At 39.6% G+C, this 288,358-nt stretch overlaps 3 protein-coding genes and 1 pseudogene across 3 annotated transcripts; 2 read left to right on the forward strand and 2 right to left on the reverse strand.

Annotated features, from left to right (window-relative positions):
* Nucleotides 1–3,083: 3,083 nt before the first annotated feature.
* ZBTB24 (zinc finger and BTB domain containing 24) lies at nt 3,084–20,894 on the reverse strand. Its single transcript, XM_087817547.1, has 6 exons — nt 19,488–20,894; nt 17,005–17,173; nt 16,413–16,496; nt 15,372–15,455; nt 5,148–5,229; nt 3,084–4,378 (listed from the first exon to the last, which is right to left on the reverse strand). The coding sequence occupies exons 1-6, from the start codon at nt 20,487–20,489 to the stop codon at nt 3,658–3,660; spliced, it is 2,142 nt and encodes a 713-aa protein (XP_087673673.1). The 5' UTR covers nt 20,490–20,894; the 3' UTR covers nt 3,084–3,657.
* Nucleotides 20,895–26,107: 5,213 nt separating this feature from the next.
* On the reverse strand, nt 26,108–122,148 carry AK9 (adenylate kinase 9). The gene is made up of 40 exons (XM_016217555.2): nt 121,929–122,148; nt 116,149–116,276; nt 113,991–114,054; nt 112,509–112,561; nt 112,313–112,409; nt 108,980–109,092; nt 105,006–105,194; nt 101,970–102,098; nt 100,173–100,247; nt 97,676–97,774; nt 93,775–93,914; nt 93,517–93,697; nt 90,860–91,004; nt 86,646–86,741; nt 86,465–86,554; nt 82,766–82,905; nt 79,223–79,379; nt 78,319–78,430; nt 74,557–74,633; nt 71,052–71,192; nt 68,806–68,892; nt 68,110–68,310; nt 67,670–67,791; nt 60,569–60,781; nt 59,149–59,409; nt 57,651–57,775; nt 55,071–55,290; nt 50,918–50,983; nt 46,780–46,986; nt 46,205–46,423; nt 41,613–41,826; nt 38,740–38,941; nt 37,044–37,190; nt 36,718–36,938; nt 32,483–32,679; nt 31,214–31,383; nt 30,903–31,001; nt 28,543–28,645; nt 27,340–27,454; nt 26,108–26,949 (listed from the first exon to the last, which is right to left on the reverse strand). The coding sequence occupies exons 2-40, from the start codon at nt 116,263–116,265 to the stop codon at nt 26,747–26,749; spliced, it is 5,607 nt and encodes a 1,868-aa protein (XP_016073041.2). The 5' UTR covers nt 116,266–116,276; nt 121,929–122,148; the 3' UTR covers nt 26,108–26,746.
* A 983-nt stretch (nt 122,149–123,131) lies between these two features.
* FIG4 (FIG4 phosphoinositide 5-phosphatase) lies at nt 123,132–218,992 on the forward strand. The gene is made up of 23 exons (XM_016217536.2): nt 123,132–123,404; nt 136,133–136,231; nt 137,463–137,586; nt 140,420–140,576; nt 142,987–143,037; nt 147,182–147,330; nt 150,364–150,492; nt 152,730–152,830; nt 154,060–154,222; nt 154,641–154,738; nt 156,633–156,766; nt 157,998–158,114; nt 159,853–159,898; nt 160,565–160,713; nt 161,699–161,865; nt 166,182–166,320; nt 173,024–173,082; nt 174,482–174,629; nt 177,278–177,361; nt 179,159–179,354; nt 180,356–180,438; nt 182,988–183,074; nt 218,172–218,992. Exons 1-23 carry the CDS (start codon nt 123,339–123,341, stop codon nt 218,347–218,349), a joined length of 2,724 nt encoding a protein of 907 aa, XP_016073022.1. The 5' UTR covers nt 123,132–123,338; the 3' UTR covers nt 218,350–218,992.
* Nucleotides 218,993–241,113: 22,121 nt separating this feature from the next.
* On the forward strand, nt 241,114–243,002 carry LOC107540670 (60 kDa heat shock protein, mitochondrial pseudogene; annotated as a pseudogene).
* The last annotated feature ends 45,356 nt before the right edge of the window (nt 243,003–288,358 follow it).

The following is a 288,358-nucleotide window of genomic DNA, read 5'->3' on the forward strand; positions in this document are numbered from 1 at the left end:
TCTGTTTGGGCTTGTGTTCTCATCTGTAAAATAGTCGTAATACTACTACTTACCTCACAGAAATGCCATGAAGATTAAGTAAAATAAGATGTGCTTCAAATGGGTTACAGGCGTGTCCTAGGAAGTGCTTCCCAACACATTCCAGCTGACAGTGGTTATGGGCTGAACTGTGTCCCCCATAAATTCAATGATGTCCTAACTCCAGTACCTCAGAATGTGACTGTATTTGGAGACAGGGCCTTTAAAGAAGTAATTAAGTTAAAATGTGGTCATTAGGGTGGGCTTTAATCCAACATGACTGGTATTCTTTTAAGATTCACACACACAGAGAGACCATGTGAGGACACAGGGAGGGATGGATGGCCAGGACACCTCAAAAGCAGCCAATCCTGCCAACACCTTGACCTTGGACTTTTAACCTCCAGAATTGTGAGAAATTTGTTTTTTTAAGTCACCCAGTCTATAGTATTTGTTATGGTTGCCCTAGGTAGCTAATACACCAGTCATGGCCAGGGATGACTGACTGGAGTCCTCTAATTGCAGAGTACTGGAGAAAGCCTACTTTTTGTGCACTATGACACGGAAGAAATTTGAAAAGCTCTAAGATAAGAGTTAGACCTAATGCAGCTGGCTTTGCTCCTGGCCTACAGTAAAGACTCTATATGTGGCAGAAATTATTATTCCAATTTATGAAAATCTAGTTGTAAGCATCTAAACTGAAAATCTCATATTCCTCAGCATTATTAAACTGGTTGCTCACAAAACTTACAACACGAGAAACAACTGCAGAAAATACAGAGTAGAGGTAGAAGAAGATGTTTTGAGAATAACTTATTTTGAGGGCAAGAGTTCAAGTCTTCCCAAGGATAGCCCTCTACTGAGAGAAAACCAGATTCACCTTTGAAGGTGACAAGGTCATTTCGGTAGTACAAAAACATAATATTCTACTATTTCTTAAAAAGTACAATTTGTATTTCTGTACTTAAGACAATTTAAAAAATTGTATAAGTTTTAGTAAAAATGAGTTATGAAACACTGAGCCAGCAATTTCTCAAAGACACAATATAAATGTATGTACGAGACATTTCCTTTGGATAGTCATTGAACTTTAAAATACTGGACTTTGCCCTGGACAGGTGGTTCAGTTGGTTGGAGTATTGTCTTGTACACCAAAATGTTAGAGGTTTGATTCCTGGTCAGGGTACATCCGGTAGGCAATTGATGGATGTTTCTCTTTCACATCAATGTTTTTTTCTCTCTCTCACTCCCTTCCCCTAGCTCTAAAATCAATAAAAACAAAACAAAAATGTGTTCTTGGGTGATTAAAAAAAAATTCTGGATTTTATTCAAAGGAGCAGAATGTATATTTAGGACACAGAAAAGAGGCTAGATTTATAAAGCTATCATTTTCTCATTTCCCTTTCACAGCTGGTGAAATAACCCAGAACTCTTGCAGAAGATATTTTTATGGCTGACACTGGCTCTCAAGCTACAAACAGGTTGGCCTGTGCTGTACAAGACGGAGCCACTAGCCACATGTGGCTACCGAGAACTCACAATGTGGCAAATGACCATGGAACTGAGATTTGAATTTTAATATATTCCAAAAATGGATACTCATCTATTATCTTTTGGTTAATCCTCACCTGAGAATATTTTTTCCATCACTTTTCGGGGGGTAGGGAGAGAAACACTGATGAGAGAGACACATCCATCAGTAGCCTCCTGCACTTGACCAGACCAGGGCCGGTGACTGTGCCTGTAACTGAGGGACGTTACTTGGCCAGAACTGAAACCGGACCCTTCAGTCTGAGGGCCAGAGCTCTGACTACTGAGCCAAATTGGCCAGGGTCTCATTTCAGTTATTGAAAAAAAGGTACATCTGCAACTACTTGAATATATAGTTTCAACTGTAAATTGCATGAGCTCTAAATACAGATCAAGCATGTCCAATAAACATTAGCATCCAAAATGAGTGTAAGTATACAATACACACTAGATTTTGAAGACTTAATACACAAGAAAGGATGTAAAATACCTTATGAATCCATTTTTATTTTGATTACAGGTTGAAATGATACTATTTGGCAAATGTTGGATTAAATAAACTATTTTATTAAACTTAATTTCCTTTTTATTTTACTTATGGCTACTAGAAATGTAAAATTACACGTGATTCACATTAATTTCTCTTAGTGCAGAGGTAGACTGTCATATAGCTAATTAAACGTGACGTAAAAATAGTCATGTGACCATATTTCCTGAATAATTATCCAGCTATCTATAGAGTAGTTAAAAATTCATTTACTTAAATACTATTTATATCCTGGAGAAAACGTGGGCCAGTAGGCTTTGAAAAGCTGGGAAAGGCTATGCATTTTGAGAATAAGGTTTAAGAAAATAGTTTAAATGGCTAAGGCAAGAATCCGAAATATTTAAGGCATAACTGCTTTGCAAAAATTATACTTTTGCTTTAGTCAGGTCTGATTTAACATTACTTTGGTTGATACATATAAGAGAAATCATCTTGGAAATTTTGTGAATTATATGCAAAACATATTTTGGCAAATATGTTAGAAAAATGCTTTCATCTTCTCTTAAACCTGAACAATTCTCTATTACTTTAACTTCCAAACTTAATTTGATTCAGGTGGAAATCAAAGATGTTTAAAAGGAGAAAACAAGTAACTGATGTGATGATTGTTAATTTTCGGGTAGGTCCCTCCTACTCTCCACCAGCACTGTTTACACATGCACCAGCACCCACCTTCTTTTCTTAAAAATCCCCTACTAGTATACTGGACAGAAAGCAGTTAAAGTATTCAATAAAATAAAATGTGTTGGGCTGGAAAAACCTAACCCAAACATAATTTAATCTTTCGCAATTGTCTAAAATCATACAATAATTATAGACACATGCTGGCTACTAATTCTCCAAGGCTCAAAGATAGTAAGATTATGAGAAAATATTCACTTTTAAAAATAATGTGTCCATTTTACGGGATTTAACCTACTTTGCAATAAAAATAGCTTATAGGTTCCCATCTCCAGAAAGTTATCAGACATAATACACAATCAACATCTTTGGAGGCCAATTAGAATTCAGTATATTTAACACAAATTACAGTGAATAAAATTTTTATTCCAGGATAATTAAGAAAGCTCTAACTTCATGAAGATCAAATATCACTGCAGGTCGGGGAGTCTGACTTGACCTATGGAGGCAATTGTGTTGCTTGTGAGAAATAAGGAAGTGAAACCAGCCATTCTACCCAATTCAACATATGATTTCCTTTGTCCTAAAAAACAAAAACTGCAACTAGAAAGGTCAGCAAGACTGTAACCTATAGCTGTGAACATTTAGTAGTTACAGAAAAGTCTAAATCAATACCCAAAGTGAAAAATTACCCAAGTCTTTGAGATATAGTAGATGAAATGAAAACCCCTCAATAGTGAAATGCTAAATCCCTATCAGCACTATATATGGGACCTGATCCACACACCTTGCTGCCTGCATGCAAAGCATCCATCAGCCAGCTACCACATCTCTGTAAGGATCTGTGAGTGAGCATTTCGGGAAGCCTGACTTCAAGTACACAATCCAGTTATAGTTGGCTTATGGAGAAGAGACCAGCAGAGCAGTCAAATGTTTCTAGATCAGCTCTGCTCCTGGCTCAGTGGTGTGGGCTGGGGCACATGGTGGCTGGGTGGAGGCGGAGCAGACTCCTGTGTCAGCTGCAGGTGCTGAGCTGGATGCGCAGCACTTGCTAAATGGAGCTCCCCTGTTTGCTCTTGATGGGCATGCAGATGCTCCAAGGTTTCCTTGGAAAGTGCGATTACGTGCACTGACTCGCTCTGTGAGGGTTCCATCTCGCTCTCAATCACGTTGAGGCTCTGAATGTGTTCTGTTTGCTCCTGTTGAGCTGAAAGAATTAAATTCTGCAGTTGTTCTGGCTGCTGTGTGAGCAACGTGAGATTAGCAGCTTGGTCTGCAGTCATGTTCTGGGAACTCTCTGCAGCGACGATGCTAATTCCTTGGCTAGGACCAGGCATGAAATTGAGGTTATGGACAGAATCGGTTACAAGAAGCTGTATTTCCTGCTCTCCGGAGGTAGAGAGTTGATATGGCTGCAGCTGAAGAATATTCCTGACTTCCTCAGTGTTGTTACTGCCAGAGACGCTGCTGGCATCTGCCACATGTTTCTCTTTGCTATGGATTTTCAAGTGAGCCTTCAAGTTGTCTAAGCGAGCAAACTGTAAGTTACACTCAGGGCAGGAGAAAGGCTTTTTGCCCGTGTGTAGAATGCAGTGTCTTCTCTTGGCACTGGAGTCAGAGAAGGATTTGCCACATATGCCACAGGAGTATGGCTTCTCTCCTCTATAAAGAAACACATGTCTTATATTAGAGACAGAAAGATCTATATATTACTTCCTATTATTGGAAGAAGCAGTCAAGAACAGAGGAAACCAGACTGGGAGTAATAGTCATGGATTCTCCTACTCACTTAGGGACTTGGAGCAACTCACAACTTCCATGGGCTTCAGTTTCTAATCTTATAAAAAAAGGTGGGGGTGGTGTCTGAGGAAGGGTGGTGGATGAGATTGGGCTAGATGTAAAAAAATTTTATGATTCCATAGTATTTATTTCAGATAAGTAAATATTTATATTTTACACATATAATTCCTTTTTGTTTTTAGTTCTCACAGCCAATTTTTTAATCTAATGGCCAAATAAGTATATACAAACTAATTTCAACATTATAAAAATGAGTAGCCCCAGTTGTCTGTGATGCTGTTAGAAGGCCTACTAAATCCAATCTAGTTTTGTGAAAACATTCATTCAGAAAACATTACATTTAATATTTATTTTGATTGAAGATTTAAGCTTTGGACCAACCCCCAGACCAAATCAAAATCCAAGAAATGAAATCAAGTGCAAACTTTTGCTGGCCAGCATCGGTTTTCCTGATTTTGCCTAAGTGAGGAATTTCTTCATTGAAAAGATTTTTTAAAATTATAAACTACACAGAAAATTCTACCGGAGTAATAATTTGGGGGAAGGGACTAGATAGGTAACATATGTCACCCTCCTGAACACTAGGGTTGAATGAGGACTTCACACGAGAGAGATATCTGTATAACTTTACCGATGGATTCTGATGTGGGTCTGAAGGGAACTCTTTGCTGTGAAAGATTTGCCACAGATTTCACATGTAAATGGTTTCTCACCTAAAAAAAAAGCATTTAGAAATATACATTCAACCTAAAACAAAAAGCAAAAATCACCCCATAGTTTCACAATATAATAAAGAACAAAGGCGATACCACTTGAATCCTCAATAAGCACGAATGCATTAAGCGCTTACCAAGTACCTATACTATGTGCTAGGTGCCAGGAGGATGCAGAAAAAGTGTAGGTGTGGGGTTCTTTCCCTTAAACTTAAAAACTGGAACAAGGAGGTGAGCGATTATCCACAGGAAACAAAGGAATGCACCACATTCACTCCTGTGTCGTCCACCCTTGGACAACTTAGACTCTCATACCTTACTGCTTGGTTAGGCAGCCCTCTTGACATTCTTAAGGACACCTGTCACTAGGGTGACTTTCGTATTATTTACATTTATAGCTACCTTCCAAGTGTACCCAGAATCCAACCACTTCTTACCATTTCTACTGTCACCTCTGGTCCAGGCCACTGGCACCTCTCTAGAAGCTTCCTCATGGGTCTCTCCCCACCACTTCTGTCCCTGCTTCCTTGCCTTAATGCAGTCAGATCATTTCACAATCCTGTACAAACACTCTAATGGTGACCATCCAGAGATAAAAGCCAAAGCCCTGGCCCTACAAGCTATCAGATCTGTCTGAGCACCTCCACTTCTAACCCCAAGCCTCCTTAACCTCATCCAGCACTCTCCTCTTGCTCATTGACTCATCCTCTCAGGCACCTTAGAGTCACTGAACTCACATCCCCTCGCCCTGGCATGTCTTCCCCAGGGGTCTCCTAGCATGAGTCACTCACCTTAAGTCTGCTCAAATGTCACTTTACCAGGAGGCTTCCTCACCACTGAAAGCACTGCCCCGCCCCCAACACTCCTAGTACACTTTCCTGAGTTAGTTTTCTCACAACGCTATCATGTTATTTATTATCTACCCCCATTCTTATGTAGGAGAATTTATGGGCCTATTCACTCCTAGCACCCCAGTGCCTAGAATCAGGCCTGGCACACTGTTCCAGAAATCCTCCTTGAGTGAACGAATCTCACAAGATGGTGACTAAGGCTCACACAAGATGTGACTGCTCGACACCCCACTGAGAATCAGTAAAGCTTCACCGGAGTTTATTCAGCACAAGTTTGTACAGTGACAGACTGTCATACCCTTCAGAAATGACTGAGGCAGGCTTAATGAGATATGGATCAATCTATCAGCCCAGCATCTGGAATGTGAAACTTGTCAGGAAGTGTCAAAGGCGGGACTGAAGGAGTACAGAACATTTATGGCTAGGGTCCTACCAAACTGCTGCTAATCCTGAAAGAAATTATAACCTAAAATTACAACAGCAATTATGAGGAATGTCTCAATTAGATTAGATTATTTAAAAGTGCACTTAAAAGCAAGGGCTTCCAAATCAAATAAAGAAAATCAGATACCTATTTCTGATTGGTATGCAAGAGCCATCCTAAGGCTTCAAAATTTTTTTAAATCTTCATTAAAACATCTGCTGTAAAAGATTTAATAGGCTAATGAAAAATTAAAGCTATAAGAGGTATCTAAAATAAAGGACTGTAAGACTGATGTTACCCCTTACAGGTGACTGTCCTTGGGTATCTTTCACTCCTTGGTCTAAGGCCAAGCTGAGGACCACTATTAGAGAATTCCTAAACTCAAGGAGGATCCTCAAAAGTTTTTGTAGGGCCCTGGCTGGTTTTGCGCAGTGGTTAGAGCATCAGCCTGTGGACTGAAGGGTTCCGGGTTTGATTTTGGCCAAGGGCATGCACCTCGGTTGCAGGCTCGATCCCTGGTCCCAGTTGGGGCATGTGAGAGAGACAACCAATTGATGTGTCTCTGTCACATTGATGTTGCTCTCTCTCACCCTTCCATTCTCTCTGAAAAGCAGTGGAAAAAATACCCTGCGGTGAAGATTAAAAAAAGGTTTTTGTAGGGTGGCGAACACAATACAATACACAGATAATGTGTTATAGAATTGTACACCAGAAACCTACATAATTTTATTAACCAATGTCACCCGAATAAATTCAATTTAAAAAAAAGTTTTTCTAAATAGATTATCTCTTGAGCCCAGTGAGACAATTTCACGTTGCCCCTTCCTTCCTTCCCAAATCCAGGCCAAATAGCTATTGATCCTTTCTCTCAGGGATAACTATCGCCTATGTCCTAAGAGCTGGGCTTGGCTTTCTGCCTGCCTGTGACATGCAGGCTGCCAGTTCTTTCATTTGGTTATCACAGGGAATGACTCTGGAAGGTAACCTTTGTACCCTCTTGATTCCATGGAATAGTTTAATGCTGCTAGAAATAGCTACCATGTGTCCGGAAACTAACTAAACTGCTGAGACATGACATTTGAAAGGATTTAATAACTACAATTAGAAATAAAACTCCGTACCCAGAGGGAAAAAAGCAACTCAGGGATGATGTAGTTGGATGGGTAGCTAACCTATGATGTCACTTAAGTTACAACCCAGCTCTTTGGGAATTGAGAGCAATTGTCCTTATCTTACAAATCTCTGTAAAACCAGAAAGGCAGCTCTAGAGGCAGTTCAAAGCCCACCCATTTTTATCACCTTCAATTCCTCAGCTGGAAGAAAAAAACCACGGAATAAGAAGTTTCTTTTTTAAAATACAAATGACTATAGAAGCACCCATAGCTCAAATGTGGCCTACAGTCTCTGTAAGATTGTTTTCTACACAAATTTTAATTAAAAAAATCCTTTAGTTTATCTGAGTTGATAAACTTATTACAAGTCCCCTAGCTAAAAATTTAAAACAAAAGCCCAGGAAGTCTCTGTCCAAATCTGTCCATATGTTCACGTGTGTTGAGTAGTGTTTTCTATCTCCAGATAGTATTGCTAATTTGTAAAAAAGCTCTATTAAATGGCTTAAACAAAGAAGTGCTTACGTAAAAATTCTTAAAATATAATAAAAACTAACCCAAATGTATTTCAGGATCATGTGATCTGAGAAAATATTTCACATAAAAGCTAGTCTGAGTTTGGTTTGGTTAAAACTGACATGTCTTTAAGTTATCCGAATTCAATTTAAAACTTTACATGGTTTATAAAAAAAAAGGTTCATGTTATCTCTGTTACAAAATTTGTCAGCAGGAAACCTAGCCTGGGATAATAATTAACTTTGATGTCTCATAGTTTGCATGAGCAGTCTAAATATAATTTTTAAGGATTAATGAATTGAATAGATATAAGTAGAATAAGAGGTGTTTAAGTGAAACTTTTTCTTAATAATTACATTATAGTACACATACTTAAAAATAGTTTCCCACAATCCTTTGGTAACTTAACACCTTAGAGTTTTACTAAATTAAATAATGAAAATTTATTGAAGATCTAGGTCATTTCCAAATAAGATAAAAATATTGAAACATTAATTGTTAAATAAGGCTATCTACTTTTGACTTCTTATAACAAAAAATTAAAAGATAAATATGGAGCTATTAATGAATATGTTTTGCTTTGTTGAGGATGCATATATTTCTAAATATTATGAAATATATTTGTCAGTAAATTAGTATCTATGTTTTTAGAGGTTATGAAATATAGTCATAAATTTGTCAATCTAAAGAATGCTAATTGTTTACTTTTTAGCTGTCATTAAAAATTAAGGTTTCTGGTAATTAAACATTTTTAAAAAATTTTATCTTTCAATTACAATTTACATTCAATATTATTCTGTATTAATTTCAGGAGTATAGCATAGTGGTTAGAATCATATACTAAAGGTTAAGAATTCTAATAAATAAGGAAGGAAGGAATATGCACTTTCAGTAAAGGAAGGTATGTATGGAAATGCAGTTTTGAAGAAATTAAAAGAAAATGGTTTGTCATAAAATACGTTGTCTATTTCTGAATGAGACAAACTAGATTGGAAAAGGAAAGTTATAGAAGGTTTGTGAAAGGGAATTCTGAAGAAGAAAATTTTAAAAATGGTTAAGCTGAAAAAGGTCAGAATAAATTTAATTAAGTAAATGAGCTTTAATCTTGTAAGTAAGCTAATGCAAAATTACAAGTTTGGAGAGCTCTCTCATCCTCTCTCCCTCTCCCCTCACCACCCTCTCTCTTAAGACACCTTGCTGACCCATCATATATTTCTGTGTCCCAGCGCTGCTGACTGGTCATGAGATAACTCATAGACACGAATTTAAGTAATTCACTTACATTAATTTAAGTAATTTTAAACACCTTGCTGACCAAAGTAGCCAGCCGTACGGGTGAGTTCTGGCTTGAAACAGCAGGTCAGCAAAGTTAAAAGGAGAAAGTACTACTTACAACAAGATACTGTGAAAAGTATTCTGCCTAGAAAGCAAAGATTCTGTGTTTTATCAAAATAATTTTCTGTTTTATGTCATCTTAATCAGGACTTTGATTGCTTAAGAAAACGGAATCTTTCCAATATTAAGAGCTACCTTCTCTCTCTTTTTTTAATCCTCACTTGAGGATAATTTTTCCATTGCTGCTCTTATGTAAATAACTGGCCAAGTTTATCGAAACTAGACTTATTTTACAAACAAATCAGTGTTAACTTGGCTATCTGGTAAAAATGGGGGTGACTTGAAAGAGAAAGGTTGTTTCGGTAACATACCTTTGTGGAAATTAAATTTTGTTGTCATTTGAGGTTCTGTTCCCACCTGTAAATTGAACTGGGTCCTAGATTCCAGTTTTGTCTAATATCTGGCTATGACCCTCCAAACTAACATTTCCCATTTTTTCTCCCACTCTTCTAACTTGGAATCATTAAGAACTAAAACTGCCTTTCCCCCAAACCCATGTAAGCTAAAGTGGGACAACTGGACATGAACTTCAGAGAAATCACCACAACAGTTCATATACGGGCAATGTCTGTGACTGTTACAGAAAGATTATCGGAGACATTCCAACTGCAGACCAGGAAACCTATCAGTGTCACTGCCTGCCTCCGCTCTGTCTGTAAATGCTTCAAACTACACACCTAAAAATCTTCTCAACTGGCTGCCTTCAGACCTCAGAGCCTAGGGTTCCAGTCTGCTCAAATCATTAACCATTACTTCTCTTGTTTTCACAGACATGCCTTATTAAATACCTGGCTGCTTACACATGGGCCTAACTTTGGGAGCCCACCTGCATCACCATCTCCTGAGATGAGATAACTGAACTGACCTATTTTTAAGGCCGAGACGGTTGTCAACCCAACATCTGGAATATGAAACTCGTCAGGAAGTGTCAAAAGATGGAACTGACAGGGTTCAGAGCAGGCCTCCCCAGAATGTGCCACTTGGGCATGTGAATTATTGTGGGCTGAAGGCAATCCAGACCCTGTGGGCTCATAAGAAACTTTTACCTCTCCCTTAAAGAATTTAGATTTGGGTTCTTGCCCATAATAAGGGTTATTACCACAGATAACTTTTTAATACCTATGTATAGGGTGGAGCAAACTTCTAATTACTGAACATCTGCTCTTCTAATCGCCCTGTGAATGACCTTCCTCCCCTCTGAAGCCCCAGGCAACTTACCTCATTCCTTGGCTCAAGATGCCAGGCAGAGCTCATTTTAACTTTCTGTCTCTGACTCTCTCATGTATGTGGGGTTCCAGTATGTATGTGTATAATTAAACTTCTTTTTCCCCCCCTCTTGTTAATCCATCTCATGTCTATTTGATTAGACCAGCTCAAGAAACATAGAGGACAGTCTCTTCCTTCCCACCAGACTGTCCAGTGTTTCACTGTATATCCTGTCCAAAATTTACCTAACTAATCCCTTACTGATGGACATTGAGGCAGTTTCTAAGCTTGTGACATTATAAACAATCCTGCTTATGATGGATATCCTTATGCAAACATCTTTTCACAATCAGGCAGTTTACCTTTTGACACATATTGCCAAAATTGTTTTCAGAAAGTTCCCACCAATAGAACATAAAGTTCTCCATTTCCTCACATATCTGCCAACCTAATGGGCAAAGGAAGTGCACATTTCGTTTTCTTTTAATAGAGTTAATACCATTTTATATGTCTACTGGCCATTCCTATGTCTTCTTCTGTGATGTGCCTTTCATGTCTCCTGTCTAGTTTTCTACTGGGTACTCATATTTTCGTATTTTGGATACCAACACTTTCTCATGTTTGCAGTGACTATTTTTTTCCAGACAAAACTCTTAAATACATCTCTTCTTTCCACTCCCTTGACTTAAAGGCCTTTGTCTTCCTTCACCAAAGAGCCAGCTAACTGGTTCACCCCTAGGACCCTCCCTCTCTGTCCATCCTCCCAGAGAGTTCTTTTCAATACGCAAATCAAAATACGCCTCCTCTCTGCCCAAACATCTCCCCTGAACCCACCTCACCCCATCTGCTCCCTTCTCAGCAATCTCACTCTAGCTGTTCACCATGGAAATCCTTGCTGCGGCCCTTGGATGCCAGCTTCTCACAGCCTCAAGCTCCGCACACCCTGTTCGTGTCTGGAAAAGCCTCTTCCCACTTCCTTTGTCCATGCAGCACTTACTCTGGCTTCAAGATGCAGGCCTTCTTCTGGGATGCTATCCCAGATCTTCCCAGGGAAAGGGAATCATTTCTGTCACTGTGTTCACACCTATACCGGGCTCGCATCATGGTGAGACTCTTACTAGATTGCATGTAGACTCTGTAAGGGTAAGCTACAGTGAGAGGCCCCCAGAGCTCACTAAGATGGGGACAAGCAACATTAATAGATGGTCTAGACATACATGGCTGAGGAGATCTGGGAAGCTTCAAATCCATTCTATCAAAACGAGGCTGTGAATGAAAGCTGTGATTTAATTAACTGGATGATATATTACTAAGCAGGGCATCTACATGTGAGTGGGAGCCTATCAGGCAGAATCAGTGTTTATCTAACGTCATGCAAGGGACAGGGACACTAGAGGGTTGTTACTGTACTGTGGGGTCTGAGGTCACTCACCAGGCTTCTCCATGGCCTGGGCCAATTCCCTGAACTTGCCCCCGGCTCACCAAGCAATCTTCTGATCACTAACATGGTTTTCAGGTACACTGATGTCAGGAAGGTGGTACTGTGGGCAACAGAAAGGTATAGTCTCTTTTTTAAGTTAATACATTCACTGGTTTATCAGTCCTATGATTGGTTCAGTCCCTGAAAACCTGACTAGCTCCAGGTAGAGACATAAGGTGAGTATGAGAGCCCAAGGCGTGGGGACCTGACAGGCACTGCCCACCTGCCTGATGCCTTGCCTCCATTTCAAAACGCATCTGCCTCACTGAAGATGTTCTCTTAGGAAAAGAGTATTTCTTATTTTCGGGTTTGGCACAGGGAGACATCTAACCCAAAGAGAGTTTTGTATTTAAAGAGCTAAGAGATAACAGTCACAGTTTTCCAACTGAGTGTGCTCCCCACTGCTACGATTGGTGCTTCTTGCTCTGGCCTTCTCAGCATGACCTGCCAGCTAAGGTCTGTTCATACCACTGTCTGCAGAGGTGGGCAACAACTCTGCCAGGAGGCCTCTCCCTAAACTTTCCAATCTGCCCAGGGAGCAGGGAAGTGGCACGCCAACTCTTTCATCAGCATTGTGCATATTTTCTGTGCTAGAGGCAGGTGGGTCACAATCCCTACCCTCAAAGAGTCCAATTTTTGGATGGGTTTGATTTCTTATTTGTAAGTGTAACAAACCACTTTACAGAGTACTTTTTGTCTCCTTTTTTACCCATCATATATCTTCCACTTCCCTCTTCTGCTTCTCTTCAAACTAGAAGGTGGAGAAGAGTTTGCTAGGATTACAAAGAAAGGACTTCTGTTCCTTTTTGTCCCCACTTCAAGGTGACATCTCAAAAAGACCAGAAGCCTCACTAATACCCTATACTCAGAAGACAAAACCAAGATGAAATGTCTCATCTCTGGTGCTCTTCAACATAACCATGGCACCTCAGCTCCCCCCCTCCCCCAGGTCTTCTCTTCACAGCTTCACATGCTGTTTCCAGGCAGATGTGTAAGCATGTGAGTTTATCTCTCTGCTAGCATGTCTCCCCTAACTCTAGCTGTCTCCTCCACATCTGCACTTGGATGTCAAATAGACATCTAAGAGCCCACATGTCCAAAGTCTAACTCTTGCTTTGCTCCTCCCATAGTCTTCCGATTTTTCATCCTTCCAGTTGCTTCTGCCTCGTCTTTCTCTCACCGCCTCCCCCATCCAATCATGAGCAAATCACACTGACTCTTCCTTCAAAATAGAGCCACAATTGGACACTTATCACCACTTCCACTGCTGCAACGCTGTGCCAAACCCGATTACTGCAACAGCCTCCTGAGTCTCTCCACCCTCCTAATGGGTGCCTCCACCCCTGCCTCACCGCACCCCACGTGGGAACTGGAGTGATCCTATTAAAACTCTAAGTCACATCACGTCAATCCTCTTGCTAAAGTCATTTCTGAATGAAATCCAAAGAGTTTACTGTGGCCTCCAAAGTTTTTTGTTGTTGTTAAGAATTCTTTATTGATTTTTAGAGAGGAAGGGAGGAAGAGAGAGAGGGAAATATCTATGTGAGAGTGAAATATCGACTGGCTGCCTCCTGCATGCCCCCTACAGGGGATTGAGTCTGTAACACAGGCATGTGCCCTGACAGGAAATGGAACCAGCAACCTTTCGGTGCACACGACAACGCCCAACCAACTGAGCCACACCAGCCAGGGCATGCCTCCAAAGTTCCTAAGCTTGAGTGCACACTAGAATCAACTGAAGACCTTTTAAAAATGCCAATTCCAATTCCAAGGCCCTACCTCAGGTCAATTCAGTCAGAATCTCTGGGGTGGGACCAAACCTTTTCTTTTTGAAAGCTTCTCAGGCGACTGAAGCACACAGGTAGACTGAAAGCCCCTGCCTTACACGGACTCCAGTTGCCTCTGATGGCACCTACCCCATTCCTTCTCCCAGCATCCTGGCTGTGCCTCAGCCACTCCTGCCTCCTGGCATTTCTCCAGCATGTCAAAAACTCTCCTGTCTCAGGGTTTTGAACATGCCATTCCCTCTGCCTAGGATGCTCTTCTCCCGGATAGCCACAATGGCTTATTTGCTCCCCACATTTAGATCTCCATCACAGATGTCACCTTGTCAGTGAGGCCTTCCCAGACAAGTCCCCACATAAAAGGGCAGCTCCCCTTCCTGCACCCTGTCCCCTTACTCTGTGTTGAGGTCTTCATTGCACTTACCCTTGCCTAACGGGCTACACAGTTATTCTTTGTCTCCCCTGTTTGAATGTTAGCCCCTCAAGAGCAGAGGCTCTGTCTACCTCACTCATCGCTGTATCGTCAGGACCCAAAGCACTGCTTGGTACTCAGTAACTGTTCAGTAATGTGCCAAGTGGACAAATTAAATTTCACAGAACTTATTAATGATAATGTCTGTAGAAAAATTGTATCAAGACACATTTTCATTAAATTCATCCCCTATAAGACATTTGCTTCAAGAAAGCAGATTAAAGAGAAAATCTTACATTTTCAAAAAATGTCCAAAGCAACATAAATCAATCTGATATATAATTTTAGCAGGCAATTTAACAGGACCATTAAATAATTAACCTACATTAGAATACTCTTCTTAGACATATCTAATGGATTTTTAAGTGCTCCTACCCAAAGGTCTAAAAGTCCACACCTGTACTTTTCTCATCTTATATGAAAGACTCTGACATGCCCTATTCACTCCCGATTCCTCTTTATCCCTGAAACTGATTTTTCTGGAAGTGACAATGCTTCAGTTATAAATACTGATTCTAGGAGAGAAAGTGGAAAAAAGTCCTCAGTGCCTATGTTACCTTGGTATGTTTCATTTTGCTTCCTTTTCTAAAAAAGGTATCTTGATAATCTTGAATGCTGAAGTAAATTAAGAGTGAAACACAGAACCAGACTCTGACTTATACTACTTTGTGGTATTAGATAAATCTCCCTAGGTGAAAGTGCTCAGTAAGTAAGCTCTGTTTTGCTAATATACAGAGATGTGATTTCCCTACAGATGCTGACAGCATTCTGCTTGGGCTTATAAATTATAAAATTCCCACCCAATCTACAATAAACAATCTGAGGAGGGAACTCCAAGTACTTCATTCCTTACTCTCCTGAAAACTTAAAGTATACTAGAAAGGAAAGATGAGACAGAGTTTTACCTGTGTGTGTTCGTAGGTGTTTCTTTAGCTGAGACACATCCATGAATTTGCGATGGCAGTGGTTGCATTCCGGTAATGAGTGGCCTTGTCGTGACAATAAAAAAAGTGTCAGTTCATCTTTCTGCCATCTTGGAGCCTGGGGAGGCTGCTGGGAACAGGACTTCTATAAACAACAAATATGTCTGGAAGGCTGTGGCCCAAGGCCGTTTTTGCTGGCTATAAGTGGGGTCTCCAGAACTAGAGGGAGCACACAGTTTTTCTTAAAATCGAAGGTGTTTATGCTGGAGGTGAAACTGAATTCTATCTAGGCAAGAGATGTGCTTATGTGTGCAAAGCAAAGAACAACACAGTGACACCTAGTGGCACACCGAACAAACCAGAGCCGTCTAGGGAAGGTAACTCCTGCTCATGGAAACAGTGATTTGTATTATAGCATTTCCCTGAAAAATAATCACTTTAAATATGGTACTTTAATTAAACCACAATAGTTTTTAAATTAATTTGGTAAGTTAATATTTTCCTATACATCTCAATTTACTGCTTCCTAAGAAAGCTGGGACCCTTCCAGTCTTCCTAAATACAATCTCCTTTTTCCCTCAAAGGATTGGCATGACTGTGGCCAATTAATCTCAAATGACATTCCCTCCCCCACATTCATTTCTTATGGGTTGTCAGGAAAGAAAAAAGGTCAGTGGGTGGAGCCAGGTTGGAGAAAGCCTGGACTGACAGCTGTGTGGTAGTGACATCTCTCTCCAGGCACCACTAACAACCAATCTACTGGCACCTCGTAGTCAAGTGGCACTTTTGAAATATATGAATTCTGTAGGGTTTCTGCACGTGGCACCAAAATTATAGTATAAAAATTAAACACAAATCACAAGGTAGTGAGAATAACACAAGGACATCTAATTCAGATTGCTTTTAATTAAGACTTTTTCTAAATACTCATTTATCTTCTACAATACAAACCCAATGTTTCAGAAATAACTTGTATTTGCATTTCTCGCCCACCAATCCAAATTTTCTCTCAGTTTATTGTACCTGTATGAACTCGATAATGGCTCTTTAGTTGTCTTTTCTGGCTGAAATATTTTCCACACTGATCACAGGTAAAAGACTTCTGTCCTGCCAAATAAAAAAACAAAACACTAAAATATGCAAAAAACTATAAAGAACTAGGATGCTCTCTAATATGGTAAACACCACTGTGGGCCCAGATCCCCATTTTCAAAACATGATACTAGTGACTTGTCTACAAAGGCTTCAGAGTCTACTACAGTAACATAAATGTGCAAAAGCATGTAAGGCAATAGGGAATGGTGGAGACTGAAGTAGAACTGGAGAATTCAAGTTTTCCCTCAAAGGCATCCAAAGGAAAATAATTCCAAGTTCTGGTCATTAAAACAAGTCTGCACACTAAACTCCCCAGCAGCCAGTTTATAGTAAGTCCTAGTTTAAAGCTTGATGCTGTGCAGAACTCTAAACTGCACTCTAACAAGTGCCTAATTCTGTCTTTCAATGATACCATGTAGGAAATAGCACCAGGCTGAGAAGAGATTATTTAGATCACGGTAATGCCCACCCTGGGAATGGGAACCTGGTGGCAACTGCCCTCCAGTGCAAGCCTGGCTACCTGAGTGCAGGCTCATGTGCTCCAGCAGGGAGTGCTTGGTGGTAAGAGCCTTGCTGCATACGGTGCAGGTGTACGGACGCTCGCCTGTGTGAATCCGGGTGTGGACCTGCAGGGAATGCTTCTGGGTAAAGCCTTTTCCACACTCATTACATTTGAAAGGTCGCTCTCCTGGAATAAGAGCCCCAGAAAATTGATATAAGCAAGAATCTGCACATCTTTCTGTTCATTCTCAAATTAAAATAACAATAAAGGGATTTCTCTTAAAAGGAACATAACCAAAAGGCCAATGAACAGGAGAAACAATATTAGCAATAAAATTCTGCAAGCTGTAACAGATGAGTCAATGCCAGCAGTGAGGAATGCTGAGATACAACCTAACTCTTAAGACAGAGGCTCCAGAACACTCAGGAGTTGGTGGTACCTGTTCTCTGAAAATGGGAGTAAGAGGATAAATGACATCTGTTTCAAAGGTGGTTAGAACCCTCAGATCCAGTCTCCTACTCCATGGAGCCAGGAGACTGGCTCTCTCCCCAACAGAAGATGGAGAATGTTCCCTCTAGAGGGTAAAACAAAAGGTCTCTGGACTACAGGGTCTCTGGATTAGAGGTCTCCCAGTCCAGTGTAGTGGGACAACCACAGGGAGAGCAGGTCAAAGTTTATGTTTGGAATGATGAGACTTGCCCCAGCCTTTTCCCTCGGGCTCTAGACACTGGTGGCAGGGAGCCTATAGCCTCCAGGTGGGAGAGTGGGGAGTCTTTCCCTGGAATGTGAAGAGCCCAAGACAAGAGCATCAGCAAGGAAGTGGGGGCCAGCCATGCCACCCCCAGCGAGGACATTGTCTACAGGCCCTCTCCATACCCATAGACTTGCCAGAAGCTCTTAGGAAACCATTCTTAAAAGATTGATTTTTAAAAAAAAAAAATCATTCAAGGAATGCCTCTAGTAGTTGAAACAGATGCCAAAACAAGAAAAAAGGGCAGCTTGCAGAAAACAGAAACTGCCCAAGGTGAATAAAATGTTAAAACCTAACAAATAAGTAAATGTTATTGTAAACATACTCACAGAGATAAGAGATTACATTGTGCAACAACAAAACAAAATTTTAATAAAATTAAAAAAAAAAAAAAAAGGAATTTAAAGAAAAAAGAGCACCTAGAAGTGAAAAAAACAACACAGAAATTAAAAAAACTGTAAGGGCCAAAATAGTAAGTGGAAATCTCCCAGGCGGAAAAGAGGAGAGAAAAGATAAAGAAGTTAGAGGATGGGTGCAAGAAGTTCAACAACCAAGTAACAGGAGTTCCAGAATGAGAGGAAACAGAGAAGAGAAATCATCTATGAAATAATTTCAGGAAACTTTCTGGAACTGACAGGTATGAGTTTCTAGAGAGACCCACTCTAAAGTGATTCACTGGAAACTTTCAGAATACTGGGGCAAAACGAAAGATCCCATGTACTATTTTCCTTAAAAAAAACCTTGTAGAACTATTTAACTCTTTAAACTATGCTGTTCAACAAATATTCCTCAAGTGTCTACTTTGTTCAAAGAACCAGAATTCAGGGTTTTCACCTATTTTAAAAACACCAAGTTCCCAAAACACAATTAAATCAGAAGCTCTGGGGCTAGGGCCCAGGCACTGGTAGTTTTAGAAATTTCGTAGGTAATGCTAAGGTGCACCCAGGTTCAGAACCACAGTGCTAGCTGCTGCTGGGTCAGATGACAGCAAGCTGCTGGATGACAGAAAACTTAGGCACCAGTCCCTATACATAGGCTTACAGTTAAGTTGAGGGGTATTTTACCAGTAACTACAATTGAACCCAGAGTGAGCTAGGTGTATGTATAAGGGAGGGTTAAAAGAAGAAGGGATTTCTGGCTAGGGCTATACTGTCCAATATGGTGGCCATTTAAATTACTTCAAATAAATTTAAAATTTCAGTTCCTCAGTCACACTTGCCACATGAGCACTTGAGCACAAGTCAAATGCTAAAAATCCACATATGGCTAGTGGCCACAACATTGGACAGCACTATATCTGATGATGACATTTTCATCATCACAGAAGGGTCTCTTGGCCAGTACTGGGCTAGAGGGATGAAAAAGACATTTACAGCAAGATTAGAGCTAGACAGCTAAGAAAGCTGTCCACTCAGACCAAAAGCATAGCTATGGTCAAGATGAGGAATGTTCGAGTCAGAAAGCCGAATAAATGTGGCTAATACCTGGACATTACAGCCTTAAACCAACAATTACAAATACGAGAGGTTCTGGAATCAGGCTACCTGGGTTCAAATCCCAGCTCTGGCACTAAATGGATAACCTGGGCAACTTATTTAAGCTTTCTGGGACTTGGTCTCTTTATCTGTATAATGGGGATAATATAACCCGTCTCACAGGGTGTTGTGAGAACTAAATGCAGTAAGACATATAAAGGCTTTATTACAATGCCCGTGACCTAGAAGTTGCACAATAAACGAAAGCTATTATCATCACTACTCCAAAATACATTCCAATAAGCTGTGAAAGTGTAATTACCTGTGTGGCTCCTCTGGTGGATTGCTAAAAAGTGATTGTACTTGAAGACTTTGCCACAGTCTTTACAACGGGCCTCAGGGCCAACTGGACGCTTTCTCCTTCCACAGACCCTCTTGGCTGAACCCTGGTCTTCTTCATCCCCAACAAGTTTGTAATCTTTCAGTTTGATGGATCTCTGAATCCTCCGCTTGCTGTACCGAGTCTGTTGGTCCTGCCCTTCCTGGGTCTTAGGATCACAGTTCTCATCTTTTTCAGCGGGCATTCCCTCCCCTCTACCTGGCTCACAAGCAGGCTCAGATTCTTCCATTTCTTTTGCTGCAGTCTGTTCATTCAGTACATCATCATTTCCTTCTTTAACCACAAAGTTTTGTCTGTTCTGAACTGAATTGTTTACTCTCAGCTGTATTTCTTCCTCTGCAGCCAGTTCTGATTTCCCCTCCCGCAAATTGTTGACTTTTCTTGGTCTTCCCCGTTTCCGCTTCGGTGGATCATTTTTCTTATTAGAAATAACCACCACTGGAGCATCAGCCCTGTTCAAAGTTGTTGGCTTTGGGGAGCTACGGCTATTTTGAAAGTCTGTGTATGCCTTTACCAGGTCATAGACTTTTAAGAACTGAGCAGTAGCCAGGATTTGTTCTGTACTTTTCTCACTGGCCTGGAGATAACCTGTGTAGATAAACTCCAGCAGGATACCAAACGTGTCCGCTACCATGCCTTCCAGCATATAAATGGACTGGCCGATCTCCCCCTCTTCAGCAAACATCATGGAAAAGTATTCGCTACTGGCAGCCAGTAAGGCTTTGTGGGCCCGGAAATGCACATTCTCTACGATTAAAGTAATGTCACAGAGAAAGCCTTTCTTCCTCTGGTCCTCAAAACTAGCCAGGACAGTGTCACTGTGAGTGTCTGAGTGTACAACAAGCTGCCCAGAAGGTTCTGATGATGTTTCTGCCATTTTCTTTAGAAGCCAAGAAGTAGTAAGCCTGAAATAAGAAAATAATGTTTGAAAAGGAAGGGGCACTAACAAGATTAATCCCAGACCAAATGAACCTCCTTTTCACATCGTTAAATGAAATTTACCATTTCCCGCTTTCAAAAGTCTATTTAAAAACAGCTTTGGGTTCTCATTTCTGTTGTACCATTATCTAGTTGGGTGAATTTCCAACATCCATGTAACCTCTCAGGGTCTGTTTTCTCCTTTGCAAAATGGGATCCACCAACCCTAAAAGTCCTTCCCAGCACTTTTTCCATAGTTGCACAAATATCACAATGAGAACTACAGTGTCTCGATTTCACACATTATTAGCCATTTTGTTCTGTGAAAACAAATAAGGGAAAAGAAAATGTTCGTGTGAAGTGATTTTTTGGGGTAGTTGTAATTAAATAATAATAACCTAAGACGCTCAGGGCCTCGCTTTGGATGGTCGGTGTGGAACGTCTACGGCTGGCGCCAGGCGGCGCTCGGCGCGGGGAGGCGGGTGGACGACTCCCGGAGCCGGGGGGCGGCTGAGCTGGGCGCGGGGCGCCGGGCTCTGGGAGCAGGAAGCTGGGCGCTGGGCGCAGGAGGGGCCCCCACCTCTGGGCCAGGCCGGGGAGCGACGGCTGAGGAGGGGTGGACACGGCCGCGGGTCCCGCAAGCACGGACGGTGGGTCCGCGGTGGACCTACCTCTCGGGGCGCCCGGCGAGGTGTAGATCGCGCTGCCCACCAGGGGGCCCGGCAGGCGCACCCGCGCCGTGCCCTCCGTGGTCTCCAGCTCCGCTGGGCCTGCCGCTGGGGTTCCTGCGCCGCCGCCGCTTCAGATGCTGCCAACGCGGAAGCACCGGCGCCGGGAGAGGACCGCGCGCGACGCCGGACCACGTGGCCGCGGAAACGCCCCCTGCGGGGCGGGGCGGGGCGAGCGGGGCGGGGCCTGAGGTCCGGGGCTGCGCCGCTGAGAGCCTTGGCAGGTCTCGTGTTTGCGGCGATGTGGGGGAGATGGCCTGCAGTGACGTTGTCGCTCTGCAATTGTGGAAGTTTTATATCACATTAGACCGTTAGCTGCTCGCCCCTGACGCCGAAGCTCACTATAAGGTCTCGAATGTGTGATGAATGAAATCGCCTTTATAGTCTCGTTCATCTTCCCCTGCTCCTCTCCTTCCCTCTCCCCTGCCCTCCCCTTCCCTCTCCTCCCCTCCTCCTCCATTATTATTTACCTCCTAAATGTTTTTCACGGCCGCCTTCTCCCGCCCCCGCCCCTTCCAATCCTTAGTCCAAGGGAATAGAGAGAGCGGTCTAGTGAACTTGGGTACTGAGTGATCTTGGGCAAGTTACTGATCCTCTCAAATTTTTTTTTTTAACCTTACCTGTAAATCGGAGATGTTAACACTAGTGCCTACTAGGTTGGGTCGCTGCGAGGCAAACAAGATTATGTAATGAGTTTAGTAAGTGCCTGGTTTAATTCTTGACTACAATTATTAAAATTACCGTTCTGCTTCTTCAGACTTTTATAATCTTTCTTCAAGGACTGTTAAAGGTTTCTAACTAGTCTTAGTTGCAGTGTTGTTCCCTACAGGACACAGGAATAGGGGAGACCGCTCCAAGTACAAGTCACATCCAGAGACTGGAGTCACCCCTGCTCAGAATCCACTGTGGCTCTGGGGTACTCTCCTTTTCGGTAAAGACCAAGCTTCTTGACGTGGTCTTTTTAAGCCCCACCCAAATCCAGTCCCCTCCTACTTCTCTCTCCAGTCGTTTTTATTTTATTAAAAAAAATTTTTGTTAATCCTCACCTGAGGATATTTTTTCCATTGATTTTTAGAGAGTAGAAGGAGGGGAGGGAAGGGGAGAGAGACAGGGAGAGACAGAGAAACATTGATGTGAGAGAGACACATCCATCTGCCTCCAGCATGTGCCAGGACCATGGCTGGGATCCAACCTGCAACCTCCAGCCTGCAACCTGCATTTGACCTGGAATCAAACCCACAATCCTTTGATGCCAGTAGACACTCTAACCACTGTGCAACACCACCAGGGCTCCAGCCATTTTAGCCTTTTCTGTCTCAATTTATGCTTCACCAACACCTAATTGCTTATAATTTATCTACCCCCAACAGACACTTGCAGACCCCACCATACCATCTGTCACCTCCAAATTTTTCAAACTGGAGGTATACTTACCAGCCTGGCTCCTTTAACATTTTATTAGTTTGTATTAAAATTAGCCCCTTCTCTGAGGTTTCCACTTTGTCTTGAATAGCCTTTAAACACCCAGATTTGTGGGGACCCAAGTCAGAAGGGGGGCTCTGCCTGCCTTCTGTACACCAGCACGAAGAGAAAGTCCAGGGAGTTGATTGCCCCACTGTGTCTCACTGCCACAAGAACTGCAGTGAAAACACTGGTCCTCCATAGGCCCTCAGTCTCACAGCTAAACATGACAGTGTGGAGTTAAGCCAGGTATTCCCCATTCGGTCACCGCTCACTAGAGCACAAGCTCTGCAAGGAGATACTGGGTCTGGATGATTTTCCAGCATCAGTCAGTCACAGTAGAAACCAGCCCTTTCTTCAAGGCAATTTCGTTTAAAATTCTTTACTTTTCTTGAAATGTTTGCTGCTGTTGTTTTTGGTTAAGGCCAGCTGGTCTACCTTCAACAGGTCTTCATAACTTTAAATCTTGCAGAGAAGGATTTGGGTTGACTATCATTCATCCAACAAATATTTATTCAGTACCTGCTAAGCACCAGGCACTGTTTCAGGTGCTAGGGAATATAGCAACTAACAAGGCCCTTGCCCTCTTCTATGGGGACAAAGGACAAAAATACAAGTAAAATAATATAATTTCAGAAGGTATTAAGTTTTATGAGTAGTGATGATGGAGACTGACAAGAAATGAAGTTGAGATACAATTACATTTGAGCTGAAATGTAAATGATATGAAACCAGCTGTGTGAAGATCTAAACTAAGAATTTTCCAGGCAAGGGAAAAGCAAGCATAAGGGCTCTGAGACTGGAAATGAGCCTGGGACTTTTGAGTGACAGAAAGGCCTTTGTGGCTGGAGCACAGTGAATGAGGGGGAAAGTGGCAGGAGTTGGACTGGAGGTAAGGTGGCCAGATTTTGCAAATAAAAAACACAGGGCATCCAGTAAAATTTGAATTTCAGATAAACAATGAATAATATATCATGGAATATTCTTATACCAAAAAAAAAAAAAAAAAAATCTATGTGATTATCTGAAATTCAAATTCAACTGAACATCCTGTGTTTTATCTAACAACCTTCATTGGAAAGGATGCCTGATTCTGACAATATGGAAAGTTAATACTATGAAGAACCATTTCACCAGATAGCTAAAGATGACGACAGAAAATGCATAACTGAGCTTAAAGGAGAGTAAAGAAAATCCCACGTGACAAAAAAATAGAATTAAAATCAGGGTAGTGAGCTAAACTTGGAGCTATGGAAATCCTAAGGGCATTTTATAAACCAGGACCTAGAGGCTTGGCTTTTAATGAGTAATTTAGGACCAGCATACAAAGCCTTTGGTGTGTCTGCAGTAGGGAGTTGAAACAGAGAAGCTCCCACAGAAGTCAGGTTCTGTAGAAGGGCTATAATCTCCAAGAAAGGGTGGGCTATAAAAAATAAAAATCTTTCTGCTGTCGAAGGGAGGTACCAAGAAATCATGTGGTTTTTTTTGGCCTTGGCTCCAGGTGAGGGGGGAGTTCTGAAAATTTGTGACCTGTCAGAATTTTAAAAAGAACCAGGATCCCCAAAATCCTCCTAGAAATTAAAATGTAATCAATGAAATTTAAAAATCAATGGATAACATTTCAATAAAATCTACACATAACCATACACAAAACACCACAGGTAGGTGAAACAGTTGAAGAGAGAATTTGTAATTTAGAAGATAAATCTGAAGAAATTGCCTAGAAAGCTAGTCTGAAATAAAGAGATGGAAAGTATGGAAAGAATGTTGAGAGACATGATGAACAGAATGAGAATGATTTATCATACAACCTAATAGAAATTTCAGATGCAAAGACTAATGAGAATGGGAAAGACATAATTGTTAAAGATAATAATGAGAATGTCCCAGAACTGGTACAAAACACAAATCTATAGATTTGGGAAGCATAACAAATCCCAAGAAGGCTAAACAAAAAAGAAATACACAGCTAGATATACGAGGTGTCCCCCCAAAAATGTATATACACTTTAACAGCTGATAGCTCAATTTTGAAAATGAAATGCATTTTATTTACTTATTTTAAGAAAACAGTATTCTTTAAAAAAATTTTTTTTTAATTCCCACCCAAGGGTATTTTTTCCATTGATTTTTTTAGAGAGAGTGGAGTGTTGAAATTATAAGGAATCAAAGACAATATGGATGAACATGAAAGACATTATGCTAAGTGAAACAAGCCAGACAGAGAACGGCAAATACTGTATGGTAGCACTTTGTAGTGGTTCAGAATGAGTCAGCCCAAGATGTGCCTCCGTGGTTTGTGTATTATTTTGAGCTAAAGGCAACCAAGACCCTGTGGGCTCAAGAGAAAGTTCTGCTTTTGCTCCTCACAACCAACTACCTAGAAGAATTTAAATTAAGGGCCTTGTTCATAGTAAAAATTATTACCAGAGATACCTTTTTATGGCCTATATATAGAGCAGGGCAAACTTCTAATTACTGCATATCTGTTTTTCTTATTGTCCAGTGAATGACCTTCCTTCCCTTTGAAATCCCAAGGTGTCTTATCTCATCCTTAGCTCAAAATGCCATTTATACCTCATTTTAACTTTGTGTTCTTGAGCCTCTCACCTATGTGGGATCTCTGACTCTCTCATGTATATGGGGTTCCCATACATACATATGTAATTAAATTTGGTTATTTTCTTTTGTTAATCTGTCTCATGTAGATTCAATTATTAGACCAGCTGAAAATAAACTTGAGGGTAGAGGAAAGTTCCTTCTCTCTCCCTCCCCACACTTATATGTGGAATCTAATTTTTAAAAAGGTCAAATTCATAGAAGCAGAGAGTAGTATGGTAGCATCCAGGGGCTGGGGAATGAGAGAAACAGGGAGAAATTAGTCAAATGGTACAAACTTTCAATTATAAGATGAATAAATTCTGAGGATCTAATGTACACCATGGTGACTATAGTTAATAATACTGTACTGTATACTTGAAATTTAAGTGTTCTAACCACACACACACACACACACACACACACACAGTAATTATGTGAGGGGATGGATGTGTTAATTTGATTGTAGTAAATATTTAACAATGTATACCTATATCAAAACCACCATTTTGTACACTCTAAGTATATATAATTTTGTCTGTCAATTTTACCTCAATAAAGCTGAAAAAAGCCAACTCACTAATTTTAGAGATTAAGAAACAAAGGCTCAGAGAAATTTAGATTTACCTAAGATTATACAGGTTGCATTTTTTTATTTTTTAAAGAACCAATCTTGCTACTTCATATTCTAAATTTCTTATGCTGCTGCTGAAAAATTGATAATCTTATTTTTAAAATCTCACTCATATTCAATTTAGTAAGTTTCTCTCTTGCATATACTTCTTGATAATGTCTTATAAGAGTCTAGATTTCATCCTTCTAAAAAGTCCAGGTGATTTCTAATTATAAATAATGTATAAAGCATATTTCCTTGAATACTTAAAGAAAAAGAAAAGAGGCAGCCATTTAGTTATCTCAAAATCTGTTTATTTTGTTGGGAAAATGATAAAGTACCTTATGTTCATAAAGTTTACACACAACTCCTTATTTCAAAAGTGTAACGAATATTTCTATGCTATTGATATCAATGTTAATTTTGTTTCTTGAAGCTTTCTAACACTTACTGAGTAATTTTCTTTAACAAAGACTGGTTTTTTTCAACTGATGTTAAAAAGGAAAATGAACAATAGATTTATTAAGTAAAATGAATTACCTAAATACTCTAAATGGAATTCTAAATGGAATAGCCATTTTGTTACAGCATCAAATTTCAGGCAAAGAGCAATAAAGTTTAAAATTCTATTAAAACTTATGTTTACAGAAGAGCACTCCTCCTGGATGGCAGAGCTTTGAGTCCATTTGAGGTCTGGCAGCCATGGTATAGCACTCAGGAGGGAGAAGTTCATCAGAGAGGGCCCAGTTTTCAATCTATTTCCCTCTATGCCATTCAGATAACTCTTGAGATTCTCGTTGCAGTTACCCAAGCAAACTATTCATTAATTGGGTCTATATTTCTGAGAGAGAGAAAGGTCTGTAATTTATGATCAAAGTCAATGGGTCTAAACTGAGGTTCCTTGTATTTTCTGGTCATCTTGGCACTCAGGTATGTAATGAGTTCACATCTCTCTATAAACTGCTCCATCTTCTTCTTATACTTTTTTCTTGTATATTCAGAACCTTTGGGATTAAAGGCTGTAGAAAATTTCACAGACTTGTGAATATTTTCTGTTAGGTTAGTAAATCATTAAACCACAGAGAAAGAGAACTGTGTGTGTGATTGAGCTGAGAAGATATCCAAATCCCAAATAAAATTTGGGGATTATTCTATTCTAGATCATAATTTCCTTTTCACCTTCCTCTATGGCCTGGCTTTTTGAGAGCTGACTGTATTACTCAGAGTCCCTACTTTAAAAACTAGTAATTCAGTTTTGGTATTTTCATTAAAATATTTGCACGCACACCCTTGCACGCACACGCACACAGCTTTCAAGAGACCAACCCAGCTCAACAATCCTATTTACCATAAATAGTACAATTAGTTTTAAATTACTTCTGAGTAGTATATCACTAAAAAAGACATACCTTTTAGATGAAATGCTATATAGAGTAGCGCAGATTTCTTTATACTTAAGAAGGGAAATTTGGGTTTTAAGCATCCTGCGGCATTCATTGCTTTAATTAGAGAAGTTGCGACACCCTGCAGATAGAAAACAATTTAAATCATACGTATATTTGAGTTTCTTTTCTTAGTGGCAAATAGATAAAGAGGCTATTCTTTACCTCTAATAGCCTCCTGGGGTTGGGAATGGGGCTTATAAAGATGGTTAGATGACCACTTAGCCAACATAAAAGAAAGCCAAAATAGGTTTGGTCAGGAAAAATGAAAATTATACATTGGTTTAGTGCCAACGAGGTGATGGCTACATGAGCATCATTATACAGCTCTCTCTATTATTATACCTTTCACATATTCCATTGCAGACAGTTAAAGAAGAAAGAAGGGGACACTGGGCTTTGCGTTGTCTTGGCCCATCTCTGCTTCCATTGCTCAGAACTGGCCAGACTGCCTCCCACTATCAGGACCCTTGGTCACCTGACAAGGACTTTCAGAGACCACAGAGATCACTGCAGTCAAGGTTCTGGAGCCTTGAGCAGGCAAAGAAGGTGTAGGGCCCTCCTGATGAAACTTGGCCTTTAGGAGAACACCTTCTCTGGGTGAGCCTCATCTTACATTTTGATATTAAACCAGATTGAAGGCCAAACATCTAGGAGAGTTGAAAAAAACACACAAGTGGTTAAGAATTTTTGTGAGAAAGGTATGAAATTGTGCCCTGGACATTTATTTTATAGAATTAAAAACAGGGGTTGGCTACTGTTGTGTTTTACTATGTTTAAAAAGAGTTTCATTTAGATAAATAAAATGTGACTTCAGTAGATAGCTTCAGTAACACTATAATTCAACTCTGAAGGGGGGAATAAGCCTCTTAGACACTTGAATCTATACATTTCAAAATACGAAAATGTTTTACAGACACTGAAATTCAAAATATGAACCAAACTGCATGTCAAATGTAAATAATTTAGCGTAGGTATTTGGGAACTAGTTATTTCACATATTTTATTTTCATAACCACCCATAAACAAATAGGTTAAAAGTGGATCTGCAGCTTAAAATCAGAAAACTCTGCCTTGAATTTCATCATTACCAAAATAAAAATTACTGTTAAAGAAGAGATCGTTGTACTCTTCTAATGTATATATATATAGAAAATCGTGTTACTGAACCTGTTCCAGATATCCAGGCAGGGGAAGACTAGTAAGATGTATTGGTTCCTTTAACGGGGGAAGTTTGTATGGAAGCTTCTGCTTCCAGTATTTCAGTGGCAACCTAGGAACACAAAGTTCATTAGATGGATGCTCACAGATATACTCATTGTGTATGTAGGAATGTAGATATACAAGAGACAACTAGAAGATAAAGTTCATTACCCGTTTTCTCCACTGCAGCTCCTAGAAACTCATGACCATCACGTTTGCTTGGTCCCTAGCCCTGCTTGCCTATTCTCAGTTTTCTTCTTTTTCACAGCAATTACATACAATTTTCTTTATTCTCTTCAAACTTCTAACTCTCCCAAGTAACCCTCTAGAGAGATGCCATGCTGTACAAAGAGAAGATAAATAAAAGGAACTCCCCCAACTGCTTATGACCAGCAAAGCCCCAAGCAGCCTCCTCTTTCCACAGCGAAGCTCTCACCTAAGATCAGTCTCCACCCACACTTTGGATCCCCACTCTCCTCTCTCCCCACATATCTTTTTTTTAATTTTAATTTTTTTTAAAATTATATCTTTATTGATTTCAGAGAGAGGGAAGGAGAGGGAGAGAGAGATAGAAACATCAATGATGAGAGAGTCATAGATCGGCTGCCTCTTGCATGCCCCCGACTGGGGATCGAGCCTGCAACCCGGGCATGTGCCCTGACGGGGAATTGAACCCTGATCGCCTGGATCCTAGGTTGAAGCTCAACCGCTGAGCCATACCCAGCCGGGCTCTCCCCACATATCTTACTATAGCGTTTCTCTCTCACTCTCAACTTTGGCATTTCCTTCCCGTGCATTGGATCTTCCCATGCATCTGCCTTTAAACATGCTCAAACCTCCCCCATTGGGGGGAGGGGAGGAGGAAGAAAAAAGAAAAACCACCTTCAGTGCTTCAATCTCATGTATCTTCCAGCAACTAATGTCTTTTCACAGTTACACTTCTTCAAACAGTGTGCTTCCCTAGAGATCACAGACTACTGCACAGATTCCATCTGCGGATGTGATTTGATTCACATAGTATTTTTTAAAAGATTTGAATCAGTCACAGACACTTAAAAATTAGAAAAAAGGGAAAGAAATTTGGTTTCCAACTTCTTGTGAAAAACAGAAACGTCTGGCAATAGAAGAGTAGCTGCTGTTCCCGTTAGTTGGGGCGTGTGTGGTCTAGTGTGCAGCAGTCCCAACCACTTCCTGTTGTTTCACATCCAACCTGCCGCCCTCACTCACATCACCTTCCTGGCACTGTAAACATCTGTGTTTGTAACCTTTGGGCTACTGGCAAGGTCTTAATTTGCCACCTTGCATCTTCTCCCTGGCACTCTGTAATTGGCTTCTACTCACCTCACTCGACAAACCACTCTTGCCAAGATCACTGATGACCCGTTATAACCTAAAGCCGACACACTCTTCAAATCTTGTCTTGCTTCACCTCTAAGCAGCATTTAAACCTGCTGGCCACACTCTCCCAGAGACGCTCTCCCCTTCGCCCCCCGGAGCCTCCCTTCCTGGCTTTCCTTTCACTTCTCCGTGGGTTCTTCCTTTTCATTCTCCCTTGTAAGCTCTCCTTCTGACATTCATTTGTCAGTGTTTCTCAGGGCTTGCCCTGTGCATGCAGCTCTTCCCACATTACTCCTCATCGGTGACCTCAAACTTGTTACATTATTTTGAACTCCAACAGCCTCATAACTGGTATCCCCGCCGCCAATTGATTATCAGTGTTCCAATGATGGTCTCTTTCCAAAGCAAATTTAATTATAGCACTGAAATCCAGTCAATGTATTCAAACTGCCCATCAAATCAAGTCCAAATGATTTATGGTGATTTTACTTGACCTTCTACACTCAGGCCTGGCTCACTATCTCCAGCCTCACCTCTTGCTCCTTTCCCTCTCCACATCACATCTAGCCATGCTGAATTTCTTGTAGCTCTGTGATCGCCTGGGCTAAGGTTGTAGGTCCCTCTGGTTAGAACCTGTCCCTTTTTCTTTCATCTGGCCAATTCCTACTGCTCATTCACGTCTTACACAAACAATCTAGTCAGACTTTTAGGCTACACCTTCCTAGAAATCCTGACACTTCCCCACCCGAAACCCCATTACATTCTGTTTTCTTATCAGGTACTTACATTCTATTTTACCTCTGAGCCTCAGGCTTTGGGACAGCAGGGACCAGTCCTTATTCACCATCATATATGATATGTGTGTGTGTGTATGTATGTATATGTACATGTGTGTGCATGTGTGTACACACACACACATATACAGTCCATCACGGTGCACTGAACATAGACGATATTCAAGAAATATGTGACTTAGAGAATGGTCTCACCTCAAAAATTTCTCAAGTTTTTCACTACTTTCACAGATATATATACGATCACGATATTTTAAGGCATAGTTAATGTTACCAGGTACTAGGGCTTCATATCTGAAAGACAAAAAAAACTATAGTATAATTAACATGCAGTACTGTGTAAATAAAATGTCAAAATGTTTTCTTCTTCTACCTATGCAACTCAAGGAAGAAACAGAATATTCTCCAGTTAAACAATAGTGACCTTTTGACCACAATGTTAAGACTGTTATATGAACCCCTTATTCCGAGTAGAGATATCATCCTGTACTTCCACGAGGACTTGCCTTTGATTTCCATCCTTATAGGTCACTGGACAGTAGCTTTGGAGCTCAGCACACTTAGGGAACTGTTCCTTCAGCTCTGACAGTGTCAGCCTTTTGGGGATCATGTTGGCAGGTGGGAGTGGATGAGGTGCTAATGGAGGCACATATAATTCTGGGTTCTCCAAAAATTCCTATGAAGAAAGGATTACAGCAATAAAACCATTTAAACCAGGAGAACTATGCCAACCAAAAACCCACTGAGGCTCTTCTGGTATTCTCTCCATTTTCAGAAGTAATGCTTGGTCCCTCAAACCATCAGAGAGCTGCTTTCAGCACTACAATAACTTCATCCCTGGCTGGAAGTTCCTTAAAGTAAAACACACAAGTGATCGCATCTAAGATCTCTTCTAATCTATCTCACTCACTCGCTCATGCATTCTTACAAAAATATTTGTTGAGCTTCTACTATGTGCCTGGCACTGGAGAGTACATAGTCCCCTGCCCACCTGTCTTCCTGTCCTGCAGTATAATCAACTACTTGTGTGCCCTTTGCCAAGTGAGCTAACTTTGTCAGCTTTAGTTATCACTCTATAAAATGGAGGGGGCAGAACAGGTACATGATCTCCAATATCACGTCTGGTTTTTAAATTCTGTGAGTATCATTTAAATAAGCAGAAAGAAACAAATGTGTCCTTAATTAAGTGATCAAAAATCTCTTAATTCTTCAGAGGAAAATAAAATGTTCAGAGGCATCAGTTTAGTTTGCAACTACCAACCATTTTATATCATCAAATTATAGACATTATAATATTAGAACAAATCTGTATTCTGTTCCATTAAACAGAAAAATAAGGTATACAGAAAATTCTAGTGATAGAAAAGAATTTAAAGCACAGGAAACATTGCTTCATTTCTACTTTGACTTCCCTTCTGTACTCTTGGAGCTGAATCCCCTGGATGTCCTCCTGTGGGTTGAGCCCTGATGCTCAGCAAGCATCCTCTCCATTGGTGACATTCGCTATTGGGTCTCCCTACCTGTTAAGCTGGCCCATCTTGAGGGCCCATCAATGACCCTGAACTTCTGCTTTATGTTAAAATATGTTTGGGATGCAGTCTAAGGACTGGCTTATGAGTTGCTTTTTTTGGTCCCAGAGACACAGGTTTCAATAATGGGGCTCCTGGTCTCCGGCGCCTGGTGTTCATAACTGTGCCCACCCCTTTCTATTTGATGAATTCTGAGACAAGAATTTTCTTTCCCTGGTAAATACTTGGAGTTAGGAATAAACTTACATTCAGTTTTTCCTGAGAACACATTTTATAATAATGCCCTCTGAACTCGGCTGCAAATTCCAAGGACTTAGTTAAAGAGCAATCAACTAATTCATATGATTCTGCCAGGCTGACAGGGCAGAACTGTCCAAATTCGCCCAGGCGAGAAATCAGTTCGTGAGGTGTGATGCACAGCTTGTCAATACAGGCAGCTTTCCCTATTATTAATAGATTAACTATTAGTATAAATGCATTTTTTTGGTAGAAAACACAATGATTTTAAAAATTAAAATAATGTCAATAACACAGCAATATAGAAATACACACACATTGTAAATTTCCAAACAATAGAGTAGGAAGTAGAAGTTTGTATTCACACCTCTGTCCTCACAGTCCCGCCTAAAAGGTAACCACTGTTGTCTGCATCCTTTCAGACTTTTTCTATACAGTTGCATGTACATATGTGTATTTTTTTGCATATATTATGTTTATGCCACTATACTGTAAACCTTATTCTGCAACTTGCTTTTTTTATCAGTTAGGTGTGTTCTGTGACACCTTTCCACATCAGGTTATATGATTTTTAATCGATTCATAGTATTCCATTGTATAAATATAAATATAGTTTACTTAACCATTTATCTGTTGTTGGACATTTTGGTTGTTTTTAATTCTTAGCTATTATAAATTATATATGTTATTAACAATATACACACACATGTATGTACATGTACATGTATATATACACACCCATTCACACATATATAGGGTGTCCCAAAAAATTTATACACACACTTTGAATAATTATATAGGCAGTGTTTATTAAAATACATTTCATTTTCAAAATTGAGCTATCAGCTGGTAAAGTGTGTATACATTTTTTTGGGACACCTTGTTCATTTGCTTCATATTTTTTATTTTTCTACGGATAGGTTTTAGGAAGGGCAAATAGTTTGTTGACATGATATTACTAACACAAACTTCCTCCTGCACCTAGATGCCACCCAAGACAAGTGAAGAAACATTTATCCAAAAGCGATTAGGTTTATCCTAAGGAGTCTATTTTAAAAAGAAAGAGCCCAAGTTCCTTCAATGGATAAGTTTAAGAGTTCTCTCCCCAATACTCCACTGGAATCAGGACTCAAAAGCAATATGAGATATTATAAAAAATAAAATTACTTTTTTATACATCTCAGTAATAATGAGTAAATTTTGACCCCAATATATTTTGTTAATGGTATCTATCACCAGCGAAAGGTTTTACCTTTTTAAAATTATGCTTAGGAAGGTCTTAAACTAACTATGAAATTATGAAGCAGTTATGTGATAGTATAAACACATAAATATGATCCTCAGGATCAGAGTGATGTGTCTACAAGCCAAGGAATGCAGAGGATCTCTGACAACATTGGAAGCTGGGAGAAAGGCATGGAACAAATTTTCTCCTAGGGTCTTCAGAGATATTTTGGTCCTGTCACACTTTGACTTTAAGCTTCTAACCTCCAGAACTGTGAGAGAATACATTTCTGTTGTTTAAGCCACCCAGCTTGTGGTACTTTGTTACAGCAGCCCTAGGAAACTAAAACAGTTACAGAAGACTGTGATATCTGTCTTGTTGACACTCTTTCTTGCCTTCCCAGCTCTTCACTTGGTAAAGCAAGCTGCCATATTGGGAAGGTCCACATGGCAAGGAACTGAGTGTGGCCTCTAGCTGACCACCAGCAAGGAACTGAGGCCCACAGTCCAACAATCCTCAAGAAACAAAATCCTGTTAACAACACATGAGTAAGGCTCCCAGCTGAGCCTCCAGATGAGACCATAATCCTGTTAACACCCTGATTGTAGCCTTGTGAGAGACCCTCAAGTAGAGGGCCCAGTTATGCTGTGCCTGGGTTTCTGACCCACAGAAACTGTGTCTGCTGTTTTAAGCTGCTAAATTTTGGAATAATCTGTTATGCAGCAATAGACAAACTAACACCCTATTCCATTTGTTGTTTATGACACAGAGATGAAAGACTTAAAAGCTCCAATATCCCTTTCCTACAAAGAATATTATACTACTATAATACCAGTGGCATAATATTAAAGTATTATAATGTACAGTTTTATGATATTATATGGTATTATTGAAGTATATAGTAGTATCTAGTGCTGTAACATTACACTATATGGTACTACAGTATTACAATACTATATATTACTAGGTTGCTCTTTAGCTCAGATGTACTGAACCTCACCAATCCCGACAGATTTAGTAATTTATAATCACCTGACTTCAAGTCCTAAATGACACTTAAATATCTATTTTTCTGATTTTTGGGATATCTTTTATGACATCTGACAATATCAATATATTCTATTCTGAAACGTGGCAGAATGAGGAAGACTCTTTAATCTTCTAGCCCTGACCTTGTTCCATTTACTCCAGTGGAGTAAAGCTTGGCCTCGATCGGGGAGGATTATTTGAATAGCATGCAAAGGAAATGGAGAATGAAAAAAATCAAAACTAAATTCAAAGAACTGGGTGCAGGCTAGGTGATCAGGTGCAAGTTGAAGCAGAAGAGCAAGAGGGCAGACTTCAATTAGATTAAACTATTCAAGGCAGAGGCAAGTATATTGGGATAATGTAGTGGATACCATGGAGCCCCATCCAGATCCCTCTTCAGGGCTCACACAACCTATCCCCCAGCTGCTGGGAACATTGGTTGCTGATGGCTCAGAGCTGTACCGGGAATTGCCCCTAGGTCACAAGTTATACCCCCTCCCAGAGTGGCCTATGGTCAATGACAGGCCAATGGGAGTATATAAAGCCTGGTCCCTCTCCTCAATTTGGGAAATTCTGAAAATCCATCCAAGCTCTGATGCTCCTCCTATAGGATCTGCTGAGGCTTCCATTTCCACTGCACTGTAGTTTAGCTTTTCCCTCTGCCCAATTCTACTGTCCTCACTTCCCCACAGGGGGATCTCCTGATAAGGGTTGGCAGGCAAGATACAGTATGTCTCATGTAATATTTGAGGCGTACTGTATACTAAAAATTTACTTGTTGTTTATCTGAAATTTAAGTTCTACTGGGCATCCTGTATTTTTATTTTCTAAGTCTGGCAACTCTACTCCTGAGACTTCTTTCTTTTTTCATGGACTTCTTTGTATTTATTTTTATTTTTTATTGTTGACACTATTAGAGACATCCCTACTCCCGAGTCTACTTTCTGATGAAGTTTCTGCATATAATTTTTCATCTTGAGTCTGTTCCCAGGGAACTCAATCTAAGGCAGGGAGGGTGAGATAAGGTAACAGAAAAATAAATGAGACATGATTTTTGCTTTCAAAGTCTGTTGTGGAATTTGTGATGCTATCTAAAACTTATTGGGAGTAGGTTTCTAAAAACTCAATTCTTCCTTCGATTGCATTCTTATCTTATGACTTACAATAAATACTCAGGTGAAAACAAATTCCCAATCTGCAGATAAACAGGAACCAGAGATACTAGTTATGCCCAAATAATGAATCAAGTCAAGATTCAAAGATATATTTACCATTAGTATTCTCCCTGCAATCTTGTACAAGATTCTTAGTCACACGGCTCTCATACCTTTTTATATCTTCTACTCTATAGTTAATCTCCAAAGTTAAACAGTCATTACGCAGATGTCTGTGAGATCCCTACAGATGAACTGCTTGAAGTCATCACTGTTTTTAGAGATATCAGGTGTAGATAATTTTTCCTCTGTTTTGTGTAATCAAGAAACTTCTAGGACTATATAATCAAACATTTTCTTTCATGGATTCCAAATGTAGATGAAAAGACATTTTGTGCTCAAGTTTAATTTTTTATAGACTCAACATTTACATAATACCATAGTGAATGTAAACAGTAGGAATAATTTTAATTCTAGATTTCTAAACAAAATTTTGACAAGTGTCACTCCACAGACCACTGCCTCACATAACTACAATTCTTGAAACTAGCTTCTTATATAGCATCGCAAACACCATAAACTCTTCTAGTGAGAAACTACGTATTACTTATGTGCTAGGTTCACATGGGCACTCAAATGATAGCTTGAGTAGCAAGTCATTTATTAGAACAACTATATATGCCCATAAAAATTGGATAGTACTATATATTTTAAATACTGATTAAAATTGTGGGAACAAGTGTTCAAATTGAATGAATTATAGTAACATGAGCCATGCATGTGTAGACTTTAAATTCATATTTTATTCTAGTTTAACAGTTAACTGTTTTTCTTACCTGCTTTTATTCTTTCCAGGTATATCTGCATGTATCTATGCACCACTTTAATGTTCTTAATAACTTCATTCCACACCCACCATTTGCTGTGAAATCCATCAATCACATACCAGTTCTGATGTTGTTCTTGATAATATTGCCTAATCTCAACAACATTTTTGCGGTACTTTGAGTTCTTGACAGCTGTAATCTGTGTGCTATTGTGTAATGGATAAGGCAAACTAATAGAGAAATAGAGAAGGAATGGAAAACGCTATTTAAAACATACTTTTTTTCTGGATGATTAAAGTTCATTCCTTAATCACTGTTTTTATCACATCCATTACCTTTGTTCCTTTTTTTTCTCTAGGAGCAATCTTTTGAAAATCTCCTTGGAGGGCACATCTAACTCAAAGATGATCAGGGGGATTATTGACCTGGTTTCCAAGAGACTCACTTGATAACTAGTTACAGGATATCCATCGATGACAACACTAACAAGGAGAAACATGAAAATAAGAATTCCAGATTTCTTTTTCCTCATGCCTTCCTTCCTGCCTTCCAGAACCAGTCTATCTCTTCAAGACTAGGCCCATGCTCTTCCTTCTGTAACCTGATTTACCTTCTTTGCACTCTGCTCTCTTTATCTCTATATTTTTAATCTCAGTCAGCCCAAGGCCCAGGAGGAGGGCAAAATACATAGGAGCACAGCTCTGAACTCAGACACTTAGCATTATAGAGCTAGGTTTTGGCAAGATTCGAGAGATAACACACATAATACCCTGAATATTGTGTTATTCAATTGAGGAGTCTGGGGTGTGTGGAAGGGGAGACAAAGAGTTGGTGAGAGGAGGCCTGTAATATATGGGAGAGAATAAAGCGATCAGGACCCATCAGGCCACTGAGCAGAAATGAAGGAGAATTTGTTAGTCCAACAGTTTGAGGTAATGGGAGTGTTACTATCAAACTGAGAGGAGAAATAAAGGCTGTTTGCAAATTCTGGGAGGAATGGCCTCCAAAGTCAGAGAAATTCTGGCTGATGGTCATCAGGAAGGGCTGGTTTGGAGTAAGTAACAGGATGTCCTCCCTCAGTGCTCTCCAGCCAAATCTCTAGGCACTAACTACTTCTACGTTCCATGGCCGAGAGGATCCTAAGTTAACCTAGCTAGGCCAGCCTAATAGATAATGTATGGGGATGTCCTTGTCATTGTCTTTAATGGAGAATAGTTCAGCTTCTCTGTCCTGTGAAGGGTCACTCAAGAGGGCCTCAGGATTAGAGAAATTCAGAGTAAATAGGTAGTCACTCTCCTGGTATTTTTGGAACTCAACCAAGATTGCTTTTATTGAGATTTCTTTTTTTAAAAAAAAGATTTTTATTGATTTCAGAGAGAGGAAGGGCAAGGAAGAGAGAGAGAAACATCAAAGATGAGAGTCTCACTGATTGGCTGCCTCTTGCACGCCCCCTGCTGGGGATCAAGTCTGCAACCCGGACATGTGCCCTGACCAGGAAACGAACAGAGATCTTCTGCATCATAGATCGATGCTCAAAGGCTGAGCCACGCTGGCTGGACTGTTGAGATTTCTTGTATGCAAGGCTGAACCCCAGGGAGGAGGTAACTTAACTTGCATAAGTCCCAGAGCCAATAATCTGACACCCCAGAATCTGCTCCCTCATAACTGCAATTAGGAGAACTGTCCAAGGACTTGATTAAGGACCAGCTGCAGGGAAGGGCAAGGAGGCTCCTAACATAAAACAGCTTTGAGTAAATTAGGGATTCTAGATCAGTGACTTGGGCTCAAGACCAGGGCCTTAGGACAACTCAGGGTTGCTGCAGAGAGTAAAGTGGCTTGTTATTCTGGCATATGAGTGTTCAAACCAAGTTTTAGCTTGACAGAAAATTAAAATATGTAACCATATAGGTGCCCAAAGTTTGACAAGCAGATCACACCTTTTACAGAGCTTTAAACCCTACGTAAGGTGTTTTAAATTCCAGTGAATAATTTCTTGAAAGAGTTAACCACCCCCTCAAGTTCCCCACTTACCCTGCAGTATTACATGCACTTTCCAACAGAGATATTTCTAAGGCTTCAATAGCCAGTTTATCAGGTACTGTCATTCCTTTATGAAGATGCCAATTTAACATAAGTGCCAGCTCTGTGTCTGGTTGGTTGGTTAACACATAACGCAAAGCTTTGCCTATGGACAAAAGCTTTAAACCATATTCACTTGAAATTTTTTTGGCAACTGAAAAACATTAAAACATTAACCTTACTCCATATCACAAATCCATCAGTTAACCTTAGCTGTAGATTCTGGTCACTTAATATCAACAGCAAACTAATCTCCACATTTCTCAAAGAAATTTTGAGAATTAAAATTGCTACATTTTACTAAATTAATAATGTCAAAGGTCAATGATTATTACTACTTCAGGTATGTGGCTGATAGATCTGGGTGGGTACTGAGCCAACTCTGTGGGTTTTTCTCATAACCCAACCAACATTGAAGTTTTCTCTGCCTTCTTTACATGAGGTAGCAAAATTATTGAGAGCTTTACATCCTATGTATACTATTAACATTTGGTATTATGTCCAAAACAACTCAGTTAATCCTCTAGGAAACAATTAAAAAAAAAAAAAGTATCTTTATTGATTTCAGAGAGAGGAAGGGAGAGGGAGAGAGAGAGATAGAAACATTAATGATGAAAGAGTCATTGATCGGCTGCCTCCTACACACCCCCGACTGGGAATCGAGCCCGCAACCCAGGCATGTGCCCTGACCGGAAACTGAATCGTGATCTCCTGGATCCTAGGCTGATGTTCAACCCCTCAACGGCTGAGCCACACCCGGCTGGGCAGGAAACAATTTTTTAAAATTATAATGGCACACTAGACATTTTACAGCATATGAGGCAATTTTGCTTCTGTGACTTTATTTGGTATTTTCAACTATTCCACCTAATGGGTAGAATGAATATTGAAATTCCAATTTGATACATGAGACAACTGAAGCCCAATTAAATAGAATGATTTGTCCAAGGTCACGTAAATGTTGCCATAGGTTGGAAGAAGACTCACCTATGCTTCTGACTGAGACCAAGCAATGGCTCCCAGGAACTAGTATTAAATGTGGGCATGCTCTGTCAGAGTCTATATAACTTGCCTCATCACTGTCTGGAGACAGCCATGTGTAGAGGACACTGAGAGAGCCCATCTCATCTCACAGGAATTCAGATTAACTGACTATAGTTAAGATCACCTGAAAGGGAAACCTCTGTGAGAGCTGCAGTTTTGCCACAAATGCTGGAATCAGACCTACTTTTTTAATGTTCTAAAAATAATTAAGCTTTTACAGTTTGACATTTTGTTAAAGAATTAATCTCTACTTCCACAAGGAATGAGAAATCTGATAGTCTTGTCTCCATTTTAATTTTTTGCTGTGGTGGTGGGATCTTATTTTGAATGTCAATGTTTTGCTCATTTGGGAAATATCATTATCTCTGTGAACATTTAGAGTATGACTATTGAAGGCTCTTGTTGTGTTAAGAAATTTAAGTGGGCAAAACAAACTTCAACTGCTGAGGTGGAGCACAAAACTCTCATTTATTTTTCCTGTTGACAAATTGATCTTTGACCTCTCTCTTCCCTCATTCTCTATGCTATGAGTCATTAAGTCCATTGTTTTCCTTTTAAATATCTCCTATATCTGTCCTTTCCATTCTATTCTTCTTGCCACAACAACTGTTCATGTTACCATGTCAATTTGAAATACTACAGCAACCTGTTGTTAGACTACTTGCCTTTAAACACAAACACACACACACACACACACACAGTTATACAAAATTCAAACACTGTAAGAATGGTTTACTAAATGCCTTATTCAGTTCAGCAGCAATTACTATGATAGATTTGTACTCTTTAAACTATTAATACAATAGGTTATACTTACAAAATGTTTGAATATAATTTTTATGCTAATATAATCTTAATATACTGTCATTTGACTATGTTTATGTTATATTAGCTTGTAATTTCTTTTCTTATACTATTTTTGTTAGGTTTTGATATCAGGATTATGCTAACTTAAAAATGAATTTGTATTCTTTATTCGTTTTAGACTATATGGACCATAGTCCTTAAGAAAACAAAATTTAAAATACATCAGGAAGCTGTCTTTCCCCTGATCTGGAAAAGCCTATAAAAACATAGGAAGGCCTGGCTGGTGTGGCTCAACTGGTTGATCATCGCCCTGTGCACTGAAAGGTCGCTGGTTTGATTCCTGGTCAGGGACATGCCAGGGTTTCAGGCCTGATCCCTGGTGGGGGTGCGTGCAGGAGGCAGCCAATCAATGTTTCTCTCTCACATTAATGTTTCTCTCTCTCCCTCTCCCTTCCTCCCTTTTAAAATCAATAAAAACACATTAAAAACAACAACACAGAATGGAGGCCTGGCTGGTGTGGCTCAGTTGGTTGGAGCATCGTCTCTCATACCAAAAGGTTGGCGGTTTGATTCCTGGTCAGGGCACATACCTAGGTTGCAGGTTCAATCCAATGAATCAATGTTCTCTCTCACATCAATCTCTCTCTCTCCACCCCCTCTTCCTCCCTTGCCCTCTGTCTAAAATCAGTAAGCATATCCTTGGGTGAGGATTAAAAAACACAACACAGGAAGGATCTCTTGAGTTTCTAACCCTTTTGAAAGTTTGCTATAATTTTCCTCTAAAACCATATGATCCTGGGGTGTTTTGGAGTAGAGCTATGTTTTTGAATGCTTTCTCTCCAATGGTTATTGGCCTATTTAGGTTTTCTATCTCTTTCTGAGTCAATCTGATTACTTGGTTTCCTGGAGAAGTGGCACTACTTTTCAGGGGATTCTTTTATGCTTATGGGTAACAAAGGCAAACACATCCTTACCTGTAGTTTTCCCAGATTTTGGAGGCCCCACAATTGCAATCTTAATGGGCATATTAGGCTTAGGTTTGGGTTGGCGAATATATTTTATGGGGTTCTTCATAAATTTTTCTTTAGTTTCCTTACTAGATAAAAAGTAAATATACTGACGATGGATTACAGGATAAACTGGATTCTCTGAATTTTCAGTTGACTTGATTGTCTCTCCTTCACTTAGCTGTAATATATGCACAATTAAATTTGGAAGTTAGCTTTAATTTATACACCATTTCCCCAAATATATTTAAAAATAAAAGAATTTGTAAAACAAGACTTTCTTATAGAATAAGAAAAATAATTATAATAAAACATTAATATTAAAAACCTGTGTAAAAAAACAAATTATGTTATACTCATACGTCATTTTTCTTAAAAGGCTTTCAGTTTATGACTACTATAGTTCTTTGATTTCCTATATGATGATGCCTTTTTTTTTTTTAATCCTCACCTGAGGATAATTTTTCTATTGCTTTTCAGAGAGTAGAAGGGAGAGAGGGAGAGGGAGGGAGAGAGAAACATCGATGTGAGAGAGACACATCAATTGGTTGCCTCCCGCACTGCTGGGGCCTGGGAATCGAGCCTGCAACTGAGGCACGTGCCCTTGGCCAGAATCAAACCAGGGACCCTTCAGTCCACAGGCCGACACTCATAACCACTGAGCCAAACCAGCTAGGGCTCCTTTATAATGTCTTTAGTGTGTATATTCAATGTTTCTGCCAAGGAGTATGAAGTTGTTTGGATATATTCATGGGCAAATTTATCTTTACACATAGGTCCATTCCTAACGTAATGTTATAGATGGAAATGTGTTCCCCCAAATGCATAGGTCAAAAGCCTACCATCCAAAGTTACTGTATATGGAGACTGGCCTTTAAGGAAGTAATTAAGGTTAAATGAGTCATAAGAGTCGGGCCTTAAACCAACAGGACTGGTGTCCTTATAGGAAGAGGAAGAGAAACCAGGAGTGCATGAGCACAGAGGAAAGGCTGTGTGAGGACATAGGGAGAAGTGGTCATCAGCAAACCAGAAAGGGAGGCCTCACCAGAAAACCATCTCTGCTTGTACCTTGGTCTTAGACTTTTAGTATCTAGAACTGTGAGAAAATAAACTTCTGCTGTTGAAGCCACCAGTCTGTGGTATTCTGTTATGGCAGCCTGAGTAGACAGGTGGGGGCCTGGGTTATCTTTTAGGGTATTCTGGTAGGACAAATCCCACAGACTTCTTTCCCATATTTTTATACAGACAAAATCCCACTCACATAATCAATAGCAGCCACAAAAGGAAAAAGTCCACTTAAAAGGCAGCCTAAGGTGTACGGAAGGAATGGAGTGGGAGAGTAGTCCCACATCTTTGCATTGGTGGTGATGAGAGCTGGGTATAATTGGTGCTAGGTATGTATTTTTTACAGCATCAGATGGCCAAGCATCAGCCACCCTGGAGTCGATGTGAAACAGTATGGTAACATCATTCCTTCCCTAGAGCTACACCAGGACAGTTGTCAGCAGTCAATGGTATTGTCAACATTATGGTTCTTGGGCTGGAGTGATATTCATGGCTGGGAAAAAGTGATTGGATAGGGGGAAACTCAGGAATGGGGTGGGAATGTCTGGTCTATGTTTTATACTTGGTAATAAAAGAAAAGCTGAAACTTCAATGGTTCCATTTCAAATTCCCAAATTAAGTGTGAATCCTTACAGTAGGATGACACTAATACTCATGGTGTCATCAAATCAGAAATATCAAATTGTCAGGTGCCAAGAAAGATTCTTAACAGCCCTGACAAATGATTCCTTATATGCTTAAACCCTTCCTATGACCATGCACTCATTTCTCCACAAGGCATTTTTGTACAGTCCTAAGTATGTCTGGACATGGGCTCCTTTTTCCCCCTAAATAGGCTTCTGACTTTTGTCTGCTTCCTTCCCTATCTTACCTATCTCAGAGAGAACATTAGGGCATGTCTATTTTTCATAAGCTTTCCAGGTGATTCTAATACATGCTTAACTCTATTCAATTCTCTATGGAGGAAACTGTCACAGTATTTTTATACTTTAGCATGATGTCTGAAAAGGTTTCTCTTATGGTTAAGATAAAGAAGACAGCACAATTAAGTATAATTGAAACTGTCAATATCAACCAAGAAGGAGGTTTCAAGTAACATGCACATGGCTTCATTTGGACCTATTCACCAAAATACTTTTTATCAGTGACCAGTAATAATAAAATATATTAATAACAACTCATTGAGTGCTTACAAAAAACCAAGCACTGTTATAAGCACTTTATAGTAATTAACTCATTTAATCACTGTAACAATATTTTAAGGTAGGGACTATTCTTATTTCCACTGTATTAATGGGAATGATCAAAGAGGTTAAGTCATTTCTTCAAGTTCACTCGGCTAGTAAGCGGTGGTTTTGAACTCAGGCAGTCTGGCTCCAGAGGCAATGGTCTTCTCCACTGTGCTACATCACCGATAGAAATATAAAGGTAACCTGGTTGAGTAAATCACTACTAGATGATGTTCTTTTATTTTCTTTATAGTGCTTAATGCTATCTGACAAGAATCTGTTGATTTATTAAATACCCTTCCCCAACCTAATTAGAATATAAGCTCCACAATAGAAGAAACCATGTCTTTTTTTTTTTAATCCTCACCTGAGGATATTTTTTCCATTGCTTTTCAAAGAGTGTGGGAGAGACAGAGACAGAGAGAAATACGATGTGAGAGAGACACACTGATTGGCTGCCTCCTGCATGTGCCCAACCAGGGCTGGAGATTGAGCCTGCAATTGAAGTACATGCCCTTGGCCGGAATCAAACCTGGGACCCTTCAGTCTGTGGGCCAACGTTCTATCCACTGAGCCAAACTGGCCAGGGCAGAAACGTTGTCTTTTTTGTTCACTACTTTATTCCTAGGGACTAGACAGTGGCTGGCATGTTCCTGGTTAAGATTTGTTGAAAACCATCCTGGCTATCATCAATAAATCATCAAACAACAAGTGTTGGTGAGGACATGTAGAAAACGGAACCCTCGTGCACTGTTGGTGGGATTGCAAACTGGTGCAGCCATTGTGGAAAACAGTATGGAGATTCCTCAAAAAATTAAAAACAGAACTACCTTATGACCCAGTGATCCCACTTCTGGACATTTATCTAAAGAAATCCAAAACACTAATTCAAAAAGATATATGCACCCCATGTTCAATGCAGCATTATTTACAATAGCCAATATATGAAAGCAACCAAAGTGCTCGTCAATAGACAACTGGATAAAGAAGATGCGGTACATATACACAGTGAAATATTACTCCACCATTAAAAATTGAAATCTTACCATTTGTGACCTAGAGGGTATTTTGCTAAGTGAAATAAATCAGACAGAGAAAGACAAATAACAAATGATTTCACTTATATAGAGAATCTAAAAAACAAAATAATGAACAAACAAAACAGAAACAAACTCATAGAAACAGAGAACAAACTGATGGTTGCAAGATGTGAGGAGGGAGTTGGAGAGCTGGGGGAGAAAGGTAAAGGGATTAAGAAGTACAAATTGGCAGCTACAAAGTAGTCACAGGGATGTAAATTATAGCATAGGGAATATAGTAAATAATACTGAAATAACTATGTATGATGTCAGGCGGGTACCAGACTTATTGGGGGAATCACTTTGTAAGTTACATAAATGTCTAACCACTATGCTGTACACCTGGAACTAATATAATATTGAATGTCAACTGCAAATTTTAAAAAATTAGAATTGAAAACATCATCCCACAACTGAAGTTATTGAATTCCAGCTGGATTAAATCTATTTGTAAACAATGCATAAAAATACAGTACTTAGAAATAATTTTGTTATTAACACTGATGGCTCATTTTGCGTTGTGTCTCACACTTTCCAGAGGACTTTATACTCTTACATCTGATCACAGTGGCTTGGTGGCATTATTCTTCCATCTTACAGGTGAGGAAACAGAATAAAAAAGGTTAAATGTCTTGCCGAAAAAATTAGACAGCAAATTAGTATCAGACTTCAGCTCTCTAGATGTTTAGTTTGAAAATATTTCCACTATCATCTTCTCCTGCTACAAAGATAAAACCAAGTTGGAACTGGGTTTTCTCTACAGAAATAAAAGAAATTAAACCTTTAAACTACTTCTCCTACTTTAGAAAGGCAAAAGGATACTGGCCCTGGCTGGTGTTGCTCAGTTGGTTGGAGTGAAGTCCCTACACCAAAAGGTCTTGGGTTCAATTCCCAGGAAGGGCACATACCCAGGTTGTGGGTTCGATCCCTGGTTGTTCGATCCCTAGTCAGTGTATGTGTGGGAGGCATATGATCAATGTTTCTCTTACATCAATATTTCTCTCTCTCTCCCTCTCCCTTCCTTTCTCTCTAAAATAAATAAAAACATTTCCTCGGGTTGGGATTAAAAAAAAAAAAAGAATACTGTGCAATGCTTACAATTTTTTAAGTTATCCACTGTCTTAGACATGCTTTTAAAAATTAAATAAAAGAACATGGCTTTCAGAAGTCACATTCCTGACATTACCTTTACAGGGTCCCGGTAGCCGAATGTGCTAATGTATTTATAGGTAAAGCTGAGCAGTTTCTGGGCAAGGTGTGTTGATATCGGATAACACTTCTCAAAAATGCTTGCACGATTCTCCACCAGTGGTTTCAGTTTTGTATTCAACACATATTGTACAATGCGGATTTTCCGAGCTCCATTAATGGGAATTACTGGTATCGATAACTTCTCAAATTCCTCCTGATGAAAAAAACCATAAAACCAAATATTTTTAGTGGGAAGAAGGCTGGCAGTATTCAGTGGCAGCGCACAGATATTGCTGGTGGCTCACTATGTGAGTCTAGAGCACAGATATTTTTTAGCTTCTGTGTGACTGCATGTCAGCGGCTAGAACCTTTGACCCTGTGTGGCTTCCATGTTGCCCTTATTAACTTGTTTTCATAATTGTAAGTAGTAGTGCTGACAAAAGGGAATACAGCCCTAAAATACATTTCTTTTGAAATGTTAAAAAGAAACCAAAGCATAAACCAAATTTCTTTTGTTTCATACTCAAATGTCACTTTGTGAGTTATGAAAAATGAAGAAAAATTAATAACCTGTATTGCTTGTAAATTATGCAGCTCTGTTTCAAATTTTTCTCCCAGTTCACCTTTTAGGCGTTCAAGTGCATCAGTTTCCTGTTCGTCTTCTTCCTCACTCATCGCTTCCTCCTCTTTTGGAAACTCCTCTTCGAGGATATTGTCAACATCATCATCTTCATCTTCAAGCTCTTCTTCACTAATTTCTTCATCTTCTTTAACAATCTAAGGAAGAAAATATTCCCTTTTACCATACCTACAAAATATGTAACAAATGACAGTGCTAACTGGAATATTTTGTAATCACTGGATCTTAGTTGTTGTGGCAGGGTAACATTCATCTAATAGTAAAATTTAAATATCTCACACCCAGAAATTTAATACCTTTAAGACTCTGACACCATAGTGATCCCATAAATAAATAGACAAGATGTTAAATGCTATTTATGTCTATGGCTGTCAGAATGTTATGTTTTTGATGGTCTTCAGTAAAAATATTTAATGCAATCCAAAGAGTATAAAGCACTCACTATCTGTGTTGACTTGGACAAGATCAGTTCCCTGAACTGTAAAATAGGAATAATAAAAGTACCCACCTCACAAGGTTACTGGGGACATTAAAGTTAATACATGTAAAGCCCTTAGAAAAGTTTCTGGCATATGGTAGGCATGCAAATGATAGCTATTATTGCTGTTATAGCTATGACTGTCACTGTGTATAAAGCACTGGGCTAATAGAACAGAACATGTCCTCTAGGAGGTTACAGCCTATCCGAGGAAACAAGAATAATATATAAATGATTATTAAAGACTGTGACAGGATATTGATACTAAGTGGTGTTGTGTAGGCCGCATGTGCTATAGTTCAGTTTGCATACTGAGCCCTATAATATGGATTCTTCTGCACTGCCTCTAAACGCCTCCCCCTGAAGTATTCCTTGTCTTAGTTAGAGCACTGTCTCCCACTTGGAAACCTGAAAGTTATCCTGACTCCTTGCACTCCATCTCTGAATATCCAGTGTCCAAGGACTATCATCTGAAATAACGCTCATCCTTTGTGCTCTCACTCCACTGTTTGCTCTCTCGTCTCTTGCCTATAGCCGTCTGATTAGCTTGATATTTCCTAATCTTCCTGATTAGACCCTAGTGTCTTTAAAAGGCGTCTGGAACTGAGATTTGAACTTGAAGTGCAGGGGGGAAGATGAGAAGATAAGGGCTTATTCCTGCTCTGTGTCTACACTCCCTCTCTTTACAAAAGGAGCTTAGCAATGGGATAGTTTCTCAGTTCTGGTTCTTTTTATTAAAACTTTGAAACCATTTGGTCCTCTTGCTACTTTTCTCTCTTTCTTATACTTTGACAATTTTTAATCCTGAGATTTGATTTTCTAAAGATCATTTGAAGTGTGGTGGGATGAGCCCACACTACCAGCTGGGGACATTTTAGTTTCAGATGAACTTGTGCACACCTCAGTACTTAGAGTATGTATCTCTATTAAATACTCACCTGGGCATAGCATCACACAATTTTGCTTACTTGCAAAATTTTGCCCTGGTTCCCCATTCTGGCTCTTCCTTTCTCCTGCTGTGGCTGCTCTACATTTTATAGAAGGGACAAAGCACCAGAGAAGGAGCCAGTGGGCAGGAAGAGAGCCAAGATTATGGAGCGAGGAGTAAGGTAGAAGCAAGGCCTCTGAGGAGGCAGAAGACATGCAGTGTAAATCTCAGGATGAAGGGGGTTGGCTTATAAAATATGCTTTAGCCACATTTGGAGACTAAAGTTCCACACGATGGCGACATTTTCCTATGAAATTAATGCAAGCAGTCACCTTGAGACTTTGAAGTGATTTCTAATGTTAAAATGTTTTATTTGCTGCTAAAAAGTCAGATGGTAAAGGCAATGACTTCTGTTAAGAGTGAGTGGACAACCCTGGGTAAGGCTTTATCTACATATGGTTCCTCAATCAGTTGCAAAAAGGTTATGGAGCCGCATATTCTGCAAAAAGAAGCAAATGAGAAGGCCCCTATTTCTGTTCATAAAAGCCAGCTCCAGGGTCTATGTAGTCAGGATGGATTCAACTCAGGGTGTCACATTAACTGATTATAGCAATCACACTAAGTGATCCTTGAGATGCTATATTTTGTTTAGTCTTTCTTTGTCTGAGGCAGTAGCAGGACACATAAAATTCCCATCAAAGGAGTTGAAACAAGTACACAGTTTTAATCTTTGATTCATCCCAAATTTCAGGAACTGTCTTCCAAAAGTCAGTTTGTATAAATTAATTGTGTGGGATACACAGCCAATTTCATAAAAGATTAAGTTTCAGGGAAGTTAACTTACAAAAACCCATTTAATTTATAAGATGGAATATTGAATCTTTGAATGAAAAATAATAAGAATCTCCTTATTCTAATGTTAACAAATGGAAAAGATATAATTTAAGAACATTTAAAATTTATCCTGAAAAGTAATTCTCTTAGGGAAAAGAAGATTTAACTAAAGAATAACAAAGAAGGAAAATTAAAGTATTATTAGTTAGAAAAGCTAGGTATTATTAAATTTTCCCATTTTCTAATGAAAAAATCTATGCTCAGAGAGATAAAGTAATGCTCAATATTATACAACTGCAATAAAACAGCTGTAAGTTGAGTGCCTACTATGTGTTAGCACTATATTAGGCACTGGGTAGCCATCAATGAACAAATTCAGAAAGAACTGGAGAGATTATACCAGTTTGGTCAATTACAACATCTGTAATCAATATGCCCTGAGACATTTTAGGTGATTCTTAAGGGAACCACTAAGGACTCCCAAGGGCTAAAGGTAGTTAACTGTGGTTGATCCCAGGTAAGGATGCCTATCTTTTTTATCCTAAATATTAGCATGACTCCTTCAACAGAGTAGAATTTCAGAACATGTTTGTTCAGGGAATGAGCATTAGAACGAGGCCAGAGGCTTCTGTGAATTCTGTTCAGGGCTGATTCTCCAGTGTCTGAAACAGTGTCAGGCACATAGTGAATGTTCAATTAAGGCTTGCGATGAACTGACTGGATGAATGAAGATCAAAACAAAAGAAGAGGGTTCTTATTCCTTAGATGGAGCCATAACTTTCCCATAACTTTGGTTTTATATCAACTTTTGGTTGTAAATACTTTGGACAAAAGAATAATTGTTCTGGCCCCTCTTCTGCAATATTTTGACCCACAGTTGCAGTTGTATGGCATCACGAGTCCTCTGTACATAAACTGAGTGTGATACATGGTTGCATGTGTAGCCAGCCCTATTTTCTGTTATTTCTCTTTGGTTGAGTTAAATTTTTATACAGATGGAAATCAGATTACAGAAGAGTCAGCCTTGAAAAGATGTTACAAGGGTGCCTTAAACCAGATGGAAATGGAAGAAGGCAGAGACTATCCTATTGTTTGCTTTGGTTACAAGGGTTACTTGCAAGCTGATTGTATAAATATGAGCTTCGGGTCCTTTGCAGAACTAGCTGGTCTAGTCACAACTTCTCTTTAACTCCTGTACCCCTGAGCAAGCTTGGCTGCAGTGTTTGAGTCAGCAAGGTCAATTTGGGAATAGCTCCTCTCTAAACAAAACAAAATCCACAATCTTCAAGGTTTATGTTTTTTTCAAACATCAGCAGATGGAGAGAAGCAGCTGTATTGAGCATCCTGTACAGTATATGGCTCAGGGTTCACAGGTCTGCCGTATAGCATCCTTTATCTCGAGGTAATCTATATTTTAGTTAAAGCAGTTTCACAGGCAGGCTGTCTGTCTGGATCTCACTTCCAAGCTCCCAGCCCAACTCCTATGGCATGAGCTAGAAGTGTGAAAGCAAAACTATAATTCCAAAAGAAGCATAGTTTAATGGAGTATAATATTATGTATCAGATTACTTAAACATCTCTAGTGGTTTTCTTTCCTTTAAAAGTGTTCATTTTTCTGATTTCAAAAATAAAAAAAGGGAATTGTAATCAGTTATAGAATAACAAAAGGTATACAAAATAAAAATGATATATAATCTCACTACTTGCACAGAATCTCTGTATTTCCTTCAAGACTTTTTTTTTTATGCACCTTTTTATTTTATACTGTTGACACACACACACACAATGGGTGTCCTGCTTTTTTATTTTTTAAATCTTATTTACTTACCTCCTCTTTCTTTTTTTTCTCTTTCTCTGCTATAAGTTCAGCCCTTCTTTTAGCAATCATATCATCCTATTAGAAAAAGAGACATTTAAAAATTTTAATGGATGGCTCAGAGCTCAGCTTGCCTTTATTCTGGGTGGCATACAGATGGCCTGGGACATACAATCTTAGTGTGGTAGAGCAGAGGGAAGAATGGCAATGCCCTTGAAGGGATTTCCTCTGGCTAACCCCAAGATGAAAAGAATTTGCCAACTTTGTCCAAACAAAAAAAGAGAAACGTTATGGTTTTAACACTTGGTCTATAATTTAATGGATACTGAGTTGTGAAAATATATTAACTAATTTACAGAATCTCAGAATTGGAATGAACTGATCAGCTCTCTGACACTACAGTGAGGTTTCTTCCATACTATCCCTGCCAAATGTCCATTTTGTCTACACTTATCTATTGGTAAGTAGCTCATTGCCTTCAGTCTTGGTACTTTTTGGAAACTCTTACTACTAATAAAATATCTCTCTCTGTACCTTCCTCCTGCTAATGGTAGTTTCTTCCCTTGCAGCCACATGAAACTACTACAAACTCTCTTCAGCATGAAAGCCCTTCAAATAATTTAACACTGCTCTCATGTTCCATCTTAGTTCCAGATTTAAAAGCTCCATTATTTCTACCCCAGCCCAGATCTATAGATTTGCCATTTTAAGACATGTCATATAAATGTAATTAATCGTATAGTATGTATTTTTTTTGACCTGGCTTCTTTCACTTAGCATAATGATTCTGATAATTATCCACACTGTAGGGTGTAGCAAGAGTTCATTCCTTTTTAATACTGAGTAGTAGCCATTATATGGATGTACCACTTTACTTATGCAGCTTTATACAATTGTAGGATAATTAAAGTGTATATAGTGATGATTTGATATATGTATACGTTATGAAAGGACTCCTCCCATTTTAAAATATCTATTACCTCACATATTTATATATATATATATATTTTTGGTGACAACATTTAAGTTCTACTCTCTTAGCACATTTCAATTATACAATACAATAGGGTGTAATCAACTATAGTCACTGTGGTATACATTAAATCCTCAGATCTTATAGATCTTATAGCTAAAAGCTTGTACCATCTTACAAAACTCTCCCTATTTCCCACAACTCCGAAGCCTTGGCAACCACCATTCTACTTGTTTCTATGAATTTGACTTATTTAGATTCTACATGTAGGGTGATACCATGCAGTTTTGTCTTTTTCTGTCTGACTTCTTTCACTTAGCAAAATGCCCTTAAGGTCCACCCATGTTGCAAATGGCAGGATTTCCTTCTTTCTCATGGCCAAATAATATTCCATTATATATGTAAACACCACATCTTTTTTTGTTTTTATCCATTCATCCTTTGACAGACACTTAGGTTGTTTTTATATTTTGGCTACTGTGAATAGTAATGCGATGAATGTGGGAGTGCAGCTATCTCCTCAATGTCCTGTTTTCATTTCCTTTGGATATATACCTAGAAGTGGGATTACTGGATCATATGATAGTCCTATTTTAAATTTTTTGAGGGACCTCCATACTGTTTTCCACACTAGCTATACCAGTTTACATTCCCACCAACAGTACAAAGGGTTCCCTTTTCTCCACAGCCTAGCCAACACTTGTTATCTCCTGTCTTTTGATAACAGCCATTCTAACAACTGTGAGGTGATATCTGATTGTGGTTTTGATTTGCATTTTTCTGATGATAGTGACGCTGAGCACCTTTTCATGCGCTTATTAGCCATTTGTATGTCTTCTTTGGAAAAACGTTTGCTCAGTTCATTTGTCTGTTTTTAACTGGTTTGTGTGTTTTTTTATATTGAGTTGTGTAAGTTCTTCATATATTTTGGATTTTAACCCTTTATCAGATACATAATTTGCAAATATTTTGTCCCACTCAGTAGATTGTCTTTTCATTTTGTTGATGGTTTCCTTTGCCATGCAGAAGCTTTTTAGTTTGGTGTAGTCCCACTTGGTGACTTTTGATTTTGATGTCAAATCCCCCCCAGAAAAACACCCATTGCCAAGATCAATGTCAATGAGCTTACCCTGTTTTCTTCTAGGAGTTTTATGGTCTCAACTCTTATGTTCAAGTCTTTAATACATTTTGGGTTGACTTTTGTGTATGTTGTAAGATAGGAATCCAGTTTCATTCTTTTACATGTGGCTGCCCAGTTTTACCACCACCATTTACTGAAGAGACTGTCCTCTCCCCATTGTATATCCTTAGCTGCTTTGATGTAAATTAATTGATGATATGTGTGTGGGGCTATTTTTGGGCTCTGTATTCTCTGCTATTGAATTCTTCTACTGAATTTTTCAGTTCAGTTATTGTCCTCTTCAACTCTTTGATTTCTGTTTGGTACTTCCTTATATTTTCTTTTTAATTTTAATTTTATTTTATTTTTAAATATATCTTTATTGATTTCAGAGAGAGGAAAGGAGAGAGAGAGAGAGAGAGAGAAACATCAATGATGAGAGAGCCATTGATTGAGCCCACAACCCGGGCATGTGCCCTGACTGGGAATCGAACCCTGATCGCCTGTATCCTAGGTCGACGCTCAACTGCTGAGCCACGCCCGGCTGGGCTCTTTTTAATTTTAAAAAATATATATATCTTCATAGACTTCATAGAGAGGAAGGGAGAGGGAGAGAAACAGAAATATCAATGATGAGAGAGTTGTCATTGATTGGCTGCCTCCTGCACGCTCCCAACTGGAGATCAAGCCCACAACCTGGGCATGTGCTCTGACCAGGAATCAAACTGCGATCTCCCAGGTCCTAGGTCAATGCTTACTGGCTGAGCCACTCCCGGCTGGGCACTTCCTTATATTTTCTTTCTCTTAGTTGATACTCTCATTTTGTTCATTCACTGTTCTTCTGACCTTGCTGAGCACCTTTATGACCATTATTTTGAACTCTTTATCAGGTAAATCACTTATTTCAGTAAGTTCTGTTTCTGGAGTTTTATCTTGTTCTTTTGTTTGAAACATATTCTTTTATTTCATTTTCTTTGACTCTCTGTGTTGGTTTCTGCACATTAAATAAAACAGACACCTCTCCCAGTCTTGACAGAGTAGTCTTGGTAGAGGATTAACCTTATTGATCAGCCTGGCCCAAGTTCATGGCTGTCCCTCAAACCTTTGTGAATGTCCACGCTACCTCTCTGTTCTTTGTAGCTTCCAGTAGCTGAGGGTGTGCTACAACCCATTAGCGTCCCAAAGGGAAGGCTTCAGTCAGCACAGGCTGATGGGAAGCTAGACTTTCAGGTAGCGGCTGTTTTGATGTGTGTGACATGGGTACTATCTTGTTCTCCCAATTGTAGAAGTAAAAGGTACAAACTCAGCTAGTTTCTGTTTCCTTCAGAGGGAACTGCTTTGTATATAGATTCAGTGCATCCATGGGAGGAGGTGCATTCAAGAGGCTTCTATGTCTCCATCTTGGGCCAGAAGTCAGGGCACTCTATCTGGATGTCTACCACATTTAGTTTATCAATTCATCAGTTGATGGATACTGGGTTGTTTCTACTTTTTGACTATTATGAATAATGCTATTATGAACATTTATATATAAATTTTTATGTGAATATGCTTTTATTTCTGTTATACAGATTCCTAGGGTAGAACTGTTGGGTTCCTTATGACACTTTTGAACATTTTATGAAATACTCCTCACATTACAGTTTTAGAAAAGATGTTTAAGCTAGTATATGGATCTGTTTCACTATAGGCTTACATGGCCTCCATAAATAGTGTTGTAATTCCAGGAGCTAGTGAAAAAACGACTGATAATTTTAATTCTTTGTGTTTCAAGGCCTGCTTCGCTTGCTGCCTCTTGTATGCTCCTTTGTCTGGTATAGGGATACTCTGGTACTACCACAATCTTTAATTTTATTTGCCTTTGAGAGAGAAGCATAAATATGTTGATAATCACATAGGCTACAAATAAATCTTAACTCTTTAAGTATAAATACTCTTAATATTTGATGAAAAGTGTTTTCATATTGACAGTGGTATTAAAATCAGAAAACTAAATTTTTGTAAAGATCACTTTATACATAGAATAGCTACTGAAAAAATTTACTCTCATACTTTTTTAATGAGATACATACCCTGATTTTTGTCTTCATTTCTTTAATGAGTTTTTTCCTTTCTAATTTCTTCTTCTGTTTCAGTTTCCACTTTTCAATTTGGGGAGGCAGGAGGCGATCAGAAATCTCTTGATCATCAACTTGTAATAAAACAGCAGCATCTGGGAAAAATCCATGTTCCCCCAGAAACTGGGCCTCGTCAAGATATCGTGGGAAACCATCTAATATAAAACCTGTGGAACTAGGTGTAAATTTCATAATTTACTTAAAATATTACATTATAATTATTGATTTAAAAATGAAAAAATTACTGATAAATCTTTATATAAGATGTGCAATGAGTAGTTTAAAAAATAGTATCTTTTAGAGTTTTTAAATATTTCTACTTGTATAAGCATGATGTATCTTTTCTCAAATGTATTCAATTAGATTAAAATTATAATATTTTATACTTATAGTACATATAAGTTCTCTTTAACTGTAAATAGTTTTAATATTTGATGAAAATTAAGAGAAAATAAATTCTCTGCCTGGGAGGAATACCCAGCCTAATGAACTTTTCACCCTTTATAAAAAGGTGGGTTTGGCCAGCCCACCTTTAATGGGAAGCCACCCTTCCCAGTAGTTTTTTAGTGATGCTTTCTTTCATAAGACAATTCATACCTTCTTCCCTGGGTACCCTTGTAACTCATGGCAATTATTTATGTATGCATCCTGACTCATATGTATTAAGACAATTATAACAAAATAGGATTATCAAACTTGTTTGAGTATGATGAAACTTAAAGAATCATGAAAATGATTGGAATGTTAACACATTTTTATTGTGGAGTAACTAACTATAAGACAATCTGGTTTTGAGTACTCAGCTTTGCTTGAGAAAGTCAATATTGGTCCCCTTTTGAATGAGCGTTTATCCTGCTTATCTAAAATTTGGTTTGTTTAAATATTTATATTTAGATATATGTTTTCTTCTTAATATGAACAGGACTTTCATGAACATTTGACAGTTTCAGCCTTTAACTGGCATTTAAAAATGTTTTCTATCTCATTAAATGGGAAAATTTCCATAAAATGGCCATAAAACATGACCTTTTGTTTAGAGATGCCTTCAGCATTGTCTCTTCTGTGAGGAACAATTTCATTCCTACTGTTACAGCTGTCACTTCTTTGTCAGTGACTTCTAAATCTTTACCTCTACACCCAACCTCTGTTCTGAGTTTCAATTCAGAATTTTCAAAAAGCTGCTTAGTTTCTCCGAGTGCCTGTCAGGAATTAAATATGCATCATACTGTCAAAAGTCATAATTATTGTTATTCTTCCACATTGCTCTTCCTTCTAACTCACAAATATTCAGGTGGCAAACTTCAGAAACATTTGGACTGCTCCCTCAATTCCCTCTTGGTTCTCACATATTAACAGCTAAGTCCTGCCGTGCCCTCATTTCCAGGAAATGTCTGTATCCACATTTCCATTTCTAACACTACACCTGAGTTCTGGCCCTTATTATTAATATCTTTCCAGGACTAATACAATACCATTTTTAAAATGTTGTATTATCTTCTTTTTTAACTTACCATTATATGATAACATTTCTTATGCTATAACACTTTTTAGTGGCTGCATAATATTTTGTTATTTTATTTAGGCTTTTACAATTTCACATTTAACTTTTAATTCTTCAACCCACATGCTTTTTTTTTTAATGTATGGTGTGAGGTCAGGAGCCAAATCAGTGAATAACAACTCATAACTGTTGCTTCGGGCAACCTACCTAAGTTTACTACAACTACTGATCTAATTTAGAAAACAGGAAATTAAAATGGAAGTTGATGACCAATAAACCCACTCACTCATTTAGGGCAGGGACTAAGCGAGTGTCCAGAGAAGCACTGGGACTGATTATTTGAATTCTCTGATATAGTTTCCTTATCTCTAAAATGAGATAATAAAAGTTTCTATCCCATAGGGTAGTAGTAAGATTAAGTAAATTAATATTAATAAAATATAGAACAGTACTTGGCACATAGTAAGTTCCATTTAAGTGTCTGCTATTAGTACTGTAAATATAATTTCACTTTCTTCTGATAGATACCAATGCAAGAGATTCTGGTTTAGGGAAATGAAGTGAAGTTTTAAATTCTGGTGACCTGGAGATTCTTAGATTTGTACTCTGTGGGGTCAGGCTTGTTCTTGGCTTTTCGTTAAGGGATAACACTATGGACAGCTATTAAGTGTTCTCAACTGTAATTACCAAAAGGCAACAAGGAAAAGAGTCTGGCGCATCATTAGTGTAAATGGGTTTAGATTATGGATTCTCAACTACAACTACATATTAGAATCACCCAGGGAGCCCTCAAAAATACCAATGCCTGCGTCCCAACCTCATATCCCTAAAGATTTTGATTCAACTGCTTTGGGTTGGGGCCTGGCATCAGTATTTTTAAAATAATTCCTCAGGTGTTTTTAATGTATAGAATCACTAATTTACATGAGAATAAAGGAGAAAACGCTTAAATTTATGTTGGATTACATTTTAAGCTTTCAAGAATAAGGCAAATAAAAGTCAATAAATGTATAAGTCTATATAAATTAAGATACCGGATTGGTTCCTTAAACCACCACTCAGAAAGAATTGGGTCGAGGATTTCAGGAGACAGTGGTTCGTTCTCCATTAGGCTTAACTTGATTGCTTCTTCTTCCTCTGTAAACTGTACTTCTGGAAGCTAGACACGGAAGTCAGAACACAACACAAATTTAAAACCTTATATTAATAAACAATACTCTATTATATAGTTGATTAAGATGACATCTGTTTTTCTCAGGACATTTTTTTATACTGTTGCTTGTAAACCTTTTAAAATTTGTGCTCTTGTCCCTCCAGGCATGGCTCAGCGGTTGAGTGTTGACCTAGGATCCAGGCGGTCAGGGTTCGATTCCCAGTCAGGGCACATGCCCAGGTTGCAGGCTCGATCCCCAGTCGGGGGCGTGCAGGAGGCAGCCAATAGATGTCTCTCATCATTGATGTTTCTCTCTCTCTCTCTCCCTCTCCTTCCCTCTGTCTGAAATCAATAAAGATATATTTTTAAAAAAATTTTGTGCTCTTTTCTTTAAACCAATATGTAATATGGTTTTAAATATTAAATTATATCTACTATAGCTAAGAAGAGTTACTAGTGATCAGCATAACTGATTTTCATACTTGGCCTCAAGATATCTGTCTCATCACTTTTTGCTAAAACCTTGTTCAATCTATAACTGATTTTTGTCATCTATTTTATAATTATTAAACCTACATCGTGATTAAAGGATGGGCTAGCCAGGCAGTCATCTGAAATACAATCTGTACCTGGGTCCATTGACAGGGAGCCTTTGAGAAGAAAGGGTCTAGCTATACCAGAAATGGTTAAGAAGTGAGTTAGAATTAAGAACTTTTTCTTTACAACCCCAGATAGAAACCACCTAAGAGAGTCATACAAACTTTCTTATGAGGCCTCATAAGAAATCAGTATTTTGAAATTCCCATTAGCACAGGGGATACATGATATTGTATGCATGATACATGATAAAAAAAAAAATCACAGCCCTGGCTAGTGTCGTCTAGTGCACTGAAAGGCTGCTGGTTCTATTCCTGGTCAGGGCACATGCCTGGGTTTCGGCTCTGTCCCCAGTGGGGGCTGCACAGGAGGCAGCTGATCAATGTTTCGCTCCCACATCAATGTTTCTCTCTCTCTTTCCTTTTCCCTTCTTCTCTCTCTAAAAAAAAAAATCTTAAAAACAAAACAGTAAACACCACAATAGAAAACCCGAGTCTAGGTCAGACATATCAAATAACATAGTACCAAATTAATGCTATATGACAGTCTTGTAAGGGAAAGCTTTTCTGATTTTTATTGGAGTCATGTGAAAGTCAGTAATTTTATATTCTGGATTAGCAGTAAGATTCATATCTAGCATATGGGGAAGATGTCTCTTAAATGACTTTTATGGGCTATTTTCTTTTTCTTGGAAACGTTAGAGTTTTATACTGCTTATATTCTACTTTCCAAAAGTAGTAATAGTAAACACAACTATCTGCAAAGAGAGTTAATAATACTACCGGCTTCTTTGTATTTTCTTCTTCAATTGTGATATTGGCCTGAATCGCAAGCTCTTCAAGTTCTTGTTTTGCAAGTTGTTCTTCCTCAGCATCTTCTTCAAATTCAGGTCCAATTTTCTTTTCAGTTTTGAGCATTAGTTTTTCTTGTAGAAATTCTTCAAACTGAATGTGAAAGATGCCAAAGTCTTCTGCTAACTGTCTTCCACAGACAGTTTTGCCAGAGCCACGGGGACCCAGAAGGCATATTCTTAATGGAGGAGCCTGCCACAGTGGGGTGGGTCAGGGAGAGGTGGGGTAGGGGAGAGTGAAGGAAAGGAAGTTTTGTTATTAAAAAAAAGGCTAATTAACTACCCTCCCTAAGACTGAATTCTCAGTTCACAAACTCAAGGACATTCTGACATTAGCATATCAATTAACATGAGGCATTGCATCAACAATGGTTCTCAGGGAGCATTAACAATCATAAGCCACCTTGATCTCATGTGCCAAAAGGCATTTAATAAAACAATTTGTTTTGTTTTAATTTAAAAAGAATGAAAAGATACATTTTTAGCATGGTAAGTCTAACAAATTATATTAAAATGTTATGTCAAAACCATTATGAGATCTATGTAGAAATGCATAAACTTTCTATGATAAAATGTTAAGAGAAAAAAGACTACAAAATATTATATACTCTAGAAAGAATATACATCCATGCTGAAGTGGATGAAGAAGTAAAACATAAATATGAAGACTTGTCTAAAGCTGGTATCGCTATGTGTGTGCTTTGTTTTAAAAAATGAATAAAGGCCCAGCCGGGCGTGGCTCAGCGGTTGAGTGTCAACCTGAGATCCAGGCGATCAGGGTTTGATTCCCGATCAGGGCACATGCCCGGGTTGTAGACTCGATCAATGACTCTCTCGTCACTGATGTTTCTATCTTTCTCTCCCTCTCCTTTCCTCTCTCTGAAATCAATAAAGATGTATTTTAAAAAAACAAGTCAAACTCTTTAAAAAATGAATAAAGTATTGCCACATGTGGTAAAATAGACATAACATAAAACCATTTTAACCATTTTTTAAGTGTACAATTCAGTGGCATTATGTACATTCACAATGTTGTGCAACCATCACCACTCTCTCTCCAGAACTTTTTTATTACCCCAGACTGGAACTCTGTACCCATGAAACAGCAACTTCTATTTTCCCTTCTTCCCAGCGTCTGGAAACCGCTTATTTTCTTGTCCCTATGAATTTACATATTCTAGGTACCTTTTTAAGTCGAATTATACACTATTTGTTCTTTTGTGTTTGGCTTTAATAAATACTTTTTAAAGAAGGTAGGAAACTGTTCCAAAGGTGATAAAGAAGTAAGGATGTAATAAGTTCCTAAAAAAAGTACACAAGAGCAATCATTAGGATAGGAATATAGCTTTTACCTTTAATGGTTCATTGTGAGCCACATACTCCTGAGGATGATCCAAAAATTTATCTTTAGCCTCAGGACTTGAAAAGTAGTACACTTTTTCTCGATATTTAGCTGCTTCTTCTGGGTTGCCTGGTTGAAGAACGAAGTTTTCTTTGAGAACCACTGGACAAAAGTGCTTTGTGTCTCCGAAATGCCTTTTCTTTTCTTTCACTCTATCTTCATTCTAGAAATATTATTTAACATTTGGAGAATATTTTAAAGAGTATTTTGATGCAATATTAAAGAAGGAATTAAAAAATAATGTCTCATGAATAATATTTAATCCATAACAATTCATCTTTAAAATAATTTGTAATGGCCAGTTCTTATACTGGCCTTTTAATTAATGAATGAATTAATTAACAAATCAGTTTCTCAAATTCCTCAAAGTTCACATCTCAAGCTTCTTTATTTTCATAAAGAAAATAAAACAGCACTGAGAATCAAGGTGTCCCTAGCCCTCTACAGACATAGGCATAATGAAAACCCCAGGATGTGCCTCTGGTGCAGAATCAGTTTCTGAAATAAAATTAAGATGTTGAAAGCTGAGTCAGGGTCACAACTTCTTACTCATTGAAAATGAGATGGGACATGTTTTAGGATTTGCTATGTTTCCTACTAAGTGGATATGTAATCACTCCAATAAACTCAATATAAATAATGAAAAAAATTTGTTTGGAAATATTTTATTTCATTCCATTGGAAATGTGTAACATATTTTCATTTATGAAAAAATAAAGAAACTGTGTAGAGTCCTTTAAGGATTCTTGCAATTTATTTAAGCAATGGAAGTACATTTAAAAATAATTTTCTGTGTTATAAAATCCATGCTTATTGTAAAATTATTCAAAACGCACCACAATGCATAAAGAATAAAAATTTTCTCTCAGCTTCTTCCTTCCAATGTTATATTAACACTCTTAATGGTTTTATGTGTATCTTTCCAGACTCTTTTTTCTAAGTATATCCTACCAATATACATACAAATTAGACATATACTTAGGCACAAATACATTATTTTTTAAAATACCAATGAACTGTACATGATTATTTTATTACATGCCTCATTTTCCCCCTCTAAAACAAGATATAATGAACAACTTTTGGTAACGGTGCAAAAATGAGACTAATTAAAAATTATTATTTTTTAAAATTTTATTTTAAAAGTTATTTTTTCCAATTACAGTTGACATACAATATTATATTCATTTCAGATGTATAACATAGTGATTAGACACTTATATAACTTACAAAGTGATCACCCCAATAAGTCTAGTACCCACCTGACACCATACACAGGTATTACAATATTATTTACTGTATTTCTCATGCTGTACTTTACATCTGTGACTGTTACCTTGTACCACTCTTGTTTAATTTTTTATCAGGGTTATGCAAGCTTCATAATGAACTGGAGAGTTCTGATCTTTTTCTATGGTGTGAATGGCTTTAAACATCATAGGAATTATCTAATCAACAAAAGTATATTAGAAATCACCTAAAACTCCTGTTATTTTTGTTTGTTCAGCTTTTATCTTTCTTCCAAAGCATATTTTAGTGCTTCATATTTTGAAAATCTGTTTCATCTTGATTTTAAAGTTAATTTATTATTATAAAGTTACTGTAATTTAAAATAACCTTCTTTTTTACCTGATTATATATGGTACATTTCTGTTTCAAGTGTTATTTTTTGCTTTTTCTTTTCACCTGATTCAACTTGACAGAAATTTGTCTATTTTATTGCTCTTGTCAGTGAACCAATTTTTCATTTTTTGAAATTAGGTATACTATTTTTATTTGCTCTTGTTTTTCTATTTCATTAACTTTTGCTTTTAATCTTCTGGCTTTCTACTTTATTTTGTTGTGCTTTTTTCCAGGTTCTTGAATTAAATGTTTAATTAATTTTTCTAGTCTTTCTTGTTTTTCAACAAATGTACTTAAAGTAGGGTTGCCAGACTGAGCAAATAAAAAAGCAGGCTCTCCAGTTATATTTGAATTTCAGATAAAAAATAAGGTTTTACAATGTACCACATATAAGCATGTACCTTACATAAAAAATTGCTCATTTATCTGAAATTCAAATTTTATTGGGTATTGTTTTTTATCTAATTTCCACTTCTGCCATGCAACAAAGTTTTTGTATGTGATCTTTTAATTATCATTAATGTTTAAATAGGCTATAGTTTCATTTTTGATTTCTTATTTAACTCATTAGCATTTAGAAAGAAACTATGTGTATATATTTTTTAAATTTAGAGTGTTTATATTGGGGGAGTGGGGAAGTACTATCCTTCGGGGGTTAATTTTTTGTTTTATTGTATTGTGATCAGAGACTGTGATATGTAAGATTTCTACTTTTTAAAATTTATTGTGATTTTCTTTCTGAACTACTACATGAGTACTAAAGAGAATGTTCATTCTTTATAGATGTAGACTTGAACACTGACAGGTGAATGGATAAAAAAACTGTATATATACACACATATATATATATATATATACACACACACACACAATGGAATATTATTCAGTCATTAAAAAAAGGAAATCCTGCCACTTGCAACAACATGGATGGTCCTTACGGGCATTATACTGAATGAAATAAGTCATATAAAGATAAATACTGTATGATCTCACTTATATGTAGAATTTTTTAAAAAGTCAAACTCATAGAAACAGAGAATAAAATGGTAATTGCTAGGGGCTGGGGGCACGGGGAAATGGAGAGGATGTTGGTCAAAGGGTAAAATTTACAGTTATAAGATTAATAAATTCTGGGGATCTGATGTACCGCATGGTGACTATCATTAACAATAATGTACTGTATACTTGAAAGTTGCTAAAAGAGTAGATCTTAAATGTTCTCACCACACACAAAAAAATTGTAATTATGTGAGGTGATGGATGTGTTAACTAGTTTTATTATGGCGATTATTTTGTAATATATAAGAATATCAAATCATCATGTTGTACACTTTTAAGTTACACAATGTTATGTTAATTATTTCTCAATAAACCTGGAAAAAAATTTAAAAGACTTTAATAAATGCTAATAGTTTCCAACAGGTCAAGGCCACATCCCTAAGATGACTCTACTACCTCCTCTCAGTGCCTGCCTGAGAAAACTCAAGGCTGCTAAAAAAATGTTACTGTTTGTTCAGTCAACATCTGAGGGCAGTCTCCCAGTCCCTGTGTGAGGACAGAATTCTGACTTCTATAATTGCCAGCTAGCAGACACAGCTGGTCCAACTGCTTTTTACACTGACTGACCAACCTTTTGCAATTTTCCATTTTCCTAACTCTATGGGCTTCCTGCTTGGTGCCCTCCCTACCCCCTAATTCTCCCTTTCACTTCTGTATGTCCATTCAACTCAACCAGAGTTGATTTCAGTTCACAATGGGCTCCTTTTCCTATTTCAATAGTTATTACTGATTAAAAGGTCCTTACCACTTTAGTGCCAATTTGCTTATCTTTGACAGTATAAAGCATCTTTTTTTGTTGTTTTAATGCATTTCTCCTTGAGTTCTATTTTTATTGATATTCAGAATGCCATTTATTCTCCTTTATTGTTTTTGTTGTTGGCACCCATAGGCTAAGGGAGACTAGCAGACTGAAAGAGCAGTTAGATCAAACAGATCATAAAGTCTGCAACACAGGATGGAAGAAACCCAATCTCTGGGTAGAAAAATAATGAACGCATTTATAAAAATTCAACTAACCACTAGAAAGAGTTCACAAAGACCAACAAAATATGTAAATGAGCTGAAGAAGAGAGTGACCATGGTGGTAGACATAATAATGTCCTCCCTTCCCCCGCAAAAGAGATTTCCAGAACCTGTGATTATATTACCTCACGTGTGTGATTAAAGATTTTGAGTTGGGAAAAATATCCAGGGGGTCTAATGTATTCATAAGGGTCCTTGTGCTAGGGAGGCAAGAAGATCAAAGGCAGAAGGACATGAGATGACGGACAGCAGAAGTTGAAGTGATGTGCTTTGAAGATGGAGGAAGAGGCCATGAACCAAAGAATGCAGGTGGCCTCCAGAGGCTGGAAAAGGGAGAAAAAGGATTCTTCTTTGAGGGAGGAACATAGCACTGTCAATGCTGATTTTAGCCCTAAAATCAGACTCCCAACCTTGAGAGCTGTACAATAATTTGATTTTAAGCCAACAACCTTGTAGTAATTTGTTACAGCAGCAGTAGCAAATATACTACTCTAGAAACCCTAATGATGTCTATATTAGAAGATTAGGAAGACAAATCTTCAAGTGTTAACAAAATATAAAAAGATGGAAAATATGAGGAAAAAGATAAGATATTTGGAGGATAGATCCAAGAGACCTAACCAGTAATAGGTATTGTGGAAGGAGAAAAAAGAAGAAATGAAGGAGAGGCAAGAATTTAAAAAATAAAAATTACTTATATGTCCATCATTCAGAGACAATGATGGTTATAACCACCATTAATACCTTTAACAGCTTTATTGAGGTATAACTGACATTAAAACACTGTACATATTTAAACTGTGTTATTTGATAAGTTTTGACATGTGTGTTTATCTGTGAAACCATCATCACAATAAAGATAATGAATATATTCATCAATACCACAAATTTTCATGCCTCTTTCCAGACCCTGTTTGCCTCCTATTTGCCCCATCCCCCGGCAACCACTGCTGTGTTTTCTGTCACTATAATTAGATTGCATTTTCTAGAATTTTATACAAATGTAATGATAGAGTATGTTTTCTCTTTTGTCTGGGTTCTTTCTCTTAGCATAATTATTTTGAGATTCATCCAGATTGTTGCATGTATCAGCAGTTCCTTTTATTTTATTTATTGTTTTGCTGCATACCTTCCAGGTTTAATTACCTTCATTCCTGAGGCTTGGACCCTTTTTAGTACTACCCAGTGGTTGGTGGGAATAGACATTATTTCTGGCCTTGTGTGAGACCTAAGTACTGGTCCCTCTAATCTCATCAGGTGGTACTTCCACTGGCTCAGAATAGTTTTCTAACGGGCAAAGCTGATCAGTCCTCTGCTCTGAAGATCTCTGGAGTTTTCCCTCTGTGCACTTCTTTCCTTTCTGGTCTTTTCCCTGTGAACTCTAGCTGCTTTGGTGCCCTGGGATTCTCTGCTCTATTTCCTCTAATAAAGGAGTCTGCCAGGCTCTGCCTCCCCGGACCATGGCCTGGACAAGGTACATGATCTTATAGATATTAAGCTGGGGAAATGGTAGGGTGCACCTCATTTGTTTCCCATCTCTCTGGGACCACTGTGCTTCACTGTCTCATGTCAATGTGTTAAAAACTGTTTCATATATTTTAACTTGTTTTTCAGTTGTTTTCAGGCTAGAAGGTAAATTCAATCCCCTTTACTCCATCTTCTCCAGAATGACTGTTGAGATTTTAGTACATATCTTCCCAGAATTTTTCTTATGATGTGGTGTATATCTTTTGCTTTTGTCTGTATAGCACCTTTCCCCATTTTTCTAGTAATATAACCTTTCTCCCTCTTCCCATGGAGAACTGCTTCTTACACATTCCAATGAACTCAAACGGAGCAGACAATTACAGTAACTCCCTGCCCCACAGTCATTGGGTGGGCATGTTACCAAGGCTGGCTCAGCCACATACTAAGTCCTCTAGTTATGATTAGTCAGGGAAACTGACTGAGATGGGAGAAGCAGAGTTCTTTATTTCTATTTTTCCAGACAGATGTCAGGATAGAATGTTCTTTTTCCTCCTAGATCAAAATTTGTAAGAACTCCTGGACGCCATATCTGACTTGTTTGAAAAAAGCAACTTTGCAGACGTAATTAAGGATCTCAAGATGATATTTACAGTTTATTATACAGGTGGTCCCTAAATCCAATGACGAATGTCCTTCTAAGAGAAGGAGAAGGCAAAGGGGAGAAGGTCATGTACAGAGAGAGGCAGAGAGTGGAGTTAAGCAGCCACAAGCAATGGAGTATCTGGAGCCATCAGAGGCTGGAACAGGAAAAGAAAGATTTTCCCTAGAGCCTTAGAGGGAGCATGGCCCTACTGACACTTTGATTTCAGAATTCTGGCCTCGAGACGATGAGAGAATTAATTTCTGTTATTTTAAGCCTTCCAGTTTGAGGCACTTTCTTATGGCAGCCTTAGGAAACTAATACAACAGGAAAAACTGATTTGTGTTTAGTAAATTAGGAAGAGTAGAAGTGAGGAAAGGACACTTATCAATGAAGACTGTGCTTAAAAATAGACGTTTTGATTAGAAATAGCCTGAGAATTCTCTGCTGACACAAGAGAGAGACATTCTCTCGCAAAACAGAACAGGACACAGAAGAACAGAAGAAGGATGATTCTGCAAGAAGAGAATCTGAATACAGGCGGGACAGAACCCACATCTGTTAGGCCCCGACTGAGGGTCTTGGCAGCTCCTTAGTGCTGAAGCACTGAAAGTTGCTGTCATAGACACACGGCATGACATCTGCTGTTTGACACACATATATTTGGGTTTAGCTTAATTACAACTGTATGTTTATCTAACTTATTACATCATTTTGTTTCCGTCATAAAGCCCAAAATTTGAAAAAAAAAAATCACTTCCTATTTTATTATTGATAGATGCCTAAATTGGGTGGCTATCAACTGAGAATTGTTATAAAAATTCTCATGACAAGGGAGTAGGCTGGTGCCTAAAATGAGTTGTTCCCGTTTGAAAATACCACTTGTTAGTATCATGCAAGTAGCCTCTCAAAGGTGCCATTGCTGTATTTTACATAAAACACCAACTTCTGTTAAATTTATAAATTATTTCTGTCTCTAATATCTATAGCTTTTTCCATGAAAAAAATGTAAAAGATTTCCCTTTTCTTTTTTCATGGGTGTAACATACTGTCTAAGCAGCCCTGGCATTTCAGGGATCAAGGGAAGCTGGGCTGGAGGCAGTGTGTTGAAAATGTTTATGTGTAAAATTGAGGGAGCCTGCTTGTTTTCCTGGGGTCCAAGAGTGCGAATTACCACTCAGGATATGTGCACTTTCAATGATGTGGCAACGTGAAGGAGCAGTAATAGAAGACTCATACCTCTTCCTCTTCCTCTTCTTCCTCTTCCAGCTCCTCTTCAACCTCTGCTTCAGCCTGAAAGTCTTCTGTTTCTTCTTCATAATCTTCTATACTAAACTCCCACCTAGCATACTGGAAAGGTTCTGTTAAAAAGAAAGAAAGAAAGAAACACTTGGGAAAATAATGGTATTAGCATATATTACAGTAGTGAAAGATTAGTAAAATTAATCATAGTGACTGATCGCTTAGTTTAAATGTATATGCAAATTGGCCTTCAGAATTTTTTAAGCAGCAACTGGCCAGGTGCCTGCCCTATGAGAGTTGTTAAATATTTTAAACATCAGCGCTCGATCTGTTGAATGTTTTCCCTTATAGAACATCAAGACAGGCTTTAAAATTGCACAGTGCTTTTAATACTACCACCTGTTCTTGACAGTAAGTGTTAGGATTCCAGCCCTTACTTTCCATAGTCTCAATTGCTTTTTGAAGTAGTTCCTCCGGAGTTTTGCCAGCAATCTCCAACTTGAAAATTTGAAGGAAAGATTCAGTGATTGCTGTTTCCAGAGATTTCCAGTTGGAGGTGAAAGATTTAATCTTCTCTTTAAATGGTTCCATTTCAGGAACATCAGGATAAGCATCTTCAGGAAATTCAGGTAATACAACTTTTGAATGAAGGTTAAAGAAAAGAAAAAAAACAGGCTTCAAACATGGTACCTTGACCCATACTGCCAAAATAATTTATACTTTATAATATTTTTAAAACATATGAAAGAAATAAACATATTGTTCTCAGCAATAGTGTACATTTATAAATTTATATTTTAATTATATAAATTTATTTAATATATAAATTTATATTTTAATTATTCCTTGTATTGGCTATAGATGAATTATCTATTAATAAAATTATTTGGATAATTACTATGTATTTCATATGGCAACTTTAACTATTAATAAAATGTATAAAATAAAATTTGATGAAAAACAGTGTTATAAGCTGGCTAGATACACTTTTAATGTAATAAGCTAAATAAACATAACACGTCAACTGGCATATAATGTAAAAATAAATAAGTAGGAAGTTGGTACTATGCCTAAAATAAGGGACTAGAATATGAAAAGCACTTTTATGCACTACTTTTATTTTATAAGCTAACCTGTTTGAGATAATTGAGTTTCCAGGCCTTCTTTGGATTCTTTTGGAATTTCTGTTCCAACTGTACTTTCCTCAGGAGGCTCAAATGCTTAGAAAAGAAATCTAATAGTTAGTGTTTGCATTTTAAAACATTGTTTCTTTATGAAAGTTTTGACACAAAGAAAATTTCAAAACACAGTTTAAATTGTATATACTATATCTAATTGAAAATACAGTTCTTATTAGGTAAAGTATGGCATAAAAATACTTAATCGTATGAGGCAGAAAATGAAGAATATTCTTAAATATACTAAAGGACAATGACCAAAATAATAACTGACACACAGTACATACAATTCTAACTGATAATAATCCTATTTACGGAAATGAGCTAGAACTGACCCTAAATGGAGTAGGAGGCTGACTTCAGAACATCCAAAGGAGGTTCCCTCGGAGAAACAGTAAGGAGATGAAAGGCAATAAAACTAAATTGTCCCTTAGACCTGTTACATTAGTAAATACTAATGTGAGACACTGTGGATACTAGAACTCTGGGGATATGTTTGATGTGTCATATTTAATGGATGTCTGTTTCTTTTATTTATTTATATTTGGTATTTTATGGCCTGTCTTCTTGCAAAAGGTAGGTGGATGGGAGAATAGTTAGCCTAACTGTTTAGGTACTGAAGAAAATACTGAATTTTCTGGGTGGGAGCACAAGTCAATAGAGGTGTGGGACTTTTAAAAGGAAATTGAGTATTTCATCCTGCTAGCTTCTCTGTTGGGCGCAAGGGATATGATTTTAAACTTACTGCCCCATAAAGCTAATGTCAACCCCTCTAGTAAAAATTATCTATGTTGAACTTGAGATTTCTCACTGTAAAAATTCCCCATAGTCCTGGGTCTCTTTCCAGCTGACAGCAGGCTGGATTTGGCTGCCAGGTATTTGAAGACCTTTACTTCACAGCATTAGCTTCTTATTCGACACTGAGTTTGGAAGCCTATTTGTGAGCCTCACTCCCACCATGCTGGGTACTCTGTCTTGCTGCTTTAAGCCCACTCTCCAGTCTTGAGGGGGACTTTCATTGCCCTAAGACTCCTTCTTGCCCTGCCCCTACCCCCTAAACTGCACCTCTGCAGCAGGGCTGGCTCCATGGCTGTGTGACCTGTGCAGTTGTACAGTCTCTCTCTCAGAATGGCCTCACAGTTTAATGCACTTTGGTTGTCAATTTGAAATTCTTAATAATTTTATCTTTGAACTTTGTTTTGTAAACAAATCCAAAGGAGCTCCCATGGGACAACAGAGCACACATATGAGCAGAGGTATGCACAATATGTGTTAGCCAGTCCTTGCCATCCCATTCCCGTGAGAGTTCCTGATGCCCCATCATGAGCATCGAATTCCTGGGGACCTATGATGTGCGGGAGTAAGTGTGACTGAGTGCTGGAGGCAGGCAGGGGAAGATGCTGACAGACCTGAGAGATCATGTTTTCCCTTTGACTAGAACTTGCTTCAGATACAGAAAGAAGGTGAGAGCATTCAGAGAGACATGAATGACCAAGGAACCCAATCATAGCCCTTCTTACTCATGTCACTTTCCTATAGTAGCTAAACACTTACGTTGAAAATGATGACATAGAAGTCAATGGTAGAGAGTGTTGGAAGAATATGTGCATATTAAGAAATGAAATAAAAAGCTGAGTTAGTTTTGTGCACAAAACTTATCAGTATTCTGGTAAGAATGAACTACATATGTATGTATGAGCTGCCAAATATGAATTGTGTTAATTTCAGTGATTCTGCATGTGAGTTAAATGCTCTTAGATTTTCATTTAAAAATGGCCTTGCACAATATAAAGATGAATTGTAAAATTCATGCTAAAAATGCAAATGTTTAATTTTTCTTTACTTAGAATGACATTAAATAGCAAATAAAAATCAATCCATGACAAGTTGAGAGAGATTATGGAAGGAAACAAAAGCTTTATATTTTAGTACCTTTAATGGAACTTCTTTCCTGCTTTTTGAACATGTCCCACAAATGACATAGGCAGCCCTGTTCCTGAGTACCAGGATGGGATAGAGCAGCATCGGCTTTCCTACAGCACTTCAAACCATGGGATTTGGAATAAATGGCTGTTCTCTGGGGGCTCATCTCTCCATTTTTAGCCTGTTTTTATTTTCTTAACATATACACACATATGCACACACAAACACACCAATGGACATGAGTAGAATTAAGGATGTGGCTGTCAACAAAGTCTAACCTGATTCAGATTCTGCTTCAGGAACCTCGGACACTTCAGGCTCCTCAGGTAAGAATCCCCCAGCCTCCTCAAGGGCCTCAGGAACATCAGCATCCTCACCTTCAAGCTCCTCATAAGCTTCAAGGTCAGCCTCTTCAGCTTCTAGGAAAAAAGTGAGAAGAAATAAATTATCATTCAAATTAGGTCAGTAAATATTAATTGGGTGCTAGGCACTCTGATAAGTGCTGAGACCCAAACAAAGAATAAAGAGTGGTCCCCTGCAGCATGGATGGAAAGGAACTGGAGAGTATTATGCTAAGTGAAATAAGCCAGTCAGAGAAAGATAAGGATCACATGATCTCACTCATATGTGGAATATAATGAACAAAATAGATCCAGAGACACAGCAGCATGGAACAGACTGTCAAATCTTAGAGGGAAGGAGGGGATAGGGGAGTGGGTGGGGAGAGATTAATCAAAGAACTTATATGCATAATCCATGGACACAGACAATAGTATGGGGAAGGCTGGGAGGTAGTGGTAGATGCAGGGTGGAGGGGATCAATGGAGGAAAAAAGGGGACATCTGGAATACTTTCAACAATAATTTTTTTTAAAAAGAGAGTGTTCTCCTGCCTTCTTGGAGCACGGGGTTTAATGAGGGAGAGAGACACATTTTCTATGTACTTTACCTATTAAAACGTAGTAGTAAAGGATTATAGTCATATACTCAGAGTGCTACAGAAACACCAGCCTAAGAGTTCATTTAAAACAGGAAATGGATAGCAGCCCCAAATATTATAACAGTAAAAAGTTAGAAACAGCTCAAATGTCCATTCAATAAGGGAATGGCTAGAACTGCACTGTCTGATATGCAGCCACTGCAAGATGTGGCTATTGAGCCCTTAAAATGTGGCTAGTCCAAACTAAGATGTGAAATAAGCATAACATACACAATGGATTTCAAAGATTTAGTATAAAAAATTGAATGTAGTCCTGGTTGTTGTGGCTCAGTTGGTTGGGCGTTGTCCTGTGCATCAAAATGTTGCCAGGTAGATTCACAGTCAGGGCATATACCTGGGTTGTGACGTTTCGCTTTCCCATTGATGTTTCTTTCTCTCTTTTTCAAAATTTTATTTTTCCCATCACTATTTATCCCCTCTATGCCCTCTTCCACCTCCACCCACCCAACTCCTGCTGGGAATCATCACACTGTTGTCCATGTCCATCACATTGATGTTTCTCTTTCTCTCTCCCTCTCCCTTCCTCTCTCTCTAAAAATCAATAAAAAATCTTTAAAAAAAATGTATTAAAAAATTGAATGTAAACTATTCCAACAAATTGTGCATTCATGCCAAAATAGTATTTTGCATATAGCATATTAAATAAAATATAATTCATTTAACCTGTTTCTTTTTTACTTATGTGGCTACTAGAAAATTTAAAGTTACATATGTGGCTTGTGTTATGCAGCACTGGGCTAGACTCAATATTTTCTTATAGCTAATAATGAATAATAGAGTATGTTAATCAATATGTTAAATAGAAATTTAAAAAGCATAATTTCAAATTTTCTGTAGTTGCTGATGACCATTATCAGAAATATATGCATGGACATCTTTCAGGAAGAAGAAGGGGTGAATGGTGGAATCAGAAAATCCATCTTCCCAATTCCTTCACTATATTTATGAAATTGACTGAAAAACAAGGTAATATCTTTGCCAAGATGATGTGAAAAATAAAGGAACTTGATTTCTGGATTCTTGTGGGAATTCCTTCCTCTCAGTGAGTACCTTCCAACAATCACATTCTACTGGTGTGATACCTCTGGTACCCGAATTTTAATCTAAATCTGGGTGATTAAGTCACCAGAGAAAAGCATCCTGAAGTGTCCTTATATCTCAAGGTCTGACCAGGATTGCAGAGCCTGTGGCTTCCAAATACGTGAGTTAGAATGTGGTGAACCTTTGGCGTTATATGGAGAATTTTATGGTGATACACAAGAGGAAGGAACAGAATTTGCTGAAACCTACTAGGGTTTGGGATGAAGTTATATGTACTCTACACCCAAAACTCAAAATGTCTTCAACTAAATGGTCTCTTTTGGTTAAAAAAAAAGTAAAAAGTTCTAATACTTTTTTCTAGAACCCTAGTGGATAATGTGAATACTATATAAGTCAGGGATGATTGAAAAGTGTTCTAAGATCCTTTACTATCTGGGATTTTAACTAAATACGTGTCGTATAGTTATCTATTACTTCATAATAAATTACCTGAAACAGTGGTTAAAACAACAATAATCACATATTATCCTTGTAATTTCTGGGGTCAGGAATTTGGAAGTGGCTTACTGATGGTTCTGGTTCTGGGTCTCTCATGATGTCATCATGAAGATGTTAATCAGGGCCACAGTCAGCTGAAGGCTTGGGTGGGGCCAGAGGATGCACCTCCAAGGTGGCTACTTAAGTCAGAAAGAGGTCCTTAGGGAGCAGAGATAAGCCTGCCCGAATTCCTGATCCACACAATTTGTACATAATAAAAATGGGGGTTGTTTTACAGTTTTGGGGTGGCTTTTTGCACAGCAATGGAAAACTGAAACATACTCTTTACTCTTCTGAGCCATCGACCTCTTTGGCTGTCTGATAAAACTCGTGGACCCCTTTTTATAATAATGCTATCAATCTCATAAAGTAAAATATGTAAGAAGCCAATTATATTGAAATACAGTCATCAAGACCTCAAAAACAAACTTGTGCTGTAAGAAAATTGTGCATCTTTACTAAAGTATTAAACAAGAACCAGCAGGTGGTTTAATAACTACCATAATTTGGGAACAGGGATAAGCATTAACAAGATATATAAATTGTAATGTGATATCTTCATTTCTATTGGTGACAAAGTTAAATTATCACTAATACTATTGTGGTTTGTTGCCTATATGAATTACTAGTTGAAGGAAAAACTAAATTTTAGTTAAAGGTTAGTTAAAATAATTATTTTTTCATTCAAGTCCATAGATCCCTGAATTTTATCCATGGACTCCAGGTTAAGAACTCCAATCTTAAAAGAAAGTTGTAGAGTAAGTTTTATAATGGAGATTGGAAGTTTAAGTACAAAGACAATGGGTTAGTAAGAGTTTGACTGTTTCGTCAACTTCTGCAGGATCCTTCTAATACAAGTAATCCCAATAGCCATATGTCATCTATGACCAGGGCAACCGGTTTAAGGCATGCTACACATGTTCTCCTGATGTGTACCCCTCTTAGAGGGTACATGAGTAGGTATCTGTGTCAGGAGTCTTTTTCCTATGAATCCATTACTCCAGTGGCCATATAATTTTTATCCATATTGGAACATGCTGAGAATGAAAGGGGGTCAAATAAATACTTCAGGATCATAGCCATAAACCTGGACTTTCATGGGCAAAGAAATACGGTCACCCTGTCTATAATTCACCGAAATACTGCATTTGCTTGCAATAATACAAAATTAAATGACACATGATTAGCCAATCAATCTGTGTTTGCCTTTTGTTTTCTCATCCATAGCTTCCAACAGCCTTTGATGTTCTTCTTCCATTCTCAATGCCTCTTCTTTGGCTTTTCTGAAAAAATAAAAATAAAAATCTAAAATTTAATTATCTTTGGAAATTCAAACATCTCACAAAATTATAGGATTTAAGGCTTAGAGTGGTAAAAATAAAGAATAAGCAGTTTATAATATTCATTATATTTTTACTTTAAAATGTAAATGTTTAATTTACTCATATTAAGGTCAGTTAATTTTCAGGTTTTTGGGGGGTTTTTTGGGAAGAAAATTTGGACTGTTGCACTTTGAAAAGCTGTGGTCATTTATTAGGAAACCTGCCAAAATGAATACAGGACTGTCTAGCTACAAGTTGAAAAGGCAAATGAGAGAAATTGTACCATCTTTTCTTTCTGATCAAATAAGAAATGTTCACAATATAATTTTCAGTGAAAAAAGTATAAAAACAAACTACGTATAATAAAATTTTAATTTTGTATTTTAAATGTGTATAAACAATGATTAAAAGACTAGAAGAAAACTAATCAAATTGTTAGTAGTTATCTGGATGACGGCATTATGAGTTTTCAATTTTATTGACCTTTTTTGCATTTAAAATTTTTCTATATTGAATAAATAGAACATTTGTAACTTTTTCTTGGTAATCAAAACAATTATTTTCTGATTTATTTTCTTTTTAACACAGTCATGATAAAATTTAAAGAGACTTAGAATATGGAAACTTCAATATCTGGAGGGAATCTGTTTTTCATTAGGGTTGAAGCACTAAACCTGCCTTAATGGTGAAGACAGGTATAAAAAAAGTTAGTAAAATGGTGCAGAAAAGCAGTATTTATTAAAAATGAAATTGTGTATATTTTTGACCTAGAAAGTCTATATCTAGGAATCTAGCCTTCAGGAATCAGCTTGTTATTGCACAAGGGAACATGTATAAGAATGTTGCATTCTTTGAAAAATAACTGCATCTTTAAAAAATAATATTAAAAACAACTGTACCAAGTATTCAATAGGGGACTAGGTAAGTAAAGTAGAGCCCTTCATGTTAGCAACAAACTCTGGGACAGTCTTTTGTTGTTGTTAATCCTCACCTGAGGATATTTTTTCCATTGATTTTTAGACAGAGTGGAGGGGAGGGAGAGGAAGGGGGAGAGAGCAAGACAGCATCGATGTGAGAGAGCTGGGCCGGGGATGGAAACTGCAACCCAGGTATATGCCCTTGACTGGAATTGAACCTGCAGCTATTCAGTTTGAGAGCTGACACTCTGGGCCACAATGGCCAGGGCTGGGACAGTCTTCTTAAGACTGTTCTATAGGCCTGTCATTCTCTTACATTCAGCATTCTTTGTATCCTTTCCCTCTTCCTTTGAAAATCTAGTTACATATATTCTCTTCAAATAACCACACCTCTTCTCCCAACAGGTATGTTTCTTGTTAATAGGGGGTGTTCTCTTACTATATTCCAAATCCCACCATCCAGACTAAAGTCTTGGTGTAATTCGAGTTGTTTGTGTCCAGACCTCTGAGATGTTTCTTGTTTCTACACTCCTTTCACATTTTGACTGTGAATCGGCAGTTCATACGGCCCTTTTGTGAAACTCCCCTTATCCAAAAGCTAGATAAAGTATGTTGCTGCTAGGAACCTGAGACCTGACAAGAATGAAGGAGAATTTTGCTGCCTGTTATTAGACACTCCGATAAACCGCTTAGATAGATGAGTCAAAGACTAATGTGATGGTAGAAATTATCCTGCATTTGACAGGCACATTTGGAAATTGATGCTGGAAAAGCTGTAGAATTCCTGGAGTCTTTAGATATTTGGCCCAAGATGAAATTCTTAAGCCTGTTAAGTTTACCTCTCTCCTAGTCAATTTGCAAGGCCTTTACATGAGACTCTGACCTTTGTTGGTTCCATTTCAGATTTCATTTTCTGCAGTATATGAAAAAGAAGTTGATTTTTTGAAATACTTATGCTGAATTTTAAAAGGTGACATGTAGAAACAGAAAAGTCTGCTTCAATCTGGGCAAGTCTTTGATATCAAGAAGTTTATAAAGATATACAAATTTAGAATCAAAATAAGTAAAAACTGATTATAAAGATAGCTCAGAAAATTCCATATGATAGAAGGAAGATGAAGGTAGATAGTTGTGAGAAAGTGGAGATGTCTTTTTCCTTTTTAAAAAATTATAGACGTATATATTTTTTTACTACTTAAAATGTAGCAGACCTCAGTCTAGAAATCGCATAAACTTTGTTTTACTTATGTCAATATTTTCATCTGTTTTCAAATATTTGACTATTTCTCATATACTGGAAAGAAATTAGGTAATCCCTTAAATCCTAAATATTGTACCTCCATTTGTAACAAAAGTTTTAAAAGCTATAAATAAATGTAATCAGTTTGTAATTATTCTCTGAATAATACTTTTTACTCCATATATCAAATAATTCCAAATAGTTAACCTAACTAAATTATACCTTGTATGTTTTTGTGTTAAATTCCTAAAAAAATGGTTAACTTAGATCAGTGATTTTCAACCGGTGTGCTGCAAGATTTTTTAAAACATGCACTACCTGACTATTTAAGTCAGGGGCACTGATCTCTTTTCCCTTAGATGTCACGTAAAAAAATGACAACAGCCAACACCACAATAGCTGTCTGGTGTAAATGAATCAACATTTTACCTAATTTTTTTTTTTGTCAGATCCGCAAAAATTATAACATATTTTTTGGTGTAGCACAGAATTTTAGTAACTAGTTTATGTGCCATGAGATGAAAGAGGTTGAAAATTGCTGACTTACATGAACAATGGACACTGAAAAAAAGTCCCCTAACACACTCATCAATTATCTGCCCCAACCCCCTGATAACCCAGATAACAGCTTCTAATTTCCAGAGTTTAGAAAGCTCTCCTAATCCCAGTTCAAATTGTTAATATCTGAAGGGGAAAAGGAAATAACATTTGAGAAAGCTCCTAGAGGTGCCATTATTAATTGTAGGAGGTTTAGTGGATTAACATAAAGAAATTTAGTTCTTAAAGGTCTTGGCTTTTGTGACTGAGAATTCCAGTGGACAACCTAAAATTTAAAGTATTTAACAGCATATTTCAGCAAGGAAGAACAATCAGCAAATCAAGTCACTGTTTCTTATTATACTTTAGTCCCCATTCTGAAGAACTAGATAGTTTATTAAAGCTTAGTCTTGATCCCAGTCATGAAGAGATACATGTTTACATTCCTAAAACTTCTTCATTGCAACCTGTCTGGAGAATAAACTCGATGTTAAACCTGTGAGTATAATAAATAACTAGTCTTTTCCTTATTAGCACTTAGTCAGGCTTTGGATTTTGGTCATATCATACAAGTGTATTTTCATTTACTTTCTATCATACTATTTCTTCAATTTATGGATTCTAGTTAGCAAAATTATTTAAATCACAGATAACTGTGATAAAAAGAAAAAAAAAATCTTGTGTTCTTTTTTTCTTTTTTTTTTTTTTGCACTGTCTCTTGAGAGTAGTTATTTGATTTAGGATAAATTTGATTTAGGACTGTGAAAACATCCATAACTCTGTACTTTAGAGATTCTGGAAGCATTTGTGAAATTACTGTTTTTCTTGGAATTCATTAGAATTGGATCAGTTAGCCCAGCATTTTGATATTGAAGATATTTCATAAATTGCAAGTAGATACTTGACAGCCCACGAGAGGCTGGTTAGCCGTTCACTGGCCAGGCGGCTTCACCTTGCTGCTTCTTCCTCAGTTTTCTTCTGTAGTTCATCTAATAATCTTTCAAATATCTGAGAGTCGATTTCAGGCTTATTCCCTAAATACAGCCTATTAAGTAAACATTTTCCTGAAATATAAATGAAATAATATTAATTTTGAAACTCTATATAGTGAGATAGTTTGAAAATTAAATAAAAATTAATTCTGCCTATATCCAAATACATTTTCCTTTAAGCATTTATTTAAATTGAGCCGAGATTCCTTAAAATATCAGGAGATCATTTTAAATCCCTTTTAAAGATATATATTGGCATGTCATAAATAACAAAAACATGAAAAAATGTAGGATATTATATTTCCCCCTGGAAACTCTTTTCAAGTGTATTTTCCTAAAAAGCAAAATGACAGAATATTCTTGGCCCCCTTGTCAAAGATTAGTTGACCATATATATGTGGGTTTATTTCTGGGCTCTTTATTCTATTCCTATGCATTTGTTTTTATGCCAGTACCACACTGTTTTATTATAACTTTGTACAAAGTGACAAAATAATTAAAATTTATGTACTTAATATGTCCCATTTGAGGTGAAGGACTAATACACAGTTTTTGCCCTTAGCCTACTATGTATATATTTCATTTATAGATTATAGTGCTGACTGCAAGGGGTTGATAAATTCCCAGCTCCAAAGAATAATTACAAGGGCCTGCTGGAACACACAGTGCCCCAGTACTCTGTCTAGGCTACCTATTTGGTGGATGGATGCCTAATTTTGTGTACCCCTAGGTCATAAATGGATTGCTGGGGTGGTAGGTGTACCTAGGCTGAGGGTGGAGAGTTTTCCAGTTTATATTTTAACTAAAAGTATTATCAGCAATAAAAACATCACTTTCAAATTTACATGATAAATATTTACCAACCATTGTTTTCCGTATCTGACAAACATATTACTAAATCTGGTATAATTCCTTTCTCGACTAAGGTTGTCCACAGTTCTTTTATAATAGGGCAGTTGTCTACTATCCATCCCCCATATTTTGGGGCACCAGAAAACCTGTTCTTGTTTTCTTCGACTACCTGTAAAAAAATGACACACTGATATTACCATCATAGCTAGACAAGTCAAGGATGCTACTTTGATATATCACTTTTTGTGAGCCTTAATCAACTATCTTCTGAGTTCTTCTAACTTTCAGAAGAAAAAAAGCAACTTAATTTCATAAGAGAAACTATAAGCAAGTCCTTAGAAAAAAAATTTAAACACTTTGAAATGTGTAACATGAGAATTAGAGGGTTAAAAAAAGCTATAGAGAATATAAGTGAAATAAATAAGACAGAGAAAGACAAATACTGTATGGTTTCACTTATATGTGGAATTTAAAAGAACTAAACTCACAGAAACAGAGAACAGATTGGTGATTGCCAGAGGTGAAGGTGGGTGCAGAGGGTAAATACATGAAGGGAGTCCAAAGGTATAAACTTCCAGTTATAAGATAAATAAGTCCCGGGGATACAATGTACAGCAACGTTACTATAGCTAACAATATTGTATTGTATATTTGAAAGTTGCTAAGAGCTGATCTTAAAAGTTATCACTACACACAGACAAAAAGTGTGTGAAGTAGATGTTAACTAAACTTATTGTGATAATCATTTTGCATATATGCATATATCAAATCATTATGTTGTATATCTTAAACTAATACAATTTTATATGTCAATTATATATCAATAAAGTTGGAAAAAATATAAATGATTAATAAACTTTTACTATCCAAGTTTCAAAGATATGAAAGTTAAAGCATTATGAACATATAATTTATAGTTTCCTCATCTCAATTTTTTTGGAAAAAAAAATTAATGACTTTATAGTATTTTATCAAATGAATAAATCTTAATTTGTTTAATCATCCTCTTACTGTTAAACATTTATATAGTTTATAATTTTATAAGAACACTGTGCTCATGTGATGAATATCTGTATATATAAATCTTTGTCCAAATACTTACTTTTTTAGGTTAGATTCCTCGAAGAAATGTTTTTAGGTCAAAGAGAGTAAGTAATAAACATTTGGAAGGTTTTGCACACACAGTGCCACTTTGCTTCCAAAACGTCTGTCTCAATTTTCATTTCTGCTATGTGACTATATCATGAAAGCCTCAGTAATATGAATTGTTATATGTTTTAAGTACATTTTTGCCAACTTTATAGAGAAATTATATCTCGTTTCAATTTTCATATTTTTATTGAAACTTGAACATTAAAATTTTTCAATTAACCATTTGTATTTTTTTCTTTGATAAAATAATCTGCTTATGTCTTTTGTCTGCTTTTATACTGGGGTAATAGATTTTCCTTAATTTTCAAGAAATCCTTATGTTAAGAAATTAATGTCATTTTATTATAAGTACTTTCCCCAATTTGACCTTTGGCTTAAATTTTTGATTTTCATAATTTTTTATATAGAGAGAATCATTAAGTATCCTTACCACTGAGATTTTGCTTTAAGAGTTTTTCCACTGCAATTGTGCCCAAAGTACTTGACAATTCCAAGATCATTTCAATATCACTATACTTTCTTCTAGTTAAAAAATGCCATTTTTACATTTAACTATTTAATTTATACAAAATTTATTTTTTTAAAAGGTGAGACTCTAAATTGGTTTTCCCCAACAGTTAATTTTATCAATAATCTTAAATAATTCTTCCTTTCCTTTTGTATTGCAATGTAAACTTTAGCATATAATAAATTTTTTATCTCTACTGAGGTTTGTTTCTTTACCTTCTCTGTGGTTCTGTTGATTCTTGTATGACTGTCAACTTTATATACTATTGTAGCATTTCAACACATTTTACTAGCTGGTAGATCAAGTCTCTCTCTATTATACTTTGCCAAAGTGTTCTTACCTAGTCTCAACTATTGGTTCTTCCAAATCAACTTTAGAGTTATTTTGTCAGTTTTCAAATATATTGAGATTTTTTATTAGCAATGCATCAATCTATAAATTAACTTGAGAAAGACATCTTAAGATTCTGTCTTTACATGTAAAAAATTAGTAACTAGTTACTTTTTGAAAATAGGTTTCCTACTCACAGAGATCATAAAAAATGGATGACAGGTAAAACAAGTCTCCTGCACAGGTCTGTTCTCTTGAGAAAGATAATCTGTGATTTAAAAGCTCATGTGACTTAAACTCCCCTACAATCCCAGAGTCACAATGTAGCATCTAATGACACTACATGTATTTCTCTATCAGAAGTATTTTAGTAGTACTCCCTATAGATCTATATCCTCCAGAATAAACTCTGAAAGGAATGGAGAAATGTTTCAGTGAAGGACAAGGGCAGGACTTTCACAGTGCTAAAGACGTCCCTCACTTGCTTGTCTCCTGCTCTGGGATGCTTTGTCTCATCTCCTAGGCAGAGATGACAGTCCTGACCTTGATGGAACTCCTACACCTTGTATTTATCTGTTTATCGCTTAGCACACAGTAACTCAACTACTGGATTATTGATCAGCCTTCCCCCACCTGACTGATAACTCCTTAGAAAGAGCTGAGTTTTTAATTCATCTTCATATCCCGAGGGTCTAGCACAGTACAGGGCAAATTGTAGGTGCTCAGAGTGTTTCTGAAGAAACAAATTGATGACAGAACAACCTGAAGAGATGCAGAGGAAGCTGAAGATCTCTATTGGAAGCTTGGAGGGGGATAGCAACTCACCTTGGGTATAGCCTGGGGCTCAAAGAACCCACCCAATGTGTTACAGAGTGGTTGTATATTCTCACAGAATTATTTTTTTTCTTCTCACATAATTTTAAATTGCACCATTTTCAAATTACAGAGAAATAGAGAAGTTCATTCAGGGTCCCAAACTAATTTGTTCCCTTTGACTCTGCTCTGCTTACTCAAGGTCTCTGTGCAAAATAGACCCACATGGGTATCTTGTTCTTTGTAAACAAAAAATAAGCTTTCTGATTTGCCATTGGTAGAATATAGTATCTGAGGCTCTATTTTCCCCTTAGATTGGAAAATTACTCATGTGTCCGTCTGTCTCCACTATGCACACACATTCAGGGTGGTTGGATAAAATTACCTATGCAGCAAAATTAGTCTTGGTTTACAACTAATTAGATGAAATATATAACTTTGGTACTGGCCTCATTTACACCATCTTTTAACCAACTGAGCTGAAGTAAAGACAATAAAAGTTAATGAAGAATTAATTTCAAAGCTATGAAACTACACTGCATAATTGTTGATAAATAAAAATTTACCAAAGAGCCTAAGCAATTGATTACTGAGGTACATTATACATAACAATGTTGACTATAAAATGTACATGAATTTGAAGGCTACAGATTTCAATACTGTCAAATGAGACTCTAAGTTAATTATATATGTTAACGTTTTTTCAGTTTCTGTTAAATTAATGATAAAAATGAACAGCCTGGATTTCTTACCTCTTCCAAGACTTCCTCTAAGATTTCAGCATATTTTTCATATGGCTGTTCAAAGTTCATATCCTTTGTCATTTTCACAGTCTCATTTATCATAGAAAGAACCTCTGGATGATCTGCAGTTACCTCTTGTATTAAGACTTCTATTGAGTTTAAAGTAAAACAAGTTAATAAACTATGCAATTAATAATTTTAGTGGATAATTCTATTTGCAATAGAACATGATTGCTAACACCTGACCCAGCAAAGTACTATCTTTGTGTTATTGTAGCACGTGCTAGAAGAAAGGGGAAACAGATTCTGAAGAAAATGTCAGGTCAGGAATCACAAAATATCAGAGCAGTGGCTTAAAGCCAATACATCAGAATGAAAGTGAATGAGGCAAGAAGTCATAGGCAGGAGTGAAAACCCAGAAAGCCAGGGAGAAGAGGTAGGCACCAAACAATTCCAGAGGTAAAGCTAAAACACAAGTATCTAGGGAGTGCATCACAAAACAAGATGAATACTTCCAATTAAATGCATGAGACTACACAGGGCAGTAAGAGGACAAGAAATAGAGAAGTTGGAGGGATAGAAAAAAAGGTGACATAGGCTGGTTTCTCAAGTGTTACACTTAATTCTTGCCCTCATGGCATGCTGAGTGTCTCCTTCCATCGCTGAGTTGGCTCACAGGCAGCATCATGATGTAAATGAGACAGGAGATTGGCAGCTCCACCTGACTCCTCTCTCTCTCTCTTTCCAGTTGTGCTTTCTGAGCTGCTGCCCCAAGGCTTCAAGCTTGTCTCCTGCCGGAGCCCAATTGTTCCTCGCCCAGAAAAACCCCAAAGGCTCTTTAAAGAGCAGCTTCCTGCTGCTTTCCCTGTTAGGAAGTGAGACATCTGTTCTCAGTGATGGAGAGAGCCAGCAGTTCCTGGAGAGCCAGAGTGGAAGAGGCAAGAACCCATGGTCTTGGCAAGGAGGGTAGGGTAAGGCAAAAATAGTCAGGTAAAGATACTAAATGTACCAGAAACTGCTAGTTTCTATATGCCAATATCCATTCTCCATTTCCTTAGTAACTTCTCTGATTTTGCTGGGGTCAGCAATATGCCCAGCTAAAAATACTACATCATCCAACTTCCCTTATAACTTGGATGGCCCATAATTAAGATGTAATCAGAAAATTTTTTGGCGAGTCTTTCTGTCATCTCTTTAAAGAGGAATAACCCAGCTGAGGGGAGTGCCAGTTTTTGTCCCTTGCCTTTTCTCTTTTCCTGCTAGGCACACTGATGTGATGGCTGGAGCACCAACAGCCATCTTGTGAATTGTTATGGTAGCTACATGCCAGGGATGGCAGAACAGAAAGATAGATCTCCTGTCTTCCCAACATTCTTTTTCACCAAAACAATGTATCACGTTATTTTTTTCTGTGTTCCTGCATGTCTGTTTATAATAAAGTAGCCTTTAAGATAGAGTAAACTGGGTAGTAATAATGTTTTTTACAAAATCACGTATTTCTGTTTAAAAATTCTGAAGGAATTATTTGTGATTTTTATATCCACAATCTAAGAGAACCAAATTACCCAAACATTAATTTAGCTTTTTTTGAATTCAACTTTAGATAGTGACTGTCTTGAAAACTTCTTTTAAATGTAGATGTTTCACTGGGTTCTCTTTCATTTGTGACTAAAACATTGTTAATACCTAAAGAACAGTATTAAATTGTAGGTGATTTCCAAAAGAGATTATGGGTCCTGGTATCCAGTATTCACATTCCTAATTTTGGGGAGAGGGGGTGGAGGGGGAGAGAGTAACCAAAGAATTTATATGCATATATGCACAACCGAAGGACAGGGACAATGGTGGGGAGAGTGACTGGGGAGGGGGAAGGAACGGGGGGGAAAAGGGTCATTGGGGAGAAAAAGGGACATCTGTAATACTTTAAACAAAAATAAAAATTATAAAAAAAAGATTAAAATAATAACCATAATAGTAAAACAGGTAAACACAGTAGAAAATGAAGATGATTTAATTAATCATAACAAAACCAAGAGTAATTTCAGTTTCATATAATGCCAGTGGATCTGAATTGAAAAAAAAGTTTATCAAATTTTCCCTTCCAGAGGTAAAGGCTGTGTTTATCTCAGATACATGGGGCAGGGAGGGTGCGTTTTTACCAGGGAACACTGCAGACCAGACCTCCCTCCAGCAGTGGGTAGAGGCACTGATGTCTGCTTTTACCTGGGACTGCCTCCCCCAAGGAAGGAACACACAGTATGGGGGAGGGGCTCTCAGTGTATTGGCTGGCAACTCCCAGAAGTCACTTGGTCAAAATTTTAGTGTGTAGGGGGGCAGGTGTTGCTGTGTGTATGTTGGGGAAGGAAGAGGGCCACATGTAAGTTTCTGACAGTGCCCCATTCAATGCCTACTAGGCTTGAAATACACACCAGGCAAGCACACATCTGTCTGATTCAGGAGTAGGAACCAAACAAAAAATATCAGCTCTACAATTATAGAACAAAATAAATTATAGATGTGCTTAAAAACTACATACAAATGGTTGGATGAATTTAAGAAAGAAAGAATATAAGTATATATATATACATATATATATTAAATTTCTGGTTGAAAGGAAGACTTTTTAAGTCTGAAAGTAAATGGAAGAAATCAGCAAAGGAAACGTGATGATTTGACCACGAAAATACAAAAAATTACTCTACTTAAAAAACAGCAAGGTGATTTAAAAGACAAACCACCCAATTTTGAAAAGGAATATGAAAAATAAGTGACTGATATAGAAAGTTTATATAGAAACCATACAACTGATACAACTTATAAAAATAGGCAAAAGAGAAAATGGTCACCTCAGAGAAGAAATATAAATGGTTAACAAATATTAAACTTCAGAAAAAGTTAAAAAATTAAAATAATATCCAAAAGGAGAAAATACTGAGGAAACAACGACATGTACTTTGTATATTATTGAGGGGAACATAATTTGGAACAACTTTTATGCAAAGCAACTTGACTCTGTCTATAGCTTCATACTCAATGAACCAGTGATGCCACTTATGTCAACTCACAGACAAAACTTTATGTAAAAAGCTCACTGAGACATTATTTTTTGTAGCCAAAAAAAAAAAAATCAGAAAAATTACAAGTTTCCAACATAAAGAACTAGTTAAAACTATTATCTATAAATAGGGAAATTGTATAGCAATTGAAAATGAGGGCTAAAATATCTCCTAATGAAATAATGTAATTAAAGTTACATTATAAATCAAGAGGTAAAAGTAATTTATACTGTATGCTTTCAGTTATGTTAAAATATGCAGGGAAAAACTTCATAAGGGTAAATAGCACCAAATGATAACATTTCATAGCTAAAACTCTGCGTTTATGATGGTTCAATTTGAACGCATTAAAGGAAGCAGAAAGCTTTTATTATTATATAATAATAATTGTGTTACGTTTAGAAACATTTTGAAAAATTTGGGGCAGTTCTAATCATATTAGATTCCTCAGTTTCTATGTTTTCTTCTTTATTCCAGTAAGTCTAGTTTTGTTCTATAGCTTAAATCTGTAAAAGAAGCTAACTTTTTTCTCCTGAACTTTTCCAATTTTGGGGGTGTTTTAAGCTTCAATATAAACAAGACAAAATATGAAATAAATGGAAATTAGATCCATAAACATGGCATTTATGGTTCATTTTGTTACCATCTTTACCAGTTTTAGCAGTTTGATCACTGTATGACTTCGTTTTGGCTCCTTCATTGTCCTCTAAAGAGCTTTCTCTTTGGGATTCTTGAGAAACTGCTGCAGTGAAAGAATAACATGCTTTATCAGCTGATCTGTTTATATTAGAAAAAATCTGGCCGATAACAACAGCAGCAATATATTTCTTTACCATCTTCAAGTGGAGAGGACGTCTCTTCCAAACTTTTATCAGATAGGAACTTGGACGATCCCTTCATTTTAGGTTCTTTTTCAGGATCTTTTGAAGCTGAAAGATAGTAATTGGTTATGTTAGCAAAAGGTAGTTGGGGGTAAGGAGACAGGTATAATGATTCACTTCTCTGCTTTAAAGTCTGAGTGTGAGTTCTGATTTGTCAGCATGGCTTTGATCTCCTGTCTCAATTTCTACTTTGCAAGATGAAGGTCATCTAACCGAAAGCATTGTTGTGAGGATTAAATATGATAATGGATGATGACAACTTAGAAAATGCTTGGCTTTCAGGAAGCCTGCTTGCTCCATGTTAGCTGCCATCCTCTGTATTAGTCTATAATTTTCTATGTTTGAAAACCTCAATATTCTCCACTGATGAATTTTTCTTAAAAATATATTGGAGTAAAATTCACTAGCAAAAGTATTCTAATTTTTTAAATTTTAAGAAAGGTTAGATTTAGAATAATCAGTGAACTTGAAAAGAGGCTTTTACATTTGTAGCATATGAGTGATAGCATCTATTTCTATATTCTGGTGAAAAAAACCAATTTGTGGAATGCTTTAAAATCTATGATTTTATGCCACAATATAATGTGAAAGGAATCACTACAGACTCCAAGAGATGTTACAGATCATTGTTCTTCCTCCAGGACCCTAGCTAGCTTCCTCTTTTCATCTAGGTTTCTGTTAAATGTCTCCTCTTCGGTGAGGTCTTCCTTGGTCATTTTTTTCTACCTGTTTACTTCTGTTTTTTTTGCCCTCTACCCTCCATTAAAGTGTAACCACCACAAAGACAGGAGCTTCATGTGTCTTGTTCACCTCCGTAGCTCAGTGTCTAACACAAAGTAGGTACTCTAGTATTTGTTGAATGAATTAATGAATTCATTTTGTCCAGCCTTAAATAGGTTGAATAGCAAGCCAACTTAGTAGTCTGGGTCAATATTCTCAACCTTTAGTTTGTGAGCTGTCTATGAGTATTTTTTTAAATTTTGGTTTTCATTTTGAAGACCATATACTAAAAATATAAATTCATTCTGCATCATCTGGATGATCGTTTGTACAGTATGCAATTTCAGTGCTGGTCTTTTTGTTGTTACTTTTTTGTAATCCCTTAGGCACCATGTTGGACTCTCACTTGTTTATAGGCTAGTGAGAAAGAAGAGAGGAAGATTTATTAGGCAATATGTGTTTTTGCCTAGCAAAAGGTCAACACTGCCATGTAAGAAGAGGTAATTTCCTTGCTCAAATAGTTTCAAGCACAGAAAATGATGAGAAGCTTCTCAATTTATGTAAAAAGTTAATGAAACTCTGATAGCAAAATCTGACAGAGCATACACAAAAAAGAAAATGTTATATACAATCACACTTCTAAGTGTAGGAAAAAAATCCTAGATTAAAAACAACAACAAAAAAATATGTTATAAGAATAATACACCGTGACCAAGTAAGGTTTATTTCAGAATCACCAGAATAGTTTAATGTTGGAAAATACATTAGTATAATTGAGAAATCAATAGGTCAAAGGATTAAAAAATTTGTGATCATCTTGATAGATGCCAAGAAGGCATTTGATCATCAACATCCATTCCAGTTAAAAATACTTAATAACCTTATGAAGGAACATTGGAAAGAATCAATTTAAAGAGGCCCACTGTCACTGCCACTATTTAACATCATTCTAGAACTGCTAGCATATAATTAGTCAATAAAGGAAATAAGCATAAATAATGGGAAAAGAGGAGTTGAAACTGTACTTCTTTTCCAAACGATATGATTGGTTATCTGCAAAACCCAAGTGACTCAACTAAAAAATCTATCGGAACTAGCAAGTAAGTTTAATGAGGTGGACAGTTACAAACAAATATATAAATATTAAACATTTTTCCAATATACTGGTAATAACTACTTAGAAGATATAATAGAAAAATTATCTCATTCAATAGTAACAAATTGACAAAAAATATAAGACTAAACTTATTAAGAAAAGTGTAGATAACACATGAAGAAAGCTATAAAATGTTCAGGAAGGATACAAATGTAAGACCAAAAAATGGAGATTTCATTTGTCTCCATGAGAAGATTAAATGGTAAAGGTGCTAATTCTCATCAAATTATTGTTTAATGTTAACACAATCTTCTCACTGGGATTTGTTGTAGAACTTAACAATATCCTACACATATCCCAAAGCCTAGTTTAGCTCCTGGCACACAGTAAGCACCCATTTTATGGAATAAGTAAAATAATACCCAGGAATAATTTCAAAACAAAATGTCTTGAGGAGAAACTTACATTACAAGATTAAAATGCATCATAAAGTTTTAATAACTACATTTTGTATTAAAGGCTGTAATAGAAAGATGAATAGAATAGAAAATTCAGGAGTTTATACACACATGAACTTAATAATGTCATTTCAGATCTGTAGTAAAAATATGTATAACTTAGTAAATGTTATTTACAAAATTGGCCCACCACTTGGAAATAATAAACATAAATCTCTATCTCACATGCAACTTATTACAATAATTACATATTAATTAGAAAGAAGCATTATTTTAAAACAAAAGAATGCAATTTTGCATATATCATAGAACCACAATTAATTATTATTAATATGAACAGAAAAAAGAGAGGGTTAAAGAATCCATCAAATTCTTTTTTTTTTTTTTTTTTTTAAATATATCTTTATTGATTTCAGAGAGAGGAAAGGCGAGGGAGAGAGAGAGAGGTAGAAACATCAATGATGAGAGAGTCATTGATAGAGCCCGCAACCCGGGCATGTGCCCTGACCGGGAATCGAACCGTGATCACCTGGATCCCAGGCTGATGCCCAACTGCTGAGCCACGCCTAGCCGGGCTGCATCAAATTCTTAAAGGGACAGCTCTGGGGTGTGACTGCTCTTTCCAGTTTTCTCTGACCACTTGAGAGACACAGAGGATAAAAGCACAGCTTTTATTTGAAACCCAATGGACTGAATTCTAATCACTTGCTGGAAGTCAACTGTGGGCAAGTACCTTAACCCGTCTGAGCCTTAGCTTCTTAACGTACTAAAAGTAGAGATAAAAATACCTACCTCATAAGCCTGTTATGAGATTAAATAGGGTAACTCATGCAATGCATTTAGCATGGCCTGCGTATAGTAAATACCCAATAAATATTACCTGACATTACTTTTGTAATGAGAAAAACTTTATTAGGAAAAGAGTACTTGGAATCAAGGCAGTGATGGCTCTATTAGGGTACAGTAAACTGCCATAGCTTCTGGAAATCCAAACAGTGGTGGCTGAATCTAGTCTAAAATATTGGAGCTAATCTCAAATTTTGTTTCCAGATCTTTGAAAGTGAGAAATAGCCCATGTAGTGTATAGCGAGTGCTGCACTGTGGGTATTCCACTAAGAGGAGATGTTTAGATATTAAGCTACTTCCATGTGTTCTAATGTGACTTGGTACAAGGATGCCAACTATACACATAAATTCTACCAAAGCCAATCTATGAATTTCAAAAATAGCCATGAAATGAAAACTCTAATTTTTCCTTGAGAAAAACAGAAAATAAAAAAACCCCAAACTCCTGTGCCTATTCTTAAATATATGATAAGAAGTGAGATACAGGAAGGGGCAGAATGGTCAGGAGAAAGAACATGGAGATGTTGGAAACCAAGGTTCAAGTCTTGGCTATTAGCTGGGTGAGTCCCAGGAAGCCATTAACCTTCATGTGCCTCAGTTTTCTCATCTCTAAAGTTAGTTAATTATGACTTATTGAATTTAAAATATGCCCCAAATAGAAAGATTTAATTTACAGTCAGAGTTAACATACAAACCTAAAACAACAATGGCAGCAACGACACCAAACTCCATGAGTCAGGTGGAACTGTGGTATCATGACTGGTGTAGATAAAGGTATAAATTCTGTTCAGTCTCTGGCCGACAAGCAGACTCATAAAAGTTAAGCAATCTATATTTGGAAGCTCTTTCTGATTTCTTTCCTGAGAAGTCTAGAATTGAAATATTTTCTCTGTTTATGAATCAGGTTGATATAATACTAATTTCTTCAACCATTTATTAAGAGACTTTAACACGCAAGGGTGCCAGAGATATCAAGATGAGTAACCAAATCCTTGCTCACAGGTAGGTAGCAACCTTAAAAAACACATTTAAAAAAGACAGATCACCTTGTTTTTTAGCTTCTGCTTCTGTGAGAAGCCGTTCTTTCACAGTCTTAATAGCCTCTTCAGTGGCTTCAGCTATAGTATTTTCTATTAACGTTTCAAGGGCTTTATCAAAACGTGGTTGAACAAGTTTGGCATAGTCAACTACCTGTAAAGAATATTTGAGAAAACCAACATAAGCACAAGTTACTGTAAAATTTAACACATTATTCATCTATATCTATATATCTATATCTATATCTAACTGTATCTGTGCCTATATCTATATCTTTACCTATCTTAAACATCTTTTAAAAATATTATTTTTTAAATGTTTTATTATTTTTAGAGAGAGAGGAAGGAAAAGGGAGAGAGAAGCTTTGATGTGAGAGAGAAATATCTATTGGTTGCCTTCGTACACACCCCGACCGGAAATCGAACCCGTATCCTGGGCATGTGCCCTGACCAGGAATTGAACAGGCGACCCTTTGGTGCATGGGACAATGCTCAACCAGCTGAGCCACACCAGCCAAGGCTATCTTAAAAACCTTAATGCTACTTGAGGTATGTTATTTTCAGAATTCACTGATTTTTCAATACTTGCTTTCATAGAAATTCCATCATATTTTTCATGAAGGATTATATATCTATGTATGAATACATCATGTAATATATCTTCAAGTTACACATATTTTAAAAATCAACTTTGTATGTATAATTTACATACAATAAAAGGTACCCATTTTAAGTATACAGCTTGATGAGTTTTTACAAATATATACATATAACCACCACCACAATCAAGATATAGAATATTTACATCAGCCCTAAAGTGCCCTTATGCTTCTTTATAGTTACTATGTGATCTTTTCCAAGCTTTTCCCCTTTATCGTAATGTTTTTGAGATTCATTAGTGTAATTGTATACAATTTATTGCTGAGTAGTATCATTGTATGAATATACTAGTTTTGGCTTTTGTAATTCATTCATCTATTGATGGACATTTGAGTTGTTTCCACTTTTTGGCTATTATCAGTAAAGTAGTAATTATCATTTTTGAAGAAGTCTTTTTGTGAACACATTTTCATTTCCCTTGAATAAATATCTAGGAGTGGAATTACTGAGTCGAATGATACGTGTATATTTGACTTTATAATTAACCATTAAAATGTGTGTGTGCAGTGACAAACATGTACAAGAAGGTTTATAGCAATATTATTCATAATACCCGAAACTGGAGTTAACCCAAGTTTTACTAACACTCAACTGGGTAAATAAAATATAATTCAATCAGTAAAATACAATAAAAATGAAAAACTATAGCTATATGCAATAAAACATATATATCACAATCATAATGTTAAATCAAAGCAGCCAGGCAAAAAGAACATAAATTGTTTAAGTCCATAAGGTTAAAAGAAAAACATGTGCCCAGCCAGGCGTGGCTCAGCGGTTGAGCATCAACCTAGGATCCAGGTGATCGGGGTGCGATTCCCAGTAAGGGCACATGCCTGGGTTGCAGGCTGCAGCGGACCAATGACTCTCTCATCATTGATGTTTCTATTTCTCTCTCTCCTTCTCCTTTCCTCTCTCTGAAATCAATAAAGATATATTTAAAAAAAAAAAAAAAAGAAAAACATGCAAAACGAACCTATGGCATGTGTATGCACACTTACATGGTAAAACCATAAAGGAAAAGTATGGAAGTGAATACCATGAAGTTCAGGGCAGTGCTTCCTTTGGGGAAGGAATAAGAGGATGGTATTGGGAAGAGGCATGAAGGGGCCTTCTGGGATGCTGGCAACATTCCACATTTGACCTGGGTGGTGGTCATATGGGGGTTTGTATTGTGATAGTTTACTGAGCCTCAACTTTTCTTTATGTTCATCATATTTTACAATAAAAAAGCCAAAAGCAAATAGAAGATGTTACCCCTGTGTTTAAAAGAACTCAATAGGACTTAGAGTAAATCCAGATTCCTTCCTAGGACCTGCATTGCTCTAATCTATAGCCACCTTCACACCCTATTCCTCCTTTCACGCCCTACGCTCTAGCCACATTGGCCTTCATATCATTCCACTACATTCCAATCCCTCCTCAAACACTTTGGCTCTGTCTTCAAATTATATCCCAAATCTGCCAGCTTCTTACCACCTCTACTGCTATTTATCTAGTCCAAGCTAAAACTAAGTTCTCTCCACTTACTGAGTGTGGAGAACAAGATCACTGAGGGGAGAGGTCAAGGAATTGACAGGCCAGGGATTTGAGAGGGTCATCTTTGTAGCTACTGAAATCACCAAGAATGATGACAGGAGTGAGTATGTTGTGGAGAACTCTCTCCACATATTAACTTGTGAGCCAGGAGGGGTATGCCCAGGATACAGTAGACCAATGGAACCAAGAGAGGTAATAGGTGGCATCACCTGTACAGACATGTACAAGAATGTTTATACAAAAGTTAAATCTGTGGGCTTTCGGGAAGCAGGGAGGGACTATGGTCAGGAAGCTACAATAAGCAGCAAGGGGGAATGCTTTCCCCCCTCCAAGCCCAGAAGAACAATTACCCAATTGACATGTAAAATTAGGAAAAGTCAGTACAAATCCTACAAATCCCCATATCCTACAAAGTATAATTAAGTATAAATAGGTAGAAAGCTAGAGTTAGCTAGATAAGTAGTTACCTTTCCTTTGTAATGTTCTGCAAGCAAATTGCAAAGTGTTGTTTTCCCTGAACATGGAGGTCCAAATACGAATACTTTAAATGGTGGTGCCGGCATAGGTGGGAGAAGATAGGGACGTGGGTTCAATAAAAACATTTTTAATGTTTCTTCTGATGACAGACAGTACATTTTACCTAGAAAACTTTAAATATACCATAATCATAAACAACTGAAAAGAGATATGGGAAAGTTTTGAAACTGAGTTCTGAAAAATCTTACCTTACAGAAAAGTCTGCCATTCCTGGATAAATGTTACCTTCTTTTAAAGTCACAGGACATGATCGCCCCCATCTGCTTCTCTGCCATCTATATCTTGGTGCAATAAGTTTATAAGATGCAAGAGTATGAAACAGCTCATCCTATTAAAAACAAATACCACATTAAATATGTGGGCATAAGTTTTGCCGAAATTAATGGTATTATTTCATTTCTTATTTGATAGTGCTGTAACTAAGAAATAATTTAGAAAGCAAATTTTGGCATTTCTTAACTGCAACCATTCTGTACTAGTCCAAAATGTAATAGGCATACACACAGTTTTCATTTCTGTTATAAGACCCTGTTTACATTTTATTGACCATTTTCTGTTATAAGGTGGAATGAGCATAAGGTAACTAGAGCACTTTCTATTATCTGTTTCAGAAAACATATACTGAAAAATTTTTATTGAAAAGGTTTGAAAATGTACCAAATTCTTAGTCAATTTACCTAAGTTTTTAAATAGTAAGCTGGTATATACAGATTATTTTTGCATTTACTTAGCTCCTCATTCTTCTTAGAATGTAAAGTTGCCCTCAGCAATTCTTTCTGTTGATGATCTCCAGAGAAGTTAACAATCACTTCTCTATAGACTGCAGATTACTGGAAGGTACACTCTCCTTGTGCTACCTTAGCAGGGGACAAGAAAACTGGAGAGAGATGGCATGGTGGGCAACTGGCAGGGTGACAGGGTCCAGGTTGGCTCCCTCCCACCTTCAGGTGTGGATTTCACATTAGCTGCTGGCTCCAGAGTTGACTGTGGAGGACAGATGAGAGTGGGGGCTATGGTCTTGCCTGGAGTACTGCTGCATCAGAGTAAAAAGGCAGGCACAGTGCAGAGATGCTGCATGAATGTCCCCAACTGAAGGCTGGGAGAAGTAGCTAAGTATAAAGGAAACTGTCAGTGCTTAAGGGAGCTGCATGAGAATGAGAATCTTGTCGGTGGGGCTATCCCCCCTTCTCCATGGAGTCGACAGACGATGAGCCAGTCAAGTGAGAAGCGGCCACTCTTTCCTTATCATCCTTATTTCCTGTCCCAACTTGGGAAAAATGTTTTAATAGCAGACCACATTTCTCTCTCAACTTCAAGTCCCTGGACCACATGTTTACAGGTGCTGAGGGGCGATTAGATGAGCTTTCAAATGAGTTGGACATTACAGTTTTAAAAAGGATCAGGACAACCTCTGGTTAAACAAGGCAGATAACATGCATTTGTGTTTGCTGCTTCCCTAAAACCTCCTGAAAATGAGAGCAGAGGAATAAACTCATGAGGACACAGACTGGGAAAAGAGACCACAGGAACTGATAGGATAGGGGACCCTCCATGGCTACACATCTTTGTAGCTAGAAAGCAGATGGCTGAGTGGTAGCTGACTTAGATCAGAGAAAGGTAAAGGCTCAGTGTGGCAACAGGGATGGGTGTGGGGACAACAAGGATCAAGTTCATTCACTCCGTAAAATCCTTAAGAGGCTCAGGACCTGTTGACACCAGGTACCTTGAAGGTGGGGAATGGAGAGCAGAAGACAGGAAGACAGGTTGAAATCTTTACAAGGATTTTAAAGAAAATGTTTAAAATGCTCGTGGCCAGAGCCACTCTCCATTTCACTGTCAGCCAACTGTTCCTCAGCCCTCCACCACCTCTCCTTCAACCAGAAGACTGGAGGCTTCCTCTCTGGAGAGACTAAACCAGAGGGTCTTGTAAGAGGAACCCCAGACACAGCCACGGTGAGAGGGAGGCACAAGAAAGTCAGCAATTATAGCCACTACACTCAAGCGCCCCTCCCACCTGAGCCTCTAGCTGAGGAACCTCTGGACCCTCCCATGATCCAGCAACTACCTAGTTAATGCCTGGCACAGCCACGGCTCTTCAGCTCTTCTGCCAGCTCCATTGTGATTGGGTGAATTACCCTGCACAGCATCAGCTAATTTGCTGGGCCCAGTACAAAATAAAAATACAGAGCTCTTGTTCTAAAGTGATTAGGAATTTCAACATTGTGACAGCGCATCATTAAACTAATTGTGGGGTGCTTTTAAGCATGGGGCTCTGTGTGACTGCACACGTCACTAGCCCATGAAGTAAGCCTTGCCCCTTCAATACAGATGTTGGATATTTTGAATATTACCATTGGTTTTATGCATTTTACAAACACCATTTCATATAATGTATCAGAATTTAACTTCCTTTTAAGGCTGAATATTCCACTGTGTCTACATAACACACTTTGTTTATCTGTTTATCTACTGATGGACATTCTTAGCTATTTGCTATGAATACTGCTGTACAAATAAATATCTGAGTCCTTGCTTTCAATTCTTTTAGGTACATACCTAGGACTAAAATTTCTGGATTTTATGGTAAACTTGTGTTTAACATTTTGAGAAAGTACCAAACTGTTTTACACAATAGCTGCACCATTCTCAACACTTGTTATTTTTCACGTTTTTGGATACACATACACATATGTATGTATTTTTTATGTATTGTTAATTTTTTATGTATTTCTTAACACTGAATGGTGGTAATCTTGTAGTTTTGATTTGCATTTCCCTAATGACTAGTGATACTGAGATTCTTCTCATGTGCTTATTAGCCATTCATAAGTCCTTGGAGATTTCAGTCCTTTATATTCAACTCTTTTATACTGATTTTCAACTCACCTGCCTTTAGCTGAAGAGCATACATCTAAAGTTCTTTAAAACACACAGGAACTTCAAAATTTATCAACCATGATGAGCCAGGATTCTTCAGTGTCCCAATAAAGTGGGGGATTCTCAAAGTTAAGTGGGGATAGAAATCTTCTCTGGATCTTGTGAAAATACATTTCAAGGTCCCACCTCCAGACAGACATTCTGGTTCCCTCAGTCTGGGATGTGGGCCTAAGGAATCTGTATTTGTAGTAAGCTTCCCAGTTGACTCTTTTGGAGGTGGTCTGGACTGCCAGGGAGAAATACTGCTAGAGGGATATAAATAATGACTCCATTGTACATAGTCACAACTTCTGCCCTTTCATGAAAGAGAGGGCAGGCATCCTTAGTTATATATCTTATGAACTATAACCTTAGGCAATAATGTCTAAGGACAAACTTCCTAGTTGAGAAATTCCCTCAGGTTCTATGGATACTTCAAATTTTTCCTTCATTGATGACCTAAAAGAGAAGGCTCTTGACAGCCTCTGTGCTCATCAGGCCCACCTTTCTTTGCCTTCAACACCAGTTTGTGTCATTGAAGTCCCAGCACATATTCCAGCTATGCTCACCCATTGACATCTAAGGATTACACATTACAGGATAACAAAAGGACCTTTCTTCAAAGTTTATTTTATTTGAATTATAATATCTATTTAAAATTCTGGTATTTGTTTCTAAATTTCTATTCATATAGGTGAAACTGAACTTTCCAGAATAGATTAAATCTCCAATTAAAGCCCTGTGGCTCCTTTAGCACTTAGCATTTATAATTTGATCACCATCATATCCATAATACATCAGTGCCAGGAACACAGCACTTATTCCAAAGAATTGGTTGAATGACTGAAGGAATGAATGAGTGCTTATAGAGTTCACGGCTTTTATGTCTTTGCTTTCTTTGTGCTGCAAATTTTTAAAGTGAGCTTAGTTTCTTTTTTCTCATTATTCCTGTGATTAGTTGTTCTGCTTTTATTGTTTTTCTTTGTTCCATAACTTTTGTTTTGTTGTGTTTGGTGTCTATAAGAATATTGTGCTAATATTACAGCTTCTTCCCAGAAAGCAAATCCATCTTTTTAAGAGGTATTCTGAAACTCCTTTTAAACATTGGAAGAATACAAAAGGTAACAACATATAGTAAAAAGGTTCACTTTCAAACAGTTAAAATTAACTTACAGTGTCCATTGTGTCATTCATTTCTTCCTCTGCACTCTGAAGTTTTGTTAAAATAGCTGCTCTTCTTAGGTTCAGAAATTTAAGTCGATCTATAACCGTCTAAATTTAAAGAACAAATCTTTAAATACATTGGCATTTGAACATCTCAAATATTCTGAAAAAGTGATGAGTTCATGAGTAGAATACTTCCTTGCTTCTGGTTGTTTGCTGGCAATCTTTGGTGTTCCTTGGCTTAGAGATACATCACTCTAATCCCTGCCTTTGTTGTTACATAGCCATCTTCTCCCTATGTGTCTGAGTCTCTTCTCTTATAAGGACACCAGTCACATTGCAAAAGGGCACCATAATTCAGCATGACCTCATCTTAATTATATCAGAAAAGTTCCTATTTCCAGATAAAATCACATTCATAGGTAATGGAGGTTAAGATCTCAACATATCTTTTGAGGGGACACAACTTAATCCATAATAGTCTTCCCTCTGGTCCTCAAATATTCATGTCCCTAGAGGTCTAGCTCTACAGAACCTCTTCAGACGGAGGGGAGACAGCCATATAAAGACAGAGTCAGATATTGGAGTTATACTGCCACAAGTGAAGGGATGCCTGGGGCTACCAGAAGCCAGAAGAGGCAAGGATGGATCCTCCCCTAGAGGCTTTGGAGGGAGCACAACCCTGTCAACATGTTGATTTGGACTTCTAGCCTCCAGAATGATGAGAGAATAAATTTCTGTCATTTTAAGACACCTAGTCTATGGTACTTTGTTATGGCAGCCCTAAGAAACTAATACAGACACTCTGGAAGCATTTGAAGCATAGAGTCTGAGATGAGAGATGGTGAGATAGACAAATGGTACATGGTAATTGTGGTACATGGGAACTGTGGTAGGTTATATTATTTGTTCACAATTCACCTTTCCCTCCCTTCCCTTGTTAATTTCCTAGTTCATGATGGGTAAAGTACACTCCCCATCCCATTCTCCATGTAAGTTGTTCTGGCCAGTGGAATGTGGGCAGAAGTGCCAGGGTACCAATGCCAAATGGGGCCTTAACAGGCTTGGCAAGTTTCAACCAGACCTACTGGAGTTTCTGCCCTCTACCTTGAAGAAAGTGTGTTGCAAAAAGTGCTCAAATTTTGAATACATTTTGAAGGAGAAGCCTGCTGTGTATGCTTGATGGATTGAATGTGGGATGTGAGAGAAAGAAAAGAGCAGCTCGGAATTTCAGCCCATCCCTTATCCTCCAAAGAAGGGAGAGGGGCTAAAAACAGAGTTCTTAATTAATCATGTGTATGTAAGGATTCCTCCATAAAATCCCTATAGTATGAGGTTTGGAGAGATTCCAGGTTGGCAAACACATCTACACCAGGAGAGTGACACACCCCAATTGCACAGGGACAGAAGCTCCTGAGCTTGGGACCCTGAGACCTCACCCTATGTATCTCTTCATCTGGCTGTTCATCTGTATCCTTTATCATGTCCTTTAATAAACTGGTCTTTCAGGTGCCCAGCTACCATCCAGGAGCCTACTCAGAGTTAAATCAATAGAACAAAAGATGCTCCTGGTACTTTTATCACTTAGGAAATTATAAAGGTTTGGGGAGCTCTGTGCCAGGAACCAGGGCAGAGACCAATATATATTTCTATTATCTTACAGATGTCTAATAGTCACCTCAGATTTAAACGTGCAAGAAAAACTCATGATCCACCATCACCACCACCCCAACTCAAATACACTTCTCCCAGTCTTCCCCTCTCAGTAATGTCAAATCCATCCTTCCAGCTGCTCACCCTTAGACTTTCAATTGTAATTTCAGATTATTTTTCACCAGACTAGCTTCTGCCCTTCTGCCACACCATTTTATAACCCCACCAGCAATGTATGAGGGGTTCCAATTTTTCCACATTCTTGTCAACACTTGCTAGTGCCTGTTTTTCTCTCTCTTTAATTTCAGTCATCTTAGTGGGTATGAAGTGGTATTTCATTATGGCTTTGTTTTGCATTTCTCTAATCATTCATATTAGGCATCATCATGAGTTTATTGGTTGCTATTTGCCTTTACTTTTTTTTTTTAATTATATCTTTATTGATTTCAGAGAGAGGAAAGGAGAGGGAGAGAGAGATAGAAACATCAATGATGACAGAGTCATTGATCGAGCCCACAACCCGGGCATGTGCCCTGACCGGGAATCGAACCCCGATCGCCTGGATCCTAGGTTGATGCTTAATTGCTGAGCCACGCCCGGCCGGGCTGCCTTTCCTTTTTTTTGAGGCACTTTTTGTCATACAGAGATTTTAGATTCAAGTATAGTTTTGATTTAAATATAAATAAATGAATAAATACAACATCAAATTTTTAAGTGTTAAAATGAATTTCTCAAACCATAAATGGTTAAAAATGTAAACATATTTCTGATGTTTATTAAAATAAGTATAATCCAATCAACAACCTTTTGATTTTCTAAACTGTGGGATACTCTTACTGAAAATTGCACTTACCATGAAGAGCTCCTCTGAGGGCTTATTTCCATCTAGCTCAATGAAATACTGGGGATTGTGTTCAGCCATTACTTCCTACAGATAATAGAAAAGAAACCTTATAACCTAGGATCACTGGGGAAACTGAATACAAGATCAGAATCTTAACACACTATGAAGAAATTGTGAACCCTAAATTGCTTTATACATGATATAATGTATGCTATTTTCAGTGCCTAAGCTATTCAAAATAACCATACTGATTTCTGTTCCTTTCAGGAGGGTGTGAGTGCTTGCTTTACCATATTCTTGCTATTGTTAAGTCTTATTCCTTGTTCATCTTTTAAAATTTGATCATGGAAATGACACTTCATTATTTAGGTTAGCATTTCTTCATAATCAGTGAAGCTGAACAGTTTTCTAGAGGCCTATTACTCTTTTGTCTTTCATTTTTGTGAACTGTCTGCTCATATCTGTGGTCTATTTATCTCAGAAGGGTAAGAACCTATAGGTTAAAAAAATCACTTCTATGACTTTTTCAAATTGATGTGGGTATATTTCCAGTTTATCTTTTAATTGAGTGAGGTTTATTAAATTTTTAATTTCTAGTCTTACATGTAATGAAATTGAAGCTATCATTTTTTTCCTTTGTGATTTCATTACTTGTTCAGCTGAACATCAGTTAAGCATTTACCACTTGCCATATTTTGGGCACTGCACTGGGCATCGGCGATGCTAATATGTAAGACCTTGTCCCTAATCTTGATGAGTCTACCTCCACTTATTATCCGCTGTGAATACAGTTTTCTAATTTTCTGAATCTGATTTTAATTATGCTTTATTTCATACCCAGTGCCAGCCACTGAAGGATATTTTTGTTGAAGAAAGAAAGAATGCTACACATAGACATGTAAATTTAAAAGCTATGTTTAAAGGACAGGGATAGAAGAGGAGGAAGAGAGGAATAAAAGTCATACATAAAAAAACAAATTTGGTTCTCATTTTGAGGGGTAGATGATGAGAATTAAAATGATCCACTTATTTGTCTTTAAAAATATATAAATATTATAAAACAGCATAAAACAAATTATTTTAGTTTATCAGATGGGAAAGAGGCAATTTGAAGACTTTTTTATTTGTCTTTGTTGTTCTATTGCTTGATGCCTGGCCAGATACCCAAGTTCAATAAATGTCTGTTGAATAAATTTCCAATACAAATTTGGCAGTGTTCCCTGGGTTTCTGGCCATATAAAATATGATTTTCACAGAACTATAACTTTAGTAACCATATTTTTAAATGCAAATTATTTTAATTAAAAGTTTCTTATTATAATATATATATAATGTTTTTATCATGTTCACATATAATCAACTTTGAATGGGATACCCATAGAAACCAATCTGGGGATAATTCTTTAGATTGCAGTTTAAACAAACATTTAGAATAAAAAAGATGTACCATAAGTGTACATTTGTTTTGATAAACCTGTAAGTTACAGGTTGAAAATGATTTTACAAAATAGTCTGTTAACATAGTTTTTCAATCTCCAACTGTAAATGAATTCCCCTAGTGACTTTTAAAAAATGTAGTTCATTTATCACTTTTCAGCAACACTGATGCTTTGTAAGGGTAAAATGACATTGTTTTGTGAAACAGCCTTTGGGATAGAAGCCTTATTCTAATATCATTCTACCTAATTCAAGTGGAGGAGAATCAGATAGGCGATATATAGGGGTGAATAAATGTGAGAGCTATTTAACCAGTGATAGAACACAAACATCAACATTCCCATTTTCAGCAATATATTTTGTTCTTACTTCTAAAGCATGAAGAAGTATGTCCTTATAAAGTTGAACGACGTGCTCAATATTTTCCAAATAATCCTCAGGCCTCTGAACTAAATGTTGAAGAATTTCAGCCACCACCTGCATTTCGGCAATAAATGCCTAAATGAAAAAGAAGAGATTTTAAATATCTTTATATTAGTGATTACTTAATTTACAAGCCACATCCCTCCCTCCTTACACCTAGATGCCATTTTGGTGTGAGAAGCAGGCAGAAGAGAAAATTAGAAACTGAGGATTTTTATTTAAGAGAGATTAAACACCGTAAAGGGCCATTATCAGATGGAATAAAACTTGAAATTGACTTTAATACTTATTAATTTCTTTGTGCTCCTCAATGAGTAGGGACGAGCAGGGGAAGAACATCAGATTTTTAGAGACGAAATAAAGAAATTAGATTTCCTCTGAACATCTGAGCTACTAGTTCGTTCATCCCATCATTCAGTAAAAACTGATTGGGTGCCTACTATGTGCAGGCACTTCCAGGAGCTTGAGATATTATAGTGAATAAAACCAGTTAAGACACTGGGAATCATAGACCACACCTTCCAGTTGGGGCATAAAAAGCATAAACAAGGAGACAAATAAATATATAACAAGTTCGGTGGTGCTTAAGTATGAGGGAGAAAGATAATGCAGGATATAGGTGATGGAGAGTAATGGGAGAAGGTGCTATTTTAAACAGGTGGTCATGGTTGGGTTCTCCGAAGAAGTAACATTTGAGCAGAACCAAGAAGGAAATGAGGGAGAGAGCCACACAGATTCCTGGAGAATGAACATTTCAAGGCAGTGGGAATAGTACATGCAGAAGTTCTCAGCCCAAGGCCTGGAAAGTGTTCAATATCATATTTACTATCTTATTATTATCATATTTATTATCTAATTATTAATTATAGTTTTTCTCAATGCATATAAATCTGTTTTATACCATTTGAAAAATATTATCTACGATATAAACCAATTTATAACTTATTTGAAATACCAATACTATTTTATTGGTCAAATAATATATTAATATCCTTAAATATATGATTATTTAATCATTTTTCTATAGTTGAACAACAAGAATGTTTCACATTTTTCACAATTATAAACAACATTTCACTGACTAGCTTTGTAGGTAAATCTTTATATTGCTAATATTTTCCCTTAATATAGTTCCTAAAAGTAAAATTACTGGGCCCAAGATTGTACATTTCAAAGAAGCATAATACACACTGTCCTTTCCAAAAGATGTTGTCGCTCTTCTCTCTGTAGCAGAGGACTTTGCTAGCATGCTCGTACATCAGTCATTACACAACTTCTTATTAAGAACCTACTGTATACCTAGAACTGTTAAAGGCTCAGGGGATATCGTTCCTGCTGCATGAAGCTTACATTTAGTGGGGTAGAGATAATAAGCAAGTAAACAAATAACATAATTTCAGACAGGGACAAGTGCTATGAGGAAAACAAAGCAGAGTAAGGGGTTAGGCCTGTGTTGTCCAACATAGTAGTTACTAGGCACACATACCAATTGAGCACGTGAAATGTACATTGGAACGTGCTGTAAATGTAAAATACACACCAGATTTCAAAAACCTAGGATAAAAAAGAATGCATCATCCTTAGAATTTTTATGTTGATTACGTGTTGAAATAATATTTTGGATATATAGGCAGGCTTAAATAAAATATATTTTTAAAATTACTTTTGCCTGTTTCTTTTTACTTTTTAAAAAAGTGGCTATTAGCCCAGCTGGTGTGGCTCAGCAGTTGAGCATTAACCTATGATCCAAGAGATCGTGGTCTGATTCCTGGTCAGGGCACACGTCTGGGTTGCGGGCTCGATCCCCAGCAGGGAGCGTGCAAGAGGCAACCAATCAATGACTCCCTCTCATCACTGATGTTTCTCTCTCTCCTTCTCCCTTCCTCTCTCTGAAATCAATAAAAATATATTTAATTAATAAATAAATAGATAAGTGGCTACTAGTACATTTAAAATCACATATGGCAGGGTATATTTCTAGATGGTCTCCAGTGATGTCATCTCTGGGGTAAGAGGTGACAGGAAGGAGCAAGCATATAAAGAAGATCTGGAGGAGAGGGCGGTAGGCAAGGGAAGCGGAAACAGTAGGTGCAAAGGCTGAAGGAGGTGAGACTGAATTCAGCATAGCTGAAGACTAGCAGGAAGGCCATCATGGCTGGAATAAGTGAACAGGCTGAGACAGTGGGGATGAGATCAGAGAGGCCGGGTCCTTGGCCTTGTAAGCCATGTGAGGGGTTTGGATTTTCATCTACAGGTAACAGAAAGTCACTGAGGGTCATATTTTAAAAAATGGCTCTGGCTTCTGGAAAGAATAGAATGGGGTGAGGAGGATGGAGGAAAGTGGAAGCCAGGAGAGCAGTAACAAAGCTATTACAGTTCAGGGAGATTGTTTACATTTGTGTGTATATAAAGGCGAACACTTTCACACCATCAACCCAAGTGTGCAGCAGGTTTGTTCTGAACATGGCTGTGCTGTTAGGCAGAGATCACAACAAACCCAGCCCTGGGAGCTGAAGCCAGCCTGAAGGCCTAATTTAATTACCTTCCACAGCATTTAATTGTCTTTAATTATCTTCCTGTCTTCTTTTTCTATTTTCTTTCCCGGTCCCTTCTCCTTTTCCTTCCTATCTTCCATAATTTAATCCAGCCCATCACCTGTTAATAGATTTCTTAATATCAAATTTTCCACAGTCTAAATGGTGTTTTAAAATGTTCAGATTAGTTGCCAACTACTTTGTTTTAAAACGCTACACTGATTTTGGTATCTGGAGAAACCAGACCACCTGGTAAAAATAGGCCACTTGTCCCTCATGGCAATAGTTGGCCGGGCTGGGCTGAGAGGGAGCAGTCCTCTGAAGGGCACGCACCCTCTAGCTGTGTGGAGGAGCTTGCTGCACTAATGGAAGTGTTCTGTATCTGTGCCGTCCAATTTGAAGACTGTCATAAATTTTAAAAGTACAGTACATGGTATTGGGATAGTACCTCTTCTTCTTCTTGCTCTTCTTCCTCTTCCCCTTCATCTTCTCCTTTTCCTTCTTTTTGGGCTTCTCTCTTTTTTTTCCTTCGACTCTCAATGACTTCCGGGTCCCACTGATCTCTTGTATAGATGTACCCTGTAGTACTGTGCTGCCTTTGCCCAGAAACTTTCTGGCATAAATCATAGTCAGGGCACTAAGAAACATTAGCAATCATTTAAAACATGCTGAATATGCTTTTACTCCCTATTCATATATTTTGCAATACATAAACAAAAAAATTCCTTAAAACCCTGTTCAAATAATAGTATTTTAAATGTTATTTTGTATCAGGTTTCATCATGTGCCAAGAGACACAAGACACTACTTTTAAGCTACGTAAATACTTTTCTTTATCCAAAATTAATATATGTGAGAAAAATATCGTAAGTTTTAGATGGTAAAAGAGGGTTAGACTAACAGTAGAAAGAGTCAGAGAAATACAATTGAAAATCAGGTTAGCCTGCAAAGATACACAGAAGGATTCTGTCACATTAATTTCAAAAGGATAAGAAAATGTGGTACATATATGCAATGGAATATTACTTGGCCATAAAAAAGTGAAATCTTACCATTTGCAATAACATGGATGAACCTAGAGGGCATTATGCTAAGTGAGATAAGTCACAGAGAAAGACAAATACCATATGATTTCACTTACATGTAGAATCTAAAGGGCAAAACAAACAGGACAGAAACAGACTCATAGATACAGAGAACAAACTGATGGTTACCGGATGGGAGACGGGTTGTGGGGCTGGATGAAAAAGATGAAGGGATTAAGAAGCACAAATTAGTAGTTACAAAATAGTCACAGGGATATAAAGTACAGCATAGAGAATATAGTCAATAATATTGTAATAACTATGTATGGTGCCAGGTGGGTACTAGACTTATTGGGGCATCACTTCATAAATTATATAAATATCTAGCCACTATGCTATACATCTGAAACTAATATAAAATAATATTGGATGTCAACTGTAGTTGAAAAAAATAAAATTAAAAAAAGGGATGAGAATGGAGGAAAATGGGGGAACATCCACATATTTTCAACAAAAAAATATATTGTGTATTGACAATAGGTATAATTTTATGGGTGAAGTTTTTTATAAAATGGTAATCATGAATGGGACCTGAAAGGTCATCTATTCTAGTCTAACCTTTTCATTTTGTAAATGAGAAAACTGAGTCTGGATAGTAAAAAAAAAAAAAAAAAGCCAAAGTCTCTGAGTAACTTTCTTCTTTCAAAGTGCTTTCACATGTGTAATATTTGACTCAATTCTCAAGCTAATCATGTAAGAGAAGTAATCCAATATTATAATTAAAGAGAAGTAATCTAATATTATAATTAAAGCTATTCTGCTGATCAGAGAAGAACTGCTCTGGCAGGTTAAGATTCTGGTCTCAGATCACCCTGTCATGAGGGGAAACTATGACTTGAAACCAGGCCTTCTGATCCATAGCCCATGCTCTGGTGGCACCATTAGTAATGATAACTAGGGTTTGAGGCTATAAATCCTGCTCTGAATAATTTTCAGGATTAAAAACTCTGGATGATGGTCTATGGTTGTGGTTCTCAAACATTAGGGTATAACTATATATAGGGAATTGCAAGTAGAAATTCCTGTTCCCCCTTGTGACTTATTAAGTCTGGAGTGAGGCTTAGCCATTTTAGCAAGCATCCTCAGTGATTTTGATGTGACAGCTCATGTATCACAACTTTGAGAAACAAAGAAAGCAAGATACTTTAGAACCTCCCTTGCTCATTTTCTGATTTCTTCAGGCCCCCTCTATGTGGAGATGGGAGGGCTATTTATTGAGGCAAGACTTTTATTTAGGCTTCCAAATTTTCCACAAAAAAAATCTCAACTCATTCAAGTAATTTTAAAAATGTGTATGCTCTTACTTAGCTGCACAGAATACCCACATTGTGGGTCCTTGACGAAGACTATTGCCTTGAGTTCTCCTGTTTTCACGCGTAGAAAGTGATTAACATGGGGTTAAGTCTGAAGGACATGCCTCAGAGTAGTGGTCCTCAAACTTCAGTGGGCATCAGTCACATAAAGGGCTTTTCAACACACAGAGTTGGACGTCACCCCCAGAGTTTTTGACTCATAGTTCTCAGGTGGGGCTGGAGAATTTATATTTCTTTCTTTTTTAAAAAAAGTTTTCAATTACAGTTGACATTCAATATTATTTTATATTAGTTTCAGGTGTACAGCAAGAATTTGCACTTCTAACAAGCTTCTGAGTTCTGCTGATGCAGTTGGTTCTGAAACCATACTGTGAGAACCACTGCTGCAGATTACTGGCCCTTAACCATTTTCTTTTTTTTTTTTTTTGTAATACAAACCCCCTTTAGAATGATGGAAGTCATAGGCTTTTGTTTCAGAAAAATGCACATACACATTAAATTTTGCACGTAGTTTCAGGAGGTTCATGGATGCTGAAGGATTCATGAATCCCAGGCTAAGAGGTTCTGTTCTAGAAATTCCAGGTTTTATCCCCAAATAAGGCTAAACCATCAGAGAAGTGTGTGTTGTACCAAATTGTCTCACATTAGTCCCTCTGATTATACTTTGGCTACACTGCAGAAACTGCTGTGGACACTCACTATTACACTTCCAAAATAAATGGGGTTCAGGATTTCATCTCTACACTAACAATCTCTTACATTAAGATCCATGTAAGATATTTCTCTCATCTTTAATGAGTTGTTTTTCCTGAGGAATGGCTTGTCTTTTCATGGGCAACATGAATTTTATATAACTGGCCGCACTTCCCCTTCTACTCTGGCTCATCAAACTTAGATCCAATTGATGCCCCAAATTTAGTAAACATTTGGGGCCGTACAGCCTGTGTGCTTTTGCTCCACCAAGTCTTAATATTCCTATACGATCTATATTTTCCATGACTTAGACTTTATATTTGGCTTCGGTTAATTGTTTGAGATCTTTTCTTCTCTCCATTATACACATATTCACATGTGACAGTCTCAAGGTCACAGGGATTTTGATTGGCTCCGACCATGACCTGTGGCTGGGGCTGCACGCTCAGCACTGCAGTGCCACCTCTCTCTCACAGCTGACCTCCACACACCACTGGGTCCCAACACCCGAGCTGAGAACCACTGAATTTATTTTGAGCTGTCAAGCCTTTTGGGGAATCAGGGTATGAATATAAAAGCTTATTCATTTTCATATAAACAAGTAGTCCTTACCTCACTGAATTCTTATCACAACCCCATAAGGCAGTTATTATCATCTCTGTAAAGTGGAAACTGAGGCAACTAAATGTGGCTTACCAAATTCTAACAGCTGAGAAAGGAGAGAAGTGGGAACAGGATCCAGCCTTGATTTGTAACCAGTCTAGTAGTGCTCTTTAACATTCATACATCCAAATCATTTGTTTGTCCTTTCATTTTATTAAACTGGCAAACTTATTAGGTGTCAGCTAGGTGCCAAATATTGTGATAGTTTATGTTTATGTAAGACATGGTTCCTGCCTTCAAGTAAGGCTGAGTCCAGAAGGAAACTGGTCAATGACAATATAGTGAGGTAATATGAGGGAGAAAAGAGGGTAATATAAATGGTCATCAGAGAAGTAATGTGATGGGGAGGCAGGTGGGGGGTGGGGGAAGAATGAATTAGTTAATGGGTGGGTTGGTATGCAGGGAGTGGCCCTAGGGTGGAAAGTTCTTAACAGATGATACTTGACTGACTTCCAAAGGATGACTACGATTTAAACCTGGTGAAGAGGCAAGGAGGTGTCCTCTGTGGATAGAGCTTTGGGTGCAAAAGTACAGAGGTATAAGAGAGTATAGCTCAGTCTCTATGATAAATTAGTATTTCCCTAACTACTTAAAATTTTTGTAAACATTCCTTTATTTTCACTACCGTCAAAAAGAATGGTTAACTATACTAAAAAACAACTTCTTACCTTAATATTGATTATAATATCAGGTTTCAAATGTAAATTTTTAAGTAAGCCTATTTGCTGCAAAGTAGTCATGGCATCCTGTGGAAGTGACGGTATTTCAGTGATAATATAACCTGTAGAATAAAATATAATTTTTAAAGTTTTATATTATCCATGTGAAAGCATGGATTTATTATTATTACTTTATTAAATATCATCTAGTTATTGAATACTAATGCAGGTCTTAAAATCATCTATCAAAACTTTTAAATCACTAGTAAAGGAAGTATGTTTATGTAAGACATGAATACTATTTTTCTGATAATAAATGAAATAATTGGGTTAGGAGGAGATATCTTTTAAAATTCGGAATCAATTTATTTTAGGCACATGAGGTGCCTATGGAAGGAAATTCCATGCTAACAATTTTTTTAACTCATATTCGTAAAGATAATTTGATGAATGGTAAAAGTATTTTATAGAGGTTGTACGGTATATTATTTTTCTTTCTTAAATTACTATTTAATAATATAACAGACTATATATGTGTATAATGTTTATGTAAGTTATAGGGAGTAATAAAACACCCAGGTACCTCTCGTACAGTATAAGAAATTATCAGTGATTTTGGCTTAGCACATTCACTGGCTTTTATCCCTACCCAGAAACCTAAATCTTCTCATAGAAATTTACCCTGTTTACCACCATCACATTAATTTCCTTAATATATTTCTTTAATTATGTCAAGCAATAGCTTGAGAAACTTTTTTCTTATTAATAGGATAAAGTCTCAACTCCTTCAGTGGGAACTGAAAGCCTTTAACAGATTTTTCTGCTATTTTAATGGAACTATTCTTCTTGGGAGAACAACTGACAAATTATGGTTGTTTAGCTTTGGATATTTGGCAGACATTTTATAAAAAGTGAATGGAGTGAGCCTCTCACTTCAAGGACAGCAACGGACAGTATTTGTTGCCAATTACAAAATGCAAGTGAAAATTAGTATTTTGGAAAATTTGTATCTACTTCCCTAAGCTTAAACAACATCCCAATTCTTAAAACTTGTCCTGATAAGATTGGTGGTAATATTAACAGATGTGAGTTTTTGATATTGTATAATGAAATGTGTAAACATGTAGAAGGTCTGCAAAACTCAGTGACCAATATTTTCCAAATGACCAATGCCTCGTGCCACAAAATCATGCCTCGGTTAAGGACTCATTCCAAGTGCAAGACAGATCAATGGATTTTAATGGAACAGAGTTTGAAAAGTTCACTGATATGGTTTCAGATTCTACAATGCAACTAACCTTAAACTTCCCCTTTTCAAGTTTTGGTGCAGGATCAAGAATATCCACAAATATTCTAAAGACTATTAAAATACTCTCCCTTTTCCAATTACCAATCTGTGTGAAGCTGGATTTTCTTCATGTACTTCAACAAAAACAATATATTGCAACAGATTAAGCAGACGCAGATGTGAGAATCCAGCTAGGTCTTCTCTTAAGCCAGACATTAAAGAAATTTACAAAAATATAAAACAATATCACTCTTCTCACTAAATATTTTTCTTTGAAGAATGTGATTATTTTGATAAAATATGCTATTTATGTTAATATGTAACTGTTTTATTATTTTTTAAACAAATATTTTAAACATTTCTTAATTTTAATTTCTAATATGATAAGTACCAATACATATAACCCATGTAAGCAAAAGCTCTTTTGGGGCCTCAACAATTCTTATAAGCATAAAGGAGTCTTGAGACCAAAAAGCTTGAAAACTGGTATCCTATACAATGCCTAAAAAAGCTACTAAGCATCTGTTCATAGACGAATAAATGTGTCTAATAAGCCAAACTCAAAATCCTCACTTAAGAACATGCTGATTACAATCTTTTATTTAAAAAAAATTAGATCAACAACTCTCACAGTAATCAAAAACTTCATTAAATGTCTCAATTTCTCCTAAGCTTTCTTAAACACTTACTTTCTGCCTCTATGTGTGGGACACTATCCAGAAAAGCAATCCTAAGTAGTTTAACTTCAAAGAGCAGAAAGGGAGATCTGTTATCTTGGGTTTGGATATGTGAGTTATATCATGATTCTCTCTGGTTTTGCTATAATCCTTAGTTTCCAACTTGGCTTCCTTATTTGCACTTGCTGTTGTCTTTGAAACACTTTGAAATAGTATGTATGTATCCTAATAGGATGTATCCTAAGGCATTCATCCTATTCGAGCTTCTTTAAATGAGCTCAAGGCACCGCTGCAAAAATACAGCCACTGCATGCATTGATACTGTCCCAGGAACTGGGCCAGATCTTTCTCTGCTCGTTTCCTCCTGCTGTTCTTGCTTTTTTGCTTTCCTGTATCAGCCCTCCCCTAGTTTGGTTTGGCACCTGTTATTAATCTAGACCTCAGTTGATTAACAACATTTTTCAAACTTGTTTTCAAGACTTTGACCAGTGTCTCCTCTGGGACGTAAAGGCTGGCATTAACGTCTAGGTCTGACGCATCACAATGGTGGATAGATACTATGGTGAAAGGGACAGCATGCCTAACCCTAGGTTGAATTCAAGCCTTGCCCAGCTCATCCCCCCTGGTCAGGCAATTCCCAAGCCCCAGTTCAGCCTCTGTTTGAGTGTAGGGACACTTCTCAGGTCCAGAGTCATGGGGTAGAATGGATGAACAGGCTGAAGCCTGCCAATATCTGGAGCCAGAGGGTAAGCTGGGGCTACTCTACTCTCTGTTCCTGCATGATAAGTGTGGATTAATACAGAGAAACCTAAACCATTGACAGGACTTAGTAATCACACTCAAGGTGAATGGGAAAGCAGTCAGCAGAAGCTGTCAGCATTGGGAGGACCACCTCGGATTTTTGAGGCTTTTGTTGAAAAACACAATACTAGCCTGACTGGCATGGCTCAACCGTTGAGCACTGACCTATGATCCAGGAGATCTCAGTTCAATTCCGGGTCAGGGCACATGCCCAGAATCCCCAGTAGGGGGCGTGCAGGAGGCAGCTGATCAATGGCTCTTTCATCATTGATGTTTCTATCTCTCCCCCCCCCCCTTCCTCTCTCTGAAGTCAATAAAGACATATTTTAGAAAAATCAACAAAAAAACCCCACAATGCTAAAGAAGATTGGATCACATAAACTTAATTTGTTTTTACAAAAGTAGAGTATGAAAAATAAAAAGAAGTAAAACTCTCTGAGCTGCTCAACTGAATTCAGGCTCTAGGACCTGTGCCAGGGCAAAAGAACGAGCAACTCCAGAAATTATTTGTGCCACAGACAAAGCACAAGTTTTAAGGCTGCTTTGATAGCCACCGATGTACAAAAATAAACATACCAAAGTGAGAGACTTCTAGGGAGTTGAGCTTCTCCAACATTAGCTTTGTGACAAGTTCATCTGGAATGCTTTGACCACTGACCAGCATTGACTGCAACTAAGAAAAGCACACATATTTTACATTACTGTATAATATATCTGTGAGACAGAGCTTTTTTTAAAAAAAATAATAACTTTGAAATTTAGATTTGTTTACCATAACTCCTGATTCGGTTTCACTGGCAATCAGTTCTTCCAAAACTGTTAAAGCTGAAATAGGAATTCAAAATATTAGCACAAACTAGTATTAGAATTGTCAAATTAAGAAACACATTCGGGTGTTTTGTAACTGGTAACAAAAATTAACATTTGTATATCACTTCAGAGTTTACAAAGCACTTTTACACACATGATGTCACTTAAGTCTAACCAAAGAGCCCAGGCAGTAGAATGTATGCCACAGAGAACAGACCTTGGCCATCTTGGGGAAGCCAACTTCCTAAACACCTCTGTGCCTTGTGAGCTTACACACTGTATAACATGCAAGAGAATATGAGGATAAAATGAGGTTGTCTATATGACAGTGACTAGGAAATTGTGAAGTGTTGCACAAAAGTATCTGGACTATATTACTTATAACCATACTGTTATATCCAGAGCCCATTAATTTAGTGCATTGGTTGTATAAAAGGAAAATATGCATCAAAAAATGATGGAATAGATAAAACTGATCAGGAAAAGGGTTCTAAAGCTGAAATATGAATAATGTGCTTCCTTTTTCAGAGGAAATATTCCCTCCCTTGATGAAGACATCCTGCAATAGAAATGACAGGGGAGGACCCAGGAGCTGTATTATGTCCCTAGTTGTTAATAATCTATGGAACATTTGTTATTCTTTAAGATTTTCTACAAATGAATTTTTTGATCAAAGAAAGAGGAAAATTTTAAAGTTTTTGTGTATATGTGTTTTTCCCCCTCCCCAAAGTGTATCCAACTGCAATTTCACTAACAGCCCATGGAATGTTCATTTCATAACATTCTTGCAAACAACGATTGTATAAACTTTAAAAATTTACTGCCAACTTGATAGGCAAATATGGGTCAGTGTTATTTTAATTAGCATTTCTGTGAATAACAATGAGATTAAACTCTTTTTTCTTATATTTGCCTATTTTTGTTTCTACTTTTGTGGATTGTTTTTCTCTGAGGGCATAAGAAGTTATATTGATTAACAAAATATTTATATATAAAGATATCAACCCTTGTCTTATATATTGCAAAGAATGCAAGTCAATTTACAAATTAAGTCCTGGAAAATATTCCCAAGAGCAGCTGTGAGAGTTTCTTCTCTTATTTTCCCATAAAGAGACACCCCAAAGACTCGTATCCTCAACAGTTCTAAATTATGAAATCAGAGAAATGGAAGCAATAGCATGGAGTCAAAGATCCTTCATAAAGCCTCCTATATTCTATGAAGAAAAGTAGGACTAACCGAAGGGCAAAACATGTTTGATGCTATTATAAAGATAATTCACTGAGTTGATAGTAATGTGTGATATAGCAAGTATAGCAAAATGTTAATCACAGACTATAAACATGGTGATTAGATGGGTTATATGAGTGTTCATTGTAAAATTCTTTACTTTTTATGCATATTTGAAAGTTATACTAAAATATCGGGAGGGAAAGTGAAATTTACCTTCTACACGAATACATTTCCATTCTTGTGCTATCTGACGGGCTAATGTTGTCTTCCCAACACCCTTAAAAAGAAAGATGTTATTTAAAACTCAATAAAATAGCTATTTGTCAGGGGAACAAATATTCCCGTTTTAAAAGATTTTATTGATGATTACTATATTATCAAGTAAATTATTTTCCAAAATAAGTGAAGAGTAGACCCTAAAAACCAGAAAGCTGTACCAAAGTAGTACTCCAGGTATTATACACTTTTGAATGTCAAATTTTGTAATTTTGAATATAAATCATTGTGATTATATTGAGATTCATCATTTTATTTCCTTCTTAAAGTTCATAATCATGAACGTTTTGAGACTTTCATTTAGTAACTTTCAAGAGCAAAAAAGTCCTTCTTAATGGATATCTTTGAAAAGTATCATATTTTAAAGGCAAAAGATCACGTTAATGAAGTAAGTTGCATATGGTTACTTTTACTGCTGACTTTTAAAACTCTATTATGTTTTTTAGAAACATAATAAAGTTATTGGGATCATTTATTGGTATCTGTCCCAGGGTCCATATAAAATTAAGTCAAAAACAGGATCCAGCCTTTGGTCTCTGCTGTTCTGGAAAGGCTCTTTAATTAACCAGCTCAGGCTCTCTAATGGTAACTACCAACTCTGAAAATCGCTGAAAAGTGGCTGAAAATAACTCTTATCTAGAGGTCCTTTCTAGAACTGCCTAGAAAGGAAAGCTATCTTATGACATCCATTTTTGGCTTTTTCCTGTTTTGTGGAAAGACAATGCATAGGTCCACTAACAACACACTGTGGACAAAGGTGAGGCACCTTGACTCTCAGTAGCTTCAGATATTAATGGGAGAATCTCCCATTTGTCCTTATATTGTCCCCTCTTCACATATTCAGAGAACCTCAAAACAAATTCCACAGAAAGTTTTATATGCAAATTGATTCTGATATAACCTTGGATCACATACTACTAATAACTGTCCTTGTACAGTGCTTTGATGAGTTAATTGCTTCATAATATAAAGCCAAAGATAATATAGGTTCCTTTTCAAATATGATGCACAAGAGAGAAAGATAAATTTACAACCAATATTGTGTCAGATTTTAAGTCATACAATGAAAGTCTAACACTCAAAAAAATTAGCACACTATGTGGTTTTCATTCTTATACGGTAACATAAGATTATGATTTTAAAAATTAAACATTTATACTGAATAACTCCTTCTCAGCCATAAAAAAGAAGGAAATCTTACCTTTTGCAACAGCATGGCTAGACCTGGATAGTATTATGCTAAATGAAATAAGCTAGTCGAGAAAGACAAGTACCATATGATTTCCCTTATATGTAGAATATAATGCACAAAATAAACTAACAAACAAAACAGAAACAGTCTCATAACTGTCAGAGGGGAATGGGTAGGGAGGCTGGGTGAAAAAAGTGAAGGGATTAAGTGAACATACACACACACACACACAAAACCCTTCATAGACAACGGTATGGTCATTACCAGAGGGGGATGGGGGTGGGGGTGGGGCAGGAGAAGGTAAAGGGGGGATAAATGGTGATGGAAAGAGACATGACTTGGGGTGGTAAACACACAATACAATATATAGATGATGTATTATAGAATTGTACACCTTAAACCTATATAATTTTATTAACCAATGTAACCCCAATAAATTCAATTTTTTAAAAAAGTACAACTCAGTTGTTATAAAATATTCATGGGGATGTAAAGTACAGCATAGGGAATATAATCAACAATATTCTAATAACTATGTATGGTGTCAGATGGGTAGCAGATTTATTGTGATGATCACTTAGTAAGTTATGTAATGTCTAATCACTGGGGTATACACCTGAAACTAATATATGTCAACTGTAACTGAAAAATAAAAACGACTTAAAAATGGAAAACAAAATAAAGAACAAAAACCCTGGCCAAATTAAGTTGTTAGATACTCCAGCGAGGTGTTCAGGAAGAGAGTGTGAGGGCCTGAGGTGCTATCATGTTCAGTGTCTCTATGTGTGCAATCCATGAAAATTCACCGAGATATACATCTATGAGTCATCTTATGTATGTTTATTATCCTTCAATAAAATGTTTTAAAAAGTTATACCAAATAAGTTAGAAGAGATTACTTACTGGTTTCCCAAATACAACAAAACAAACAGGTTTAGACAACATAAAGTCTTTTTCTGCTTCATCTTCATCAAATATATCCACAAACGGATAGTCTTCTTTCTTCTCTTCAGAAGTCATAATATAAAATGCTGCAAAAAGAAAGAGTAAGATTGTTAAAGTGCCTAATTTAGTTGGAACAGGAAGGCAGGCTACAGAGAATTAGAATATCCTGTAAATTTGCTTAGCCCAGAAGCCATTTCACACCACTAAACATATGGCTTTTGCTAATTGTAAATAAGTTAAACTCATGTATTAAAATATAATAGGCTCTTAGTTTGAAATAAAAAGAAAAATCCAGTTACATGCTGTAAAAAAGCTGAAATAAAGTGTTTCTGAAAGATTAAAGGAAAAAACATATATATATATGTATACATATACCTATACATTATGATGCACGTATTTTATCAAAGATCAAATTGAACATGTTATACATATATACACACATTTATTTTTGTATGTGTGGATGTTTAGGGACTTTCCATGGCTCTAAAATAAATGTTAATTGAAATGAGAAAATACATAGAACTGAAAAATAATGAACACAACATATACCAAAACTCTAAGATATAGCTAAAGTGGTATTCAGAAGCCTTAAATACTTACATTAGAACCAAAGAAAGTCTGAAAAGAAATAAGCTCACAACTTGTTTGAAAAAGAAAAACAAAAAATTTAAAAATATTTTAAAAAAATTAATTAAATACAAACATTATATAGAGGGTCAACAAAGCTAAACAGTGGTATTTTGAAACAACTTATAAATAAAAAATCTCTGTTAAGACTGATCAAGAAAAGAAGATAGAAGGTACAAATTAAAAATATTAAACTTTAGGTTTTTTTTAGAAGTGTGTTTTTTTACATCTCAAAACTAAGACTTTTCTGTTTTGTTGTTTTTTCTAACTCATTATATCAGAGAATGTTCTTCATGTTTGATTATTTTTTGAAATTTGTTGAGGCTTGCCTTGTGGTCTATCACAAGGTAATTTCCAAAAAAACTCCCTGTACCCTTGAAAAGGATATGCAATTCATATTTGCTTGATGTCATGTTTTTTATATCATGTTTGTTCATTTTATTGGCTGAATCTTCCTTAACACTTACTGACTTACTGCCTACTTAACCAGACAATACTAGATATAGAAAACTGGAAGGATTGTAGAGATAATAATGCTGCAGATATAAATAATAAGAGGACATCATAAACAGATATCCAAAATAAACCTGAAAACTTAAACAAAATTGATAAATTCCGAGAAAAATCTGTTTCTCGGGGGAAAAAACAAAACCTGAGTGGTTCTATAACCATTAAGGAAACAGGGTCAGTAACTACAAATCTTCCCACAAAGAAACCAAGATGGCTTTATTAAAGAGATCCATGCCCTACAATCTTACAGACACTCTTTCTGAGAAAAGATAAAGTGTAGACCTCCTACATAAGTTTATGGGTCTCATGTAACCTCCATACCTAAACCAGAAAATAGTGTGAAAAAGCATAATTATGTGCCAATTTCATTCATGAACTAGATTTTAAAAATCTTAATCAAAATAATAGCAAGTTGAATTCAGCAATATATAAAAAAGATAACAAAATCATGGTCAAGTTGGGTTTTTCTCAAGAATTCAAGGCTGGTTTAATATTAGAACATTAAATTATCATATTAAAATAAAGGGAAAAACTATATGGTTATCTTAATAGAAAAAGTATGAGACAATTCAACACCCTTTAATGATTAATAAAAGATAAACTATTAGCAACCAGGAATAGAAGGAAACTTCTTTAACTTGATAAAGGGTATGAAAAAAAGACAAACATATTTAATGATTAAATTTTTAAAATGGTTTTTTTAAGGTCATAACAAGACAAAAGAAAGAAAACTGTAATTATTCCCAGTTGATGTAATCACCTGCATAGAAAACTCAATCATGGACACATTTTAAGAATTAATGAGATAATCCAATTTTCTGGATTCAAAATTATTATACAAAATTCAGTTGCATTTCTATACACCAAAATTATGTAGAAAATGTAACCAAAAATAAATATGACTTAACAGTGAACATATACGGTAACAAGGATTAAATATAACAAAAAATATACAAGACCTTTATGAAAAAATTACAAAATCTTTTAAGAAGACTTGCATAAGGAAACTTCAAAAATGGACCAAAATTATGTCAGAGTGGTCTGGGACACTGTTCAGGGAATAACTAAAAAATGGATCAGGGGGTTATAGGCTTTCAGGTAAATGGGATGCAATTATAGTTCTCCGTGGAAGTTAAAAATTTTCAAATGGGCTTACTACAACTAATATTATTTTAAGATGTCATTATGAAACAAGACACAGTGAGAAATATTACTAGTATATTAAAAAGATTTAAGATGGATACTTCATGAACTATAGGGCTGAAATTTTAACTTTTTCATACCAAAAAAATAATACTACCATAAAATACAGTTTTAAAGGGGAAATGCATCTATATCTTTTAGAGAGATGGTGCATTTATTAAAGAGGTTATTAAGTACCAAGTCCAGGGATGCAGCTACCTAGGTGGATGTCTAAGTATCTTGAACCCCCAGGTTACTCTGAGTGCTCTGTGTTAACAGAGACAGCCCCTCCTCATTTCTGGAGGATACCAGACTCTTCTTGTCTGGTCTAAGGCAGATGCCTCAGAAGATAATGCTTGCCTTCCACAACCTGCCTTCACCTTCCCTCATAGCTTCTAGAGCAGTAGCCGGGGTCAAATGTCAGCCTAGCCCAACTGGGGAGGCACTGGTACAGGAAAAAATAGGCATTCGGCACCTGAAGAGCTGAAGGGCCTGGCTACGATGTACCAATAGGAACTAGGAGAATACCCTGAGAGATCTTGAGAGTGTTGGGTAGGGGAATGTTGACTGGATAAGAGTTTATTGATGTGTGGGTTTTCTTCCATGACTTATGCTTTAATAGCCTGGTAGGATACCTGGAGTGGGTCCTAATTCACTTGGTCAAGGGCCTGGAAGGAACAAGATTGGAAGATAAAAAGTTTGTGAGAAGAGCATGTGAATGGACTTAGGGGAGTGGTATAGCGAACACTCTAAGGTGACCTCTAACGAGTCACACCCTTGTGTAATTCTCTTCCTTTGACTGCAGTCTGTGACTTGCTTCTAAATATAGCAAAAGTAATAGACATGTCACTCCCATGATAACATTATGTTACATAAGACTCCATCTTAGTTGACTAGAGAGGAACTTGCTGGTTGTCTGTGAAGAAATAAGTTGCTATGTTATAAAAGGACCACATGGCAAGGAACAGTAGGTGGCCTCCAGAAGCTGAGAGCAGCCACTGGCCACCCCCAGTAAGAAAACCGGTACCTCAGTCCTAGAGAAAAATTTTGTCAAGTGTGAATTAGCTTGGAAGTGGATTCTTCCATAGTTGGGCCCCCAGATAAAAATGCAGCTCAGCCAACACCTTGAGCGCAGCCTTGTGAAACCCTGAGCAGAGGACCTAGCTAAGCTATGCCAGGACTTCTGGACATGGAAACTGAGAAATAATAAATAAGTGTTGTTTTAAAATGCTAAAGTTGTGGTAATTTGTTATGTCACATAGAAAACTAACACAGATGAACACACAATATGTGTGAAGTTTTGCATCTCACAAAGCATCCATCTCAGAAGAGGCACTCATTAACCAGGTGGACAGGATGATTATCCAGTAAATGCCACCTAGTCTTTGTCCTTGGTCACCTCAGTGTTTGCCTAATGGGCTCAAAAATGGAGTAAGCATGGTATCAGGGATGGAGGCAATGGAGGCTATGCACCGGCTCAACAAGCCTCCCTCTCATCAGGCTGATCTAGCTACTATTTTTGTTGGCTGTCTTACTTATTGCAGCAGAGACTGAGGCTGAGTCCTCAATATACTTCCATTCAGTGACAAACTGATTACACAGGACCCCTTCACCTTGGAGAGGTTAGCAGGTGACATGTGTTTCTAGTACGAGTTTGCCTTTCCTACCTGCAATGCCTTGGCAAGTACCACTTTCTAAGGACTGGAGTTGTTATCATCATCATGGGATCCCATGTAATGCTGCTTTGGATCAAAGGACCCTCTTTATATAGTAATGAAGATATAAGGAGGATCCACTGATCCTACCACATACCAGATCACCTAGAAGCTGCTGGTCTGACAGATTGTTAAAATGGCCTCTTAAAGAAACAGCTAAAGCAACAGTTTAGGATTATGTGGGATTGAGATATCGTACTGAAAAGATGAAGAATATGCTTTCAACCAAGTGTTGGGTAAGAGTGATTCCTCCCACTATCACTCTGTGATTGACATGAGGAATTTGCACCAACCTTCTTCACAGCTTGAGGCTCTGCTCAACTGGAAGTCCTGGTTTTGACTGAAGAAAGAGATGCTTCTTTTAAGGGACCCACTTAACTAGGTTTCATTAAACCTAAAATTGCTGCTTCCACCTGGTCATATTTGGCTCCACCTACCTGTTAAGGAGGTAGAGCTGATGCTACATAATTGGGGAAGGGAGATGTATGTCTTGAAAACAGGGGATTCTCTGAGACTCTTTATGTTTTCATACCCAGTGAATTGATAACTATAGCAACCACAACCTGAAAAGGACATGATAACCAGGGGTTTACACCATTCAGTGATGAATGAGACTGGTTACCCTACTGGTAAAACAATTTAGACCAGCAGAAATGCTGACCAAAGGTAAGGGAAATTTAGAATGGGTGGTAGAGGAGGGAAGTGATGAATTATCAGTTACAGATTTAGGATTAATTGCAGTAGTGGATTCTGTAGATTGTCCTGCTAATCATCTTTTTGTGAATCCATTTCTTTTAGAAATTGGGACCAGAAACCACACTGAAGAATAAGTGATAGATTGTGTGAACTTAATATAGGGGAGGAGTACATATGAATGGTGCAAAGGTTGGAAAAGAGCAGATGTTATTAGTGCCCTGCTTATACCTACTTGACATACATCTTTTCCATGCATGGCCAGCCCCACTTCCAACTGTGTGACTCTGCCTAAGGGCTTTTTCCGGCTGTTAAAGCCTATCTGCCTGAGAACAGGGCAGACTGGAAGTTCCAGGGGGTTAACATTCAGCCAATAACTGGTGGCGGTTGATGAACAAATACCCCAGCTCCTTTACCCCTTAAGAAATAACTGAGACATACATATGTCCAACTGAATTCACCCCACAGAGAAATCTGCTTGATGATATTCCCTTTAATAGCTTCCTTCACTTCCCTGCTGTTGTTTTCAGCATATAAACTATTTGTACTATTCCCCCTATAAACTATTTGTACTCAAATTTTTGTCTCAGGATCTGTTTCTGGCTGAACCAAACTAAAACAAAGTTCAAATGGAAGTGCTTAATTATAGTATAATAATTGAAAACTAAATATTGGAAAACCATAATTCAACAGATATTTTAAGAGTTGTTATCCTAAATAAAAACATTGTGCAAATATTGAACTCATTTTCAGAAGAGTTGGTTTCCATTATAAATGGAACATAACTAAATATTTTCCCAGTTAAAAGATCCAACTCAATGCAAAATGCCAGAACTGACATGGTCACCTATCTAGTTTTTAATACAAGGAATACAAACTGTGAAAAAAAAAAATTTAATTACTTATTTTAAAAGTTCTGTAATTTCTCAATTTTGAATTTACAATATCATCTCTAATAACATATTATGTGTTTATACTATAATTCAATACAAAATTTTAAAGTTTCCTTACAATTTTAGCAGTTGAAAAACCTTCTAGCAATGGGTCCTGAGGTTTACAGGGGGTCCAACTCCTGGAAAATCTAGCACTCTGCTTAAGCTAAGTTAGCTGCCACTCCAATACATCCTACGTTCTCATGGCAGGTGCTCAGTAAATATCTGTGGAAAGAAAACATCAGTCTCTGAAAGAGGAAGTGGTTTTAAAAAGCGGAATTTATGGAGATTTCGAAGTTTAGTTTCGCAAGAAAAGGAACTGGTCTGGGGCTGCAGCAGGAGGTGGGATTCCATTCAATCTGTACCAAAATGCATCGGTTGAACGGACTACCACCCTGCTTACCTGGCCGCAGCGGACCCCCGCGGACCCTGCTGGTGGGCTGCGGCCGCGCCGGGGAGGCTGGGAGCTGTTGAGCGGTTGCCCGGGGAACCCCTGGCGACGCGGCGCGCGGGGACGCTGGCGCGAGCTCGGGGGCGGGGCATCTGCACTGGGATCGCAATTCATTTATTTTTTTACTTTATTCACTTTTGTACCTAATTTTGTATTCACAATGATAACACACCGCTTCTCACCAATACGGAAGGCGACTATCAGAGCGGGTGCCTGCCCTGCGCATTCACGTTCACACACACCAAACGGAAGAAACCTTATTTTAACGCACAAGTGCCTGACTCCGAAGCCAGGGCCGCACGACACTGCGCCGCTCTACCCTCGAGAGTCCATTTGTAGAAATCACAAAGGGTTAGCCTCCGGCACAGACACGTGAAAAATCCAAAATTCCTCACTTTAGGTGGTTAAAAAAAAAAAATCCTGGAACCACACACCTTCTGAGGATAAGGGTAAAACAGATAACAAAGAGATGTGAGGGGGAAAACACCGACAAGCCGGTTTCTAGGGAAAGAAAGGCAGAAGTAGTCAGGGGGAAAAACAAGCCACCCTGGGGATGGATCTATCTGCAACTCGGAGAAGCGCTGCAAAAGAAGCCATCCAGTCCCCAACCTTCCCTCTTTCCAAAGAGAACCAGATAACCGAGACTCAACTCACTGGCCGACCTCCTCCGCCCACTTTTCCTCCTGCCCGCACCAAAGATGGCGCCCTCCCCGCCCCTTCCCGGCCTCACGCAGTTTCTGGGAACCTCTACCCGGCCTCTCTATGGTCTATCCTCCAGCCCCGCCCCGCTCCGCTGATCCTGGGGCGGGGCTTGCCTGGAGGTGGGGCGCCAGGATCCGGAAACACCTGAGCCGTGGCCAGTCCTCTGTATACTTATCTTTCTCTGTAGCCCCCGGGAGGCGTTTTTCTCCCGGCTGGACCTCGTGCCTCGGGTCCGAGGAGGCTTCTTTCTGGGTCTCCTGGGGCGGCCCGGAGGCCGCCGCAACCTGGGCCGCGGCCTGTGCCCCCCGGGCGTGGGGACCCCCGCTTGCTCCGGCCATGCCGGTGGCCGCCGCCCCCATCATCAGCTCGGTGCAGAAGCTGGTCCTGTACGAGACCAGAGCTGTGAGTACCGGGCGCGGCGGGAGGGGCGCGCGGGTGGCTGCGGGCCGGCAGGGCAGAGGCAGCCCCCCTGTTGCCCCCCAGTTCCCTAACCCCAGCCTTGGGGAGTGTGCCTGAGGGGGCTTCGCCCAGTTGCCGCCCGCAGGACACTGGTGCGTGTGCTGGCACGTGCTCCCACCTGGAAGCCGCGGTGGGCACGCGCTGCAGGCAGGTGCCTGTGGACGCTCGGAAGCTGGCTGCTGGAGTCCTGCAGGAGCTCCTGGCTCCTCCAGCTTGCCCAGGCTGGTGAGAGCTCCCGGCTCGCTGTGCACGGGGCAGGACGGGCCTGAGAAAATACTTTGACCTATGAATCGGTAACTTGTCTGTTTTCCGGCTCCACGGCATGCTGTCACTACGACTGGTGTTAGTGGCAGGTGCTTTTATTGCTGCAATGTGTGGGTTTTCTTTATTTGAAAGGAAAGAAAAAACTTTTTATTTAAAGACAGCTGATTTGTTTGGATAAAATTATTTTGCTTTTCGCTTGACTTTTCCCTAATACGTTTGTTTGTGGGTTGTTTTATTACTGCAAATGGCCATGTTAATAGTTACTAGCCAGATAAGCAGGTCCGCTTTTATGTTTAGGTTACTACTACCAGGGAATGGTGTTTATAGCAGTACCATACATACTTTGTTATTTGTGTGGTTGGAAAATAAAGTACAGCGTTTCTAAATCGGGTTTTAGAGTCTGTATTTAAAATTACACTTCATGGTAACAGGATTGCACATAACAAGATTTCTTATGCTACGGAATGTCTTATAAGGCACGTTAAGTGGAACTTGGGTTGTCTTCATTAGCTAAAAGTACAAGAAGGCGCTTAACAGTTTCTCAGTTTTAACATTGTCCTAATAGCATATCTGCCTCAGGTAGTGTAGAAACACTGTTAACCCCAAATTAATTTTGTTTAGATCCAGACCAGAAGATGAAATTATCTAATATAGAGCATTTGCAGATATTGCTGTTGTTTGAGTATAGTCATACAGAAGTGTCATTTTGACACTGAAGCAAAACCTTCTGCTTTCTGTGCAGTGGGCTGGTAAGTAGAAACAGATTAGTTAGAAACAGAAATACTATACCGAAAACAGGAATTTCAGCCCATTGATAAGATGAGCATTCACGAGGCCTGGCTGAGATGTTAGTGTTCTTTCTAAAACAATTCATGTAATAGGGCTCTTCTGCTCAAAAACCTTCAGTAGCCCCCATTCTGAGGAGAGTGAACACTGAATTCCTTAGTTTATCATTCTAAGCCATTTATGATTGGTCTTCAACTTGTCTGTCTGGTCTTATATCTAATTTAATATCAATTCAGCAAACATTTATTGAGGATTGACTGTACTTTTCTGTGCCTTATTCTGCAGTAAAATTGTATTTATTTCAGTTCCCTATATCTCTGCTTTTCTGCTGTTCTCTTATCTTGTAATGTTTCACCCCTTCTTCTCTTGTCAAAATTTTGCTGGTTCTCACAGCACAGATCTGGTACAGTGCCTTGTAAACAGTAGACTTTCAATAAATGCTGGTTGAGAGGGCTTAACACAGAGACGTGTATTCTAGAACTCAGCTGTGATGCCTCTCAGTCATCTTAGTAATGGAACTAACTCTGGCCAATGCCGGAGCCCGCCGGCAGAGTCGAACGGTCCTGAGGAAGGGGTGAGGATGGAGAAAAGATAGACACAAAAAAGATGGGATCAGGAGGGCTGCAGCTCATGCCTGTTGCCAGCTGCCAGCCCCGAGTTTATTTTTCCAGCTCCATATATACAGGCACTGTTGATTTTGCTGAATAGCACCCCTCCCCACATTCCTACAAGGCCGTTTGGATGCTCTTTCAGAGTAAACACTCTGCCACCTGCAGGAGCTCAGACCTTGGTAACTATCTTTATCTGGGCTTCTAATGGGAACTTTTAGGGAGGATTGAGTCCTTGGCTTGGTATGTGGCTTAACTATCCTTTAACCCTTCAGGCCGGGGCCAGCTTCCTAATTAGCCTTTCTAGAATTTAGTATTGCTTTGGTGCCTCAAGGACTGGGTCAGGGAGCAGGAGAGCACCTCTGCAGCTCACCCAGGCACTGTGCCTGGGGCCACAGCAGCTCACCCACATCTCCCTGGGAGCAGGGGAGCACATCAGCAGCTCACCCAGGCAGCTCCTCTGTGCCTGGGGCCACAGCAGCTCACCCACATCTCCCAGGGAGCAGGGGAGCACTTCTGCAGCTCACCCAGGCAGCTCCTCCGTGCCTAGGGCCACAACGGCTCCCCACAGGCCAACTTAGAGATAAAAGGTGAGTTTATCATAAGGATGCTAGAGGACCCATTGCATGGAAGATTCATTGGAGGCCTAACTCCTCAACCTGTTGGGAAAGGCAGAAACAAGACAGCAGGGTTTGAGAATCCTCTCATAATGCTGCCAAGGACATAGCATAGTGCTGAGAGAAAGAATCTGATTCACTCAGCTATGATTGGAAATCTGCCCCTGTATGGACAAACCATAGTGGCCAGGAAGGGTCTGGCAGTAATGACTTATCTATGGAAATACCCCTTTGTTTCAGGGAATGGTTGGGCCAGGGCAAACCTGAGAAATGTCTTGTATTTAATCTTTGAACCTCTCTGTTTCCTCATCAGTACAATAGGTGGTTCTTTTTATCTTTTTGACTTAAGCAAAGATATAAGCAGAAAGGTGTTTTGGGTTTCTTTTAGTAATAAGCTCAAAGTTTAAGGGATGTCAATAACTTAGAAAGAGACATAAAATTACTGGCAACTAAGTAGATCCTAGGAATTAAAAAACAAACTGTAGCAGGTTGTATTAATGAGAATAATTGTTAATGCTGATGGAGCACTTCTATGCCAGACACTATTCAAAGCTTTCTACATATATTTTGTTGTTTAATACTCATAAAACCTCTAAGAGGTCAATGTTGTTATACTGCTCCTATTATTTGGTGAAGAAAAAAATGAGGCAAAGAGAGGTTGAGATAGTGTTGCTGAGCTTGTGGTCAGGAGCTGCTGCCAGGCATAGATAGTTGGTAACTGGACTGCAACAAATTACCTGTAAACACCTAGCGTAAATGATTACAAATTTTATGGCAGTTTGACAGAGTAGTTGTATTTCTGATGGGTCAGATAATTTAGAGCATTTGGTTTGTGTTTTGTATGTCTTTCTTTGTTTTTAACTTTTTTACTACGGAAATTTCAAGCACATACAAATAGACAACGAGATAAACTCCATATACCCATCACCCATTACCAACACTTGGTCATCCTGTATTATCTATAACTTGTTCCATTCTTTAGCTACCACTTATTATGTAAGTTTCTTTTCCTCTAAAATTTACATAAATTGAAATGCGCAGATCTAAGCTGTAGAATTTGGACAGAAGTATACATGTGTGTAAACCATATTCCTATGTTGTCCCATAAAGTTCCCTTGTGTTCCTATCCAGTCCTGAATAGGCCAGTAACAACTGATAAAATCAAAGCAGTAATAAAAATACTCCCAGCAAACAAAAGCCCTGGTCCAGACGGCTTCACAGGGGAGCTTTCTAATTATTATTATTTTTTTAAAATATATTTTTATTGATTTCAGAGAGAGGAAGGGAGAGGAAGAGAGAGATAGAAACATCAATGAGAGAGACTCATTGATCCGCTGCCTCCTGCATGCCGTCTGCTGGGGATCAAGTCCACAACCTGGGCGTGTGCCCTGACCGAAATTGAACCTCAATCTCTTGGATCGTAGGTCGATGCTCAACAGCAGAATCATGTCAGCTAGGCTCTAATTCTTTAAGTTGTAGGGTTAGATTGTTTACTAAAAATTTTTCTTGCTTTTTGAGGTAGGCCTGCAGTGCTACGAACTTCCCTCTTACGACTGCTTTCACTGTGTCCCATAGATTTTGGGTTGTTATGTGTTCATTTTCATTTGTTTCCAGGAAGTTTTTGATTTCTTTCTGGATCTTATTGGTAACCCATTCATTATTTAATAACATGTTATTTAGCCTCTATGTGTTTGACTGTTTTTGAGTGTTTTTACTGTAGTTGATTTCTAATTTCATGCCCTTGTGATCTGAGATGCTTGATATGATTTCAACCTTCTTGAACTTGTAGAGACAATTTTGTGTTCTAGCATGTGGTCTATCTTTGAGAATGACCCATGTGCACTTGAGAGGAATGTATATTCTGCAGCTTTGGGGTGAAATGTTCTATAAATATCAATTAAATCCGTATGATCTAGTGTGCCATTTAGTCACTGTTCCTGTGTTGACTTTTTGTCTGGAAGATCTATCCAGTGAAGTCAGTGGGATGTTAATGTCCACAACTATGACAGTATTGCTGTTGATCTCTCCCTTAAAATCCTTAAGGTTATTATTGATAGGTCCTTATTTATTGACATTTTAATTGTTTATGCCTATGTTTCTCTATTTCTTCTTATTATTATAGCAGTCCCTTTAACATCTCCTGCAATGCTGGTTTGATGGTGATGAACTCCTTTAGCCTTTTTTTGTCTGGGAAGCTCTTTATTTCACCATCTATTTTGAATGATAGCCTTGCTGGATAGAGTAGTCTTGGTTTCAGATCCTTGATTCACATTACTTTGAATACTTCATGCCATTCCCTTCTGGCCTGTAGAGTTTCTGATGAGAAGTCAGCTGACAGCCTATGAGAGCTCCTTTGTAGGTAACAGATTGCTTTTCCCTTGCTGCCTTTAATATTCTCTCTTTGTCTTGAATTTTTGGCATTTTAATTATGATGTATCTGGGCGCGGGCCTCTTTGGATTCTTCTTGCTTGGGACTCTCTGTGCCTCCTGAACTTGTGTGACTTTTTCCTTGACCACATTAGAGAAGTTCTGTGCCATTATTTCTTCAAACAGCTTCTCTAACTCTTGCTTACTCTCCCTGGCAGACAGAAACATGGCTGCTTTTCATAGCCAGATGTTATGTGGGCACCTTTCTCAGTTCTGGTGCTCTTGGCTGGGAAGCCCAGCCTGGGGTGTAGACCCCAGAGTCTTCAGTGGGAACCCCCACAGCTGAGATCTCCCTCTGGACCTTCAGCTGCTGCCTGTGGGAGCCCTGCCAGCCCTCTCATGTCCACACTTCCTACCAGCCTCTGTGCGGTCTCCACTTTTCCTCCTTGGTTATGAGGGTGCTCTCCAGCTCGTCTTTAGTTGCAGTTGATTATTCAGGATGGTTTTTCTACATTTTAATTGTAATTCCAGTTTGATCCTGGGAGAGTGTCAGTGTAGCTTCCACTCAGTCCGCCTCCATCTTTAATCTCTTGCAAAGAACTTTTGTAAATTAGCCTGAAAAATAAAAACACCTGACAAAAAAGGACAGGGACATGAATAGGTAATTTGCCAAAAAGACATTTTATTATGAAAAGCTATTCAACTTGCTATTCATTAAGGCAATAAAATGAAAAGAGATTTCCATTTTTTACATGTCAGAATGGCAAAGATTTGAAAGATTGACCTAAGTCATTGTTATCAAGTATGTAAGAGAAATGAGCATTCTTGTTTTGGTTGGTGGGAGTGTACCAATTGGTTATGAGGAATTAGGGTACACATTAAGAAACAAAAAAGACTGGACAATATGGGCTATCTCTTGTCCTGAGCCTTCATTGGGTGAATTTCAGGCTGTCATAGTTACCTGTGTTTAGAGGTGGAGTTTGAGGACCGTTTGAAGAGGAAAGGGAGGTGGGTTGGTAGATAGTATGCAGGAGGCATTCCCTCCCAGACTTACCTGTTCACTCTGGCACCCAACACCTTCATGCTGCCCTTTGGCTCCTGTGACCCTTCTCTGGCCTTTATCTGTCCTGTGACCCAAGCCTATACATCAGCTAAGGCTAGATCCTACCCTACTGCTCATACAGCTCAGTGCAGCTAGGAGTCGCCCACAGGAGATTTAGCAACCTAAGTTATCATGGGTGAAATGGTAATTTATGGCCCTTGAATAATATATGATGCCCTAGAGGTCTTACCATTGCTGTAAGTGACCATTTCATAACAAAGAATTAACAGCGGTTGACTTCAAAATTGGTAGCTGAACAGAACTGTGGCAGATTTTTGTGTCTGCATGTGTATTTTGTGGAGGTGTGGTAGTTAGGATAATCTTTACTCTTGCTAGCTCAGAATTATTTGTATGTATGTATAAAGGTAGGTAGGTAGGTAGGTGCGTATGTGTTTATTTATTTAATTCCTGCCTTGTTCTGAAAGGATTTAAGGAAGCTGCTCCTACCTCTCCATCCCATCATACAAAATAGAATAAAGTAAGAAAGAACCACATCATGAGGAATGCCGCTTACTTAATTAGCCTTGGTATTAGCTTTGATTTGTGTAATTAGGCAATGGAACAATATAGCAGCGGTTGGCTAAGGGGTTGGAACAGGGGACTAAATGATTTAAGTGGGAGAGAGAAGCTTGGTTGATTTGGAAGGTGTGGTTGGAGGTGCCAAAGTTTCACACTTATTTCTAGAGGGGATTGGAAGCTTCCCCATCAGTAAAGCTCTGAATCTATAAAGAGGGAACTTGCAGACATCCCTTTAGACTGTCAGGGACCCACCCATTTCCCTTTCTGGGCTGCGTTACTGATCGTGGGATTGCTGGGATAAGTGAGGAGGGAGGCCTGAAATACTGTTAGATTGTGAGAAGTAACTTCATGGTGAACTTTATTCTGAAAGTTCAAGTGAAGGTTAGCATAATTGAAGCTGTCAGACAACCTAAAATGTCTTCTTATTCAAGAAGGCAGATTTTCTTCCCTCAGATGAAAAGTGGGTGATTAATTAGCCTGTCATTATAAAAGGAGATAATAATGTTAATAAATACTGAGTTTCCTGTTAAATGGGTTACCTATTGTATTCCGTTTGGAGTTCATGTACATACATTTTTAAACACATTCATCTTATACCAAGTCACCATTGTTAAAGTTACGTATTGAAATTTTAAACATTTTCTTGAACATTGATGCTCAACTTTCAGATGCTCAGATCATTTTCTGTCATTAAAGGGCATTTTAATATAGCTGTTTTTGGTATACTTATTCTCCACCCTGACTCCTGCCACCCCCACCCCCAACACATCTACAAACACGCACTCGAAGGTGTCCCCCAGAGGCAATGCATCCACACCTCATGTGTGAGTGCATTCTGGCTGTCCAGCTGACGCAGGCCTGATTTATGGAAATCCTGTATACTTCAGTTACCGCGCTCTTTCTTTCTCTGTAACTTTTGGGATTTTGTTTACCTCCTTTCCAGCTTCATTATTTGAACTTCAGACTGCTAATACTTGAGATGACCTTTCCTTCTTTCTATAATCCCTAGTTCTTACTAAGGACTTATAATGAATTCAACCTCAGCTTCCCAGATATGTAAACCTCCTCTCAGCACATGCGCACACATTAGGTCTTTTTCTCAGTGTCATCTTCTTGAAGCAGTGGTTCATATCTGGACTGGTTGCTCCCAAGACCTGCAGCGAAGCTGGTATCCTGCTGCCTTCACCACCATCCTATAGCCTCCCGTGATGATGTCCTTATTTTCCCAGATCATGTGTCTTTCTCTTTCTTGATTTTTGCCCCCATTTTGGTGGAGCACCTCTTCCAATTGCTTCACGAGAAAGGGCTCTGGACAATAATTTTTTGAACCCATGCATGTGTGAAAATGTCCCCATCCTATCCTCACATTTGATTCATAGATTTAATGTTACATTAAAGATTGAAATTAATTGTCCCTTAAAATTTTGAAGGTAGCTTGTCCCTGTCTTCCACCTTCCAGTGTTGCTGTTGAGAATTTCTAATGTTATTTTATCTTGATCTTTAGTTTGACGCCCGTTTTTTCCTCTTTAGAAGCTTGTGCTATCTTCTTATCTTTAGTTTTCTGAAATTTTACATTTCTACCTCCAGTGATAAGAGATGCCACAAATATTTGCATCTTTTGGAGGTTCTGTGGTGTAAATTGGATTGCTTCTCAACTTCCCCACTGCCAGCTTAGGTATGCTTTTCAGTTTTAAATGATTTTTTTTTTTTTTTTTGCCATTATCACTTTCATTCTTCCTTTTGTCCTTTGGGCTTGTGTTTAAAAAATTTTACTATAGTTTTTGTGAGGTGTTTGGGAGGAACACTCTTCCATCTTTACCCTTCACCAGCTCTGTCATGGGTTTTGCCTCCCCTTTGTCCCTGAGGCGGCCCACGGACAGGCCACTTAGATGTTCCTCTTGTCAGATCCTGTGGGAACTTCTCTCTCCTCATCTGCCTTGACCTCTCAGCCACATTTGATGTGGACATGACTACTTCCTTTTCCAAACGATCCTCTCCCTTTGCTTTGATGACTCTATGCTATACTGGGATTTTCCTCATCACTGACCCTTCCTTTCAGTCTTCTCAGCTGGTTCCTTCCCGTATCCAGCCTCTAAATAATGTAGTGCCTCAGCCAAGTTTGGGGGCTCTGTCTCTACCTTCACTGTCCCTAGTAGGTTTAAGCCAGTCCCATGACTTTAAAGGCCGTGTATGTGCTGATAAACACACACTGATACCTGTCCTTTGAGCTCTAGATTTATACAAAATTCCCATTTGATTTCTTGGGGCATGTTGTAAACAGAACTGTTGGTTTACCCTCAAACTTGTTTCTTCTCCAATCATTCCTACATCAGTAAGTGGGACCGCCTCCTAATTGCTCAAACAAAGGTAATTGGATCAATTAGTCCCTTTTTTGACCTAACCATCAGCAAGTTATATCCCCAAAATCTATCTTCAATTTATCTTTTCCATCAGGTGTCTAGCCCAGTGCCTGGCATATGTAAGAAATTCACTAGGAAACAGTCAGATGAATGATGTCAGTAGAAAACCAGGAAAGTTGGTGTAAAAAAATCTGGACTCCTTAAACATGTTGAGGTCATGAAAGACAAAGACAGGGGGACTAGTCTAAATTAAAAGAGTTTTATAAAGATATGGTAATCAAATGCAATGCATCACCTGTGATTGGATTCTGGTTTTTTTTAAAAACCAGGTATAAAGGATATTATAGGGACACTTGGGGACATTTCAATATAGATTGTATGTAGTTAATATTGTATCAGTGGTTTATGATTATGTGGGAGGATGTCCTTGTTTTTAGGAAATTCAAGTTGAGCTTTTTAGGGGTGATGTGTTATGATACCTGCAGTTCACTTTCAAATGGTTCAAGAGAAAAAAGCTTATCTCAAGAATTAGTGAGGGAGTAAACAAATGTAGCAAAATATAAACAATTGGTTTATCTAGGTGAAGGGTGTATGGGTTTTCATTGTATATTCTGTTCATCTTACTGTAGGTTTAACAGATTTTCAAAATCAAAAATTAGAAAAAGCAGTGGAGAAGAATCTAAGGAAAATATATTTCAGGACAATTTTTAGGCCCCCAAATGCTAAAACCCATTTTGAAGGATATACATAATTCTAGAGTTCATATAGTTAGCAGGAAGGAAATAAAGCCAAGTGGAAATGAGGCCTTTCTGAAAAAGTTACCTCTTTTTAAAAAATTGGGTGTGAAAGTGGATGGTCAAGTGCCCACGAGAGGGCAGTGCATGAGAGCTATTCTGTCCACAGCAGGCCGGCTGAGGACTGTGGCTTTCTTTCCCACATAACTTGCTCCACATGAGGTCGCTCTTCTCCACACAAAACATTTTTAGGATTCTTAGATTACTTTAGAAGAGAGAAAATGTAGATAGTTAAACCACTTCCTGTTTCTTTCTCTCTGCTCAGATCTGCTTCTAAATTGTGTGGATTTTAGCTTTGGCTCCTCTGCTTCCTGGAGGCTTTGGAGGGGTCTAGATATGGGAGGTGTAGATCCGTCCTCCTATTATGCATGTGTCTGCTCCAAAAGCCAGTAATGCATTTGCCCACTAGGATCTCAGGAATTATATCTGTCTTTTTATTACAAACTGGCAAATCACAGTCCTATTGCAATTGATCTTTAGGTTTTCTAGGGTCTATTACAATTCTAGGAATTCCACTCAGGAATTTTACCTTCCTTAAAACTGTGATGTGCCTTACTGAATGGTTGACTAAAAAGGGCCATCTTTCTGTGTGCTTACACAAAAAAGATGGGTTAGTGTAAATGTTGCAGAAAGTTACCAAACAAATTAAATGATTAGTCTGTGGTAGGCGGTTGTTCTTTCACCTAACATTTACCCGATGTCTGTGGAACCAGATTGTGCGTCTAGGGTAGAATTAAAAACCACAGAGGATTAGGGTGTTAGCCCCAGTCTCCTGAGCTGCTTATAATTAGGTGAAGGGAGCAGACATGCCCCAAGCAAATTTTGACAAGGCATTCAGAGTAAGTGCTACATTTAGATATAAATAAAAGTGCTTTGGTGGGGTGGGTGATGAGAGGATTGTTGCAGGTGGAGATAGTGGGTAATCACTTGTCCTGTTTTGGCTCAGTATATCACGTCCTGTTTAGAGGTCTGTCAAGGCCAAACTCAACATCAGGACACCACCAGCCCCTCTGGATAGCTTGCTCTGACCTTCCCCAAATGAACTAAGTGCCCCTCCTGTGTTGTCCAGTTCCCACCTCTGTTATAGCCCGCTACTCGTGGTCGTTGATTTGCAAAGACTGATTGCTAATAGATTTATGTACATTCTTCCATTTGCTGTTCCTGTTCTGCTTCTGCACATGCTTTTCTTCCTCTGGGGTACGCATCTGTCCTGTGTTTTGGTTTGTTTGTTTGTTTGTTTGTTTGTTTTTGGCCCTATTCTCCAATACAGTGGCGTAGACTTGCTGATGTCTTACAAATACAGGAGAGAAAAGGGCTAGCACTCTTTGAGTGCTTTCTTTGTGTTGAACACTATTCACCGTTAGGTGATTTATGAACATTTAGTCATTTAATCTTGTTCTTCTAACAAACACACCAAGCTTCTTCCCCTTCCCCTTTTATGTCTTTGCACCTGCTATTTCCTCTCCCAGGAACTGTTTTTCCTGAAGTCCTCAAGAAGGTGGCTCCATTTTCTGCCAACAGATACGTATAGTTTACAAACCCTTCTTCTGAAGTTAATTTTAGTACATTGGCCAGCTGAGAATCTTTGACTTCCTCTCTCCCTCTGTCTCCCTGCCCTTCTGGCTGCTCCCCAAGTGCATCAAGTCCTGATCACTTGATGTGACCAGGATGTCTCAAGGTAGTTTACTAATTTTTGTTATAATTGCTTTTTCCCCCCACCTCATTATAACTGATATTGTCATCCAGACTCCATCTCTCCTAGGAGATGAAGGATTGAGTCAGCTCTTTGATTAGCCTTCCTCTTCAGACTGGGCTAACCCAGCATCTTTTAACATATAGTTTTGTTCCTTATAACCTGGAAATCTAGAGCAGACCTTTATAAACAGACATATACTTAATAAGGAAAAGCCCCTCTATTTCTACAGATTTAGTATTAAAACAATAAAACCAACTGCTCATATTCTGATATACAGTAAAATCTTTCTTTTAAAAATCTTACTCGTCCTTTAAGGCTCAGTTCGGGTCCTGACTCCACTGACATTCTCTGCATCTGTAGTAACCCACAGTAATCATTCTTGCTCTGAATTGCTATGTTCTACATACTTTAGTTGGTCATTTATCTGGAGAATTGTATTTAATTGCTTTGTGTATCTATAATCTCATCTGACCAATGAGATGGTGAGATGGCAGTTGATTGTGGCAGTGTCTTCTCAATTTTTGCAATGTTGAAAATATGCCACATTTTAAAGGACATTTTTGAAGCAAAATATCTTTAAATAATTTATTTTTGCTATAAGAGTTTTACTTATTTTCTTAGATGCAACTTAGAAATTACTCATTTTGTTTAAGTTTTCTTAAATCAATTCTCATTTAAGGATAAGATTATTATTTTTCTACATTTTTATTATTCGTTTTGTTCTCAATATTTATATAAGGAGACTAATGTGCTCAGATTTAATGCTCCAAGGAAGTGTTTCAGAAAAGAAAGATTATTTTTTTGTAGCTTATCTATAAAAAGCCATTTAGGAAAGTACACTCATTTTAATCTTTTATAGGACTTTGGGGTGGATTTTTAAAAATTGATTTGAGAGAGAGAGGAAGGGAGAGAGAGAGAGAAATATCAATGAGATCAATTGGCTGCCTCCTGCACGCCCCCCCCCCCCCCCCACTGGGGATCCAGCTAGAAATCCGGGCATGTGCCTAGACTGGGACTCTAACTGGTGACCTTTTGGTGCATGGGATGCTGCTCAACCAACTGAGCCACACCGGCCAGGGTTGGGGTGGATTTTTTTATAGTTGCTATATTAAAATCATTTTCAGTCTTCTATAAAAATTTTGTAAAGATTTATTTGATAAAATATCAATATTGTAATAGTGATAATTGTCTCAACATTCCTGATTATATGTTGAGCTTTCTAATTCTTACCAGAGCTGCTCCTTCCTGGCAGAGTTTAAACATCAGTCTCCCGTCAGTTAGGTTAATCTCTGTGTAATATAATTAAATTCATCTGACCTGGTTACTGGGTACGTTTCAGATATCGGACTGATGCTTACACCCCTAAGACTATTTAATTGTTAAAACTGACCTTTTGAATCCGCCTTTCTTTAATCTGCCAGTTGTACTTAACAGAAATATTTCTTTTAAAAAGTAACCTCACTTTACTAATGCATTTAATTTCAAAAACTGAAGTGGTTATTAAATGTGTGTAAAGCAGGATGCCTGAAAAACTAATGACATTCCTTTTTATTTATAGAGATACTTTCTAGTTGGGAGCAATCATGCAGAAACAAAATACCGTGTTTTGAAAATTGATAGAACAGAACCAAAGGATTTGGTCATAATTGATGATAGGGTAAGTACCTTGCAAACCTGAATACAAACAGAAACGTTTGTACTTGTTTAAAGAATATGAAATATCCTTATGCCTTCTAGTGATATATAATTTTTTTATTATGCATGTAAAAATTACAATTATTTTTCATGATTGGCTACAATTTGAATCTTTAATGTGGTTTGCAGAAATACTGATGTCAAGTAGTATGCCAGAATTGCACTTTGTTTCTCATTTTGATTTGTTTTACAAAGCAAACTCTTTGCATAAGGTAAGAATATATTTTCTTAAAGGGATGACATTTTAATAATTAAGTTAACTCAGTATTTCATCTGCCAAAGAGATTATTGCTATGCTTTAATATGAAAGCACTTGAAGTCAGACAATTCTTTTAAATTGCAGACTTTAGGATGCTGCTAAAAATCACCTGTAGGGCCCCTTCTGACGACTCGCTATTCACTAGACAAATATAAAGCTGCTCTTATCCAGATGCTGTATTATCCAGAGTCAAGAATATGAGACTTAATTCAAATGGCACAAAAACATGAGGCTTTTAGTCAAAAGAGAAGTACAATATGGTAGTGATAACAGTTAATTTTGACTCTTTCAAATGAAAGAACCTAACTTACCATTGTATTAAAGTTCCTTTCTCTGAATATTTCTGAATCCATGTAATTTCCTGGTTTTTCAAATATATTAGTAGCTAGAATTTGGACCCCATTTTCACTAAGCTCTTGCAAAACTATTTTCTGTCTTATAATAATTTTAGATAAATTCTATTTTGTGATTTCCTATGCTCCTGGGTCTTTCCCACCCCCCAAATCTGGGAGTTTTTAAATTAATATGATATAATAATTATTGACTTTATTTGGGGGTGGGAGTGGTTGATTGGGATCTCTTTGAGAATCTATGGAAAGCTATGGGCCTTCTTATAAAAATGCACATATGCACATATAACCAAAACTTTGCATATAATTTTACGGAGTTTATAGATTTCTTGGAATTTGTCTGTGGATCTCTTAAATTTCTGTTCAGAAAATAAGGTTTTGATGTGTTTAGTATAGCAACATGATTCAATAACTACTCTTAATTGCTAATATTAAAGAATTTGTTGGCTTTTTAAAATCGTAGCTTAGTCCTACTTCTCTGTGAAATAGCTGATGATTCTTGTAAGCAACTTTTAATTTTCAAGGGTAAAGAATAAATCTAAGAAGTAAGTAGAACCTTACAGATTAAATTTGCTTCCTCTTAGCATGTATATACTCCACAAGAAGTGAGAGAGCTTCTTGGCCGCCTGGATCTAGGAAACAGAACAAAGATGGGACAGAAAGGGTCCTCTGGGTTATTTCGAGCTGTTTCTGCTTTCGGTGTTGTAGGTAAGAAATGTACCTCCCTCTTACTACCCCTTTTTAAAAAAATCTACACAAACTACTTATAAATAGTTTGCAAGCCTATATAGCTTTATAATTATAAACCCATCATCTGTAGTGTTGGTTGTTTAAACTCCATTATCCATCAGTCAGACATCAAATAGCTTTTATATAGCATCTGCTCTGTGCTCAGCACTGTACTCAGTTTCATCTAGGATATGAACAAATAATATAGAAACGGTTTGACCCTTTGACCCTTTAAGGAGTCTGCTCTCTGGCTTGTTGAGGAATGAAAAAGTAAAAATGAGCCTGGACTGTGAACATCTGCCTTGCCATTTATCAGCAGGAAAAAACAGATACAGGTAAAACCAGCTTTAAAATGAACAGGAATTTCTCCCCAGGACCTGGTGCAGCAGAAAGTGTCATAACCCTGCCTTTGAATGACTACTGTTTTCTTACTCACTGAGAAACTTTGTCCTCTAGAATCACATACTATTTGAAACTCTGCTGTTTGAAATTATGTCAGTGAGAGAAAACATCCCCCTCTTGCCTGGATGATCTAAGTAAGTCCCTTTGACAGAGAAGCAGCCTTAATTTGCAGCTCAGGTGCAGAGCTTCAGATAAGGGGTTTCTGGGGACAGTAGTCCACAGCTGTGCTGCTTATTTGTGTTTTTCCAAAAGAAAGGGGACCCTGAGTTCGCTTCACAGTCCAGACTTGATGTTGATCTCTTTACATATAGTCCTGCTTTGGTTTGAGCCTACTCATTTAAATGTTACCTAAACTCTGCCCTTAAATCCTATAATAACTCCCTTATTTATTCTTGAACAGATATAGATCTGGCTTTGGCCTTTAAGGAGTCTGCTGTCTGGTTTGTGGGGCATTTGTGAGTGCCCACAGTTCCTCTGCTGTGCATTTTTCCTCATTGCAGTGGGTCAATAAATCTGTCTTTGCTGTACCGTGGATTTGTCCCTGGAGGGTGGGGGTGTGTCTTGGGATGATTGGACTAGGATGAAGGACAAAAACCAATGCACATGAAACAACTCGAAGCATGTAACTAAGACCCAAGCTGTGTAGTAAAAATTAAATGGTGCTGGAGATTATTACAGAAGAGGTAGGTTACTTGATCTGGAATGGCCAGGAAAGATTTCCTGGAGAAGATGAGACTCATCCTGGACCCTAAAGGAGGAACAAGATTTGGGTGGATGTGAGGAAGAGAGGAGAGAACTGTAGTGGGGATGACAGCAGACACATAGGCATGAAGATGCCCATGGGTCCTGGAATGTTGGTGAGTTGTCGGGTGAGGCCAGATTGCTCGGGGCCTTTGAAGCCAAGAAGAGGGCAATTGTATCTCAGCTTCTCTGTTGGCAGAGCCTTTTTTTGAGTCTATTCTTTTTAACACTTAAAAATTATCTCTGTGCTTCTTAAATCTTCTGGACTGTGTGAAGTATTGACTGAATGATTGTTATCTATAGAAGTTAACAAAACTAATATGGACAGTACTATGCTATATACAGGGGTGGGTCAAAAGAAGGTTTACAGTGGTGAGTACGCAAAACACAGAGTTTATTCTTGTATTATTATTTCTTAATTATTGTATTATTTTCCATACAAAAAACTGTAAACCTACTTTTGCCCCACTCTGTATTTTTAAATTGTTGTTTGTTTTTCTGATTAGCACTTTTTATTTTGTGACTTGATCTTTATTGATACTTTGATTATATTCTGCCATATTTGAAGTTTATTTTTCTCAGTGTGCTCTTGGAGCTCTTCATGTGTTATCCCTTTAGGTCCATTTTTTGCCTAAGGTGGCTGCTGGGGAAGGTCAAGAGTGGTAGGTATAATTCGTCTCCTTAGGACTGGCCCCTTTTCTACACCTCCTGCTAGGTCTCGACAAGGCCCCTGAGATTACTTACATATTTAATAGATAAGTGTTTGTGGAGGTATGCATGTCTGTGTATGTCATGTGACTTCATGTGTTTAAATGCCATAGATTCTACATGTTAAAATTCATTTTGTGTTTCTCATACTTTAAAGAAAAAATTGGAAATAAAATGTGTCTTAAATACATTAGGCTTCATTTAAGTATTAGTTGCTTAATAAGTTAAACATATTCCTTCAAATGCTAATATTTCATTACAACTTTTTAAAAAATGGTCTATGTAATATCGAATGTCTCATTAGTTTTAACTCCCAAAGCAAAATGTCTGGTGACCAAAAAAATTTTGACCAAGACTATATAGTAACTAGTGTGTTGCTGAGAGCTTAGTCCTACTGAACATTAGTACATGTAGTCTTTCTTTAATCACTTATATAGAACATGCATTCCAATGATTTGACATAAAATGTAACTTTATAATGCTCCAACATTCATAAAAAGCTTAACTATCAGAAGTGGTATTTGTGGAAGATTGCACGAAAGATAAGCAATTTACTGGGTATATTGTTTTGTTTGCTCAATGTCTCTACTTTTCTGGGACCTCTTCCTGCCTCATCTAAGTCACGTAGTCACTGTATAAATAAATGGCTTCCAATGCAATGTGACTTTATTCCTTGGCCACATTTGATGCTGGGCACCCAACCCATGTTGGGCCAGTTCAAGTCCTTCCTTAGGAATTCTGGAGTTGAACTTGATAAAAAAAAGTTGTTGCTAATCACTGAAGTTTTAGATGTAAAGCCTAGAGTTATTTCTAAAGAGTAATTCTAAGATGACTGAAAATTTGTATGGCTGTAATCAAAGTGAAATAAAGTAGGAAATGCGTGAAAATTAGTTTGCCTTTTAAATATTGCCTTTTAAATATGACTATGTTTAGGAAACATATTTATCTCTTTTGTTTGTAGGTTTTGTCAGGTTTCTGGAAGGCTATTATATTGTGTTAATAACTAAACGGCGGAAGATGGCAGATATTGGAGGTCATGCTATATATAAGATTGAAGATACAAACATGATCTATATACCCAATGATTCTGTGCGCATTACTCATCCTGATGAAGCCAGGTATGCGGTGGTGGTAACTACTATTTTTTTTAATGTGGTAGATTGATTCGAGAACAAAATATAGTCGAGAGATTATAAATGTTATGTTAAAAATATGAAATACTGGCTCAGAATTCTACAACTTTTGTTCAAGGGCTATTAAAACCTCTATTATAATAATTGACTTAGGTAAGGATCAGCAATGCCTGTTGAAGTCATTAAGCGAGAGGTTATTATTGAGAAACAGAATATTCACTCAGTCTTAACATACACTATATGAATCTCTTTATTATTTACAAAGAAGAACAAAGTGGCAAACATACGTAACCAAATGATCAAACTTAGCATTTACCAATGATGAGACAAAACTGACATTATTTGCCTCTTAATGTGAAACAGTGGAAAGGACACAGATTACCTGTATAGTATTCTTGCTTAAAATATTTCACTTGAATCTAAGCATAAGGAAATAATCAGACAAATCCATATTGTGGGGCATTTTGTAAAACAGCTGGTTTGGGCTCTTCAGAAATGTCAATGTCATCAAAGCCAGAAAAAGCCGGAGGACTGTTCTAGAATTTAGAACAGACATGACAACCAAATGTAGCCCTTGAATTTCTTTTGAATTCTGAATTAAAACATGCAAACATGCACGTGCATGTACACACAGCTATTAAGGACTTTATTGGGATAGTTTGTATATGGATTATAGACTAGATAAAATTGAATCTATTAAATTTGGGGTATAATAATGATATTGTGGTTATTTAGGAGATTGTTTTTGTTCATAATAGATATATTCTAAAATATTTAAGAGTAAGGTGTCACCATGTCTGCCACTTAGTAAAAATGGTTTAGAAAAATAAAATGTACTTGTGTATTTAAAAAATGAATATATATGTGTTTGTTTAAGGAGAGAACTTTAATAGTGAATTCTGATGAAGGTCATACTGGTGTTCACTGTGCTATTTTTCCCCCCCAAAGTTTTTTGAAATCTTGAAAAAGCTTTTTGGTGAAATTATTGGAGCCTTGGTAATGTGGGAAAAGGCTATTAATAATTTGATAGAGAAAAGAATTGAATTGATTCACTTTAATAAGTAAATTCATTTATTATAAATATAATGTAAGGTTAAATGGAACAAAGTTAGCCATGCTTATAAAGTTTTAGAAAAGGTAACAGTCAATTTTTCTTGCACTGTGTACTTTTATAGTGTTGTTCTAGATACATGAACCAAAATTTAAAGACCTTAGGTAATAGTCTTCTAGACTCCTGTGACATTGTCTTTGGTGATATTTGGAAGTGGGGTTGTTAAAAAATAATTTGTTTCAGATGAAGGTAAGTAGAATTTACCAGGTAAAGTAAATTGATATCCCATATAGCTTATAGGCCAGCCTAGGCTATTGGTTAAAAGTGAATCAGATAGACCATCACATATGAATCCAAGGAATGGGAGAAGTTGAAGAGGTTTATATTATTTGTAAACCCACCTTTATGATTCTTTAACTAAGAATAGTAACAAATTATGTTGTTCTGTATAGTGATTTGACTCTCTTTAAAGAGTGAAATACTGTATAGCAAATAGACATTATCCAGGATGAGATACAGTTATATTAATAGCTTGTTATAGGTAGACTGAAGTGCTTTTACTAGCTAGGTACGACTTTTAACAAACTTATAAAACTATATAATTCAAGAATGTATTTAAGTTAAACTATTTGGTAAAATATTAGAAAGTAAAATACAGTGCTATTAAACATTTCATCCATAATGACAAGTAGAGGTTATCCCTGTAGTGAATGGCTGTATCGACATTAGAAAATTTGCTAGAACAATTTACCACATTAAAATATTTTGGGGGAAAATATGATTATCTTAATATTTGTAGAAGCTATATTTGACAATTTCAATAGCTATTTATGATCAAATGTCTTTAAAAGTTGAAATGAATATGAAAAAAATGTTAACATTTATTAATCCTGAGTGGTAGATATGTGGATATTTTTTCTATACATATTTTTCAATTTAAAACACTTTCCAACTTAAAATTATGGTGATTCCCAAATATTTTGGTTATTCATTTAGTTACTCTTCCTGTCTCCAACCTCAAAGCATTTACAAAGCACATTATAAAAACAAGAACAATATTTGCTCCTACCTCACCCCAAGTTAAGTGCCCCGTGCAAGTGCGTGACTTTCCTTCTGTGGCATAATCAGTGACGAGGAAATGGTCAAACTGTAAGGGTCAGGGTCTCTGAAGGGAGATCAACTTAGACTTAGAAACTGATTCACATGACATCCGTAATCCAGTTATGGATTGAATTCCTCAGTTTTAATGAGCAAATTTACAGACATAAAGGAGTGTATTTGAGTGTATGTTAAGCTATGAAAAAATAATAGTAATATGCTTTGACTTTTTTTTTTTTTTTTTAGGTATCTACGAATATTTCAGAATGTGGACCTGTCTAGCAATTTTTACTTCAGGTAAGCTTGAGCTTTGTTTCTCTCCTGTCAGCCATGTAAATGTTTATATTATTTCCCTGGAGGTAAAACAGAAACTGAGGACACATTAGTACTTCCTGTATTCTTTTTTTAAAATGGCCAAATTATTTCATACAAGAACATAATAATACAGGTATTCCCTTTGTTTAAAAAATATGGTATTTGAATGGACAAATTAAAGGGTAATTATTCTCATTGTAAAAACCATTTATGTTTTAGATGGAATTTTAATGAAGAATTCTTATTTTGTAATTTTGAATTAAATGAAATTTGCATTCAGCCTCTAATACAGAGTTGTAACAATTTCACCGTTCAATTTTCAGTTACAGATTTAGCAAAATTAGATAAAAATAAATTCAAAATAGGAAGAACTGTTGTAATACCAGTGTGCTGCTAATGGCATTGTAAATGAATAGTTTTTCTGGAGAGGAGTGTAGCATCAAGTATATATGAGAATGTGTTCTAAGGCAATAAATCAGGAGAGAAAATATTAATGCCTATTTGTAGAGACATTTGTAGTTTCTATTTAGCAAACCAGCCAACACAGGGACAACCCAAATATTGATAATGAAACAGGAGGCAAGTAAATGATAGTAGAGCATCATGAGAGAGCGTTACACCACCACTGATGTGACCAGTGTGTAGATGCAGAGTTGTACTAAATGGAAAATTCTATCAGCTCTAATGCCAAAACTAAAACATACAACACAAAATAGCATGCACCAATAAGGACTTGAGTCACAGGGACTAAAAGAGGACCTAGAGTATTGTAGCTATTGGTGTTATATAGTGATGGGGTAATTTCCATTATTTTAAATTTATTTTTAAATTGTTAATATAATTAACCATTTATTTATCTATGAAACAAATAAAACTATGTCTGATATGTAGATTGGACTATGTCTTCATTGATGTAAAACTCTGAAGGAGGTTAATTATTATAACAGTAGTACTATGTAGCAAAGGGCTCCTAAAGAAATAATTTTTACTTCCACAAATGTTTATCAAATGTATATATCTATTGTATTTGTCTCCATCATCCACTTTCAGTCTTTATTGTTTAATTTTATGTTTATAGCATCTGTGAGTTATTTCTAAAGCTTGGTGGTACCGTTAGAAATTGTCTTCTCTTGCTTCATGATTTTCAACTTTGTTTGCATCCCCATTTTAACTTCTGATCAAGTCATTCCATAAGTAAAAATGTGTAGGTTAAAGTTTTTGTGTCTCATAAGTAAGCTTTAAAAAACACGATACTACATTCTTAAGATTTAGCTAGAATACAGCAGTTGTTTTAAATAGGAAGAATTGATTGTTATAAGTAAAAAAAACTTTTTTCATCATCCATCTTCACTGAGATATTATTGACATACAAGATATGTATAAGTTTAAAGTGTACAATGGGATGATTACATAAATGTATGTATTGCAAAATGATTACCACATTAAGGTTACACCTATTACCCCTCACATAATTTTGATTTTGTGTGGTAACATTTAAGATTACTCTCTTAATAAATTTCAAGTATATAATTCAGTATTGTTAATTATAGTTACCATGCTATATATTAGATCCCTAGATTTTATTTATCTTATAACTGGGAGGTTTTACCCTTTGACATCTCCCATTCCTACACCCCCAATCTCCACACCTGGCAACTACAATTCTACTGTCTATAGTTCGGTTCATTTAGATTCGGCATATAAGTGAGAACATACAGTATTTGTCTCTTTCTCTCTGATTTACTTCATTTAGCATAATGCTGTCAAGATCCATTTGTGTTGCTACAAAAGGCAGGATTTCCTTTTTATAGCCGAATAATATTTCATTATGCATGCATGCATAATGCACACGTGTGTGTGTGTGTGTGTTCACATCTTTATATGTTCATTCATTGATGGGCTCTTAGGTTGCTTCCACATCTTGGCTATTGCAAATAATCCTGCAATGAATATGGAGGTGCAGATGCCTCTTTGAGATAGTTAATTTCATTTTTTTTGTATGTATACCCAGAAATGGGATTGCTGGATCATATGGTAGTTCTACTTTTCATTATTTGAGGAATCTCCAAACTGTTTTCCATAGTGGCTGTACCAGTTTACATTCCCACCAACAGTGCAAAGGGTTCCCTTAACATCCTCGCCGACACTTGTTTCTTGTCTTTTTTGTAGTAGCCATTCTAACAGGCGTGAGGTGATATCTCATTATGGTTTTCATTTGCGTTTCCCTGATGTACTGTTGAACATGTTTTCGTGAATTTGTTGTCCATTTCTATTTTTTTCTCTATTCAGGTTTACTCAGATCCTTTGCCCATTGTGCCCATTTTTAAATTGGATTATTTACTTCTTTGCTTTTGAGTTGTATGAGTTCCTTGTGTATTTTGGATATTAATCCCTTATCAAATAGATGGTTCACAGATATTTTCTCCTATTCCATGTTTGCCCTTTTATTTTGCTGACTGTTTCTTCTGTGCAGAGCTTTTTAGTTTAATATAATCCCACTTATGTATTTTTGCTTTTGTTGCTTGAGCTTGCGCTTTCAGTGTTATTTCCAAAAAATCTTTGCCAACACCAACAAGGAGCTTTTCACCTATGTTTTCTTCTAGTAGTTTTATGTTTTGGGCCTTACATTTAAGTCATGAATCCATTTTGAGTTAATTTTTGTGCATGGTATAAACAGGGGTCCAGTTTTATTCTCATGCAAAGGATTATCTAGGTTTCCCCGTCACCAAAAGACTATCCTTTCCCCATTTCATCTTTTTGGTTCCTTTGTCAAATATTAATTGAATGTATAGGAGTAGGTTTATTTCTGTGTTCTCAATTCTGTTTCGTTGGTCTATTGGTCTTTTTATGCCAGTATCATACTGTTTTGTATGATACAGCTTTTTTTTTTTTTTTGGTAGCTTTATAATAAACCTTAAATCAGGAAGTATGATGTCTCCAGTTTTGTTCTTTCTTAAGATTGCTTTGGCTATTAGGGGTCTTTTGTGGTTCTATATGAATTTTAGAATTGTTTTTACTATTTCTGTGAAAAATGTCATTGGAATTTTGATAGGGATTGCACTGAATCTCTAGCTGTCTGAGTAACATGGGCATTTAAACAATATTAATTCTTCTGCTCCATAACACAGGATATCTTACCTTTTATTTATGTCTTTTTAAATTTATTCCATCAATTTCATAATTTTTAGCATACAGAGATTTCACCTCCTTGGTTCAATTTATTCCTAAGTATTTTATTTTTTTCTGATGTTGTAAATGAGATTGAGAAACCAATAGTTTCTATCCATGTGAGATTAGATGCTAGTGAAATTAATTGCTCTTTCATCAAGCAGTTATGGTGAAATTGAATTTCACAGATGAAACAAATCAATTTCAACCAAATTACATGAAAAATTAAAGAAGAAATAATAATTGAAATAATATGTGTCCCCAGACAGAATTGTAACCATCTTAAAATATGGCTAAAATATTTTACAAATTTATATAAAAGTAAAGAAGTCTGGATACCTTTTGAAAAAATTATTAATTATGTGAAATCAGAATTTAAAGGGTTTCTTTTGGCTTAAAGGCCAAATTTTACTTGCACAGCCTATTCTGACTGTTATAATTTCTTGGGTGGCTGTTACTTCCTAGTACGTTTTGCTGTAATGGCTTATGTTATATTTTTATTTCTATTTTATTAAAAAGTCAGTTGTGGTACCACCATTAATAATTAATAGAATTATTTTTATTCATAGTTAAACTGGAATACAGAGCACACACTGTGGATGTTGTAACATCCATAGAACTCCATTCAGATACACACAAGAGTGTGACACCTTTGCATAAGGCCGTGAAGTTAGATTGATTTCAGTGTGAAGCAAAAAATGCACATTGCAAATCAGCAAGTGTAGGTTACTCATGTTGTATTCTACATTTCTAGTACAAATGCCTAAGTCATGCAAGGATTTTTAAATTTCCAATTATATTTATGGTTTACTATATTAGTGCTTACTTGAACATTACTTTTAGGTAAAGTAACAGGTGCCAAGTAATTTAGTTCACAGTTTTAATTCCATATGGGAGCCAAGACTGTGAAATATGTTTTGCTTTTGTAATTCTTATTAACTTTCATTTCTGTTCTTAGTTACAGCTATGATTTGTCCCATTCACTTCAATATAATCTCACTGTCTTGCGAATGCCCCTGGAGATGTTAAAGTCAGAAACGACCCAGACTCGCTCGGAGAGTTTTGACATCTTTGAAGATGAAGGATTAATTACACAGGGTGGAAGTGGTAGGTGGTTTTCAGCACTCTAATGTCTGTTAATGTAGCCTCCATAGAATGGCATCTCATTATATTCAGTCACATTTCTCTCATGTATCTCCACCCCTCATTGCTCTTTGTCCTTACATGAGGTTGTTTCAGATATATGAACTTGACCAATTTATTTTAATGGAGTTCATTAATCACTAGGTGATTTTGTGGGCCAACCAGAAAATTGTATGCTGACATTTCGTAGCAAATTTTCATGTACTTTTTATGGAATATATTCAGGTCTACATTTTGATTAAGTTAAAATAGAGAATTTTGTTTTTAACTGTTGGAGAACGCACACTACCACCTTATTTTCTTTCATAGTGACCAGTTCAATATGGGCTGAATTTTAGGAAAAAATTACCATGGGTTGTCTTTTGTGCCTTAGACATCTATATACAAAGTTCCTAAACCTCATAAAAACTGCTTAATTGATATAATGCACTTTTAAAGAAATAAAGACTAAGTGGGAAACAGGACTGAGAGCAAGATCACATGACCAGTGTCCAGAGAAGCCAGTTCAGCAGGTCAGAGGCTATTCTTACTTTGGTCCCAGCCAGACCCACTGGTCCCTCATAGGTCTTGCTTCTGTCAGGGCCACTATAGGATCACTGCAGAACCATTGTGTGACCAGTCTAGGGTTACCCTGAGATCCCGAACTAACTAGTCACACAACAGGATCAGTAGCTTTATCTCTAGATTTTTGGGTTGGTCTAGAACTCTAAAGCCAGAGACATTGCGAAAGTGAATGTTGTGACGGAGTAATTTCAGACTTAAAGCTGAGGCAGCTTAGCTGGATTGGATTTAACTATGAAAACATAAGTCAATTGTGTCATGAGTGCCTTGCTCTATGCAGCTTAAATGAGAGTGATGAAGGTGTGAGTACAGGAGGTAGAATGTAATGTAAGGTTCCAGAAGTTTTGTCCTTGCAGGACCCTCAAGAAGAGGCTGTGCTCTATTAGCATTTTGCCAAAGGTTCTGGTCCACTCTAAGAAGACTTAGACTGTTCCTAACACTGAATGCCATTTCTGTCATTGCCCTTAACTCATTAGTTTATTAGATCCACTATCACTTGAGCTAAGATCAAACCTAGTGCACCCTCCCTACCCCAGAACATCCAGATGTCATAAATTTGCCCTGATTCAGACACGTGAATTGTAACCTATACTGCTAGAGACAGGAGGAGAGTGAGATAATGTGTGCCTGGATATTTGCTTGCATCATTCTTCTAAATATCACCCTTAGTAAAAGAAAAGCTAAAAGCAGTACTAAATTTGCACTACAGGTCATCCTAAATACAATTTGAATATCTGTTCTGGCATCTGAATTAAGGCTCTGAAGCCACTTAATTTTTTACTATCTCTAGAGCAATTCTACTTGATAAATATGAATAACAGTGTGTATTAGGTTTTTATAGCTGCTGTAACAAATTACCACAAACTTAATGGCTTAAAACTATAAAATTTATTATCTTATGGAAGTCAGAATTCCAAAATAGTTATCAGTGGACTAAAATGTGGGTGTCGGCAGGGCTGCATTTCTTTCTTAAAAACTTAAGGGAAAGTTTGTTTTCTTGTCCTTTCTACCTTCTGGGGGCTGCCTGCATTTCCTAGCTCATGGCCTCCTTCCATTATCAAAGCCATCAATGGGCAGCCAAGGTTTTTTTCATGTTACATCACTAGGACACTCCTGTTTTCCTCTTTCATTTATAGGGACGCCAATTGCATTATTGGACCTACCTGGGTAATCCATAATAATCTCCCCATCTCAGGTTCATCTGATCAGCAACCTAATTCTATCTGCAACTTTAATTCCTCTTTGCCATGTAATGTAACATATTCACAGGTTCTGGCAATTAGGACATAGACATGGAGGATCATTATTTTTCTACCAGAACAGGGGTAACTGACAGGAAATAGAGAGGGAGGGTAGAAGGTATGGGGATAGGTAGAAAAGGAAAATAATACATTTTTTAAAAAGTCTCTGCTGTCTCAAGTTGTTTATTAGTCACTTTGCGTATATTATTTTATTTAATCTGAACAATATCACTGAAGTGAGTAGTAGTAGTATCATCATTTTACAGTTGAGTAAATTGAGGTTCAGAGATGTTAAGTAACTTGCCAAAGGTCACAGAGCTGATAAGTGGCAAAGACAGGATACCAATCCATGTCTGTACTATACATGCTCTGTGTAATGCATTGACAGGTCAGACAAGATTTATTTTTCATGAATCAGAATAAATGTATTTGTCATAGTGTATAAATACTCTTGTCATATCATATTTTGAAAAGAAAAATAGTATTGATTGCCTACCATCCAGAATTGTTACAATCTTTTAAACCATTATCTTATAAATATACTTATTTCTTATTTTGCCCTTTATATAACTTTTGTAAAACTCACTGATGTCCAATAAATGTATCTAGATATGCTGAAATCGTGTTTGATGAAATTAATTTCTTCACATAGAAAAAGCCTCATATGATGACTACCACCATGGAAGTATAAATAAGGCACTAGGGGTGTTCTAAGGCCTTTCTGTGCGTTATCAGTTTAGTTCATCTTTACAACACCCACATGATACAGGTACAGGTGAGGGAATGGTCACTGAGATAGCCAGTAACACTCCTGGTCACACCTGTCACACTGCTGATGAGAGGCAGAGCCAGGATTTGGACCCAGGCACTCTGACCCCAGAGCAGTGCTCCCAAACGCTGCCCTGTGCTATGTCTCAGCCTTATTCATGCATTTGTACGTGTCCTTAATTTCCCTCTCATTTTGTTTTCTCTTAGGTTAAAAACTCCCACAAATCAGAACATGTGTTTATTCTTTGACTTTGTGTAGTATGAGCACAGTGTTCCAGACTGTGATATGAATTATATTCACTGAAAATGGCAATGCTATTGATCCAGCATCTTATTTTGAAGTTAAAAACAGAAGTTTAAAGTCTTAAAAATAAGTTGAATATCAACCAACTTGCTTATCTTTCTGATACCAACTTTTATTTTTCAGGTGTCTTTGGGATCTGTGGTGAGCCTTATATGAAGTATGTGTGGAATGGTGAACTTCTGGATGTGATTAAGAATACTGTGCATCGTGACTGGCTGTTGTATATTATTCATGGATTCTGTGGACAGTCAAGTATCCTTTTTAAAAAAAATTAAGATACATATTAAACTTATGCTGTACCAATTTATCGAAAGCTATCTATGAATTATAAGATTATAATTATCATGCTCTGTATCCAGCAGGAATACTTACCATGTAGTAAAAATACAAAGAGGAATACTAATAACTTTAACAGATTTTTTATGTACACAGAAAGATAAAAAAAAAGAGGCAGAAAATCTATGTGCATTGTAAGTTGAATAGGTGATAAGTATCATTCTTACCTGAGAAAGAGAAAAGAATCACAGGGGGGAGGCTGAGGCAGGCTCATAAGAAAAGTCAAGCTTGGCCCGGGCCCTGAACACGGCAGGCCTTAGCAGTGAGCAGGGAGTGAGACTACGAGTTGGGGAAGCACCGTGAGTGTGGATTAGGGAGAGTTCATGGGCGTGTTCTTGTGGTTTGTGTTTAAAACCCCGGGAGGTACAATGTAGTGGGAAGGAGCTTGGCAGGGGGAGTCGGATTGCCGGTCACCAGATTGCTTTGGTGGTCTGACTAAGTTCTTTGGGGTTGGCGCTAAAACTTTTGAAAGTTATTTTTCAAGAAGGTCATGTACAAAGTAGCACTTAGGAAGCTTGAGTTAACAGCCCTTTTCAAGCTGTTAAGTGAAATGAGACAAGGGACATGGGTGAGGAATAAGGTAATGAATAGTGAGGCCTGGTTAGAAAGGGGTGTGCTAGAAGTAGGCTTGGGTTAAGCTGATGAGTTCAAGTTTATAAATAATTTTTTCCCTTTCATTTAATTTCTAGCTATGTTGAAACCTTTCAAGAAAGTGCTATTCTGAGGTTTAGAAAGGCAACGTGGATACTTTGTAGAAGTGGTGTTTAGGCTTTCCTACCCCTTTTTGAGATCATGTAGGGCAATTATGAACCTAGCATATTGTCTAGTTGAGATTCTTCCTTGTGTTTTAGATTTTTTAAAGACCTATCATGAAAACTTTAAAGGAGTGGCTGTTTTGAGATTAGTAAGTGGGTGAATGTAATTCACCAATATTATGCTTGCTTGTACCAGAGCACTTGGGAGGAGTGGGATCAGGGGGTACAGCTAGAGAGGTTTGACCTGAAGAGGGCCAGTGCTACCTTTGTGGCAAGTGAGGGAGGGGAGAGGCTAGATGAAGACACCAAGGAATTTTGAAATGAAGATAAGTGAGGTTTTATGCTATGCTTGAAAATCAGGCTTATTACTTTATAATCATTTCTACCAGTGAGTGGTATTATCCACTTGATCACTCCCTGAATAATGAGAATTGGCCCTGAATTACTTTTTCTATTTCCGTCAGTAAAATCTACCTGGAAAGAAGACAAGGTTTTCACCATCAAGCACACCAAAAAGAATGTGCTACAGTTTCTAAAGGCAGTTTCTAAAAGGTGGTTCTAAGCTATTTTGTGTTGCAAAGAGCTAACTCAGGGCCTGGCATGGATCAAACATAGTAAGCGTCTGCTTTGTTTGAAGTGGCCAATAGCACCATAGGTTATAATTTTAAAGCTTATTCGTTTAAATGATGACTCTGGTCTCCTAGTTATCAAGCATTTGATGAATTCTGCAACTCTGTATGATGATAAAAGTAATCACTGTTTATTAAATATTTACTGCAGGCTAGACACTGCTTTTATGCACATTACCTAACCGAGTCCTCCCAACTTAATAAAATTAGTTGCTTTGTTAGTACTGATACCATTTTACAGAAAATGAAGTTGAGACTTAGAAAGTTTAATGAGGTGACATGACAATAAGCTATATGTTGACTGAACAGTCCACAGCGTTCAGCTTTTGCAGTTAGGTGACCAATTTGGATTGTTTTCATACTCCCTCCCCTCAGTATGATATGCTGCTTCATAGTTTAAATAACCTGTTGGGTAACATGCGCTTTTTCTGAGAGGTGTACGACCTCTGAAGACTAAGGAAGGATTCGTTTACATCCTTTAGTTGGCTATAAGGACAGACCAAGTCTCCCCTTGGCCAGTATCCCTGCACGTGGTTACCGTCTCCTCTGAAATTCTGAGAACCCACTCCTTAGGGAGGTGTGTTTTTTGCCTTAAATACCTGTACAGTTAGGAAGAACAGTTGGACCCAATGCTACTCCTTGGGTGGAGCTTTTTGGTATTCTTTAACTCGCTCAACAAGACGTATTTAAATGTGTATTTTAGGTATAAGATTCTCTTGGTTTGGTGTGACAGTCATGAATGCTGAACAGCTTTAACTTGATTTCTAAGAGCTGTTGATCTACGGACGACCAGTGTATGTCACTCTAATAGCTAGAAGATCCAGTAAGTTTGCGGGGACCCGTTTTCTCAAGAGAGGTGCGAACTGTGAGGTAAGACGGGAAAAACAATAGCGCTCGCTGCTGGCATTTAAACCTTTTTACATCAGCTTTGCTGACAGAGGAAGCAAAGTAGAATTTTAGAAAGTGGAATGTCTTAGTTTGGGACATTATCAAGAGAATATCCAGTGTATACGAAATTTGTGAGAACTAGAACTAGTATGCAGCTGTTCTGAAGAATCAGCTGTCTTAGAGCAAGCTATGCAGTGCCTTAGGGAGGTATGAAATGTGTGATGTTTTAGAGGATGAGCCATTTCTGTCATATATGAAAGGATGTAGTACATATTTAGTGCAGAGACTGAAATAGCAAAGCACCTCCGCCCAAGGAGTAAGAGCAGTAGAGCACTTGTTGGAAATGTGTCCTTGATAAGAAGACTAAGGAGAGGAAGGCATGGGAAACTGCTTACCCTCTTCCCTCTGCTTTAATCTGGCTCAAGGCAGACTCCTTCTGTGCACCACTAGACTAGCAACAACAAAAAGTCTATTCTGCCAGCAGTCGTGGAATCCCCTTGGAGTGCTCTGTCTCTGTTTTCAATAGACAACTTGAGTCTTAAGCAGATGTGTGAGTAGACGGATTGAGTGAGACACTGGGTTTTGATCCTGGCTTAAAATAGCAACATTGTTCTTAACAACAATGAAAATAGTTGTAATTGGTGCCTTAAACAAATCAGAATTTTGTAGCTATATTATTTACTTTTGAATATCAAAGGGTGACCCAACAGACATGTTATTAATGCCTCTAAAATTATCTTTTGTCACATCCTTATAAACTTTGTTGATTAAGCCACCTCAGGACCCCTTTTTATTTCTTCAGTCCATCAGACATTACATGAATCTCACTTTTGTCCTTTCATTCCTCCTTGGTCTTCAGAATTGAATTTTTGTATTCCTCTGGTCTTCCTAACCTCTGTATAATTCCATGTAATTGTTTTTCTTTTCTCTCCCTTTCTGCCATTTGTATCACTCAAGATGTTCTCCACTATTTGTCTTATTGGCTATTTCATTTCATTTTTCCTAGTCTATTCTCTGCTATTTTTTAATCGTCTTCCTTTATTGCATTATAATGGTTTTCCTTTTCTAATGTACTCAGTGAGTATTTATCAACATTTATCTTTTTCAAAGCATTCTAAGAACAGGAATTATAATTTCATTGTGACTTGACATTTTTTTCGTTAAAACATTCTAAGAACATAAACTATCTATAAATGCGCATTTCTCTTCAGGGCGATGTTGCAAACGAAGTGGAGACGGAACAGATGCTCTGCGATGCCTCCGTGATGTCTTTCACTGCAGGGAGTTACTCCTCTTACGTCCAAGTTAGAGGATCGGTTCCTTTGTACTGGTCTCAGGACATTTCAACTATGATGCCTAAACCACCCATTACATGTACGTGGAACAACATTTTTAATTAGTAACTCTTCTTTACCCATATGTGGAGATAATTGACTGTTGTCCCAGAAATCTCATAAAAGCTTATGTTTTGACAAAGTTTTAGTATTGGAAAGAAGCTAATTTAGAAGATAATTCTGTTATTTTTGTGCAGTAACTTTTTTTTTTTCTTTAACTTTGGCTGCTGGTAAATTATTTATATTTTACTTCAGAAATGTAAAAATCATTCAAGTTCAATAAATATGTGAAGAATGAGTGTCTTAATAAGCTCGAGAGGAATTTGGGAATGGGACCAGTGGATTAGTCAAATTGCATTTCTATAAACATTAAGTAACAAAACAAAACCTTATACTTTTTATTCTTGCCTTTTAGTTTCCATTCTGGTATTTATTCATCTTTTTTTCTTTCTTCCTAGTGGATCAGGCAGATCCATTTGCACATGTGGCTGCCCTTCACTTTGACCAGATGCTTCAGAGGTTTGGCTCCCCCATCATCATCTTGAATTTAGTGAAGGTATGATGTGCTCACCTTTGTGGTTATGAAATTCAGCCACACTGGACAGCCTTTTCCTCAGCACAAAGGGGATTGACAAGCTTGCTTTACCTTTCCCCAGAGGAGAGCCTTGCAGACTTAGCTGTGATGGCTCGCTGTGCCTGAGCTGTCTGAGCCTCTGTCCTCCGACTTCAGATTCCATGTGGCCTTTTCCATGGGTACCGAGGAGAATCAGTGATTGTTTCCAAGGGAAGAGTGTGATACAGTGGGTCAGTCTCCTGATTTCCTTGGGTGAAGTAGATATGGGTGAAATTCTGCCTTAGTTTCCAGGACAGCTTGGAGAAGGAAGCATGGAGATCCAACAGCCACAGCCCAGCCTTGATGTAGCCAGTTCCCTTGACCATTCAGATCTCCTGAGTAAGTTAATGCATAGTAATAGGACTTGAAGGCTAGATTCAGAAATTGGAATGCTGTTGTGGCTTAAGAGTCAGGTAGACATGGCCTCTTAGTTCTGTGCTTCCTTGTCAGAGTACACTATGTGGTCACCATATCTTGTGTATGAGTAGGCACCCGTGTCAGAGGCCTAGGATGAAGGATAGGGAGACCAGATAATAAATTGTATCTGTATTTGTTGCAACCAAGTGAATTGAAAGAATCTCAGTCTGCAGCCAAGAGAGTGTGGAAAACAAGGGTTTTGTTATTGTTGTGGCAGCGGCCAACGGCCTAGTAGTGACTGAGATTATTTTGAGAGGTTGTTTAATATATGTAACTCAATTTAATCAAAACCCAGGGAATTCTGTGTTCATTTAGTCCATTGTTTAACAAGTGTTTTTGAGGGTTCCCTTTGTGCCAAGGCAATCACAGAAACCATCCCTGCCTTCACAGAGCTAACAGTCTAATGGAGACGGTGAAGTAATGCAGAGGTACCAAGACAGGGCAGATGGTGCTATGCCAGCTTACAGTGGCAGAGACATCTTCCCTGAGGCACTGATGAGTCAGTGCGGCCCGAAGGAAGAGGCATGAACTAGTTCAAAAACCCCGAGAATACTGTTCAACTCAGAACAGTAGGTACAAAGGCCCTGAAACAGGAGGGGATATGGTGTGTTTGAGAGAGAAAAGGCCTGTATGGCTGGGTCCCAGAGAAGGAGGGCAGAAGAGCCTGTTGTGAGTTGAGGCTGAAGAGAGAGTTATGGTGCGACCACGTAGAACCGTGTAGGGTGCGTTAATGAGCCTGGTCTTTATCCTGAGAGTAATAGAAAACCATTGCAGGTTTTGCATGGTTGAGGGGATTGTGATCAGATTTATGTTTTGAAAAGATTGTCTTGACCTCCACATAGAGAATAAATGGATCGACACAAGGCTAAAAATGCTGGAAGACCACATAGGAGGCTATTATAATTACCCAGAAAAGGAGTGGCTCTGACTTGTCCTAGGGTGGTGTGGTAGAGATGAGAGAAGTGAATGGAGGAGGTGGACTCGGTGAAGGGCAGGATTTAAGGTGAGGGAGAGGGAGATTATCCATCCAGACCCAGTTGATCTGTCTGGTTCTTAGCTGGCTGGAGTTTGGGGTTCCCTTCTTCTGGTCCATGGGGATTCTCATCTGCCGAAGTGGGGTGTGGAGTGTGTAGGCCAAGCCTATGCAGGGTGAACTGGGCTTCTTGGGGCTGCAGGAAGTTACTAGGAAGAAATCTGATCTCCTTGAGGTTTTAGAGCTCATTATCTGTTGACTTTAATTCAATGAAGTATTTATGTTTTTGCATTTATATTATTTTAATTTTCAAAGGTAGGTTTCATTTCAGTATATTTAAGACTTTAGGCATTTTGTCTTATCTTGGCTGAAAAGTAAAAATGTTAAAAGTCTGTTCCTCTGATTTAAGGTAGTTAGAACACTGAAAATGTGTAATTTTTGATAAAGGAACGAGAGAAAAGAAAGCATGAGAGAATTCTGAGCGAAGAACTCGTAGCTGCTGTGACATACCTCAACCAGTTTCTGCCTCCTGAGCACACTATTATTTACATTCCTTGGGATATGGCCAAGTACACCAAAAGGTGAGCAGATATTAATATGTCTGGTTGTGATAGTTTCCTTTTTTGTGATGTAAAATAGTGGAAAGCTGATCTCCATGGTAAAGTAAATGTTAGTCTTTTAATTTCTTTCATGAACCTGCTGAGGTGCTGTTGCGTGCTTAGATTAATAGACCAACTCTTTTTTTGCCCACTTTCTGTACCATTGCAAATTCTCTTGGAATTAGCTAGTCCTTTCAGGACATCTCTGCTCCACTGCTTTTTCGTAAAGGCATTCGTTTCACTTTATTCACTCAACCTGTTTAGTCACTTCCTCTGACACGGAGCAGATGATCTCGCTTATGGGTGAACCTGCAAGTACCTCCCCAGTGTTTATGGTAAATCCAGACTCCTACATGTACTGTTAAAGCCTCATCACCTGGTTGGTTCCAGAATGTAGTAACTTTTTATTCCAAGGGCTGTTCTGTTCCTGAAAAACTGAACGTCGTCCCCTGCCCCAGTGTGACAGCCAAGGCCCCTTCCGAGTCTTCGTCCTGTCATTCACCCGCCTTCCCTTCCTCCCCTTCTCTCCAGGCTGCTTTCCCACCTCTTTCTTGTCACGATCTGATTCAGGACAGCTCCAAGGAACTTTCTTTCATTAACCTTGTGTCTTCTTGCTCACTTAGTAGGCGTCATACAAACAGCAGATTTCTTTTGAGGTCTTTTTAAAAAAATGTGACTATTTTATTTTGCACTTAACTCATTATACTGTTTTCTAAATCATTTTATGTAGTTAGACACACACACACACACACACCCACACACACCTTCCCTAAGTACAATAAGCCTGGTTACAGGTTGGTGCCATTCATATGAATTAATTTCCCAGTGTTTTCTTCTCCTGCCACCCGCACTGTGCATTGTGCTCTCTTCACAGTCATTCTGTGAATGCACATTGATGTGACTGACTTCACTCTTGAGGAGCAAAAGGCTTTGGGAGAAGCTCTTGCAGGGATGTAATGTGCCAAGAGTAAGGCTTGCCAATAGTTGATATTAGCTTACAGGCCCTTCACGTCCCTTTGCACCAAATCTTGTTAGTTACTGAGTATGCGTTATATCCTAGAAATTGCTACAATGCCCCTATTGAATACACACCAGAGATGTTTAAATTAAATCCCTGAATATCGTTACTATAGACTTTACTTGCTTTAGGCGTAAGGAGAAATAGGGATTAAAACTTGGGCTCTTCTTACTTTTCTCGTTCTCCTCTCCTCAGCAAGCTGTGTAATGTTCTTGACCGACTTAATGTGATCGCAGAAAGTGTGGTGAAGAAGACAGGTTTCTTTGTGAATCGTCCTGATTCTTACTGTAGCATTTTGCGGCCAGATGAAAAGTATGTATGGTGTTTAAAAACTTAAAATAAATTAAAGAATTTTGCTCTATGGATAAAAATATTCTAAATATGAGCAGTTTGTACTGCTTGGAAGGTGGATGAATTTAATTCCTTCGGGGAGACGAGACAAGCTGCTCATGTGACTATGTAATGAGCACTCACTGTGGCCATCAGATTTCCTCAAGTGGTCCTATACCTTGAGACAGAAGCCATGCAGACTTTGTATCTTGCTTCATGGAATAAACATTACATAAAATATTTCTGTAAAGCAAAATTTTCTGCAATGAATGCTATTTTTCTGTATTAAATAGGAGCAGGAAATTTTTTTCTTATGGACTAAATACTAACATTTTTATGAAAATAATATTTATCATTTTACTGTAGTAGTTATTTGCTCACAAATCTTTCTTCATTACCATTATGTACCAAGATACCTTGTGAGCTTCTTCAGATCAAGGATCCATGTTTTACCTTTTAAGGAACCAATATTATATTTTTTCAGTTAACTAAGTTAATTTCAATGGTTAAAAAAAAGTGCAAGAACAACCAGCTACTAGGATGTGTCTTTAGAGGTAATCCTTTTCTGTAGTTTGAATTTATGGCACCTGTAATGGGGGGTTTCCGAGACTGCTCCCAAGCACAGTGATTCACTGGGAGAACTCAAAGACAGCCTGTTATACTCATGGCTGTGACTTACTACAGTGAAAGGATGCAAAGCACAATCAGCAAAGGGAAAAGGCACCTGGGGCAAAGTTCAGAGGAAATCTGACCTAAGCTCCTAGAGTCCTCTCCTAGTGGAATCGCACAGGACATGCTTAATTCCCCAGGCCACTTGTGACAGTGTGTGTGAAATGTTGCCAGTGAGGACAGATTTTAGAGACTCAGTGCCATATGGGTTTTTTTTTGTTTTTAGTTTTTAATTAGAGGCTAATTCCATAAGCAGTCTGCTTGGCATCAACCAAAATTCCAGACTCCCAGAGGAAAGGGGATATTCAGCTAAACCATATTGTTTCTACAAACAATTTAGACCCGGTGAGCTGCTCTTAGTTCTGGGATGGAGAAAACTCAAGTTCTCAGATGCCGCCAATGGCCAACCTTGTAAGCAGGCCTTTCCAAGGATAGCAGTCAGACCTGCTATGTTAACTCTTCTCTGCACTGCACCGTCTTTTAAATAATTTAAATAACATTAACTTCATTATAGTGTGCTTAGAACGTGTCCCCATGCAGTCATTAGCATGTGGGAAAGAACGTAAGCGGAAGAAAATAATAAGGAAGCCTGCAGAAACAGCCAAAGGAGCACAGTGAAGCTCCATGGAGCAGGCGGGAGGAGGAGAATCCTGACTGACGGGAGAAGGAGAAGGCCTGGGAGAGATTATTGTATTTTGTTAGAAAGTGCCCTGCAATTACTACTCACCTCTGTAGGAACCAAGCAAGAAATCGGCTTAAATTTAAGCAAGAGAAGGTTTGGTTGAAGATGGGTGACAGAATGCCGGCGAGTGGGCCCTGGGACTAGCTCAGATGCTCCTTTCCTGGGCTCTCTTTGGGGAGAGCATGGAGAGCCTTCCGTCTCGGTCATTTGCATATTAACTTACCCAAAAGAATGAAAGTAAGCAGAATCAGTTGATTATGTTGGCGCATTTAGCTCTATTCATTTGATTCTTAATAAAGATCTAGTACCAAAAATGAATACAGATTATATTATTAAAAAATTTTTTTTAAAGCATGTCTTTTTAAACAGGTGGAATGAACTAGGAGGATGTGTGATTCCTACTGGCCGCCTGCAGGTATAGACAACATTATATTAATAATGAATAGAATCTGTATCATAGTATATGATATTTCCTGAAAGCAACCATTGAGAGACATACTTTTTATTTAATGCAGAATTATTAATCATTTGTGAGTAATTTTTAAAGCCTTACAGCTGGTGTTTAACCTCCTACAAAGGATGTACAGCTAAAAATAATAACTATAAATAAAAATATTTTTTATATAGTATAAATTTTATTATTGGAAATGGAAACCTAGAAATGCGAAAAAAAATAAGTTAGAGTGACTTTGTAAAAGGAGCCTGGTATGATCACTCTCTATACTTTGTATGCTTTAAGAGTGATATGGCCTAAACCACTGAATATTTGGTTTGTACAATAAAGGAAACATATCAGGAAAAAGCACATATTTTACTAATTGGTACATGTGGAAAATGTTAGTTATGTGTTTTGTCTTGTTAAACTAAAGGAGAAAAGTCAAATCTAGACTAGAAGGTGTACTGATGCTGCTGCAGCAGTAAGTGAGCAGACTGTGACCTTTCGTAATTTAAGAAGTGATCATTATTTGTTCAGAAATAATCCTGCCTACAGCTTTTCTTCTTAAAGAAAAGAAATCTAAGTAGAATGGAAGTCGTTTTGGCAACTGAATAATGATTAAAATCTTAAGGTATTTCTCTTTAGACTGGTGTTCTTCGGACCAACTGTGTGGACTGTTTAGATCGCACCAACACAGCACAGTTTATGGTGGGAAAATGTGCCCTGGCTTATCAGCTGTATTCCTTGGGATTGATTGACAAGCCTAATCTGCAGTTTGATACAGACGCAGTCAGGTAAGCCTTAGTTTCTGCCTTTTGAATGCTGGTAATGACAGAAAGCAAATCTGATGAATAATAAGGACTTCTTTGAACTCGTTTGTACTTTTAGCTCCTCAAAAATTATGTTGCTAATTATTCAAGTTAATTCTGTAATAAATGTTTATATTACTTACTTGTGTATTGTTGCTGTGGTTTTCTTGTTTTAATTATCGATAAACACTGTGTTCTTTAAGACAAATCCAAAGTACTTTAAATAAACCCAAACTAGTGGGTTTTTAAAAAAAATAAATCCAGACTACATTAGGCAAAAACAATGTGCCTTCATATGTTTTAAATTTAAAATAGAAGACATATAAATGACTGATTCTTCATTAAGAATTGGTTTCTTCACTGTGCACTGGATCTATGGCTTTGAATGAGGTACTGTTTCTTGAAAATACAGTGAGAGCTGTTATTGCTCATCTGAGATAGTCAGAAAGATTTTTAAGGGAAGTAATCATCTTTCAAGTAGCCAGATCCACAGATATCACTGCACTGAAAGTCTTTAATGGGCACTTGAAGTAACACAAGTTTCAAACATGTATTTTCAGGAAAGAATGTGGTTTATCTGTCTGTGATCAGAGCATGTCCTGCTTTTCAAAAGGCAATTCACAGAGAACAGAAAATTCTGCCATGGGAGATAAATTGATCTGGCAGGCTGCAGAAAGTTAGGCATCTTTTAATAAGGTTCGAACCAGCTTGGTCTGGCTTTGGTGGGTTATGTTTTTGGTGCTCCTGGTTCCTTTTTAGTGTTTTCTGTGACTTTGTTGCTAATTAGACTATTCTTATAAAATATAAAATATTTTCATTTGTATTCATCTTTAAGATATTGAAGGGTCTACTTGAAAGGAATGGTTCAGAGAATTTGTAAAGTAAAAGACTTGTTTTGAGTCTGTAACTAAGTGAATAATGTGTAATACTTTTTCTAAAATTCTTTAATGTTTGTATTTCTTTTGCTTAGGTTATTTGAGGAGCTCTATGAAGATCATGGGGACACCCTGTCCCTTCAGTATGGTGGTTCTCAACTTGTTCATCGTGTAAAAACCTACAGAAAGATAGCACCATGGACCCAGCACTCAAAAGACATCATGCAGACCCTGTCTAGATATTACAGCAATGCTTTTTCAGGTAATTAGGCATTTCTAAGACTTAACCCAATGTGCATTTTTCTTCTTATGCATATACTTTATTTTTTAGCTACTTAGATAAGTAAAATTCAAAATTAAATGTTTGAAAAGTTTAAATAAAATAGAATCTGTCACTTAGAAAGTGCTCAATAATCATTTGTTCAATAAATGTATGAATAAACTTTGTATTTTAAATAGGGCATGTTTGCATTTTCCATAATTGGAACTTTTACATAATGCCAAAGTTATTTATAAAACACTTGATTCCCTGGCTTCTGTCTCTGTATTTCTGCTTGCAATATATAGATAAAAAAAATGTTTGGGCTACTGAATCATTATTATTTTTTTAAAGATTTTTATTGATTTTTAGAGAGAGAAGAAGGGAGAGGGAGGGAGGGAGAGAGAGAAACATCAATGTGAGAGCAAAATATCGGTCTGCTGCCTCCTGCACACCCCTATTGGGCATCAAGCCTGAAACCTGGGGATGTGACCTGACCGGGAATCAAACAGGCAAGCTTTAGGTGCATGGGATGACACCCAGCCAACTGAGCCATACCAGCCAGGGTAAATCATTATTTTTTAAATAGGGTTCATATAGTCTTGACAGTTGTCTAAGAATATAAATATCACTGATTTTTAAAAAATGTCAGCTAGAAATGAATGATAACATTAACACTAAGTTATTTTCTTATTTTATGACTTGCAGATACTCAAAGTAACAGGCTGTTAAATTGGTACTTTTCATGCTTCCATTCTGATAGAATTTCCAACACAGTAGGTACCAAATCTCCATGCACAGAATTTACATAAACATGTTCAGTGGCTGGTTCTGTGATTCTTAGGCTCATGAACCAGATCAAGGATAACAAAGCTTACAGAATGTAGAGAAGAAATATTGGTAGAGATTCTTTGAAGTGAACCATTGCCATGCAGTGATTGTTACCACACTGACTCCTTTCTGTCAGGCCTGGAGAGAGCAGCCTTCAACAGGAATCTGGGCAAGCTTGTAGTATCCTCCTGTGGGAAGGAGCCCCTGGAGCTGTTGGCTTTGGGCTGCTGTACAGCAAAGCTGAAGCAGAGGGACAGGCCGAGGAGAGGGCTGTCCTGTTGTGTACATATTGGAAATGGCCTGCCCTCCTAGACTTACTTGGGCCATAGGGAGCTTGAGTGTTTACTGGTCACCAGATATAGGCTCATGGGGGAGGGTGCTGGCATGGGGTTGGCCTAAGTCCTGGTCAGCGGGACCCTAGCAGCAAAAACCAGGAGGTGATCACTGAATAAGGAAGGAGTTGTAGGAAAAGGACTGATAATGGGAAAATGCAGGTGCCCACACCAAGGGAACTACGGGAGAGTCCCCGGCGATGGGAACCACTGATGCGGGCATGAAGGCATCCACAGAAGCATTATCTTCCAACATTTTTTGTGACCAGAGAAAATGCATCCATAGTTTCTACCTTATATTGTATTACAGTGGTTGGAGTGCCCCTGCCCCATCTTGGGCCAACTGGTCCACTGTGCTTCAAATCTCATCCCTTCCTGCAGTCCCTGTAATTATATGCTTGTTGCTGCATGTACATCATCAGTTTCTCCCTCTTTACTGCTTCTTCTGCATTAGCATAGAAGCACAATTTAGTGTTCTCCATGTAACCTTTCCTTCTATCCTTAATCCCACATCCTATTTCTGCATAGGCAAAACCTCCTGAAAGAGTCATCTGCATGCCTGTTTCCTCTCTTATGTCCTATTTTCTCCATCTGCTTCATGGGCATTTGCCCTGTTATGGCACTGAAACTGTGCTTGTCAAAATCGCCACCAGTCTCCACAGTGCCAAATCCCAGTGGTCATTTTTCTGTCTTTATCTTAGCCTTTCAACAGCTTTTATCACAGTCTAATAATGATCATTTCCATTACTGATTTCAGAGGCTACTTTATCACAAATTTGAATATTAATATAACAGATATTTTAGTTACAAAATAAAGTTTTGGGCCAATTCAAAAGAATTGTTATATTTAAGCCTGATCTATTTAAATACAGTGCATATAATATGTAGTTGTTTGAACAGAGTTTAAATGGTACATATTCTTTTTTCCCTTAAAGCATGATTGAGTGCAAGAATAGGTAATCATTTTGTCCTACTGAGAATCTACCTGTTTTAAGCTCTTGTCCATATCCAAAGTACTACTGTCTTCCTGAGGACGATTGTCTTATTTGCAGGCAAAAGTAGCCAGGAACAGATCCTCAGGTTCATGAGGGCTGGTGCTATAGTCCAAGCTTAATAAGTAACAGTAAAATCCACAGGTATATTTTAAGTTAAAAAACTGCAGTGCATTCAAGAAGTCTTCATTATGAGCCTTTGAAAGAATATTCTTCATTTGGTTATTTTTCTCACATCCTGCATTTTATCACATTTGCTTAAAATTAAAGGAAGCTACTATTGGGCTTAAAGGATGAAAGAACTCCTTGAGAACATGACTGGAAAATGGAAAGCTTCTCTAGGTAGAATTAAGGCATTTTGAGGTACTGCAAAGATGAATTAATAAGGGCCTTTAAAGCTATTCGAGAAGCATAAAGAATGTAATTGCTGTAAAAGTAATATGTTTACTTTTGTATTGTGTAAAGAGGGTTCGAGAATGCCTGCATCATTTAATATTTGATGTTTTCTCCCAACAAATGACAAAAATCCCCCAAATATATTACTCATATAAATACACACCTTTTATATATCACTTTTAGCTGAAAGGTAAGCTCTGTTTTAATGGAATGCTTCCTGTGAAAATACTAATAACTCAAATCCATGTTTGATATACCGTATTTCATTTATTGCTTTGACTGAAACCATCAAATAGCCCAATGAGAACAGTGTTGCTAATTTCAGATGTGTCAGTGTTCACAATTGCTGTTGGAAGAAAACTGATTTTATGATAATGTTATCTTATTTCAAAAGCAGTCATTACTGCTGTGCCATCTTTTGAGTTCTGTACTCATTTTTAGAAAGAGGTTATTATTTACATTGAGGGTGTCTGCCGCAAACTTGAATACACAAGGCTCTGAGACAAAAATGGGCAGGAAATGAGGGGAAAGAATGAGACACTAGGAGAAGACAGCCCAGAGTGGGAAGGGTGGTTCATGAGACCACTTCCGTGCTTATCATCATTTTTACCAAGATTGAATTAGAAAAGGAAGAAGAGCCTGGCCAGGCGTGGCTCAGCAGTTGAGCGTCGACCTGGGATCCAGGTGATCGGGGTTCGATTCCTGGTCAGGGCACATGCCCGGGTTGCAGGCTCGATCAATGACTCTTCATTATTGATGTTTCTATCTCTCTCTCTCCCTCTCCTTTCCTCTCTCTGAAGTCAACAAAGATATATATAAAAAAAAAAAATTAAAAAAAAAAGGAAGAAGAAATACTATGTATATATGTATATAATCAGTAATTTTGGAGTGGTTGAATAGTTAGAATGAGGCTGTTACCTGTGTGCTCACTCTGCCTTCATTATCAAACACAGAAGGGAATGGGCCAAGTCCATAGCTGGAGGGGAGGGGAAGAGGGAGGAGAGAAGAAAATGTTATAAACATTTTATCTGCTAAAGAAATGGAGAATACCTTTTCAAGGATTAAAAGTGGAAACTATGCAAAACCAGTTTGTTCAAGGTTGTGCAACAGAATATGGGTAGTAATTGGGTTATTTTATTTGTCTCTAATGTCTCTGCTTGTCTTTGCAATAAAGTCGAGATGTATTTGTTTCAAGAAAAGAAACAAATGGTGAGAATATGTTTTATTCTAAAAATCACTATGGTGTTATGGCAGTGCTTAAAGATTTTTAAGAGTCTCAGAATTCAAGAAGCAGTTTAGTGCCGCCGGTGTGGCTCAGCGGTTGAGCATTGACCTAGGATCCAGGAGATCGCGGTTTGATTCCAGGTCAGGACATGTGCCTGGGTTGCGGGCTCGTTCCCCAGTCGGGGGCGTGCAGGAGGCAGCCAATCAATGGCTCTCTCATCATTGATGTTTCTGTCTCCCTCTCCCTTCCTCTCTCTGAAATCAATAAAGATTTATATTTTTTAAAAAGCAGTTTATATGCACTATCCTCTATATTATAAGAGGTATGGAGCAAAAAGGAAACATCTTGAAGCAATTTTGAATTCTGCTCAAAATCTTGGTGACTGTTTAGATTTTGTTTGTGTGTATTACTTTTGAGGTATAAATACTATTCAAAGGTATATTCTGTGAAACCACAATTGTTCCCACATTCTCCTAAGAAAACATTCTCTGAGTTGTACATGTCAACAATGGAATTTCTGAAATACGTATTTTTGCTTTTTAGATGCCGATAGACAGGATTCCATTAATCTCTTCCTGGGAGTTTTCCATCCCACTGAAGGGAAACCTCATCTCTGGGAACTCCCAACAGATTTTTACTTGCATCATAAAAACACCATGAGACTTTTACCAACAAGAAGAAGGTATTTTTCCTCCTACTCTACTATGTAAACTCAGATTATTTTATGTAATCAATGTAAACTGATACTATTTTGAAAATGAGATACATTTTTTTTGAGAAACAGTCAATAGGCTAAAGTAGTCAGTGGTTCTACACATTTACCATGAGAAATTTAGCATTGTTGATGTCCTGATAGTAACTTTGGGAAACTCATTAACAGTTGGTGTTTTGTATTTTTCATATGATGAAAAGTTTCAGAACTTTATTAGTCAACATGAATTAGAGCTACACTAAAGCAAACCATCAGCAGCATCTTTGAGTGCTTCCTACAAACGCGAACTCTAAAGAATTCCGAATTTCCGAGTCAGTCTTTGGTTTTCCAAGTGTGGTGTCTAAGCAGCATCACTTTGGTTTTCTTTCCTCCAGGAAGCACAACCACCTCTTGGTGACACTGGTAAAGACAGGAAACTAGAGCAGCACCTTCAGTGCCAGGTGCTGCTCCCATCACCCCTCCCACTTACCTTGGGCTTTCTGGCATCATTCACCAGTACGGGTTATTCTGATGACAGTTAAACTGTTATTAACATTCTCAAAACAAATGAGCAGTTTACCTGAAGCATTTTACCAGGACACCCTATAGTGTGGGCCTCAGGGTCAGGTAGACTTGAGCTGGAATCTCTGCATCCCTGTGTGACCTCGGACTGGTGGTTCAGCCTTGCCCTGGTCTGCAAACTATAAATGATGGGACATACTTCTCAGAGTCCTTGTGAGGATTTAACGAGAGGACTCTCTCGTGTTTTTAATTGAGGAGTCATGTACTAATATCATCAGCTTTGCCACAGGAGCAAACTTTTCACGTGTATGAGGTTGGAGCCTGGTCCACTCTGCTTAAATGTCAAGTTCTCTTTCATAGTGCTCTTCTGGCCCAGCGTGGGCTTGATAGAGCCCTGATCTTGTGAAACGATGCCTCCGGAACACTACAGGGGTCACTAAGAGTCTGTGCTAATTATGTGGGCAGACTACCAACAACTGGTGAATTAGCAAATGCTGATGTGATAGCCATTTCCAAATTCTGTTACATTAGGAATCTTTAAAATATAAGGAAGTGTCATAGTTCATGTTTCTCAAATTTGTTACGGAATAACCAGCTTATTACTTGAGCTTACTTTCCCAGTAAATGAAGCACTGCTGGCTTAATGTTAGTAAGCGATTGCCTACATGAGTTCTGGCTGATAAACAAAAAATTTGGAGCTAATTATGTTTATTTCATGAGAGACGAGTGTAAATACCTATATTTACCTTTGGTGATGCGGTTGACTATTGGTAAATGTGGTTGATTTTTCTGAAATTTCATACAACCTTAAAGCAGCGATTTTCAACCTTTTTCATCTTACGGCACATAAACTAATTACTAAAATTCTGCGGCACATCAAAAAATATATTTTTTTGCCGATCTGACCAAAAACATAGGTATAATTTTGATTCATTCACAACGATGGCTATTGTTGTGCTGGCTGTTGTCATTTTTTTATTTGACAATCTAAGGGAAAAGAGATCAGTGCCGCTGACTAAATTGTCAGGTATTGCATGTTTTAAAAATTCTTGCAGCACATCAATTGAAAATTGCTGCCTTATAAAGCATTGAGGCTATTACTAGCTGTCAACTCGACCTCATCTTTCTCTCAGAAATTGAAGCCAAAAACCATGAAATCCCTCATCTTTTCATACTACACAACTTGGGGACAACCAAAACTCAATTTTCTACTGCGAAAATTAGCCAGGATATTACAAATGTAAATTAAACCACTGCTTATCTTGAGTTACATACCTGAGGCAGCGGCAGGCAGTGTTGGAGCTTATTTGTGGGACTAAACAGAAGCTGGGGTTATATCGATTTTCTAAAAAAAGAAAAGAAAGAAAACTGAGGTGCAGAATGTGTCTTGACTAAGATTATTCAACTAGTTAGATGATTCATCACGAATCAGCTACAAGCCTGCTACTGAAAATAAAGTTTTATCAAGGAAGGTAATATGGCTCTCTCAGTTGGCTTGGTCTCTTGTTTTTGATTTTTTCTCCAGAATGTCAGTAACCAAATATTGCTTAATGCTATCAACAATTGATACTGCCCATAAATAGTACTTATAAATACTGTAAGATAAATTTCATTTTTTTATTTTAGACTTTCTAGTGTCACTCATCTATACTGGTTATTTTGGTGACAGTATTATAATTCTCAGAAGAAATGAACACTTTACCAGAGGCAGTAACAAGACAAGAACATGAACTTAAGGGTTTTGTAGAGCTGAGTTGGAATTTCTGCAAGTGTGTGACCTTACACCTGTTATTTAACCTCTGGAAATCTTGTTTTCTCATCTCTAAAATGGAAATGACTATGCATACCTCACAAGGCCATTTTGGGGATCAAATGAGATGTGTGGGAAGCTCCTAGTATTGGGTCTGATACAGAGTAAACAGTCTTGAAGCAGCCAGGCCCTGGAGAGACTGCCTCCAGTTAACGCCTGTGTGATCGTGGGCAAGTCACGTACCTGGTCTAATTCTCAGTTTCCACATTAGTAAAGCAGATAATAATAGCATCTGACTTGTTGGTTTTTCTGAGAGTCAGATGAGATAATATAAATGCTTAGCACATAGAAGTTCAATAAATATTTGTACTGTTTTTATTCAAGCAGATTACATTGTCTCATTTAATGTTTATTAAAAATCATACAGGATGGCTGTAAAATCTGGAAACTTAGATATTATTATTTTACCACTTATTATATTATAAATACACACTTTAATATAGATTTGCTTATGTTTCTAAACTTGGTGACATCTGTATTTTATACTGATATTTTTATTGAATGATAAAGGAAAGGGGAGTAAACCCAGCTCTGCCTAGAGTTCATCCTAATAGGGTCCTCTTTAGGTAACTGTTTCTGTTACTCAAAGACCCACATTAATTGATATATTCAAAACCACTAAATGAAGCTTTGTTCTGAATTAATGTCATGTGTCATCTAAGATGCTATTTATTGAATCAGCGTTTATAATGTCACCAAGATGTTCTTAGATATTAAGCATTAATTATTTCATTGACTCAGTTGAGAGGTTTCCTGGCCCCACTCTCTGTCTGATAGGTGAATTCCCTCTGTAGCTGCCCAGAGAGAGGTCACCTGGCCTGTGCTGACTGGCCCTGGTTCGTCAACCAGGACGAGTCTGGTTGGGGAGGCAGTTTCTTTGGACAGTTCACCCACTCAGCTCTTCCTCATATCACGCAGTGATCTGCTTCTCTGTAACTTTACCTACTAATCTTAGTTCAGCCCACTGACACCTTAAGAACATGGTTTCCTCGTCCACTTGATAGTCTTTTAAATATTTGAGGACAAGTTCACACGTTCTCAAAATCTCATCTTCTCCGAGTAAAATATGCCCACCTTCTTCAGCTGTCCTGTACTGTGGCTCCAAGCCTCTTTAGCATTCAGAATGCTCTTCTCTGTATGTATTCTAGTCAACGTCAGTGTTCTTTGTAAATTGTTGTACCCAGACCCGGGTCCAAAAGTAGAGTTTGATCTGATTTGTGCCAACTATTGTGGGGCCATTGGGACCATTACTTCCTTTGTCCTGAATATTCTATTTTTATCATTAAGTATTAGATTACATTGGCTGTTTTCAGTAATGCTGTCTCATCGTTAACGCTCTGAGCTTCCTGTCCATTGGAACTCCCAAGTCTTTTTAACATGTCCTGCTGCCATGTCCTGTGTGTACCATTCTTGCCATGCTCATATATTCTCTGCTTGCTTCCAAAAAAGTATTTAAATGTGTATCCTTTTTATTAATTATTCACCTCTAGCTTTGTAACTTCTTCAGATTTAATCAGCTGGGCCATCATGATCCTCATACAAGTCATTGATGAAAAGTGTTGAATAGAGCAGGGTAGCTGGCAGAGCACTGTGGGATACCACCAGACAACCTCTTCTGTCTTAAAATTGTTTTATGATTTTTGGTTAGAATCATTTAAACAGCTGTAACTTACCATATTGTCATCACTTAACTATACTGTCTGTCATTCTCCCTGCATTTCTCTATGCTGCTCACAAATACCTATTGCTTTGTTAAAGTCCATATATGTTATTTCAGAGGACTCCCAAGTTAGGGGAATTAAAGAGTCTTTGTAATCTCCTTAACCTTCCTGTGTGTGCCAGTGGTATTGAGCACTCTTAATATTGGGATGAAAAAGAGAAAAGACACTTATTAGGTACCATATGCAAAGGAAGGCGCACACCAACATGTGTCTCCATCCTCTGATCTCTGGTCCCAAAGCAGATTTATTTCTGCCCTGGTGCAGGTGCTCTTCCTCTGAATAAATGTACCTGTTGATGGAGGTAATGAAGATCCCCTGTCCTAGGGGGAATCTCTCAGGTTCTCACACTCTACCCCCCTCAGCTCATCTTCTCCTGGGCAGGTATTTCTCCTGGGTTGCTTTGCTTCTGAAATCCACTCAGAGTAGTTGCACTTTTAAAATAAAAGTGTTAAGTTACTTTGTCTTGCTTAGGAAAACACAGTTTAGTAATAATTTTTTAAAAACTTGTGGCCTGGTTTCAAATCACTAATACAATTCTCTTCATTATTTTTCTCCAACTGATGCATTCTGAGTTAAAACACTTTGTTTTCATAATGTTTACTTTCTCTAAGCAAGATAATTGTGAGCAAAATTCTTGAAATTCCTTATATACTAGCTGGTACTTTCTCTACTTTTCTCCTCTGTCAAGGTTAGCTTATCACAAAATAGAACTTACATGCCCCCCCCTCTCTCTCTCTCACTCACACACACACACATACACACACACACACACTCTTGTTAAACAGCCCATGTCCTTTTCATTCCCCTGAAAAAGTGGATTCTTAGAAGTAAGTCACTGGTCATCATTTTAGGTAAATCACAACACATTTCTAGTGAATACCTGGTTCTATTATCTTGCTGGGATCGACATCACACTCATTGATGTATAGCTTTTGGAATGTATCCCCCTCTAGCCTCTGAGCATCGAGACTGTATTTGCCCATTTCCAGTGTAAGTTCTATTCTTTACTATTTCTTAAAGAGTATTGATCGCAACTGTACCACGACACTCGAATGCTTTTAGAGATGCTCTGTTGCTTCCTTCTGCCCCTTGGGCTGTGTACAGTTCCCTCTTATCTTGTGTTTTTCCCTTTCCAACATGAAACTTACCATGGCTGGTAAAGATAAAAACAATATTGGAATTAAATAGCTCTACTTTTTCTGTCATTATTTTCAACATGGCACTTCTAACACATGGAGCAGTGCTTGACACACAGCAGGTGTTTAATAAATGTTGAAAGGTTAATAAGTCTGCAAGCAGCAGCAGACTTATCCCTTTTCTGTTCTTTTCCTACTCTAAAGTCTTGCATTCAAAAAACAGTCTGAGGACCAGCCCCTTTGACATCACTGGAAAGCTTGTCATAAACACTGAATCTCAGGCCCCACCTACTAATCAGAATCTACCTTTTGACAGGATTTCCAAACGACTCGTGCGTGTGTTGCATTTTAAGAAGTACTGCTCCAAAGCATAACTTCAGTCTCAAGCAGAATTTTAGGATCCTTTCCTGTTATCATAACACTCTCCCCCTTCATAGTTCTTTAGGCTTCATGTTCCTTCTCTCATCCTTCTTGGGTATGTATCCCACCTGCCATCTCTGGGGCGTTCTCTACGTTACCTATTTCATTTAAATATTCCTCCATTCTTCACAATTGGAATGATTCAAGATTTTAATGTCAGCATTTTATTTTTAGGAAGCCTTTCATTTGTTTAAAATGATCCTTTTTAGCATTTTCTGCTGTAGGCCCTTTTTCTGAACCTTTTGAAAATGTATTTTTTTAACATTTTGATATACCATTTCACATCATTTTTCCTGCTAGCTCTCATGAACTTTGATACAGCATTCCTCCCTAAATATCTGTTTCATCAGAATTTGATTTAGAATTAAATTCGCTGGAGAGAAGGCAGTTCAGGATTCTTTCAGATTCTCTGCTCATAGTAAGTGTTCTGGCAAAAACCCAGATGATTGAAATTCCCTACCTTACTCTGACTGGCCTCTAACTATATTACCTATAGTTAGAGATCAACATGGCTTATGCTAGTTTCTGGGGGAACTTGTTTAGGACTATCCATTCACTTAATGACTTGGCTGAACTCTTTCAATGAACTATACACACAGACCCATACATGTAGAGCAGAATAGAAAACGTAATCTCACTCTCAGATAACTACGTGCAAGAGAATCCTGGTTGTGGGACTTGGGTCAAAGCCCCACTGCTCTCCGGGTGGCAGAGTAATGCAGGCGCAGTCCCTGGGGAGGTAAGCAGCAGCTCATAGAGTCTGGTGGAGTATACCCAAATCTATCCTAATATTTTTTATCTAAAAGTAAGTACCTCAGAGCATCTTGACTCTCAGATATGTTTACGGCATTTTTATATATCCGTGACATATTTGAAACAAGAAAGGGGTTGCGATAAGAATTGACATGTTGAAGACTTACTGTGCCAAAAGCTTCACAAACATGTTTTAAAAAGAGAAAGAAATTAACTTTGATACATGAGGCAGCATCTTACTATCGACCATACAATCTCTTTTATCTAGTGAACTGTAGAAAATCGACCTTTACATCTGGTCCATCTTGTTTTTATTTTATTTTATTTTATAGTTATACTTACTGGTGGACACCAGAGATAATAAAACATTTACCACTGCCTTATGATGAAGGTAGGTACACTGTTTCTCTTTTAGTTTTTATACTAACATGTTTTGGAATTATTCCTAAATGAGTTCAAAGCGGTAAATTCTTTGCATGTAATTTTTTATTAGAAGTGAATGGCTACTCAGTACTGTGTTGCAAGGATTGTGTTACACTCCTTTTTGTTGTTAATCCTTACCTGAGGATACTTTTTCCATTGATTTTTAGAGACAGTGGAAGGATGGGAGAGGGAAGGAGAGAGAGAGAACTATCGATGTGAGAGAGACTCATCGATTGGCTGTCTCCCGCACACACCCGACCAGGCCGGGGGTGGAACCTGCAGCCCAGGTACATGCCCTTGATTGGGAATCAAACCCGAGACCCTTTGGTCCATGGGTTGATGCTCTAACCACTGAGCAAACCGGCCAGGGCTGTGTTATACTTTTTTGGTCTGGTATTGTGTCTTACAATTATTAGCTATGATCCTCAGATGTTTAGAAGATATATTAGTCATTTTAAATTAGTACTGGTTATATTTCTAGATATTTAGGGAGAATGGGGAGGAAGTGAAGACCATTCACAAGGAGAAATAAAAACTTTTCCCATATCTAAGCATTGAAAAAAGGTGCAAGAGTGTGTATAAAAAGTACATATTAGTCACTAAAGTTTAAATTTTATTAACTTGTGAGCAAGGCAGGAAAATTTTTGTATTGAAAGAATACCCTCAAATGTATAGTATATTAGGACAATGTTTTCAAATTTAAATAATTGCCCAGTTTTAAATAGAGTTTAATCCTGGCTCTAGGAAAATGGGTAAGACTACTAAATAAGATCTACTGCCAAGATGGAGCACAGTAACTGAGCACTCCATCTAGTCATGGTCAACCATCCCAACTTTGGGTGGTGAAGACCATGAAGTAAGAAGACTGAAAATGATTTTTAGTTCATAAAACATTATTCATTGATTTTTAAATTATTTGTAACCTTGAAATTCTGGATAAAATCATAACTCATATTGTTATGAAGGTTTGGTTGTTCTAGAACAAAGTAAAGGACTTTAACAGTCTAACATTGGCCATAAACAGGATTTGAAATATAAAGGAAAATTTGGTGAAATAACTACATGATTTTTACATAGCAGGCAGAGGGTATTTAAGAGCAAGAAGGAGTTTAAAAAACTGAATAACTTAACTTCTAAAATAACTCCCTGCCCCAACCCTGACTCCCAAAGGCCTCCTACCTCTGTGTCACACTCAGCTTTGTACTGAATATTCTGTACCTATATCTTGCTTCTTCCCAGCCTGTAAGTGCCAGGCGCAGGAGCTGAACTTTGTTCAGTGCACTCTCTGTGAACACAGTTGATATTACGGAAATGTTTGCTAGATGTAATCTGAAGACTTCAAGAGTAACAGGCAGTATCTCTCTTAGTTATCTGTGCTGCGAATTTTAAGAAGTTGATAGTGAAGAAATTTCACAAATATGAAGAAGAGATTGACATCCATAATGAGTTCTTCCGACCATATGAACTGAGCAGTTTTGATGACACCTTTTGCTTGGCTATGACAAGTTCAGCACGGTATGTTGTGAGTACTCTGATACTGTGAGTGTTTGGGAAGTATACCTTTCCTAGTGTATACACATGTGTCTTACTTTACCAGAAATCTATTTTGCAAGCCTGCTAGCAGGTGGTTGTTCAGCCTCTGAATACCTCCCGTGGCTGGAAGCCTGCTACTTCAGGAGGCAGTCCCTTCTATTGTAAGAAAACTGGATTTAATTTCTTTCCTTTGATAAGTTGAAATCTTCCTCCTATTGTTCCTAGTGTGTCATTTGAAATAAACTCAATTTTTAAGAGTGAACATTGAAATTGAGAGCTAATATAATTAGTGGAAAAAGCATAGTCTTTGGTACTAGAAAGGCTGGGATATGAATCTTAGACCAGCCACTGCCTACCTGTGTTACTTTAAGATTATTCAAGTTATCTAAGTCTCAGTTCCTTCATTTCATATAGATAGGAATATGTGTGACACCCCACACTTATATTCACACATATACCAAGTACCTAATATAGTTCCTGACACAAGTGGATGACTGATATCATTATATTACAATTTTTATTAGGCACAGGATAAGTCTAGTTCCTCTTCTGTATGACAGCTCTCCAGATATTGGAAGAAACATACTAAATTTTTTTTCAGGGTAAATAGCCTTCATTCTTTCTTTCATAATTCATATGGCATTGTTTTCAGACTTTCCATCCTGGTCTGGTCACCTTTGAACATACTTCATTTTTCTGTGTCTCTTTTAGACATTGGTGGCACCCTTTAGAAAAATGATGAGACTACAATAAGGAAACCAGGCAAAGCAAATTACTTCTTGATTATTATGTTTAATACTAAAGTCTACAGTTTTGTATTTTAAATTTTCTTGAGATATGATATATGTATGCCTAAACTTAACATGGCACATGTAGAAACATATTTTATAGTTTCGTTTCCTAGAACTTACATTTTGCTTCAGTTTTAGATGGAAATTTTGGAATTTTTACTTGTTTGATGTTCAGTTAAACTTGTTAAATTGTCATTTCCAGAAGTTTTCAGTTCAACAAAGTATGAATGATGTTACATATATATGTACATACAGATATACAGTTTATTTTATTTGCAGAAGCTATGTTCTGTAAAGTTCCTGCAGACACAATTAGAGAACGTAGAACCTTTGCTCCTAGAAGAAATACAGGGTTAGGTGCCTGTAAGCCTCTGGTCACAACAGTTCATCAACCACTTAGTACATAACCTTGTTTTGTGTATTTCTGTTTAAAGATACCTTATTTAATATATATTGTCAGTTCATTAACATTGAATACATAGCCAACAACATTATAACTCATGCCTGAATGAAACTAACACACTTATTTTCTCTATAACACACAACTTTCTTATGCTTAGAAACACAGGACAGCTTCAGCACTATGTTTGGAGTCCCATTTTAGCCAGTGAGATCACCAAAAAAAGCAAAAAGCACGAAAGTGTGAAAAACATGGCACTAAATAAACTGTGAAAAGGATACTTGTTTAGAGTATGAGAACTAAAACGAGAAGGCAGTGTCACCGTGTCACCTTGTTCTGCCTCAGCTGAGAACATGAGTGTTGGGTTGCTCTAATTTTTCACTGTTCAGCTCATGCACATGTCTGGGAGTAATCATGAAAGCTATTGAGTTTTGATTTTGGTTACAAATAAGTTTTAGTGAGTAAGCAAATTCTCAGATACGGAGTTGACAAATAATGAGGATCGACTGTATATGTTCAAAAGGAAGAAAAAATAAACCACTTAAATTTTAAAAAACATTTTCAAACTGTTTAAGAGGCATTTTGAGTCAGATTCAATATTACTTTCTTCTCCTTCAAGAAAATGTAATATTGATTCACACTTGGAGCAGTTTCCTTGCCAATAATTGTTGCCTTTTTGGCATCTAGTGAGGCGTTGAGTCTGGCTTCAGCAATAATAGGTAGGTCGGCCTTGCATAGTGAGGAAGTAGCTTTAGATTCTTAGTAGGTGGTAAATGAAATGTTTCTATTTTAAGTGTTCCAACAGTGTTTTAATGAATTAACCTTAGCCTCATGAGGTAGATGTTGATACTTAATGCATACCACTGTGTTTTTAATCATGTCATTCTCCTTAGGTGGTATAATGTAATAAAAACATTGTCCATAAAACTGAGTGGCTTAGTGTTTTGTCATTGTTTTTTGTGAGTTTAATTTTACCTGAAAACTAATCATGATGTATAACCAGAAGGTATATATCTTAGCAGTAACCCAGATATCAACTCTGTTCCATTAAACAAAATCTTCAATTCATAACCATTGTGCCTCATAATCATGAAGAAAGTTCACAGTGAAGACTGATGCCATTGAAGTTACTGAGTGTCATTAGTTCATGGGGTTTTATGGCCCTGATCACCTAAGCTCCCTTGAACATTTGGCTCAAAATATATAGGAGTGGGCAAAAGTAGTAATGTGTAATACAAATAAGTAATACAATGATTAATGAATAATAACAGAAGAATAAACTCTGTGTTTTGTGTACTCACAACTGTAAACCTATTCTTTCCCACCCCTGCGAGTGGCTCCAAGGGCTAAGAAGGAATAGTATAAAAATGTGAATTGAATAGAAGCCAATATTATCTGGATGTACAGTGACTTATATGGATTTTTTCCCCTTTCTTCAGTGACTTTATGCCTAAGACCGTTGGCATTGATCCAAGCCCATTTACTGTGCGTAAACCAGATGAAACTGGAAAATCAGTATTGGGGTAAGATTTGCATATAGAATGAAATTTTAAAGATTCATGTAAAATAATATAGCACTTGCAATATAATATCCACCAAAAATTAATAACTTCAAGCCAAATAGTTTAGGGCACAGTCCATTTATTGCATCTATATAGGTAGTTTATTTATAGCACTGGCATCACTAAAGTGTTCAAGGTGGAAAGTAGAATTTATGGGAGTTTCAGCAACATGGTGTATTTTATTATTTTAAATCACAGATGGCATAAAGACAGGTAGCAGATATTATGTACTTTGTCCTATAAATAACTCAGCATCCTCTGTTTCTCTCAACATAAAATACTTAAGCAGAAATTGATAGTCACAGTGTTTATTTTTGTTTTATTCGTAGTATTTATTTTTGTTCGCATCCTGAGGAAACATTAAAGCAAATATGCCTAAGAGCTTAATAGATTTTCTGCGTATTGCTGTAACATTGTTTTAGGGAAGACTGTTATTTTATTATATCCAGTAATACAGGGAAGACAAATCATGTTTACATCTTCATGCTTAGAGACTGGAGTGAAACACGTTGCACTCTAGCATAAGAATCTCTCTTACTGCCAGTGACCTGAATAATCCCAGTGATAAGGATTCTTTTAGACCCTGACCAGAAACCCTGGCCAGACTGTAGATCCTGAGTCTGAATTGTGTTTAGGAGTGTGTACGGGATCCTAATTGGATTTTAGCTACATGTGATTTATACAATGGAATATATATTAATATTTTCCAGACAGACCATTTCTGTGGCTTAAAATAAGTCACTTTAAATAGCTTTGTGTAAAGCCCTGGTGGACCAGATGCTAAGGAATTTAAAAGAAAGGATGTCCTCAGGAATTTAGGATTCAAGGACTTCCTGGGACAAATACATAAACCACCAGCTATATTTATGTATGGCACAGAAATGCTACTAACTTTAACTTTTAGTTACAGAAAGTCAGAAGCTAATTTATTTTCTATAATATCTAACCCATGGTCACATAGTATGGCATTTTCCTTTCCTAGAACATTTGAGAATATTATGGTATTTTAAGTCCCTTGTAGATAATTTTTTTCAAAGAATGAAATATTAAACATTTTTCATAAAAGCCAAAAATATTATTATAAAATATTTTCTGAATTAAAAAATACAATATCCTACTACTCTCAAATTTGGAGCTAAAATAAAAGTAAATACTTTTATGTGTTTTTTCTGTTTTCCTCCCCATCTATTCCATACTATTAGAAAGGATGTGCAGCAAATATAATTATTTACTAATAACACGATAAATTTTAAAATTTAATTCATGTTCAGCAGTTGCTCATTGCTCTGGTACAAATAACCAGCTGATTCTGTGACTGAGAAAAATCATAGGAGGGAAAGAAATATACATGGATTTGGCTTTTGACCTTTTCTTGAAGCTTTTACAAGTTATAGGTGATGTTACTAATATTTCAAAACATCTAGTCTATTATTATATCATAAATTTTGAAAATACTGATTTCAGTTGCCAAAGGAAGGCACAGTAACCAAGTGATCAGAAGACTTTTCTGCACTGGTTGACACGCACATACTGGTTTACTTCCAGAATTTATAACAGGGTTGAAATTCATATAAGGCCCGTACTTGTACATGGTAAAATATTAACATTTGTCCTTTAGTACAACTTGAACTCAGAAACTATTTTCTCACAGTCATTTCTTATGCTTTACTAGGACTAAGGCTTTGGGACAGAATGATGCACTGTGAGTGTGGAGGGTCCTGTTTAAAGATGCTTCACTTTCCTCTTATGTTTTCAAAGGAACAAAAGCAATAGAGAAGAAGCCGTATTACAGCGGAAAACGGCAGCCAGCGCCCCGCCCCCGCCCAGCGAGGAGGCCGTGTCCAGCAGCTCTGAGGATGACTCTGGGACCGACCGGGAGGAGGAGGGCTCTGTGTCTCAGCGCTCCACCCCAGTGAAGATGACGGACACGGGAGACAGTGCCAAAGTGACCGAGGTGCGGGGAGGGAGCTTGTGCGGTCCAGCAGGAGGCTCTGGAGAATGACCTCTACATTCTGTTTTCAGTGAAAAGACTGAGAGCGAGCAAAGGCCACTTTATCTCATCCACACCATTCTAATTGTGGTATTTGAGGTACTGCGGAGATAAATACATTTAGCACAGACAGACAAGATGAAAATGGCTTCATTTTGAAATAAAATAGGTGATTTGCTCCCACGTATAACAGTGAAATTCTTATTACTTTACAGTTCTTAAGAGAATTCTGTCCCTCTTGGGGCAGCCCATCCGCCTGCAGGTCTGTTTATTCCCTTGCTCAGCACATTGTTGGGATGCAGGGCTTGGACCTGGGCTCCATGGTCTCTGCACAGCCCCCGCGGGAAGTTCATCCTGTTCAGTTTGGTATCACCAACATCATAAGGGAGAACAAAAGGGGGGTAAACAGCAAAAGAGCCAAATATAGCTTTGGGGAAATTCAATTTCTAGAAATAGCCAAAAGTCATTATAGGTAGATATAACAAATAAAATGTGATAATACAAGAACTGAATCCATTATCCCAGGAGTTAGCAAACTACAAACGGTTGGTCAAATCCAGCCCACTGTCTGTTTTTGTAAATAAAGTTTTACTGGTACCCAGCCATGCCTACTTGTCTGTGGCTGCTTTGTACTGTACCAGCAGAGTTGAGTAGTAGCTGTAGAAATGGTATGACCCAAAGAACCTCAAATATTTATTGTCTGGCCCTTTGCAGAAAAGTTTACTAACTCCTGTACTAAACAGAAGCAACTAATAATTATTTAACAGTATTTTATCCTAAAACAAACTATTTTTAGTGGAAATAAAATCATATTTTTAAAAAACCATTAACTGAGAAGTTTATAGATTAAAGAAACACTGTGATTCCTTTTGTGGAAAAATTCACAAGTTCATTTTCTTCACCTTTGGAAATTACTAATATGCTAGATGTCTAAAAATTCTTCCTGGTTTTTTTTTAAACCCCAGAATGTGGTCCAGCCCATGAAAGAGGTATATGGAATTAACCTCTTCGATGGCCTCTCAGAGGAAGATCTCTCCATTTATTCAAGGTAAACTACTTCCATGTAGAAATTGAGGGAAAAAATGCAAATGTATTATTGCAATAACTTAAAAAAATTTAAAATAGTCAAATACAGAGGAAATGAATTCTACCTGGAATATAGTAGTAGCATTTACAGGGTCAAGTTCAGAAACACTGATTTATATTTAGAGGTAAAGTGCCTATTGTCTGAGACTTTCAGTGTCTCTCAATGATGAAAGTTTATGATGTATACATGTATTTTCACTGCCTGCATATAAGCTACAAACTGAAATACAAACACAGTTCTGCAGTAACAAATCCTCAAGATCAGGTACAAAATGAACTGGGATATTGCTGACTGAGGACTTTGCAGTCACTTTGGCTCTGGGCTGCTGGTGGGAGTGGTGTCTGAGGGAGGGTGAAGGAAGCAGTGATACAAGGGTGCCAATTTGGAATGTGGTAAGACCTTTGTTAGGCAGATCTAGCTAAAAGGAGAGGCTCCACCAAAAGGCATTCCCTGAAATCGCATACATAATTTTGTGTGTATGTGTGTTTTTCTGAGGGGATTCATAGTTATGAGAGTTTCAAAAGAATCCCTCACCTAGAAATCCTCAAGAAACTAATGGGAACACTGTAAGCATCCCCTCATACTAATACATGCATTGAGAAGACTTAATTATTTTTTTCACCGTTTCAGTATAATTTTATTAGCAGTTATTATGTCAAAATTCACATTTACAGGACCCAAAGGACTGTCTTAGAAAATTATAAAGCATGTGTAATTAGATGTTAACAGTAAGATAGAACATATTCTTATTATAGTACAGCCCTTAAAAGTCAAGGATAATAGAGAATTAAATACAGTTCTATCAAACTAGAAATGAACTCTGCAAAGTTCCATGAAAGGATAACATATTTCTATGGATGTGAATTTCAGTGGCAAACATTATTGGCTTCTAAACAGCTGACACTAGAGGAACTTCCAATCAAAACATAAGCACAGTGGCTTTCATTAAATATGGAGCTATGATAATTCCATAAAGAGACCCTTCATTCATATAAGTTTGGCATATGTAAACGCTGTAATATAAATGAGCACTGATCTTCCATTCTTTTTTAAGGAGGGTATTTCATTTATAGAATCTGTCATACTGGATATTGTCAGCTTTTTACTTCAAGAACGATCTGCTATATAATATGTAAAATATGAAAATGCACAGCATTCCTTGACTGCAAAAGCACTGGTATGACTGCATCGCTGCCTTACCAGCAGCCAGTTTAGTCATTCAGAACTGAACCACACCCTCCTTAGCCCTGGACACAGACATGCAATCGATTATTAGTCATATTGTCACAACCGCGTAGCTCAACTCTTTATCAGTCGAGGTGGGCCTTTGTAAGGAACATGGCTGGAAGAATGAATTATCTGGGGTTAGTGACTAATATGACTGTGTATTGCAGAGAGCTTGAGTGTACACGTCAAAGGCTGAAATTTTGGCTTGCATGAATTAAGCAAAAAGTCTCTTGCTTCAGGCATGACTTTCACCTAGAGCCTTTTTAGTTCAGACTGCACCTAAGGCCTCCTTTTAGTTTTCCCTTCTTGGGGAGTGAGATCCAGCCTTGTTCAGCCACAATGCCCCTGGGAAATTGATAGTTTCTGCAGCACTTTGGTCGACCTCTAAAAAGCTAATTAAAAAGTAAATTATAAAGATGTCCATAGTCATCAATAGAAAACATTTTAAGTAGTAGAAAAGTGAAAAGGGAATCAGCCCTTTAGTCCTGCCCTGTAACCTCCAGACACATTAGAGCAAAACTGCAGGCCACACTCCAGACAGGTCTGTTCTTGAGAAATAGCTGGTGGCCCTCCACCCATCTTATATGTCCTCTTACCCTGCTGAGACGCCTGGGGCGGTTCTCTGGGCTCTTAGCTTTAAGACTGGCTTAGTGTTGTACCAGTCTTCCCAAAGGAGGGGTGGTATACAGTGGTGCTCAGCCGGCGGTCTCAGTCCTCCCCATCTCAGTTAAAAGTACTCTGGATTGACTGGAGTCTACATGGTGATTCTTGTGGTCTGAGGAAACTGAGTCCAGGTCCTGGGGTCTCAGCAACGTCCCTGCTTCAGGAGATGGATCCCCAGCCTGGTCCTGCCCTGTCCTTGTCATTTGTCCCACCACAAACCTCTCCCCTTGTGTTTCCCTGATTTCCTGCCAGGTCACCTGTAGGTATGTGAGGTCCTGAAAGATCATCTATTTGGCTTCAGGAACATTTGTTCAGGTTTTTTAAAATCACATTTAAGTAAGTAGAAATGCAATATAGTACACATTTCTTGTCATTCTTATATCTATGGTTCTAACTTACATTTTAAGCAGAATCCCTCCTCTTTCACTTCTCACAGATCCACTCTAAAATCAGGCAACCATTTGCGAGTAAAGCCTTGTGTTACATAGGGTGCTCTTGTGTCCTTTTCTGAAATAAGCACACTGTTGTCATTTGAAAGCTCATTCAGTTTTTTGTGTTCTACAGAATTTATTGCAAGTAGTTTCTTCTCTAGCTTACTTCTTACCCATTGTAATTTATAGATTCGTTCAGCTGGGTCAGAGTCAACATCAGCAGGACAGGAGCAGCCAGCAGCTCTGTTCCAGGTGTCCAGACGGAGTTATAAAATTGTGAGTATTAGATTAGACCTTTAAAAAAAAAAACTTGCATTCATACCATGCATAGTGCTTTTTTAAAAAAGACTTTGTAAAAAAAAATTTGTCTTGTCACCATATTAGTATAAGCACTAAAGCATCTCCTCCTGGTACCTTATCCAAGGAAAACTGGGTAGCTGTAGGGGTGGAGAAGAGATCGGCAGCCTTGACTGTACTTGAAATGCACCCTTTGGAGGTGGGATTGGAATTGAAAGAGGCTTCTGTCCCTGAACTCTGCTTCCCACTGGGCAGAGGTGGGATGACAGAACAGCTCTGACCCTGCAGATAGGCTCAGTTTCAATGCGAGGCCCTTGAAGGCAGGGTGACCTCTCTCTTCTAACTGTATATTCTCACCAGTTCTGATAACTTACTATAAGTTAAGCAGGTGATTAGTAAATTCTTAAACAGAACTAGTTTCATACCCTGAATCACAACATCACAGCTCTACCACTTCTTGGGTTTTGTGTGTGGTGTGTGTTTTTTTTCTGCCTTGAGCAGCAAGTAACTTAAGTCTTGTATAGCCCAGTTTCCTTATCTGCAAAAGGGTAATAATCACACCTACTTTGTAGGAGGGTGGTGGGCTTAAATGAAATAATACAGAGTGTTTAGACCGGTGTCTGGAAAAATCTCTCAATACGTTGTAATTATCATCATCCTCACCATCCTCCTCATCGTCTTCTTCATATTCATCATCACTCTCTGCTTGTTGGGGCCAAACAAAGCAAAGGCGGTGAGCAGGAGAGGCTCCCCAGTGCCGTACGCTCAGTTGAGTTTCTTCTAGAAAATGGGTCAGTGTGGAGATTAAATGAGGTAGCATATGTGAGGCGTTTAGATCAGTGCCTGGCATATAGTTGACATTTAGTGAGGATTTCTTGACCAACTTCATCAGTTCAGTACATTATTTGATGGATACTAACTGCCTGACTTCACTGTGTGTTTCTGGTTGATAGTGAAGAGGCCACTGCAGTAATCCAGGCAACGTCGGGCACCTTAGGGAGCAGGCTGGGAGGAGCCTGGGAATGGGACGGACGTGGGGAGTATTTAGGAGGTGAACCGGGCAAGGCTCCGATGCTGACTCATCGTGGAGGAGCAGGGCCGCATCAAAGATGACCCCTAAGCGTTTTGGTTTGTGTGACAGGTTTTGTTGACAGATTCATTCATTCATTTAGCAGATAGGTGTTGAGTTTGCCTGTGTTAGAACCATTCAGAGCTGCCATTTACCATGGTAAGGAGCACCATGAAGGATCCAGTTTGCCTTTAAAGCATCATCAAAGCGGCCCGTTTAGGAAGCAGTTGCGTCAGCCGACCTGGAACTCAGACAGAGCCTCCTGGGGGGGAAATGCACGTGGGCGATAATTAAAGCCCCGGGCAGGGCGGAGGGTGAGCCCACCTAGGGAAAGGAGAGTGAGAAGGGACTGCAGCCAGCACAGCAGCAACCTGCAGGGAGGCGGAGAGGCCGCGGAGCAGGAAGGAGCCGAGGCAGCGTCTGTCAGCCTTCGGAGCGGCTGTTCGTCCCTCCTTTCTCCCTGTCACCGGTGGCTGTTTTTTCTTTTTCATCTTTTTAAAAATATACGGAGGGAGGGAAGATAGAGGCGCTGTGAGAAGCAGCAGAGGCCCCCGCTCCCAGCCACGGACTCGATTTACTCCTAAAATCCTACGGAGCCAGCCTGGAAAAACCAGAGAAACAAACCTGAGTGGACGGAGTGCGAGTGGGGAGCACTGAAGACACATCACGGAGTCCAGTAAGAGGGGGGGCGTAGGAAGGGGGAGACCCCTGAAGCCTGTGCTGGGCTCCAAGCCCAGAGACCTGGAGGCTGCAAAGCTCCCCCCGCCCCTTGGGAGTATGGACGGCATCCAAAAGTGGGGATACCACACCCAGAGCGAGGAGAGGGGAAGGAGTGCCCCGCGCACAGGGCAGAGGGACCCAGGGAAGCGGTGAGCCCACAAGGAGGGGATGGCGCCTTCCTAGGAAACAAAGCCTTTAATGGCTGCCAGAGCCTGGGGAACTAGAATCAGAGGACAGGGTAGGGACTGAGGAGCTGGCGGTGGAGCAGAGACTAACTCCCGCAGAGTGAGTGCCTGACAGTGACGCCTCTAAGGGGAGTGATACCCTGGGCTACACGGGCCACCCTGCACCCTAAAGACTCTACAGAAGACTCTGGAGCAAGACCAGGCAACTACAAGGTTGCAAAATAGCTGACAAGAGGAGGTGGCCCACGGAGAGCCTCAGATCAGCCATCTACCTAAGGACACCAGAGCCAAACGTAGACGGCTCCTCACATTGCTTGATACACAAGCACCTCCCAGGAGAACTGAAACCAGCCCACAAAACAGTGAGCCTCAGACAACATAAGCTGCCCAGAAGAAACTCACCTGATTGATTTGTCTTTTTTTCTTCTTTTTTTTGTTTTGTTTGGTTTTGCTTTTTTTGTTTTTTGTTTGTTTGGTTTTTGTTTGTGTGTTTGTTTGTCTGTTTTTTCTCTTTTTTCCTTAGGGAGAAAGGGGAGAAATTTATTTGTTTTTTCTTCTTTTTTAAATTTTATAATAATTTTTAAAAATTTTTAAAAAAAAAAAACATTTTTAGCTAAATTTTTTCTCTTTTTTATAAAAGAATTTTGTCTTGCTTAGCTTGTTTTTAGTTTTGTTTTGTTTATTTGCTTTATTTTGTTTTATCCTTGCTTCTACTATCAAGACTTTCTTGATATCCCTACTTAATGACTGGGACTTTATCATTATAACCCAGTTTACTGCTTTCCTCTATAGTTTCACCAAATCTCTTACTGGACTCCCTCCCTGCCTGGGCTATATCTCTCTCTCTCCTCTCGATCCATTGGCATAACTTTTTTTCCTTTTTTCTTTTTCTACTTTTCTTTCACTCTTTTGTTATCCTCCTTTCTGTCTTCCTGTCTTTTTGTTCGACTGTTAGTTTGTCTTATTCTCTTTATTGTATTTTTGTTCTCTCATTTTCAACTATTATCCTATTCCTATTCTCTCCCTTAATTTTTTGCTGGCCCTTCTTTCAGAATCTTTTCCCTGCTTCTGTTATCTCCCAGTAGCTTCTCTATTCTTTACATTTTAGTTTATTATTATTTTCTAAATTTTCACCATTATTAACAACAATATACATCTCTCTAAGCGTTACTTTTCTTTCTCTCTTTTTTTTAAGCTTTTTTTTGTGTGTGTGTATTCTCCCTTCATTCTCCCAGTTCTATTTTCACGTGGGTTGTTTTCATTGTGACTGTCAAGATATTTTGTAAGATACCCCTTGTTTCCTGGAAGTTTAGTTGTATATTGTCCTGCCTTGCCAGCACCCATACAACAGCTTACACAACGAGGTTGGGGCTGAGACACAGTTAGCCAACCTGAGAGGAGGGTCCTCCCAAGGACTGATCAACAACAATCTAGACCCAACCACAACAGGAAAACATAAAGAAACCACAAAAGGGACACCCACAAGAGGGACACACCTAGAGCGAAGAGCTCAGAAGTATAAGGAAAACACATCTCTCGGCTCCACTGGACCCACAAGACAAAATCCCATCCCACAAGACTGGGAGACAGCAAATATATCTATTATATAGATACAAACACTAAGACCTACCAAAATGGGGAGACAAAGAAGCAACCCCCAAATTAAAGAAAAGGAAACATCGCCAGAAGTCTTTGATGAGACGGAGTTAAGCAAGTTATCAGAAACACAGTTCAGAGTATTGATGATGAAGATGTTCAAGGAACTTAAAGAGAAAAACAAGGCAATAGAGGATAAGATAGAGGACTTTAGGGAAAACATGAAAAAAGAGATACATAACATAAACAAAAATCAGACAGAAATAAAGAATGCTGTATCTGATATCAAGAATACACTGGAAGGAATTAAAAGCAGGCTCAATGAAGCAGAGGATAGAATAAGTGACTTAGAAGACAAGGTAGAAAAAATCACTCAGAGCAGCAAAAAGAAAAAACACTTAAAAAGCATGAGGACAGTCTAAGGGAGCTTTGGGACAACATGAAGTGAAACAACATTTGCATTATAGGAGTGCCAGAGGGGGAGGAAAGAGAGCAAGGGGTAGAGAACTTGGTGGAGGAAATAATGATAGAAAACTTCCCTAGGCTGGCGAGGGAGAAAGCCACACAAGTTCAGGAAGCACAGAGGGTTCCAAACAATAGGGACCCAAAGAGACCCACTCCAAGACACATCATAATTAAAATGGCAAATGTCAAGGACAAAGAAAATATTAAGGGCTGCAAGAGAGAGACAAGCTGCGACCTACAAGGGAACCCCCATAAGGCTGACAGCTGATTTCTCAACAGAAACTCTTCAGGCCAGAAGGGAGTGGCATGAAGTTCTCCAAGTAATGAAAAGCAAGAACATTCAACCAAGATTGCTTTATCCAGCAAGACTATCATTTAAAATTGAAGGTGAAATAAAGAGCTTCCCGGACAAAAAAGGCTAAAGGAGTTCAGTACCACCAAACCAGCACTGCAAGAAATGCTAAAAGGACTGCTTTAAGAAAAAGAAGGAATAGTGAGAAAAAGGTACATCAGTATAAAGGGGGAAAATGGCATTAAATAAATTTATATCAATAGTAACCTTAAATGTAAATGGAATAAATGTTCCAATCAAAAGACATAGGGTAGCTGAATGGATAAGAAAACAGGACCCAAATATATGCTGTCTACAAGAGACCCACCTGAGAGCAAAAGACTCACACAGGCTAAAATTGAAGGGATGGAGTAAAATATTCCATGCAAATGGAAAGGAAAAGAAAGTTGGAATAGCAATTCTTATTTCTGACAAAATAGACTTCAAAATAAAGACCATAACAAGAGACAAAGATGGTCACTACATAATACTAAAGGGATCAATCCAACAGGAGGAAATAACCCTTATAAACATTTATGCACCCAATATAAGAACACCTAAATATATAAAAAATTTCTTGGGGGACTTTAAAGGGAAGGTTGACAGCAACACAATCATAGTGGGGGACTTTAACTCCCCACTGTCAGCACTGGACAGATCATCAAGACAAAAAATCAACAGGGAAACACAGACCTTAAATGACTCACTAGACCTAATGGATTTAATTGACATTTACAGAACATTTCACCCCAAAGCAGCAGAATACACATTCTTCTCAAGTGCGCATGGAACATTCTCAAAAATAGACCACATGTTAGGGCACAAGGCAAGTCTCTACAAATATAAGAAGACTGAAATCATATCAAGCATAACAATGCCATGAAACTAGAAATCAACCACTATTAAAAAAATAAAAAATATTCAAACACATGGAGGCTAAATAGCATGTTATTAAACAATAAATGGGTTACCAATGAGATCAAGGAAAAAATCAAACACTTCATGGAAAGTAATGAAAATGAACAGACAACAACCCAAAATCTATGGGACACGGTGAAAGCAGTCCTGAGAGGAAAATTCATAGCATTACAGGCCTATCTCAAGAAACAAGAAAAAGATCTAATGAACCATCTAACACAACAACTAAAAGAACTAGAACGAGAACAGCAAGAAAAGGCCCGAGGAAGTAGAAGGAAGGAAATAGTAAAAATCAGAGCAGAAATTAATGACATAGAGACTAAAAAAAACAATACAAAAATCAATGAAACCAAGAGCTGGTTCTTTGAAAAGGTAAATAAGATTGATGCACCTTTAGCCAGACTCACTAAGAAACAAAGAGAGAGGACCCAAATAAATAAAATCAGAAATGAAAGAGGCGATATAACAACTGACCCAACAGAAATACAAAGGACTGTAAGAAAATACTGTGAGGAACTATATGTCAACAAATTGGACAACATGGGGGAAATGGACAAATTCCTAGACGCATACAACCTTCCAAAGCTGAATCAAGAAGAGGCAGAAAACCTGAATAGGCCGATAACAACTAATGAAATTGAAGCAGTAATCAAAAAACTCCCAGCAAACAAAAGTCCTGGGCCAGATGGATTTACAGGCAAGTTTTACCAAACATTCAAGGAAGAATTAACACCTATTCAAACTATTCCAGAAAATTCAAGAGGAGGGAAAACTCCCAAGCTCTCTTTATGAGTCCAGCATCATCCTAATCCCAAAACCAGATAAAGACACTACAAAGAAAGAAAATTACAGGCCAATATCCCTGATGAACATAGATGCTAAAATCCTCACTAAAATACTAGCAAACTGGATTCAGCAATACATTAAAAAGATCATACATCATGACCAAGTGGGATTTATTCCGGGGATGCAAGGTTGGTACAACATCTGCAAATCAATAAATGTGATACATCACATAAACAAAATGAAGGACAAAAACCATATGATCATATCAATAGATGCAGAAAAAGCATTCAACAAAATCTAGCACCCATTTCTGATAAAAACTCTCAGCAAAGTGGGAACAGAGGGTTCATACCTCAATATAATAAAGGCCCTATATGACAGACATATAGCCAACATCATACTCAATGGGAAAAACTAAAACCATTTCCATTAAAAACAGGAACAAGACAAGGATGTCCACTTTCACCACTCTTATCCAACGTAGTACTGGAAGTCCTCGCCACAGCCATCAGACAGGAAGAAAACAAAAAAGGTATCCAAATTGGAAAGGAGGAAGTAAAACTGTCATTATTTGCAGATGACACGATATTGTACATAGAAAACCCTAAAGACTCCATCAAAGTACTACTAGACTTGATAAACGAATTTGGCAAGGTAGCTGGATACAGAATCAACATTCTGAAATCAATGGCATTCTTATACACCAACAATGAACTTTCAGAGAGAGAAACTAAAAAAACAATACCATTTACCATTGCAACTAAAAAAATAAGATACCTAGGAATAAACTTAACCAAGGATGTAAAAGACCTGTACTCGGAAAACTATGTGACACTGAAAAAAGAAATAGAGGATGATTTAAAGAAGTGGAAGAATATAATATGCTCATGGATTGGAAGAATTAATATCATTAAAATGTCCATACTACCCAAAGCAATTGATAAATTCAATGCAATTCCTATTAAAATACCAACAGCATATTTCACAGACCTAGAACAAACATTTTGAAAATTTATATGGAACCAAAAAAGACCCCGAATAGCTCCAGCCAACTTGAGAAAAAAGAACAGAGTGGAGGGATCACATTACCAGATTTCAAACTTTATTACAAAGCCATTGTAATCAAAACGGCCTGGTATTGGTACAACAACAGGCATATAGATCAGTGGAACAGAACAGAGACCCCAGAAATAGACCCACGCCATTATGGTCAGTTAATATTTGACAAAGGAGGCCAGAGCATCCAATGGAGTAAGGACAGTCTCTTCAATAAGTGGTGCTGGGAAAATTGGACAGATACATGCAAAAAATGAAACTAGACCACCAACTTTCACCATACACAAAAATAAACTCAAAATGGATAAAAGACTTTAAGTCACAAAACCATAAAAATCCTGGAAGAAAACATAGGCAGTAAAGTCCCAGACATCTCATGTAGTGGAATTTTCACTGATACATCTCTTAGGGCAAGAGAAACAAAAAAAATAAACATATGGGACTACATCAAACTAAAAAGCTTCTGCACAGCAAAAGAAAACAGCCTCAAAATACAAAGGAGCCCCACGGTCTGGGAAAACATTTGCCAAGGATGTATCTGATAAGGGGCTAATTTCCAAAGTGTACAAAGAGCTCATATTACTCAGCAAGAGGAAGACAAACAACCCAATTAAGAAATGGGCAAAGGACCTGAATAGACACTTCTCCAAAGAGGACATACGGATGGCCAAGAGACACATGAGAAAATGCTCAATGTTGCTAATCATCAGAGAAATGCAAATTAAAACCACAATGAGGTATCACTTCACACCGTGAGAATGGCTGCCATCAACAAATCAACAAGCGACATGTGCTGGCGAGGGTGTGGAGAAAGGGGACCCTAGTACACTGCTGGTGGTAATGCCGACTGGTACAGTCACTGTGGAAAACAGTATGGAGGTTCCTCAAAAAATTAAAAATGGAGCTGTCTTTTGACCCAATGATTCCACTCCTAGGAATGTATCCTAAGAATCCTGAAACACTAATCAGAAAGAATGTATGTACCCTGATGTTCATAGCAGCACAGTTTACAATAGCTAAGATCTGGAAACAGCCTAAGTGCCCCTCAGTAGATGAGTGGATAAAAAAGCTGTGGGACATTTACACCATGGAATACTATGCAGCTGTGAAGAGGAAGGATCTCATACCCTTTGGGACAGTATGGATGGACCTGGAGAATATTATGCGAAGTGAAATAAGCCAGGCAGCAAAAGACAAACATCACATGACCTCGCTCTTATGTGGAATCTAAAGAACTTAATAAACTGATGAACAGAATAGATTCAATAACATGGACTGACGAATGTCAGAGGGATGGAGGAGGGCGGGTGGGTGGAGGGGGAGAGAGCAACCAAAGAATTTATATGCACATATGCACAACCCAAGGACACGGACAATGGTGGGGAGAGGGACTGAGGAGGGGGATGGGACGGGGTGGAATGGGTCATTGGGGAGAAAAAGGGATATCTGTAATATTTTAAACAAAAATAAAATTTAAAAAAATAAATAAATAATATACGAACTATTAATTTAGGGACAGTTTTTCTTTCTTATGTTTAATTAACATGTGGAAGTGTGGGCTCCCAAGTGAATTGAAATATATGTCGCCAAAGAAGGAAAGTACTTAAATATATTAGTGAAATAAGAGTCACTGTTAACTAAATTGTATTATGCAAATTGTATTAAAGTAATATGGCACCACTTAGGAGAAGAAGATGATGGAAAGAATATAGCATACAAAATAGAAGAAAAACCTTTCCCTCTGCTTTCTTTAACGTAGGTGCTACTTTGATCCATAATTGATCTTGCAGTTATTACTTTTAAATTATTTTCTTAAAACATTTAGTACTTGCTTTTCTGAGTTCTAACACATATGAAAACCATGTAGATCTAGATTTTTTTTAACCTTTTCCAATTCATTAGTAAAGAATCTAACATGAGTGTGTTTTTGCACAGCATCAGCAGCAGGATAACAAAGGGCCTGGTAGGCTCTGCAATATGTAGTCATGGCAACTGCCCAAGAGTGTTGTTGTTGTTGTTTTGTGTGTGTGTGTTTGTGCATGGGTGTGCACCTTAAATTGAAATTCTGTAAGTTTTTAAAATGTCAACTGTTCATATTTAGATTTCTAAAGCTATGCCAATACCAAAAGAATTTAGATTTATATGAGATTATTGAATTTCTCATCTTGTTATATTTTAGGTTCTAGTAGATTTTAAAATGGTAATAAGTTTATTTTAAGTTTATATACATATGTATCTACTCATGTCTGGATAATTTATAATGTAACCAATTTTTCTTGAAATCCTGAGGCAACCAATATTTCTTTTCTAAATACTGTATGAGGTGCAGAAACCTGCTTAGGGAAGCTGGACACTGTCACCCAAGGTCTTGCGGGACATTTTTAGAAGTGAATGTTAAACCCAAACCAGTCACTGTCTGCACTGTGAGCCCGCTCAAAGCTGTATTTTGTATGCGTGTGACCCCTCCCTTATACCGTTTCCTAAGTGCATAGGTGGTGGTCAGGGAGAAATGACATCAGCGAACATTTGCTGGGCACTCAGTGTGTAATGGGCTCTGTCTACGTACCTTAACCCCTATTAACTGCATTCTCACAATAATCCTATGGAGTAGAACTTACTATCGCCTTCATTTTGCAGATGGGAAACTGAAGTACAGAGAAGTATGTAACTTGCCCAAGGTCAAACAGCTAGCCAATGAAGGAACCCGGATTCAAACTCTGACAAGCTGGCTCTTCACCACTAAGCTATAATGCCTAGTGTTACCAGCTGCTTTTTATAGTCACAATGGTAGAAATACTTTATCGTTAGTGTGAACATTCCTTCCTTTGATTCTCTGACATGATCTATATGCTGACATAATATTTCCACTCTGTTGATCTTGAATTTTAAAAAATATTTTAAGGTAATATACCTTTATTCTTTTTCCAGTACCCGGCATATTGTCCCTAATGCAGATATGCTTCCTGGACAAGCATACTTTGCTTGACTCAGGACGTGGTGTAGAGGTTGTTCAGCCATCATCAGAACAGTGCTGCTGCTATTTAGGGTTATTGCTGTCGATAGATTAACCCTAGGTTATAGGTTATAAGTTCCTAGAGGGGAGCCCATCTTTGTGTCCCCTGCTGCTCCCAGAATAGTACCTGAAATTGAGGGCTTAGTAAATACTTACTGAGATGGACCGAATCTCATCCCCCTCATCCCTTCCATTACTGTCAGAGCCTGAGCACCCCTAGAAGCCCACCTCTCCCGTGTCTCCCGGTTTTCAGCCACCCTCCCAGTGGCTCCTCCCCCCTACCCCCAATCCTGAACATTTTTCAGTTCTTCCTCTATCCTGTTTTATGCTCCTGAGCCCTCTCTGCCTCTGCCTGTGTTTTTTGGCTCCCCTAGTGCCTTCTGATAAAAGAAGCAAAAAGGAAGCACACCAAGTTTTTAGCTTTCTCTCTCTCTAGCCTACTTCACCTGCACCTGTGAGCAAATGCAGAGTGAGAAGGCCCGAGTGGAAGGACTTGCTGTGCAGGGCCAGCGGGGCCAACCTGTTCTCATTCTACACTCCTACCAGTTTTCTGGGAGTTTTAAACTAAGCAACAAATGCCAATCAGTATAGGTTAAAAAGAACATGAACACATATATTATTAGTGCCTGCTATTCTTGTGGCTCACCTATTCCAGGAATATGTCTCACTCATTTAGAAATTACCTCTAAGAAATGGTTCAAAATGTAACACATAGAGTTTGGATAAATACTGTCTAACTCAGGATTTTTCCAATGCAGGATGAGCTGAAATGTAATATAAGGTAAATGAATATGTTTCAGGACCTTAAGATTGAATTTATTCCCTAAGTGCATCTTATAATAAGCAGCATTTATTGACCTTAGAGCGAATGCCCCTGAGGATGGGCTTGTCAGGGGAGGTGTTGCATGAGTCAGAGGGCACTCTTACACAGTCAGAATCAGCGCATCTTCTCACACTGATGGGATGAGTGTGACGATGGCCATGATTGACTCAACTTTGTTTACTTTTCATGACAGCATTTGCAATAATGTGCCCCCTATATACAAGTCACTGTGGGGTCCTCCCACATTGATTTCTCTAGCCCTCTGTAGATAATGCTCTGGTCTCTGTGCTGCAGGCTAAATAATTTCTACACTAATGGGTGACTCCTGTTATCTTTCCCAAACACCGGGGAGTACAGTGTTTAAAGGCTTAAGGAGTAGAGCAGTTGGGAGACCATGATCAGTGATTAGTCAGCTAATTCCTTCCACAGGAGGGAGATGATAGGTGGCAATTCCTCAGCCCAAGGAGGCTGTGACCTCTTCCCTCACCCCAGAAACTGCCTCAACAGTCTTTCTTCTTTTCTTCGTTCTGGCCTTTACTTTTCTCTCTTTCTCTTTAAGCCTCTCTGGTTTTTCTATTTCTAAATTAGCTTGTTTTGTCTTGTGCATGCCCACCCCCACTCCCATTTATTTTACTTTTATTTCTTTTTTCCTTCTTTCTCCCTCACCATCCTCTCTCCATCCCCTCCAGGGTATTTTTTTTTTAAATATAGTAATCTCTCCAAAGTACAAGTTTCTTTCAGGTATTCTGGGACATTGCTTTTCAGGCTGCAGTTCTTGACTCATTAAATTCATGAAATTAATTTTTTAATTTATTCATGAAATTAATTTTTTAATTTAATTCATTTCACTCCACACAGTGAAATGAAATAAAACAGATTGATTCCAATAGAAAGTTCCAGTGCATGGCATATAGTATGGTTAAGTCTTATTTCATGAAATTTTGTTCCTATGCATAAATATTGCTTCATCGGTACACACAAATAAATAGGTGTGTACTGATATGCCATGCAAAATGCATTTCTTACTATGAGTACCAGTCACAGGTTGGATTTATATGAATGTACCTTTTCTGGAACCACATAAAAGACTTGGTAAAGCCCCGCCTCTGAGGGTAAGCATTGTCTGGTTTACCTTGCCATTATTCCAGGTGGTGGGGAGGTGTGAAGGTGTTAGCAGAGCAGGCTCTGGGACTATAGGGAAAAAATACAAATCAGACAGAGATTCCTGGACAGGGGTAAATTCTAAGGGAAAGATGAAGTTGTCTGGCTGAAGAAGGCATAGGACAGAAGCTCCGGACACCACTTTTGGAGACCCATCCACAATTCTGTGTGTCTAATATGGGGACAATCAAGGAGGAGGCCGGAGACACAGACAGGTAGGAACAGGATCAGGAGGAGATGCTAAGTGAGAGAGAGTGACTCTTATTTTATTAAAAGCCAGTTTTAATCAGGGGAGTGATAGGCTTATATTTGCATTTTAGAAAGGTCACTCTGGAAATAGCATGGAAAATGGATTGGAGGCAGAGACATAAACAACATATCTAGGAAACAGGACAAAGTGATTGCAGTACTTTTGGCAGTTGAACTAAAAAAGGGGGGTTATTTTGTAAATGTAGAATCTGTAGGTCTTGGTGAAACTTGGTAATGGATTGGGTGTGAAGAACATGTGAGAGGCAGGAGTTTTCTAGCTTGATTGGCTAGATACTAGTGGGTCACCAGGATTGGAAATACATTACAAACCAAATTTGGGAGCTCAGGTGATTTTTTTGTGATGATTATTGGACATCCAAGATGATTTTCTGGAGCTAAAGAGGTTTCAGATTAAACAGATTCCGTAATTTAGCTTTCTTCTGCTCTTGATTTAAAAGGCAAGTGAGTGAAATTTCTTAACTTTCTCTGAAGGAGGTCAAAGTTAAATAGATTATTAATGTGCTTTGAAATTTCCTGGAGATTCATGGTCAGATTAAAGGGGAAAACAATCCCTTAATTACTGAAAGAGGAAGAATTTATTGTGGTTTTAAGTGTATTTTTAGCGCATCAAACACTGCCTTATTTTTTAGATGAGCAAGCAGGTTAATCCTGTGGGAACAGATTTGGATTGGTGATATGGCCATGTGAGGTATTACTCATTGGTTTTCTTAGCTCTGTATACAAGAATCACATTTTGTAACTGTTTAACCTTTTGATATTTTGTTATTTTACTGAATGATCATCCACTTGAGTATGAAAGCTGAGTGGGTAGATTTGAGGCAGATAGAATGATTACTGAGCCTGTGCTATGTCACAGTGGCTTCCTGACAACTATTTCTTTTGCACAATTAAGATGTGTGCCCAGATCTGATGTATTCATTGCCCTTGTCTTCTTTGACCATATACGGAAAGTCTTTTTCAGTTAAGATAAATTTTTGGTTGAAATAAAGAAAAAACATTTCAATTTTATATGTAACTGTAGCTTTACCTACCCTATGTGTGACTCAGGACCCCTTTGGGCTTGTACACGTGGTTTTAAAAATAAAATACAAATCCCATTAAATCCTAATTGTGTTTAAAATTCACCAATAGTCTTTTAATGTTATATAAGTAATTTTTCATGTTTAATATTGTAATACTGCTATTTATTTTCCTTTTGGTCTTGTGAATACTACCTTGGAAATTAATTGCATTGTCTTCATAATTAAAGGGCTGCTCATATTCTATAAACATCCTTCTGTCATCCCTCCCAATTTTATGAGAATGGAAAGTCCTTGGTAAATAGAACCCACTATGTGATATTTTTAATTTAAAGCAAATTGAAAAAGACTATGAGTTACTTAAGGCCCAGGCTTTGTATGTCCAGGCTGTAGCACATACCTAGTATATAGTAAGCATTAAATAAATTACAAATGACTAATATTTGATATCAGTATTTTTACCTTTTTAAGGAATATTGTGCAAAATTAAGTGTGAGGGAGAGAGAGAAATGCCAGGGTTAACAAATTGAGACAAATGGCAAGGCAAATGATAAATGTTCATAATTTTTTATTTCACTATAGTTTATTTTCAGTTTTAGATGTAACTACTCAGAGTTCTTGGCAGGTATCTCAGGATTTTTTCAATTGACAAACTATTGCTGTCCTTATTAGTTAATTTATACATCATGTTAGTAGGACAGGCTAAAATATGATCATGATTTTTAAAGTTAAATTTAATTTTTTTCCTGCTTTTTTGAGATATAGTTGACATAATGTGTAAGCTTAAGGTGTACAGTGTAATGATTTGATATATGTATATACTGCAGAATGATTATCACAAGAAGGTTAGTTAACACCTCCATCCCCTCACATTGTGTGTGTGTGTGTGTGTGTGGTGAGAACTTTTAAAATCTACTCACTTAACAACGTTCAAATATATAGTACAGTATTATTAACTCTAGTCACCATGCTGTATGTTACATCCTCAGAACTTATTTATCTCATAACTGGAAGTTTGTGCCTTTTGACCACCTTCACCCATTGTCCCTACTCCCACCCCTGCTGGTGGCAGTCAGCAATCTGTTCTGTTTCTGTTAGGTTGGGTTTTCATTTTGTTTTTATTTCCACATATTAGTGAGATCATGCAGTATTTGTCTTTCTCTGTCTGGCCTATTTCACTTAGCATAATGCTCTCCAAGTCCACCCATGTCATTGCAAATGGCAAGGTCTCCTTCTTTATGGTTGAGCGATATGCACATAAGTCTATATCTAGGTATCTCACATCTTCTTTATCCATTCATTCGTCTGTGGACACTTGGGTGGCTTCCACGTCTTGGCTATTGTAAATAATGCCACAGTGAACATGGGGTGCGTATATCTTTTCAAGTTAGTGTTTTTGTTTTGTTCGGGTAAATACCCAGAATTGGGATTGCTGAAGCACATGATAGTTCTATTTTCAGTTGCTTGAGGAACCTTTGTACTGCTTCCCGTGGTGGCTGTACCAGTTTCCATACCCGCCGACGGTGTGCAGGGTTCCCTTTCTCCGCATCCTGGCAGTACTTGTTACCTCTTATTATTTTGATAGTAGCTCTTCTGATATTTGTTAGATGACACCTCGTTTGGTTTTGATTTGCATTTCCCTGATGATTAGTGATGTTGAGCACATTTTCATGTTCCTGTTAGCCATTTATATGTCTTATTTGGAAAAATGTCTATTCAGATCCTTTGGCTATTTTTAACTGGATTATTTGCTTTTTGCTGTTGAGTGGTATGAGCTCCTTATATATTGGATACTAATGCCTTACCAGAGATGGGATTTGTAAATATTTTCTCCCGTTCCCTAGGTTGCCTTTCCATTTTGTCGATCGTTTCTTTTGCTGCACAGAAGCTTTTTAGTTTGATGTGGTCTCATTTGTTTATTTTTGCTTTTGTTGCCTGTGCTTTGGGTGTTCTAGCCATAAATGTGTTGCCAATACCCGTTTCCAGGACCTTTGTCCCTGTTTTTTCTTCAAGGAGTTTTGTGCTTTCATGTCTCACATTTCAACCTATTTGGGGTTAATTTTTGCATGTGGTATAAGTTAGGGGCCCATTTTTATTCTTTTATGTGCGAATATCTAGTTTCCCGGCCCCGTTTGTTGAAGAGGTTATCCTTTCTCTATTGGATATTCTTGGCTCCCTTGTGAAACAGTATTTGCCCATGTACATGTGTGTTTATTTCTGAGCTCTCAGTTCTCTCCCATTGGTCTTTGTATCTGTTTTTACCCCAATACCATACTGATTATTATAGCCTTATAGTTCAGAATGCTTCCAGCTTTGTTCTTCTTTTTTAGGATTGTTTTGGCAATTGGGGTTTTGGGGGGGCTTCCGTACAAATTTTAGGGTTATTTGTCTCTATTTCTATAAAAAATGCCATTGGAATCTTAATAGAGATTGGAATTAATAGATTACTTTTGGTAATTTTTAACAGTATTAATTCTTCCAGTTTGTGAACTCAGGATATCTTTCCATTGATTTATGTCTTCCTCAATTTCTTTCATCAATGTCTTATAAATTTCATTATACAGATCTTTTACCTTTTGGTTAAGTTTATTTCTAAGTCTTTATTGCTTTTGATATTGTTTTTGTTTTCTTCATTTCTTTTTTAGATAACTTTTTTAGTGTACAGAAACACACTGATTTTTATATCTTGATTTAATGTCCTGCAAATTTACTGAATTCATTTATTGGTTCTAACAGTTTTTTTGCGGAGTCTTTAGAAATTATATATATAAGATGATGTCATCTGCACACAGATACTTTTACTTCATTCTTTCTGGTTTGGATCCCTTTTACTTCTTTTTTCACCTGATTGCTCTGGCTAGGACTTCTAGTAGCATGTTGAGTAGGAGTGGTGAGAATGCGCACCCTTGTATTGTTCCTGATGTTAGAGGAAAAGCTTTCAACCTTTCACCATTGAGTATGATGTTAGCTATGAGCTTATCGTATTTATTTCTTTGTTATTAGGTTAAAGTACATTCCTTCTATACACAATTTGTTGAGAGTTTTTATCATGAATGGATTTTGAATTTTTGGAATGCTTTTGTGAATCTATTGAGATGGCCATGTGATTTTTATCTCTTACTCTACTGTGATTATCATATTTATTGATTTGCATATGTTGAACCATCTTTGCATCCCAGGGATGAATGCCAATTGGTGATGGTGTATGATCCCTTTAATGGGCTGTTGAATTTGGTTTGCTAGTATTCTGTTGAGAATTTTTGCAACTATATTTATTGAGGATATTGGCCTCTAGTTTTCTTTTCTTGTAATGTCCTTATCTAGCTTTGGTATCAGGATAATGCTGGCTTCATAAAATGATTTTTATGGAGGAGTTTTGGCAAGATTGACATTCATTCTTCTATAAATCTTTGATAGAATTAATCAGTGAAACCATCTGGTCCGGGGCTTTTCTTTGTTGGGAGATGTTTTTATTATTATTATTGTTACTGATTAAATCTCCTTACTCATTATTAGTCTGTTCACATTTCTATTTCTTTATGATGGAGCCTTGGTGGGTTATATGTTTTTAGATATTTATCTAGTTTTTTTAGGTTGTACAAATTTGGTGTGTAATTGTTCATTGTTGTCTCTTATGAGCCTTTGTATTTCTGTGGTATCAGTTGTAATGTCTCCTCTTTATTTATAATTTTATTGAATGGGGTTCTCTGTCTTTTTTTTTCTTTTTGGTTGGTCTAGCTAAAGTTTATCTATTTTGCTTATCTTTTCAAAGAATCAACCCTTGGTTTGTTAATCTTTTTATTATTTTTCTATTTTATTATTTTTCTTTAATCTTTATTATTTTCTTTCTCCACTAACTCTTGACCCTGTTCTTCTTTCTCCAGTTCCTTGAGGTATAAGCATAGGTGGTTTATTTGAGATCTTTCTTTTTTCTTGATGAATGTGTTTATCTCTACAAACTTTCCTCTTAACACTGATTTTGCTGCACCCCATAGGTTTTGGTATATTGTGTTTCTATTCTCATTTGTTTCAAGATGTTTTTTTCCTTCTCTTTTAATTTCTTCTTGGATTCATTGGTTGTTCAGGAGTGTGTTGTTTAATTTGCATGTGTTTGTGAATTTTCCAGCTTTCATCCTGTTATTGATTTCTACTTTCATTCATTCCATTGTGGTTGGAAAAGATACTTGGTGTGATTCCAATATTCTTGAATTTGTTGAGACTTGTTTTATGGCCTAACATATGATCTATCCTTGAAAATGTTCCATGTGTGCTTAAAAAGAATATGTATTCTGCTGCTGTTGGTTGGAATATTCTGTTGTTGTCTATTAGGTTTGTGTGGTTTATAGAGTTGTTCAAGTCCTCTGTTTCGTTATTGAATCTCTGTCTGGATGATCTCTCTATCCATTGTTGAGAGTGGGGTATTAAAGTCCCCAACTGTTACTGTATTGCAGTGAATTTCTCCCTTTACTTCTATTAGTATTTGCTTTATACATCTAGGTGCTCCGATGTTGGGTGTATAAATATTTACAATTGTTTTGTCTTCTTGGTGGATTGACCTTTATCATTAGGTAGTGACTGTGTCCTTTGACCATTTCTGTCTGATGTAAGTTTAGCTTTCTTTTGGTTACGAGTTGCTTGAAATATCTTTTTGAATCCCTTCACTCTCAGTCTGGGTGTGTTCTTAAAGGTAAAGTTAATTTCTTGTAGGCAGCATATCATTGTTTTTTACTGTATTCTGTCACTCTGTCTTTTTATTGGAGAATCTAATCCATTTATGTTTAAAGAAGTTATTGCCAGGTAAGGGCTTACTGTTGCCACTTTGTTCGTTGTTTCCTGCTTATAGGTTCTTACTCCCTGCTTCTTCTCTTGGTGCCTTCCTCTGCAATTTTTGACTTTTTGTAGCATTACACTTTGGCTCTTTTATCATATCATTTGTGTATGTACTACAGGTTATTTGTGGGTACTATGAGGCTTACCTAAAATATCTTATATTTGTAACACTGTATTTTAAGCCGATAATAACTTTAATAGCATACGGAAACTTTATGTTTTTACATTTCCCCCTTACGTTTTAGGTTACTGATATTACTCTTTACATTTTTTATATTATCTATCCAATAAAAATTATTTTAGTTATGGTTATTTTTAATGTTTGTTATTTGACTTTTAAACTAGAGTTTCAAGTGAATTATACACCACCATTACAATATTAGAGAATCTGACTTTGACTGTATATTTACAGTTCCCAGTGAGATTTACACACTCATGTTTTTGCGATATTAATTAGCATCCTTTTATTTCCACTTTCACCGAGCTCCCTGGCCAGACAGAGCCATAAGCTTAGCTCTGCAGCTGGAAAGAGGATCTAGCTGGGATCTCTTTTCAGCTGTAGCTGCAAGGAGGAATGTAGTCTTCCAAAATCTGAGTGCTGGTTACTATAAGCTCCACCTCCTTTGTTTCTGATTCTCTGTGGTCAAGCCCCTCAGTTTCCCCAGTGATCCCTGTGAATCAAGACCCAAGGAGCCTCCTCGGAAGTACCATGCAATGCTGGGAGCACTGGATAGCCAACTGGGCTCTTTTTCCCTCACACTGTAGAAACTCTAAGCCCAGGGGGACACCCTCAGCTCAGTGCTGTGACAGCCCAGGGGAGGCGCAGTGAGGTCGAGTGTTGCCACTTCTCTTATGCTTCTAATGTTGTCCTTTTCCATCTCTGTGGGTAAAGGGGGTTCTGGGATTTTCACAGTAATATCTTGTCTACAGATAGCTGGTAGTTGGTCTTATGAGGGGGGTTGAAGTGGGGAATGACCTATATTGCCATCCTGCTCCATGATTTTCTGGTTTTCAGTTCCCTGTTGCTACCAAATTGCTGAAGCTCTTCAAAAGAATTTCCACCCATATGTAACTAGCTCTTGGAATCCCTTGATCAACCTAACTAGAATTAAACCATAATTTCCTGATTTTCATTTGCCTGTTGTTCCAGGAAGCACTAAAAGGTTTGCTTTATTTTTGTATGTAATTTACTCTTGGAATCTTATAATTAAAAAATATATATATGGCAGTTTGATTCAGTTTCAAAGAATGAAAATTTTTACATTTTTAAAAATCTTCCCTCTCAAGCCCACTTCCCCTCAGCTTGTAAAACACTCTTTGTGAGGTGGTTTACATCCATTAGCGAAGGGTCACGGTGTCTGTTCTGTGTGTGTGATGTCACCAAAACACAATTAAGCCCCAAAACATCCGAGTAAAATGTATCCTTCTCTTATCTGAAAGGAAAGAGGGATTGAGACTATCTTGACTTTTTTAACCATTTTGTTTTGCTACTTATAATTATTAGAAGTTCATTACTAAATGTCAAAATAAAGTCAGTTAGTGCTTTTTAAGCATTGTACATCAAAGTAATACTTCTGTGGAAATAAAACTCTTTTAGGTTTGTTTCAAAAGATGAGTAGCTAAATTGGTAGTTTCTCTATCATGTGGTTAGAAAACAGGAAAGTAAATAGACTAAACACAGTTAGTATATTCAGATACATTTAATTTAATAATAGAATAGAGCTAGGAAAAAACATTCTGATAATCTCAGAAGCATCAGTAAATGTTTAGCAGATAGAAAAAGAGTTAAAGTGTTATTTAGGTATTTGGGGGGAAACTCTAAATAGAATTATATTTGAAGTTTCTCAGACCAGTAACTTTATCCCACACACTGTTTTCTACTCATTATTTTTATCAGCCCAAATATTTTGTTTTTACTTGTTTTGAACAATTTTAACACAGTAGGTAATTCTCTCCTTGGATTTTCTCATGCGGTAACAGTAGGTAATACTCTCCTCGGATTTTCGCATGCTGTAACAAACCAGTTATTGGTTTTTTATAGATCGTCTAGATGATATAAATAAATTGAATTTATTGTTTACTAGTTTAAATTTATTATTTCATTTTAGCCTTCATTTTATTTTACTTATTTATTTTTTTACACCTGGAATCTTGGGTATTTCTCAATAGCCTCATAATGAGAAAATCAATTGGTGTCCTCTGAGTTTTTCATTTACTCTTTCTTCCCAAAGCCTGCCTATAATGGCTTCTAGAGGTACAAAGATATAATCAGACTTGTGTAGAGAGGGGCTCTTCTCAGAATGTCCCATTAGCATGCATTTAGTGCATATCAGGACCATGAAATCTGGGAACTGGAAAATACCTGGAGATCACTGGATTCAGTCTGATTTTTCTAAGAAAATAAGGCCTGGAGAAGGTCAGCAGTTCCATCAGAGTTACAAAACCTTTAAATGATAAAATTAGGACTCAAATTCATTTCTTTGGGACTTAAACCCTAAGTCCAATAACATGCTATCCTGAGCCAGGCAGCTGGAATTTCCCCAACCCATACTACTACTGGGGGCAATGAAAAGTGGGAGAGCCTCCCCCAGGAGCGTGGATAGTAACAAACAGTGACATCTAGCAGGTTGTCACCAAAGGAAGAAAGGGAAAAAGTTAAGCATAAACCAGTGAGTTTCAAAATATGGCCTGTAAACTCCTGGGGGTTGTGAGACCCTTTCAGTGGGTGGTCATTTTTCTTCACTGCTACACACTTATTTGGTCCTTTTAAGATACTTTCTGTTCCAAATAACAGAATATCTAACTCAACTGGTTTAAACTCTAAGATAATGTACATTCTTGACTTCGCTAGAAGACTGCACATAGGGCAGGTTCCAGAGTTGGTTGGTTCAGGAGCTTCATAGGATCATTAAGTGCCCAGTTCCTTTCCATCTCTTTGCTCTCACATCTTCAGGCTGCTAGCAGGGTGGCTACAGCAGGTCCAGTCCCACAGTCAGACACAGTATTGCCTAAGGGAGAAAAGGAACATTTTCCCTGTGTCTCCTCCTCGGGAGCATGGGCCCCAGTCCCTGCCCCGCAGACTTCTCATGCTTCAGTGGCCAGGATTGGGTCACAAACCAGTCCCTAAACTTGTCACTGCCAACGGCCATGGGCTGTGATTGGCTTAAAACAATCATTTTGGGGGACATGGATATGAAGAAGTCATTCACAATGACATAGTTATTCAAAAACAAAACAAAAAACTCCTTAGCCAGTTAACTGGCACTTCATTCGCACAGGTGCCCAATAAGAGGGGCAGCACGAACCTGTGGAAAGAACCCTAAGCCTGAGGATTGGGAGCCCTTGGATCTGGTGCCACGTCTAATATTGTTGAGCCGTGGTCCTTCCCTGTCCTTCCCGTGCCCCCTCCTCTGTAAAATGAGGGCTTGGACTAGAGCACTAGTTCTGACATCCCCTGGTTCATTGGTCCCTTTACTCACCCACTAACTCCTTCATTCAGTAATATGTATAGAGTGCTTACTCTGTTGTTGAAGTCACAGGGAAGGAAGGATACAAACCTGCACTAGAATGCGGCCTGTGTAACCGCAGCAGATGTTCTTCCTCTTGTACTGCGCTCACATTGAAAGCCCAAAGGGAAGTAAGCTCTAAACTGTTTCTTTACTTGTAGAATAAACTGTTTAATGCCCTGAGCAAAGAGCCCTTGCCACAAAGCTCATTAGCAAACAGTTACATCGTGAGAATTCTCATGAAAATTTAAAATTTATTCAGAAATGAGAACATAGACCCACAAATGTATTCTGAGAAAGATAAGCCTTTGTCCTCGGGAAAGACCCTTGTGGGCCTGGCTGTCTGTGATTGTTGCAGTTCCCTCAGCATCAGAAAGTGTGATGTAGAGAAGCAGGCCGTCAAGAGAACAGAGACAGCCAAGAGAAACGAGACTGTGTTCTCTGAATACCCAAGGGGACCCTTACACTTTATTTTTTAGATAAAATGCTTAGAACAGTTTTATTTTTAAAAAACTAAGCCACTAAAATTTTGGAGACTTTTCTCGTGTGCATTGTTCTCTGCGACCAAGGTCTATAGGTTTAGTACCTATGTATTTTTCTATGTACTTTATTGTTTCAGATATTATATTTAGGTCTTTGTCCACTTTGAATTAATTTTTGTACATGGGGGCAAACTAATCTAGTTTCATTCTTTCCCATATGGCTTTCCAATTCTCCCAGCACCATTTATTGAGGAGGCTTTCTTTTCCTCATTGTGTGTTTTTGGCTCCCTTATCAAAAATTACTTGCCCAAATAAATACCTGTGGTTTTATTTCTGGGCTCTCAACTCTGTTCTATTGGTCTGTGTGTTCTTCTGTCAGTACCATGCTGATTTGATAATTATAGCTCTGTAGTATTATTTGAAGACAGGTAGTGTGATACCTCTGGCTTCATTTTTTTTTCTCAGGATCACTTTGGCTATTTGGGGTCTTTTGTGGTTCCATACAGATCTGGTGATTTTTTTGGTTCTATTTCTTTAAAAAATGACATTGGGATTTTGATGGGGATTGCATTAAATCTGTATATTGCTTTGGGTAATATGGCCACTTTAACTATGTTGATTCTTCCAATACTATATCAAACACATAATATCTTTCCATTTCATGTGTCTTTTTCAGTATCTCTTAATAATGCTTTGTAGTTTTCAGTATATAGGTCCTTCACATTCTTTGTTAAGTTTATTCCTAGGTATTTCCATTTCTTTTTCTGAAGTTTCATTGTTAGTATATAAGGAAGCAATGGGTTTTTGTACATTGATTTTTGTACCCTGCAACTTTACTGTATTTGTTTATTGTTTTTTATAGTTTTTTGGTGGAGTCTTTAGGGTTTTCTATATACAGAATCATGTCATCTGAAAAAAATCACACTTTCACTTCTTCCTTTTCAATTTGGATCCCTTTTATTTCTTTCTCTGCCTGATTGCTCTGGCCAGGGCTTCCAGAACTGTGTTGGATAAGAGTGGTGAGAGTGGGCATCCATTCATGTCTTGCTCCTGATTCAGAGGAAAAAATTTCAGTGTTTTACCATTGAGTATGATATTGGCTGAGAGTTTGTCATATATGGTCTTTATTATGTTGAGATACTTTCCTTCTATACCCATTTTATTGAGTATTTTGATCATAAATGGATGCTGTATCTTATCAAATGCTTTATTGTTTGTTTTGTTAATGTGGTGTGTTACAGTGATTGATTTGTGTATGTTGAACCATCCTTGTGCCCCTGGAATGAACCCCACTTGATCGTGGTGCGTTATTTTTTAAATATATTGTTGTATTCGATTTGCTAGTATTTTGTTTCGGGCTTTTGCATCTGTATTCATCAGAAGTATTGGTCTGCAGGTTTTGTTTTTTCAGTGTTATCCTTGTCAGGTTTTGGCATCAGGGTTATGTTGGCCTCATAAAATATGTTCATGTTAGGAAGTATGGCCTCTTCTTCAGTTTTTTGGGAGAGTTTGAGAAGGATAGGTGTCAAATCCTCTTTGAATGTTTGGTAGAATTCACTGGTGAAGCCATCTGGTCCGACCATGACACTTTGAAAAATGGAGGCCAATTATATTGAAGAGTGGTCCTCAGTCTGGGTTTGCCATGATTGTCTTCAGGTTACCAATCTTTGGCAGTGTGGGAGCCAGTCCTCAGGCTGGCTCTGCCTCCTGTTCACACCCTTGTGCAGTCTCCTCCCACATGGCACCAGAGCTGATTTTTGTGACCAAGAGCATATAGCAGAAGTGATCAGGTTATAAAAGTGGTCTCTTAGATCACTTGCTCTTGGGAAGCAAGCTTCGTCTGTAAGCAGCTCTATGGATAGGCCCAAATGGCAAGGAAATGAAGTGTCTAGCCAACAGCCAGTGAGACACTGAGGCCTCCCAACCACGTTCAGTGGGCTTGGAAGTGGATTCTTCAGCCCCAGTTAAACATTGAGTTAACTGTGGTCCTGGCTGACAGCTTTAACTTTGACCTTATGAGAGACCTTGAACCAGAATAACCCAACTAAGCCACTCCCAGATTCCTGACCCCCAGAAACTGTGCCATAATACGTGTTTGTTGGCTTAAGGTACCTAATGAATACAGGCAGCAATAGCACAGAAGTGATGGAGGTTCTTTTCATTGCCTCCTGTCAGGTGGCACACATTTCATTGCATCTCATTTCTCATGGTCTTTATTCCAATCCGTTGATTAAAGTGGTTTCCTCTGGGCTTTTCCACTGTGCAGTTGCTCTTTTTTTCCCCTTTTAATTTTTTAAATTTTTTTATTTTATTTTTAAAATATATCTTTATTGATTTCAGAAAGGAGATGTAGAGAGAGAGATAGAAACATCAATGATGAGAGAGTCATTGATCATGCCCGCAACCCGGGCATGTGCCCTGACAGGGAATCGAACCCTGATCGCCTGGATCCTAGGTCAACGCTTAACCACTGAGCCATGCCTGGCCAGGCTCCCCTTTTAATTTTTTTTAATATGTCCTTATTGATTTCAGAGAGAGGAAGGGAAAGGGAGAGAGACAGAAACATCAATGATGAGAGTCATTGATCGACTGCCTCCTGTATGCCTCCTACTGGGGATCAAGCCCACAACCCTGGGCATGTGCCCTGACCGGGAATCTAACCGCGATCTCCTGGACCATAAGTCGATGCTCAACCGCTGAGCCACGCAAGTGGGGCTTTCTCCCTCTTTTAATTACTGACTGTTTTATGGGAGATACTTTGAAACTATGTAAATAACCCTTCATCAGTCTCAATTTTTTTTAACTTTTCTCAGTATAAGATCTTGGTTTCCTATTTTATTCATTGGGGAATAATTTGTTGCGATCATTATTTATTTTGATGTTCAAATTGTCCCAAATTTCACACAAGTCCCTTTAACTTGGTTACTATGTTCTTAGGACATTTCCTCATCATTTTTTGAGCACTTGCTTGATTCTGGCACAAGATGTTCTAATCTCATCATGTTCTTTGCTGGCCCTAGCCCTGAAATCAGTCATTTTTCTAAGGATCCCTAGTTCCTTTTAGTGGAAAACAGCATTAAAGCCAAGATCTGGGCACGAGGTGTGACTATTGCCATTGGGGTGTTGCTGCTCCCAGGCCCATTCATAGAACATACACTTAATTACATATACAGATATATGTTAATATATGCAGATCTGTATATGTAAATGTATACATACATACAGGGTGTCCCAAAAATATGTGTACACACTTTAGCAGCTGGTAGCTCAATTTTGAAAATGAAATGCATTTTAATAGACACTGCCTTTCTAGTTATTCCAAGTATGTGTACACACTTTTGGGAAACACCCTATATATGTATATACAAGTATACACTACATATGTGTTTTGTATATTATGTAATATAAATGTATTTATAAATATAAATAAAGGTAAATATACATATTTAAATCTATAAGTTCATACTGACACCTCTCTTTGTAGGGTACTCTCTTTTTCTATCTTTCTCCCTTTCCATGTTAGTACTTTCTTCTACAGTGAGAAACTAGGCTCCTGTTTCCCTTATTATATTTATTTATTTGATTGATTCCTCCATACATAACCAGTCTCCCATCTCCACTGCATCCACCCTTTCCCAAACATGGATGCCCTCCATTCAGGCTCTGACTCCATTGCAGCATACCCACCTGATGAATGCCCACCTCATCCCCTTGCCGCAGGCCACCTCTCCGCATGGATACCCACACCCACTTCTCCTTACTCAGGCTCCAGCGTACCTCCTCAGGGCACCCTTACACATGCACACCCTCCTCACCCACAGCTTTCACTCCCCACCCGGATCTGTCCTCTGTTGGGGCGCCCTCCTCATTCTCTGCCCTTTGAGAACAGCTTGTTATGCCCTCAATGTGCAACCTGTCCTTTATTGGCAGAACAGACTCAGCGCTGGGTAGGATAGCCAGTCCCTGTGTCCAGTGGCTCAAAGCCACTTAAGTGTTCTCTTATTAAACAACAGCTGAAATGTTCAAGTTATAACCTATAAACAATGCAGCCAAATACTGTTGGCCACTCCCTCGGTGTTTGTAATCAAAACACAGCTGGAACAGAGAAAAACTGCATTTCATTTTGTAACAAGATAGATAATATGCTCTGCAGATGGGAGAGAAACCATACAGTTTATAAATTGCACCCTAAATTGGCAGTTTTCCCCATTTCAAATCCAAAAGTCATTCTGCTTTATTTCTCTAAAACCAAAACTTCTTTTAGAAACACAAATAACACTTTTATTTTACAGTTCTCAGAGAGAATGTAAAACCACTGTCATTCTGTTGTACCTGGACCAATAAAAATATCAATGGCTATGGCCAAAACATTAAACATTAAAGTACTACTATTGCCACTCATATATGTGCCTGTGGTAGACTATCCTATTTCTCTCCTTGGGCAACAAATGTACATGTGCCCAGTTGCTGGAAGTAGCCCCTTCCCACTAGAACCATCTAGGAACAGGGGTCACCTGGGAGCCTGGCTACTTGCTTCTGGGTAAAGCAAGAGAGAGATGGAGCTGGATATGCTTTGCTCATTGGCTGGCTATGGTGATCAGAATTCAGTTGCAGAAAAAAAATTATCCACTCTAAGTAGTTTCAACAGAAAGTAATTTATTATAGGATTTTAGGTGGTTTTCAGAATCACTGGAGGGCCAAAGAAGCAGACCATAGAGCAAGCTTCCAGGAACAATTCCCAAAACCATATGGCAAACTGTCGGAGTGGCTGCTGCATCTGCCTTGATCAGGGAGCTGTCACAGCAGCTGCTGGCTGCAAAACCAGCCATCTCAGCCCTAATCAGGAAGCTGCCACTGCAGTGGCCAGCTGACAGCCATGGCACCTTTGCCACAGTCTGCAAAATGGATACCATACATCTTGCTTCTTTACATATGGCTCAGTTCCAGATCTTAGCCTTCTGTAGTACAAGTGGTGGGTAGAACCTAAATCACATTTTGAACACGAATTGCAAGGGAACCTGGGGTATTACTTTTTGCTTTTGAGCCTCTGCACACTAGTAGAGGAGTTCAGGTGGCTACTATGAAATCTAATCTGTTATCTGTCACAGTCTGTTCCTCCAGCTATCCAATTACCCATGCATACTCCTCTTGCTATAAGTAAAACCCACCCTCCACCCCCACTAAGTTACTGCATCCTACTCAAAGTCCACGATCTCTGGGTTTTGTGCAGTTCTCTTTATTAGGTCCAGATGAGGCTTCTTCTGATGTAGTGACCTATAAACAAGAAGACTGCCTGCCTGCTTCCAAAATACAGTGGCAAAGGGAAAGAAAAACTCTCATTCAGAAAGGAGGAGAATGGGAAACATACAGGTGCCGTTGCAGTTAGCAGTGACCAAATTCCATTGTGCAAGAATGAGGAAGGCACCCTCCTTGGGTAGTGGAGTAAGGTCTTTGGTATACTAGCCATCTCCCATTAGCTGCAATAAAAGCATAGCTGATGGGCAGTCATTTTTTAATGTCCCTAAGGCTAGTTGTACTTCTGCTGCCAATAGGCACCACCTGATTAACCAGATGCAGATGAACTACATGACTAAGGGTTCTACCACCTCCTCCCCACTTCCACCTCTGACAAGCTTATAACAGCCTCTAAGGCTCTTGTGTGTATTGCATTGATCATATATATATGGCTATAGTTACCCTTTAAGAGCACGATGTTCCAACTCTACCTAAGAAATAGCAAATGTTGGTTGCAATATGTTATCTAGATTTATTGGCTCCATTACCCCAGATGCTCATCAACTATACTTTTGTTTCAATATCTGCACAATAGGCTGGACATTGTAAAAGCAGGTTCACATGGACTCATTTGAAGTATATCACTTTGTGGGGAGGATTGAAATACATATATATTGCTCTTTCCTCAGCATTGTGTTTAAAGAATATATACATGTATAAAATGTATTAGTGTATATAGACATATATATAAATATGTTGATTATGTGTGTGTACACATAACACTGATTTTTCATTTAGTGGATCTGATGATAAGTCTTCAACAGATAGAGTTTAGCAGCCTTAGACATTACAGATGCTTCAATTTCTCTGAGCTGTATTAAGGTCATTTGTACTTTCATCTGTAAATAATTGTTCTGGGTTGTTGATGGTGCTTAGGGTTAGGCCTAAAATCCTCAACTTTTGCAAGACTGCATGCCTTTCATGGACATGGCTCCCTGACAGGCTGGAGGCAGATAAGTGTCTGAGAAACACACACAATAAGGGTTTTGCTGTCCCGATGCTCTCTCCATAACCAAAATGCCACCTATCGCTCTCCATTCAAAATCTTTAAAGACTCCCTCTGTTCTAAGGGGTTGAGATTCCTTGTTGTTGAGCCTTTGAAGGGCCTTGTATGCATCTCCGGTCTGCAAGGCAGTACATTTTCTGGTCCAGCATTACAGATTTTTTTCTTTACTTCCTTCTTATCACTCCTTTTGCTCCTTTTAATAGTTTGTTTAGGGACTGGCATTATTGTCATCTTTGAATTTTAACCTGCCTCTGAAATTTCTAACCTCCCTTTCAGTGTCTCTGCTGGAAGACAGTCTAATCATCCCATTATAACAGCAGCTGTTGAAAGGATTTGGAAATGTTTGCATTTGAAGGAATCAGATTTGTTTACTGTTTTATGTCATGTTGATTAGCTCTCAATGGCATAATAAGATTGAAATATTGGACTTTGTTGGGGATCATGTATTCGATTCACAGCATTTTGTGTGTATATAGATTTGTGTGTATACACTTGTTTCTTTTAGCGGGAGTAAAAAGAGAAATAATTATTCTTTACCTTACAATGTTTAGAATTGTCACCGGCTAATAGCATGGGTTTTTAATGGCCCAATCATAGTTAAGTGCTTGCCTCTCAAGCCTGCCACCTTTACTGTGTGGAATCATATGTATCTACCCAAAGACATGTAAAAGTGCCCAAGGGGGGCAAGGCAGCAAATAACACTGAGTTTTTACCCAATTTCCAGCACTGAAATGGGTCTTACAGAGTATATAAAAGCAAATATAGGTAGAGCCTGCTGTCTAGGATCCCAGATATAGGGGTATATTTGGCCTTTTGTTTTGTTTTATTAGAGGTGGCTCGAAGATTGACACTTTCCTCTTGATTTCATCCCATTTAGTAAATTTATTAATCTCTGAGTCATGATTTTCTCACCTCTTAAGGGGGATAACAACTCACCCCTCCTGCCTCACCCTTGTTTTTGAGCCCCTTTGATAGCTTTACCCCCTAGAAAGCACCACCTATGGGTTATCTGAGGAAAGGAACCTAAGGAAGGGCAAAGCTCCTGATGGGAATCCTAGCTTCCCTGTAGTCGAGAGTGATCCAGATCACACTGAATTCAGGTTCTGCGTTTCAAAACTCAAGGTAAAATCATCCTTAACCACACATTGTTCACTCATTCAGTGAATAATTATTGAGCACGTACCATGTGTCAGGTGCTCTTCTGGGCATTGGGGGTAAAGGAGCAATAGAGATGAAGTTCACATGCAAGTAAGTAAATACACACATAAAGGATTGGACAGTGATAAGCGCTATGCAGAAGCATATTGTGTTAGGGTAATGGGCTGAGAAAGACATAAAAGTACCCAGAATTTCTGAGGGAAAAGTAAGAGGAAATTGGCTCTAAAACAGTCCATCCGGTAGAACCTCCTTTGACAATAGAAACATTCCATATCTGCGCTGTCTAATGCAGGGACCATTAGCTGCGTGTGGCTGTCGGGTGCCTAAAATAATGGCTAGTGCTGCTGAGGAACTAATTTTAAATTTTATTTAATTTTAATTAATTTAAACATAAATTTAAATAGCCACGTGTGACTCCTGGCTACCATATGGGCAAGCACAGTTCGAGAGTTTGATTTTTAACATGAAGAAGCAAACACCTCACTGCGTCGCCGTGGCAGGAGACTCCAGGTAGATGCCAGTGTGTGAGGAACCTCTTGGGAAGATACAAGCAGCCCAGCGAGGGCACTAAAGAGAAGCAATGGGTGGGCACATAAAACCCATTAGATTGGCACCGCAAACTAAGGGCTGAAAGGCCCGGCAAATATTAAAGGCTAGAAAGAGAGAAAATCGTACCATGGTAATGTGTACACTGGTCCTCTCTGCCAGTTAGATGATAAGGGTCATCATTTCCTAATCGAAATTCCAAAACTGGCGGAAAGACAACTAGACTAATGATCACAGGCTAGTGCTGTTGGAGATTTGCTGAGGTTTTGCTCCACTGAGCCCAGAGCATCTGGTCGATGTGAACATGCCCCTAATTATAGTTTTCTCCTAGAAAGTAGAGAAAGTAATGAAAGAAATGACCTAATGATGATCGTCAATAATAAAGGGGTTGGTCAAGGTCTCCCGTAAGGTCGTCTTTAGCTATGATATTCTTTTGATTCTGTGACTCAGTCATGACCAACACAGAATGACTTGGTGAGGCGAAAACAGCCATGTTGGGAGAAAACTTGGAGTTTGTGGTGGCAACAGAGGGGACCACTGGAAGGGAAACTTATTGTGTCTAGAACCGTTACTAAATTTTCTGGAAATGCCAAATGGGGTTTGATGTATGCCAAAATGCAAATGATAGGAAGAGTATAAGATTTTAACATATGGAAAAGTATCACATATATAAAATTATTGACAATTACACAAAATATTACCTAGTTTTTCTATCACCAGCTACAAATCATCATGACATTACTAAATTCAGAAGACATTTCAGTCTGACCAATTAAATATTTTCTTGTGAAACCAACATGTTTATTGGGTATTAGTCAGAAAAAACTTCAACAGGGATTGAACTTTAAAAGGGACTCAGACATTAGTTCTGCATCCAAGTGCGAGAGACGGTTAAGATGAGACACGGTCAGAGTTTAACGGAGCGAGGAGCACCACACTTAAGAACGAGGATGAAAGGGCGCCAGTACGATTTTCTTTAAGCATGTGGTGTGTCTGATGGATTTCTGCCCGGAGTGCTGCTCTTCTGTGAATGGGAACCGCAGCCAAGGCTGAGTGTCCTCCGTCCTCGGTGGCTGAGTGCACCCAGCAGATGGATCACGCGGCCCATAAATGAGCCGCCAATACATTGTTCCAAACAAGACCGTAACATCCCTTGAGGGGTGAAACAGAGCTCTCCTCAGAGATGGAGCTAGGTAGTGTAGGTAAAAAGAAGTGAGCTTGCAACTTTGTAACTGTAATATTTTGTCTCCACAAATACAACTAGCATTTGAATTAGGGGCAAGAGTTGTTATGCCGTTGGCGACTGTGAGGAGAAGCTGGAAAAAAATCTTCCCTCTGTTTATGGTCAGCAGAGAAAAGTGGATCCGTTTTTTTTCCCCACCATGAAAGTGCACAATAAGCCAACTCTCTCTACTGGAATGAGTAAAAAATGTAGTCTTACAGTTTTCACATCATTTAGTGTTTGAATACTATGGGGGGTTTTTATATCGAGAAAGAGATGCCATGAAAGCTAATAAAGAGACAATACCATGTAGCATGTAGTATTGGGAATGTTAGTAGGTTTACGTTCATTTCTGCCCAGAGCCTTCAGAGTCAAAATGCCAGCCAGCAGCCCCTTGGGAGGGTCTTGGATGTTTTTTCCTTCTTGCCTGCATTGGATATGTGTAAGCCAACAGGGATTCATTAGGAAATGTGTGGCGAATCTGATATTGCTGCTTATCTTTACAATTAAATGTTAAATGATGCTCTCAGCATAGGTTATGATAGAACATCATTCTCAAAGGGGATGCTCTTGCTTTAAAATATTCAGTTTTGCTCACTGTCCACAAATAAGGTATTTGTAGCATTTTAGATACTTTTGGATTCCTTAGACCAGAGATTCTTAAATTCTACCAAGTATCAGAATCACCTGGAGGACTTGTTGCACCTTTGCTGCTCCCACCCCTGGAGTTTCTGATTCTGTGGGTCTGGAGTAGGCCTGTGAACCTGCATTTCTAACAAGTTTCTAGGTGGCGCGGATGCTGCTGGCCTGGAGACCACACCTAGAGAACCTTTGCCTTGACTCTGAGGAACTCACTCTGATTTTGGGTATGCCTTAAGCTTCTTTCTGGCCCAAGTCCATTAACAAACATTTTAACATTACAATTTTGTCGTTTAATATAGACTTTGAGTCTGTAAGAATGAAAAGGACGGGGGGCCCGTTGATGCATTTTCTGACTCCCTACATTGTTTTGAAACTATAGTGAGGTGGCGTTGGAGCCCGCGACCCACCAGCCACTCGGCCTGGCCCCATTTAAAGCCGATGCTTGGCATTCTGTATCTAGTGTTTGTAAGGGTTTCCCGTTGCTCCACGCGGCAGTGAAGCGATTTACTGAGAATGAGGGTGAGGACTCCTGGTTGGTTTACTGAGACCCAAGGCACTGGGTGCACGTGGCTGATCTGTGGCCCTGTTTGTGGCTGTCCCAGCCCCGCGTCATCAGACAGTTGCCAAGCCCTGGGCCTGTTACCTCCCACAGCCTGCCTGCCTGTGTCTTCAGCTGAGTCCTTTGAAGGACAAAGCAATGACTGGGTGACTTGGCATTTTCCCTTCTTAGCTGCATTAAGGTTTAGTTCCCAGACCGTGTTTTGCTCCATTCGTTGGATGTCTGGCGTGATTTTAGCCGGAGAGGCCGTCATTAAGGCACAAAGGGTTCCGGGCAAAGGTCTGGCGTCAAAGACAGGACAGAAATCATCAGTCCCATTTAAAAATTGACTTGAAATGTCTCATCTGTAAAATGGAGAAAATGAACTAAGATAATATATGTGCAGGGGAGGTGGTACACGCGTGTAGACTGTGTGGTACAGGAGGCGTTGCTGTGGCTGGTGCTTTGATGACAATCTCTGAAAAGGCCAATGGAGCCTCCTTTTAAAGGTCAGATTAAAATGATTTGACTCTGAATATTATCAACTGTTAAAGGATTCTAGCATCTCACTTTGAATTATGTAAATGCCTGTGGAGTTGCTGTGCTTTGCGAGAGGAAACTGAGAAGAGTTCATATGCTGATTATCCTGATTACCCACCACTAGGACGTGTCAGCCACAGACAGTACAGTAGCTGGAGCTTTTGTACTTTGAAGAAAAGCACTACTGCCAGGCTGGGGTATGATGGGTTCAGAATCTCAGGATTCTTTCACCTTCGCCATTAACTTCTTTTAACTTGGAGTGAACCAGTTCATCCTTAGGTTTTTGTTTACTTAAATGAGGATCCATTCTAAAATTATGTGAAATTGTCAAGAGTGCTTTGAAAAAAATGGAAGTATTTCATAAACTATATACCAAATTTGAGTTGAAATATATTACTGAGGTGAAAACAATTGAGATGAGCTCCAGGGGTCCCAGCTAACTAAAAAGTCAAGCATCCAGAATGCCTTCCCGATTCCTCTGATAAGATGCGCAAAGCTAAGTCCCAGCCCAGCAGAATGGGTTCTGTGGACTTTCTCTCTTTGGGTCATCTTGGTGCCCTGGCGTGGAGAGCTCCCCTCCACCTGGCAGGGCCAGCCCTGGGCCAAGGGGTCGAGGGTGTTTTCATTGCACTCCCAGCCCCTCACTGCGTTGTTTTAGATTACCATCCTCCCCTACTGGTGACATCTTCTTGGCCTTCCACCCACACTCTGCACAGACTCTGCATCGAACCTGCCTTGGCTGACTCATCCCTTGAGGAATTGCCTCCAGCTAAGAATGTAATAACCAGTAGTTGCTCAGCCTTCCTCCAGTAGAGGGTGTGTCAGACACTGGGCTGCATTATGACAAGGCCTTTCTGGAGACAGCGCCTTCCTCAAGGGATGGATGGCAATCTTAAGCACTAGGCTAGGTGGGGTAGGGAGGGAAGGGTATTTTGAATAGAGAGGTTCTTGGGTGCTTTTCAGATCATCTCAGGAAGGAAGGAAGCTGCCTAGGACAGATCCACAACCCCTCATCCTAAAGCCTGAGGCCAGATGTGTTTCAGAATTCAGAATTTTGGGGATGTTTGAATACCCAGATGGTACATACGCCTTGTAATAATGTCGCCAGTGTGATTTGAGGCCTTGTCTGATAATTAAACACAGTAATATTCACATGAAGCGGGATGAGTATTGTCGGTTCATGTCAGGATGTGCCTCCAAAGGGGTTTCATTGGATCAGTTTTTACTAGCAAAGTAACATTAGGTTATTAAAGCTTTTAGAGTTTCAGAATTGCAGATAAGAATTATGCGCCTATAGTTATTAACAGTGGTTCACATTTACTGAGCACTTACAGTGTACCAGGCATAAGTGAGCCCTTTACATACATAAACTCATTTACTCCTCTCATCAGCCTGCGAGGTAGGAATTACTAGCATCTTCTACTTCACCGATTCCTACTAAATCTTCCTTTGAAAAACTATTGATAACTGTTAGAACTAATAAATGAATTCAGTAAATTGTGGGATATAAAATCAATATACCAAAAAAAAAAAAAAAAAAAAAGATGTGGCCAAGGAGCAAAGAGTCTGTACGGCCCCCGCCTAGAGTTTCTCCAGTCGTGTGAGGGGGGCAGGTGAGGCAGGTGGATGCACAGACATGGGTGTGCCCGAGGCTGTGGAACAGAGGGGGGTGCCCAGCCGGTGCTTCAGGAAGGCTCCCCGGGCAGGTGCTGGTCCAGCGCTGTCCTGTAGGCAGGCAGGGAAGCCAGTCCAGAGGGGCAGAGGTCACAGTAGCCCGTCGTTACTACTGAGTCCACATGTTCAAGGTGAGCAGCACTCAGACGCTTTGCCACCCCAGCTCTCTGAGGTCCTTCTCTTTATTTTCTTTAATGTAGCCCTCTCTTCTCTTCTCTTTTATAGAACACCCATCTCAGCTTTCTCACAAGACAATATCTATGAAGTTCAGCCTCCCAGGGTAGACAGAAAATCTACCGAGATCTTCCAGGCCCACATCCAGGCCAGTCAAGGTATCATGCAGCCCCTCGGAAGAGAAGACACCTCTGTGTACCGAGAATACATCAGAAACCGCTACCTGTGAAGAGAGAGCAGGTCCTCCTGGTGGCCCTGAGGGGGGCCAACAGAGTCAGTTTTGTTATGTTGTAATCTGCTTTGCCTCATTTTCAAAGGGTGATTTCCTATCAGTCCTTTACAACTGAAGGTTTTTCCTCTTTTTGAAACTGGGGAATTATAAATCATAAAGAAATGACTGAATATTTTGCTGTCATTGCCTTTGCTTTATTTTAAAAATACTTTGTTTAGAAATGCAGTCAATATAGTATCACACCATCACATTAAGAAATTAATTTAACAGGTATTTATTGAGCACCTGTTGGGTGTCAGGTGCTGTGGCAGGGTCTGGGAGTATCACAGTAAACAAAACGGACCAGTAAATTCTTCTCTTGTGCAAAATGAAGTCAGATTATTTTTCTTTGTAGTTGACATATTTTTTATTTATTCTGATGGTTTTTATGTTAACTTTGTGTTATGATAAAAAAAATGTATTACTTTGAAAGCCCTGAAATATTTATGGGTATAGATGTCAACAAAGTACTCTCTAATGAGCCAAATACTAGTCATTGTAAATCTGGGAAGTAAACAGGAGTTCTTTGAACTATATTTACCATTTTCCTATAGGTATGAAATTATGTAAAATTAAACATTAAAAGTTAGTTACCTGCAAAGCTTTTGTAGTGTGCAGTTGTGTCACATGTTTTGACTTTGGGTGTCCAGTCCGGGTTGACTCATCACATGCACATATGGTCTGTTCTCTATTCAGTTCAACAGCACATGGACAACGCTCTGCATTTTCTAACAGTTTAACAGATTTTTTGATCTCAGTATGTCTATGCTTTTCCCCCCACAAGTTGTCTCAGTTCTCCCTCCTTATAAATAAAACAGAGAAGAAAGCCAAGCATCTAATGGGAGAAGGCAAAGGCCTCAGTGGCCTTGAAGGTATCCCCAACCCTGAGATTCTGTGATTCTGTGGAAGATTCTACATTGCAGATAAAAGTTAAGCCCCTAATAATAGACATATTTGATTGATGCCACCATAAAGCCAGAATTTAAAAATGATAAAATAATAGGCAAGAGGAATTTTGTCAGAATAAAATTGCTTAGAGTGGCCAAAGAAGGTGAAGCTGGTCTAACGTCCCAAACATGTTTTTCTTAAAGTCACATTTTACTCTTTAAAATACATTCAAATTTAAAAATATATTCTCTTTTTCTAGTTTTCCCCCTGGCATTTTTAAATTTGTTTTCTTAATCTCTCCTGCCTAACAAACAATAGAGCTACCTGATAATTGTTATGGTTAAATAAGTCCTTTATTGCAGGAAAAATTATCTATTTTAGTTCCTTATTGAGACTGAATTTGCTCCCTTTGGAAGAGCCAACAGATAATATTTTGGAGACTGCATGTGTTCTGATGAGCTCCTAGCGTGCTCCTAGCATGGGTCTGGTTTCTCTATCCACACATGAGCAGCTTCCTTCAATAGACTCTTGAGACCCCTTTTCATTTTCAGAAGCTGAAGGGCCATTTACTAACAAAGAACAGCAAGCTGTCATTTAACTCTACTACCCACACACAAAATATGTTTATGGGTTCATTTCTTTGGTGCATTCATCTGAGCGGACTCCAATGTAATTGCCATCCAGTTGGTAAATAAGAACTGTAGTCTGAAATTGATCCTCGGCAGCTGGAGAAGACTTTTTCATAAAGAAAATCACTAAACTAAACCACTTGCATTCGTTTATAGAGAAAGAGAAGGACTAGAGAATAGGATTTGCTAAACTAGGCGGCAGCTAGGATGCTGATGAAAAGGAGGAGAAACAGGGCCTGGGTGAAGGGGGAGGGTCACACACACTGTGGCCTCAACGTTAGTTGCAAAAATGAGGAAAGTGCCTCCATTTGCTTTTTTTTTTTTTTTGCTACTAAAAAGCAAATTATTCGAGCACTCCCCTACCATTATTTTCCTTTAAGAATGGGAATTATAATTTAAATACAAAGTTTTCTTTTCCCTTGTTTCCCCACCTCCCTGCCATCATTGTACTTTAGAGGTGGTTGGGCTTGTGATAGAATTTTCCATCTGGTCCCAAGGTGGCAGAATAGCTAAGACAGGCTCATTCCAAAGAGCTTGTAATTAGGAAACAGTGTCGCCATGGTATCACCTCTGGCTACAATAGCTGGATGGGCTCCGATTTCCTGTGGGAGGGAGAGGGAATGCCTGCTCACATTTGTGGTGGGGGACCTCTGGCTATGATAGAAGACATTTCTGGAAGTGTTTGGGGGAAAGAAGTTTTGTGTATCTGCTGGGCAGCTAGGGTTTGAGTGTGCACTTGCTGTTTTGTCTAGTACATCTCGTCTTCTGAGGAGTGCCACCCACTACAGCCTTCCTTCTGACCCGGAGTCATTAGGCCACGCTGGCTGCTGGAGTTCAGTGAGTCAGGGTGGGGAAGACTGTTCCTTGCCCTGGGGACTCTGCAGCATAGAGGGAAAGACAGCTTTGTGAACAACCTCATGCAAAAATCAAGCTCTGCACAAAGCCCCTGGGGCCCCAAGGAAGGCATAACTAACTTTCTAGGGAAATTTTTACTGAACTTGGTTTTAAGAGAATGACTAGAAACTTGACACATAAGGGTAGCAGAGAGGGCAGGCAAAAGAACAGTGGAAACAAGGAATGTAGACTGTTTAGGGGCCCGAAAGTCATTAGTCATTGCTGGACATGGGGATAGGGATGGGAGGATGGGAAGATAGAAGAGAAGGGAAAGGTTAGGAAATAAACTTGGAAAGATAAGTGAGATTATGAAGGGCCTGATAGGCTAACACAGGGGATCTCAAAACTTTTTACTTTCAGAACCCCACCCATTACAATCTTAAAAATTACTGAAGATCCCAAAGAGCTCTAGTTTATACATGTCCTAGCTATTAATATTTAAAAACTGAAAGTGATACTTTTAAATATGTATAAATTTATTTAAAATAATAAACCCATCCCATGTTAATATAAACAGCATATTTTAATGAAAAATAACAAAGCAGAACATAATAATAAACCCATCACATGTCAAATAGCTTTTTTTAGTAAAAAGAAACTTTTTCAAAACAAAAAAATAAAGATTAACATTATTTTATATTTCAAATCTTTTTAATATCTGACTTAACAGAAGACCTTTGGATTATTGTATCTTTTGTATTCAATCTGTTTTGATATTTTGGTTAAAACATATAAAGAAAATCCATCATCACACAGAGAAGTTGGAAAAAGTATTTTAATAGTCTTTTTAGATTATTATGGATAGTCTTTCTTACTACACACTCAATAATTGGTAGTCTCTTAAAGGTTAGTTGCATTGTAGAGCCTGAAACTGTGTCAATGAACTTCTCACAGTCTGTGACGTTAAAATCCGTTGATCTTTCTTGTCCTTAGAATGGATCTGTTACCCCTGCCTGATTTTGTAGCAAGATGCATTGATCATTTGGAAAGTATTGGTCCACTGAGTTAAGCGGATCTTCCAAATGTTGACAAGTTCATTTATGGCCCACTTTAAGCATTGGGAAGCTGCCAAGCTCATAGTGGTGGATACAAATTTTCAAAGATTCTCATGTTTGCTTGAAAGCTGGAATTTTATCCTTGGCAACAAATACTACCAATTTTCCATGTAATGACAGGCAGCCTCACTTTATTCATTTTCAAGAATAAAGACTGCCAAATAACCACGACTGATAACTGCAGTTTGTCTGATGGTCCTTCTTCTAAGTAAAAATGGTCTTTCTTGAAAAGAATGGCTAGTGTAGCTCACAACTCAAGCAATTACAATGTTTCTCAAGGTAGCTGTTGTACTTGGGTGTGCAGCTCGGATGCTCTAGGTGCACTTCCCATATCATCACACAGTATTTCAAAACACTGTACTCAAGGCTGGAGATTTAATCAAATGAACCATTTTTATTGCAGGGACATTCTTAAGCTGGTGGTTTACCGAGAGTACATGGTGGTGAAGCATGTTATGCTGCTTGTGGAGTGGGTATCCCCGCCTTGATTCGTGCCCAGGCTCCAACAGTTTTACCCCCATGGCTTTTGCACAATCAGTGCCAATGTCGACACAGTGAGAAAGGCAAATAATGCCTTAGTATCATTATGAAAACAGTTTGACCTAGTCAGCTTCCTGAACAAGGAACTCCCGTGGGTGCATGAGCCACATTTGAGAACTATGCTAAGAGTTACAGGCTTTGAGTGTTAACTTGTGGTCAGGTGGACCACTGAGGGCCTTGAAGAGAGTGCCTCGGCTGGGCACACTCTCCTCTGAGTGCTTCCAGCATCCTGGCTTCTTGAAGCACTTAGCGCACAGTTCTGTAGAGTGTGTTAAGAGTCTGTCTCCCCCAAAAGACTGAGCACTGTGAGAACAGAGCCATGCCGCTCTCATCTGCATCTCCCACACCCAGAGGCCCTCAGTGCTGTGGAGTGAATGCTCCGAGGGTGACTCTGGCAGCACCGTGACGCTGTGGAGGGTCAGGACCAGCAGGAGACTCAAATCATCTTGTTGCCTTTGAGTGTCTGACCCATTTAAAAAAAATGTGCCTGTTTTAAAACTCATCTGAGGGAAATTTGACTGCACCTAACCCCTCACTCCCAAACCTGTTGCACGATTCTGCTACCAGCAGGGGTGTTTGGAGTACATTACTATGTGCCTTGTCTTTATGGAGGAAAAAAAAATTTATGTACATATAGATTTTGCTTTTATGTATCACATCCAAAAGAATCAGCTAGTGCAGAATTTTAATTTTGTTGGATTTGGTCATTGAAACACTAAAAGTTATATTGACAGTGTTGAAAATCCTTAACTATGTACTTTTTTATTCCTAATTATTTACTTTTGATGGCTTTTTAGCAGGATAAGGTAGACTAGATATTATATTAATGTGCTGTTTTTTACGATAGTGTAACTTTCTACTTCCAGATGAACTAGCTATGGAGGTCTGGTTTCTTCCAAAAGATATGGATAACAATTTTGTTAAGTTTGGCTTTGCCTCCATAAAATCTAATACCTCTGAAAATCAATTTGAGAAAAGATACCTACCACACGTTGGCAAGTCACGTGTGATAAAAAGCCTTTATGAATCTTTCTTCCCTGATTATGAAGTCATCTTTAATTCAATTCAATAAAACATTTAATTTTGTCTGTATCTTCAGAGAGAGAGAAATTCACAGGTCAGCTTGTTCACAGAAAACATTTAGTAAATGGAAGTATATGACCTTTTAAATAATCATTTCAGGCCAATTAAGCTTGTGTAAAAAATCTATTTTATATTTTGCTCATGAAATCTTTGGAACAGAGATTGAAATCTTTGGGATAATAAAATTAAATGTCTCTATAAACCTTCTGAGAGTCTCTACATTAAAAAATACTGTTCAAGAAACTCAATTTATTACCTGAATTAAGGACTCCTATTTTACATACTTACTAGTGTGAATTTATTACTATTTTTAAACAAAATCAACTTGCTGGGGGTTGGCAGCCGCGATGAAGGGGTGTTCTGGATCCAAGTCAGAACCAGCTGCTCATGGAGATGGCCCACATCTACACTGACCCAGGGGACCTAAGGTACTCCGGGGCCACAACCCATCCAGGACTATATGAAGCTATTCCTTTCTTTAATAGTGGCACTAATCTCCACCTTATGCTATGGGGTGTGATATTTTATGATGCACAATCTTGGCCCATGAAGAGGGAGCCCTTTGAAAGGTTTCTACTTGGCCAGCCCCTCTCTGAGAACTCTTAGTCCATAGTCCAAGGATCCAGTGTGGACATTACTCCAACTGCCAAGTATAACAGTTTCAATTATACGTTCAAGGTCTGGGGAAATGACCACCACAGACCCAGTGGCTCCACAGTGAGCTGGATTTTAGCCTGGTCTCCATTTATCACCTGGCCCCTGTGAGCCTTCAAGCTGATTGGGGGGCCGTGATGACACTTTGCGTCTCCAGGCGTCAGTGCATCTCAGATCTGTGATTGAAATGTCCGCTTTCCCCATTGTCCAGTCACTCAAGTAAATGGCCATAGGTCACTTTGGGGAAAGACAGGAGGAGCTGCCATGGACTATATTTGCCGTGTGTTGTAGCATCCCTCCTCCTACAGATGCAGCCACGGCTTCAGTCAGTGGGTTACTGGATCGGAAAATTGCTCTGGTCTGGGAACTGGGTGAGAGACTGGCTCTTTACTGGGGTGTCCTCCGCCTCCTGCTCCTTCTGGCTGTTAAGCAGCACTCTTGGTGGTTGCCCATCTGTTTTCCCCCTGGGACATCATGCTTCCTCATCTTCACCTTGTGGGTCAGGTCCTTAGCTGTGGCCCATAAGTACGTCTTCTGGACATTGACCTTTCCCATCCCCCACCACAGAACCACCAGCCATCTATGTCCCTCTTTCTATCTTAAGAGATCCCCAACCTCTTCCAACTGAGTCCCACCCCCAAAGACGGCTACCTACCTAACATGCATGCACCCATTTACTCCTTGGCTTAAGCACACCTCTAGATAATTCATTCAACATAGTTTTTTGGGTGTTTTTTTTTGGTGCATCGGCTATGAGTAGACTGGGTGGACATAGAGAGAGACTAGAATTAGGGCTCAGGTCTCTCCAAGTGTGTCTTCCAGTTATGGGAAGGAAAAAGCAGCTCTTGCCATGTGGCAAGGTCGGACCATTATAGGATTAGACCTGAACCCCTACTATGTGCTAGGCTTTTTGCTAGAGGTTGAGAATACACTGACAAGCAAAACAGAGTTCCTTTCCTCAAGCTGTTGAAAAGAGCACTTTGGACCCATAATGGTAAGCATGGTGGGGTGTGGTAAACACGGGACATCTGGCGAAAGCACAGGAGGGCACCCAGGCTGGCAGGACGGGGCTGGTTAGGTAGAGATAACACGGAAAACAAGGCTTTCTGTGGACACATTCCCAGAGGTTCTTTATGGTGCAGGAAGCCCTTTACAAATGGGCTATGGATCTTTGATCTGTGTATATAAGTCATTTAACGACCACTGAGTGTCCACACAGCAGGGTGCGTTGTGAGACAAGGGTGAGCTGGGCTCGTTGCGCAGCGTGGTGGGGGACAGGCAAGAGGGGAGAGGTGGAGCACAGTCAGGTGTCCTCCACAGACAGGGCTGTAACGGGAACTTGGCCTTGAGTACTTGAGAGGTGTCCAGGCAGCAACCGTTCTGCCCAAACCGCCAAACTGCTGCAGGCGGTGGTAGGAATGGAACCATCGCTGCGCTATGTTACTGTTGGCAGGGTCTGCACTGTTCTCATTTTTCAGCACCTCCACGTACATCACCAAGCCTTTCAGTATTAGAAAGGATGCTGTGGTCACACAAAAAAGTTGAGAATTGCTGCATTAGAGCCTAAACCACAGAGAAGTAGAGGTGGTGCATTTTCTGCTTCCAACGTGGGTAAGGACAAGCAGCCCGGCCTGAGCCCACTCCCCGCCTCCCCCTGCTCCGAGAGGGCGCAGCTCGCCCAGGGAACGGGTTTAGGTAAACGCTTCCTTTTGCTGTACATGACAAAGCAATTTCTCTACACATTTTTTGAAAGATTGTTTTCATTATGAGAGTTTGACTTTAGTCCTGCTTTCTGAAGAAAGGGCAGGGGAGATATTAACAGTTTCTTCGGTAGTGCGGCCAGCAAATTATCCACAAACATTTTCAAGGCAGGAGCCGTGCGTGGACATGCCCACTGGCCGCAGCCTCTTTGTGGGTTGGCCGCCTGAGGGGGGGGAAGGTGACCCCTTGCCGGCAGGGGTTGCCTGTGTTCCTGCACTTAGTGTCCCCAGGTGTGGTGTTTAGCCACAACTTCACAGGCTGGAGTGCTTTGAAGACTCCACTCTTCGGGGACCCAGACACAATTTGAAAAATCACCGCTGGCCCGGCACTAAGCCCAGCCGAAAGCCCCCCAAAGCCGCCTTCCCCACGAGCTCACACGGCTGGTCTGGTTGCACCGAGGAGCTGCCAGGGTGACCCTCAGGGCACCGGGAAGCCAGCGAGTGGAATGGACTCTCGAAGAGACTGAGGGGCAGTTTAGAGCCATAAAGGGCTTTTGGAAATAGCATTTCTCTTTCCAAATGCTGTTAAAGGACTGTTGATGTATCCCCACCGTCCAGTCCAGGTTTAGATGAACTCACTCTCCTCAAGTCAACCATGCCCTGCATGGGGCTGTCCCTGCTGGAAAAGGGCAGACAAGGTCAAGTACAACTTCAAGTATGATTTTCGGGGTTTTGTGTATGTTCTCACTTTATTCTCTCAAGTCTACAAGATACTTGCTATTTTCCTTGTGGTGGGACAATATACAGGGAGAGCGACCTTCCCCTGAGAGTTCACGCTTTTATCCCTCGGCCCTCAGCAGGCCAGCTGGGGCCCACAGTCATCGCTAAGGAAACGAGGGGAACGTGTCTGTGTTGGTTTCCATGGGCCAGTGGCATGGGCGGTCTATTGGAATTGCTGAGTTATTTGATGGTTTAAAAAAAAGAGAAAGAGAAATTCTCCTGTGCCTCTCCCCCCACTCCCCACTCCCCCCTGCACACTAGGAAAAGATGATGGGGAAGGAAGAATACACTTTGGAGGGTCTTAGAGAGATGGGCTGTGGCCACAACAAGGTCTCCCATTCCCCATGCTCTCCTTACAGAGTGACTGTGACTGTCTTCTCAAAGGGAGGTGGGGCGAATGTTCCCTCCCCTTGAGTCTGGGTGGGCTGGAGGCCGTGGGAGCAGCGGCGTTGTGTGGATTCTGAGAGGAGTTCTTAGAAACCCATGCAGCTCTGCCTGGGAGCTGAGACACTCGCCTAGGAACCCTGAGCAGCCATGCTGCGAGGAAGCCGGGGCACTTGGAGGGGCCTCGAGGACGTGTTCTGGCCAGCAGCCCCGCTGAGGCCTTCACTGACAGCTGCCATCCACAGCCAAACAGGTGAGGGAAGAAGCCTCCAGATGATTCCTGACGTCAGAGCAGAGAGAGGGAAGGTGCCCCATGTGCTCTTTGTGAATTCCTGACCCATAGATTCCGTGACATAAAAAAAAACAAAAAAACACACAAAAAAACACCACAAACCACAGTTGTTTTAAGGCAGTAAATTTTGGGCTAATTTGAAGAAATAACAGGGCCCAGCCTTCTTTTTCCAGGGCTGGGAGAAATGGTAGATCCTAATGGTGGGTTTGAGGTTTCCAAAGCAGAGCATCTGTGTTTCCTGAGAGCTCTGGGGTAAGATCTCAGAAACCGAATGGCTACATGACGTTAGACAGGGCCTTGGGCAGCCTCTCAGGTTCTAGAATTGTCCAGAATGAGCAGGACAATTCTGCTACCCACAAGCATGGCATAATGGGAAGAGATAGGAAAGGAGTGGTCACCTGTGAGGACAGATGACCAAGCTCAGACAGGATGGTTCAGAATAAGCTCGCGTGGGCAGACACACTGTGGGGCAAATGCTGCAGCCTTGGCCCACGTTTGGCAATACGCAAGCCCCAAACTGAGACGCAGCTAAGAATCCTGGAGCTGTGCAGCAGATGGCCACAGGACCCTCTGGATTCCCAGGGGTAGAGACCAGGAACTAACGCTTGATCCCAAGGGAAAACCGGGTGCTCAGAAGAGGAAGAAACATTTTATATTTATATATTTCAGTCATGTCTCCCATATGGTAGTTCTTAGCTGGGGGCAGTGCAAGCATGCTCCTCTGGCTTTGCTTGTCAGAAAACCATCAATCTCAGATCTCAGAGAAATAGAGATGTGAGAGGTCTCCTTGATCTCTCCCCTTGAAGTTTCAACAATTTAACAGCGATAATTCAACAAAGGTTCCCCTACTCAACGCACAAACATGTCTGAGAGATCTGCACATTGAAACATCTAAAGGTGATCACAAGATTTTTCTTTTACTATGTTAATGTGATAAACTAAATGATTTTCTAATGTAATGTAAAATCTTTCTTATATTCCTGAATAAAGTCTACTTGGTCATGAAAAAAAGAGAATCTCATGGTAAACCATACCTATAAAGAGCCCACTGTTAGTACAGAGGAGACCAAGGTGAGCTTGGGTGGAGTAATCTTGGACACCAGAAGGAACAGAAGTGGGACTGCTGAGCCCTGCAGGGGTGTAGGCTCAGCCCAGCACTCACCTCTTTTCCTGCATTAAGCCGCCAGGACCTGGGCGGGAGAGGCTGATGGGACTCACACAGGGTCTCCTTGACAGAGGCCTCAGTAGGCCCCACCTAGGAGGACAATGGCTGCATGATCTGCTCGGGCAGATTGGCCCTTGAACTCCCCCAGTGAGACCCCTGGACTCTGTTCCAGCAAGTCCCAGGTCAAGTGAGGCTCAGAAGTCACAAACTGCCGATGGATGTGGACAGTCTGCAGAAGGGAACAGAGGGCTCTTAGCGGTGGCCTGTGCCAACCAGAGGCTGATTGCAGGGGGGGGGGAGGGGTGCATGTTCTAGTAGATTGAGAACCATGTAGGACCTTCCATTGTCCACATGTACACGTGGGGCAAGGACACAACCCTGGAAAACATGAATAAGCAAGGACACTGGAGGGGTTCAGAACATGCCATCCCCAATTATGCCACTTTGGCATGTTGATTATTTTGAGGTGAAGAAAACAGAGGAATACCAGATGCAGGAAGGGGTCTCTGATCTCCTCCTTTCGACTAAAAGTGGGGCATACATTTCTTGTGAAAGGGCCCCCTGTACCTGGAAGAGGAGATCATTCTTACCCTGGACACGGAGAGGCGATGCACAGATGACCATGTACAAACAAACCTTTGCCTCCCATTAATTTCCCTCACATATTTCCTAGTCACTTGCCCACAGTTCACTGCCCCGACCCCAAACCCCCTTTCCTTTGTTGTGTCATCTCCACTATTTATCATTTTTGTTGAAATGATATAGAAGCTCTAAGGCCCATTCACTTCTCCAGGGCTGCATTTCTCATATACAAAGGCCTCTGTGTACACATAAAAATATCAACATGAAATAAAACTTACATGCCTTTCTCCTGTAAATCTGTCTTCCATTATTTAAATTCTCAGGTTCCAGTCACAGAACCTAAGAAAGTAGAGGGAAAGTCTTCCCTCCCTGACAACACAAAAGTGATGGGAAGTAAGCCTCCATCACCTTTCGGGGATGTGGGGACCAAATACAGAAATGAGGTTACAGAGAAACAAATAGATCCATTTTATATACACCTGAGTTTGGGATCTGAGATTTGTACTAACTGTCACAAGTTGGCTCCCCAAATACCACCAACAGGATCCGCTGATAACACAAAGCAGAGTTTATTCCTTAAGGCAGTGGGAGAGATCACCACCCCATCTTGGCAGTGTCGCGGAGCAGGGAAGGGGACAGTCAGAAGTGATTGAGAACCAGAAGGTTAGTTTAAGGCAGGTTTTACAACATGGGACCTATCAGGATTGGGGAAGAATCATGGTGTCAGTCCAGGACTGGTGGGAACAGCAAGGAGAGGATCTGGAAAGCGGGGATTCGAAGAATCTTGTCTGTGGATGCTCTCCACTGAAGAGCCCTCGAGTCTCATAGGAAGTCCTTGTATTGAACAGCCACATTTTTGCCTGGGTGGGAGGGTCCTAGAAAAGTAAAGTCCTGCTAATAAAGACAGACTGAAGATTTGCTAATGAAGACAGCATAGGCAAGTTAGCTAGATAGCAGGGGGGTTTCAGTGAGGTATCCCGGCTGAGGCTGGGAGTGGGGCTCTGGTCTTACCAGTGTTATCCCATCTTACAGTTAGGAAACATTGTATTTAGAGAGACTAAGTAACTTACGCAAAGTCACAAAGCTAGTGAGACTAAATAGACAGTGGTTAAGGGTGTAGGCTCTGAAATGAAACTGTTTGGGACTATATGTAAGATTAAAGGGTTACTTAATTTCTCAGTTTATCATCTGTAAAATGAAGGTCCTGCTGGTAACTAGCATACAGAGTTGCACTGAGGACTAAATGCAGCGATGCCTGGAAGGCACTGAGCACAGTGCCTGGCCCTGTGCAAGGACCAAAAGCTAGCAGTGGGGATAGTCTCACAATGGTAAAAGTAGTAGCAGTAATAATAATAAGTGCAGGTCACGGTTCAAACCAGTTCTTTCGGATTCCAGAGCAGAAGGGAGTACATAATTTGCCCAGTACAAAATAGAAATGCAGAGCCCTTGTCCAAAAATTATTAAGAATTTCCAGACAGCGACAGTAGCTCATTAAACCAGGCGCGGGCCCTTCTCAGCGCCAGGCCTGTGCGCCTGCACAGGTCCCTCGGCCAGGAAGCTGGCTCTGCTCCACAGCTTCTTCAAGACACAAGGAAAATCTCTTGTGCCTTTAACTAGCACTGCATTGTACCAACTAGTTTCTTCTACATCACAGCTACCATCAGAGAAGTTTGGAACCAGTGCAAGGCTCCCTTCCTGCAAAATAAATAGCTGTCTTGCCCACACAGGCGCTGTGAGACCTGGCATTCCTGTACCACACTAAGTGGCACCAAGCAGCAAGTACCCACGGCCTTTTCAACAGCCTCTTCTGTGGACAGGAAGGTAAAAGAGAGACTGGAAATACTCAGTACCTACCACGGCCGCCAGGCACACTATGCTTACAGTTTTGGTCTAATTCTCTTAATCTTTCATTTGAGGATCATATCATGCCTGCCTCTAGTCAGAGGGATTGTGGGTGAATTAGTTTTGAGATGAACCTGGTGAGCTTTTCTAGTTCTGTTTAGGACAAAGCCAAGGGGAGTATTTTATTTGATCCAAGCCATTAACAAAAGAAAACAAAGCGAAACAACCACAGTAGAAGGTTCCACAAAAAGTTGGTGTTTGATTCTGACATCAAACTGCTCCCTGGGCATTCAAGACATTCTGCAATGACTTTCCAGCTCTGGCTTCCCTGGAAAAGAAAATTTCAGATGCTGTTTTACTGCACTGGAGCCAATGAGGTAAGACTCCCTCAGGAGATACTATTACTGTAGAGTGAAAATGTCATTGCCCGTCCTGAGTCTTGTAATTAAAGTCTGAAGCCTCCTTCTGGGGAAGGTGATGAGTTTTAGTGTTTTACAGTGAATGAGGCAGTGTGTGAACCCTCGAACCTGCACCCGATGACTGCTGCCTGCTTCGCCTGAGGGTCCCAGCCACCTGCCATTTCCCCCCATGGAGCACACCCTTGTTTCCTAGATTTAGGGCAGTATTTCCAGGATGGGCGATCCAGCCCCTGACCTCCCAGCAGGGGAGGTGAGGAAATAAAAGATAAAATTACAGCTCGTAGTTGTGGTGGAAGAAAAAGGCAAGAGTGGGAAAGAAAAAGGAGAGGGGCGGGAGTCTTGTGGAGAGTGGCTAGTGCCGATATTCTCAGGAGCACGACCTGTCACCCAGATCACCTAGCTCTGGACGTGCCAGTGGACAGGCTCCTGGGGGGGAGCAGAAACGGCCTGTGCAGTGAAATTCTGCCTTAGGTGCAGGTGGGGTCTGGAAACTTCAGTGGTCCAAATACTAGGTCAATAGAACACTTTTTCCAGTCTGTACTGTTACATAAAGCACAGAAATAGAGTGGAACTTACACACAACTGACTACACAAGAAACCCAAAGTCCCAAACGATTGACACATCTCTTCCCAAGGTCCCCATGCCCAACCTGGGCCCTCCTTCCTGTCCCCCTTCCACCGTTTGAGAACAGAGATGCACGGAGGATGGGAGCCAATCCGAGTACAGCCGAATTAGGTTTTCTCCCCCAAGTTGGCGTTGTCTCCTCTCCACCTAATGCCTTTGGGCCTTCTGGTGGTAGTACCTACAGTTCTTTTCCTGGTTGAAAAACAGCCTTCCTCCATTCGTTATTTACTCATTAATTCGTGTGTTTCCCAAATGAGCGCCTATCCCGTGCCAGGCAGGTGCTAGGAACTAGAAACACAAACATAAATAAATACTTTGTGGAGCTAAGCACATTCTTTGCTGTAGCCTTTGAGAATGAGCCATCTTTCGATGTGAAAATACAAGTAGATATTGAGCGCTTACTCTGTGCCAGATGCTGTTCTTAACATTTGATATGTGATAAGTCAATTAATTGTCATAACAATCCTTCAAATTAAGTAAATAATATTAGCATTCGCATTTGATGCCAGACGAACTGAAGCCCAAGCCAGCAACTTGCTTCTAAGTAGAGGAACCAGGATTCAAATCGGACCTTCGGCCCTGGATCCTGAGCTCTTAAGCACTATGCCCAAACCCTAGGCCAAGGCAGGGCTGCTTTGGGACACGCGTAGCAGAATGTGGCAAAAAGTTGGAGGAAAAGGACTCCTCCCTGAAGTCCTTTGAAACAGCTCGGGAACGCTGATTCCGAATAACTTCAGGGGGTGGGCAGCGGGGGGCAGGCGCAGCTTCAGCCCCCCGAGGGAGCTGCAGGGACGCAGCCAGGGCCCAGCCTGTCCGAAGCTGATGGAGGTTCCGGGGCACCCTAGGAGCAGTGCCAACTGTACCCTTAGCGGAAGAGACAGTGACCTCTCAGGGGCCTCTGAATTTAGTGCTTTAGCAGCACAGGTAAAGGAGTCCAGACACCACCAGGCGGAAGGGCCCGGCCGCGTGCCCCCTTGCGGCTGGTGAGCTCAGGGGCTGCGTGCACGAGGCGGAGTGAGGCCACCTGGGGACTCTAGAGATACCTGAGGGGCTCCTCTGAGGAGAGCCAAGGGCCCCCCAAGCAGGGAGATGGAGAGCAGCAAGAAGTTCTTTGTTCCTAATTGTTCGTTTTGCCCCCAGGCCTAGTGAGACCTATGGAAATAGAGTTTGTGTCTAGAAATTCAGGTCCCACCCTGTGGAATTGTTCTGCTTACTGCAGGGACCTGGGCACAGGTGCTTTTACAAAGCTGAGTTTCAAAAACAGTGACGGGGAAAAGCCTTGACATGAATATAAAAAAGCTTCCTCTTCACCCTAAGCCCTCAATGTACACACAGGGAAACTGAGACCTAGAGACACTGCGGGACTTTAATATCATATGTTAGGGGGTCTGAGAGGCAAGGCTGGACCTCTCATGTGCTCTGTGTTCTTTGTGTGCCGATATATATCATCGGACTATACACATGAGAGGGATTATTCCTTACCTTTCTCTGTAGCTATCTCAGCATCTAACACACACCTGGTATATAATAGGCCCTCGAGGAACCTGTGCTGAATGAGTACATGACTAGTGGCTGTTCTAGAAGAAGTGCAGCTGGAGAAGTAGGTGCCTGTGGCCGCTTGCTGTGGCCCGACCTCCCGCCTGTTCCCAGACGTGTGTGTGGCAGGCAGGCATGGAGCAGTGGCTGACCCACAGGCTTTCTCTGGCTGGTCTTCTAGCCACTGAAACCATCTTACCTCCTAGCCAGGGATGGGGAACGTCCGGCCCTTATATGGCCCGCGAAATCATTTGGTCCGGCTCTGCCAAGGCCTCACCAAGGAGAAGCAGTTCCAGCCATCACATTAGGAGGGAGTTAATTAAATGTTTGACCAAATATAGCAGGCTAATTTTTAAGTTGATAATTTTGTAGGGCCCATGAATGATGTTATAAATATCCAAATGGCCCTTGGCAGAAGAAAGTTTCCCCACCCCTGTCTGTTTTAGCAATTAGCTCTTCACTTTTGGAAAACTTCTCATAAAAGAAGATGGCTTTAGTCTCTGAAATGGGTTGGATTTACAGGCATTGATGATGTAGAATCTATTCTTCAATGTCAGTGCATCCTGCAAGTCCTTCTTTTCCAAAACCTGCCTTGTCAGTCAAGCGGTAGATTTCTCCCTGGGTCCTGTTGCTACAATGTGTGTCTCTGTAACCTTAAAAAACTCTGTCTCAATACTGCCCTGGGCTGAGCTCCCTCTGTGGGAGCCAGGTTTGTTTATGTCACAGAGGTGCTTTTCCTTCTTTCTCTGGTTAGCAGTTTGTTTGCTGTCAGTAAGTACAGTTTTGTGATTTGGGGTTTTAAATTTTTTATTTTTCCAATAGCAGTCAGTCCTGGGAGGAGGAGGAGCCTGTGAAGACATCCTAAGCACCAGCCTGATTGCACAGCCCAGATTCATGTGAGTCTCCTCCCTGACAGCAGAGAGGGTGGCACCCGCTGACTGAGCACTTCTGTACCTGAGCTGGTCCTGGGGGACATTCGCCTGGCCAGGCCACTGCCCTCCTTGGCACAATGAGAGAGTATCTGTTCTCCTGGCCTGGTAGCTGGGTGGGCATGTGAGAGCCACCTGGGGAGCTATGATAAAGCATGGCTACCCGGCCCAACCCCAGGGCTCCAATTTAAGTGGTCAGAGGCTGGGCCTGGCCACCAGCATTTCTGAGCTCCCCCAGGGGATCCTTAAGAGTAGCCTGGCCTGAAACCTGGGGAACTAGATTAAAGGCAGCACCGAGTAAGGCGTTGCCTCTTCTTGCCTATAACATCAACACTCCTACAAAGGTTCTGAGTAGGACAGAATGTTGGGCAAGGTGGCTTCCAACCTGGAGAGTCTCTTACTCCATGAATGATGCTGGTTTGAGCTCAGGAAATTTATTGAGGGCAAAATACAGGCTTTCTCCAACTACTCAGCCAGTTGCTTCCTAAAAAAACTTAGAATCAGTAATTTTAATAAACAACGTTGTGTCTGTGGGGAGATGAAAAACCCACAACAAAGAAAAAGCCAGTTATGTTTTAAGACATTGGCAGTAATAAATGATAGTTAAGTACAGAAAGTAGAATAAAAATTAGTAGCCCTGACTTCGATTTTTCTTTTCTTACTTTTCATGTAGCTCTCTAAGAAATTGTTCCATGTCTTTGTCAGATAGCCTCACATCTAGCCTCTCAATTTGCTCCAAAAATCAGCCAGTAAGAGCCAGGGTATGGTAGACTAGGTTGTACCCTCTTAGACCAGGAAACATGGGCCCACCCAGGCTCTGAGCTTTAGAGGGTCCAGCTCTGGTCCAAGCCCCACCATTCTCTCTCTGGGCCAGAAATCCATAGGGTTAAGAAGATGTACCCACTCAGAGCTAATGAGCCCTTGCCTTCTGGTCCAGGAATTGGGTATCCAGGACCCAGTCTTCCCTATGTGGTGTGGAATGAATATTTGTGTCCCCCAAATCCATATGTTGAAACCCTAATCCCCAGTGTGATCGTGTTAGGATGTGGGGCCTTTGGGAGGTAACCAATTAGTTGTGATGGGGAGCTCTGCTCTCATGATGAGATTAGTGTTCTTAAGAAAAGAGGCGAGAGGAGTAAGATATCTGTCTCCATTGTGTGAGGACACAGCAGGAAGGGAGCCCTCACCAGACATTAAATAGGCTGGCACCTTGATCTTAGACAGAAGTGTGAGAAATAACTGTTTGTTGTTTAAGCCACCCAGTCTATGGTATTCTGTTGTAGCTGCCCAAGCTCACTGCTGGGCCCTGAGTGGGCCTCTTCCCAAGGCCATTATCCCACAGCTGACAGCTATGCTGATGCTAAATCATCCCAGTTTTGTGGCTGAAGGTCAGCAAATCTCCCAGAACTGGGATGGCTGAAGGTTGGAGTCTGCATCTTCCCAAGTTAGTTCCTAGGATTCTTATAAAAACGTGCTATTTATCTACATATTAGTCAGAGTCAGCATTTACAGAAACAATGCCAAAAGAACGATTGAGTGGGTTACAGTTCTCCACTGTTACTATCCCTGCCAGGTGCCAGCCATGTGAATGGAGATGGCTCCAGATGTTTTCATTCCCCAGGTGTTTGAGATACCTCAGCCAGTCAACTTCCCAGCTAAAGCCCCAGAATCCTGGAGCAGAGACATGCTATCCTTAACCCAAATTCCTGACCCACAAAATCCGGGGCCATAATAAAAGGACTGTTGTTTAGGCCACTGTATTTGAGGTAGTTTCTCATAGCAGTAGTATGTGGAACACAGTGTCTGCAACACTGTGTCACGGCCAGCTTTCTAAAGCTCTTTTTCTTTATTTTGTGTGATTCTATTTATTATAAGGGCTATGGCATTGCAATTATATGTGAAAATCAGACCATCAGAATTCTGTTAACTGTTAGTTATTAAGAGAACAGGTGATTTTTTAAACATAAAAATTATGGCTTTGCAAGATGTGGGGAAATACTTCTTGTGTATGACAATTCTCTTATGGCATAAATCTTTCTACATCTCTGATGATTCCCTTAGATAAGCTCCTGGAGATTGATCTGCTGGGTCAAGTGACATGCATGTTTTAAAGGGCATTATTGAGTCATATGACCAAGTTGTGTTTCACGTCTAACTCAATGCCTCCCCTTCCCCCAGCCCTGGGGAGCTGCCTGGGGAGAGGGCATGATTCCTCCTTCATGCTTCTGCTTCCCCCTCACTCTGTAGGAAGGGGAGGGAGGCAAGAAAGGGGCAGATGTCTTTGTCCTTGGTGTAGTCCTGTCTTGGCCTGCATGTCCTCTGGGTCTAGATGCTCACTGTCTTGTGGGGCATGTGGTAAGTTCTTCGGGAGGTCTATGGGATGCCTTCCCTCAATGTAATGACCTCACATGGGAGACGTGCTTCTATTGCATGTGGTCCTCCCCTCAGTTGCAACCCACACTAGAGAAACCCACAGTATCTTGCTGCTGGTCTGTCTGGACAGGTGACAGCCAGGCAGCCCAAGCCTGGCTTCCTTCCACGGCATCCACTGGGCCATAGCACCTCGTGTCTCGTTATCGCACCAGATGTCACGGTTGGGCCGAGAGCTGGAGGCTCCTTGTCTGTGCAGCGCCTTAACCCAGCTCCTTTTCTCCTGCTCAGTCGTACAGGACACAGATCAGCAATTGCGCTCTAAGCAAAGGTTCGCGGGGTGAGATGCCTGTCTCTCCTCGCAGACACCCTCTAGCCCTGCGATCTCTCTGGATGTGGGGCTGGGGGAGCCCTCTCCCCTAGGTCAGGGACTCCCTACCCAAAGTCTCCTCTAGTTTCCACCTCTTGGGCATATAGAACTGGTAGGGGCTGGGGGTTAGGGGAGCTCTTTGAGGATGGGTCTGAGGGTCCGTAGGATTAAGAGATAAGCAGGGCCTCTGCTTTGCAGCTCTGGCTTTTGTCCCAGTAACCAGGCAAGGAAAAATTCCATTTGACATTCTCTCACAGTAATCAGTTAAATAAGTACAGTATCTTTTCTATGAAGGAATAAAATATAGCCATTCAAACTTGAAGACTTTCAGTGAGAAGTATTTATAGATATGCATCATTTATTGACATATACTTAATGAGATATTGCTAAATAAAGAACTCAGTCTTCAAAACCACATAATTCCACATTTGTAAAATACATAGTGTTTATTTATAGATGTAGTAGAACATTCACCATACCACTGTGTTCCCAGAGGGATGGAATCATAGGTAATTTTTTCTTCTCTGTGCTGTTTTGGGGTTTTCACATTTCTTTAAGCACATGCAACTTTGATAAGTAGAATTATTTTTCTGAAAAATAAAATTAAATGTTAACCTTCCTCTTATCCACATTTCCCTGCAAATGGTCTTTTTCTGTATTAAATTTTGAGTTTTTTCAGGACCGATGAAGCTGATCTTCCTCAAAGCCAATGAAGGAACAGCGATAAAACCCGCAGGTGCTGGTGCTCAGTTCTCAGGGGTCAGCAAGAGCACACATGTGCGGGACCTGCTTTAGAAGAGTTAGCAGAGTCAAAGGAGGCAGCTTCGTCAGCAAGTGTGTCAGGGAGAGGGCCTGGAACACAGGTGTGTATCCCGGGTGAACATTGGAGCTACCTGTGATGTTTTGAAAACAACTGATGCTGGGACAGAAGGAGTTAAAATCTGGAATGTTTCCAACATGCAGCCAAGGTTAAGAACCCCTGCCCAAGAGTGGGAGCTTCACCTGCAAGCCCGTCTTTCTCCTCTCCCAGGCACCTTCTCTGGGAGTTTCTTACATCTTCTCCTATATCTATTGTCTGAAAGTATTTGATTACAAATGTGGTCTCCAAAGTTATAACTAAAATAGGAGGCAGGAAGATAAAGGCTTTTAGGCGATGTACAGAATTGAATGATGTCCCCAAAAGATTCATGTCAACCCAGAACCTTAGAATGTGGCCTTATTTGGAAATAGGGTCTCTGCAGATATAATCAAGTTAAGAGGAAGTCATACTGGGTTAGGATGGGCCCTAAAGCCAGTGCCTGGTGTCCTTAAAAAAAGAGGGAGGTTTAGAGAAACACAGTGTGAGGACATCTCTGTGAGGAGGGAGGCAGAGATTGGAATGCTGCAGCTACAAAGAATGCCAAGGATTGCCGGCCGCCTCTGGAAGCTAGGAGAGGGGAAAGGAACAGATTTCCCCTCAGCCTCCGGAAAGAGCCAGCCCTGCTGAGACCTTGATTGTGGACTTCTGGCCTCCTGAACTGTGAAAGACTGAGACTGAGACTAAGACTAAGCTTGTTGTTTTAAAGCACCCAGATTGTGGTCATCTGTTTCAGCAACTGTAGGAAACGAATACAGTCTGTTTCAGAAGTTTCCCTGTCACATCTCTAAGAGGCAGATGCTCTCCTCAGCCCGGCTGTTTTCTGGACCTCAGAGGTCTCTCCCCAACCTGCCCAGTTTTCTCTGTGCATGTGAGGAAAAACTCTTCTTCGATAATACATGCCAATTTTCTTTCAATCATGTGTAGCACAGGAGCTATTTGGTTTGCAAGGTGGAAAACAATCCTCACTCTATATTCTGTTCTGTTGTTTTTCCCAGCTCAATCAGGAGGCTTCTTATTAGATGCACTCACCTGGTAACTAACGAGAATTGCCAGCCTTTGAAAAGCACTTACTTCTAAGTAAAATAAGCACTTCTCTGAAAGAGTCAGAAAGGAGCTGTGCCCACTGTAAACGGGGTACTGTGGGAGAGGGATTCTGCAGTTTTTGCTTCCACCTTGCAAAATGCTTCATCGGGACCATCCGCACGAGAGAATGGGCGAAACGTGAGGCCTTAAGTGGTCATTTACTTCATTTTCCAGCTTTACCAACTACGCGAATTAAGTTTCGTTCAGTTGAATAAATAATGATTGCATGCCCTCTGCGCTAGGAGCTGGAGATGCGAAGAGACTACCGCCCCCGGGAAAGCCACAGTCCTCAGAGGGCAGAGAAGTACCCGGATTAGGGCCGAAGTGCGACACACAGGCACCTACCAGCCAAAGTGGTGGCTGAGATGACTTCCCAATGAAACACAGTGAATTAAAATGAATGTTTCTCTCGGCTCCCTCCTGAAAATGCACTAAAGTGAAAGTAGTAGGGGAAAAGGCATAAACCGAAAAAGGTGAAGAGAATTGGGGAAAGGACAGCAGTAAATGAGAAATGTCATCAGATTCGGTGGGATGGAAAATAGAGGGAGAGGAACAGAGAAATCTGACCACCAAGTGCCTACAGGAGAACTGGAGACAACTGAACTACGGGGGGGGGGGGGGGGGGGGGGGCATATGAGGTGAAAAAGAAGAGGTTTGGTTGAAATTCTGTTTAAGAAGAAATTAGATCCCAGGTCCCTAGCCTGTCTGGAGCAGCTAAGGGCTCACCCCACCCAAGTAGGAGATTCATTGTTGGGGAGCAGGGCCAAGAGGGATGCAGTCACAGCAGAGAGGGGCAAAGTGCTGTGCTGAGAGTGAACACTGACATCTAAACTACAAGGCTCTCAGCCCTCTGCCTCCAGCCCCCCTCCTGGGGGACTGACACCAGGTATATAGTCCTCGGATAGGAGACGAGTGGATTCTCTTTGGAGAAAATAAATAGCCCCAAAGAAAGGATATACAGATAATAACAGTTGGGGTTTCTGAAAAATAAAAGGGGAGGTCCAAGTCTTCCATGAATTATCCTTCAGATCCCCACCCTAAACGTCACACATACATGGGCAAGCCTCTCCTCCATGGACACACAGAGCTTCATTCAACCTTTTAGTGTTTAACAAACAGTCCAAGTATCCTCAGACATTCGAGGAAAGTTTTTAACATGGAAATTAGAAATCAAAATAAGTGAACAGCAAAAAGGTCAGCAGAAAAAGAAAACTAAAAACAAAACAAAAATCCTATAGTTAATAGCCTTGGTGAGAGAATGCATTTCCAAACCAAGAAGAGCCTGCCATTAAAAAGGAATGTTATTTACAATAGCCAAGAAGTGGAAACAACTAAAACGTCCACAGACAGATAAATGGATAAAGGAGATACAATATATACTACATAAAATGGAATATTAACCAGCCTTAAAAAAGGAGGAAATCCTGTCACATATGAAACACGGATGAACCTTAAGGACATTATGCTAAGTGAAACAAACCAGCCACAGAAGGACAAATACTGCATGACCCCACTTTTATGAAGTATCAAAGGTGATCAGACTCATAGAGGCAGAAAGCAGAATGGTGGTTGCCAGAGCCTGGAGGGGGCAGGAAATGGGAGAATTTGTTCAATGAATATACAGTTTGTTAAGCAAGATGAAAAAATTTGTAGAGATCTGCTTTACAATGTATATATAGTCAACAACACTGTACGACACACAGATTTCATGTTATGTGTCCTTTACCACTATTAAAAAATACTCACAAACCTTAGCTCTGGCCCAAACCAGCTGTGTGATCTTAAGTTACTTACTTGGCCCTTCTGAACCTTTGTTTTCTTATCATAAAATGGGGATAAACAACTACTTTGCTGAGGTATTGTGAGGATTCAAGTACACAATGCACAAAAGCACTGAAGCCAGTAGGACAGAACAACAACAATAAAAAGGCATGTTGGGAGAATGATATAAAATTCATGGGCATTAAAAATACAACAGCAGAGCCCCCACTCGTTGCTGACGCCTGCGTCGCTGCTCGCAGACCCAGCTGCTGGTCCGCAGCAATGCTTCAATTACACAAAGTCCTTCACCAGATTGGGCCAGTGTAGGGCATTGGCTATTTACCTCACTGGGGCTTATGCCAAAGATGTAAAATTTGGTGCATATACTCAAGCCGTAATGCTTCAATGTGTAGACCTTTTAACCAATGCTGTAGTCATTACTATGGGGCCAAAGGCAAGAACAGTGATTATTAAATAGAGCTGGAGAAATCCCAAAGTAACAAAAAGATGGTAGGAGTGTTGCAAAGTCCATTGACTTAAAAGATAAAAATATTGGCATTAAACTTGTTCAAGATGTTGCCAATAATACAAAGCATTGCTGCTACTGTACTAACACACTCTGTGGTCAAGGAAGGCTTTGAGAAGATTAGCAAAGCTGCAAATCCATTGGAACTCAGGAGAGGTGCGATGTTAATGATTGATGCTGTAATTGCTGAACTTAAGAAGCAGTCTAAACCTGTGATAACCCCTGAAGAAATTGCTCAGGTTGCTACAATTTATGCAAATAGAGACAAAGAAATTGGCAACATCATTTCTGATGCGTTGAAAAAGGTTGGAAGAAAGGGTGTCATCACAGTAAAGGATGGAAAAACACTGAATAATGAATTAATTAGAAATTACTGAAGGCATGAAGTTTGATCAAGGTTATATTTCTCCATACTTTATTAATACAGTAAAAGGTCAGAAATGTGAATTCCAAAATGCCTGATGTTCCACTAAGTGAAAAGAACATTTCTACTGTCTAGTTCACTGTACCTGCTCTTGAAATTGCTGATGCTCACCCTAAGCCCTTGGTCATAATTGCTGAATGTGTTGATGGAGAAGCTCCAGGTACACTCATTTTTAAAAAAATCTTCACCCAAGGATATGTTTTAATTGATTTTTACAGAGAGAGGAAGGAAGAGAGAGAGAAACATCAAGTCAGACAAACATGGATTGGTTGCCTCCTGTGTGCGCCCCAACTGGAGGTTGAATCCACAACCTAGGTAGTGTCCTGACTGGGAATCAAACCTACAACCTTTTGGTTTATGGGATGATGCTCCAGTCAAATGAGCCACCCGGCCAGGGCAAGTACGCTCATTTTGAATAGGCTAAAAGTTGGTCTTCAGATGGTAGCAGTCAAAGCTTCAGGTTTTAGTGACAATAGGAAGAATTAGCTTAAGGACATGGATGACTATTGCTACTGGTGGGGCAGTGTTTGGAGAAGAGAAATTGACCCTAAATCTTGAAGATGTTCAGCCTCATGACTTAGGAAAGTTGGAGAGGTCACTGTGATGAAAGATGATGCCATGCTCTTGAAAGGAAAAGGTGACAAGGCACAAATTGGAAAATGTATTCAAGAAATCATTGAGCAGTTAGATATCACAGCTAGTGAATATGAAAAGGAAAAACTAAATGAACATCTGACAAAACTCTCAGATGGAGTGGCTGTGCTGAAGGATGGTGGGACCAGTGACATTGAAATGAATGAAAAGACAGAGTATGAGCTGCTGTTGGAGGAGGCATTGTTCTGGGAGGGGGCTGTGCCCTGCTTTGGTGCATTCCAGCCTTGGACTCATTAACTCCAGCTAATGACGATTTTTAAAAAAATGATACAGAAATTATTTTTTAAAACACTGGAAATTCCTGCAGCGACCATTGCTAAGAATGCAGGTGGTGAAGGATCATTGATCAGTTGAGAAAATTATGCAAAGTTTCTCAAAAGTTGATTATGACACTATGATCGGAGATTTTGTGAATATGGTGGGAAAGGAATCACTGACCCAACTAAGGTTACAAGAACTGCTTTATTGGATGCTGCAGAAGCTGTAGTCACAGAAATTCCTGAGGAAGAGAAAGACCCTGGAATGAGTGGGATGGGTGGAATGGAGGTGGCATGTCTTAATTCCTAGAATAGTGCTTTCCCATCATTATGAGAACTGTGAGAGGTGGAAGCTCAAGGGAGTGCTCCTCAGCTAGAACTTCCACGAAGTCAATTGAAGGAAATAACAAGAAAAGCCTGGCTGATTTTTAAGAAAATCACTATAATCATCGGTTACTGGTTTCAGCTGACAACATACAATGGCTTACTGCTGTCATTTTGTGTTTTTTAATAAAAAGACATTTGTACATTCCTGATAACTAAGTGCAAGAGCCATGTACCAATGCACTGTTTTCAACTTAAACCACTGAGGCATGTTTACTACTATTCCATTAAAGTCAGGGTGTTAGTGCTTGCTGTCACCCAACGAGAAATGAAGAGGCAGCCTTTCCATGGAGAGTAAGAATAACTGTGTACAAAGTAGAGAAATATCCAATTATGTGACAACTTTTGTGTGATAAAATTTTGTTTAATGTTAAAAAATATGATGGCAGAAATAAATACTGAACTAAGTGATGATTTAATCATGTGGAAAATGGCACTCAGAAGTTTTACAATTCTGTTGGAGAATTTATGAAGAATTTCTGATAGTGAGATAAAAATTAAGCAATAAAAGAGTTTATAAATATCTATGGGAAAATAAAGCTGTACAAGGAAAGAAATGGAATTTTATCATAGTATTTGGCTTGGCAGTGGGTGACAATTAAGTGATCAAAATAATGCAAACATACCTTAACATAATAAAGGCCCACAGCTAACATCATACTCAACAGTGAAAAGCTGAAAGCTTTCCCTCTGAAGTCAGGGACAAGACAAGGATGCCCACTCTCACTACTTTTATTCATTCAACACATTACTGGAAGTCCTAGCCAGAGCAATCTGGCAAAAAAAAAGCATCTACATTGGATAGGAAGAAGTAAAACTTACTATTTGCAGAGAGTACCATACATGAAAACTGTAAGACACAAATAAATGGATATTCTGTGCTCATGGATTATAAAAATTGACGTTGTTAAAATGCTCACACTACCCAAAGCAATGTATAGATTCAACACAATCTCTATCAAAATTCTGATGGCATTTTCACAGAAGTACAATTCTTGTGGTAGTCATGTTGCAATATATATAAATCTATCAAATCATTGCATTGTATACCTACCACTCATATAATATTATATGTCAATTATACCTTAATTAAAAAGTAAGTGACTGGATGGATTAATGAATAAATAAGCAAATATTCCAATAAAAAACAACAAAATAATGCAAACACTGAACACTAACTGAAAATGAGGGCATCATGCTAAGTGAAACAAGTCAAATAGAGAAAGACACATCACGTATGATCTCACTTATATGTCGAATCTAAAAGAACAGACAAAACAAAACTAAACTAAAAACAAGCTCATAGATACAGAGAACAGATTGGTGGCGCCAGAGGGGAGGAGGGGAGGGGGTGAGTGAATTGGGTGAAGGGGGTCAAAAGGTATAAACTTCCAGTTATACATAAGTCCTGGGAATGTAATGTAGAGCATGGTGACTATAGTTAATAATACTGTATTGTATATTTGAACATTGGTAAGGGAGTAAATTTTAAAAGTTCTCATCACAAGAAAAAAACCACAAATTTTTGTAACTATATACAGTGACAGATGGTAAATGAACTTATTGGAGTGATCATTTCACAGTTTATATAAATATTGAATCATTATATTATACACCCAAAACTGATATAATGTTTTATGTCAAGTATACCTCAATTAAAAAATAATGCAAACAACGCTAACGGAAAATGTGATATCACTAAACTGTGAGGTTGGAAGGAGGGAGGGTGGTGGTGGAGTATAAGAGTGCTAAGTCCTCATATAGAAAGCCAATAACTAATGCATAAAATTGGTAAATCAGGGAACAGTGGTTTAAAAATTACTCAGCAGTGAGTGGGCCTCCAATTCGTAAGAAACAACTGAAAGAGTTGAACTAAGGAGCTGAACTCAAGCTAGGGTTTGGGGGAGAGCCATATTATAAGCTCTGTGGTATCATCTGACTTTTTAAATTATGTAAATGTCTAACTTTGGTTAAAAGAAATAGAAAAAAAAAAAGCTTAATAGACAGAAGTAGTGCTGAGAACAACATAATTAACTTTATTTGGAATGTGCTCAGTATATTAGCTCAGGCTGCATAACAAAATACTCTGGACTTGGTGGCTTGAACGACTGAAATTTATTTTCTCACAGTTCTGCAGGCTGGAAGTTGGAGTTCAGGATGTCAGCGTGGCTGGTGTCTGGTGAGGCCTCTCCTCCTGGCTTGCAGGTGGCCGCCTTCTCACTGTGTCCTCACATGACCTCTTCTTTGTGCATGTCAGGGAAAGAAAGATCAAGACAGCAAGTTCTCTGGTTTCTCCAGTTGCAAGGACACTAATCTCATCATGAGGGTCCTACCCTCATGACTCATCTAACCCTAAGGACCTCCCAAAGGCTCATCTCCAAATACCATCATTTCAGCATTAGGACTTACACATGAATTCCGTGTGTGGGGTAGGAGTTTCGGGGGGCACCATGCAGTCCATAGCACTCAGTAAAGACTTCTCAGAGGAGGTAACATTTCAACTGGTACCGAGAGTGGCAAACAGAAAAGGGGAGTTTTCAGAGAGAGAGGGAGGAAAAGGGTATAGGGGCATGTGACTGCCTGGGGTGTGCCTCTTGCCACTCATGGCTTTCATCCTGTGGGAGGAATTTCCTTAAGCACAAACATAGACATTCTTTGCCTCTTTCCTCACGACGGCTGGGAAGGTGGAGTCTTCCCTCCCCATCTTACCTCTAATGGGGAGCCGTGCCTCCCGTGAGCTGAGCTGTGCAGGTGGAGGTAGCTTGTCCCTGTCCAGAGCTGCCCCCAGTCTGCTGGCTGACGGACCTGAACCGCATCCTCCAGCTTAGCCTCACTCAGCAATATGTGGCTGTACCTCGGTCTGCCACTTCTTTTATTGTTTCATTCTTTCAAAGAGTTGTAACATGTCTCAGTCATTAGAGAGACAAAGGCTCCCCTAGGCAGTGCCCAGCACACCACTGGAAGGGTATCCAGTGATCTGTATGCCCATTTACAAACCTTTGACAATTTTTCCTAACAGTCTTTATTAATCCTTTGTCCCCAGAATTCTGCACAGGAGAATAAACTCCTGTTAGAGATTACACATTCCGGTTTACAGTGTTGGCTCAGCAGATAGCAAAGGTGGGGAAGTGAATAAGGCAAGAAGCAGACTTAATTTTTGTAATTTTTATTAAATTTACTGGGGTGACATTGGTTAATAAAATTACATAGGTTCCAGGTGTACAAGTCTAAAATACATCATCTGTATATTACATTGTGTTCACCATCCCAAGTCAAGTCTCCTTCCATCATCATTTATCCCCCCTTTACCCCCTACTACCTCCCCCTCTTCTCTCTAGCAATCTCCATATTATTATCTGTGTCCAGGAGTCTTTTTTCCCCCCTTTGCTTAATCCCTTCACCCTTCTCACCCAGGCCCAATCCTCCCACTCCCACCCCCACCCTGACAGCTGTCAGTCTGTTCTCTGTATCCATGAATCTCTCTCCACTCTGTTAGTGTATTTTGTTCATTAGATTTGGCACATAAATGAAATCATATGGTACTTGTCTTTCTCTGACTGGCTTAATTCACTTCAAAAACAATAGTTGTGTTGCCTCCAGTTTCTCCTCTGGTATTTATTACAATGTCTCCAACCTTGGTAAGATCCTGTTGAGACAGTTGCTTTTAATCATGTGGAAATTCATTTTCTAATAGCAACTTTTTAAAAATATCAAAAAACGATCACTTAACAAAGAAGAAACAATTACCTTGAGAGGAACTACCTGTAATTCTATGTACTTAGAGATCTTTTTTGTCTGAGCTTAAAAACAAAAACAAAAGAAAACAATCAAAAAAGTCAATAGACAAAAACCTTGGGGGGAAATATTTTAAAATCAAAGTGTTTATTCAACCAGAAAAGAAAGCAGTTAAACTGACTGACGTGGCAGATTGCCATAGATGTGTCTTGTGAAGAATCTCCAAATTAAACTCTTTGCACTAGAGAAACCACATTTTGAAAAAGTGGTAAAATATACAGTCTAGTCTTTTTTTTCATCAATGGGTCACCAGAGTTGACTGTCTGCTGGTCTCATAGAGCAATGAGCAAGACATTGTTTTTTAGGTATTAGTTACTTTATATAATAACTGAGTCGCCAATATAGTGATCTTGAATGTAATGGTGAAAATAAAAGTGGTAAAATATACGTACCATAACACTTACCATTTTAACCGCTTTTAAGTGTACAATTCAGTGCCATTAAGTACATTCCCGGTGTTGTACAGTCATCCCTACCATCCATTTTCAGAACTTGTCATCTCAAACCGAAGCTCAGCAGCTATTCAGCAACAGCTTCTCATTCCCCCTGCCCTGGCCCTGGTCATTTCTGTTCTACTTTCTGTCCCCGTGAATGTGTCTATTCTAGGTACCTCATGAAAGTGGAGGCAGACATTTGTCCTTTTGTGTCTGGCTTGTTTCACTTGGCTTGATGTCTTCAAGGTCCATCCATGTTGCAGCATAAAGAGTCACATTTTATAAAAACAAGCCAAAGTCCCAAAGATGACTAGGCAAGGAAAAGAAATCCTTCCCACTAATTTAGTTGGTTCAGCCTTCCACCTGCTCCCTTGATGACCAATCCTACTGAAATTTACTATTCACTTTCATTCCCATGTCATCAAACAGTGTTAAGAGAGGCCCTTCCTTTCACCATTTGTTAAACTCCCATATATTCCCATATACTTTGGAGTCAGGGATGTGACCTTGGGCGATTCAGTTAGCTTCTATGACCTTCAGTTATCAGGGAAATGGAGGGGGGAGAAAGTCATGACCTGACAGAGTTGTTGAGAGAATTGAAAGATATATCAAAGTGCTTCACAAGCTGCAAAATATTATACAACTATCAAGTCAGGCTGATCGGGGCAGGCTCTTGTGGGGCATGTGACTAAACGCCTGTCTTTTCACACAAAGCTGCCCAAACTGTTTTCAAACACGATCCTTACCCTTTAGGTAAGAACAGTACCTAACAGAACAGTGAGACAACCGGGTGGTTGTGGTGTCTGCTATACAGGAAATATTTTTCCTCCTGCAGTCTCACTGTTACATTGAGGATCACAATACTGGCCACTCAGTTATTATATAAAGTAACTAATACCTAAAAAAATATTGTCTTACTCATTGATCTGTGAGACCAGCAGATAGTCAACTCTGGATGACCCGCTGATGGCGAAAGGACTAGAATGGATAGCGGTGGCCCAGAGCAGCAAACTCTCATTTTGCCAATTGGTTCAATCTGCCCACCACTATCTGTCCAGAGTTGCTAATGAGTGGCAAAATTGACTGCTCTCACCTCTTCTCCCAGCAAGGGCTGGCTTCTAGTGGAAGTGCTAATGAGCCCTGACACTGTTCTTAGCAGGAGGCCAAGGAGAAGTAAGAGTCCTGAATAATCCACTCCTTGTGGCAGAATATTCCAGAACCAGCTACCAAATGGGAACAACCATCCTCTCCCCAGCTTCTGCAGCTTGGTCAGAAGCCTCCAGAGTCTGCTTTTTGCACCAAGGTCAACACAGGTATCTATCTTCATACTGTCTACAAGCTTAGACCAGAGAGGGACTCGGTGATTCGAGTTATTTGATCCCTGGCCCCCCAGAAAGCAGAGAGGGTGCCCACCCCTTGGACTATGTCTCTTCCATCATTCTTCACCCTCTTTCCCCAGCAGATTGGGTAATGGCTCCTCTAGAAACACTGAGCACAGTGGAAATACGTCAGATGAAAGAAGTGCTAAAAACCCGATTTTAAATTGAAAAAGTTGGGGAGTCCCACATAACAAATCAGAACTCAAGCTCTGCTGCACCGGTGCCCGCATCCTGGGATGTGTGCGGACTCGCGGCCAGAGGCGGGAAAGGACGCTGGCCGGGCGGGGCAGGGGGTCGATGCCAGCTTCTGCCCTGTCTGATCTGCTTGTTATCCATAACAAGCATGGATAACTTTTGTATTAAAAAAATTTCAATAATGTGAAAGAAAATAAACAATCTAGGGTTTCTCTTGTTGAGCATCAGTATTTCATATCCTGTAAAACTCTTCATTTTATAGCAGAGACAAATCGCTCCCAGTCTCCTGAAAGCCTAGACCATGAGTGTGGCTGGGTTTGCCCCTTTCTAGGTAAAATAAAGAATGAATTTAAAAATAAAATTGGCTCTTTTATGACACCCCAACGCCCCTCGTTATCTAAAAAGGGGTGCTGGAGATTGGAAGCCTGGTTAGGGTTAGAGAGTGAGGAGTTTGTGACCTGTGGTCATAGTTCCCAGTTGGCCTGGCCCATCAGTCCCCAGGCATTGTAAGGCTGCTGAGTTCATCAGCACAATAATCCAGACAGTTATTGATGCAGTTAAGTTGCTGTGGCCTTTTGCAGCAGCTTTACAGCTGGAAGGCACCCTGGGAGCCAACAATGACTTAAAGTTGGTTCACTCTGAGGAAGCAAAGGGCCCATTATGAAGTTCCTCCTGCCCCAGGGTTTCCTCTACCTGGAAGAGGCAGCCTCAGAACTTGCTATAAATTTAACTATCAACCAAGCATGAGCACATATCCGTTGCCTCAGAGCCCATCTTCTGCTGGAATCTCACAGCCTATCTTACAATCCTTTCTATTATATGAGCTTCATGCAATTCAGCAGGGAGAAGTAATAGAAAAGTAACATTCATAATAGAAATTTTTATAATTTAGGAAAGGAACTCATGAATATTATTGGATGACGCATCCTTCCCACCAAAGGCGACAGCAAACAGAGTAAAACAAAACCTGCACTGATCTTCTGTTGCTTGGCTCTAGAGAGTGCTGGGTCCAATCACACCTCTTTGAGCAGGATAGCAACATCAGTTATGTGATATAACAATCAGTCCAGTCTTCCAACAGCAACACTAACAGAGTCCTGCCATAGATGTTAGATCAACATAAAAGATGAGAAAAGAAAGAACAGGGACTCCAAGGACAGGGTAGGTGTATAAATTGTAAGTAACAAGGGATTAAGTTGAAAACAGAAGACCCTTCCTGATGGCAGATATTGAACTACGGACCAGACCAAGAATCATTAGAGACTCTCTTTTTTTTCTTGGCAGTTAGAGACTTTCTTTTTTCTCTGTGTTGCTGTAGATCACTCCTTGCCTACAGAGATAGAAAGCACTAGGACTTTAAGGGCTTTTTTTGTTTTGGTCCCTAAGACTTTCTCCCTTTCTGGCTTCCCAGCATTCTTCTTCCATTTGTTGTCAGTGGTTCCTATATGGCCTTGGCTTCCTACACAAGGCAATGGATGCTCTGTCCTGCTCTGAAGAATTAGAAAGGACTAGAATGGATAACTGCCTCAGGGTTCCATGAAGGTCCCCTGTGATTTCTTTTATCTCCATCCACAGGGATGAGTTGTTACCAAGATGTGGTATTTTCAAATTTATCACCCCTTTTCCAACTTTTCCCCAAAATACATTTTTGCCCCTTACAATCCGCTTGGCCTGACATCACATGTTGAATGAGTCAGAGCTGTCTCACTTAAATGTAGCTAACGCTAAAATTGCGTTATTGATTTCTGAGGCTCTCTTTGCTTTTCCTTGCTGTTGGTTTGTAAAAGTTGGTTCAACTAATATTACTCTAAATATGTAATGCTGGCATTGGCTCCGTCTCTTCTCCCACTTGCCTTGCTTACTGTCATTTACTGGAGTCACTTACGTCAAAAAGTTTTTTTTAAGATTTCAAATAATGGATTTTTTCATTCTAAAATAGTTCTAAATGTTATCCAGTCTCCTGTCTACCATAGAGCACATCTATGCTGATATGACATGTTCCTTCTGAAATGCATAAGGTATTAGTAAACCAGTATTGATAGCATACAGGTTTGAGCACCGGAGGGCCTAGGAGAAATCCTGGCTCCATTACTACTATCTTCATGATTATAGCGAGTTGTTCATTTTCTCTGGTCCTCAGTTTCCTCATTCATAAATTGAGCTCTTTGCATTTATCTCACAGGGATTTTGTGAAGTTCAAATGAAATTGTGTAGGTAGGGGCAGTTTGTTACTATTATTACTGTTATTCTCTGATTTCTCAACTCTCTCTTAATTTGGAAGCATAGCCAGATAAGGGCAGAATGGTCTTATGGAGACCACGAGGAGGCCCTGGGCATGAAAAGGGCTATGATGTCTCCTTAGTCTCTTGGCTAATGTCATCTCATTTCTCAAGACCCTGCCTAAAAAATCACCTCCTTGACAAGACACCCTTGAATTCCCCAGGTCAACATAGTCTTGCCTTTCTTTGTTTTCCAATAGTATCTACCATAAATATCTCTCCAACTATGTAATACAGGAATGTTATCCAGAAAGCCCCTAGAGAATTCAATAGTTAGGAGTTTAACACCTTAAATGACCATATAGATTGGAGAGTAGAGCCTGTAAGTGACTCTATTACACTAGTTATTACATTCACTAAAATATATAATAAAGATGGCATCTGAGATAAAAAGAATATTAATGCCATTTACACAGTCTGCATTAATAGTAAGGTATGTTGTATGATTAACATCCATTTGTTAAGATAAAAATCTTTAGGCTCTCTCATCCTTGGCTGTTTCAATGGGACTCCTAAAAGTGAAAACTTTACATTCTTATAGATAGTATGCCCAGTAAAAGGAATTCACTTTCCCATCTACTTTGCCATTCAAATGTTCAATGCTTTTCTAATGTTATATCTTGGAGTCATTGGCTCCTGACTTCTAGCTCTCACTAATTTAAAATCACTTGGAAAACTGAGATGCTTAGCTGCATAGAAGGTCTCAACTCTCTCCCTTCTTGCACAAGGTCATTTAGCTGTGGCTCTGTCCATGATAACTTTTTGCACATTTCTTTAGCCTTTCCAATAAATATTTTCACTTCTCTGCCTCCCGAGGGAGCTTCCAATTTCCCTGCTTATATGGCAATGAAATGTGTTCATTTGGTCTTTGCCATTCACGTATCTCCCTTGTTCATTCTCTGTTCGGAGTTCTACCCCTCCCACTGCCTCAGTCTAATGACCCCGAATGGGAATGATTCAACGCATAGATACTGGAACTGGAATTCCTGAGATATATGCTAGAATCTCATGGAAGGGGAATTGAGGTTCTGGAGAATTATCATGGTAATCACCTCTTTAGTACCTGTCTCACCCACAAACTGTGAGCTTCTTCAGGGAAGGAACATTTTCTTCTGCAAAATTTTATCTTTAGCACCAAAAGTTTTACACACCCTGACACATGGGAGGCCCTAGACCCACACTGGTCGAGGGGATGCATGCTTGCCAAGCGACCACTTTTGCTCCTGGCCTACTTGTCAATTTCAGTCACGTAAAATGAACTTCCTGGGATGTGCTCTTCCCAGTTGTCATTTCAACTACTAAATTAGAAAGCTGTAAATAGAGGTGCAGAAGGGCAGAGGGCAAAGAAAGTGAAGGAGCTAAATAAAATCCTAACAGAGGTAGGAGTAGGAGGAGAACCAGGCTGGCCAGGGAGTCTTTGGAGTACAACCCAGAATATTGGGAAAAGCTTGGTGCACTTCAGGGGAAAACTTCAGAGCCGTGCGCAGGTCTCTTGCTGCCTGCTGTCCCAGTGAGAGCTCCGGGGATCGGACCGCCCTGTGAGCTGACCAAGCCCTATTAGATGCCTGGGCATGTCCCGAGTGTGGGGCTGGAAGCCTAGGACCAATGTGTCTGCGTGGATGGCACTGTTGCATCCCTCTCCAACCCTTTCCCACAGTCCAGTCTGACAGCTTCTTGTGAAGCCATTAATACAAATGTTCACTCTGAGTTAGGATTTACCTCAGCTTGGGCACTCTCCCGGGCTACCCAGTGCCAAGGCGTGCACAATTACAACCTCTCTGCCCAGCATGAATGCACTCTGGGGGCAGGAGCAGACTGTTTTTATGGGAATTCAGCAATACTGTACTACTTTTTCTCTTGCACATGAAAAAAGAGGGAAAAGCTCAAAGAAGCCAAGTTTCAAGACAAGTCAAGAAGCCAATGGCATTCTGTCGGTAGAAGCAGACTGTGCCAGGGTGGGGTGCTGTGCAGGAAGAAGACAGAGATGGTGAGACTCTTGGCGCTGGGAAAATGGGAATCAAACATTCATAGAAAAACTACTTATCTTCTCTATTGCAGGTCTTGAAAACTTCCCAGTTAGCCATGTCCATTGTGTGGATACTTTCACAACAGAATTAATGGATGGAGTCCTGTTAGTCAAAGGTCCTAGAGAAATAATAATGTCCCATTGATTCTAGTTACTCCAAGACTACGTCAAAATACTAGACCTACCTTTTTCAGGTGTCAACTGAGTGAAACAATTGACTTGACTCTTTTAAAAAAAATTAATATACTTTATTTTGGGGGAAAGTTTTAGGTTTACAGAAAAACTGAGCAGAAAGTAGAGTTCTAATATATCCCACCCCTCCTTACCCCTCACTTTCCTTTGTTAACATCTGCATTAGTGCAGTACTAACTGATGAGCCAATATTGATATTATATACTATCATATATTTATATGTTTATTATGGACTTATATAAATCTTGTTTATTATATATTTTAATTATTACATTCATTAAGGTCCACAATTTACATTAAGAGTCACTCTTTGGCCTGGCCGAGCGTGGCTCAGCGGTTGAGTGTGGACCTAGGATCCAGGCGATCGGGGTTCGATTCCCGGTCAGGGCACATGCCCAGGTTGCAGGCTCGATCAATGACTCTCTCATCATTGATGTTTCTATCTCTCTCTCTCCCTCTCCTTTCCTCTCTCTGAAATCAATAAAGATATATTAAAAAAAAAAAAAAAAAAGAGTCACTCTTTGATTTAATCTGGGGCTGAATGGCCTAACAGAGTGGGTATGGAAAGGCAGCGGAGGAAAGAAAATAGAGTTGGTTTTTGCTTCTACCCAGCAGAATCCATGTGTGTGTTTCCTTCAACTGCCATAATGTAGACGTCCAAAATCAAGGCATTGACAGGGCCATCTTCCTTCCAAATGTCTAGGGGAGGATCCTTCCTTGCCTTTCCCAGCTTCTGATAGTCCCGGGTGTCCTTTGGTTTGTGGGAGCAGAATTTCATTCTCTGTCTCCATCTTCACATGGAGTCTTTCCTCCATGTATGTATTTCCGTGTCTTCACATGGTGTTCTCCCAGTGTGTCTGTATCCACTTTCCCTCTTCTTGCAAGAACACCGGTCATATTGGATGAAAGCCCACCCTAATCACTTTGTCAACAGAGGGGTTCCATGTGTGCTGACTTCTGAGCTGATCTCCACGAGATGGCCTGCTCATGAGTGGGCTCAATGCTTCCCTCTCTCCTCTTGTCCTTCCTCTTGTCTTCTCAAGCTGTCTTCTGCCTCACTGTCCCCTTAGAGAGCAGGTAGGGCAGAGACCACTCCGAGCAACTTTCAGTATCAAGCCAATTGCAGTATTTCTTGTACACAAGCTCTACTAAATGCATTTTGGTTGTGATATAGTGTATTTTATACATATATGCATAAAACACCTGTAGTTAATCAGGTAAGCAAGAATGGAAATGTCAGCCCAGAGGCAGGATCAGACATAGTGAAAAAGTCTGACAATACCACACATTAAAAAGATGTGGAAGCAATAGGATCTTTTTATACTTTCCTTGTGGGAATATAAATTGGCACAGCTACTGTGAAAAACAGTTTTGGTATGTCACAAAGTTCCACACACATATGGGTATATTTCTGGACTCAGGACAGTTCTATTTCTGTGTTGTAAGTGTAGAGAAATGCAATGGACTCTTATGTGTATTTTGCAGATGGGGAAACCAAGGCTGTGAGAGCTTGACTGTCCATCTAAGTCACCAGGCCCCTGAGTTCAGGAAAGTAGCAGCAGCACGGGTGTTAAAGGAGAAGCTCCAAGCTCGGTGTCTGAAACGAGGGGACGCTCCGTAGCTGTCACCTTGCACTCTCCCTGAGAAGCATTCCCTGCGAGGCTCTGGACAGGCGTTGAACGGATGTGGGGCGCTATTTCCCAGCCTTCGGCCATAATGTTGGACATGGTGGGCTCCCTCTGGCTCAGGTGGTGGTGTTGGGGCAAAGGTGGCCCTGGGGCAGCCTTGCCCTCCTCTTTCCCTGACCCCCATCATGGATGAGTCCTCCAGGCTAGAAACTGAGGGTCCCTCCTCACAAATGGCTCCTGGGAACTGAGTTTCCAGAAGCTCCCCAGATCTGCCTGGTAGAACGATTTTCCTCCTGCGTCTCCCACTGCTGACAAGCTGGGGGAGCCATCAGTTGGAGCATGGGTGTGTATGTGGGGGGCATCTTCTGCCAAGACTCCCTTCCTCTCCGCTGCCCCACGGAGGGGTTAACACAACAGACTGAGGCCAGGTCCTTGAGGAAAACTATGCTCTTGTTTTCTTCCTTCCACGAAGATTTGCTTTTATCTCTTTGGTTTTTCCTCTTGGGATCAAATAAAATGTGGGTGAGAAGAGACTCCTGTAGCCCTCTGTTGTCTGGCTGCCCCTCTCCTCCCCCTACCACTTGTCTAAAGTCCAGCCACTGCAGGTAGAGGTCCAAACTGTTTTGTGCAAGAAAAGCAGGTGAAAGCAGCTGGGAGTTTTGTGGTCAGAGGGTATTTGGAGTCTGCTATCCTTTCATCTGGAGTCACCGAGACAGCTTAAGAATTGGGGAGCCCACCTAATCAACCCTGAGGACCTGTGCCAGGCTGTGGGGGCTCTGGAGGATTTCTGGTATTGCCCTGAAGAATTCCAGAGGAAAAGTTACCATTTTACAGGTGAACAACACTCAAACATTCATCAGGTGAAAATAGACCTTCCTTTCACTTGAATGGAATAATATTCAGATGCCCTGCTCCATTTCCAGTAAACCCCTATGGGGTTGGATGCTCACTATTCCCGTGATAGCGTTTGACAAGGACCACAGCAGGCTGCCCCATCCCTCCCAGCCACTCCTGCACACGACCAGCCTTCCTGAACAAGCGGCACAGAGCCAAGGCAATGACGGCAGCAAACAGGGATTGAGATCTGTGGGGAAACTCAGCCTTAGGGGATTGCTTTGTCCTGTAATTCCTTGTGAAGGCTTGTTGTATAAGAAATATAGGGTTGTTTTAAAATCAGAAAAGAAATTAAGCTGAAACCTGCTGAAATTTCTCCACTCTGAAAATAACCACTAGAGGTATATCCTTCCCAAATTTTCTCCAGTGTCTTAATTTACTAGGGCTGCCGTAACAAAGTGCCACAGACTCGGGGGCTTAAACAACAGAGGTTTATTTTCTCACAGTCCTGAAGGCTAGAAGTCCAAGGTCAAGGTGTTGGCCGGTCTGGTTTCTTCTGAAGCCTTTCTTTTTACCTTGCAGATGGCCACTTTCTCTGTGTCCTCGTATGGTCTTTCCTCTACGTGGTGTGTGTCTATGTCTGAATCTCTTCTTCTTATAAGGACACCAGTCATACTGGATTAGGACCCATGCTAAACACCTAATTTTAAATTAATTATTTGAAGGCCTTATCTCCAAATGCAGCCACATCCTGTATTAGGACTTTAATATATGAATTTGGGGGGTATATAAATCCAGCCCATAATATCTCCCAGTTTTTATGTAAGAATATACATTTTCCCCAAAATGGGGATCATAATGTAATTATTATTTTGTATTATTTTGTAATAATGTATTATTATCTTGTAACCTGCTTTAAAATTTTTTGATATGTGCTATTTCTATACCAGTAAACACAAAATAGGTTCTGGTGTAAGACTGATGGGCTGAGAAGATGAATTTGCTTCCTACTCCCTCCTAAGTCTGAATTAATAACAATAGCTCACATTTTTTGGTTGCTTATTATGTGCCAGACACTGTCCTGACTACTCTGCATCTATTCAGTTATTGATAACTCTGTGCGGTGGGCATTATCTCTGTGTTTCAGAAGCTGAGGAGTGAAGACAGAGTCAATGCTCTCTCACGTGAGGGAAGAAGGGAAATTTTCTTTCTCACAGGTAGAGCCTGGAGTGTGTCTATAGTTGTGGGAAGGACTGGGAGAGGGGAGGCTTGGAGGTGGCTCCTCCATGGTCAGGGCCACACCCCATAGCGTGGTCCTGTCCACCGCAGGGGGCTGCATGTCTTGACTCCCACCCTAACCCCTGAGTGCCCATATTCCCAGCACCCAGCAGTGCGCTTCATGCATAATAAGCTTGTATAAATATCTGTTGAAATAAACATACATTAATATGAGCACCATGAAAATCTCTCTTATAGAATCATTCTTATATTTTTAAAGGTTTTTAAAGCATTTAATAATTTCCAGGGGTTGGGGGGGGCAAGGATTCTTTGTTCAGGGAGTTCCATTTCTGGCCACAGTTGAATATTTTTCTTGTTAAGTAGAAGAGAGAAACTGAAGAAATGCAGAGAATCCCCCTGTGCTTGTTCTGAAAAAACAAAAACAAAACCCCAACCCCCCCACACACAAACAAACAAACAAACTTGGCTAATGGCAACAGCATTAATGAAATTTCACTCTGCCATTTGCAAAGTATTTCAAGTGGTGGAGGCTCTGGGCCTAAAATGGAAATAATTGCTCACCTAGTATGAATGTCAGCTCTCTCACCATCCACCATCCCCACCCAACTCCATTTAAGACACCTTGTTTCCTCAAGATCATTATCACCCTGGATCACACTCCAGTCCAACCAGCCTTGCCATTCCGCCCCTCCTCCAGGGATGCTCACCCGGCCTGAGCAAAAGCCCTCTCCGCCTTTTCTAAACCACCTCTCCGTCTTCTTTGCACAGCCTCTCTCCACTACAACCTTACAGAAATGTCACTTCCACCATGAAGCCCTCCCAGACTCACTCTCCCAGATTCTCTTGCTCAGCCCATGGGCACCCGGATCCCTGGGTGAAGGAGTTGGCCATTAATTCTCCTGCTCCCCCGAGCACAGGCACACAGAAGTCCCACGCCTCTATCACTGGCCCCGATGAGTCCATATCACTGGAAACACGATGCCCACTGCTCCTGAGGTGCAGGCCCAGTGCTGTGTTTACCTGCAGGAAAGATGCTGCTTCTTCGTTAGGCCTGATGGGCATCGTCAGGTTGGCCAGTCCCTGTCCCTGTCCCTGCTCCCTAAGAGTTCTGAACCACGGTGGTGCCTGTTTGAAGGGAGCATTACAAACCTTCACCACCCTCCTCTTGGTGACCAACGTATCCTGATGCTTAGTTAACATTTAAAAGCCATTGTGCTGCTTTCCGCGCCTGTCTCCTGGCTGCACCGAGTCAGAAGCGCTGGGGGTGTGGAGACGGAACAAATGACTGTGCCTCCCGCAGCCCCTCCCTCCCGTTGCCCTGTGGCCGCTCGGGCTGATGAATTGATCTCAGCACAACTGTGAAAAGACGATCCTAATCACGCCACTAGCAATTTCCCATGTACCTTACCAAAAATAAGATTCCCAGATTCTGAGCGATTTGTACACACACACACACTCACACACACACAGAGTTTTGTGAAGAGAATAACAAAATGTGCACAGCCCTTATTAGCATGTCCTCTGTGTCCTCTGAAGAGAATGGACTGTACAGGAAACACGAAGTCCCACATTCACAAGAGTGCAAGCAGGCAATTCTGAAGAAATTATTTTAAACAAATAATTGTCAAAATAACAGAGCTTGAAAAGAGTGTTGTTGGTTTTTTTTAAAAAAAGGAAGAAACCCACAAGACAACTGATTGCCTATTGTCGTAGGTGCTTGTCCTTTAAGGAGGAAACGAGGCTCAAACTCCTCTCCTATTGCCACCCAGTGTGTGCGAAAGGGCCACAGCCACGATCCTCTCTCTGCTGCTCACCCTTCCTCCCCCACACCACGCAGGCCCTTACAGAGAGAGAACACCCTGGGTATGCACAGCCTGTAAGACCCTGTGATGCTGGACAAGGGTTTTTCTTTGCTTTTCTTTTTTTAAAATGTCTTTATTGATTTCAGAGAGAGGAAGGGGGAGGGAGAGAGAGAGATAGAAACATCAATGATGGGAGAGAGTCACTGATCAGCTGCCTCCTGCACGCCCCCGACTGGGGATCGAGCCCACAACCCAGACATGTGCCCTGACCGGGAATCAAACCACAATCTCCTGGATCCTAGGTCGATGCTCAACCGCTGAGCCACGCCAGACGGGCAAGGGTTTTTCTATCCACGTGTTAATTGTGGTCTGAACCTGTTATGAGCCATGTGTGTGGGGCCAGGGAGCTCCTCCAGGAGGAAGGTGATCTCTTATTCCTCCAAAGTTGGGGGTGGAGGGGTGTGGGATGGAGAGGGAGCAGTGAGCAATGTGCAAGAGTTGCTACAAGCAACCCCTGAGACAGAGGAGGGCAGTGAGGTTCCCTGAACCCCTCCCTTCCCCCCCCCCAGTCTAGCAATCCTGAGTTGTGTGAGAGAGGGAGCCAGCTTAGAGAGCTATATCCCACAGGGGCCAACAATTGCCAGGGGCCGCGATTCAGCAGTAATGAAGAACTTCTCACCCTAGTCAGGAGATACATGGTTCAGCCTGGGGACCTTGGGGCAAACACTCCACCTCTTAGCATCTTGGTTTGCTAAACTGTAAAATCTGAGATTCGCCTACAGGAATAATGACTGTTACTCACAGATTGAACTAAAGATAGCAAAATTTGGAAGCTACTTTAAAAGTGAGCTCCCCATCGCAGCTCTAGAATCTCACAAACAGGACTATCGTGGCTGGAGGAGTGAGTGTGCAGGTTTCCTCAGGAGACCCCAGGGTTTGAGGGAGTACAAGCTCAGGAGTCCACAGGCCAGTGTAGGACACATCTGCAGCCACTCTGCTTGGGCTCAAATGAAGCCCTCTGCCTGGCACACCTGTGAAAATGCCAAGAGGTCACCCAATGGCTGGGAAAAACAGGTGGAAAGCTTGAAGTCAGGTTTGGGGGGGTGGACAATGGCCTGAGGCAGGTTTCTTCAACCCCCCAGGCAGGACAAATGCTTCCTGGAGCCAATTGCTGGAGTAGAGACAGCAAGGTGAGAATGCAGAGGGTTCTGTGGAGACTGGAGCAGGGCCTGGGCTGGTGGAGGGGGACAACCCGAGCTCCAAATATTCAGTTTATCACTGACGTCCCAGGCCTGCCCTTCCCCCATGCAGATCCCCATGTGGGCTTTTGCTGAGCCTGGGAATAAGCTTGGGCTTTTTCCAGCGCCACAGATAGAGTTGCTGGCCACCTCTTCTCATGCCCAAGGAAGCTTGAGGCCTTTCCTTGTTCATGGCTGCCTCAAGCCACACTCTTATCTCTCACCTCAGCCTACAGGTGAGGCCTGCGTTCTGCAGCTCCTGCCTATTTAAGGCCACATCTCAATCTAAGGGTGTGGCTTAGATGTTTGTGCTATAAGCGACAGATGCACAGCTCAGATCCACTTGTGCCATGAGGAAATGATGGAAAGAAAGAACAGAAATATAATTGGGGGCCTCAGGAACCCCTGGTAGAGGCAGCCAAAAGACATGGAGACCCTTTCCACCTGCTGTTTCTATTTCTCCTGCCTCAAGCTTATGTCTTGCTTCAGACTGGCTTATCTTCATGTCAAAACAAATATAGTTTCAATAAAACTGATCAAAAGGCATGATTTCAATTGCAGAAAAAAAATCTAAGTTTTACAATTTGTGGTTTCAGCCCTTGCTGGACAGCTGGGGCTGAATGCCCACTCTAGGCCAATCAGTGATGGCCCCAGGGCACAATCATGCCATACATCTCCTGGGGCCAAAATTTAATAACCCACTGGTTATTTTGAGTTTTTCTGTCTTTCCCACTTGTCCACTAAAGAGAATGTTAACTTTATCCACTCAATTAAATTAGAAGGCGAAGAGATAGTGTATGTTAAGCTACTGCATACATGTCCAGTGACATTAGTGGTTTTCACTAGGGAACCCCCCAGGCTGCTGTCTAAGGAGGATTTCTTCTTTGCCAACCAGCTCTGGTCTACGTCTTTTATGAAGGAGACAAGAGTTCAGACACTGCATGAGAAAGGCTGCAGAGGTTGAAAAGGGCAGCAGGTAAGGGGAAGGAAAAGGGAGGGCTAATCGATGTGGGAGAGAGTTGGGGCAGGGAGTTGCTTGGAAGAGCTGAGAGAAGCTGAGGCAGTGAGACAACCGGGGAGGACAGGAAGTGAGGCTTGCGAAGGACTGAGGTGGGACATGAACTGGATCTCAGTAATGTTCTTTAGGAAATGTGACTAAATATTGGAATACCTTTATATTTAGTGTCGGCTCCTGGGCAATATATAACTTTCTGAAGAGAATAGACCATACAGGGTTTTATTACCGTCAGATACAAAAATGTATAGGATTTTGGGGGTAATCAAATGCTGGTGATGGTAGTGATGACGATATAAGACATTTATTGAACATTTACCATGTGCAGGCTCTATGCCAAGTGTGTGACATGCAGTGATGTCCCAAACAATACTACAGGAAAGGTACATTTATTATTCTTTTAAAAAACAGCAACAACAACAAACAGATGAGGCAATTGAGGCTTAGATAGGTTAAATAGCAAGTTCAAGGACTTAGCTGTAAATGGCAGAGCTGGGATTAGAATTTGGATAGTGTGATCTGGGCTTTGGAATGGATGGATGTGTGAGTTTTTTGCATGATGAGAGATTAGGTCAATCCTAGAAAATGGGTGCTGGGCAGACAACCCTGCTGAGCCAAGTAACTTGCACCCCAGCAAGATTACAGCTTCTGCTGGGCTTCTCTCAGCAGAAGGTTGCTCCTCGCCTTTTGAGTCAGGTTAAGGTGTCCTCATCGTTTCAAATTCCTTTGTCAGTCCCCATTGATCTCTCTCCCTGAAACCTAAGCCCTGAACTGACCTCACCAATCAACGCAGGCCAATGTGCCCATTGGTTCCTGGATCTAGCCATCCAGTCATCTTACCTGCATGCCTTTCTCTAAGCAATAACCAACCAGCAACATCATCCTTCACATGACCTATATCCTTGTTAATTTAAAACAGTGTGACATAGGGCATCAGCCAGCATCAGAGTCAGGACCCAGGGACAGCAGGAGAGTGACCTCAGGGAGGCTTTGTACTGACATTGGAATCATGCCCTCTGCGTGAGCATCAGAGTCCTCTCAGCAGACACTGTGGTCAGAACCCAGAGAGAGAAGAGGCTGATAGTAGTCACCACTTTGCAAAGAGGGCTGGGGTTGTGAGAATGGTAATGACTTGGCCTGGAAATCCTGGAAATAGCTGAGACAGAAGTGGGTCCTAGTGGCCTGAAGTTTCTGCAATTTAAGTTGAGATAAAAACACAGAATGTTCTACTCCAAGGCAGATGTGGCCTCAGAATCATAGGTCTTGCTGTTAATTTGTTTGCTTAGGATATTGCATTTTACCAATGTCACAAAGTCCTCATGCAGGCCACATTTCTGAATCCACATTCATTGTTTGGAGCATTTCCACACCCTAAGTCACCACTCATAGGGCAACTCACTGAGTACATGTTACCTGGAGACTTATGCTGTGCATCCATGGTCAAGGGAAGAATTTGAAACATGCAGAAATCTCTTCTCTAGCAGAACTAGCAGACTTCCTAGGGTGCTAGTCAGCCCAAGCTCTTCTCTGAGAACTACTCAGTGTATTAATAAAGGACTTGTGTCTCTATCCCTGATTACCACTGGCTGCAGTGAGGACCAGACTCCCCTTGGAGCAGCAGGATGAGGCTGGAGGGAGGACCCCATGGGGCCATCGATTCCTTCATCATTCTGGGTCAAGGCAGTTGTTAACTATGAGAGCCAAAGACCCATTAGCGATAATGCAGTCAAAATGGAAACTCAAAATGGCTCAAGCCCAAGACAAGAGCAGAATCTGTGAATTAAGAGATTGAGTCATCCTTTCTAAGCATAGGAAAAATATATCAATTTATAGATTGTCACCTCAGTACCTGAGAGGTAGTTCAGAGAAGCTGAAAAGGAGGAACTTGCAGAAGTTGAAGTTGGCTTGTATTCTATTAGTTCATTTATAATAGTAATAATAATAATAACAATAACAATGCTTATATAATATTGCCATAAACAAGGCACTATTATTAAGCATTTTACATATATGAATCATTTAATCTGACCACCATTTGACCACCTCAATGATATGACCCGTGTGAAATGGTCTATTTCTTTAAGTCTCTCATTGATTTCTGCCTTCTATAGGTGACCTGAACTCATTAGCTTGTCATGAATGCTTGAAAGTCTGTCATGACATTAGATAAAAATATTAATATAGGGTTTATGAAAATCCATCTGTAAGCGAGAACCCTTAACATTAAAAAAATAAGTATGTTAAATATCAATTATGTGTTAGGCACTATCATAAACATTATTTCACTTAATTCTCAGTCCTACAAAATAGGTGGTATGTGTAAAATGAAGTTAAGAGAGCCTAAGAAACTCATTCCAGTTAAAAAGTGAAGGGGCCAGGATTTGAGCCCAAACATTAGCTCTAACAGGTCACACCCAGCATGTCCCAACTTGTGTACTTATGGCTTTAGTTCTCTGTTAATGTTTTCATTTATCAACTTTATTATGTATTTTTAATAAATAAGGACTTTAACATAACCACAGTACAATCATCAGACTCAACAAAGTAAACAATAATTCACAATAAAGACCATGTCCCATTTTCCCTGCTTGTCTCAAATACATCTTTCAACTTGGCTTGTTCAAACCAGCATCCAAAGCCACAAGGAACATTTGGCTCATGTGTCTTTTTCTCTCTTTGATTTATAAATCAAAATTGAAAATTTTTAAACTTACAGAAAAGTTGAAAGAAGAGTATAATTAACATCTGTATATCGTTCAATGAGAGTCACTAAATTTGGTATGGTCTTAATCTTATTTCATCTATAATTGTTTCACTTCTCTTTAAAAAAAGAGTCATTTCTGGATTAAACTGGAGCATTTGATCTGTAGGATTTCCCAAGTATTTAGTATTTCTGATTAAATTACTTGTGATGTCATTTAACGTCCTAAGAACTGTGGGTCAGATCTAGAGTTTGATTCCATTTAGGTCCTTTGTTTTCTGAGGGAGGGGTAGAATACCCTTCATAAGTGATGCTGTGTAATCCAGTCGTAGCTCATCAGGAGCCCACAAGACCCACTTCATTTAGCCTTGATCTTTGGGTTCAGATGGTGTCAACCTGACCTCTACCTTATAGAATTCCCCATCAACCTTTAACCCAATGGCTTTAGCAGTCTTTGGTGACTGTTGCCTTAAACCAATTTTATCATCCCTACTGGGCCTATAGTTGTGTTTCTTCTGTAAAGGAACTTATCCATAGCAACTCTTTGGTTGCCACGAGGTACAGACTGTTTAAGAAAAAAGCAGAATAACTACTTGACTCTTCTCCTCTATTTGTTAATTTTCAGAATAATGAGCTGATACTCTGGCAACTTCCAAACGTGACTAAGGAGGCTTTACCTCTTGTGGTAGCGGGGGAGGGTTGTAGGGGCTTTGGAGTATCATTATGAGCCCAGAGACTTACATGTTTATTATATTTCAATCCACTGCAGTATGTTTTCTTCTGATGATGATCAAACTGTCTCATCTTGGGAAGTGGGGTCCCTTCAGATTGGCAACTATGTCATTTTGATGTGATCACAGTAATCTTTGATAGCTTTCTTGCTCTCAGGCATGACAAGCTGTTCTAGCTTTTAGCGGGAAATGGCATCTAGAGACTACTGTCTAAGAACTAGGGGTTCATTGTAATTGAGTTATCATTGCTTCTAAATCTTTCCAGCAGACATCACTAGGAAATATCATATTTTCAGAAAAAGAAAAATAATGAGTTTACACTGAAACTTTCAATTTAAAGTAAGGGTAATGATATTATATTTAAATTTCTTGATTTTATTCATTTATATGTCTATGTTTTATCTCCTTACATTGAAAATCTTGATTCCTTCCAAATGAGATTAGGGCAAACATATTTGTTTTATTCTATTTTCTGTTTTCAAAACAATAATGTCCACCATCTGCAACAAGACCAGTGAATGCAGAGCAAGGTTTTTAAATATCTTTCTAGTTCTTTCTATCCTTGGGATAGAACTAATTAGGGGTATATAGTGAAAATACTGTGGTTTATGTTATTTGAAATAAGCCTTCTACTAGTGGTTATGCCACCAACTAGATACGTAAGCAGGTTGTTTTCTTTTAAGTTTGCTGTCCATTTTTAGGGGATTCTTTATATTTAGTTATTATTTTTTAAATTGTATAAAACATTTACTGGTTCCGAAATCAAACCATGAAACAAGTTGCCTCCGGAGAGGTCTAGTTCCTCTTCAACTCAACTTCCTTTTGCTCTCTTTCTCCCACCAAGGTAACATTTTCTTAAAGAGTATGTGTGTGTGTATATACACATCAATACATACATGTACACACACATATACAGATATGTACATGCACATGTTATATGTACACACAGTGGGTGTGTGTCCTGGAGCTCAGTCCATAGCAGTTTGTGGAGATCTTTCTCATTCTGACATCTGCGCAGCATTCAGTTGTAAGTATGTTCTGTTGCTTATTCAACCAATTTCTTCTTTGAGGACGTTTGGGTTGTTTCCAGTCTTTGGCTCTTACACACTGTGCTGAGTAAATAGTTCTATCATACGTATGCCATCTAGTACTTTTCCCAGTGTGTCTTTGAGGCAGAATCCTAGAAGGGAGGGTGATTCCTAGAAGTGAATCTATAGTTGTGGTAGATTTGACCAAATTCCTGTTCCTAGCAGTACCACTTTCAACTGCTCAGAGCCAGTGTGTCTGAGTGCTTGTGGTGTGCTCCTCATGTGCTGGGCTGTTTGTGAGTATTAACATCTGGGAGATTGTGCTACACTTGACCTTTGGAAAATTTAATGGTTTCCCTAATCAGCGAGGTTTTCAGCTAGCTTGGGCCTCCCCTTTCCTTCTCCTCTTCAAAAAGTGTGGTTCAGTTTGGTGTTATAAGCACATATTAGGGCCTATGGGTATGAGCAGAAATGTTCCCCTCAGAATGGCTCAGAGATCTTGTGGAATTACATGAGCTGCTATGAGATCTTGCTCTGCAGTCAGAGATAATAGTTATATTGTGTTGAGCCCGGTAGGCTGATGGTTCTAAGTATAAAATCCATCACAGACGTGGGACTTATTCACAGCAGCCGAAAATGAAAGGAACCCCCAGTGAGTCAGTGTTTCTGCATGTCGGTTCTGATAAAGCTTACACTAGAGATCTATAGTTGGGAGGAGATTCCAGGTCTGAAGGCCTTACAACCCAAGTCCATGACCACCAGTTCCTTCCTGCACTTGCTCTCCAGCTCTTCTTCTGTCATTATAAACCGCCCTTGGTGGGGGCTCGCATCTTCCATCTTTAGACCACCCTAACCGTACGTGAAGCTGTGGGAGTGGGGATCTCCCCCTATACCTTGTGTATTTTATTTAATCCTCGCAACAATAATTCTATGATGCAGGTCTTGTTATCTGCAATTTAGATGGAAAACACAAGGTTCAGAGAGGGTAAGTGACGAGCAGATTTCAAACATTGAGTAAGTAGTGGTGTCAATCTGTGCTCTTAGCCAGAGCAAAGGGGCCCAAATCTTGTGTGGGGGAGGGGGAGGAGGAACACAAGGCGGCTAGTCCAAGAACCTGCTATTCTTCACATCCCCCAACTGCCATATATTTCTTACTCTGTGGAAGGGGCCCTAGGAAGAGTGTTGGGCTGGATAGTGAGTTTGCACTGTGGGTTTTTTTTCTCACTGAGGTCCCAGAGGTCATCATTTGTCCCCACTCACTTTGCCCTGCTCCGCTACAGATACTGATGTCCAGGCACCCACGGCCTCAGGCCTCTTCTACTGACAAACCTGGGGGAGACAGGCCACTTCAGCCAGCGTGCTCAGTGAGCAGAGGCTGGGGTGCAGCTTCGTGACTCGCGGCAGCCGTGTGGCACTTGTGTGAGCACAAAGCTGCACTTTTTCTCCCTTACTTCTTGTCCCCTCCCTATATACCTATTTCTGACTGGATTTTTGAGCCTCACATCATTCTCAGCTAGAAATACCCCCCACACACACACTTCCTATGCAGCTCCCTAGGGCATCTGATTTGAAGCCTGTACTAATCGAGATAGCTAGTTCTAGACTAGAATGCATCCACCCAGCCGTACGTACAGGAGCTGACCGCAGAGCCCAGGTGCCTCTATATACTGGGCCACTATTCAAAGGATGTTCGTTATTACTCTTATTGGCAGCACTATACAGATTCTTGGGTTTGGTCTATGATTTCCATTTGATAACCAGGACCTCCCACTCAGCCATAGGATTCCAAAAACCTATGGGAACTGGGGAGGAGGTGGGTGATCCAGTAACATCTGGACAAACCACAGCCACAAGGCTTTCAGTGGTCATGAGGTCCTAAGTCACTGGCCAGGAGATTGCTCTCACCATGACAATTATGTGTGGCTCTTCTGGGCTAAAGATCGCACCTGCCTCATCTTCTCTTGGTTTATGATGCCTTCCAAGGCATTGTTGTCCAACAGGGTCTGTTGTTACTATTTGCTGTTTCTGAGATATGACTTTACCAGGAGCCACAAGTGTGCCGGGAGAAGGTTGGGTAGACCCTGATTTCATAGCTCAACCCTCTGGAGAGAGATCTCAACAGTTTTCTCCATCAGTGGGACAGCAGGGCCATAAAAGACTCATTAGGCCTTGGCCGGTGCAGCTCATTTGGTTGGAGCATCGTACCATGCACCCAAGGGTTCCAGGTTCGATTCCTGGTCAGGGCATGTGCCTAGGTTGCAGAGTGTGTACAGGAGCAACCAGTCAATGTTTCTCTCTCACATCAATGTTTCTCTCTCTCTTTCTCTTTTTTTCTCTCCCTCTTCCTTCCTCTCTCTCAAAAAATCAATAAAAATATATCCTCGGGTGAGTATTTTTTAAAAAGACTCATTAGGACATTAGGAATGATGCTATTTGTGGTGCTGGGCCCTGGCTGTGTCTGGGAAACATTGGAGAGGAAGAACCTGGAAACTAGCACCTGTGGACTAAACCTTTTACTGGGTGTAGCACTATGGTCTTTGGGAAATTGACAGGGAAAAGTGTTAGATAATCTGTCACCCAACGTGTACAGCGTCCTGAATCCTAGTTAATGATGAAATTATCCATACAGCCACCCAAGCCAAAGACCTGAGTCATTCTAAATCCATCCCTCCTCTTTTTCTTCATGTAAGCCACTAACCTCCTGATCGTTCCATATTCATATTTTCCCACCTCACTGCCATGATTTTAATTCAAGCCTTTAGTTACTCAGCTGCTTCAATCATCTCCTAACTGGTCTCTGCCCTCAGGCACACCCTTCCATCCAACCACCAAACCTGATCATGTCACTCCCTTGTTTAAAGCACCTTTCACATTTATCCATGGCCCAGAGTGTCCAAACTGCTTAACACAGAGAGAAACTGCTCCCAAATCCTCTGCCTGTGGCTCTGTCTTCTCAATACAGATCCTCTAAGCAGAGGAGAAGAGAGACTGGAGACTCTCAGGAGGCTCCAGCATGGAGGTGGCATCTGTCTTAATATTTCATTGACCAGAGCTAATCTGTGGTTCCACATCCCCACAAAGGAGGTGGGAAGTGTAGGCTCTCACAAGGTCAGGAAAGAAAGGAGAATCAGACACTGTTGAACACTAGTAATGCCTGCCTTGTGCTCTTATGCTCCAGGTATTCCTAAACCCTGTGGCCTCCTCGGCAGACCTTAGCATGCCTCCTGAGCATACCATGTGATGCCTCTGTGCCCTTGCACATGCCACTCCCACTCTCTGGAATGCCTTTTTCTTCTCTCTTTCCCCCTCTCTCCCAGCCTTCCTTTCTCTGCCAGCACACGTCCTGGGAAACTCTTTTGCTTGGTTTTCAGAACCCAGATTTGGTGTCTCCTCTATGAACCTTCTCTGACAGCCCTCAGGCCCCAACAATGAATGGTGTGCATCCTCCTCAGTGGCATAACACCCTTAGGATATAAATAAGTTGTTGAGATCACCTTCCCATGTTGACATGGTTTGTTGAAGTATCTGTTCTTCCTGTGTCCTTATGTCCCAAGATTTTGACACAGACCCTGGCAGTAGCCGTTGCCCAATAAATGTGTATAAAATTACATTGACTGAATGAATGTGGCTCTTTAATGGGGAGGGCTCCTTTCTCATGGGCCCCACTCCCAGGTCCTAAGACCATGAACACAGTGGTCCAGGCCAGAGCAGGTGTTCTCATCTTTCCCAACCCTCTGCCAACAGACGGGCCTGTTGTCTCCTTGGGTTCCTGTGAATGTTTTTCACACTCATTCTGGAGATCAGGCCAAGGGCTAACAGAAGGTGGACTCATACTAAAGGGGGAAGCAGCTATGGAGAAAAGGAGGAAAAGGTAGAAAAGTGGCTGACATCACCGAGTGGCTGACATTCCTGCCCTTTCCCTCTTGGACATAATCACCATATATTAATGTCTATCTCTGCCCAGTAAGACTCCCATTGGCCACTTATTTCCAGGACCCTTAGGGAAAGAGGTCCTACATCAGTTTTCCTTTTCCTTTGCCCCTTAGCTTCTCCCACTAAGGCGGGCTGCTTCAACTGCCCTCTATTGTTTCTAGTAGGATCCAGCCGACTAGACCCAAACCACTCTCATTCTGTAAACATGGCTTCAAACCACCTGCCTTCCTCTTTCCTGTCTTTGAAAACTAATTTTCCAACTACTCTTGCAGTCTTCCCTGGAGATCCAATTTGTGGGCAGGGCCACGCTAACTCAGTGTTCTTGGTGAACTATAATGGTGATAATTGGCATTGCCTTCCTCCTATGAGCCTTCCAATAATCTGTGCATCTAGGATATTTTTTCTCTCATTTTCAGCCTCTATTGTCAAAACTCATTTTGTTGTTCTCATTCTATGTATTTAAAAGCTTGGAGTGAGCTAGCGTGGCATCTGTGCTTCCCTCTGGCTAGCTGTGCTTCTAGATTATTACCCACAGTAGATTTAATTACCACAATATTTACCTCTGCTTTTTGCTCATTAATAAAGATATCACAGCAGAGCAGGCTCCCGTGACAGCCCTCCTGAGCCACATCCAGGTGCATGAGTGTGAGAAGGAGGTCATTTGATTATTTGTGTGATAATTGACAGAATAATGTGTTCATAATCATTTCCCCAGAGGCTCAGCAGACTCCTCAGGAGCAGTTGTCATACAATTATTAATTACTTTCACAATTTTATTTTTAAATCAATAAAGCATTTCTGAGATCTTTAAAAAAATATTTCCTTTACTATTCTACCTTGTCCACATCTTCTCATTTATCCAGAGCCTCTAAAATGAAAGAATATGGGACAAAGTCAAAGATCACAGAACTGGAGGAGGAAAAGATGAGTGAGCAAGCCTTCTGCAAGGTCACTAGTGGCTGCACGCCCGGGGTGGGGACATACCTGTCTGCTGTGCCTTGAAAGGTGACTGTTGGGGCACTTTTTGTTTCCTACCAATTTTCTCATCTAAACCAAATGGAACTCATGTTGAGGGCATAAACCAATTCAGAGACGTCTCTCTGCAACACTTACTGCGAACTCTTCAGTTGTTAGTTTCAGACTTCCAAGGGCATTCGCACAACGCAAAGAACTCTTTTATGTGAAATATGACAGCGGGGCCGCTGAGCGTGATTGTTCTATATTATCAGCGTGTCTGCTGATAAGAACATAAGCTGCCCACCCACGGCGATGGTCATAGACACCTGTGAGGGGGATGAAAGGGACACGGAAGAACCTTGGGAGTGGAACATGGAGACAGTGGTAACAGTAACTTACAACTGGATAACGTGGTGGCACTTGAGTAAGGCTGCACGGGAGGCTTTAAAACACCCCAAAGATAGGGTTTCAGCTGATCAGGGGCTGAGGTCCAGGCATGCGTATTTGAAAAAGCTCTCCCTGGGCACCTCTTCTGCACACATGCTCCCGTTTGAGGAGCACTGACAGCACTATGTGGTTTTTAAAGTACGTTTCCATTCCACGCAACTGCTTGATGAGACCATCTCTGCCTTGTCAAATTCAGGGTCCCTTTTCTTAACATATTACTTGGCCTCTTCGCTGGCCGCTCACTCTTCCTGGTCGAACGCCCCCTTCCTTTCTTGCCTTCTTCCTCTCTCCCTCGGCCTGCTCCAAGGCGTACTCCGCATCTCCTTGCTGGATCCTCTTCCTCATACCTGAATGTCGGCAAGCTCCAGAGCTTAGTCCCTGCATGTCCTCTCCCCCCTTCGGTGACTTTATCCAGTCCCATGGCTTCAAATACCTCCTCTATACTGACTAATCTCCTCATTTATAGCTCCAGCTTTGACCTACCTCCTGAACTTTATAGACTCCTATATCCAACTGCCCAGATAACATCTCTCCTTGGGTATTTGAGACATTGCAAACCTAACGTGTCCAAAATAAAATAGAATTCTTGATTCCTCTACACCTCTTCCTTCCCTAGGCTTCCCCATTTCACTCAACCATCTACTCAGTCCAAAAATCTGACCTATTCTCATAATCAAGCCATCAGTAAGATTCCTGACACTGTCTGCAACACGTAGCCTAGAGGTACCCATTTCTTTCTATCTCTCTCCTATCACCCTAGACCAATCCACTATCATCTTTGGCTTCGACTAATACAATAGCCTCCTAAACAATTTTCTTGTTTCGAATCCACTTTCCTTAGAGTGACTAAATAGATCTTTTTTTTTTTTTTTTTCAAGAAATCTTTTTAAAATAAAGATCAAATCATGACCTCTCATTCCTTCTCAAAACATTCCCACGTCTTCCTCTCTCTCTTAAAATAAAATCCCAATTCACCATTTAGGTTTACAAAGGGCAACAGGATCTGGTCCCTGCTTCCCTCTCCTTTCACCCACCATGCTCCAGCCATATTGCCTGTTGATTCCTTGAACACTTCAAGTTTGTTCCTATAGTAAGGCTTTTGTACTACACGTGTCTTCAACTGATTGCCCTTCTCTCCTATCTTTGCATGGCTGGTTCCTTCTTGTCATTCAGATCTTAGCTCAAATGTCACACACCTGCCTTGACCCCACCTCTACCCCACTCCCATTCTAAAGCAATTGTCAGGCCCTTCTCTTCCATACCCCCCTATTTATTTATCGGCACACTATTTAGTCCCCATTTGCTAGTTTTGCTACTTATTTATGCACATTAGAATGAGAGCAGGGGCCTTGTCTCATGCTTATTTGAAATATCCCCAGCCCTAGATAACTATTGAATGAATCAATCAATTTACTTAACTGAATCAATTTGGCTATGAGGAAGGCTTGATCTCCCTTTTTTATAGATGAGAAAAGTGTCATCCAGGTGGGCCAGATGACTTTCTCCTGTTCCCGTAGTTAGATCAGTGGCAGGGCAAGTCTTCTGAGTTTTACTCCAGCCCCCCTTCCACTTACATTGAGGCTGCCTCCACATAAAGAATTCCACCTTAAAAAATAAATGTCCTAATCTTCCTTTAAAATATTAAATGTCCTGCACACCAGTGCAAAATAAGAATGGTGTGCAGACTGGGTCTCAATGCAGAAAGAAGCAACCTTTGCCTGAGTCCTAAGGTTCAGTGACTATCGACTGACCTTCAGGAAGGGAATGCAGTGGAGCCCAGCAACGATCCAATAGGGGCTGGGTGTGTGAGTGAGTGAGCATGTACACACACCACTCTTCATCTGCAGCTCCTTTGTGCTTGTACTGAACGAAGGCCGCTAGGATGAGTCATAGCCACCGGCATGCATTCCTTGAACTAAATCACCAGCACCTCCTTCACCTATCATTGTTCACCTAGGAAACGAGCCTGAGGGGAAAGTTTGAATGCTCCTCGGCACAGAGTTTGCAGGTACCCCTATGACTATAAATGGAATTGTCAATTCGTTTTCAAGTTGGGAGGGAGGGCTTTAGTTTCTGTCTTTGATAGGTGTTCACCTGACCATTCTTTTTCTAATTGAACCAGTGGAAGTACATTAACAATGGTAGTATTTATCCAGGCCTGAGTGTTTCAGAAAATGTGTAGAAAATTGTTCCTATAGCAACAAGGAGATGTCAGTTCAGATCTGCTGCTCCAGCTGGATCTCTGAATGCAGCAGGAGAATTCTTCCTTTTCAGACTAAAGCTCTCTTTGAAAAGGGAAATTATCATGTTCTTAAAGGCACCTTAACCTCCATCCACTTAGCTTTCAGATCCACCAGTTCAGAAAACATAGCCAGGATCTTTAAGGCTTCATTTCCAAACTCTCCCAAGGATACCCAAGGAATGGAAGAGGCTTGAAGCCTGCTTACCTCCTGCTGGCTTTTCTTAAGCCTCTGGGTTATCCTGTGCTCTCTGGTCAGTTCTGTTTTGTTTGCCAGCTAATTGCAAGTCTTAGCACCTGGGGTTGAAGCTCTGGCTGCCACCCTCCACTTCCCTTGGTTTCCTTGCTTGAGCCACAGAGATTGTCACGGATGGTGAGTATTAGCAAACTTCTGTTGTTCTGGGGACTCCACCCTGAATGGAAAGAGCTGACTGAGGAGCAGAGGAAGTCAGCTTGGGGTTTTACCAGCTGTATGACAGTGAACAAATCTCTTAATCTCTGCATTTTAGAGTCCACATTTCTAAAACAGGATTATATCCTGCAGGACTATTGTAAGGATTTAGTGCAAAAAGTAGAGAAAGCACCTGGTGCAGTGCCTGGCCACCGGTGGCCCTCCATAAATGCTAGTTTTCTTTCCCTCGATTCCTCATCTCTCACACCACCTCTCCTCCAGGAAAACAGACTTTACAGATAGAGGCAAAGAATATTGGGAGGAGAGAGCTTCCTTAAGGGGCTGGGAGGGAGAGAAGCCGTGGACACAGAAAGATGTTGTTCTTTGGGGTGGGGTCATGAGGCATGTATTAGGAGAAATCCAGCCAGAAAAAAACACACACACAAAAAAACACACAATCCATGAACATGTTTTGGAATATTTGATAGGAATCTTCCAATTGGTTTTTAAAAAGCTGCTGAATAGCACTTTCTTGGTTAATTGACATTTTCTTTAGTCTTGTGTTGCTTATGAGTTTCACCAGAGCTGTGCAAACGTTTGAAATCCAGAGGGACAGGAGGACAGGAGGCCACTGAGTAAAGCAGACTGCAGAGGAGTGAAGTGGTGCTGGCCAGTCCTTGCAGGCTCTGCTGATGGAATTGCCCACATCTCCTTTTCTTGATGAGTGGAAAGACTGGAGTGGGGGTGAGTGTGGGTTACTTAATATTTTACTTCTTCATTCTGCGACCTGTTCATCTTTGACCACAGAACTGAGAAAACTTTGTTTACTTAATCAACGACACATTGTCTTCTGTAGGGAAGGCAAAAATGTTTTTCCTCTACCCTCCTGGATTCTCTGGCTGGGGCCCTGGAAATGAAACTGACAAAAGACATATTACCAAGAAAAAGAAATAGCTTTAATTATATGCAGAGGCAGTTAGAATTTAGGGGCTTATACACCACCCCCAAAGGGCAACAAAAATTAGAGTAGAGCCTAGACAAATGAAAAGGGATTTGGGCTTTTTTTTTTTTTGTAACCAGAGGTCTACCTATTCCAATTGTGATTCAAAATCAAAACCAATGAGCCTTTTTATTGCTTATGCATGGACACAAGAGGTGTTCCCAAAGACAATGTAAAAGATGTGGCCCTCATGACCAGAGTCATTCTCAAAGATAGCCAAAAAAGAGAAAAATTTAGACAAACTTTCTGAGAGCTTGCATCAGGACATCAGCTGTAATGAGGTACAACTCACATCTACAAATTCTTGGGGACTCCAATCTGATGGTTGGTCATCTACAGATGCAGGCCAGCCAACCTGTGCCCCTGGCAGGCAGAAAGCCAAGCCAAGGTCTCAGGACACGAAGCAAGACAACCAGGAAAGCAGTGACTGCCCTGGGAAGGAAAGGACCGATAACCAGTGAGCACTCAAACCAAATTTACAAGGGTCTCAACGCAGATAATGAATTCTTTCCAATGTTTATCTCCTGTTAGTCTGAATTTGGAAAGGAAAAGACAAGGAGACTCTTTTTTTTTTTTTTTTTTAAATATATATTTATTGATTTCAGAGAGAGGAAAGGAGAGGGAGAGAGAGAGATAGAAACATCAATGATGAGAGTCATTGATCGGCTGCCTCCTGCACGCCCCCGACTGGGGACTGAGCCCGCAACCCGGGCATGTGCCCTGACTGGGAATCGAACCCCAATCTCCCAGATCCTAGGTCGATGCTCAACTGCTGACCCACGCCCGGCTGGGCAAGGAGACTCTTAACTGCCCTCTGTGGACTCTGCAGGCAGAAATCTGGGAAGCTCACATAGTAAGAATTTTTACCTTTTGTCAGACATCCCAGGATTTCAGCTGCAGCCCGGAGAGCAAGCGGGGTGCTCCAGCTGTTCCTTCTTGGTTACCCAAACTGTGGGGGAAAAAACTCGTACTCTACCCTTGTAGGTTCAATGGCTGGGGCCTGCAAATCAAACTGATAGATTAACAAGAGAAAAAACAGATTTAATTATGTACATACACATGACAGTCACAAAGAAAAATGTGGCTCAAGGAAGCATTTAGGATTTGGGGGCTTATATATCACCCCAAAGGGCAATAAAGTGTAGAGAAGGGTCTAGACAAAGGAAGAGGGGTTTGGGGCTTCTGGGTGGGGGAGGCAATTTATGAGAAATGGCCAGAAAAAGTACGGTAAGTAAGGGTTGTTTAGTAAGGTTTGCTATGCAGATTTAAGTCAGTGCCTTCTCCGTTGGTAAGAGTTACTAAGATTTCTCCTGTTCCTGCTGTGGGAGAGGGAGACACCTTTACACACTGAAATTTCCTTTCTAAATTTCCGTTTGTAAATTCCCTTTACAAAAGGGAAACTATGTTCCACTTTTACTACCTCTGCTGTTCCTCAGTTGTCTTCAGCTCAAAATAATCCTTATGCCAGAGGCATATTTTGGAGTGACATGTCCTGGTCCCCTTCACTCCTAAACCATCAAGCAACAAAATCATGGCACACAGGTTACTCTTCTGTACTCGAGACCTCTGTAGCAGAAAATGACCAGAAAGTAACAGCATGAGAGAGAAGAAAACTTCCAGATAACCCATGAACTAATAAATCTTTCCATAAAGAATTGCATCTGGACCCTGGCCGGTGTGGCTCAGTGATTGGAGCATCAGCCTGAGCACCAAAGGGTCACGGGTTCAATTCCCAGTCAAGGGCATGTACCTGGGTGGCAGGTTTAATCCCTAGCCCCAGCCTGGGCCCATGTGGGAGGCAACCAATCAATGTTTCTCTCTCTCTCTCTCTCTCTCTCTCTCTCTCTCTCTCTCTCTCTCTCAGTCTACAGAAGATGGAGAAACTGACACTGATTGAGCATGTGAGTGTCAATGTCAACTACTCCACTCTTGGACAACCAGCTCAGAAGTGGCCTTGTCTCAATTAGTGCCTTGCTGGTGAAAGTGGGGCAATGCATTATGATAAAAAATTCATAAAACCCTTCCTCTTCCAAGAGCTGCCAAGAGCAGCTCAACAACATTCATTCATTCATTCAACAAATGTTATGTGCCAGGCACTGGACTGGGGTTTAGATGCAACAGACACATCTTTTCCTTGGAAGTTCATGATCCGGTGAAAGAGGTAACCCCTCAAATATATCTTGCAAACTCTGGTAGTTCTGTGAAGGAAAAGTACAGCATGTGAGAGGTAGTGTAATGGCATACCTGACCCAGGCTGGAACAGTCGGAGAAATCTGGAGCCACAGGAAGGCTGGCTTCCCTCTGCAGGAAACACCTGAGTTCATGACTGCCCATTTCAGGACAGCCCAGCTTTAATCAAATTGGTCTGGGCAAGCCCTGGCTAAGGCTCCTGCCCCAGCACTGGTCATCGTGGTGGATCCTCTGATTTCCCCTCCTATCTCCCTAAAGCTTCATATTCATCAATTACCTTCTCAAAATTTTGGTAAAAATTATTTAAAGAGGAAAACAACATTTTAAATAGCAAAAACAAAAGCTATCTTACTGACACAGTTTTCTGGCGAGGTCGAGGGGGAAGGTGGGTAGCCAGCCCAGCTGCACCTCCTACAACAAAGCTTCCTTACTATCCACTGGTGCTCCGTGGGCGAGGGGAGGAGATGACCACAAGGTGCTGGGGTTACTGCTCCTCCCCCCTTCATACTTGTCTGGGCCTAGGAGCCCTGCTCCCCAGAAGTACTGAAGAGCTCTTTGTGAACTCTCCCTTCTGAGAAAAAGACAATTCCAGGGAAAAACAATTGTGCAAAGGAGGCAGGCAAAGAACTATAAAATCCTTGAGTAGAATTTCAGTTTTGTCTAAAAACAAAGAAGAGAAGTCTCTCCTTCTTGTGAGGATGCTAGCCCAGGGACCCGGCTATTGGCCTTCTGCTAATAAAGCAGAGCCAGCCACCTGAAGGCTGTAAAAGTGAAAAAACATTCTGCCATCACATTCCTCTTCTTTCCTGGTGCATTCAAGCTTCTCAAGATGCCCTTCACCCTGACTCCTGTCCACCCAAGGGGAGGACAATATAACGTCCTTGAGCAAGTGTTAGCTCTTGGCTGTGTACCACATTTCAAGGAGCATTTATTATGTACCTGCTATATGCCCAGTATGTGCCAGGTGCTGGGCAATAAGCAAAACACTGCCCCAGCCCACGGATGCGAAACCAGAAACCAGAGACCTGCCGTGCCTTGTGCACCATCACCACCTGTAGAGGGAGAACAGCCTGAGTGCCTGAGAGGAGCCTGGACATGTCTTAGAGGGGAGGGGAGGTTGCCAGGCTGACAAGTAGGGGGAAAGTATTTGTGGTGGGGGGAACAACATGGACAGAAGCTCAGAGGCATTGAAATGACATGATTTTTTAAACTACAAATAGGTGTGTATTACAGGAGTGGTGAAGACTGAGGGAGAGAAGAGTCGAACTCAGACACAGAGTAGAATAGTGGCTTCTAGGGGCTGGAGGGGTGGGGAATGGGGAGAGTTTGATAGAAAGGTACATACTTTCTGTTATAAGATAAATAAAGTCTGAGGATCTAATGTATCACCTATTGACCATCGTTGAAAATACTGTGTTGTATAATTGAAATTTGCTAACAGAGTAGAACTTAAGTGTTCTCAACAACAACAACAACAAAAGGTCAATATGTGAGGTGATAAATGTGTTAATTAACTCTGTTGTGGGAATCTTTTCACAATGTATACATATATCAAATCATCACATTATACCCTTAAAATATATTACACTTTTATTTGTCAATTATACCTCATTAAAGTTGAAAAAAAGAATGAGAAATAGAAAGAAAGCGGGAGAGAGAAAGTGCTGGGGAAAACTCCAAATAGAGAGCTGGACACCAGACCATAACAGACCTTAGGTGCTGTCATTTAAGGATTTTGAGCAGAACAAAAAGATTTTGTCTGATCAGATTTGCAATTTAGAAATATCTCTGTGATTAAATAGGGAGGCAGGGAAATCTATAGGAAGATCATTTTTAAAATCTAAGCAAGGGATAAAGAGAGTCTAAACCAAGATTGTGGTTATAAGAAGTGAAGAGAAAGGGAACAGACATGATGATTTTTCAGCCTAGAAGTAACAACCTGGGGAAAACTGCAGTAATTAGGGTTGTGGTTAAGAATGTGGACCTTGGAGTCAGCTCACACGAGTTCAAGTCCCAACTCTGCTGCTTATATATTGTGTAGCATTGGGCAAGTTGCTTAATCTCTTAGTATTTCAGTTTCCACATCTGTGAAATGGAAATAAAATACTACTTGTTTCACAGGATTGCTGGGATGATAAACCAAGTCAACAAAAGCAGAACATTCAGAACAGCCTAGCTGGCACATAGTAAATACCCATAAATGTTGGCTGTTATTAGTAGTATTGAGTGCAGAGAAACAGGGAGATGAAGAGTCTAGGAGGACACCTGAGTCTGGGAAATAGACGTGTCTGTTTCAGGTTTGTACTTTGTCTTAGGGCAGAGCCCTTACCCCTGGGTATGGTCTTTTCTCTTAAGATGTAGCCTTTCTTAGGTCTTATTTGAATGTTTGTGGTTATCAGTAAGTTTTCTGTTTTGACCAGACCCAAACTCCTAGGTCTCCCAGCACTGTGCCATCTTTGATATCCCCACTCAGCCCTCAGCCCAAAAGCATGTGCGTCTACATGCCTCACCATGCCTCACCCTGCACCCTCCAGCCCTCCTTGGCCAGGACCCAAGGGGAAGTCCCCTTGTGTGAATCTTCCCACTCAGTAGACCCCCCTCAGCAGCCCCCAACCCTGATCTCTGCCTCCCCCACCCAGTGAAACTAGCTTTCCACAGACACTTCACAAAAGAAAATTTATGAAAAGCTCAATAAGCACATGAAAAGATGCTGACCATCATTAGTCATTAGAGAAATGCAAATTAAAACCACAATGGATATCACTTCACCCTCATCAAAATGACTGAAATTAATGAGATTGAAAATGCTAAGCATTAACAAGGATGCAGAGAAACTGAAGCTCTCACACATGAGTCTGACAACTTTTTATAAAGTTAAACATACACTTACCATGTGACCCAGTCATTCTACTAAGCACTTACTGAGAAAAATGATAACATGTCTGCAAAAAGTTATCCAGGAATATTTATAGTAGTTTAATCCATAATTGCCCCAAAATGCAAACAAACCATTTTATTTAACTCAAAAACACTAAAATATCATTTGAACATGAATCAATATGAAAGGTAACTAATGAAAGATTTTTACATTTTTTTCACTGATTTTAGAGAGAGAGAAATATCAACGTGAGAGAGAAACATCAATCAGTTGCCTCCTGTACGCGCCTCAACCAGGGATTGAACCCACAACCTAGGTATGTGCTCTGACCGGGAATCGAACCCACAACCTTTGGGTGCACTGGAGGATGCTCCAACCAATTGAGCCACCCGGCCAGGGTGACGATCTTAATAGTTGTGGTAGGCAAAATAAAAACCCCCAAAGATACCCATGTCACAATCCCTGCAACCTGGAAATATGACACCTGACATGGCAAAAGGGACTTTGAAGTTGTCATTTAGGTTAAGTTCTTTGAGATGGGGAAAGTATTCTGGATTTTTCTAAGTGGGCTCCTTCTATCACGTGCATTCTTAAAAGCAGAGAACCTTTCCTGACTATAGTCTGTGGGAGATGTGGCTACAGAAGAAAAGTCAGAGGGATGAGTCATTGCTGGTCTTGAAGATGGAAGGAAGGTCCAGGAGTCAGGAATATGGGAGAGGCTATAGAAGCTGGGAAAAGGAAAGGAACAGTCTTCCCTAGAACCTTTAGAAAGAATTGCAGCCCTGCTGACACTTTGACTCTAGCCCAGAGAGACCCATGTGGCACTTCTAACCTACAGAACTGCAAGGTAATAAATGTGTGCTGTTTTAAGCCAAAAAATAAAACAGAAAACATGGAAATGGAGCACTCTGCTACCCCCATTGCCCCAGAGCTGAGCCTGTGCCAACATACGAGGCAGGCAGCTAGGAAAAGGTTAAGTTGAATGGGCTACCAAGGTGTTTGGTCTGGTATCGAGAGATGGTCTGGAGCTAGGGATATTTTTAAGTGGTGGAATTTGTGGATGCTGAAGAAATTGGTTCACTTTCCCTTCAGGCCCTCAAGCTGTTAGAAGGCCACTGAACTAGAAAGTGATTTACTCAATGATCCCTTGGGCTCGGAGAAGTGATGTGCTTCTCCAGTTTCGCCTCCTGCCCCTACAGGTGTCCCTCAGCTGGGCCAAACAACTCAGCAGGCTCACAGGTTTGCATAAGTGCAGCTTCAGCCACTTTCTAGATAGCACTTGGTTGCTGAGCTCAAGCGTAGCTCCAAAGTCAGGAGGCAGAAAGGGAGCTGCTTAGGACACACAGGGAGTGAAGCTCGTGGCAGTGGTCAGCCTTCTCTTATTTACAGGCGGATGAACGCCGTGCTAACAACTGCCCCCCGAGGGGACTTAAGATGTGCCAAGCACTGTGCTAAGTTTTTCACATACATTCCCTTGTTTAAGGCAGTCTGCATGAGTAAGCAAAGTGACATTTGCCAACAGTGTCCTGTTTTTAGTACATTTATTTCAAAAAGCGTCTGCACGCAGTGTGAGGCTGTGGATAAAAACTTCGCTTTTGCTTAGAGGCAGCGATGGTTCAGGCAAACCCTGCCCTCCTGGTGCAGAGACCAGGGCCTCCTGGAGTCCAGGATGCTCTGTCAGCCCTCCGCTGCCACTGGCCCTGGGCCACTGCTCACCTGGACCTTGGAAGGTCTCCTGAGATCTCCACAGGGGGGATGTTTGCAGCCTGCAGATTCCCTCCTCATTCGCTCAGCAAATACTTACTGAGCACGTAGCACGTGCCAGGCCCTGCACTAGGTCCTTGGCATACATTAGTGAGCGCCACTAAGAACTTACATTCCTGTGTGGGGGCAGACAATAAAGTTACATAATGAATAACTAAATTATATCGTATGTGAAAACTGATAAGAACCAGGGGGAAAATGTAGAGCAGGAAAATGTAGAAAAAGGGGAAAGCTAAGGGTGGGGTGCAAGTTGCAGTTTGAAATAGACACAGTGGGTCTCAATGAGGAAGTGACTTTGGACAAAGACCTGAAGGACGTGAGGGAGGAGGTCATGACAGCCACGGGAAGAGTGTGTCAGGCGGAGGGGTGGGCGATGCAAAGGCCCTGGGCTGGGAGTACGTCTGATGTGTTGGAGGAAGAACGAGACCAGTGGAACTGGAGTGGAGGTGCGGAGAAGGAAAGCGGTAGCCTCACTCAGAGAGGACCGAGGAGGAGGCAAGCCACTTAGGGCCCCAGGAACAGGGCCACTGCGATTTTGGAGCAGAGGGCAGAATCGAACTTTCAGCCTAAAACAGCTTCGTTCTGTCTGCAGGAGGATTACATTCTATTCTGTCAGAGGGCAGAGCGAGAGCGGTCAAGGGTTAGCCATGGAAGAGGTGCGGTTCTCCTTTGAAAGCAGAGCCCAAAGGATGTCCTGATGGATTCTTTCATTACCGGTGAGGGCTGAGAGTCACTCCAGAGGGTCAAGTTTCTCCCTGTACTACCAGTCAACATTTTAAACACTATCTGAAAAGAGAGAGAACTTTCTTCACTTCACAAGGTTATTTCTATTGAGATGAAAAACAACATCACACCAAGATGCCGGGCTGTTGGCCAAGCTCACTCATGAGCTATGCCTCTCAGAGTAGGTGTCAAGCCTGTGTCACAATCAAACCCCCCACCTCCACCTGGCTCCTGCATGATTTGTGATGCAAGTGTTCAGGAGGGAGTCATAGTTCAGAGCAGAGCTCTGAAATCAAACTGCCTGGGTTCAAATCCCTACGCTTACACTTGGACAAGGGACTTTTGATCTCAGTTCAAAATATGGGTAATAGTCTATTCTTCATAAGATTATGTGCATAATGGCCATACTAATGACCCCATGTTTACAGTCTGGGCACATTTTTAGATATGGCCAATAGCAGTTAGGAGGGACATAAGGCTTTAGAAACTCCAAATGCCTGCCTGTCTGTCCCTGCTTCCTCCTCAGCCCAAGGTGTAGCAAGTGCACCTCCTGGCAGGTGCTCAACAGCACCACCTAGGAGCAGTCTGGCCCCTCCCAAGACAGCATAGAAAACTCTCAGGGACATTTTCCCACAGGGAACTCCAAGGCCATGGGCACCTTCTTTTCCGAGAAAAGCTTCACAAGGGTATTATGATCCTGTGGAGTCAGGAATCTCTACTTGTGTAGAAATATAATCTAGAAATACTCCCACAGGATTTTTTTTCCCTCTAGAGGGTCCTTGTGAACCCAGGCCTGCTCAGGAATGCCAGCCACAGTAGTAAATGGCTGAAAACTGTAGGGATATAGTGGTGACAGGCGGGATGCTGAAGAATATTTTTCACACTAACTTGGGAGAATAGCTGAAATGTCAACACTATGTTTCATTGACATTAGTATTTCTTCATCAGATCCTGTTTATTTTGTTATATTAAGTATTCCTTATGTTTCAGGATAATTTTCCCTTCATAGTGTAAGCAAAAGCCTGGGGGGAAAATAACTTTAAAAAACAACTTTAGTCACTTGGAGCAATGAAGGCAGAAAGTTCCAGCTGAATTGAAGCCAACTTAAAATTAAATTGCCTGCAGTTTAGATAAGCAAATGTAATGTAAACATTACATGATTGTTAGGAACAAATAGGGATGCCTGTGGTCTAGAAATGTGTGAGAAGAAGCGACAGGGGTGGGGTTCTTCAGCCTGATAATCCTGGTGTGGCTTCTAAATCAACTGCAACCTTCTTTAGGACCCAATATCTGGAGCCGTTCTCCTCTCTCACTGTTACATAACACCTCTACACACATGTGTGTGCAAGCACGTGCTCACACACCCAGATGCTGCAAACACATACCCACACAATGTGCATGCACACACGCCACACCATTGTGGCAAAGGAGCACAATACACATCTCCCCACACATACCCCTATACAACATACAGGCTCAACAAACACATGCCCACAAATACACATGAACACAAACACCTCATGAATATGCGTACCACCCACATACCAACACCCCACAGCACATGAGCACCACACACTCACATAAAGCTTGTGTAGCACACAGCTACACCACACACACACTCACACACTGACTTTTCTCTTGGTCCTCACAGGCCCCAGTCTCAATATTTTGATGGAAGCAGCTCACCTGGGCAAAGAAAGGGCTGCCTAGACCATTTCATCTTAGGTTTGGCCTCAAACTTACAGTCTCTAATAACCTAAAATGCTATTACAAATATCCCAAAATCTTTACAGTGAGGTCATATCAATACCTTATTCCCAGGAGAGTTGTGAAGACTTTTGAATTAAAATCAAGACAATCCATGGACTAGGGATGGAACAGTGTGTCCTTGATATAAAAACTGAACAGTGTTAAGTGTTGGCTGGCTTGGTGCAGTTTGAACAGAGTATGAGAGCAGATATAAGTGAAACTTGGGACAAGTTGTTTCAGTGAAAAAGTTTGCAGCCAGAAAAATTATCTCAGGTACAGGACTTGGATTTGAAGTCTCAACGTACCTCTATCTATTTCATGGCTTTAAAAAATGTACAAATGTCTTTTCTAGGATTTGGTTCAGCTGTCAACTGACAGAAAACTCAAAATAGTAGTGACTTAAATAAAACAGTAGAGGAAAAGTAATTCTCATGTAAGTGTAAGTTGTACAGGGCTGGGCTGGCGGTCCATGGTCATCAGGGACCCAGGCTTCTTCTCCTCTCTTGTGGCTCCAGCATCTTCAGCACATGGCTTCCACCTCGGGATTCAAGACGGCTGCTGCAGCTCCAGCCAGCACACGCACATTCCAGCCTGCAAGAAGGAGTCGAAAGAAGCAGGGCATGCCCCTTCCTCCCAAGAACACTTTCTGGAAGGTGCTGTACAGCTCATCCATTTACATCTCACTGGTCAGAACATTTACATCACCACAGCTAGCTGCAAGGGAGGCCTAGAATTATGCTCTTTATCCTAGGTAGCCATGGCTGAGCTAATATTAGAGGCCCCATTACTATAGAATAAAGGGAAAATGGATATTGGAAGATAGCTATTTGTCTTTTTAAGAAGGTCACATATCTTTTTAAGAAGGATAAAGATAGCCTCTATTCAGAGATGATCACTGCTAACATTTTGATATTATATATACATATATATACACACACACATATATATATAATTTCTTTTACAAACTGAGTTCATACTGTATGCAGTGGTTTTGGTTTTCGTTTTGCGAATTTCTTTTTATGACTATATGTAGATATATATCTTTTTTTAAAGCTCAAAAAAATCGAATCCACCTCCACCTAATAAAATATGTATTTTATACAAGTCACTCACATCAATTATTCTTGCTTGAAGCATCATTCAGTTTGGGGTTCAGGGTAAAAAGCCAAGAGGGTCTGAGAGGGCAGGGCCCTGGCTGAAGGAACACAGAGGCTGCAGGCACCCTGAGAACGCCGTGTGGAGAGGACTCCTGGTGGGGATCACCTCTGTGCACTCGGGAAGGAAGTGTGGACGGGGGAGGAGGGGACAGATCCCTGCTGGCCTCCTCCCCATCTCCAGCCAAACCTTCAAATGCTGCTGGCTGGATAATGGAGCTCATGATATTTTGGGAAAATTATTTTATGGATTCTGCTGTTTATGATACTTAGGGCTTTATTGCCTTAGCAACCTCTCCTAGGTTTTAGAATCCTTCTCAAAAGATCAAGGGATTACATTTCACATAAACATCCAGAGTGGTGACTTATCTTAGCAGCAACTCCGAAATACCAGTTCTGGCTAGCTCTCTTTTAACAGGCCGGCTGTATTTACTTGGTGCCCACAAGTGTGTCACAGAAAAATAGCTTGTTTCTGCTCTCCTCTCCCTGCTCTCTTCCTAAAGAATCGATTCACATCAACTCTCTGCTCAGAATCCTGCCCCGGGTTCCTGTTTCCTGCTGCACCAAATCTGAGCTCCTCCACTTGACTTGGGGCACCCTCCAAATCTGTTCGCTGCCCCACTGCTTCCCTGCTCCCCAGGCCACACCTTTTATTGAAGCCAATGACACCTCAGGTCCCCTTTCCAGAGCCAAGGCCTTTTTAAAGGAAGTGAGGCTCTGAGAACCAATTAGACTCTATCTCCTATAAGCTACATAACAGTGAATGTTATTTAGCCCCTTTGAGCATCTGTTTCCTCCGGTGTTAAATGGGAATAATAAAAACGACCCCAAGGGACAAGCAGGAGTGAGGTGGGATCATGCAGGTAACGTGTCTTGCGCTGTGTCTGGCAATGGCAAGGGATTAAGAGAGTGTGACTTTCCTTGCCCCATCCCCTCCCTCTGTAATTGTTTCCTTCTGTTTAGGGTTTCTTTCCTGGTCAGACTTTACAGTGGGTTGTGTTCCAACTGGATGCCCCGTGTTCAGGGCTGGTCTCTACCTTGCTTCTATTGAGCTGAGCTGTTCCATTGCCCAGAATCTACTGGATTCCCTTGCAGCTGAGTCCTAATCTCTGACCTCCCTGCAGAACTCTGTGCCAGGGCTTTAGAGCGATGGTCTCCCAGCCCTGCCCAAAGGCTCTGCTGTCTTCATGTGCCAACCCCCTCTTTGGATAAATGGTACAGGCCAAGGCCATACAGTTGGGCATTTGACACTCAGAGGAGACTATAGCCTGCCTCAGGACAAGCCCCCTCCCAGAACCTTTTGTCTCCCTAGATCTCCGTCCTTTCTCTTCTCTAATAAATGACAGTAAAACTCTACTCTAAAGCCACGCATGTGCCTTTCTCACGCTAGAAGCTGAAGTATATGTTATCCTTAAAAACCCAACTTTATAAAAATGCAATACTTCTGAGCAATCTAAAGTTAAAAAAGGAAGAATAGAGCAGTTTTCCCTCAAGTTCGACATGCCAAGGATGAATAGCCACAGTAGACTTCATCAGCTATATAAAAACAGCATTAATTCCTAACAAATAAAAGAAAAGTCAATGCTCTAAAAAAGAGAGACAAACGGTCAACCATAGTGGTAATCAAATAAATGTGATTTAAATCATTAATGAGGTACCACTTATACCCACTGAATTGAAAGAACATTTTAAAATAATAAAACCCGGTGCTATAAAAGCTACGGAGAAACTGGTAGGCACTCACAGTGCTGTTGGCATGGTAAATTATCCCAGTCATTCTGAAAGCAGTTTAGCAGTGCATTTCAAGAGCCATGAAAACGTTTTCGCCATTTGGTTCACAATTTTCATGTCAAGATAATTATACAAAATAAAAATAGTCATGTACATGAAAGTAATCTTTGTAGAGTTATCTATAATAGCGAACGTATAAACAACCTAAATGTCTAACAGTAGGAGAATGGTGAATAAATGTTACTCTATATTCTCGATGTAATATGGTGCAGACATCAAAATGATAACTGTGGAGATGCTGCCATTTGCCACCTCACTATTAACTGATTTTCTCATCCCCGAATTTCACAAAGAATTAGAAGGCAATCCCTTGATTTCCTGGCTTCCCGCGAACATTTGCATGCCTGGCCCCATGTGCACGCCTCATCCCCCCGGCCCCTGTCTCCTCAGGTTAATCTCTCCACCTGTCTTCCAGGGCCTCTCTGTCTTTGCTCCCCACCATCTCGCCCCCTCAAGTAGCTATGGTCTCTGAAACCAACCTTGGCCTCTCAGCCGTCTCTTTGAAGGGTCAAATCTCTTCTATTTTTCAGGAAAAGCTCTCCCTTGAACCCACATCTCTATCTAGCTGCTGCTCTCTTGCCCCCTTCCCCTTCAAGCCAACTTCTTGAGAGAGAACTTGCGCTCCCTCCCCCCTCATTTACAGCCCATTCGCTTCAGCCTGGCTGCTGCCGTGCCTGCACTTGCAGCAGAGTCACCAATAAGTTGATGAACCCAGCTAAGTTCGGCTAATACTTTTTTCCTTGACCTAACCTTATTTGACTTCTCGGGGTAAAACTTGACTCTCCTCCTGAAACTCACCCTTCCTGTGACCGCCACAGTCCTCTCTCCTCTCTGCCGGGGGCTGGGCTTCCCTGTGTCCTGCTTCTCTGACTGCTCTGCTCACCTTGCTCTGTGGCTGCCTCTTCCTCCACTCATCCTTAAAGACTGTGATCCCCAAGGGACTGTCCCCAGTCCTCCTCATTTAGAGTCATCACTTCCCTTCAACTGAAGTCAGACAAATGGGGTTCAAATTCTGACTCTCTCACTTTCCAACCATATGGCAAAGTTACTTCCCCCCATCTTTACTTTCTCTTCTGTAAAATGAGGATAATAATAGGTTCCACCCATAGAGCACCTTAGTAAGTGATATATTCAATGAATATAGTAGCCTTACTAAGAGGAAGAGGAGGGGGAGGGGGAGGAGGGGGAGTTTTGATATCCTAATCTACTTTTTCAGTCTAAACTCTCTGGCGAGTTCAGAACAACCCCTTTATTCAATGTCCCACTGGAGATCTGCACCCAGATGCCCTACCTCAAACTCAAATGTGCACAGTTGCATTAACCATTCGGCCCCTCTCCAATATTGCTGCTGTTCACACCTGAAAACTGGAAGTCATCCTCGATACCTTCTCTCCTTTTACCTGTGTCTATTTACCTCCCCATTTCCAGGCACATCCCATAAAATACTCCAAATGAAATTCCCCAATCATTTCCCAGTCACCAAAGTGGGGAAATGCTGAAATGGTGAGTGCTGACAGCTCTGAGGTCCTAGAGGAGGGTAGAACTATGAG

Source organism: Miniopterus natalensis, chromosome 5 (assembly GCF_054644295.1).
Source record: "Miniopterus natalensis isolate mMinNat1 chromosome 5, mMinNat1.hap1, whole genome shotgun sequence".
In the NCBI taxonomy this organism is placed as follows: domain Eukaryota; kingdom Metazoa; phylum Chordata; class Mammalia; order Chiroptera; family Miniopteridae; genus Miniopterus; species Miniopterus natalensis.

Coding starts and splice junctions, on each gene's coding strand:
- ZBTB24 (XM_087817547.1), bottom strand. CDS start 20,489: ATGGCAGAAACATCATCAGAACCTTCTGGGCAGCTTGTTGTACACTCA. Junction 17,174..19,487: donor ATGTATTTTGGAGTAGTGAT/GATAATAGCTTT, acceptor GCTCTTATTCCA/GGAGAGCGACCTTTCAAATG. Junction 5,230..15,371: donor ACACCTACGAACACACACAG/GTAAAACTCTGT, acceptor CTTTTTTTTTAG/GTGAGAAACCATTTACATGT.
- FIG4 (XM_016217536.2), top strand. CDS start 123,339: ATGCCGGTGGCCGCCGCCCCCATCATCAGCTCGGTGCAGAAGCTGGTC. Junction 123,405..136,132: donor TCCTGTACGAGACCAGAGCT/GTGAGTACCGGG, acceptor TTTTATTTATAG/AGATACTTTCTAGTTGGGAG. Junction 147,331..150,363: donor AATTACACAGGGTGGAAGTG/GTAGGTGGTTTT, acceptor TTTATTTTTCAG/GTGTCTTTGGGATCTGTGGT.
- AK9 (XM_016217555.2), bottom strand. CDS start 116,265: ATGACTTCTGAAGAGAAGAAAGAAGACTATCCGTTTGTGGATATATTT. Junction 102,099..105,005: donor AAGAGCAAGAAGAAGAAGAG/GTACTATCCCAA, acceptor TTTTTCATTTAG/GCATTTATTGCCGAAATGCA. Junction 38,942..41,612: donor AAAATCTGGGAAAACTACAG/GTAAGGATGTGT, acceptor AATGTTTTTCAG/TTGCCAAAAAAATTTCAAGT.